Source organism: Rhinoraja longicauda, chromosome 2 (genome assembly GCF_053455715.1).
Source record: "Rhinoraja longicauda isolate Sanriku21f chromosome 2, sRhiLon1.1, whole genome shotgun sequence".
Lineage (NCBI taxonomy): Eukaryota > Metazoa > Chordata > Chondrichthyes > Rajiformes > Arhynchobatidae > Rhinoraja > Rhinoraja longicauda.
Genome location: NC_135954.1, coordinates 87,430,718 through 87,695,489, shown reverse-complemented (window position 1 = coordinate 87,695,489; position 264,772 = coordinate 87,430,718). Strand labels below are relative to the sequence as shown.

Below are 264,772 nucleotides of genomic sequence, written 5' to 3'. Positions count from 1 at the left end.
GCGCTCTGCGAGACCATTGGTTGCTGGATGGTATGGCGCACTTTTGACATGACGAATGCCATTCGCTTTCATGAACTTTGCGAACCTTTCGCTAGCAAAACATGGGCCGTTGTCCGAAACCAGTGTATGCGGAAGGCCATGTGTCGCGAACACGAAGCGGAGCTTGTCGATAGTGACGTCACGGGTTGATTCACTTGTGATATCCACTTCAATCCATTTTTAATATACGTCGATGAGAACAAGCAACATCTTTCCCTGTACCGGGCTGACATAATCGACATGAACTCGCGACCATGGTTGACTAGGATGCTCCCATGAATGCAATGGTGCTTTGGACAGATCCCGCTGATGCATTTGGCATTCTGAACACGCTCAGACTTTGTGCTCTAAGTCCTTATCGATTCCAGGGCACCACACACAACTTCTAGCAATCGCTTTCATCTTCACAATACCCTCTGCGTCATGGTGCGAACACGCGACGGAGTGATGGCCGATTTCTCCAACTCATTCATCAGAAGGACGATTTCTCCTGGTACTGGCGCTTGCGATACCGTCGCTCGTCGTGGGAATCGGCTAAGCGCGTCTACACTGGTGTTGGCTGAGCCCGGTTTGTACGCGATTTGCTGCTGCTGCTGCTCCCCAGTCCCCAGTCCCAAATGGAAATGCTCTCCGCCCTCAAAACGCTGCCTTCTCCTCACACACAGGTGTTGTTCTCTTCATCCATTACTCGCCCGCAGGTGGGCGTCTCTCCACCGCCCACGCCGAGGCGAGGGGAGGAGCCTGATCCCTCCTTCAATCCACAAAATAACACTCCCACACTCCCTCACCTTCTTTTCTTACACCGCCCCCTTTTTCTTTTTTTTTTGGCCCATTAAATATCATCACCGTCTTTTTACAGGGGGGAGGGGTGCAACCAGCCGGCAGCTGCGGCACCCATGGCTATAGCATCTTGTTCTCATTGGAGGCCCGAACACTTGTATGTACAGAACAATTAAAAAATAATAATTTGGCATCTCCTGCCTACTCTACAATTCAATGATAGATCAGCCATGATATTATCTCTTTACAACTCGCCCTCACTAACCCTATATCGTTTCATTTGCTCCAAGTCAAATTTTGCAAGTGCTGAATTCTGTTCACGAACTTAAAATGTAGTGGCCAGTTGGAGTCACAAGAGACTGTGGGTGATGTAATTTAGAGAGAAAAAAACAGACTATTGTAGGAATTCAGCATCCGTGGCACCTCATCAGGACTGATTGGCTAGTTTTTTTTGTGATACATGTGTTCTTTGCAGAAATTATGTATTTGCATTCTTGGGCACCTGTTCATCTATACATTTGTAACATTGGGCAGCTTTTCAACATTATTTCTGTTGGGATTGAGCAATGTTCTGAGATTTGGTTTGTTAAAAAAAAGTACTGATGCAAACTGATGAAAATGCTCCCTTGAGACACCACCTGATAATTGCCACACTTTGGGAGGGTTTGGTGGTATTAGATTAAACCTTTATGACAATACTAAAAGTATAAACAATAATAAGTGTAATCTTATAAGAGTGGTATTCTTTAAAAAAAACCTTTTCAGTTATTCGAAGTTCAATAGTTAGCAAAAAATATAATTTAAATATACTTAAAAAAATCAAAATTAAACGCAAACCAAATTTTAAGTTTTAGTATAAATGTCTGTTCAAATGTTTCTGGTTTTATGTATTTCCTTTTTTTTATTCTACCCCTTCCCTTGTTATCACCTATCCTTGTGCTTTAACTCTTTTCTATATTTCTTAAATTCATTACTTTTAACAAAAATCTTAATTTCACTGACTAAACAACTGACAAAACCTCCGTTGTTCTCAAGGCAGGCAACTGCACATTTCCACTGTCATAAAGAGAAATAAGTGCTTACTGACATCATCCACAGACAGATAAAACGCTATCAAAAGATACGTCCAATATTCTTTGCTCTTCCATGACAGAGCAGAGAGCTTCTCTTTGTTAGTTCTTCAATCAGTTTTAATGCTGAATATAGATAATATCTAAAGTTTCAGGAATACAGGCCTAGCCGACCCACTATAGTCCCAAATCATCGTTGCTAATTAGCATTTTATGCCACTCCAAGGTCATATTTCCTTCCTGGTTTATTTACCGGCACTGAACAGAATAATCTAGAAGAGAGTGCATGCATTAATTTTAGAGTTGTATCCTTGATGTTATGGCAAAAATCCATTTGACCTTTTTATATATTTTGCCTTTCCACAAAGGGTTCTTCAGTTAGATTCTTGCTCGTCCATAGTTCTTGTCTACTTGGAAAAAAAAAATCTGTGGTGTTTAATTAGAATCCAAAATGGATGACTCCACATTCAATGCTGAACTCAATTGTCATCGTTTTCATCACTCCCAATTTGTTAATGCTGTTTCTCAATTTTCTGTTTCTATCTACACTATTTACTGCATGAAGGTGTTGATCTGAAAAGTCACCTATCCAAATTCTCTTGAGATGCTTGACTCACTGGGTTACTTCAGCATTTTAAAAAAAAATTTCTTTGGTAAATCAGCATCTGCAGTTACTTGTTATTACACTATTTACTGTTAACAATGTCATTAAAAGGTTTTACTGGTTTGGGAACTATCCAAGTCTGCAAGAAATTGCAGTGAGGTGGGGATATAGCCCGGTCCGTCACGCAAACCAGGCTTTCCGCCTCTGACTCCATGTGCACTTCACGCAACCTCGGAAAAACAGCCAACGTAATCAGAGACTTGTCTCACCCTGGTCATTCCTTCTTCTCCCTGCTCTTTTTGGGCAGATCCCCATCTGTTATCTGGATTCTGAATAGTCCTTCCATAAGCTAGGGCACTGTCCGAGTCACCTCTACTACTTGAGATGTGACCTCTACTACTTGAGACTGCTTCTCCATCACGTAAAAGGGCCAGTATCCTTCGATTCATCGAGAACACATGACGGACATATTCTTCCTTCCTTCAAAGACGTCTGCATAGAAAGAGGTTTGTTGCAAACTGACGACCATTGGCAACAGACGTTGGAAGATGCTGAACGGACAAGACTCCCTGAAGCAATGAGAGATTTGTTTGTTTTGCTGACGATTGCTGAGATCAACACTTCTCGACAATTATGGGATCGCTTCAAGAATTCAATGTCTGAAGATTACCTTCAAAGAGAACGGAGAACAATCGATGATCCAAATATTATGATTGATGAGAGGCATCATGATCAGGCTCTGTTGTATATTCAAGACAAGCTTATGAATTACAACAAGACACTGGGATACTTTCATGTGCCACTACCAAGACATGGAAGGATGAACCTTCATGGTGACAATCCAGAATTGCTGAGTGAACTGCAGTACAATAGACCTGAACAACAGTGATTTGTTGAAGAGAAGGAGCCTCTTCTGAATGCTGAGCAAAGAGCAGTGTATGACCATGTGTGCAGCTGCTTGGAAAGGAATGTTCCTTCAATGTTTTTCATTGATACACCAGCAGGAATGGGCAAAACAATTCTCACCAATTTGATCCTCTCCAAAGTTCAAGGTCAAGTTGATGTTGTTTTTGCTGTAGCATCCTCTGGTATAGCAGCTACATTGATGCCTGGTGGAAGAACTGCACATTCTCGATTCAAGATACCCATTGAAGTGACCAATAATACCATGTGCAACATTGAGAAGAACTCCAACATGGTTCATTTGATCAGGAGTGTGAGACTGATTGTTCGGGATGAGTGCCCGATGATTAGGAGGGAGAGCTTTGAAGTGGTGGACAGAACTCTTCGACGTCTATGCAAAAAGAATGATGAGCCTTTTGGTGGCATTCTTACCTTTTGTTGTGGCGATTTTCACCAACTCCTTCCTGTTGTGAAAAGGGGAAATTATGCTGATGTTGAAAATTCTTGCATCAAGAAATCCTATTAATGTTCAAATTGTTATATTTTGTTATTCACATTTAAAACTTTAATATATCCCTTTTCCATTTCCCGTCAGCCGCCCATGCGCAGTAATACCTCCATGTTCGACGTCACAATGGAAACCCGACGGGCGGAAATGGCGGCGCTGCCAGAGAGCCCCTAAGAATGGAGGGAGGAGATAAGGGGGGATGGAGTGGGTGACTGGGGTGTGGGAGGGGAAGGGGGGGAGTGGGTGGGGAAGAAGAGGGGTTGAGGGGATGGAGTGAGGGAGGGGAGGGGAGGGTGCTCGACCAATGCAGAAAAAAAACCATTTTAAAGAAAAATCGCGATTTTCATTGAGATTTTTTTTTTTAAAGGCATTTATTTTAAAGAAAAAAGTGCGATTTTTCCCAACATCACAATAGCAACCCAATGAGTTATGGGCCCAACAGGTCCACTTGGTCTAGTAACTCATAAATCCTCCTAATCTTAAAGAGCTATGAAACGATCCCCATTAGAACTTTCTTGGTGACTATTTTTGACAGCAAAAGGTTGATTTTTAATATCAAGAGCACACAATGTAACCCTAATGAGCCCCAATCTGGCTTGTGGGAAGATGTTAACCTGTATTTTTCTGAAAATCCTTATCCATTCATGTAAATGGCAGGTTATTTTTTCCTCTCTTTGTAGAGCTTACTTGCTGGAGATTAGTTCATTGAGTTGTAGAGTCGTAGAGTGATGCAGTGTGGAAACAGGCCCTCCGGCACAACTTTCCCACACCGGCCAACATGTCCCAGCTACACTAGTCCCACCTGCCAGCATTTGGTCCATATCCCTCCAAAGCTATGCACCTGCACTCTTAGATCCCTCTGCTCTCCAACACTCTTCAGAGCCCTACCATTCACTGTGTAGGTCCTGCCTATTTTAGACTTCCCAATATGCAACACCTCACATTTTTCTGCATTAAATTCCATCAACCATTCCTCAGCCCACTTGGCCAATTGATCAAGATCCTGTTGCAATTTTTCACAACCATCTTCACTATCTGCAAAACCACCCACGTTTGGATCATCTGCAAACTTGCTAATCTTGCCGTGCATGTTTTCATCCAAAACATTGATATGGATGACAACAGTAACTGGCTCAGCACAGAAGCCTGAGCTCATCACTAGTCACGGGTTGTGATTTATTCTTTTACTATATTTATTTAGTTCCATTCACAATCTTAATTGAGATTGGAAGTCCTAATTATAGTGGATAAGAAAAATTCTGTCCAGCCTCTAAATGCTTGTACTAAACTGTTAATTTAAATCTGAATAGCTGGGGTGAATTCTCAGATGTTTTCTAGCGTAATTTCAGCTCAGTAACAAGGGGATATAAGCCTTCCTAGAATGATTAATTCAGATTCATGGGACATAAACCAATTTGCAATGACTTCTAATTACAGGATTAAGATGTATCTATTTCATCAGTAATGAATTGGGAATTTTAATTTTAATGCAGCCTTGCTCTTTGTTACTGTTCCATAAAATTGATTCTAATCTGTGATTATTGTAGGTTGCAGTTGGAAGATGGATACGATGATCAGTATTTATAGCAATTCTAAAACATTTGTTTAGGGATACCTGAGCAGAGAGAAGGTTCAGTTGTATTTAATGAACTTACATTTTTGGATGCATTCTTCTTCAGGGTTGGATTTTAGCTTCGTCTTCATAAGCAAAGGTCCAGTTAAGTGATTCAGAACTTTTATTTAAGACTATTTTATTAAGGGCAAAATAGATGTGAAAAAAATGCAGTCTTGTAGCAAAACTTCACCTCGCTGTTTTCATCTGCCCCTATTTCATCAAAACACTGGTAAAGTTTGAACATGATCCCTTGTTTATTCTCAGCTGCCCTCTTCATTATGCTTTATAGAGATTCAGGTAAACTATGGAGAAAACTCAGGAGGAGTAGTTGTTACCATAAAAAATGGAATAAAAAAGGAAAACACTTGATCGTGTTTTATTGAGCCAAGCAGCACGCCTGGAATCAATATACTGTAGATTGCAGAGCTTTGTTGATCTCTACTGCAGAGAATTGTGGATGCCAAATAATTGAATATTCAAGGTCAAGGAAGACAGAAATTACAAGTATTGTAACTCCGAGGTTATGGGATCAGAAAGCAAAATGGTGTTAAGGTCAAGTTCAGATCAGCCTAAATCACAGTGAATAGCCAAGCGTACTCAATACCATATGGGGTACTTCCTTAAATCATAATTTCTAATTTTTAGACTCTGCCCCAGCCCAAGGCTCGCTGACCAACAGAAACATTACTTGCAATCCTATCAGTTCAGCTTAACATCTCTCATCCTTCTTCATTTTCGAGAACACACCTTTTGCTTGTGCAATCTCTCTTTGTATTTTATCTTTGGAACATAGGTAGTATGGTGCTGCAATCCTCCCAGTCTAATGCATCCTTCCTGAATCATGATGCCTAACTCTGTATTGCAGGCACTCTGATTAGCTCTCATATCACCTTTAGTGCTGGACTCATAAGCAGTATTCCAATACCCTTTTGGATTATATTCTGCACCTATTCAACAATATTTTTCTTCATAATGACTCTCCTAATGCACCTTCCAAGAAGGTCATGCACAAGGTAAGGGAAAAAACCAATTCGTTAAAAGATGATATCCCAGGAAACAGTCTAGTCATCAGCATTGAACCAGTAGCCAGTTCTATTTGCTACTCCACCCAGTTTCACTGTGTGATGTATCTTCTTCAATTGTTTTTAATCAAGATTCTTCAATATTTTATCTGTTTTATCTGTACATAAATAGCATTGTAATTTTGCTTCTCTCTTTTCATTGCTGTTCTAAATTTGAACATTGCTATCTTTTGCCATGCTGTTAATAACAAAAGATGGTATTAGGTGTTTTTTTGTAAATGGACAAGATTCAGTTGAAACAGAAAATCCCAAATTGACTTGACAAACTAAGATATGCTGTAAGAGGTGCTCACATTAACTTGGATGGGTAAGTTGAAATTCATTGAATCCTCTAATCCTCCTTAATGTTGCCAAGAACCCATCTCAGCAAACAAACATTTGTTTCATTTTTGTAATTCTAATGGTGTTGGTGAGAAGTTTAAAAAAATCAATTCTCATTCTTCTTACGATTGATTTTCTTAATTCTCATGTACTCTTTCTGGAATCATCAATAGTCTTACCAAAATCAAATGAATATACATCCTTCAGAAGGAATTACTGTGAATAAAGTTTGTCTTCGAAAAGAAGCAGTACATAACCTGGAAAATACCATGGGAGATTTGTCTTCCCCGTTTAACTAGTTTATTGCTTTGTTCTTTCTACACATTGCTGCAAGAATTCCTGATGAGGGGCCCGATTAAAAATATGGGATGTTTAAAGTTACTTCAGGATCAATATTTTCAAATGAGTTGAATCGTTTTAAAAATCATTTGATGTTCCTCTGATGATTTGATGTAAAACAAATAGCCAAGGGACAAGGCAGGCATCTTAACAGAAGTGGAAATGTGTTTGCATATTTAAAGTTACTATCTCTGGAGGCATTCAGCACTGCCTCTGGAAAACAAAGTCACATTGTACCACGTTAGTTGATTTTGACGACAATAACCAGATAGGCTGATGAAGATAATCCACTCAATGCTATTTATTTGGACTCTTGACAAGATGCTGTATGCAGTGCAAATAAATAGCAAGTCATGTAAGAGAATAAAGGTAATCCCAGTCTTGTTTACACCACACTTAGGTTGGGATTTAAGTCTTTGTAAGTATAGCAGGTTTTAAAAGGCTGCAGCAAAGTGAAATAGATTGAGGGCAATTAAACTTAGCACTTACAGAATTTTACACCTGTGAAAACCACCTGCAGTTGAAACCAAAAACTCAGTTTTAGTTCTCTCACCCTGGAATGGACTCAAAAATGGGATACAGGGATGTGCTGTCGTCTGAAAGGCACAAGAACGTAAAACCTGAGGGTGTTTACTCTGGAAAAGCTCATTTAATTGAACTGTTTAAAAATGTGCCTGTTGTGTGACTGGTTATATAGACAAGATTAGGGAAAATGATTCGTTTTAAAATTTAAAAAACTTTGAAAACATAACGTTGGATTCGGCACACTTTATTCTCACAAATATTAAGTCATTTTTTTGTACAATTACTCAGTGCTTATTTTCCTTATTTCAGGAAGTTTTTTATTTTCATATTACAATACTGTCATGTGCTTACAAATCAACAGCTTACAAAAATTTCAGAAATCCTTGTTACACATTAATCTGTGTGGCCTCAACCTCCACTGACTCTCTTTTATTCTATCCACGAAAACTGCACAATTTAAGTTCAAAATTCCTTGAGAGTCATGGAATTATACAACGTGGGTCCTTCGTCAAATTGATCAAACCTACCAAGTTGCCTACTAGTTCTATTTGCCAATGTTTGGCTGATATCCCTTTAAACCTTTCCCATCCATATGCCTGTGTAAATATCTTGAAACTTTGTAATTGTTCCCGCCTCAACCACTTCCTCTGGCAGGTCATTACACGTATCCACCACGTGAGTGTTTAAAATAAAATGTTGCCCCACAGGTGCCCTTTACATTTTTTCCCTTTTACCTTCAATTTATGCTGTTATCTATGCTCCATGATTTTATCTGAGGTCGTCACCCCTTGGCCTCATGCCTGCCAGGGGAGAAAGCTCCTACCTATCCAGTCTCTCCTTATAACTCAGGCCATCTGCTCCAGCAGCATCCATGTAATTTTTTTGTGCATTGTTTCTAACTTATTGACATCCTTCCTATTGCTAGGCAACCATAACGGCACACAATTTTCCAAGTGTGATCTCACTAATGCCTTTTAGAGTTGTTAGCATGACATCTCAACTCTTGTACTCACCACCTCCAAAAAATAGGCTCTCACTTCTTTAGATCTCTGACCATGTCATAGTACGTCACACACTAAATCCTGCACAATAGCATGCCAGTTCCTGCTGACTTATGCCTTCTAAATCTATGCTGCATTCATTCTGATTTCTTTGGGGATACATACTCTTCATCCTGTTGTCCTTAGTCTAATAGACATTCACCTGCTTTAATACTGTAACAGAGGGGCAGAACATTCAGTCCATAATTTCCTCAGTCCTAGAATTCTGACCCTAAACATCTTCCATTTCCTAACTTCTGACTGTGCTTTCAAAATCCATGTGATAATTCATCTCCTCCAACATCTAATTATTGGTTCAAGTCCATTGTTTGCCTAATTGCTTTTGTCTGCTTCTATGTACATATAATCAGCTTTCTTTTTGTTTATTGTTAATGAAGCTCGTTTCACAGATGATAGAAAAGATTATCCCCGTTCTCTTTGGTGGAACACCATAGATGTGTCGGGGATAAAATACTATGGATGCTGGAAATGCAAAGAGGTGCAAAATGTCCAAATCACTGACTTCCACAAACTGTACATTGTCCTGTTTTAGATGACAAATAATTTCCTTCAACTAAATCATGGCAAACCCAAATTTGTCTGAAGGTGAACCAGATTGTTTGCAGCCACATGACATAGCTAATATTGAGATGATCACTGGACCACACAGCATCCCTGTCTTTAAATTGCTGTTAAAACTTAACATTTGTGCTTTTATTAATTTTTTATTATAATAAAAGGGACTGCAGATACTGGTTTATATAAAAAATAAACAAAAATGTTGATGTAACTCAGCGGGTCAGATGGCATTTCTGGAGAAATTGGATCAGTGATGTTTCGGGTCTGGACCCTTCTTCAGACTGAAGAAGTCTTCAGAGTCTGAAGAATCGTCTCGACCCGAAACATCACCGATCCATTTTCTCCAGAGATGCTGCCTGACCTGTTGAGTTACTCCAGCATTTTGCATCTATGTTTTTTATTCTTTATTTGACGAATCCACTCTATGCAATGCTGCGTAATTGGTGGGGGAAAAAACTGCCAACGTTTGAAATGGAAAATGTTGAAAGAACTCAATAAGTCAGACAATGTTTGGGAACAGTTTAGCTCAATTTCCTTGCTTTAGAACAGGAAAAAGGAAAAAAGATTATTTTATCTCTCAGGACAGGAAGTGAGATAGGTGAAAAGATCAAAAGGAATGTATTTGGTTGGGGGTGACCAAAGTTGTAAAGGTAACAGGAACAGAGAAAAAAAAGAACAACTGAAAATGAAATCTCTAGATGCAATCCTGGAAAGAGTAAACAGTTACTTTTTATGATTTTTTAAAATTCAGTATTGAATCTTGAGAGAGGCATCATATCAAGACAGAATATGAAGAGAAGATTCTTTAAGCTTACGTTGTAACATTTAAGAAACAATTAGACAGGTACGTGGATAGGACAGGTTTGGAGGGATACGTGCCAAATACAAGCAGGTGGGACTAGTGTAGCTGGGACAGTTCAGTTTAGTTTATAGCCACGTGTACTGAGGTACAGTGAAAAGCTTTTTGTTGCGTGCTAACCAGTCAGCAGAAAGACAATACATTATTACAATTAATCCATTTACAGTGTATAGATACATGATAAGGGAATAATGTTTAGTGCAAGATAAAGCCAGTAATGTCCGGTCAAGGATAAGCCTTTTCCACGCTGTATGACTCTATGACTCTTGAGTTAAGTATTGTTGGAACTATGTCAGACGCCAATGGTCATATTGAGAGTGAGAGTGTCTTTCACCTCCTAGGAAATGCCATAAGTACTGCCTTAAGGAGCAACTGCTGTGATGTCCAGAGATGGGAAAGATTAACAGCCGCAACCAACTTCATTTATGTGACAATCTACTCCAACCATTGGAATGTTTTCCCATGTTACTTGTTGACTTCAGTTTTGCAAAAGTACCTTGCTGCCACATATGGTCAATTACTCACTTGTGGTTATTCAGGGCCTGAGAGCTTTTTAATCAAGTAAAAGGGAGTCAGGTTCTATTTGAGTGGCTATAATTGGACCAGCTTGAGACCGGTTACTTTAAGGTGGATGTGCTGCTGGGAGGTCAACATGAGGCAGACAGGTAGTGAGGGAGTTTCCTTTCATGATCTCCCTCTCAAAAAAAGTATACCCTTTTGGATACTGTGGAGAGAATAGTCTCTCAAGGGCAAATAGCAACTGTGCGGTAGCCAGAACTGTGGCACCATGTCTGGTTCCAAGGAACAAATGGATAGGCTAAGTCTAAGCGAGCAATAGTGATAGTGGAATCTACAATCAGGTGTACAGACAGGTGTTTCTGAGGTTGCAAGCAAGACTAAAGGATGTTGTGTTGCCTCCCTGATGCCAGATCGAGAATGTCTCTGATGACATTCCAAGAGGGGATAGTGAGCAGTCAGTGGTTGTGGTCCATATTGGTACCAATGGCATGAGTAGGAAGGGAGATAAAGTCTTGCAAAGAAAACTTAGGGAGTTAGGTATGTCAAAAATAAATTGCAAAGCTTCATGAAGACAGCAGGGGATAGGAATAGGTAGAGTGCCTAAAAAATGCTCTGTCCTCTTCAAGTGTCATTATAATTTTCTGCTTTAAAGAAGGTTGAAACTTAGCATGTATACCTGGCACTTACTGCAGTCTACTCTCGTCAGGGTCTGTTCTCTGTTGTCAAAATGGCAATCGTAAAACAATAAAAAGAGGTCGACAGTGTAACAGGACAGGTAGACACAAAATGCTGAGTGACTCAGTGGGACAGGCAGCATCTCTGGAGAGAAGGAATGGGTGACGCTTCGGGTCGAGACCCTTCAGTCTGAAGAAGGGTCTCAACCCGAAACGTCACCCATTCCTTCTCTCCAGAGATGCTGCCAGTCCCACTGAGTTACTCCAGCTTTTTACATCTACCTTCGATTTAAACCAGCATCTGCAGTTCTTTCCTACACAGGGTAACAGGACATCTGCTTATCTGCAGTGGGGTGGAATTGGACTGTGCTTACTGATCTGTGTTTTTCAGAGGTGCATGATTTATAATTGTTATCAGCCCAATCTGAAGAAGAAAAAAATGCTTAAGTGCCTGTAACTGTAAACAACACATCAAAGAAAAATCCTGTACATAAGGTGCAGATGAATCTTTGTTCTGTGAGCAATCTCCTAGATTGCTCCCGGTGATCACTGTATTTGATGTTCTTAGATAAAGTCTTGATTTTCTTATCCGATCTTTGTGGTGTGTTTTAAAGTTTTCTTTAACTGGTAATAGGTTAAAAACCAAGACCTCCATGGTTGTAATCTCAGGAGACAGTGCTCAAGCAATAGAAAAAGAATGCAGTTCCAAAAATGGCTATGAATCTGGTGCAGATGAGGGCGCTTCAGATATATGGATCATGGGCTCTCTTCCAGGGCAAGTGGGACCTGTACGAAATAAATGCGTAGCACCTGAACTGGAGGGGAACCAATGTCCTCGTAGGGAGATTTGCTAGTGCTACTTGGGAGGGTTTAAACTCCAGTGATGGGAGCGTGGAAACTAGCATAGCTGGTCAGCTAGTGGAAGGACTGACAGGAAGGTAGAGATTAATACGAGTAAAACTGAAAGGAGGGAAAGGTAATGAACATGATACGACTGCTGTGCCATGCAAGCAGCGTTCTGGGTCAAGCAAATCACTGATGACATGGAGCAGTGCATGGTAAGATGATGGAAAGATGATGTGAGCATTGCAGAGACTTGGTTTTACAAAGAGTGGTAGGTACTTGGAACACACTGCAAAGGATGGTGGTGGAAGTTGATATAACAGCGATGTTTAAGAAGCTTTGGAATAAATATGAGTATGCAGCAAATGGAGGGATATGGATCACATGCAGAGAAAAGGAATTAGTTTAATTTGATACATTTGGCACAGGCATTGTGTTTCAAAGGGCTTGTTTCTGTGCTGCATTGTTCTCTGTACTTGATACTATCTCTTGGGAAAGACTCTCATCTGAGCACCAGCTGCAATCAAATCTTAATGGAACAGTTTTTGTTTATTTCAATGCACAGAGGAAATCATTTCCTCAGCATGGAATTTGTAAGTTGCATACCCCCTATTGTGTTCACTTCCTGTGTGTACATTCAATATTGGACTTTTCTTTTGGAAATAGAAAAGTAAATTGTCCCCTGAGTTCATTGGTTCAGAAAGGTATATCTCTGCAATTGCACCTTTGTGGATTCAGAAATGTTTTACAGGATTAATATCTGCGTGGCAGTAGCATCCACTTTGACTCTTGCTGTGTCTCTGAGTAGTTGTCAATACCCTGATGGAGTTAGGTTCGGTAGCACCTTCCATCCCAACTTCCATAACTTTAGTTTTCTGTCCACCTTGAAAAATGGTGCCTCTGCTTAAAAGAAACAATCAGCCAAGATGTGAATGGATGAGTGGTAGTACACTGTTATGGGGATTGAGACTGAGCCAACATTGTTTGCACAGAATATTGGCAACATTTATTAATTTATTGAAAACATTTTCCTTGTAATATTACATTTCCCGACATACAGGCATTTGAAAAGCTCCCTTATATAAGATCACTTAACAAGCTAATATCTGAGGGGATGGGATGTTCCAGTGTTTCCTTTGCATCTCCATATAATAGTATCCACTACAAGGCTTCCAATGCCCACTGACTATAGGCACAACATCTTCCCTATCAGTCAGCAATATTCTGGGAGGTGCCATGATGTCAGTCCAGTGTAGCAAGCAGAAGCAGACTGCTTGGTGATAGAGGTGATAGTTGATGAATTATGGTGATGTGTTATGGTTCTTCCATTTGCAATGAGGAAAACTTTGGTTGTTCCAGAGGGTGGTGGACACCAGAAAGTGATGCAGTGATGGTAGCTCTAAGCAGTTAATGGACTCTCTCAGATGAATAACATGGAGACCTTGGTTATTCCCCACCCTATGAGAACCTGAGTCTTAACTGCTTATACTCGCGGTAAGATCCTCGCTAACCTGATGGTACAGTTTTTTTGTGTAGAAAAATTAAAATGTCCCTAATAATGCTTTAAAGGAAGAAAAATATTCCTTTATGGTATTTCTAAGAACAGCTATACCTTACTTTCAAATCTAACATTGATTAGGCAAGGCCTATATTACACAATTATATTACAGAAGATGGACCCACTGCATTTTTGGTTTCTGTCGTCCAAACCAACCATAGTGTATAGTCACTTGAATAAAATGTGTAAGGCTTTGTGGTATGTGTGATAGGCACAAATCCAGTCTATCTGGCCTGACATGCATGTTGTCCTCTTTTTACAATCAACTACCCACCTTCTCCTGCTAGATTAAGTATGTGGCTTTGTCATAGTTTTATTTGTTTAGAATTCCAGTCCTTAACTTCAAAAGCAAAACACAACATTTTTGCCAAGTATTGCCTTCATATAATTCAGCACGTTCATAAAAAAAAGGAGGAACAAAACCTAATTAAACAAGTGGTGAACCATTATTGTTTTTAAATAAATATTAGTTCAGTTCCATGCAATATTCAGAATAGAATTTAAAAAAACCTACATTAGTTGGCTCTGGATTGTCATTCCCTGTGTAATGTAATATTCAGGAAGTTGGAAAGAATGAAATTCTTGAGCACTTTTATGGTCTCTTGGAATCTAAGTTATTATCCCATTTGGCTTTTGTTAATCCATATGATGTGTTTGCAGTTTCAAATACCACACATTAAAAGCATTTTTTTGAAGTTTGAAACCTGGTTTCATGAGGATACTCTCCCAAAGTTTTACAGATTAAAATAACAGATCTCTTTAATAGCTTTGGAACTGAGTCCTGAAACTAGATACTTAAATTCCTCATTGTCACATATCCATAATTCACTTAGGTCAGGAAAAAGTTATTTCATGTCAAATTGGCATGTTTAGCATTGATATTTATCTTAATTTTCAGCGAATTATTTTAATTTGTTGGGTTTTTGTCAGGTTGACTGTTGCCATTGTTGCTGTTGGTCAGATTTTCAGGGTTATCTTGGCAGAATCAGCGATGGTTGATTTCTGAAGTAAGGATAACTACTATTCAGCATACTTTAGAATCAGAGAAAGATACATCACAAGAAGAGGTTATTTAGCCCACTGTGCATGTGTTGGCTCTTGAAAAGAATCCACACCCCTGATCTCTCCCAATAGCTCTTTAAAATTCCCCTTTCAAGTCTTTAACCAATTCCTTTTTGAAATGTTATTATTGAATCAACTTCCACCACCCTTCCAAATAGTTCATTCCGGAACATAACAACTGAGTGCTTGAACTTTTATTCCTCGCATCGCTTTATGGTCTTTTTTCACCTTCCTTAAAGTTACCATCTTGCTGATAGAAGTTGTTTCACCTTGTATACATTTCAAACCCTTTCCTAGATTTTGATTAGCAAAATTCCACTCAATCTCCTCTTTCTCTTGGGGAACTTCCAGGGAAGCTGGGACTCCTGTAAGATGGGTGGGTTGCTCCTGAACTGGAGGGACACCAATATTATGGTGGAGAGATTTCCTAGGACTACTTGGGAGGGTATGAACGATTCTGAAAGGGGACTGGGACAGCCAGAATGCTACTGACCTCCCATCTACCTCATTGGAGATCTTTGAACTATCTTTAATCAGACGTTAACATCCTTCAATATAATATAACAGGATGTTGTACCCTTTATCCTTTATCTGTACACTGTGGATGGCTTGATTGTATAGTCTTTGACTGGATAGCATGCAAACAAAAGCTGGTCATTGTACCTCGGTACACATGACAATAATAAACAAAACTAGACTAAGCAAAAGCGTGGCAGCCAGGGAAATAGAGCCTGATTTCGATATTAACGTGTGAACAAGCAGCAGCAAGTCAAGGAGTAAGGAAGGTCTGATTGACTAAACTGCATTTATTTTAATGCAAGAAGCGTGACAGGGAAGGAAGATGAACTCAAGGTGTGGATTGGAACATGGGACCTGCATATTCTAGCCATTACTGACATGTGGCTGGGAAAAGAATCGACTGGTAGCTCAAAGTTCCTGGGGAAAGATGCTTAAGGCATGATGGAGTTGCAGGTAAGAGGGATGGGGAATTATATTTTTGATCAGAGAGGATATTCCTGGGGCTTCACCCAAATGAGGCTATATGGAGGGAACTTGGAAATAAGAGGATGACCACTGCGATGGGGTCTTATGGGGTCTTTGATGGACTCTCCAATAGTCAGCAGGAATGAGAGGAGCAGACATGGAGGGTGTTCAAAGATAGCTGTAAGAATAATAGGATTGTAATAGAAGGTGATTTAAACATATTGTCTGGGAATCCCATAACTCAAAGGGCTTGGATGACATGAAATTTCTTTAAAAATAGTTCTAGCCTGCCCAACCTCTCCCTATAGCTCAGAGGCTCATGTCCTGGCAACATCCTCACAAATCTTCTCTGCACTCTTTCCATCTTTTCTACAGCAGTGTGATCAAAACTGAACACATTACTCCCAAGTGCAGCCTCATGAATGTCTTGTACAATTGTGCCAAAGGCCGTCTCCATCACCCGATCTACTGTGACATCACTTTCAGGAAACTATGTACTTGTATTCCTAGATCCCTCTGTTCTAAATCAACACTTTCCAGGGCCCAACTGTCCATCATGAATCTCCTACACTGGTTTGACATCCCATAGTGTAATACCTCACATTTATCTAAATTTAACTCTATTTGCCATTGCTTGGCGCACTTATCCAGCTAATCATGATCCCGCTGTAATTATTGATAACCTTCATTGATATTGGTTTATTACCATGCTGCAGTGAAAAGGTTTTGTTTGCATGTTATTAAATTAAATCAGATCATACTAATCAAGCTACAAGAACAACAGTGCAAAGAGAAAAATACCAGAGTGCACAATATTTTAGGGAGAGAGAGGAATGGTTTAGTAGGGACCTGAGGGGCAACTATTTCACACAGAGGTTGGTAGGTAAATGGAATGAGCTGCTAGAGGAGGTAGTTGCGGAAGGTACTATAAAAACATTTAAAAGACATTTGGGCAGATACATGGATAGGAAAAGTTTAGATGGATATGAGCCAAATGCAGGCAGATGATATTGGTGTAAATAGGGCTTCTTGGTTGGGATAGGCAGATTGGCCCCAATAGCCTGTTTCTGTGCTGCATTACTCTACAAATAGATAGATAGAGCTCTAGGGGCTAGTGGAATTAAGGTATACGGGGAGAAGGCAGGCACAGGTTGCTGATTGTAGATGAGCAGCCATGATTACAATAGACAATAGACAATAGGTGCAGGAGTAGGCCATTCAGCCCTTCGAGCCAGCACCGCCATTCAATGCGATCATGGCTGATCACTCTCACTCAGTACCCCGTTCCTGCCTTCTCCCCATACCCCCTCACTCCACTATCCTTAAGAGCTCTATCCAGCTCTCTCTTGAAAGCATCCAACGAACTAGCCTCCACTGCCTTCTGAGGCAGAGAATTCCACACCTTCACCACTCTCTGACTGAAAAAGTTCTTCCTCATCTCCGTTCTAAATGGCCTACCCCTTATTCTTAAACTGTGGCCCCTTGTTCTGGACTCCCCCAACATTGGGAACATGTTTCCTGCCTCTAATGTGTCCAATCCCCTAATTATCTTATGTTTCAATAAGATCCCCCCTCATCCTTCTAAATTCCAGTGTATACAAGCCTAATTGCTCCAGCCTTTCAACATACAACAGTCCCGCCATTCCGGGAATTAACCTAGTGAACCTACGCTGCACGCCCTCAATAGCAAGAATATCCTTCCTCAAATTTGGAGACCAAAACTGCACACAGTACTCCAGGTGCGGTCTCACCAGGGCCTGGTACAACTGTAGAAGGACCTCTTTGCTCCTATACTCAACTCCTCTTGTTATGAAGGCCAACATTCCATTGGCTTTCTTCACTGCCTGCTGTACCTGCATGCTTCCTTTCAGTGACTGATGCACTAGGACACCCAGATCTTGTTGAACATCCCCTCTTCCTAACTTGACACCATTCAGATAATAATCTGCCTTTCTATTCTTACTTCCAAAGTGAATAACCTCACACTTATCCACATTAAACTGCATCTGCCATGCATCCGCCCACTCACACAACCTGTCCAAGTCACCCTGCAGCCTTATTGCATCTTCCTCACAATTCACACTGCCCCCCAGCTTAGTATCATCTGCAAATTTGCTAATGGTACTTTTAATCCCTTCATCTAAGTCATTAATGTATATCGTAAATAGCTGGGGTCCCAGCACCGAACCTTGCGGTGCCCCACTGGTCACTGCCTGCCATTCCAAAAGGGACCCATTTATCCCCACTCTTTGCTTTCTGTCTGTCAACCAATTTTCTATCCATGTCACAATGAATGATGGTGCTGGCTCGAAGGGCCAAACGGCCTCCTCCTGCACCTATTTTCTGTGTTTCTATGTTTCTAATACAGTTTACAGCATTGTAGCATTATAGTTCCAAAGAAAAAGTCTAACGTCTGCAGTGACGTGGATTGGAAGATCAGAACTGCACCCTAATTTATAGAAAGACTGGTCAGTAATCCAATAAGAGGAAGCTATTCCTGAGTCTGATCTTATGTGCTTTCTAGCTTTTGGCAACTTTTCATTGTTCTCCTACAACGTTCACTACTCAGTGGAAATTGTTGCAGAGACCCGTGTCTGTCATCTTATTGACGTTTCCCACTTTAAGTCTCCTCTTGGTAATTATCCGCACAGCTCCCTGGGGTGGGGAATTCCAAGTCATGCCACTTTACTCTTCCTTTCACAACAGATTACACATTTTGTTTGACGCAGTCTGCAAAACGCTTAGAACACCGAATGCAGATGAAGCAAACACTTTGCTGAACAATGAGTCAGCAAGTGTGAACCTGAGCTGTTGATTATTTGCCAATTTAATCAAAGTGCAGCATTCCCACTTTGTCCTCTTTGTCCTTGTACTCCTGCTTTGTTACAATGAAGTTCAATGCCTTATCTCTCAGTAAGATTCTTTACCACCTTCTGGATTCAGAATACAGAATACAGAATACAGTTCAACTATGATCCTGCTTCTCCTGTTAATATCCCCCTCACCCAACCTGTCTTTTGCATCTTCACTCATCTCATTAATCCTTTTTGACTTTTCAGCTTTTCTGTTGATCAGCATCATAGAACTACCCTTAGATTTTCTTCCCACAACCACTTTCCCTGATTCTGTATTTGATCTTTAATCCTTTACCTCTCTCACATCTTCAGATTCTGATGAAGTTCATCAATTTATTTTTAAATGAGCTTTAGTCCAAATACTTATCTATGGGAAGAAACCGCATTTTTCTGCAATCTGACAAACAATCATTCACCACTATTTCATGCAAAAGTCATAAGTGAGAGGGGAGAGATTTAAGTGGGACATTGGGGACAACCTTTTCAATCGGATGGCAATTCGTATCTGGAATGTGCTGCCAATGGAAGCTGTAGAACCAGGTACAATTATGACTTTTAAAAGCCATTTGGATAGATATATGGATAGGGTAAATTCAGAGGGCTATAGGCCAAATGAGGGCAGATTGGGCTAGTTCAGTATGCCAACTGGCAAGGAAAAGATGAGCTGAATGGCTAGTTTCCCATGCTGTATTCATGTATGGTTCTATGACTTTATGATACTGCCAGACAGTTAAATGTTCTAAAACAGCACTTCATATTCCACTTGGGTAGTCTACCATCTATTGGCATGAATTTTGAATTCTCCAGTTTCAGGTAACCCACTTCCCCTCCATCCGTTTCTCTGTCTTTCAGATCTATCTGCCCATCATCCCTCCTTTATTTTGTTCCAATTTTACCTTCTTATTAGTTTCCAGAATCTGCAATCTGCAACCCTTCATTTCATCCACTAATCATCTCAAAGCATCTTGTTCTCTCCACCCTCCCACCCGACTTCATCTGCTAATCAAATTGTCTTTCATGGATCCTCCTATCACTTGCCAAATCTTTCCCCAAGCCTTCTCTTACCTCTTTATATTCTTTATATTGACCATCTCCCCTCTATTCCTTCAGTCCAGATGAATGCTCGCAACCCGAAATATCGACTGTTCATTTCCCTCCTCAGGTGCTGTTTGACCCGCTGAGTTCCTCCAGCAGTTTGTTTTTTCCCCCTTTAAATGTTTCCTCTTTATGTCATTTTTTCTTATTTAATTTTTCAACCACATTTTCCTTCTGAAAAAGCCATACCCCACTCTAGCACTATAAACATTTATTCATTTCACGACTAAAGTGCCAATGCTACAGTGCTCTTACCATCTATAATTCAGGCACCTCAGCTGCTTTATCAGCATCTGCCAAACTCTCGGCTTTTAACATCAAGGCAAATGGGAACATCGTTGCTTGCAGACTCCACTTCAAGTTGCAAAATGGATGATTTGGAAATATATCACCAGTTCTTCATGGTTTCCGTTTTCTGTGTCTTGGAACTCCCAACCCAACAGTATTATAGGACTAAATTCACCAGAAGGACAACACTACCTTCCTAAGGACAGTTGGAGATGGACAACAAATCCTTGCTAGCAATGTCCATGCGCATAAGATAAAAGAAGCACTGAAGTTTGCTGGGGCTTCAAGAGGAAATTGAGAGCCAAATAGGAGGATTTCGTGGAGTCCATTCTTGCATTAAGGTTAGGGTTCTAATCTTACAAAGTTGTTGGTGGTGAGTAATATGAAAACGAGGTCAATACATAAATGGACATTAAAAAACAGCATGGAGCTCAGCACATTATCTGAAAGTTAATCCAATAATTTGAGTCTGATTAGTAGTCCTTTGCTTTTCAGCAAATTAATTCTTAATTTGTAATCCAGTTTTTACTAAATGGTTGCCAGCTTTTCAATTTATAGGGAATATTCTTAAGATGGAAGCAATATAAAGCAATGTCTTGGCATGGATAAGAGTATTAATGAAGAAGCGGGACTGCCTAGAGCGGTCATCAGATGTGTCCAGTCAGAGACAGGTTGGTTGCAGAACACAACGTGGAGCAGTGAAAGATATTTTTTCATAAAGTCATAAGTGATAGGAATAGAATTAGGCCATTAGGCCCATCAAGACTACTCCACCATTCTATCATGGCTGATCTATTTCCCCCTCCTAATCCCATTCTCCTGTCTTCTCCCCATAACCTCTGACACCTGTTCTTTCCATCATTTTATTTTCATTACCACTTATGCAGTATATTTATATGTAAATATGTAATGTGTGCATGTGATGTAGTCTACATGTGATGCAGACGAGGGCATTCAATTCAATTCGAAATACCAGCTGCCAAAACAGATGTGTAAAGCAATTCATCTTCCCTCACACAGTTAAAGCATGGAATAGTCTTCACCCTACTATAGTTACTGAACTAGACGCAACTAAATTTAAGGTAGCTCTTCTCCAAGAAGCCCATACTCCGCCACCTCCAGTTTAAATTTTTTTTAATCCAAAATATTTTGAAGAACCAAGAACCAAGAACCAAGAGGAACACATGGTTGTTGTTGCTCTCTTGTAAAAAGGGTTAGCAGATATCTGAAGCTCTTCCTAGATTCTACCACTCACTGACGCTGAAAGAAATTTACAGTGATCAATTAATTCAACGAGCATGCCTTTAGGATGTGAGAGGAAATCAAGACCCACAGTTAGAGAGAAGGTACAAATTCCAGCCAGTCAGCACCAGTGGTTAAAATTCAACCCAGGTTACCAGAGGCATGAGGCAGCAGCTCCACTAGCTGTGAAAAACGTGTTGCCATTGTGTCTCCTGAGGTTTATTTGTGGCAAAACTCACAAGCTCCACATTAGTTATGCGTACACTATCGCCCAGATCACACGCTGGCAATCTTCAAGAAACAAGGATTGGAATCTGCATTGAATGCAGTAACTACAAGCGGAACAAATTAAATGACACCAGGTATAATGTTTTTTAAATCTGCCATCACTCAAATGTTTGTACATCTTTGGGAATCAAAGAAATACTATTTTCAAAAATAATAAATCATAGCAGTTAGTGCAGTGCCCACAGCATGCTCATGATAATAGTGACAATACTTGGCAATGTCAAACCTCATTTAGTTGCACAGACAAAAGATTGAGGAACTTTCCAAATGTAGCTCTTTCAAAGTCTTTCAGTTAAATTCTGTGCACATAATTTTGCTGGCAAGGGTATGGGAAAGATTAATAGCATGAGAAACGGAACAGGCACACAAATGAATCTGAAAATCTCTTTGGACATTGTCCTTGATGATCTGCATTCTGAATCCAATTGTTCCACTTTGGGTTTCAATCAAACTCTCATTAGAGACCTTGCTTTTTAAAAATTCAATTTGCACCATAGAGCTGATCGTTCCTTCATCATGGTATGATGCACCAGAAATTTAATTGGTCTCCGAAACAATACACTGGTTCCCTTGCAACAGTATAACAAAAGGACTGGCAGGTTGCTGCTGGGGGAGAGGGGGGGGGGGGGGGAGGCGCAGGGCGGGGGGGATTATTCTTGTTCATCTTTACCCCACTTAGGTTAGCTTTTCCAGTCTCTTTCAATTGCCTTTCAACTGCTTTACCTGTTGAAACCATTGTTGTAACCAGTTTGCTTTACTTTAATTGCTCTCCTGTTCAAATCCCACCAAATTAGAGGAGTTACATTTTGCATGCAATTGTGTTGAAGGTAGAATTATTAGTCAATTTAATTTCTAAGCAGAAACAACCACAAAACACATTGGGAGCAGCATAATAGAAAAAGCCAAACATATGCCCAATAAAATATCACACAGAGATTTGATACCATAGGTTCACCCTGGGTTAATGCCTCAGTCTGGGGATAATTTGCTGAATCAATAACCTGGAATCATAGGGAGAACTTACAACTCAATCTTTGCAAGTCTCCAAAAGGCACGTTTAATTAAAAGGAAAATAAATTATAATACACAACAAATATCTCAAAGCACCTGGGCAACCTGGCCCACTCTATCACTGACATTCTCTTTGTTCTCTCCATCACTCTCCCAACGAACTTAAAAACTAACTGGATTTCTCACTTTACGCTGAAATCTTTGACTTACAATGTTGACTCTCTTTCTAGTTCCACAGATGCCATCTGTAACGATAGTTGAAGAATGGGCGGCATCACAGTGTATTGAGAAGTTTGCAGATGGTTCTATTGAGGTGGACCGAATTACAAACAATGATGAAGCTGAATACAAGAAGATGATAGAGAACTTAGTAATCTGGTGTCAGGACAATAACCTCTTCTCAATGTCAGTAAGACGAAAGAGCTAGTTTTTAACTTCAGGAAACGTGGTGGTGTACATTCCCCAATCAGCATCAATGGTCCAGAAGGAGAAATGATTGGGAGCTTAGAATTTATTGGCACTAGTATCACAAACAATCTTTTGTGGACCAACCACATTAATGCAGCCAAGAATGCACACCAAAGCTTCTGCATCCGTTGGCATGTCCCTAGTGGCTCTGACAAACTTCTACAGCTGCACCATAGAAGGCATACTTTTGGGTTGCATCACAGCTTGTTTTGAGAACAGCTCTGCCCAAGACTGCAAGAAGCTGCAGAGAGTTGTAGATATAGCCCAATCTATAATACAGATTTGACTTCCACCATTGATTTTGTCTACACCTCACGCTGCCTCAGAGAAGCTGCCAACATAATCAAAGACGTCCCACTCTTTCTCCTTCCTCCTTCCTCATTCACCCTGCTGCCATCCAACATAAAGTACAGAGGATTCCAACAATGCCCTATGTAAGTTCACGGAATAACGTCTAATCTTCTATCTGGATACGTCGAATTTAACAATTTCAGGAAACTTCTTTCTCTCCTTCCACAGAAGTGGCTATTCTTTCTGTTTTATTTGTTTCTGTTTTTTTTTTCTATTCTGCCTGTCTGCTTTTAAAGTAATTGCTACCCTTTATAGCTATGGTTGGCACAGCATCACAGACTTCCAACCCTCCAGTCCCCACTTGACAATTTAAAATGGCTTGTTCTCTCACTTTTCCTGATCTGATGAAAGAAATGGTAACTCTATCGTTGAGCACTGATAATACTTGACCCACTGAGTCTACAGTATCTGACATTCTCTATTTCTGTGAGAGGGCAAAGGAATGAGCAGGCTCCTAGAACTGTGAAAGATACATTTAAGTTGCATCAAAGAGGTGAGCCTACTGTATACATTGCCATGGGTAGAATGCTAAAGTCAGCTCAAGATCTGGAAGACGTGAAGTTATATGTGCACAGGTCTTTGAAGGTGCCAGTACAGCTTGAAAAATTGTGCAAAAGCTAGGACACACTATGGCCCAATATTGTACTTTGCTTAAAAATATTTGTTTTGGGGAGGAACTGATGTGTCTTACTCTAGCACTGCGATTTCGGAAAATTTTAATAGCCTTAGCGAGGATGTAGAAAAGATTTAGTTGAGTGGTCACAGGCTGAGTTGGGGGGGCTGTTTTTGTTAAATTGAGAAGGGTGAAAAAAATAATTGTGCTATTAGTCAAAATCAACAAGAAATCATTGTGCTCTTACACAAAATGAGCTGTTTCCAATTGGGGAAGGATTAAGTGGCAGAGGATTCTGATTTAAGGTGATCGGCAAAAGGAGACGTATGTTTTCATGCTGGAATATTATCAGGAAATCCCTGCCTGGCATGGTGATGGAAGCAAACATGATTGTGGCTTTCCAAAAGCTATTAGAACTGCAGATGCTGGTTTAAACCGAAGATAGACACAAACAGTTGGAGTAACTCAGCGGGACAAGCAGCATCTCTGGAGAGAAGGAATGGGTGATCGAGACCCTTCTTCAGGACTTTTTGGGTCGAGACCCTTCTCCAGAGATGCTGCCTGTCCCACTGAGTTACTCCAGCTGTTTGTGTCAATCTTGCGTTTAACTTACTCCTGACTCCAATTACATCACTGCACTTGGGTCTACTCATCTCTCGGTATCGTTACACTATCGGCTATCTCTCCTCAACTCCAGTCTTGAAGAAAGGCCCCAACTGGCAACATCGTCTGGTCAGTTCCCTTCACAGATGTTCCCTGAAATACTGAGTCCCTCCGGTATTTGTATTTTGCTCAAGATTTCAGCGTCTGCATTTTCTTGTGTGTCCACTCACAGTGGTGTTAGATTAAAGAAGGCATAATTTAGCATTGACAGTGAGAAAGAGGAAAACCAGGGCTTTCAGCAGGAAAATTAATCACATTAACAATAACAATGAGCGATCCAAGGAAAGGCAACGTTATCTTATATATTACCTTAACTTCCAAAATCTCAGACAATTCAAGGATTTGAAAATGTTTCTATGAATGTCATTAAGATTCCAATATGAAATGGACAGGTACCATAATAAGGATGTGTGTCGACAATAGTTTACTTGCCATTTGTTTCCAGAGTTTTAACTTGGCGCCTAAATGCTCTCATTTCAGTCCAATTGTAGCTATCTAGGAATCCTTGCCACACCTTGACTTTTTAATTCAAGACATTCAGATTTCACCCTTTTCAATCTTCCTTTCTTTTGACCACTATGTAGTAAACCAATGGGATCTGTAGTCAACGTTGACACAGCCTCTTTAATAACGTTTTATAATCAACCCACATAATGGTTTTTTTATGAATCCCAATGGCAACTAATTTCCACTGGTTATTGGAAATGTGGATGGTTTCATGCATAATTCACGAATAGGTCAAACATGGGGTAGAACTATTCCATCACCAGTCATGCATGACATTTTTATCATAATACCAGGTGGTTTGAAAGCTATTAATATGGACAGAAAACAACAGGGGATATAAATTTAAATTCTGAGCAACAATAGCTACATGTTTGCATTTTGATTAAACAGCAGCAGTGCCAATAGACTGAGATCAGCATACAAAATTAACTTTAAATTATGCCATGTAGTCATAGCTGAAGATTAATCATTCATGACAAAGCATTGTAACAATGGCATTGCTAAAGTGCTTTCTAAGCTCTAAATAGATGTAGTCTTCAAGGCGAGCAGTCCCATTTGAATTGAATGCAGTAAGCAAAATATTTGCCGCTTTGAAAAAGTTGGGCCTTGTGAGATGTTGATGTTTTTAAGTTTTTTAGAAGACAAGGGGATTGCCCGTAGTGGCATGTAGCCTCCGATAATTATTAAGCAGATAATATATCCATATGCATTCTGCAGGAGTGAAGGGCAAGACTGGTAGATGTAGAGAACTCTGAATGACAATAGTGGCACTGGTCTGAAAAAAGAAGGAAAAAGGTCAGGTACTGGCAGCTAGGCTAAAGTGAATCCCTGCCAAGGAACAAAAAAATCAATGAATTCCTGGATAAATACCAGAAGGGCAAAAAGGACATGAGTTAGCTTTGGCAGAGAAGGTTAAAGAGAGATATACATCATCATTAGCCATGGATGAGGTTTTGGAAGACTGTAGGGTGGCTAATATTGTGCATTTAAGTAGGACTGCAAAAAAAAATCTGGGAGCTATAGTCCAGTTAGCATAGCCTACCTATGTTATTACATTAACATAGATGGGCTAGGCTAACTGGACTATAGTTCCCAGGAGAATCTGAGGCATATGATAGACATGCGTTTGGAAATTGGAAAGACAGAGGTTGATTAGGGACAGTCAGTGTGACTTTGTGTATGGGAGATCATATATCTTGAGTTAGATTGTGCTTTCTGGAGAAGTAACCAAGAAGGTCAACGATGGCAAGGGGATAGATGTAGTTTACATGAACTTAAGCAAGGCGATGGTAATGTTCTGGAGGGTAGGCCACTCTGGAATGTTAGATTGTATGGGATCCAGGGAGAGCTAGCTAATTAGATTCATTTGAGTGAGATACTGTCTAATTTGTTTATCCTTGCTCAGGATTTTAAAAATTGAGGCAGAGGGTATTGGCAGAGTTATAAAATTAATATTTATGGTCCTTCCATAAGCCGGGGTACAGTCTTGATTTTCCTCCTTCATTACTGACATTCCAACAGTTTGGAGTCAATGCTGAGAAATTATATTCTTCATTATGGTATTTTTCTCTTTGCTCTGCTTTTTGTATGAGTGTGGGGCTTGATTGTACTCATGGATAATGTTATCTAATTTGATTGAATAGCACGCAAACAAAAGCTTTTCACTGTACCCGGAACACGTGACAGTAATAAATTTAAACGTGAACCTAATGATGGCCAATTATATGTTTCTGGCCTGAGAACCTTCACAGTATATGTCAGTAGCTATAATTATCTGGCACATTCATAGTTGGTACTATTTTTATTTCTAACTAGGCAATAGATTCAAGATTCAATGTAGGACATGAGCATTAGCACCAAGTTAGCATTTTGACAGTATGAAGGAAATCTTCAAGGTTTTGCATGTCAAAACTGCCAGTCTTTAATTAATATATATTTAAGGTAAATGCTGGTTAATTTGTTTATCTGTGCATTCAGGAAATGTATTCATTGAGGCGGAAGGCATGGTCGAGTTATAAAATGAATACTTATGTCAGCCATCATCAGGGAAGAATATACCCCTTGTCACCACAAAGGATGATGCCCTTGAGATTCTGGAAGAGGTAAAGAAATAATGAAGAGGTGCTGGACTAACTCACTATACTTAAGGTAGATAAACCCCTCGTTCACATGGGATACACCCAACATTAATAAGAAGAGTAAGTGAGGGAACTGCAGAGACCCTGGCAACTTTAGTTTCAGGAGTGGTGTGTAAGCACTGAAGGACTTTGCTTTTCCCAAAAGAGTGTAGGGATAAACCAAGTGAGTACATACACCCCAGTCAGTTTATATCGAAAACATAGCAGTGACTTGGATCAGAGGGTCGATGGGGGAAACATGGTAAATAAGGACCTCCAAAAGGCTTTTGATAAAGTAGCACATAATAGGCTTGTCAGCAAGATTGAACCTCATGGTACAAAAAGGGGTAGGGCAGCACATACAGGTTCTCTTTCAGACTGGAGAAAAGGGTACTTTGGAGTTCCATGGGGATTTAACCAGTGTTTTTCTTCTTCCATATTAATGATTTGCAGACATAGCGGCCCTGTCTGAGAAAAGGATCCGACCCTAAACATCGTCTGTTCATTTCTCTCCACAGATACTGCCCAACCCACTGAATTCCTCCAGCAGTTTGTTTTTTTGTTAACATTTGTTAACGTTTGGGGGCATTTCCAAAATTGCGCTTGACACAAAACTTGGATTCACAGTCCACTGTGAGACAGATAGTGATTGACTTCAGTGAGATATAAACCAACTGGTAGAATGGGTGGATACGTGGCTGGTGAAATTTAATGCTGAAATATAATTTCACCTAACCATCCACGTACACAGCATTAACTGAACTTCCCACATTGACCATTTCTGTTAATGTAGCCTGAGGTCGAGCACCACCCGACTAAAGAACAGTTTTTTCCACCAGGCTGTCAGGATGCTGAACTCTCTCCCCTCCCTCCCTCCTCTCTCCCCTGCCCCCATTGGACCTGGACTTTAACACCTCACACACACGCACATCCAGCACCAGACATTTTTTTTTAATTAAAAAAAAAAATTTTTTAACGCTGCTATGGACAGGCTTTGCACTACTGTTCATTATTTTTTTATTGTAATATATTCATCTTCATCTTTTTTTCATTGAAGTGACTATATTTTATATTGATTGTTGTTTGCTGTGCCTTTTTAATTTTAACTTAATTTAATGCACTTTATTCCTCGGGATTGTGGGAAACGGTATTTCGATTTTCTGTCTGTGTAAACTAACTGGAAATTGACAATAAAGTTGACTTTGACTTGACTTTGTACTGCGTGGATTTGTTTTATCAATTTTGTTTTGTGTTTTGTGTTTTGTGGTCTTTTTTCATGTCACTGTCTTGTAGAATTTCTGTGTCATTTATATATTTGTTGTGTGCTTCTCTGAATCTATATGCCTGTGATTTTGCTGCAAGCTAGATTTTCAAGGTACATGTATCTTACCGTTCTCGTACATTTAGAACGGGATGAACAGCTATTCAATGGTGTAATAATTGTGTGGCACTGAATTAGTTGCAGATAGATCCTGGCATTGGCAGGACTGTGCTTTCATTGGACATAGAAGGTACTTCCAGCTTCCCTTTCTGGAATTGCCAACTGAGTCCAAGGTGCTTTCGAAGGTATGTGAAAGCCTGTCGGTACAGGGTCCTGAGCCAACCAGGTGTGTTCCTTAAACCCAGTACACGAAAGGCGAGTTTTGAGATGCTGAAAATGCATAAAATAACTCACTACAGTCCATTCATGTGTAACAGCAAATGGCAGGCATCAGTTATTGACAAGGAATTGTTGTATTAAGTCTACTCAGGTGGCACGGCGGCGCAGCGGTAGAGTTGCTGCCTTACAGCACTTGCAGGGTCGGAGTCTCAGGTTCAGTCCTGACTACGGGCGCCGTCTGTACGGAGTTTGTATGTTCTCCCCGTGACCGCGTGGGTTTTCTCCGAGATCTTCGGTTTCCTCCTACACTCCAAAGATGTACAGGTTTGTAGGTTAATTGGCTTGGTGCATGTGTAAATTGTCCCTAGTGTGTGTAGGATTGTGTTGATATGCGGGGATCACTGGTTGACATGGACTTGGTGGGCCGAAGGGCCTGTTCCGCCCTGTATCTCTACACTAAACTAAACTAAAGATGTCAGAGTTACATTAGTTTTTGCTTTGGTTTTAAGTTGTTGCTTTTCTTTCCAAGCTGCATTTGCCCACACACCCTGTTCATTGAAGGGGTTGATTATCACCTGACAATGCTCTATGGAATATGCTTTTATTAATGAGGAAGCAATAAATGAATGACAGGTTAAAAACATTTCCCGCCTTAGAAATCTTTTCAATGTTTTTTTCTTTGGAAGTGCTTTCACGTTCAGAAACCATTTTCGTCTGGTTTCACAGAAGCCTTGGCATGGGTTCATTTCTTGGTGTGATTGCTGGGTGAGGTATTTTTACGAAAGATACTTTTTTTTGGTCTCAAACCTGAAATTGCTTTTTTTTCCCCCAGCATTTCCAGGTCAACATAGACAGACATCAGCATTTTCAACCAAATGCTCAACACAACCCTCTGCCCCGCAGTTCCCTGGAAAGTTTGTAGCTGTTTGAGTGACTGCTGAGGCTTAACAAGTGTGACTTGTCCACTGGCCCAGCAGCTGTCCATGAACAACACAGTCCAGATCTGGGAATAATCTCAGTCTTCAACCAGACAACTGATAACCCTCGATTTACTCAGCAGCAGCATTTTTTACTCATTCCTCGCTATTAAATCAAGCTTTGCAAATGTAACAGGAAAAAACCTTGGTGGATCCTAAAACAAATGACCAGGTTAGTGTTTCCTCCTGCTCACAGTGCATGTTGCAAAGTCACAGCAGTGAATCTGGTAACTTCCTCTATGAACTGGCCTCAAATGAGAATTTGCCAAATCCACTCATACATTATGAGAGAGAGATGTATTTTGCAATTTAATTTAATTCAGTAAGTTGCTTTCGCTCCCAGAACTGGAGAAGGCAATGATTAATATTCTCATATTAATTAAATCTAAGGCAGTCCTAGCTTATACTAAATATAGATAAAGGAATATATTATTTCCTTCGGCAGAAATGTGGGCTTCGAGACATTTTTCTCTCTAACCATTACTCAAGAGTGAGAAAAAATTCACTCTTGCCAAGATTAGAATTCTTTCAGTCATGCTCTCTGGCAAGAAGCACATTATTGCTTCCAGATCCTGTGCAGATTATAGAGAGCTGGGAAATCAATCTATTAAGATTCATAATATTCAATTGTCAATTAAATATAATTATTTTTAAGCGCTCGCCTGATATGTCAGTATCAAGTCATACATAATCTCAAAGTATGCTTTGGGAATAGAATAGTTGAAGCACACAGTTGTAACATTTCTTACAAATAAATCTAAAACCTTTAGCTCTCCTCAACAACCTGAATCTTTTTATGAGCAATGAAGATTTCTCTTGCCTCAACATGTAGGTGTGAGTGAATTGCAAGAAACGTTTCCTCAAGTGAATGCCATGTTTCTGGGAAGTATATATGACGTTCTTATCCTGAAGCACTTTCAGTACAAGGTATTGCACGGAGGGACATATCCTGGAGTGGGAGGGGTGAGGGTGGGGAGCTACTGCCTGCTTCCTTGGCAACTAAGCTCAGTGGACTGTCTGACCGCAATGCTGAACACAGACACACCAGAAGCTGAATACAGATACACCAGGGCAGCTCTGTTCAGTATCTACAGCATTAACTGTAAGTCGAACAGTGGAGGCAGGCATTGGCCACCAGGATATTAACAGCTCCTTAATGGAGAGGCCATTTTCATGAGCACACAGAACAGAATTGCTTTCCCCAGTGCAAATCAAGCAACCACTCTACTAAAACCACCAAAATAACACACTATTAATCAATCTGAATAATACACCATTAATCAACCTAAAAAGCCCAGACAATCCAGAAATTCCCTCACATTCTGCGGTGCAGATCCACCTGCTCTGAATCCAACAGATGAATGCACAATTCCCTGAACTTATCAGTTCAGTGGTTTGATACAATCTTCCTGTATTTCCTGCTGAGTGGCAGGTTGCTTCAGCAACAGTAATCTGTACGCAAGATACACTTTGCTTGGATCAGTTCCTCTCTGTGGGCCTAAAGATTGATGAAGATCTTGAACCCTTTAGACAGCAGCAAAAGCTCCGTGGTGGCTAGTCAGCAAATCGGCACGGTAGCAGCTGAGTGAAATGCACAAAACAACACATTAACCAGATTGACATTCAATTAACAGTTGACATTTCAAGCAATGAAGTTCACAATTGCTTTGCAGCGAGAAGTCTCTCAGGAGACTCCAACAGAAGTGCTCTTTAAGGTATTGTACCGTATGACCATTTCAAGGTACACAACGGGGCAGAACTGAGGAAGAAGAGGGGCACTCAACTTATTATAATTGTATCCAATCCAATAGTTGTACAAGCTATCTTTTCTAACTAAAATTTAGTTTAGTTTAGTTTAGTTTATTATTCTCACATGTAGTGAGATCCAGTGAAAAGCTTTTATTTGTGTGCTATCCAGTCAACAAAAAGTCTATACACGTAGATAATCAAGCCAATCCCAGTGCACAGTTAAAGATAAAGGATAAGGGTCAACATTTGATTCAAAGATATAATATTAAATTCCGATGAAGTCCAATTAAAGATAGTTCAAAGGTCTCCAATGAGATAGATGGGAGGTCAGGGCTGCACTGTAGTTGATGAGAGGACCGTTCAGTTGCCTAATAATAGTTGGGAAGAAACTGCTCCTGAATCTAGAGGTATGCGCTTTTAAACCTCTCCTGCGGCTTTCAGCCCATTATGTAACATCAGGCTCTTCGTAACGGGGCGACGTGAAGCCAACGGGTCATTTCCCCCTGCGGCCTCACCCATATTTCTCTGCATCTCCGAAAGGCAGTTTTGATGATTCATGTACAAGCAAAGCAAACATGAGATGAGAATCACAATTTAAAAAGTAAAGTATGCAGATGCTGGAGATCTGGAATAAAAAGAGAAGATGTCGGAAATACTCAGGTCAGGCAGCTTCTTGGGAGAGGGAAATAAAATTAAAGTTTCAGGCCGATGTCCTTTCATCAGAACCAAATTGAATTTAAAAGCAGCTGTGGCATGTCAAAATATTTTATAATCATAATCATTCTGCAATGAAGCTTACTTTTAAAGGAAAAGCATCATTAAATACCCAACTGTAAGCAAGATTTAGTGTGGGCAAGTTCACAAGGTACAGAAGACATTAGCATCCTTTCTAGGTGGGGAACTACAGGAAATGCAAGAAAAGCTGCAGCTACCGTATCAGTGTGAGTTATATCCATACAATTAAGTCTGATGTTTAACTAGATGAGAATATATTTCAGTATTACCAGGATCTTGAGAGCGTTAACAATGCAAGACTAAATGATATATTTATAGAATATCATGTTTCCATAAAATTACATTCTCTTGTGCATCTTCACAGTCTCCCATCTCACTGTGTTTTTAACAGATCCCCTGACTTTCCCTTTTCTGATTCTGGACGAATAATCATCAGTCGATGTTTCTCAAGAGATTCCAATAGAAGTTCACTTCAAGCTGTTGCATCAAATAACCATTTAAAGATGTGCATCAGGGCACCACAGATGAGGTATTGGCATTGAAGTATCACAGGTCACCCAAGTCATAATAATCATATCCAATCAATATTGTTGTACAAGCCATATTTTCTAATCTTTTCAGTTGCCTTAGTGTAATTCTATTTTTTCTCATTCCTTGAAAAATGTAATGTACAGGTTCAAGAACAGTTTCTTCCCTTCAGGCTATTTAACACTATGAGGCTATTATACACTGCACCACAACCTACTAATAAGCTCTGAACTACATAGAGTCGGGGGCATTGTTTTTACCTTTGCACTATTATTGTTTGTATATACACATATATATATATCTATCTATATATATATATATATATAGCTTTATTTGTTTATTGTGGTGTTTACAGTGTGCAATGTTTACACATCTGTTTGCTACTATAAGAATTCCACCGATATCATTGTTCTATTTCAGGACTTGTGACAATAAATCACTCTTGACTTGTATGTCCCCATCTTAATGATGTACGAAGCAGCATTATGTTCTTCTGCTACTTCACCCTCCATGCCCAGGAATCTTCACATCAGATTATGGACACTCTTATCTCCTGAATTTTCAACCAATTGGACCCCTCCTTTCTACCTCATTCCCTCTAGTTCAATATTTCATGATTATTTATAGACAATAGACAATAGGTGCAGGAGTAGGCCATTCAGCCCTTCGAGCCAGCACCGCCATTCAATGCGATCATGGCTGATCACTCTCAATCAGTACCCCGTTCCTGCCTTCTCCCCATACCCCCTCACTCCGCTATCCGATTGAGGCATAAAGGGTTCTCAGTCCATACTCGCACCAGGAAACTGGAAAGTGGCAGGGGACATCAGAGTGGTCATAGATGTAAACTGGAAGGGAATGTGCAAGGATAGAAAAAATAGAATCAAGGTAGAAAGAAATAGAGTTGGTGGGGTAAAGCAGGCTGAAACATTGGGTATGCCCAGACATTTTTGTTTGTGTATTATAAAGGAGGAGATGGAAACAGGCTGGAATGGAAAGATCTCTCAAGGAAATGAAATTAGTATGTAACTGTGAGACTATGGTCTAATATTTAGTGGTGAGGCCTTGGTCCAGTGGAAATTATACTGTAAGATGGTAACTGAGCACTGCTAGTTGCCATGGGTGAGGTAGAGACCGGTTCACAAGGCAACAACAGCACCCTTGTCAGCAGGTAACAATGCTGATGATGCTTCCTAGTGAACGGGGAGGTGGAATTTAGAGGGGAATTGGTTGGAGTGGATAGAATGTTGCATAAATTAGGAGGAGGGGGGGGGAAGCATGCAGGTACAGCAGGCAGTGAAGAAAGCCAATGGAATGTTGGCCTTCATAACAAGAGGAGTTGAGTATAGGAGCAAAGAGGTCCTTCTACAGTTGTACCGGGCCCTGGTGAGACTGGGAGCAGTGCCAATGGGCCCCAGCCCCAGGAGAATGGGAGCAGTGCAGCGGCCAATGGGCCCCTGCTCCGGGAGACCGTGAGTGGCACAACGGCCAATGGGCCCCTGCTCCGGGAGACCGTGAGCGGCACAACGGCAAATGGACCACAGCTCCGGGAGACCGGGAGCGGCACAATGGCCAATGGGCCCCACTCCGGGAGACCGGGAGCAGTGCAGTGGCCAATGGGCCCCAGCTCCGGGAGACCGGGAGCAGTGCAGTGGCCAATGGGCCCCAGCTCTGGGAGACCGGGAGCAGTGCAGTGGCCAATGGGCCCCAGCTCCGGGAGACCGGGAGCAGTGCAGTGGCCAATGGGCCCCAGCTCCGGGAGACCGGGAGCAGTGCAGTGGCCAATGGGCCCCAGCTCCAGGAAACTGGGAGCAGCGCAGTGGCCTCGCCAGAAAATACACCCTGTGCTGAGGAAGCCACCAGCCAGTACCACTACCTGTACAACAAAAATGTGCAGGAACTCAGCCAGATGATGGGCGTGCGGGAGGATCGCCTGGGACACTAAAGGACAATGGAGCTGAAACTGGCATCCCTAAACGTGCGCAGTGTGAAGAGCACTGCGCGATGTGTAACCGCCTTGCAGTACCTGGCCAAGGTGAAGGCGGATGTGACTTTTCTACAAGAGTGCGGGCTGCCACACCTTCGCTGCTATCGGAGGTGGTCGCGATGGTGGCCCCACGGACTGTCGGTATGGTCGGGGGGCAATGATTGTCGTGCGTCCGGTCTGGGGATCTTGCTGCGGGGAGGGGGCTTCACCATCACTGAGGTAAGGGAGGTGGTGGAGGGGTGTCTCCTGGTGGTGGATGTAATGTACCGTGGTTCTCCGCTCCGGCTGATTAATGTGTATGCCTCACCCAGGCGGAGCGAGCGGTTGGCCGTCCTCCAGCAGCTCCCACCGCTGCTGGCCACGTCTAGACCGCTCGTTCTGGCCGGTGACTTCAACTGCATCATCGATGCGGCTGGACGATCCGGCAGTGCCAACCACAGACTGGACGGCACCTCCAAACTCCTGGTGGAGACGGTCAAAGATGCAAAGCTGCGCGACGCCTTCAGCGACCCTGCAGGCGGGGCCCAGCCGCGGTTCACCTGGTCAGGACTGAACGGTTCAGCCCAGTCCCGGATAGACTTCCTCTTCACATCGAGGGCCGTCACGGTCAGACACACCGACCTCGCGCCGGTGTTCTTCTCAGACCACTGCCTCCTTCAGGCCACCTGTCACCTACAGGAGGACCGGAAGGCGGGCAGAGGGACGTGGAAGTTAAACGTGGAGCTGTTGACCCCGGAGAACGTTGAGGAGCTAAAGAGGGACTACGCATGTTGGAGAACTGTGAGGCCCCTCTTTGACTCCCCGACACTCTGGTGGGAGGCAACAAAGGAGAACATCAAGAAGTTCTTCGTCTCCAAAGGTGTTCAGAGAGCAAGACAGGGTAAGAGGGAGCTGTGCCAACTCCAGACAGATTTGCAGCAACTGCTCCTTCTGCAGAGGAAAGGGGTGGATGTGAGGGAGGAACTGAGAGAGTTGAAGGGCCGGCAAGCTCGGCTCTTTACCTCTGAATCCTCCAAGATCATCTTCCGGTCCAGGGTCCGCCATGTTGAGCAGGATGAGACGTGCTCACGTTACTTCTTCCATAAGGTTCACAGGGGGAGCTCTGTGATCAAAAGCCTTAGGGAGGAGGACGGCTCGGTAACATCCTCGCAGACAGACATGCTCAAGATCTGCAGATCCTTTTATAAGGATCTGTACGATGTAAAGACCACAGACAGCACCGCCTCCCAGAACTTCCTGTCCTCCATCACGGAAGTCTTGGACGACAGCAAGCGGGAGAGTCTGGACCAACCAGTGACCCTGGAGGAGCTGACTGGCTCCATCCGTTCCTTTGACTCGAGTAAAACTCCCGGAGGCGATGGCTTACCGGCAGAGTTGTACTCTGCTCTGTGGGACTGGGTGGGCCCGGACCTGCTGGAAGTGTACAACGATATACTTCTAGCCGGCAGCATGTCAGGCTCTATGAGGAAGGGCAGCATCACCCTGATCTACAAGCAGAAGGGGGAGATGAATGACTTAAGGAATTGGAGACCCATCTCATTGTTGAATGTAGATTACAAGATCCTGTCTAAGGTCATCGCCAACCGGGTCAAGTCTGCTCTGGGACAGGTGATCCACCCGGACCAAACCTGTGCTGTACCTGGCAGGAAAATCTCAGACAGCCTGGTGCTGCTGAGAGATACCATTGCCTACGTGCAGGACAGATGGGTGGATGCCTGCCTGGTCAGCTTGGACCAGGAGAAGGCCTTCGACAGGATATCGCACACGTACATGAGGGACATGCTCTCCAAAATGGGCTTTGGGGAGGGAATCAGGAAGCGGATACAACTGCTCTACTCCGATATCTGTAGTGCAGTCCAAATTAATGGGTGGGAATCAGACAGCTTCCCCGTCAGGTCTGGAGTCAGGCAGGGTTGCCCTCTCTCCCCTGTCTAGTTCATCTGTTGCATTGAACCCTTTGCCGAATCCATCAGGAAGGATGCGAGCATAAGAGGAGTGACATTGCCAGGCAGTGGGGGCACTCAGGTCAAGGCCTCCCTGTACATGGACGATGTCGCCGTCTTCTGCTCGGATCCAGGGTCGGTCCGCAGACTGATCAGCGTCTGCGACCAGTTTGAGTTGGCCACGGGGGCCAGGGTAAACCGCAGGAAGAGCGAGGCCATGCTCTTTGGCAACTGGCCCGACCGATCTTCCATCCCCTTCACCATCAAGCCTGACTTCCTGAAGGTGCTGGGGATCTGGTTCGGGAAGGCTGAGGCATGTAACAAAAATTGGCTGGAGCGGATAGCCAAGGTGGGGAAGAAGCTGGAGCTGTGGAAGCAGCGCTCCCTCTCCATCACGGGGAAAAACCTGGTCATCAGGTGTGAGGTGCACTCGGGGCTGCTGTACTTGGCGCAAGTGTGGCCCGTCCCTCCCTCCCACGCCAAGGGGATCACCCGGGCCGTCTTCCGCTTCATCTGGGGGTCGGCGATGGACCGGGTGCGACGAGCCACAATGCACAAGTCGGCAGACAACGGGAGTAAAAGCGTGCCCAACATCGCCCTCATTCTGATGGCCACCTTCGTGTGTGGCTGCATCAGGCGGAGCATAGAGCCAAGGCACGTGGGCACCAAATGCCACAACCTGCTGAGGTTCTACCTGTCCCCGGTGTTGCGAAGGATGGGCCTGGCGCAGATGCCACGCAATGTGCCAGTCAGCTGGACATTGCCAAACCATCTGTCTTTTGTGGACAGGTTCTTCCGGACCAACACCTTTGACCACAAGTCCATCGGGCTGTGGTCAGCACGGAACGTCCTGCAGGCACTGCAGGGAAATGTCTCCATGGATCCTGTGGCGTGGTTCCCAGAACAGACAGCCCAGCTTGTCTGGCAAAATGCCTCATCGCCAGAACTCACCAACAAGCACCAAGACCTGGCTTGGCTGGCGGTGAGGGGAGCCCTCCCAGTCAGATCCTTCCTGCACCGCCGGAACCTCACTACCAGCGCACGCTGCCCTCGGGACGGCTGCTACGGAGAGGAGACGGTGGCCCACCTCTTCAAAGAGTGTGGATTTGCCAAGAGAGTCTGGAGAGGTCTGCAGGGGTCCCTGTCACGATTCATTCCGAGCAGCTCCATCACAGAGGACTCTGTGCTCTACCGACTGTTCCCAGGGACGCATTCCGAGACTGACATCGAGTGCTGCTGGAAGGTCATCAACTCGGTGAAAGACGCTCTTTGGTCTGCCCGATCCTTGTTGACCTCCCAGCGGAGCGAGCTGTCCGTCAAGGAATGTTGCCGACTGGCCCACTGCAGACTGCAGGAGTACGTGCTGAGGGACGCACTGAAGCTTGGTGCAGCCAACGCTAAGGCCCTGTGGGGGAGGACCACAGTCTAGGGTCCTTCCGCTGCTGGACATGGGGGGCAGGGTGTGGTGGAGAGAGACGCCCCTCCAAATAAGGGATACTGGGTAAATGTCTACATGTAAGTAAATGTTTAAGTGAATGTCTACCAAATGTAACCTCCGGAAATGTCGGATGGGCTTGTTTAAGAATATGTTTTGTGAATGATATTTATTATTTGAATAAAGTATTTTTTGATATATAAAAAAAAAATAATAATAATAATAATAACTCGGTGAGGTGATCCACCCGGACCAAACCTGTGCTGTACCTGGCAGGAAAATCTCAGACAGCCTGGTGCTGCTGAGAGATACCATTGCCTACATGAAGGACAGACGTGTGGATGCCTGCCTGGTCAGCTTGGACCAGGAGAAGACCTTCGACAGGATATCGCACACGTACATGAGGGACGTGCTCTCCAAAATGGGCTTGGGGAGGGAATCAGGAAGTGGATACAACTGCTCTACACCGATATCTGTAGTGCAGTCCAAATTAATGGGTGGGAATCAGACAGCTTCCCCGTCAGGTCTGGAGTCAGGCAGGGTTGCCCTCTCTCCCCTGTCTTGTTCGTCTGTTGCATTGAACCCTTTGCCGAATCCATCAGGAAGGATGCGAGCATAAGAGGAGTGACATTGCCAGGCAGTGGGGGCACTCAGGTCAAGGCCTCCCTGTACATGGACGATGTCGCCGTCTTCTGCTCGGATCCAGGGTCGGTCCGCAGACTGATCAGCGTCTGCGACCAGTTTGAGTTGGCCACGGGGGCCAGGGTAAACCGCAGGAAGAGCGAGGCCATGCTCTTTGGCAACTGGCCCGACCGATCTTCCATCCCCTTCACCATCAAGCCTGACTTCCTGAAGGTGCTGGGGATCTGGTTCGGGAAGGCTGAGGCATGTAACAAAAATTGGCTGGAGCGGATAGCCAAGGTGGGGAAGAAGCTGGAGCTGTGGAAGCAGCGCTCCCTCTCCATCACGGGGAAAAATCTGGTCATCAGGTGTGAGGTGCTCTCGGGGCTGCTGTACTTGGCGCAAGTGTGGCCCGTCCCTCCCTCCCACGCCAAGGGGATCACCCGGGCCGTCTTCCGCTTCATCTGGGGGTCGGCGATGGACCGGGTGCGATGTGACACAATGCACAAGTCGGCAGACAACGGGAGTAAAAGCGTGCCCAACATCGCCCTCATTCTGATGGCCACCTTCGTGTGTGGCTGCATCTGGCGGAGCATAGAGCCAAGGCACATGGGCACCAAATGCCACAACCTGCTGAGGTTCTACCTGTCCCCGGTGTTGCGAAGGATGGGCCTGGCGCAGATGCCACGCAATGTGCCAGTCAGCTGGACATTGCCGAACCATCTGTTGTTTGTGGAAAGGTTCTTCCGGACCAACACCTTTGACCACAAGTCCATCGGGCAGTGGTCAGCACGGAACGTCCTGCAGGCACTGCAGGGGAATGACTCCATGGATCCTGTGGCGTGGTTCCCAGAGCAGACTGCCCAGCTTGTCTGGCAAAATGCCTCATCGCCAGAACTAACCCACAAGCACCAAGACCTGGCTTGGCTGGCGGTGAGGGGAGCCCTCTCAGTCACATCCTTCCTGCACCGCCGGAACTTCACTACCAGCGCATGCTGCCTCCGGGACGGCTGCTACGGAGAGGAGACGGTGGCCCACCTCTTCACAGAGTGTGGATTTGCCAAGAGAGTTTGGAGAGGTCTGCAGGGGTCCCTGTCACGATTAATTCCGAGCAGCTCCGTCACAGAGGACTCTGTGATCTGCGGACTGTTCCCAGGGACGCATTCCAAGACTGACATCGAGTGCTGCTGGAAGGTCATCAACTCGGTGAAAGACGCCCTTTGGTCTGCCCGAGCTTTGTTGGCCTCCCGGCAGAGCGAGCTGTCCGTCAAGGAATGTTGCCGACTGGCCCACTGCAGACTGCAGGAGTACGTGCTGAGGGACGCACTGAAGTTTGGTGCAGCCAACGCCAGGGCCCTGTGGGGGAGGACCACAGTCTATGGTCTTTCCGCTTCTGGACATGGGGGGCAGGGTGTGGTGGAGAGAGACGCCCCTCCAAATAAGGGATACTGGGTAAATGTCTGTAAATGTATGTAAATTTGGAAGTAAATGCCTGTTTTGAATGTGTAACCTCCGGAAATGTCGGATGGGTTTGTTTAAAAAAGATGTTTTGTAAATGATATTTATTACTTGAATAAAGTATTTTTTGATATTAAAAATTTTTTTTTAAAAAAATAACTTGGTGAAAGGCGCTCTTTGGACTGCCAGAGCTCTGTTGACCTCTCAGCGGAGCGAGCTGTCCGTCGGGGAATGTTGCCGACTGGCCCGCTGCAGACTGCAGGAGTACGTGCTAAGGGACGCACTGAAGCTTGGTGCAGCCAACGCCCAGGCTCTGTGGGGGTGGACCACAGTCTAGGGGCCTTCCGCTGCTGGACAAGGGGGGCAGGATGTGGTGGAGACGCCCCTACAAATAGGGGATTCTGTGTAAATTTGGCAATAAATATCTGCATTGAATGTATAACCTCCGGGAATGTCGGATGGAGTTTCTGAAAAGAATATGGTTTTGTAAATATTTATCACTGGAATAAAGTATTTTTTGATATTATTTTTTTTTAAAAATAAATAAATAAATAAAAGGGTAACATCTGAAGATTCTTGTGAATTAATGAAGAACTTTACAATATTACCTCTCTGCCAACATGTAAACATGTGATTGTTTGGTTCAACTGGTGAACACATTTCAAAGAAACATCTTAATAAAACAATATGACAGAAAGGGTTAGTATCCAAGCTAACGGTGAATTTTTAGTGTGTGTTTTGACAATGTCTTCTGTTTCACAGAAATACACAGCAGATGAGATAATAGTACACATTCTCACACTGATTTATGCAAGTTTAATTTGACATAATACATTTCCTTACTATCTCATCATTTGAATCATTTTTGAACATTGTTAATGTATATTAAGAAATATACACTTATATTAAAAACCATTTGCATGTACTTAGTAATATTTTCCAATCATATTGTTCTACTTAAAGCAGATAAATTCTCTTCTACTTATATAGAAGATGCGACCTTTACCGTGTCGTATCTCCGTTCGCGCAACGGCCTAACATCGTGGAGTCGGCGGCCTCCAGCTGGGATCGACCTCAAAGACTCCGGTCGCAGGGCCTGGACTTACCATCTCGGAGGCTTCGGCCGTGGGCCCTGCAGACCGCAACATTGGGAGTTCGCAGGTCCCTGGCTGGCGACCGGCTTTTGGGAGCTCCAGCCGTAGCAGCTTCGACCGCCCCGAAGCGCGAGGTTTGATCAACCCGCCCGCAGGCCCTTCATCGCCCTGCGTGGCTCGGCCGCAGCACTTTCCATCGCCCGGTGGGGGCTCAGGACTTTCATCGGCCTGCTCGGCTCGGCTCGGCCCTGGGACTTTCCATCGCCCGGTGGGGGCTCAGGACTTTCATCGGCCTGCTCGGCTCGGCCCTGGGACTTTCCATCGCCTGGTGGGGGCTTCAAAAAGTTGGGAGCCTCGATCACCTCGTGGCACCACGGGAGAAGAATGAGGAGGAGATAAGACTTTGCCTTCCATCACAGTGAGGGTATGCCTAGAGCAATCACTGTGATGGCTGTTTGTGTAAAAAATTATATCTGTGTGTCTTGTGCTTTTTATACTGCCGGACCCCAACGTGAGAGGACGCTGGCGTTGAGTATTCGCCGCTTTTCCGTCAGGATAGTTTGTCTGTTTGTTTCTATGTTAATTGTTTTTGTAAAGCGCTTTGAGCATGTGATAAGACGCTATATAAAATAAATGTATTATTATTATTATTATTATTATTATTATAAAGCTTTTTTTAATATTGCATTATAAAGCCTCATTTCAAAATAGAGTCCAGTTGAATCATCGTAAAGCTCAATCAATAACCCAATTGCAATATTCTTAAATGAACCTTAAATAAAAGGGCAGTCTTGCTAATTATGACAATTATTAATAATCGCTTTATGGGTTAATGATATTTTCATAGCAGAGCAAAAATAATAATTGACTGTAATCTCTGCAGTGCAATTTGCAATATGGCTCAGTGAACACTGTGGAAAGAGGTCAATGCTTCATTGATGAAAGAACCTCCAGCAATGCCCTGTCACAATTCACTCACACTTCAGTTACCCACGAGATATAGCTAAATGGGATACGTAGATCCATAAATGGGTATTTCTTTTTAAAGGTGATCGAGTGATCATGCCTTTTGAAATTGAAGTAATCGTGGCGATACTTCCTCAAATGGAAGTTGGTTGATTAACCATCTCAGTACTTCAGCGATGTAGACATGGGGAAAGGGCCACATTGTTTGGTTCCCTAACCATTCAGTTGTCTTTGATATGCGACATGCAAATTGCTATGCTCGAACCTTGCAATACCTGTTTGGCAGCCGTCAACTTAACAGCTGTATTGTGATAAAATGGGCATGAGCGAAGTTTTGTGTGAAAGCTTCTGTAAACGTTCTGACCCCATGATATCTAACATGAATTGTGAGTGATACCAACTAAGAACATTGACCTTTAGGAAAACATTCCAGCTAAGACATTGTCATAGAGTCATGCAGCATGGAAACAGGCCATTTGCTCCAACTTGCTCATGCAGACCTAGTTGCCCCATCTACACTAGTCCCACCTGCCTGCCTGTGTATAGCCTATATCCTTCTAAATAGGCCCTTTGCTCCAACTTGCTCATGCAGACCTAGTTGCCCCATCTACACTAGTCCCACCTGCCTGCCTGTGTATAGCCTATATCCTTCTAAATAGGCCCTTTGCTCCAACTTGCTCATGCAGACCTAGTTGCCCCATCTACACTAGTCCCACCTGCCTGCCTGTGTATAGCCTATATCCTTCTAAATAGGCCATTTGCTCCAACTTGCTCATGCAGACCTAGTTGCCCTATCTACACTAGTCCCACCTGCCTGTGTATAGCCTATATCCTTCTAAACAGGCCATTTGCTCCAACTTGCTCATGCAGACCTAGTTGCCCCATCTACACTAGTCCCACCTGCCTGCCTGTGTATAGCCTATACCCTTCTAAACATATTCTGCCCATATACTTGTCCATAGGTCGTTTAACGGTCGGCACGGTGGCGCAGCGGTAGAGTTGCTGCCTTACAGCGAATGCAGTGCCGGAGACTCAGGTTCGATCCTGACTACGGGCGCCGTCTGTACGGAGGTTGTACGTTCTCCCCGTGACCTGCGTGGGTTTTCAAAATCTTCGGTTTCCTCCCACACTCCAAAGACGTACAGGTTTGTAGGTTAATTGACTCGGTAAATGTTAAAAAAAATAATAAAAAATTGTCCCTAGTGTGTGTAGGATAGTGTTAATGTGTGGGGATCGCTGGGCGGCGCGGACTCGGTGGGCCGAAGGGCCTGTTTCCGCGCTGTATCTCTAAATCTAAAAAAAATCTAAATCTAAATGTTGTTCGAGCACCTTTATAGCACCCTAAGGGCGGCACGGTGGCACAATGGTAGAGTTGCTCCCTTACAGCGTCAGAGACCCAGGTTCAATCTTGACTGTGGGTGTTATCTGTACGGTGTTTGTACGTTCTCCCTGTGACCGCGTGGGTTTTCTCCGCATGCTCCAGTTTCCTCCCAGACTCCAAAGACATGCAGGTTTGTAGGTTAATTGGCTTCGGTAAAAAAAATGTAAATTGTCCCTAGTATGCAGGACAGAGCTGGTGCACAGGAATTGCTGGTCGGCGCAGACTAGTTGGACGGAACGGCCCGTTTCCATACTGTATCTCTAAAGTAAAGTGAAAAGCACTTGCCTCAACTACCTCCTCTGGCAGCTTGTTCCGTATACTCACAATCCTTTGTGTGAACAAGTTGCCCCTTAGGTTGTTATTAAATCTTTCACCTCTCACCTTGAACCTATGTCCTCTAGTTCTTGATTCTCCTCTTCTGGGTAAAAGACTCTGTGCATTTATCCCATCTATTCCAAAGTGGTCTACATCTATTCAGCTATGTAGTTTGCTGTGGGCAATGGACTGTTATTAAATCCCTGGAGATATTATAGACAATAGACAATAGGTGCAGGAGGAGGCCATTCAGCCCTTCGAGCCAGCACCACCATTCAATGTGATCATGGCTGATCATTCTCAATCAGTACCCCGTTCCTGCCTTCTCCCCATACCTCCTGACTCCACTATCCTTAAGAGATCTATATAGCTTATATGTACAAAGGGTTAAATTATTAGCTTGAAAATTGAGGTATGTAATGACATTCTGTTTGATTGTGAAATAAGAGTAAACTACGTTTGTTTAGATAACACTCTCAGCAAAAGAAAAGAAAAATCACTTCTTCCCCAGCTTTGCTTTCATCTAATGCACCGTGTCTTTTTTTAGAAATCTGAGTACAAACAGTGTGAGTGCATTTGGAGCATGACAGTCATTAGCTACACAAAGACCAGTGTTCTCCCTGACTTGTGATGCTTTTGGGGCCATCCATCAGCTACAGCACTGGAGATGTGACAAACAGGCTATTGTTAACTTGTCTTAAACAATCAGCATCAGTTGCAGAGCTGCATGGGCAAATCAAGAGCTTGAGACGGTTTCACTAGGACCTTCCCATCTGGCTGGACTTACGATCAGTCGCCTTCCAGTTCTTTGCTCCACTGTCCATACGTGGAGACTGGAAAGGAGTTGCACTTTGCTTAACAAGAAGAGTACATATCAAAAAATTCAACTCCATTACATGCTGGAAGAACCATTATCAATTATGAGTTTAGCTTTAGTTTATCTTTATGATTTTGGATAAACTCTAATTAGAACTTGAATACGATATGATAGAACTTTAATTATCCCAGGAGGCTAATAGAACTTTAATTATCCCAGGAGGCTAAATTGGTCTGCCAACAGTCATAAAACCCAACAAGATACATGAAACCTGTAATTAATGTGACGAGTGGAAAGTCCAGGATTGGGGATGTGCAAAGATTGGGGAGTGGGGGAAGGGGAGGGGGGGGGGGGGGGAGGGGAGTCAGTCTACCCCACGACAGAAGGGGGAGGAGACGTACAGTTTGATAGCCACAGGGAAAAGAATCCCCCGTGACGTTCTGTGCTGCATCTTGGTGGAGCCAGTCTGTCGCTGAAGGTGCTCCTCAGGTTGGCCAGTGCGTCATGGAGGGGATGAGCTGTATTGTTCAAGATGCTCCGCAGTTTGAGCAGCATCCCCCCCTCCAAGACCTACTCCAATAAATCCATGTCCACCCCCAGGATAAAGCCAGCCTTCCTGATGAGCTTGATAATTCTGTTGGCTTCCGCAGCCTTCACCCTGCTACCCCAGCACACGACAGCGAAGAAGATGACACTGGCCACTACCGATTGATAGAACATCTGAAGCATCTTACTGCAAACGTTGAAGCAGCGGAGCCTCCTCAGAAAGTACAGCCAGGTCTGTCCCTTATTACACAGTGCCACAGTGTTCCTGGACCAGTCCAGTTTACTGTCCAGGTACACTCCAAGGTACTTGTACTCCTTGGTAAACTGCACATCCACACCCTTGATGGAGACAGGGGACAGAGGTGTTCCTCTCCTCCTAAAGTCCACCACTAACTCTTTAGTCTTGTCGGTGTTGAGCTGCAGGTGATTCAGCACACACCACTCAACAAAGTTGTTGACTGCACGTCTGTATTCAGCTTCCATCCCCTCACTGACGCAGCCCACAATTACAGAGTCATCCGAAAACACCTGCAGGTGGCAGGAGTCTGAGTTGTATCTGAAATCCGAGGTGTAGCTGATGAACAAGAAGGGAGAGAGCACCGGCCGGCCCCTGTGGAGCCCCTGTGTTGCTCACTACCATGTCAGATACAGTTCTGTAGCCTGACATACTGTAGTCGTCCAGTCAGGTAGTTGGTGATCCAGGATACCGATGGAGCACCCACCCTCATCTTTGTCAGTTTGCTCCTTAGCAATACAGTTGATATTAAAAGGCTCTGGAGACGTAAAAAAACATGACTCTCACAGTGCTTCCCGGCTTATCCAGGTGCGCATAGGAACGATGGAGCAGGTGGATGATGGCGTCCTCAACCCCCACCTTTGTTTCGTAAGCAAACTGCAGGGGGTCCAAGTAGGGTTTAATCAGGGGTCTCAGGTGAGTGAGCACCAGCTTCTCCAGGGACTTCATGATGTGTGAGGTCAGTGCCACTGGTCTGTAGTCTCGTCATTGGAGGAGCTGGGATGTGTCCTCTTTGATACAGGATATACAGTCTATACTCGAGCAAGATATATGTCCTCGTACTATAATTTTGTTTAATATTCCAAGAAGACTCATAGGTTTGTTGAGAATGGTAACAATTGCTAACTCGCAGATGAAAAATAAGACTGATTATTGCAAAGATGCTAAAGAATAACGTAAAAGGTTATGTGTTCAATTACTTTTAGCCTTAGCAACAAATATTTTTTGCTGTACAATGATTTATAGGGACCATATCGGATCATAATTAGTTAATCATTTAGATACCAAAATATTAATTAAACAGAATCATAGAACTAGAAAGCCATGGAGCTATATGGCATGGAAACAGGCCCTTTGGCTCAATTTGTCCATTCTAACCAAGATGGCATTCTGGGCTTGCCCCATTTGCCTAGATTGACTCATTTACCCTCCAAACCATTTCCATGCACATAACTAATTGTCTTTTAACAGTCTTAATTGTATTTGCTGCTATAGCTTCCTCTGACAACTCATTTCAGATATGAACCTGCCTCTGAATAAAAAAGTGGCCCTTGGATCCCTCTTTAATCTCTCTCCTCTCACCTTAAGCCAATGCCCCCTTGTTTTACAATCCTCTACTCTGGGAAAGATACTGCGAACATTCACTTTGTCCATGCCCCTCATGCAGGGCCGTCTTAACGCATGGGCCTGATGGGCACTTGCCCGGGGCCCCACGAGCATAGGGGCCCCATTTTATCGACCATTTACATTTTTATTCCTGTGAGTAGTTGTCGTAGGGGCCCCAGTACACTGCTTTGCCCGGGGCCCATAATGCTGTAAAGACGGCCCTGCCCTCATGATTTTATATACATCAATAAGGTCACCCCTCAGCCTCCTACTCTTCAAAACAAATAAATTCTAGCCTGTCCCGCCTCTCACTATCATCTAAGCCCACAAGTCCAGGTAACATCATGGTGAATCTCCTCTGCAACTTTTCTAATTTAATTACATTGTTCTGAAAGCTGGATAACCAGAACTGCACACAGTGCTCTAAGTATGGCCTTACCTACATATTGTCCAGTTGTAACATGACTCCTATATCCTATATACTGACATGTAAGGGCATGCATGCCAATTGCCATCTTCACTACCCTGCCCAACTGAAGATAATCCAAATATCTCTGCTCGGGCCTCCACAATTTCTTTGCTAGCTTCCCACAAGGAAGTGCACTTGATTAAACATTGGGGCTTTATCCATGTTAATGCACTTTGCAATCACCAAAACCCCCTCTTTGTTAATTCGTATCTGATCTATGACATTAGATATTTTCATAGCAGCTATTTTCTGCTTCTTTCCTCTCTTGTTTTAACATATAACATATAACATATAACAACTACAGCATGGAAACAGGCCTGTCCGGCCCTACCAGTCCACGCCGACCATTCTCCCTGACCTAGTCTCATCTACCTGCACTCAGACCATAACCCTCCAATCCCCTCCTATCCATATACCTATCCAATTTACTCTTAAATAATAAAATCGAGCCAGCCTCCACCACTTCCACCGGAAGCCCATTCCATACAGCCACAACCATCTGAGTAAAGAAGTTCCCCCTCATGTTACCCCCAAACCTTTGTCCCTCAATTCTGAAACTATGTCCCCTTGTTGGAATCTTCCCCACTCTCAAAGGGAAAAGCCTACCCACGTCAACTCTGTCCGTCCCTCTCAAAATTTTAAAAACCTCTATCAAGTCCCCCCTCAACCTTCTACGCTCCAAAGAATAAAGACCCAACCTGTTCAACCTCTCTCTGTAGCCTAAGTGCTGAAACCCAGGCAACATTCTAGTAAATCTCCTCTGTACCCTCTCCATTTTGTCGACAACCTTCCTATAATTTGGCGACCAGAACTGCACACCATACTCCAGATTCGGCCTCACCAATGCCCTGTACAATTTCAACATTACATCCCAACTTCTATACTCGATGCTCTGATTTATAAAGGCAAGCATACCAAACGCCTTCTTCACCACCCTATCCACATGAGATTCCACCTTCAGGGAACAATGCACAGTTATTCCCAGATCCCTCTGTTCCACTGCATTCCTCAATTCCCTACCATTTACCCTGTACGTCCTATTTTGATTTGTCCTACCAAAATGCAGCACCTCACACTTATCAGCATTAAACTCCATCTGCCATCTTTCAGCCCACCATTCCAAAAGGCCCAAGTCTCTCTGTAGACTTTGAAAATCTACCTCACTATCAACTACTCCACCTATCTTAGTATCATCTGCATATTTACTAATCCAATTTGCCACACCATCATCCAGATCATTAATGTAAATGACAAACAACAGTGGACCCAACACAGATCCTTGGGGCACTCCACTAGACACTGGCCTCCAACCTGACATACAATTGTCAACCGTTACCCTCTGGTATCTCCCATTCAGCCATTGTTGAATCCATCTTGCAACCTCACTATTAATACCCAACGATTTAACCTTCTTAATCAACCTTCCATGTGGAACCTTGTCAAATGCCTTACTGAAGTCCATATAGACAACATCCACAGCCTTGCCCTTATCAATTTCCCTGGTAACCTCTTCAAAAAATTCAAGAAGATTAGTCAAACATGACCTTCCAGGCACAAATCCATGTTGACTGTTTCTAATCAGGCCTTGATTATCCAAATAATTATATATATTGTCCCTAAGTATCTTTTCCATTAATTTTCCCACCACAGACGTCAAACTAATAGGTCTATAATTGCTAGGTTTACTTTTAGAACCTTTTTTAAACAAAGGCACAACATGCGCAATGCGCCAATCTTCCGGCACCATCCCTGTTTCTAATGACGTTTGAAATATTTCCGTCATAGCCCCTGCTATTTCTGCACTAACTTCCCTCAATGTCCTAGGGAATATCCTATCAGGACCTGGAGACTTATCCACTTTTATATTCTTCAAAAGTGTCCGTACCTCCTCTTCTTTAATCCTCCTAATTTCCATCACTACTCTACTTGTTTCGCTTACCTCACATAATTCAATATCCTTCTCCTCGGTAAATACCGAAGAAAAGAAATTGTTTAATATCTCCCCCATTTCTTCCGGCTCAGCACATAGCTGTCCACTCTGACTCTCTAATGGACCAATTTTATCCCTCACTATCCTTTTGCTATTGACATATCTGTAGAACCCCTTGGGGTTTACTTTTACATTACTTGCCAAAGCAGCCTCATATCTTTTTTTCGCTTTTCTAATTTCCTTTTTAAGATTCCTTTTACATTCTTTATATTCCTCAAGAACCTCATTTACTCCCTGCCGCTTATATTTATTGTATATCTCCCTCTTTTTCCGAACCAAGTGTCCAATTTCCCTGGAAAACCACGGCTCTTTCAAATTATTATTCTTTCCTTTCCACCGAACAGGGACATAAAGACTCTGTACTCTCAAAATTTCACCTTTAAATATCCTCCATTTCTCTATTATATCCTTTTCATAAAACAACAATTTCCATTTCACTCCTTTTAAATCCTTTCTCATCTCCTCAAAATTAGCCTTTCTCCAATCCAAAATCTTAACCCTTGGTCCAGATTTGACCTTCTCCATAATGATATTGAAACTAATGGCATTATGATCACTAGACCCAAAGTGCTCCTCAACACATATCTCCGTCACCTGACCCATCTCATTTCCTAACAGGAGGTCCAACACTGCCCCTTCTCTGGTAGGCACCTCTACGTATTGCTGCAAAAAACTATCCTGCACACATTTTACAAACTCCAAACCATCCAGCCCTTTAACAGAATGTGATTCCCAGTCTATATACGGAAAATTGAAATCACCCACAATCACCACTCTGTGCTTACTACTAATATCTGCTATCTCCTTACATATTTGCTCTTCCAATTCTCGTTCCCTATTTGGCGGTCTATAATACACCCCTATAAGTGTTGCTAAACCTTTCTCATTTCTGAGTTCCACCCAAACAGCCTCCTTAATCGAGCCTTCTAGTCTGTCCTGCCAAAGCACTGCTGTGATATCCTCCCTGACAAGCAATGCAACACCCCCACCTCTTGCCCCTCCGATTCTATCACATCTGAAACAATGAAATCCTGGAATATTTAATTGCCAATCGCAACCCTCCTGCAACCATGTTTCACTGATCGCCACAACATCATACTTCCAGATGTCAATCCAGGCTCTAAGCTCATCCACCTTTCTTACAATGCTCCTAGCATTAAAATATACACATTTAAGGGACCCATCATTTCTTATTCTCAGTTTATTTCTTTTCCCTTCTTTCTCTCCTACATATTGGGTCTGAGTGTTTCCCTTTTCTGCCTCCTGCCTCACACACTGCCTATTAGCTATCTGTGTTTGAGTCCCTCCCCCCAACCGTACTGGTTTAAAGTCTCCGCAGTTATTTTAGCAAATCTCCCCGCCAGGATATTGGTTCCCCTCGGGTTCAGATGCAACCCGTCCTTTTTGTACAGGTCATACTTCCCCCAGAAGAGGTCCAAATGATCCAGAAACTTGAAACCCTGCTCCCTGCACCAGTTCCTCAGCCACGTATTTATCCTCCACCTCACTCCATTCCTATTCTCACTATCGCGTGGCACAGGCAGTAAGCCTGAGATTATTACTTTGGAAGTCCTTTTTTTTAACTCTCTTCCTAGCCCCCTGAATTCTCCTTTCAGGACCTCTTCCCTTACCCTACCTATATTGTTGGTACCTATATGTACCACGACCTCTGGCTCCTCTCCCTCCCCTTTCAGGATATCCTGGACACGCTCAGACACATCCCGGACACCGGCACCAGGGAGGCAAACCACCATCCGGGTCTCCCGACTGCGTCCACAGAAACGCCTATCTGACCCCCTCACTATAGAGTCCCCTATTACTACTGCTCTCCTCTTCCTTTCCCTAACCTTCTGAGCAACAGGGCTGGACTCCTTGCCAGAGGCCCGGGCACCGTCGTTGCCCCCAGGTAGGCTGTCCCCCCCAACAGTACTTAAACAGGAGTACTTATTTCCAAGGGGTACAGCCACCGGGGTACTCCCTAGTCCCTGCCTCTGTTCCTTGCCCCCCCTAACAGTGACCCACTTGTCTACCTCCCGTGGTCTAGGAGTGACCACCTCCCTGTAACTCCTATCTATATCCTCCTCACTCTCCCTGATCAGACAGAGGTCATCAATCTGCCGCTCCAGGTTCCTAATACGATCCCTTAGGAGCCCCATCTCGTCACACCTGGCGCAGATGTGGATGTCTGGAAGACTATCAGACTCCCAGATTCCCCACATCCGACACCCAGAACAAAAAACTGCCCGGGCAGTCATACTCTCCAAACAAAGCCCCGCGCTCGGTTACTAAACCTACCGCCCGGCCGCTACTCCAACCGCTCCAACCGCCCACCCAAAAGAACTGAGTGATCTCCTGGGAGAGGCGAAAAACCGGATAAAAAACCCAGGCCAATTTGGGAAAAAATCCGGGAAATTCCTCTCGGACCCCAAGCTAGGCGATCGAAACTAGTCCGGGAGATCACACAGGTCTTACTCCTTACTATCCCCACACAATCCCCACACTACTTCCCAAGCAACACTGCTTGCTGCTGCTGCTTGCTGCTGCTTACTGCTGCTTCTACTGCTGATTGCTGCTGCTGCTACTGCTGATTGCTGCTGCTGTTACTGCTGATTGCTGCTGCTGCTACTGCTGATTGCTGCTGCTGTTACTGCTGATTGCTGTTTTCCTATGCTTTATTTTCCATTACATCTAATTTGATTCTGATTCACCCTTTTCCTTTTTTGTCAATCCTCTCTTCTTCTCACGTGTTATTAGAGGGGGTTTGGTTGGACCGGGGCTCGAGATGCCCCGTTATCCTTTGTTCTTGAATGGCCTGTGCCAGCCATTGCAATACACCTAGGGTTGGAGCTTACGATCAGTGGCTGGTGATTCCCAGAGGAACTACTGGTGACCAACTACTCTCAGATAAGCAGATCCTGGATTCACGCAGAAACACTTTAATTCTGGGGCACACTGAGTGCTGGGACCATTTGGAATCTCATGGTGGATCCCCATTCTGGTGGTGAAACCACTTTCCCCATCCTTTGCCAGGCAGATCCCCATTCTAGTCTGTGAGGTGTTCCAGAAGCAGCACCCCTCTGGTTAGAATGGGGATACTCAGCACTAGAGATGTGTTGGGAATAGGTACAGAAGGTAACTCCAGGAAAGACTTGTAGGAGTTTGCGTGCAGTTGAAGGTTTGCATGCAATTGTAGGGTGTGGCCACTGAATGGCAGTATGGAGCAGCCAAGGGCTGAAGCAGCAGCATTGGTCCAGGTGAGGATGTGGAATCCATTTGTTATTTATTTAATTTCCTGATGGAAAACAGATCCATTTCAATTGCCTGAGTGACTTGTAGAACATTCCATGCTTCCTTATCAGTTTTCTGAATAGATGTTCCGATCCTTTGATCAAAGGTTTGATAGATTATATTCTGTGTTTTTATTTTATTCTGCTTGTTCATTGGAGTTTTCAAATTGAACCCTATTTCTTTACTTAATTACATTCATTAACAGGATTGTAGCAGTCTTATTGACACTACACTAGACCATCTGGGAGTCGAGAGTTTAAATTAACTCAATGGCTATAATTAAAACAGAATTCAGTAATTGAAGAGTAGAAAATAAAAACACAGTGATGGAGAAAATCAGCAGGATCTGAGGAGGGAAATGGACAATTGATATTTCCAGTCAGGATCCCCTTTCGGGCTGAGGACAACTGTCCATTGATTTCCATATTCTGTCAGAATGGCCTCCTTCCACCTAGCCTCTATAATAGTAATCTATCTATTCTACATGTATTACTAAAACTCAGATCTTGTATATATATATATATTCATATATTTGTATGTATTTCTGAGATTGTGATGGAACTACAGCCAAAATGGTAAACCATAGCGCCACAATTTTAGCACTACCTTAATCACCATTGTCCTGGCGACCGTCAATGGAAGGTTTTATTTAAATTGGTGTTATATTTTAGGGGGGGTGGGGGGAAGGAGGGTGGGGGAGGGGGGAAGGGGTGGGGGAGGGGAGGGGGGAAGGGGTGGGGGAGGGGAGGGGGAAGGGGGGTGGGGGAATGGGGGTAGGGGGGATGGAGTGGGTCAGTGGGAGGAGGAGGGGGGGATAAGGGGGATTGAGTGGGGGGGATTGAGGGTGCTCGACCAATACAGGAGAGGCTTTTGAGTCCATGGCTCGCTCTCGCCGCAGCGCTGGCGCCACGGGACCCAGGTCAGTGACACCCTCTCCCCTTCCCTGTCCCCCCTCTACGAGGAATAAGCCCAACAGGTCCACTTGATCTAGTACCATCTAAATCTCTGCTGCTTGTGTGCCAATCCATTAACTCTTCACACTGTGCTTGCTGTCTAACACAAACATGCAAAACCCCTATTTTAACATTTTTACCCTTGTTTTTAAATGCCCAGTTCTGCTACATGTATGATCTTCTACAACCTCGTACTCACTGGGGTAACTGTGCACCAATTCTGGTCCTTTTCAAGCCTTCCTGATTTTAGTTCCACCACGACTGAGGCTCACTGCCTCACTTGTCAAAGCCTTGTTTGACCAAGCATTTCATTATTTCCCAATGCATTCAACTTCCATTTCCTCTATGATAGTATGTATGAGGAATACTTCAGGACATTATGTTTTGGTAAAGGTGGTTTATAAATAGAAGCTGTTGATGCTGCGTTGCTGGGAAACGTGATTACTTAGGTGAATTTTCAATATAAATATAGTTCCAGTAATTAGAATGTGATCTGATAATCCCAATGACACATATGTGAGAATGGCTTCCTGGATTGGCTTGATTCTATCTGACATGTTATTGCTGACTCGGGTTTATTCAACATCACACTGAATAGATTAGGATAATTCAATTGCCATCATATTGAGCAGGAGTAATATAAAATGCCAATTGGACTTGGGGTTTGAATTAGCTGTGCCTTAATTCTCTCAGTGGGAAAGGCAAATATTTCATATTAGACTGTTCCTTCCCCCAGGGCAACAAAACCACATTTTATTTCCACTCTGCAAAGCTGGCAGCCTGAATTAAATTTTATAGGGCAAATCTTTTCTGTTAGGTGGTCCTGTATTGCAGTCACTCTGTATTCTCCCTTCCCTCGTCATGTGACACACCAGATGCTGCTACCCCTGTGCTGTGCTGGCACTGTGCTAACTCTGTTGTCCTTCTTCCAACATGAATGCAAATGACAATTTTTATTTCAGTCAGCTTTAATGTTGTAAGGTATTCACATATATTTTAAAGAACAGCTACTTCAGAAGCCAGAGCATGTGTTTAATTAGTAATGCACTTGAAACAAAGGTATCATCATATGACATGTGAATAATTTCTCAAACGTGAATTGTAAGCAAACCATTTTGGAGCTAAACATAGGGAAAATGATGTGTTAAAGAATAAACTAACGTATGGATTTAAAGGGAAAGTTCACTGGGTGAAATATTTACAGCAATTTTTTTGTAGTATTGTCTACAGTCCACAATGTAACAGAATACTAAACATTACATTAAGCTATTGACTGTTCATTAATTCCTCATATATAAAACTGTTCCAACGCCTTTTAAGTTCAAATAGACACTGACAGTGTTGACTGGAACATGAAAATACAGTCATTCTCATGGAGGTATTGCAAACATGTCGATTTGGTTGTCTTTATTGGTTTTGCTTAGTGTGGACAAAAATTAATTATTTCTTCCACTTGTAAACCTCAGGAAACAACACAATCTGCTCATGATGGAACCCTGATAATCCTCGTTAATTATTTTAGACCCTTTTGACAGTTAATAATAATGCAATCAAAAGGTAGTATGTTCCCGACAAACTTTACCTGCCCTAAAGCCATGACAGCCTTAGGCAAAATATCACACCATGTCCCAATCAAGAGAACCTGTTCTGCTCACTTAAAGAGAGCATCACATGTTCTTTGCTACCTTCCGTTTAAAATTATAGTCAATTAGGCTGAGGCGGGATATAATTGTTAATGTCCTCTGCCTACCGTTACAGCCTCCAAGTTTACTCGCTTAAATTTCACTGGGGACAAGTAGTTAAAATCAATGCCATGTATTTGTAGTAAAGTTTAATGGAATTTGTGTTTTATTGAATAATGAAAATGCAATTTAGTGTTGGTGTTATAAGTATAATTGGTGGCAGTCAATTTAACTACTGTGTCCTAAATCAAATAAAGTGGTAGTGCTCTTAAAATGTTTCAAGCTGTTTATGGAATAAAAACAAAATTTTTGGAAATACTCAGGTTGACTACCTTTTATCAGAACAGGGTCATTTGTACTTGTACTGTAAATAACTGATCAATAAACAAATGGTCAGAGGACCTCTCTAAGTCAGGTGAGAGTGCACTTCTAAAGTGCAAATCCAAGTGCTGGGGCATACATGGGACTCGAGTTACATTTCTGAGGCACAAACAAGTGGAGTCTGAAGAAGGGTCTTGATCCAAAACGTCACCCATTGCTTCTCTCCAGAGATGCTGCCTGACCCGCTGTGTTACTCCAGCATTTTGTGTCTACATTGGAGTATAATCGACATTGAAATCCTTTCTTTTAGGTGTTCAAAGGAACAAGGTGATTTCCTATTTATTTACTATCTTCACAAGTGAGCCAGTACGATGAAAATGAAGCCTGGGATCTGAGTGCCTTGGGGTTCCCAATAGGTAGAGGTTTCACCTCATTGACTACAGTATTGTTTGTAAATAGATATGTTGAAGATGCTCAAGTATTTAAGTGTGAACATGGTGGAGGTGTATATACCCAGTTAATTCCACCCACAAGAATGCTTCTACTTGTATATCTGCATATTACTTGGATGGTTTAATGCCCAGTTAGGGCTCGTCACAGGACACCAATAGTTAATTCCTCCTTTCAGAAAAGGATATGCTGAGACTTTAGAATATCCTTATAATTCTGAATTCTTTCCCACGGGGAAGAGAATTAAAACATATCTCTTAAACACTCGTTGGCTGGGTTTGTGAAATTCATGGCAATAAATATTCAGTATCTGTCATGCAGAAAGTTTTGAAACCAGTTATTATCTGGATAAGATTGCTCATTTTGGTTCTGGAAAACTCATGGTCATATATGACATTTTTACTCACCTGTGCACTGTCCAATCCATCATAATTCTTTTCATTAAAAAATCTTGCCGGTAACATGGGAGCATAAGTTCCCCTGATGGTTCTATCTAACTATATGGTAAATCAGCATGTAAAAGATCTTCTTTGTTCATTACTTCTAGTCACACTGTAAATAATTCTGTAATAATATATTTACAATCTCGGTAGAAATATTGAACAAGGGAAAACTTCACAATTGTTCTAATGGTGTGGCTAATAGACATTGGAAGAATTTATAATCTATTCTTTTTGCTTTGCTACTTGGAGTAGAGAAATCTGGCACTGCAAGTATTTAAATGTCATAGTTTTACAAAAGTAATTAGAAATGCAAGTTTTAAATACCTTAAATATATCTACTCCAAATTCATAATTTTCAACCTACTTTGGTGCAATTAATCACTTCCTATAGTGGATGATGCCACTTGGCATTACGGCGTAGAATGGTATTTGCAACAGCAGACAGGATGGCGAGCAATGTCTCTGGCTGCTGCTGCTAAATCCGAGCACAAGACTCTGCTGTCCCATGCATTCACCTCCTGCATATGTAGTTCAGACGATCTCAATGGAACTTTATGTGGCGCGTTAAGCATACCCTGTTACCGCATTGCTCCTTTCCTTCAACCACCAACTGTTGAAAAAAAAAAAACTCTCACCCTCAATGTTGTGGTTTGTCAATTTGGTGTGCAAAGTCTACCAAACTAATTACATCCGCATGCACAGGTCAGCTTCACATGTCGGGTGGACAAGTAATTCTGGCGCAAACCATCAGTTTCGAGAGAACACGGTCAATAAGGTTTAGTGAATATTACTTATTCGGCCCAAAAGCTCAAAATATTCTGCGGACATTAATGCAGGTAATTTGTTAAATCCTGACTCGAGAGTAAACTGTTTGTTCATTCTTCATTAAAGATCTGACTTAGAAAGGACTTCTTGGCCCTGTCTGCCTGACTGGTTTGGCCTCTTCCTTCTCCAGTGCCAAGGCACAGTCACAGTGCTCCATACAACTGCATCAGCAGTGCTATTTGCTAACTTGCTGGAAGCATAAACCACAGCAAGGATGAAGCCAAATTATATCGTTGCTAATGGATGGACAATCCATGACAGGCGACTGTGAGGTGGTACGTTTTGACGATCACTTTCAGGTTTGTTGTGGGTGGATTTCATCTTGCAGCACACAACTGCATTAACCTCTCTGTCCTTGTGTGTGTGTAGTTGTTTTTCCAGTTAAAAGCAACAATATGAAGAAGATGTACCTAATCATAGCTGCAAACCTGCAAATTAAGAACAACCGATCAATTTCAAATTATCATTGAAGAAAGGAATGGCTTTGGGGCCAAGGGCTAAATTTCCAAGGCTTCTTAATTTTTTGAGGAGCAGCGGGAAGCCGGCTAATGAAACCCGTGAGTTGTGAATCAGCCGGCCGTGACCAGTGTTGTGCATGGCTTATCAGGCAGTGCCCCGAGTGGGAGAAGCTGTGCACTACCTTGGCATTTGTCTGCACTCCACGATCCTGGTGCAGATTCTTTGAATTATTCTTAGCCAGACTTTTGTAGTGGGCCTTGTTTTCAAAACAGCACTTACAGCCATAGAAATGTCACGCATGTCAACTGACAGCTCCATTTTCTAGTCAGAGTTCTGAAAGCACCACTGTATGAAATATTGAAACATCTGCCTCGACTGGCCCCTTTCTTGACTGCCGCTGCCAGCAAAGTGTTTACTTTTTTTCCCTGTTGGGTTGGGTTGCTTATTTTAGAGACTGACAGTTGATACTGGACTCTATGTTTTAATGGGTAAAATGGGATTTTTTAAAAATTTATAATCTTGTCGATCACTCTCGGTCAGGTCAAGCATATGTCTCTTTTGATTTCAGGGCAGTAATTTCAGAATCTTCTGCACACTTGCCATTTAAATATTCACTGTTGCTGTCTTGATGATAGGAGTAGCCGGGAACTTCAGAGATGGATGTCGCTGTGTACGAGGTTGAACGCATGGAACAGTGCTCTCTCCGTTGCTGCCCCAGCTGCATTTTATACTGCATCCACTGCCTCTTCAGAGCTGCTTGCATCTAAAGGACGACAAAAGACACAGAAATGCATCACCTGTTTGATATTATCAGCTGTGTCCTCTTTACATTATTTATCACATTTCTGTCTGTGCGTGCAAATTGGTTGCAGTTGTTATCGCCCATCCCTTGAAGAGCCCTCTGAACCAAAGTTAGAGTGCAGTTGGTGATCAGCCACATAACTCGAGGTGTGGAGTCATATAGGTGTAGACCAGGTTAACTAAAGGCCATAGATTTTCTTCACCAACAAATTATATAGATTCTTGCAGATCCAGTAGTTTTAGAAACCACTGGATTTTTATTCCAGGTTTATTTTTTAATTAAGCAAGTGAATTTAACTTCTCCAGCTGTCATTAGTGGAATATGAAGTCATATGTCCAGACTATTCATGCAGGTCTTTTCATTACTTGTCCTCTGGTATAACTACCATGCAATCATTTGAAAGTTAGACACAAAAAGCTGGAGTAACTCAGTGGTACAGGCAGCATCTCTGGAGAGAAGGAATGGATGAGATTTCGGGTTGAGACCCTTCCTCTTGAAACTCACCCATTCCTTCTCTCCAGAGATGCTGCCTGTCCTGCTGGGTTACTCCAGCTTTTTGTGTCTATCTGGTTTAAACCAGCATCTGTAGTTCCTTCCGACACATCATATGAAAAATGTTATATTCTTTTATTTTAACACCAATGAGAACAGTAGTTCTCATTGCTTGGTATCATTTCAGAGATGTCCTCATCCTCATGTTCAGTTTCAGTTTTGTTTATTGTCACGTCTACGGATGTACAGTGAAAAGCTTTAGTTGCGTGCTAGCCAGTTAATGGAAAGACAATACATGATTACAATCGACCCATTTACAGTGTATAGATACATGATAAGGGAATGATGTTTAGTGCAAGGTATAGCTAGTACAGTCCGATCAAAGATAGTCCAAGAGTCACCAATGAGGTAGAAAGTAGGTCAGGCCTGCTCTCTAGTTGTGGTAGGATGATTCAGCTGCCTGATAACAGGTAGGAAGAAACTGTCCCTGAATCTGGAGGTGTGTGTTTTCACACATCAATACCTTTTGCCCAATGGGATAGGGGAGAGGAGGGATGGCCAAGGTGAGATTTGTCCTTGAGACCGCACCTGGAGTACTGTGTGCAGTTTTGGTCTCCAAATTTGAGGAAGGACATTCTTGCTATTGAGGGCGTGCAACGTAGGTTTACTAGGTTAATTCCCGGAATGGCGGTACTGTTGTATGTTGAAAGACTGGAGTGACTAGGCTTGTATACACTGGAATTTAGAAGGATGAGAGGGGATCTTATTGAAACATATAAGATTATTAAGGGATTGGACATGTTAGAGGCAGGAAACATGTTCCCAATGTTGGGGGAGTCCATAACCAGGGGCCACAGTTTAAGAATAAAGGGTAAGCCATTTAGAACGGAGATGAGGAAAAGCTTTTTCAGTCAGAGAGTTGTAAACCTGTGGAATTCTCTGCCTCACAAGGCAGTGGAAGCCAATTTTCTGGATGCTTTCAAGAGAGAGTTAGATAGAGCTCTTAATGACAGCGGAGTCAGGGGGTATGGGGAGAAGGCAAGAACAGGGTACTGATTGTGAATGATCAGCCATGATCACATTAAATGGTGGTGCTGGCTCGAAGGGCCGAATGGCCTACTCCAGCACCTATTGTCTATTGTGTATTATGCTGTTAGCCTTGCCGAGGCAGCGTGAGGTAACAAATGGAGTCAATGGAAGGGAGGTTGGTCAGCACACCGGTTCATCATACTCATTAGTTTGATCTCTTCAGGCAGAGGTGGGTTTTTAAGATAAAATGATATCTGTCCACCGATAATGTGTGCTTGATGTAGATGTCCTGCATAATTTCTAGTGTGAACAGAAAGCCCACACTTTCAAATAGACCACAGTCTGTGCATTGGATAAACGGGGCAGTGGTCCTGCCTTGAGCATTTTCTTCCTAGACTTCCAATCGCCCTTATTTAGGATAGGAAATTGTCCGGAGGAGGTGGTGTTACAGGCTGCTGGCACCTCTTCAGACGAGATAAGCCTGGTGCCTTCATCACCAAATGCAGCATGATTCCTGGATGATGTTCAAGACTGTTTGCCTTGTGAATTTTGGTTGTAGCAAAGAGAGCTACCCATTGGGAAGGAGGCAATGGAACAAAAATGGCAAATATTATTTTCTTTGCACACGTGTGAAGTTGTTAAATTGCTTTACAAGTTTTTAAATTACTCATTGGATCACAAAGGAGTTTTCTCTGATCTTTATAACTTCAAAAAATGTTCATGTGAGAACACTGAGGATTGTTCTGTGCAGTTGATCTATCACTTTAACTTTACGGATCGAACCCTGGTCGTTGGCGCTGTAAGGCAGCAACTCTACCACCGGGCGGCCCTTTTTCTTAAACAAATGTAAAACCATTTACGTTTACCTTTAGGTAATGATCAGGCACTGAACAATGTCCTTTGAGAAGGCATTGAGAGGGGTCAGCTTCCTGGGAAGTTCAATTTGACAGTCCTGGAAAACCGGTATCGGGAGAGTAATGGGCCCACGCCCCACCTTCCCCCTGACTGTTCAGTGCCAAGATTGCTGTGTAAGGAAATGCTGATTGCGCAGTATACTGGCTGAATACTTCAGCACGGGACTCAGTGTAGTAAACGCTACCGTTTACAGAGGAGGTGCATCGTGGTAGCAGGAGCTTCCCAAGTCAACTGCGATAAATGGTACTGTCCAAACAGAACAGATGCCATTGATCTAAAAGTTATACTGAAGGCCATGTTGGAAGAGATGGGGAGGACGAGAGAAGTTAATCTATCTACAAGGACTCCTCCACACAAATGGTGGAAGGACAGAGGAAGAAGGTAGTTGTTGTGGTGAATGCAAAAGCCCTGTGGAACGGGGTATGATGCCAGGCAAATAGAGCAGTTGGGATCAGTTGTTGCACTTCACATGCTGTGTCCCGTCAGCTCACCACTGGCCTCAGACACTGTTCCCCCTGTATCAGGATTCAGACCTTACTTTGTTATTCACTGAACATAAATGAAAGTCTCACACATACCTATTCCGCCTGTACAGATATATTTCATGTTGTTCACTGACACACATCTCCCTCTCTTGCTGGACAATCAGCGCCTGCTTAAGCAAAGCCCCAAGTGCTCAACATGATTAAAGTGACCATTGGTGTTATCAAGACCAGTACTTGGGCTGAAAGTACATTGGCAGTCCGTGCAGAACCTCAGTTAGAAGAGTTGTTTCCCAAACACATGACTTCCTGCTGAGAGCCTCTTTGCTCTGCTTCCCTTTTCCAGCAACTGATGAAAACTTTGAATGTGCTCTCACTGTATATGATGGGAAATGCCTACCAATGTTCCCATATCTGGGCGCTACTCGTTAATTAATTCTTCAGCAATTGTAGAAAGCACCAAACGGTTCTAGAATCGTAACAATCACTGGAAATCAGCACTTAGCCTGTAAGTAGTGGGTGATTCCCATAAACAATGGTGATATCCAGCCTTCCTGCTGCTGAATCCAGCGTGAAAGCTTCACAGAACATGTTCCTCAACCTGCTGCATTGAATGATCTACTCACAATATAACCAAGATCATGGTGCCCTCCAGTATATTTTGGTCTCCTTGTTCCTCCTGCCAAATGTAACAAGTTGCATTTTCTTGAGATAAATTTCACCTGCCAAATGTCTTCCCATCCACACTCTATTTTCATACTCTGGAAGGCTGCAAATATTCACCGCACAGTTCATTTGGAATCCAACTTTAGAGTCACCAGCAATTTTGGAAATTATGATCTGTAACGCTCAAGTCCAAGCCACATCAGATCAGAAATTAGCTTTGAAAAAGGGACATGGACCACTCCAAGGTAAAAACTGTCAAATGGAGAAGAGCCAAATTCACTGAGATCAGAACACATCTGTCACAGATAAATTTGTATTAAATCTTGGCAGGCAAAACTACAATGGACCAATATGAGGCCTTTAATGCAGAAATCATTTAGGTAAACCTAAGCTAATTTCTTTGGAAGGGGAAGAGTATAGAAATGTAAACTAGCGTTGTCTGAATCAGGAGGAATAGAGAATAAAATAGCATTGAAAAAAGGTACATGTCAGATGACTGACAGATAACGTAAGTGAGGACAAAAGGGAGATTACAAAAAGCTCAAATAGAACTAAAAATGGAGAGAGAAACAGAGAGCGAGAGAGAGGGAGGAGAGGGGAGAGAGAGGGGAGAGAGAGGAGAGGAGAGGAGAGAGAGGAGAGGAGAGAAGAGAGAGAGCGGGGAGAGAGAGAGGAGAGGGGGGAGTGAGGGGAGAGCGGAGAGATAGGGGAGAGAGGAGAGAGGGGAGAGAGAGGGGAGGAGAGAGGGGAGAGAAGGGAGAGAAGAGAGAGAGAGAAGGGGGAGGGAGGGAGAGAGGAGAGCAGGGAGAGAGAGGAGAGGGGGAGAGAGGGGAGAGCGGAGAGAGAGAGGAGAGAGGGGGAAAGGAAGAGAGTGGAGAGAGAAGAGGGTGGCGGGGGAAAGAGGGAGAGAGGGGAGAGAGAGGAGAGAATAGAGGGGAGACAGGAGAGGGAGGAGAGAGACGGGGGAGAGAGGGAGTGGAGGGGAGGGAGAGAGGGGAGAGAGGGGAGTGGGGACAGAGATAGGAGAGGGGAGAGAGGGAGAGAGGAGGGAGAGAGGGGAGCGAGAGAGAGAGGGGAAAGGAGAGAGGGGAGAGAGTGGAGAGAGGGGGAGATGGGAGAGTGCTTTATTGTCATTTGTCCCAAAATGGAGCAATAACATTCTTACTTATTTCTTACTTATAAGACTAAAATTTATATATATATATATGGAGAGAGAGAGAGAGAGAGAGAGGGAGAGTACTATATATATATATATATATACTGTATATACATACACACACATACAAGCAAACACACACACACACAAGCACACAAGCAAACACACACACACACACACACACACACACACAAACACACAAGCAAACACACACACACACACACACACACACACACACACACACACACACACACACACACACACACACACACACACACAAACACACACACACACACACACACACACACACACACACACACACACACACACACACACACACACACACACACACACACACACACACACACAAACACACACACACACACACACCACACACACACACACACCACACACACACACACACACACACACACACACACACACACACACACACACAAGCACACAAGCAAACACACACACACACACACACACACACACACACACACACACACACACACACACACACACAAGCAAACAAACAAACAAACATAGAATATGTGAAAAGACTGAAGGCAAATATAAATGGAGATCCCACAAATGTTCTCATGGTGTGTAAACAGTAAAAGAGTTGCACAAAGAAAGGTGAGACTAGTCAGAGATCACAATGAAGATCTACTCATGGAGGCAGAGGATACAGTCGAGGTAGTATATGATCAGAGTTCACCAAGGAGGATACTATAGATTTAATTAGTTAATTTAGTTAGTTAATACACTAGATATAATTCTAACAATGGTGCAAAAGGATTCCATTTGTTTGGATTACACAAAAGGCCCTTTTATTGAAAATTGTAATGAATGTTAGTGGGAAAGCACATTTTGCATTCGCCGACTCTTTCTTTGGCTAACGTTTTGTATAGGAAGAGCAGAGCAGGAAGTAATATCATGCATGTGTCCTGTGGCATTACAGGCAGGCTAATATTTAATGCTAACTGCCAAAGAGTCACATTCTCTATCAATGGCACTCCGCCACTTGACGAAGATAAAACATCCCAGTATAGCATTTTATCTATTTTTCATTCCCCAAGTGCTCTTTGTTCATTACCAACTGGTTCTTTTTTTGATTTCCCATCTGCTTCTCATTTTCTTTTTTTTTTAAACGAGTCATTTCAGAAGATTTTGAGAATCAATCACATAATATAGAACAGTAATCATATCCACTTCTCGTAAAAAACCATTGATTAACATGCTGAATTTAATAATAATTCAGCAACTTTTATACTCTATTAAACTGTTCTTCCACAGGTTTTGAGAAGTCAATTATCATTAAATGATCTGCTCTGTTCTCGACTCACAGCCAAAGCTTTTGAGTCTGGTACAACATTCAACAGGCAATCATATCAAGTAATCCTTCTTTATTCTTCAATTACTTCCAACTCAGTCTTTAAGTTCTTCTCATTCACTTCCCAAGACCAACATTTATATTCTTCAGATGCTTACTTATTTTGTATATGCATATCAATGATGCCTAAATATTCTTCCTGTATTCTCCGGATGCATTTCTTTATCATCTTTCGAAACACAACACGCAGTCAAACACTAAACCCACCTACACTTTCATGATGCCAGATTGGCAAATTTTCCAGTCAGTTGGATATTGCTCCTGTTAATCCAGCAATACACTTTTAAATGGAGCAGGGGAACCAGGGCTCTGGTGAGTTTAAAGGAAGCACAGGTACCTGGACCCTGGTCAGTTTAAAGGGGTCACAGGAATTAGGAACCAGAAACCTACTGAATTTAAACGGATTGCAGGAAATGGGGCCATGGAGTGTGGAAATGAAATGTCAAGAGCCAGATACCGAACCATCGGGATATCTGAACAATGGAGTAGTGTATCATTGGAATATTCCCTAAAATATTAGGGAAGTATATTTTCCCTAAAAGCTCGTTAATAAATGAACCATTAATCATTTATATATCTTGGCAACAACTGTAGATTAAAGTCACACTGAACATGCAAAATATTTTAGCTTATTGAATTTTAATAGTTTTTGTTGGCCTTGAGGAAGTAAATGCTTAGGCACACTTAAATCAAAACAATTTTATATTTCACATCATACAGTGCTTTTTGATGCAAGATTTTTCATTTTGTCACCATGTATTGGAATCCTTTGGTATTATTTGGAATCACTGATAATTTACGCATAGCATCGTTTCCCGAGAGACAACTCTGAGAGATCCACAGCTCTACCTCATGTATTCACGTCGCCATTTACAAATGCAAAAATTGGGACACATGCCAGAGGTCACCACTGCTATGTGCACATGCATTAGGTACAGCTTGTAGTCTGCAGTGAGAAAGGCGTCAGGGTCAGCACCCTTGTGAATTTCCCAGGAGTGATCACCCCCACAACCCTCTGCATTCTCTCTGCTTCACCCTGGGTGACACAGTGGACCAGCGGTATGGTTGCTGCCTTACAGCGCCAGAGTCCTGGGTTCGATCCTGACCTCAGATGCTGTCTGTGTCGAGTTTGCACATTCTCCCTGTGACCGCATGGGTTTCCTCCAAGTGTTCCGGTTTCCTCCCACATCCCAAAGTTGTGTGGGGTTTGTAGGTTAATCAGCTTCTGTGAATTGTCTCTTGTGTATAGGATAGAATTAGTGCATGGGTGATTAATGGTCAGCGTGGACTCGGTGGACTGACGGGCCTGTTTTCCACACTGCATCTCTAAAAACTAAAAACCACCCGACCTCAATCAGACACCCAACCAACCACATCTACTCCCCTCAAATCAACACTGGGGCCATTCTTCACAAATGCCCACACGGCACTTACCTTTTCTACACCTTAGCCCCTTTTCTCAGATGGGGTCCTTGCACTTTCAACTCCTGTGGTGGTCTGTTCACATCCACTCCCTCCACTATCCCTCATGACTAACTGGCCCATTTCAGTAGACTGGCCCACTTCAGTATACTGGCCCATTCCACCCCAACACCTCAGCTGGTAGACCTGCTGCATTTCAGTAGACACCCGGGTTCCATCATGACCTCGGGTGCTATCTGTGTGGAGTTTGTATGCGTGGTCTTTCTCTGGGTGCCCTGGCTTGCCTCCCACATCTCAAAGACATGTGGGTTGGTAGGTTAATAGGACTCGGTAAAATTGCCCTATATGTGAGGGGAGTGGGTGGGAAAGTTGGACAACATAGAACTAGTTTGAATGGGTGATAGAAGGTCAGCATGGATGTGATGGACTGAAAGGCCTGTTACCATGCTGTATCACTAAATTAAATCTACACTAAACTAAAACTAAAACAAAGCATACATAGCCACCACTCCCCTCATGATTTCCCTCTTGCTCTTGTGGGCTCTGGCCTCCTGAATTAGGCTTCCTTGTTGAAAGCCTCAACCTGCCAAATTAACACCAATTCTGAGAATTCTGTTCCAGGTTTCACCAACCTCTCAGAAATGGCCTGCACAGATACCACACAGGGCACTCTTCAGACTAATGCAGGATTGTCTGAAAAGTAAGGGTATTACTTTAAAAGTAGAGCAAGGCTGTTCAGGATGATACAGGAAAATCTTTATAATCCAAAAGATGGTGCAATTGAAACGATTCTCAAAACCAAAACCAAAATAACTACTGATGTTGAGTGAATGGTATGGATATTGATGTATTTTTGTTATCAATAAAGATAACGATAAAAAATAAGGGCAACGATACAAATTGGCCACTATCTAATTGAAGGAAATCTTTTTTTTAAAGGATGACATTAAAACTCATTGTTGAACTCAATGTCCAAGTTGTATCAGCAGCTTGCATTTATACAGCCCCTTCAAATCTGGCAAAAAAAAATCATCTGGTGCTGAAAACAGTGTTATCAATAAAAGATGAACTATTTTGTGGAGGAACATAATAGGAGTGATGAGCAAAACTTGAGTTCAAAGGATATATCTGATGGGAAAGGTAGTGAAATTGGGAGGTTCAGCAGTGAATTCCAGAATTTGGAATCTGTGCAGCCACAGGTTCTGGTGTCAATGGCCGAGCTATAAAAGGATGGACAAATGGATCCTCGAGATCAGAGTATTGGAAGGACGGAACAGTTATAGATGTAGACAGGAGCAAGCTCTCACTAAATATATAGAAGACCTCAATATTGAACACAGTGTGTTTATTTACCAACCTTCATGCAGATATTATCTTACAGGATAATTAAAGCTGAGAAGCAGGGAGAATGAACTAAAGAGAATTTGAGGGGAATTGCATGGAGCAGGCCAGGGCAGCATTATAGATTTCTGAAGACATGAGTGAAGATACTGGAAAAACTAAAGCTTTATTAATTCATTTTTCAAGTGTGGAGAATGGCAGTCTAGGCCAACACTTATGGTTTGTCCCAGATTGTTCTTGAGGTGATGGTGAGAGAGCTACGATGGAATGGCTTGCTGGGTTCAATTTCAATTGTTCAATTATTAGCAAAGTTTGCAATATATATTCTGCATCATTGGCCCTAAACTGGTGCGGCTACAGATGGGTCAAAGGCCAACTCAGCCAAAAGAGGTGAAAATGGAAGTTGGTGCACTGGAAGTTGCACCTCAGTGTAATTATGCCCCTTTACCATTCTAATGAATTAACCTAGGTTATATAGGAGTCAACCATATGGGATAGATCTGCAGCCAGGTGTAGGCCAGACCAGGTATGGCTGAGAGCTGTGCTCCCTGGTGGATATCAGTAAACTAGGTGCGGCTTTACAGCAATCCAGTACATCTTGTGGCCATTATTGCCCATATTATCAATTGATACAAATTCCAAATTAGTAGCTGAATTTAAATTCTACCGCTGATGGGTTTTGAACTCTGGTCACTGGACTATTAGATGAAATCTCTTAGGCACTGAAACACCACCATTTGAGAGACTGTTGGCACCATATTTAATAGTAGATACAAGGAATTGCAAATGCTGGTATACAAAAAAAAGACACAAAGTGCTGGAGTAACTCAGTGGGTCAGGCAGCATCTCTGGAGAACATGGATAGGTCATGTTTTGGATTAGGACCCTTCACAAAGAAACATTTGTGATAACATATTTTATATTTTAATGCTAGACCCGAGGATCATGGCATGATTACACTATGCTTGAATCTAAGTATTCCCCTACTTAATTTGGATCTTTGCCCATGAACAAGGTTTTTGACTTTGTACCATACAGAACAGAAACAATCAGCAGCACCAATCTTTGTGCCATCAGCATACTTACAGATCCTCCACAGGTAATGGCAGATTCCGTTCCTGAGAACTGTCTCCAACCCGAACGGTTTGCTCGTCAAAAATTAGGTTGCCTGGTTATATATATATTTTTTAAATACGGGCAATCCAAGGACAATGTGTAGTTAAATCAGGACGTTTAACTCAACCATTCAGATATTGAAACAAACTGACTTCCAACATGGCAGAAGATGCCTGCAATTCCACAGCAGCCCACCAGAATGCCAAACACTTGTTTGTACGTATGGGCTGTGCATAGGTCAAGAAATCGTATCCTGGGAAGGGCCTGTTATAATAAGCCTCCTTCATTCACATCCTTATGGAACAGCAAGGTTGCAGCACCCACCCACTGGTCATATGCTTGCAATCGCATAAGCGATACTTAACCATCACCGGCTGCTTCCTGTCACCAAGACACATTCAGATCTGAAAATGGATTGGTGATAGGAGGCAGCTAGTGATAGTTGAGGATCATTTTTGACAGCAAGAGACACAAAGTCCTGGAGTAACTAAGAGGTTTAGGCAGCATGGAGATCCATGTCCTCCAGAGCTGCTGCCTGAGCTACTCCAGCACTTTGTGTCTTTTTTTGTAAGCCAGCATCTGCAGTTCCTTGTGTGTATCATGTGGACAAATTGCTCTGGATGTCACGATTCTTTATCTTTTGGACTAGTCTCCTCCATGGGAACTTGTCAGAGACCTCACTTTGAACTGACTTCAGTAATATCTCTACAGCTTCAGTACAGTCTGAATAATATTTGACTTGGACCTCACGGTAATCCTTGAAGAGCTTTTGGTTTATGTTGCAGAGGTTTGCTTTCAGCTTGAGCTCCATGTTTCTTAGTTACAGAACATTACATTTCATTTGCCAGCTCTCCTGAGCTAGTTGATTTATGCTGGCATCTGGTCCCACTGATACTGCTTGCTCTTAGTCGGCAGCTGAAACTGCCATTTTCTGCTTGGGAGCCTAGAATGAGTGCAGGCAGGATAACCGACTGTGAGAGAATCGCAGCTGAACATAATCCTGGCCACATACAATTTGCTTTGTAAATTGGAAACTGGAAAGGTATCATGAGTGAAAACTGTAAATAATTTTCTGCTCCTCTACACCAGGTCAATTTTATAGCACTGCCACTGCTACGTGACTGAGATACAGTAAGCAGTGGAGAGAGCAAATTCTATTGGGAACTCCTGGGCTTGTCTAAATTTGCCACTAGCGTTTTTACCCACAATTTTATGTTCAATCAGATTACTGTTTGTTTCACATGTCCAGATTTGTCAGGCCTTTATCCGCCTCATTTCAAAGGCAACTTCCACCTAGTTATAGAGGACAGCACCACTTAGCTTCAGCTCTTCTCAGTTATTGCTGCAGCTCTGGGGGCGGCACAGTGGCACAGCGGTAGAGTTGCTGTCTTAAACGCCAGAGACCTAGGTTCAATCCTAACCACGGGTGCTGTCTGTACGGAGTTTGTACGTTCTCCCCATGACCTGCGTGGGTACTCTCCGTGTGATCCGGTTTCCTCCCACATTCCAAAGCCATACAGGTTTGTAGGGTTAATTTGCTTGGTATAATTGTAAATTGTTCCTAGTGCATGTAGAATGTTAGTAAGACCAGGGAACTGATTGTGGACTTTTTAAGAGGAAGGATGAGGACCCACATACCTGTCAGAGAGTCAAAAGCTTCAAATTCCTGGGTGTGCATATCTCTGAAGATATTTCCTGGACCCAGCACACTGATGTAACTATAAAGAAAGCCCATCAACACATCTACTTGCTGAGAAGATTGCAGAGATTTGGTATGTCAGAGAGGACTCTCTTGAACTTCTACAGGTATGCAGTAGAGAGCATGTTGGCTGGTTGCATCACGGCCTGGTTCAGCAACTTGAACGCCCAGGAGCAAAGAAGACTGCAAAAAGTGGTGAACACTGCCCAGTCCATCATGGGTCCTGACTTCCCCTCCATGGAAGGTATTTACAGGAGTCGTTGCCTCAAAAAGGCAGCCGGCAACATTAGATACCCACACCACCCTGGCCACACACTCATTTCACTCCTCCCATTGGGAAGAAGATATAGGGGCCTGAAAACTGTAATGTCCAGGTTCAGGAAAAACCTTCCCTATAGCCATCAGGCTATCAAATGCTACAACCTCCAAATAAGCTCTGAACTATATTGTCTTGGAAGTATTGGCTTTGTCTTTTTGCACTATTATTGTTGGCTGGTTTTATATACATGAATGTTTTATATCTATATATATATAGGTATAAATACATACACACACTGAACTTGTTTTTCTCGTTTATTACATTGTTATAGAGTACTATGTTTACATAGTCAGTTGTGCTGCTGCAAGTAAGAATTTCATTGTTCTGTCTGGGACATATGACAATAAAACACTCTTGACTCTTGACTGCAGGAGAGTAGACCAAATGCCTCACTAAAATCCATGTAGACAACATCCAACACCCTGCCCTCATCAATCACCTTTGTCAAAATACTTGATCAAGATAATAAGACATGACCTGCCATATATAAAGCAATGCCGACTGTCTCTAATTAACCTATTCTCTTCCAAATGGGAGTAAATCTTATGTGGAAGAATTCTCTCCTGTAGCTTCCCTACCACTGATGCGAACTCACCAGCCTTTCATTCCAGGGATTTTCTCCCCTTCTCAATGAAGGAACAATGTTAGCTCCAGCCCTCCAGGATCTCACCTGTGGCTAGAGAAGATGCAAATATCTTCGTCAAGGATCCCCAATCACCTCTCTTGCCTCAATTCATATCCCTGCAAGATTTCCCTCGCACTTATTTATCTATTCCCTTTAGAAGGTAGATATAAAGCTTATACATACCATATTATCAGTCAGCAAAATACACTCCATAAATGTTTGTCACTGACTTCCAGTCACCTTAAACCTTTTAGCCAAACCTTCTGTGACTTTGAACATTTCTCTAAAATCCTGTCTCAGCTTTCTTGGTGTTAAAGAGAACCATTCAGCTTCACTTGTCTGTGCGTGTAATATTCTGCTCCCTGCTGCTGCCACAGTGAAATTCCAGTTCTGCTTTGTCTGAAGGAACTTCCAGACTCTGAGGTCTACTCTTCCATTGTCATTTCCAATTGCACAGGATTGCACAGAAATTACTAGAAAATAGACACAAAATGCTTGAGTAACTCAGCGGGCTAGGTAGCATCTCCGGAGAGAAGAATGGGTGACATTTTGGGTTAAGATCTTTCTTCAGACTTACTTCTCATTGCTTGAATCTCCAATTTTTCAAAATGTGTCCTCTCTCTTGGTAACTGAAAGACTTAGTTGTTCTACACTGACAACAATGAGGTAGGTGATGGCAATCTGCAGTAATAGTTGCTGACTGAAATCATCTCACTTGTCTGGTTTGGACCTGGTTTAACATGGTATTTCTCACTGTGTACAGCAACTAAACCAATCACTCATGGGGCTAAAATACTCTTGCGTGAGAATGTTGATGCGTGAAATTGATGCATTTCCATCGATATAACAATTTGGCATGCTTGTTCAAATGTTAGGGTTTTTTTCTGCTGAACAGCTTAGGCTGAAATCATTAATCTAACTGTCCATTCACAAAACTGTTGCTCCAGGCATCATCCAAAAAGGCACTAGAAATATGCAAAAATGAATTCTTCAATGAAACAACACCCTTACCAACATTTCCCCCTGCTTCCTCTGCTGTCCAAAATGTAGCTTTCAGTTATTAGATGAAAGTGAGCTTCCAGTTTTTACACAACGACTTTAAACAGATATCTCTCACCTTGTAAGGTGCAAGAAGATTTACCAAGCACGTCACTTGCCCCAGCTCAATCTTTGGGAGGAATATTGCTTTCTTTCATTCTTTTTGCACTCATTAAATCACTTTAGCCATCTTGTTTTAGCCTATTGTTTGCTTTAAAGATAATTCCTTTGAGATATGAGATGAATGGTTCTTAAGCTTGGACATATAGACCAAGGCTTCTGATATAGCCAGTGAAGGCAGTTGTGTTTAGGAAGGAACTGCAGATGCTGGTTTAAACCGAAGATAGATACAAAATGCTGGAATAACTCAGCAGGACAGGCAGCATCTCTGGAGAGAAGGAATGGGTGACGTTTTGGGTCGAGACCCTTCTTCAATCTCCAGAGGTGCTGCCTGTCCCGCTGAGTTACTCCAGCATTTTGTGTCCATCTAAGGCAGCTGTGTTGTCGTCTTCAGAGCAAACAATGGCACAGGGACATCGTCAGTGACTCATCAAAATGGCCAAAGTTAAAACATGTCTACAGCATACAAATACGGTCAGTTCAAACCGGCTGTTTTGCAAATCGCCATTATTTATCACATTTTTATTTGTTTCAAAAAACTAAGTACTTCAGTTATCATAAGAGAGGCCACATTCACTGATGGGTCACTTTTCCTGTGTTGCTTGCCATGTTTTGCACTCCTGGTGTATTATTAATGTACAGAGGCTTCAAATAGTGAAATTCCACATGATGCACTAAAAAAGGATGCACTCAAAGGAATCAGTTCCTTCACTTCCTTCACTCACCTAAAACTTTCTAAGTGTGAGCCAACAATGTCCTTGAACAATCTCAATAAAAAGGCATAGTTCTCCTTGCCAGATAGTCGAGTCTTCATGAATGCGTTAAGGTACAACATACGCACATCCAAATACAATTGTTAAGCCACGCAGTTAAACTTTTTAAGTGGTGTGCTTTTAAGCTGTAGATGCAATCTAAAGGTGCTGAAGGATATCTTCTTCCGTACAAGGCCACTGGAAGAGTCAATCTGCACACAGCACGTCTATACAAACAAGAATATCATCCGTTTCTGCGATGTTAATTAAGCAATAGATACTCATCACGATACCAGGGATAACCCTCCTGCTCATTTAAAAAAAAACACAATGTGGTCTTTTACACCCATCAACTGAAGGATCACCTCAACATTTCATCTGTAAGATCATCTCAGAGGGCACTCCAGAATATTGGGTTAATCTGTTTCGGTGGGTTAGATGTATAGATTCTCCCATTTATACTGACATTCTCTATCCCTGCATTGGCATTCTTCATTTCATTGCATGAAAGTAGCATTTAACTGGGTGGATATCACTGGCATGATGCACACCGATATAGCTGCTTAGGCTTTAGTTCCAATTTTGTGCTTACCTCTCCATTAAAGAAGCAAAATATGGTGGCCACCAGCAAACCCTGAGGAAGGAAATAATTTATAAAAAATTAATATGCAATAAATGCCGATCCACTTTGAGCAATGGAAGTCAAGCATGAGCAACAGCTGTTTGATTTTACATATGGCCGAGTAAAATATCTGCAACAAACTTGCTATCACAATGCTTTCCCGGAAGATATAAATGAAGCTCATCGTTTATTTGTGCAGGAAGGAACAGCAGATGCTGGTTTAAACTGAAGATAGACACAAAAAGCTGGAGTTACTCAGCGGGACAGGCAGCATCTCTGGAGAAAAGTTGTCTGTTCCGCTGAGTTACTCCAGCTTTCTGTGTCTCTCATCATTTATTTAATTGGGATTGGTCGCAGATACTTCTAGAACTTTATGATTTAAAGGGAGCGTATCTCCTTTATCAGCTCTGGGTGAGGGGAGACCTGATAGAAGGATAGAAAATTATGTGAGGCATAGTCAGAACAGTCAGAACTTCTTTCCCAGGGAGGAATACCAAAGAGGGCAGCTTTAAGGTGAAAGGGGCAATGTTTAAAAGAGACATACGTTTAATTTGGCATTATGTTTGGCACAGATATCGTGAACCGAGGGCCAGTTCCTGTGGTGTATTATTTTAATGTTCTATTTCTACTGTGGAATTATGAAATTATTATGCCTGCGAGTGACACTCTTGAATGTTTGGCAATGCAAACGCGCAGTCTCGGCAATCGTTTCGCTGAACAATTCCACTCAGTCTGCCTAGACCTACCTAATCTCCCGGTTGCTAAACACTTTAACTCGCCCTTCCATTCCCACACAGACCTTTCTGTCCTGGGCCTCCTCCATTGTCAGAGTGAGGCCCAGTGCAGATTGGAGGAACAGCACCTCATATTTCGCTTGGGCAGCTTACACCCTAGCGGTCTGACTATTGACTTCTCAAACTTCAAGTAACCCTTGCTTTTCCTCTCTCTCCATCCCTCCCCCTTCCCAGTTCTCTGATCAGTCTCACTGTCTCTGACTACATTTTATCTCTGTTTGCTTTGTTGTTACCTTCTCCCAGCTAACAATGATGTATTCTACATTTTCCTTGATCTCCGTTTCCTTTGTCCTGTTTTCACACCTTACACTTCCTTATCTATGTACCTCCCGCTCCCCTGACATCAGTCTAAAGAAGGTTTCAACACAAAACGTCTCCGATTCCTTCTCTCCAGAGATGCTGCTTGTCCCACTGAGTTACTCCAGCATTTTGTGTCTATCTTCAAGCATTTCTGATACTTAAAGGGAGTAAATGATTGGTGAGATTATGCTTGCTTTTCTTAAATGGTTCTGGTTCATGTAAGTGAAAGATTACTGCAGATAACTAAATTACATTCAACATGCTCAGAACATATATTTAAATTGCACAGTAGCATACCTGGTAATGGACAAATATATGCATAATATAGTCATAGATTTCTCCAGCAAGTCGGTTTTCTGGTCTCCAAGGAATAATAACAAATTGAATTCCCAACAGGGGTACAAGTATTAAAGTTGCTCTGACGGCCTTCATGTACATATTGGATTCAGTACGGTGAGTGTCTCTCAACTTTGTCACCAAGACACGAACTATGTTGAGCAAGAAGAATAAGTTCACCTGTGAATGACAATTCTCCATCGGTTAAACAACAGTGACATCTTCAACACTTGGAAAGGAATGAAATAGTTTTACTGACGGAAAGAAATAAAATGGGTATAGTTTAACAGAAGTACGAGGTTGTGCGATATTAAGATTTCCAGATGTGTACAGATGCAAATGTAATAATATTATTATTACAACCTCATGTGCCAACTCCTCAACTCATCCTATCACCAATTCAAAACTCTAGAATTAAATGAAAATAAAGATATTATCCCTCAAACCCACACGTATGGTTAGCCATGAATGGCATGCTCAACCAAATAAAATATAGTTTTATCTAATGATCCATAGAAGGATGTTACTTGGGCAACAATTATAACTGGTAAACAATATTTCAAAATGAAACCTTTACTGTGACAATTACAGGAGTTGTCTCTTGCTCCATGACCTTTCCAGATCATGGTGAGATTTTGGATAACATTCCTTGTACTGAGCCCAGCAGAATCCATCTTATGGTGTGGTCTGTGGAAGGCATGGGTTTGATAGACTGAATGGATATCCTTTATGTTTTAAGATTTTGATTCAATAAAAATTGCATCCCCACCAAATTTGCATTGTTTATCTATTAATAATTGGTCACTTTATTCAAGAGAGAGATCTCTCAAGTGCATCCAAGAGGTCTACAGTGTAAATGCAAACAAAATAATTAAAACACAAGGTATGAACGAACCACAAGGATTCATTTGAAGTCAGGCAGAGAGATCTTCGGCTCAGCTTATCTTCTTAATTTATTTATGGAATGTGGCATCACTCGCGAGTCCAATATAAGTTGGAACGTTATGGTCACAGATGTACAAGACATTGGTGAGGCTGCACTTGAAGTATTGTGTTCAGTTTTGGTCACCCTGCTATATGAAAGATGCCATTAAGATGGAAAGATTGCAGGGTAGATTTACAAAGATGTTGCCAGGACATGAAGTCCTGAGCTGGACTGAAAAGGACTGGAAAAGCTAGATGCAGGAAAAATGTTCCCAATGTTGGGGGAGTCCAGAACCAGGGGCCACAGTCTTAGAATAAAGAGGCGGCCATTTAAAACTGAGGTGAGAAGGAATATTTTCACCCAGAGAATTGTGAATTTGTGGAGTTCTCTGCCACGGAGGTCGGTGGAGGCCAAGTCACTGGAAGAATTTAAGAGAGAGTAGATAGAGCTCTGAGGGCTAGTGGGATCAGGGGATATGGGGAGAAGTTGGGCACAGGTTACTGATTGTGGATGATCAGCCATGATCACAATGAATGGCGGTGCTGGCTCAAAGGGCCGAATGGCCTCCTCCTGCACCTATTTTCTATGTTTCTATGTTTCTATAGGGACAAGTTGGGAAGGCTAAGACTTTATTGCTTGGAGCCCAAGGGGCTGAGAGATAATCTTTTAAAGGTGTATTAAATCATGGTGGGAATAGATTGGGTGAATGCAGTCTTTTATACAGGTAGGGGCATAGATTTAAGGTGAGATGGGAATATTTAATAGGAATCTGAGGAACAACTTTTTCTTGCAGAGGATTGTGGATATATGGAACAAGATGCCAGAAGAAATAGTTGAGGCAGATACAATAACAAAATTTAAAAGACAGGTACATTGATAGGAAATGTTTGGAGGAATATGGGCCAAACACGAGCAAATGGGACTAGCCTGTTATGCCAACTTGATTGGTTTGCAAGAGTTGAGTCAAAGGACCCGTTTCCATGCTACATGACTCTATTTGAGTGCTCACTCCTCCAATTTTGTCCAAAGACTGAGATCATTTCAGTGTTAGGGTGGCACGGTGGCACTGCAGTAGATTACTGTGCTTGAGACCCAGGTTCGATCCCGACTAAAGGTGCTGTCTGTTTGGAGTTTGTACCTTCTCCCTGTGACTGCATGGGTTTTCTCCAGGTGCTCATCTGATTGGTTAGTCTATTAAAAGTGCACTAATCAGAATTGTTCATTTGTCCGTTCCACATGGTGTGTGTAATTAATTGATTATTAAAATAATCAATAATATTTTATTCTAAGTGCCTTGAAATTTAAACTATTTTAAACTATTTTAATGAAATTTAAACTATTTAAAATGACAGTGCACTTGATATCTATTTTGTACTTTTTCTCATCGAACTAAGAGAACCCTTCTTTAACGTTCGAAATGTAAAATAAGTAGTACTCTGAGATGTTATCTGTGCATTGACCTGTTGGATAGGCAGCCGTGTGCACCCATTTTCCACGTGTGCAGAGAAGCTCTCTATTGGCTGCAGAACCTCCCAAAATTACCTTTATGATTCAAATCACTGGAATTCAATACCAGTCAGTGGCAGTCCGAGTCACCGTTATTTAAAAGGATAATTTATTTCTCTCCTTGTTACTTAAATGACAATTTCTAACGTGCAGCACAGACATAAAATGTAAATCTTTAAAATATGCAAAACCCGTATCAAAAAGCATTATAGTCTAACTGTTGTGGATTTGAAATTTAAAAAGGGGCAGCCTAACTTTTCATTCTGCTGTCTCTCTGACCTATTCTTCAATATTATTTTTATTGCCCATCACTTTAAGGGCATTTCATGAACACCACCTATCTCTCAATCATTTTGCATTAAAATAGCTTATTAGCAGATTAATTTCTTCACACCAGAAAATGTTTGGTGCTGATGAATCATATATTTTCCAAAGAGTTGAAGATAGAGATGCATTTCTGTCTCGGTTGCAGTTCATGCATTCCTTCATAATTGAATGTCTTTCATCTTTGTCTATTACAATCTGTGGCTGGGGATATTTACGCAGCAGCCCTGATTTTGCAAGGTTTCGCATCATGAACCATCTCTGCAAAGGATTGATCTGTGGAGGGTTCCAGTGATAATAGGCTGATGAAGTGAAAAGAAAAGCCATTGTTGAAAATACTCAGATTATGGCTGGATAAGTAAAAGGATAAGCAGATCGCACTGAGCTGGAGAACAGAGGAATGACATTGGAGTAGGGATGGTGTGACTAGCCATGTCGAAAAGAGACAGAGGAGATAAAATATATTGCTGACAGAGCAACAAAGGAAGCTAAAAGTACATCTTGTGTTTTAGGAGCAGCTGATGTGGCACAATTACATGCAGCTAACGCAATTTGGCGAATGGGATGGTACAGGCTCACGCATATTTGATGAAAAAAATTAAGACTAAATGGATAACATTCCTAGTTTTAGAAACAATAGTCAAGCAATAGACTAGTAATGAAATCCAATGCATGCATGGGAATACTAACCGGGTATATCAGAGGACAAGACCCTACTGCAGAACTATTGGCCAGATTACGGGCCACAGGAGGAAATTAAAGTTAATTTACATGCATAATAACATTTTGTATCTCCCTAATTATCCAAAACAAACTGTAAATGTTGTTTTGTAATCGTGGTAGGCGTGGTATCTGCATGGCTTGTTTGAACAAAAAAGCCTGAAATTAAATAACCAGACAAACGGCTATTCTAAGCAGGACTATGCCCATTCATTTTACTGCCTCTATAAAATCTGAGATGAAAATATTGTTAACCATCATTGCCATTCTTCATCAAAGTACTAGTTTTGCTCTTCTTCCTGTCCTTCTTGGAGCATCTTTTCATTTAGTATATGTTTGTATAAGCCTTTCCATATTCCTTTTCTGCTGACTATTGATATTGTCTTGTCATTCTCGGTCTTCTTATTTTCCCCTGCTTCCCTTTATGGAGATAAGCCCTTTGCCCTAATTTCCAGGATTACCACCGTGTTCTTGCATATACTTGATTAGATTACAGGAATGTTTCTATGTTTATGCATTTTAAGAACAGCACCTCCTCTTCTTCAAGACATTACTATTAATTTGCCTGAGTTCCTAGCATACAGTATATGTCTTTATGCGTTTATACTTCCAACAGGGAACTTTGCTTGCTGGCAGTTGGCGACGAAAAGGTTAAGTGTGCAATGCTTACAATTTCTGAAATTATGGTTTGAAAATCACAAGGAACTAATGCTGGAATTTCTGATAGCCATTGCTGGTGAGTACGACTTCCTGCCAGTAACCTGAACTTGCAAAATGATTTGTTGGTCTGCTAACATACTGCACATCTGAAAAATATACTGCAAGGTTCGTGAGTGACAACCACAAGCTGACAAACCTGTAAACAATACCCCTGCGGTTGGAAACATCAAGCATCACACCTTCCTTTAGAATTACTTATTTTTTTGGACAACTTGGCTCAGAGAACCAAGAAGATTGAAACACCTATTAATGTCAATGTAGTATTTCATCAACAAGTTTTTTGAAAGTCTGATTTTATTTTACTTTGAAATAAGTCAGTGTCATTGGACAGCAAAAATGTGGCATGTGCTTGAGAGAACTGTAAATTGACCCTGAGACTTTCGGAAAATGCAACGCTGTTCATGTACCCCCCCCCCCCCCCCCCCCCCCCCCCACCCCCCCACCACCAGTCATAATTTTGAGGAATGAATTGGAATGGACTGATGAAATTGGACCTGAGAATCTGAGTCCCAACTTTGCATACCTACATGAACTGTTGTGGAATGAACCTCTGCCAAACATGGCCATTGTTAGGGAGAAAGCTTGGAGGAAGAATAGAGTCTCCCTAATAAAAACATAGAAACATAGAAAATAGCTGCAGGAGGAGGCCATTCGGCCCTTTGAGCCAGCACTACCATTCATTGTGATCATGGCTGATCATCCCCAATCAATAACCCGTGCCTGCCTTCTCCCCATATTCCTTGATTCCACTCGCCCCTAGAGCTCTATCTAACTCTCTCTTAAATCCATCCAGTGATTTGGTTTCCACGGAATGCTTGGTCAATCCTCGTCCTTTGCTAATACAGGATGCCACAGAACTACCTGCCCGAGAACCTAATCTTGGTACTTAAGTAACAGAGAGAACTCGCTGATTCTGGTGGTGTCAGCAATAGTGTATCTTGGCACTTGCGCCCCACTCCATTGATATAAAAGGCCAAAAACAATTTTAAAAATAAACAACTTTAACTCCAAGGCTAATTGTAGTCACTATGGTGTTTATAGTAATGGCACTGATTTATTAAGGGGATTATTTAGCATTGGCCAATGGCATGTTTAGTTTTGAGAAGATGAAGTGCTTCTTGTAAAATTTGTTCATAATAATACTTTGCTATAAGTTCCACCGCAGTAGCCACGCAACTGGATTTTGAACTGAAATTCTTACCAACAAAGCTGCAACAACTGGGGCATGCACGATATAAAGCAGGTGTGTTTCGACACTTATCCAGCAACTGCAAGAAATAGAAACAGGAATGTGAAAGACAAACATAATGACATTTATATCTGAGAACTAGACCAAGTGGACCCATTGGGCCCAAACCTCTTCTGCATTGGTGCAGCACCCTGTCCTCCCCCACTCCCCTCTCTCCTCAACCCCCCCTCCCCTCTCCCTTCTCCCCCACCCCCTTCCCCCTCCCTCCCTTCTCCCTCCTCCCTCCCCCTCCCCTCCTTTTAAACTTTAAAATGTGAATAACTTAAAAAATATAAGACCGATTTCAATAAAACTACTCGCATTATCACTAAAGTTACAATGGTGAGTAAGGTGGGCCTAAAATTGTCGTGCTATCATGTACCGTTTTGGCTGAAGTTCAGTCACAAACAAGATAACAAACGAGAGTTTTAGTATATAGATGCGTTGACCATAGAAATAGCTTAATGCTTCCTCAATGTACCAATTGAGATGATCTTGTGTAAGGGCAGTACTGATTCAAAACAAATCAGACAAATATAATGACATTCATACCTGAGACAATGACAATAGAAATAGCTAAATACTTCCTCAAGTTATCAATTGGGGTGATCTTGTGTAAAGGCAGTACTGATTCAAAACAAAAATATCTTCTATTATGTACAGTACTCTCACTCACCAGCTCATCAGCAAATTTAATTTTAAACAGGCGGATGCCAAATTTAATATTTGAATCCTCAAACTCATGGATCAGCCTTACATCTGTACCAGAAAGATGAGAGATCAAGTCCTCAACCAGGACTTGCATACCTCGCTTGTAACTTTCAGTTTTGTAAAAAAAAGTCATGTCAGATTGGTCATTTGGGCTAGAACCTGCCATTCCCTTTCTTTCATTCCACAGTGTTGTTTTTGCACTTTCACCCTCAAAAGGAGAGTCTGTCTTCATGTGAGGCAATGTGGTTTGAATGGCAAGAGCAGGGAGGTTAGTCTGTAAGTAAAGGTTACATTCTGAATGAAACATAATAAGGATAAAGGGGGAAAAAAAGGTTCCATTCCAGAAAACAAGCTATAAATCAAGTCAGAGTAGTAAAAACATATTTGCTGTAAATGTTCACCATGAGGGCCAAGTATGTAGCATTAAGACAAATTCCTGTGGGGAGATTGAACTTCACTCCAACTTGTAATTGTGCTCTGTGGCGATTCACACAGCACTACAGCTTGTGAGGCATCAAAGTCATGTTTGCAAAAGCTTGTGATAACAAGCATCCTCAATACAGGCAGAACAGCAAACCCAGAACACGCATAAACCCACTGCAGTGACACTGTGACCAGCTGAAGTGTAATCTCAGCATCTGAATAAGAATGAAAATATGACAGCGTGCTGAATAACATCAATGATCTACAATTCAATGTCACAGTTGTAACAGCTGGTTTCCCATGTAATAAAGTGTGTTTTTGAGTATAAAACTTAATTACTATAACTATTAGACATGTCACAACACTCTTGTGGTTTGTTGGTCCTGTCACTTTCTTGAGTCAGGAAGCAGCAGTTAGGTATATAATTCTTGTATTGAAATCGGTAATGATTGGCTAGAGAGGAAAGTCAATTAGGTCTATAATGAGCTGAATATGTGAGGAAGTAAACATTGCCTAGAAAAATAATTGTGAAGATATCAGCTTACAAATTTTTGGACTTCCCAGGTTGATTAAAGTAGGAAGAGAAATAGAGAAAGGGTAAAAACAGAAAATGCCACAGGTCAGGCAGCATCTGCGGAAAGAGAAACAGTTAATGTTTCAGATCATCTGGATTTCTGCTTCATTGATAAATCTCAGGGAAACTGCATTCCAAAACCCAGTCACTTTTCTTCCTGTGTTTCATTCATCACACCAGAACACCAAAGGTTTTATGGGCATTCCAAAGCTTCCAAAATTTGTTTGATATACTCCATTGCACATGGATTGCAGATGCTGTGTGGCAGCAGTTCTACTAGCCATGAAGATTCATCGGGATGTTGCCTCAGATGGCATGTTTTCCAGGGCAGAAATGTCAAAGACTAGTGGGCATAGTTTGAAGGTAAGAGGGGCAAAGATTAAAGATGTGCAGGGCAAGTCTTTTACACAGAGAGTGGTGGGTGCCTGGAATATACGCTGCTAGGTGTTGTATTAGAGATTGTGGTATTTCTAGCTAGTCACATAGATATACAGGGAACGGAGGGATATGGATCATGTGTAGGCACACAAGATTAGCTTATCGCGTCTATCTCGATTAGTTTATCTTGGCATGATGTTCGGAACAGACATTGTGGACAGAAGAGTCTGCACCTGTGCTTAATTTTTCTATTTTCTATGATTGAAGATATCCAAAATTATGCTGAGCGTGGATAGGGTGATTTGAAAAAGATTTTATGCACCCAGACAGCAGTTAAAATCTGGAATGAGGAATGAGAAGTGGTTGGAGTTGGGAATGAGGGTGAGTTGGAATAAGATTTTATTAGAAGAGCATTTGAAATCCCAAATAATAGAAAGGTTTGGATCAAGTGTTGGAAAATCAATTGTAGAGAATAACATCTCTCCCTTAATGGCAAACTATAGTAATTTAATTGTTCTGAAAATATTGTGAATGAAGTACACAAATGGATCATGATCAACAATCTGAAGTCTGGAGAACCCGAAACATCACCCATTCCTTCTCTCCAGAGATGCTGCCTGTCCCACTGAGTTACTCCAGCATTTTGTGTCTACCTTTGATTTAAACCAGCATCTGCAGTTCTTTCCTACACATGATCGACAATCTTACATTCTGCATATAGCTTACCAGGACTCATTGCACTAAAATAGAAATCAGGTTAGTTTCATAATGAGTGATGCATTATAATTGAAGTGTCCTGACAGTGTAACAATCTATATATTATACATGGATAAACAAACTCTGGATTAAATGAATAACTAATTGATGTTTATTCACTCACTAATGATCATTCACATATTTTTTTCAATGACAGGAACAGCTTCCATAACACTCCCTTAGTTTGTAAAATATTACACTTTAATAATATATCACATTTCAGTGATTCATTGGAATTCAAAGCTGATACCTATTTTAATGAATATATTTTATTATTGACATTACACTGATAGTTGGGTGTGTTCCCACTTAGGTTCTGCATTCATCAGGTCAGGGACGATCACTATGCTTAATTAGCAACAGTGCTTCACTCTGACTTGCACTTAACTGTATCATTGTGAGTTCATTTTTAAGCAAAGTATATTTAACATCGTGCATGTTAATATTGATAATTACAGCTGCAGTGAGGCACTGTCAATGATAACCATGACAAATCATACAAATGTCGGAATTATGGAGAGCGTGCTCTTCCATTAGAGATGCACTGGAGCAGATCTCTGTATCTGCCCGTTTAATCTCTGGTTGAGTCTTATTCACATCTGTGTGAGCGCCGAGGCCCTGCACCTGAAGTACGTTAATAACAGTGCGTGTAAGCTACTGATCTCACAGACCCATGGATCTCTGAAGGATCACCACGCCTGCAATGGCAGTTTCTATACCATCTCGAAATCCCACTTCGATAGCCATTACTTCTCGGGGATGAAATGTAGTTATAGCTTACGCACACGTCGCACCCTGATATGACAAAACGAATCTTCCAAACTCCTTTTCTTCATTAATTGGTTTTATTAAAGTAGCACAAATCATAGAGTAATTCATCAGTTTCTGTTCTTTATCAACTGTTTCTTCTTCAAAAAATATCTAGAAATTCTTGCAGCTATTACCGTATGGTTCTTACAAATATAGCTGGTGCGAGCGCATGGTAAAGAACTGTATGCTCACCATCCTCCGAGTCTAAACTGACCCACAACCTCTGTCAACACACTAGCCTCCTCCCATCTAGACACTCCCAATTACGCATTAAGTCACACCCACAAGCAGGCAAAAAAGACATAAACTAGAAATATTAAAACATAGCCATAACACAATGACAATAACTGAATTAAGCATAAATGGCTCCTACAACGCCATTGCCCCAACAAGCGGTGCTGGACTGGAGTTGAAGCATATCTCCACCCGCTCACAACTCCGCTGAGAGCTGAATTGCAAACAGTTCCTCCTAGATGCTTGGCGCACAATATAGAGGATCACAGAGGGTAGTGAGTCTGTGGAATTCATTGCCACAGAAGGCTGTGGAGGCCAAGTCAATGGATATTTTTAAGGCGGATATTGATAGATTCTTGATTAGTGCGGGGGTCAGGAGTTGTGGGTCGAAGGCAGGAGAATGGGGTTGAGAGGGAAAGATAGATCAGCCACAATTGAATGGTGCAGTAGACGGTGTTGCAAGGTCGGCCTGGCCAAGCATAGCCCTGGTGTCCTCCGGCGCTGCTCCTCCGCTGTAGGCCGCTCGCAGTCTACGTGCTCGGCCTCGGAGTGGCGCCTGGTCCAGCCTAGTCCCAGGCTGTTGCAGGGCCACCAGCGGCCCACTCCACCATCGAGGCCGTGCACTCCCTCCCGCAGCCGGTCTGGTCACTGGCCCTCCAGGGGTGCTTCCTTCCTCAATCTGTGCAGGTCAGTCAGGCCTATCGGGCTGGTGCCGGTCCACAGTGCGGGTCCACTGCTGCAGCTGACGAGTCGGGCCTACTGGGTGGGCGAGACCCCGGTCTCTGGGGAGCGTGTCGGGCCCACCTGGCGGGTGCCGGTCCACAATGCGGGTCCACTTCCGCAGCTGGCGAGCTGGGCCTACCGGGCGGGCGAGACCCCAGTCTCTAGGGAGCAAGTTCGGCCTACCGGGCGAGACCCCGGTTTCTGGGGAGCGAGTTGAGCCCACCGGGCAAGACCCCGGTCTCCGGCAGGCGAATGAACATTTGTTCATAATTCTAACTTTTAACTTTAATGACATTATGAGAGCACATTGTTTGTACATATGTCATTAAGTCAGCATTCGTATCCTGAAGATGGCTTGTAATTACAATTAAAACACATTGTACTGTCTGGAGGCATTGCACCAAAGGCATTTTGTGCTGATGAAAACCTATTAACAGGACACTTTATGTGATATTGCTAATAGTAAATGTCCTATAAAATGTATAATATGTTACACTTTCTATATATCAGAGCTGTACAACATTTGCAATAAATTTAACAATGGGTCTTTCAATGTTTAGATATGTTGCTGAAGTTCTATTCCTGTGCTAATACGTTGGTGGGCTCTGTAATGCACATAACACAGCAAATGAGAACCTGAGTAGTTATAAGATGTATAAAGTGTTGGTGATGGCTGAACCTTGCTGAACTCCATTCATCTTTGGGCTTGATCCGTTCAAAGCCATAGTAGCAGTTCTACTGGATTTCAAATTTTGGCATGTATTCAAAGAAAGCAATAGCTATAATATTTTTTTAATGTTATTCAGCAGGTTTAGGAAAGAATTATTTATTTTTTTCATCCATTTATGATTGATTTCATAATCCAATGAATGCACATTGTCCACAGAATGAATAAAGGAGGAACAGACTCATGATTGGACAGATAGTGAAATGTGTCATAGTTACAACAACAAAAAGGTTTTCAACTGGTGACTCCCATGGGACATGAATAGAAACACTGCCTGGAGTTGAATGTAAGTAATTGTACTATACTCAAGAGGGCAGTCTAAAAGAAACAATTCAGCATGAATAATTAAACAATGTCCAAAATACTGATATTGGCATCTATTCTGCCATATGGAAGACTGCCCAGGTCTGTTTCACTCAGAGAAAAACAAAATAAATGCATTGCAGTCAATGAAATTGCTTGCAGTCATCAGCAAAGTGATGGAAAGGGTAGTGGATGGAAGCAGAGCTTATCAATGACATGTTCTCTGATTCTTTTTGGGTTCCTCCAGAACCCTTAATTTCCAGTCCTCAGAACTACTTTGATCCAAACACAGACACATGAAGGAACTATACCACAATTTAAGAGTTTCTCCTGAGTGTTGTGAATATGGCAATGACAAAGAGATCTTACCATCTCCCAGCTAACAATGATCTATTCTACATTTTCCTCGATCTCCATCCCTTTTGTCTCGTTTTCACACCTTACACATCCTTATCTCTGCCTCTCCCTCTCCCCTGACTTCAGTCTGAAGAAGGGTCTCGACAGAGATGCTACCTGTCCCGCTGAGTTACTCCAGCATTTTTTGTGTCTATCTTTGGTTTGAACCAGCATCTGTAGTTCCTTCCTACACAAGAGATCTGTCAACGTTTGTTGAGTCCTGTGTAATCCTGTATGAACTGAATGGGGGAGAATATAGCAAGGATTGTAAATACAAGGGTGCATTGTGCAGATTTTAAGTGCAGAGGAATGGATAAGTCACCAGAAACGCTGTTTTGTTCAGTTTAGTTTAGTTTAGAGATACAACACGGAAACAGGCCCTTCAGTCCACTGAGTCCGCACCGACCAGCGATCACCGGTACACTAACACTAACACCACCTTACACACACTAGGGACACTTTTACATTTATACCAAGACAATTAACCTAAAAACCTGTAAGTGTGGGTGGAAACCGAGGATCTCGGAGAAAACCCACACAGGACACGGGGAAAATGTATAAACTCCATACAGACAGCACCCGTAGTCAGGATCGAACCCGTGTCTCTTGCGCTGTAAGCTCTAACACTACGTCACTGTGCCACCCACTGTATGTGATCAAATAATTTAGTGCTTATGGTTCAATGGTTCTTTTGTTGTCTCGTGTAAAAGGTACAGGTGAAATACATTTTTTGAGTATAGATCAATGCGATTATTGGCATACATAAAGACAATCCTCGATTAAGTATTCCATGCATGGAAACAGCCCACTGAGTCCCTACGCAATAGTTGCCAAATTTTGGCGCCATTTTACACAGTCCAAGCTGCAGCTTGCCATATATATATATATATTTGATCTATATATATATGTGTGAATTTGTGAGTAGACACTAAATGCTGGAGTAACTCAGTGGGTCAGGCAGCATCTCGGGAGAGAAAGAATTGGTGACGTTTCGGGTCGAGACCCTTCTTCAGACTTTGTGAATTTGTGAGCGGGTGTATATATACACACACTGAACTTTTTTGTTGGTCTCTCATTTATTATATTGTTCACAGTGCACGATGTTTACATATTCTGTTATGCTGCTGCAAGTAAGAATTTAATTGTTCAATCCGGGACATATGACAATAAGGCACACTTGATTCTTGACTCATTTGGATCCTTCTCCTCTCTGGGCCTTCAGTCTTCTTTCCCTCGAGGGTGGGCCTTCTGTAGTCGGCCTTGTCCTATCGGCCCTTTGTCCAGCATCCGCTGGTGTCACCGACTCTCTCCTCCTTCTGGTTCACGGTCCGCAGGGGCGAGCGGGAGCCTTGGACCCACTCCAGGCGGCTCCCCCAGATATGCGACCGACTGCCTTTCGGGGTTTGGCAACCACCCGCACGGCCCTTCAAGAACTTCTGCCGCGCGGCTCTCTGCCCGTCATTTCCAATGGCTGCTCAGGTCTTCGGGGATGAGCAGGGCCGAATTTGGCAGCAGCTGCCTTCGACAGGCCATGGACCGGTTGTCATATGGTGTCCGGCCGCGTGGCCCGCTGGTCTCTATGGCTGCATGGCCTTGTGCTTGGCTTTGTGGCGGGCCTCCATGCGCTGGCATTATCTGTCTTAGTTTTTACAAGAATGATCCCAGGAATGATTAGGTCCACCTATGATGACCGTTTGTCCGCATTGGACCTGTACTTACTGGAGTTTAGAAGAATGAGGGGGGACCTCATTGAAACATACAGAATAGTGAAAGCCTTCGATAGAGTGTATGCCCTCAATATTAGGGTCCACTATATATTGATTAAGGAAACTTTCTTGGGCACATGTAACATGTAAGCCCTTCACGCTAACTGTCAATAGTAAGCAAATTGAAATCTCCCTCTAATACCACCCTATTATTTTTTTAGCTTTCTACAATCTCATTACAAATCTGCCCCTCTAATACATGCTGGCTATTGGGAAGCCTATAATACAGTCTACGTTTTACAAATCAAAGTGATCATTCCGTTCCTGTTTCTACGTTTTACCCATACCGCCTCTCCAGATGATCCATAAGAATATCTCCGCTGAGCACTGTAGTCTTGTGCTCACTGATGAAACAGGCAGCCCCCTCTCCCCCACCCTCTCTCTTACCTAGATTGTTGCAATACTTCTAAATATTAGTCCCCTCTGCAATGCTTTGAGGGGCATATTGTGCACAATCTGTTAAGAATGCAGTTAAAATCACATTTTCCATCTTTCTGCTCCACTGTAACTGGTTTCTTATGCACTACAGTTTTAATAGCGCTGTTTTCTTGTGGCTGAAATGTCTACAGTAATCAGTAGAGTGATGGAAGACGTCATGATAAATAGAGAGGTGACATCGCTGGCCACCCCTTTCAAGGAGCCGTGACTGCCGTGAGGATTGCCGTTTCTGTTCCTATTTTTACAAAGAAATTGCCATTGCAGCTCAACCAATAGCAGATATTGCATCTGAACCAAACACGACTGTTTCCAGCCTGTCATCGTCAGCCATGGTGAAGTTGTTGAGGAACATCATTGGAAACAATCATCAGAACAATTCCCCAGCTCAACTGATTTTCCTCTTTCCTCTCTCTCCTAATCTTTCAATTCTTCATTCATGTTTTTTTTAATCATCCATACTTTTGATTATCTTCATCGTTTGTCTTTTTGTATGTCCATTCCATTCTTTCTTTCTTCCTTCCATTCCTTATTCCTTTCTGCAAATTTCCATTCACTTTCTTCCATCCTTTCCGTTGCTGTTCACTCTCAATCTATTCTCTCTTTTGTCTAATTTTATGGAGTCCGGCAACCAGGCATTTGAAAGAATGGGAGGTAACAGAGCTTCTCAATCTTCTTTAGATTTGAAAACTACGCAGGAAAGCTGATAGGTACCCATAGTGACGTGACATGAAGGATGAACTTGAGACACATGGATTGAAAACGTAAGTGTAATTAGGATGGTGGATGAATGACCAGAATTCATTGTCAAAGGTCACACAAGTGAGCATTTATTATACCTAAAAGTATAGCCTCCTCAATCACCAATTATATTTCATAATTCATTATTCATAATATCATTGACAATATGAGGGAAGAAATCTTGGAATATGATGTGGAGGACTACAAGAGATCTCAGGAGGATAATAGTTTAAAAATCTCAGCTTTAATTAATGAAAAGCAAACAATTGGTAAAACTTAAAAATAGAAAATTCAAGCCAGGGGAACAAATGGCAGAAGCCTTTCCATCCCCATCACCAGCAGTACAATTCAAAGCAGTTTCTCAGTTTCACGGCACCCGCCAGGAAGTAAATTTACATTTCAAAATTGTAGCTTTGCATAAAATGGCAATTTGCAGGAAGGCTATGTGTGTCAGTGAATCTATTAGCATCTATTGGAATATTCAAGACGGGAAAGAGCAAGGTGGAATAAAGGAGTTAACAGCAAGAAACTTACTTGTCATTAAAGTATTTTGTTCTGGCTACTGCATGAATGGCAGCTGGTATTAATGAAAATCCTGAAAGAGAGGTTGCTATATGTTAGAGTCTGCACTCACTGAACTTAAGGTTTAACTTATAAAGAGCTTTGAGTGATAAATCATGGCACAACTTTCCCACCCCCACTCAACCAATGCACTGTAAAATCAGGAGAACATACATCGCCATCTGCAAGTGCATGCAACATTTAGGCTGTGAGTCCTTATTTATGATAATAGTACAACTTCACCTTCTACTTAAAAAAAACCAGACTTTACATCCGTTTATAACAGCTACCAATTACTAAAGCACTGAGAACAAGACCACATTTTCAGACATTTTAACACACTCAATGATAATTTATCATGAAGTCCCAGATATTCTGAGAGAGACAAAGGTATTTGTTATCTGTGTTTTTTAAGAAAATCAAACTACTTTATGCTTTGGGAATCAGTTATGCACACTGAACTATAAATATTACTATTTTTATTTTTATTTTCTTGACATCTTAACCAGATTTACATTATGTACAACATGGTTAATTTCTTATACTTTCGTCAGCTTTTGTACTCTGAAGCATTTTCTTTGACTTATTTCTCATCAATGGTGCTTTGAACTTTCTTGTTATCAGTTCCAAATCCTTCCCCTATTTCCAATTTTCCCTTGGTACCATTAATGGTTGCATATATTCAAGGCTGAGATAGAGTTTTGGACTATGGAGGATTTGAGAATGATGGAAACAGGCAGGAAAGTGGAGTTAAGGCTAAGTTTTGGTCAGCCACAATCATATTGAAGGCCAGAACAAGCTCATGGGATATTTGGCTTCACCCTACTCCTATTTGTTACTTTATTTTGTTCATACGTCCAAACAGCATAATTGTTTGAGTCAAAATGAATTTTAAAAGCATATCTGGAAAGCTAAATTAATAATGGGAAATGCTGGAAATACTCAGCAGATCAGGCTGCACGTGTGGGCAGAGAACAGAGCTAATGCTACAGGTCGAATCGGCTGAATCATTGTTTGTGTCTGGGATTTCCTTATAAAGGTGAAAAATGCACTCTTTACTGCTTTTGTTCAGATTAGTGACATTTTACTCAGTGTCTAATGTCTAATATCTTAGAGCTTTTTAATGGCTGAAATAAGAATTGAAAAATAAAAGCGGAAAAGCAATGTGGATCAATTCTGCCAGAGAAAAAAAGACAAGAAAAAGATTGGGCTAAAGGCAAAAAACAAAAGGCAAAAATGAAAAGCAATAGTGGAAGAGACAAGATAAGGTTGATCACTTTGAGGAATTGGGAAATAAGACTGGACAGTAACAAAATAACTTTGACGATTTGATAGTAGAAAACCTTGGAGCAAAAGGGAGAATGGATCTTAAAGCAATCACCAGCACAAGGGTGATTGAAGGCTGCCAAGTCCCCTGAGCTTGCTGGCCTCCATCCTTATGTCTTAACAGAAGAGCTTGCTGAGATGACAGATAGCTGTGATCTACCAGAACTCCCCAAACTGTGGAAGGGGCCCAGCAGATCGTAATATGCTTGATCAAGAAAGGAGAGAAACTGAAAAAAAGAAGTAGATTTAGCCTGACATTTTTCACATGGTTTCTTTTTAATTTAAGAATTCATGGATTGTAGACCTCGCTGCAAATGCTGGCATTTACTATCCACCGTTTACTGCATCAGAACCAGAGTAGTTAACGGTCAATGGAAGTGGTGAGTCTGGAGTCACATTTAGGACAGGTGGTTTAAAGGTGGCAGGTTTCTTCTCTCTAGGGTATTTGTCAACTATGTCTGTTCTTACAACGAACTGACAATGCCATGGTTATCATTACTAATTCTTTAAAAATTAATCCAGGTTTATCTAATTACTTGAATTTGAGTTCCCCAGCTGCCATGTTGTGATTCAAACATTTTGATTCTGTATCAATAGTGCAGGATTCTGTCTGAAAATGCATCAAGTTAACCATGAAACTATTGGAATTCATTGTTAAGAAAAAAGCAGCAGGACATTTGGAAAATTGGAACAAAGAAAGTCAGCATGGTTTTATGAAAGGAAAAATCATACTTGGCAATTTTATCACAGGTCTTTATCCATCTACATTAAAAAGTAGGGTGGATTAAAAGGATCCACTAGACGTAGTTTATCTGGATTTATAAAAAAAGAATTTGATGGGCTCATGGCTTTGGAATATTATATTAGTACAACTTGATGTTTTGATAATGGACAGAAAATAAAGTACTGAGACATATAGGATATAGCAGAGGGATCTGTGCCAAGATTAGATCTTTAGAGCCTATCATAATGACTTAGATGACAAGACTGTGTGGATTCTAGCCACACAATACAAGGGTATCAAAGGAATATTGAGAAAATTGGGCGTCACGGTGGCACAGCAGTGGAGTTGCTGCCATACAGCACTTGTAGCACCAGAGACTCGGGTTCGATCCTGACTAAGGGTGTTATCTATATGGAGTTTGTACGTTCTCCCCATGGCCGCATGGATTTTCTCCAAGATCTTTGGTTTCCTCCCACACTCCAAAGATGTACAGGTTTGTAGGTTAATTGGTTTGGCATATGTGTAAAAAAGTGTCCCTAGTATGCGTAGGATGGTGTTAATGTGTGGGGATCACTGGTCGGCGCGTACCCGGTGGGCCGAAGGGCCTGTTTCCGCACTGTATCTCTAAACTAAAAAAACTAAAAGAATTAAAATTAGGAAAATATGGCTGGCTGATTGAGAAGAATGTGGGGGAATATGAGATCAGCCACTTTTGCATACAGTACAGAAACACGGATAAATCTTTCAATGGAAATACATCACTGAATGCTGTGGTAGGGAGGAAACATGCAGTGGCAGTAAGCAACTGGGAAGGCAAATGGAATGTCAGCCGTTATGAGTGAGGGGGACGATATTTAAAAGTAAGGAAGCTCTAACTTTCCACAATAAATTTACAGAGTAATTAATGCACAAATTCGGCAAATTACAGATTTTAGCTATCTAAACATGGCTGCTCCAGGAGAGTAAGACATTTATGCAAAACAATTGAGCAAACAAAATCCCAAAGATTCTCAACACATGGCTTACCCATCAATTTCCAGAACACTTTATGCTTTAGCAATGCTCTGCTGCATTGTTATTTTTACATTTAGTTGTCCTGAGCTTGTAATCCTAAACTTATAATCTTCCCATGATTTCCCCGACCATTATAGTTATTTATTTCACTAATGAGATGTACCAACTGACAAATTCATGAGTAATGATAATTGGTATTGGTATGGATGCTAGTAGATCATCCTTTAGGACCAACCCACAAAGCATGCAGAGTTCTAACTTTCCCTGCACAGGATCACTCAGTGACTCCCACATCTGCCAGTAGATGGTGGTGAGTTTGCTTTTCCTGTATGGTGACCCACATGTGGTGCTGTAGCAGGCTTATCCTAAGAGACATGTGGGGTGTGAGAGAAGGGGTGTTGGGTCGAGGATGCCAATCAATGACATGGCCTTGCATGACAATCATCTACAAAAGTATGGATAAATATAGACAAGTATGCCAATAACTTAATGAATGTGTACGTGTGTCACTCCAAAATTTGGCAAATCCGATTTCCTGTGCACATTCTTCTCCACCTGAATAGAAACATTGAAACATAGAAAATAGGTGCAGGAGTAGGACATTCGTCCCTTCGAGCCAGCACCGCCATTCAATATGATCATGGCTGATCGTCCAAAATCAGTACCCCGTTCCTGGTTTCTCCTCATATCCCTTGATTCCGTTAGTCCAAGGAGCTATATCTATCTATCTCTTCAAAACATCAAGTGAATTGGCCTCCACTGCCTTCTGTGGCAGAGAATTCCATAGAGTCACAACTCTCTGAATGTTCAATGAGCATTAAGACTGAACCCTAATGCCTGGGCTCTTGGGCCCTGATTGATTCAAGAAGGATGAGAGGAGATCTTATCGAAACATATAAGAATATTAAGGGGTTGGACACGTTAGAGGCAGGAAACATGTTCCCAATGTTGGGCGTGTCCAGAACAAGGGGCCACAGTTTAAGAATAAGGGGTAGGTCATTTAGAACTGAGACGAGGAAAAACCTTTTCAGTCAGAGAGTTGTAAATCTGTGGAATTCTCAGCCTCAGAAGGCAGTGGAGGCCAATTCACTGAATGCATTCAAGAGAGAGCTAGATAGAGCTCTTAAGGATTGCGGAGTCAGGCGGTATGGGGAGAAGGCAGGAACGGGGTACTGATTGAGAATGATCAGCCATGATCACATTGAATGGCGGTGCTAGCTCGAAGGGCTGAATGGCCTCCTCCTGCACCTATTGTCTATTGTCTATTCCTCCCTTGATTATTAACTCTCAGGGTTGATCCACACTCATCAGAATGGTTTAATATATCTATGAACGCACATCAAACTCCATGCATCATTACCAGTCTCAAGCGTTACATACCCCATCCCAGGAGATAATACCAGTGCAGATGTTGTTCTTCAGCAAATACTGCCACCACGATGAGTGTGTGCAGGTAGATCCCTTCACAAAGCATCCAAAAGTAATTGCAACCCAGCATGTAGTGGAGGAAGAATTGGAGCACTTTACATCCCACCTGTGGAGAAAGTTAGATTTTGTCTTTAATTCCACTCCATTCAAATACAAAGGCTAGAAAGCTATTTTACAAGAATGTAGCTAGGACTTGAGGGTAGGAGCTATAGGGAGGGAGGGGTTGGGCTAGGAATTTGTACCTTGGAGCGCAGGAGGCTGAAGAGTGATCTTATGGAGATGTAAAACCCACATGCTAACCCTCCCTAATCTGTTCCTGTCCATCTAAATGCATAAACATGTTATACCTCAGAATGTGTAAGAAGGAACTGTAGATGCTGGTTTAAACCGAAGATAGACACAAAATGCTGGAGTAACCCAGTGGGACAGGCAGCATCTCTGGAGAGAAGGAATGGGAGACGTTTTGGGTCTGGACCCTTCTTCAGACTGAAAGTTACGGGAAAGGGAAATGAGAGATATAGACGATGATATAGAGAGATGTAGAACAAATGAATGAAAGATATGCAAAAAAGTAACAATGATAAAGGAAACAGGCCATTGTTCGCTGTTTGCTAGGTATCCCTCAGAATGCTCTCCAGTAACTCTCCGACCACAGCTGTTAGATTCACTGGCCTGTAGTTCCCAGGATGGATCACTCTCAGTGTCTAATTGCAGGTAAAAGTCTGTTTAAAAAGAGCGCCAAAGGGACGCGAGCAGTCAGTCAGTAAAGGTCGGGAGAGCAGGTGCAAGGACGACCGTTGGCTGAAAGAAAGTAAGCGTTAATTGCAGGTAAAAGTCCGTTTAAAAAGAGTGCCAAAGGGACGCTAGCAGGCATTCAGTGAAGCGCATACCTCCAAGCTCGTCAGAGGAAAGCAGGATAGGACTGAGTACGTGGATTGGCTGATCAATTAAATTAGAAGTTTGGTAAATTGGCCAATTAGTCAATTTAGTGACTGATATAAACAAGGCTTGCACAAAGGGTGTGACCCTGTGAGAAAAATGCGAGTCTTTGGCTGCGAGTCTGGGGTGAGGAGGATTCACTTGTTTTTAAGCCTGATTTGTTTTTTGACACTAAAGTAATGGTGGACAAGTTGGTGCACTGTGTTTCCTGCAGGATGTGGGTAGGGACTCAGCTGGAGCTTCTGGAAGCTACACCTGCAAGAACTGTGTCTAGGTGCAGCTCCTGAATGGACATGTGGTGGAGTTGGAAAAGCAGCTGGATGACCTCAGGGCCATCCGGGAATGCGAGAGTTTCCTGGACAGGACCTACTGTGAGGCTGTCACGCCAAGGGTCCAGGCCAAGCGAAGGTGGGAGACTATTTCAAAAGGGAGTGAACGTGGACTACAGGTGACCCTGGTGGCTGTGCCTATTGCAAACAGTTACACCCTCTTGGGAGCTGTCGGGGCAGGTGACACTTCCAGTCTGAGCGGCGAACAGGTTGGTGGCTCTAATCCAGGCAAGGAGACACGTCTAGGGAGACCAAAGTTAGGAAGAGCCATAGCAGTGGGTGACTCCATTGTCTGAGGTACGGACAGTAGATTCTGTGGCGGCAGGCGGGACTTGAGGATGGTCTGTTGCCTCCCGGGTGCCAGGGTTCATGACATCACGGAGCGGCTTCAGAACATCCTAGTGAGGGAAAGCGATCAACCGGAAGTAGTTGTGCACGTGGGCACGAACGACGTCGGGAGGAAGAGGAAGGAGATACTGCGACGTGAGTTTAGAGAGTTAGGAAGAAGACTGAGAAATAGGACGTCGAGGGTGGTTATCGCTGGACTGCTACCTGTACCTCATGCTGGTGAGGGCAGGAACAGAGAGATCGGGGAAATGAATGTATAACTGAGGGGCTGGTACAGGGAGCAGGGATTTAGATTTCTAGACCACTGGGATCTCTTCTGGGGTAGGGGTGACCTGTACAAAAGGGACGGGTTACACCTTAACAACAGAGCGACCAATATTCTGGCAGGCAGGTTTGCTAGTGCTACACTTGTGGGTTTCAACTAAGTAGTGGGGGGGGGGAGGGGTTGACAAATTGGGAATATGAAGATGGAGTTAAAGGGGAAACGAATACAGGAGAAATTGCAAAGGACTCTCGAATAAATGGGAAGAAAAGTTCTAGATGGGATAAGAGAGTAAGGTCAGGGCCAATGGTGACTGGTGTGAGAGGGGAGGTGAATACCGAATTTTAAGTGTTGTCTTTAAATGTGCGAAGTATAAAAAATAAAGTGGATGAGCTTGCGGCTCAGTTAGACATTGGCAAGTATGATGTTGTGGGAATTACAGAGACATGGCTACAAGAGGACCAGGGCTGGGAACTGAATATTCAGGGATACACAACGTATAGAAAAGACAGACAGGTGGGCAGAGGGGGTGGGGTTGCTCTGTTGGTAAGGAATGATATTCACTCCCTTGCAAGGGGTGACATAGAATCAGGAGATGTAGAATCAGTATGGATAGAAATGAGGAATTGTAAGGATAAAAAGACCCTAATGGGAGTTATCTACAGGCCCCCAAACAGTAGCCTCGACATAGGGTGCAAGTTGAATCAAGAGCTAAAATTGGCATGTTGCAAATGCAATGCTATGGTGGTTATAGGAGATTTCAACATGCAGGTAGACTGGGAAAATCAGGTTGGTAATGGACCCCAGGAAAGAGAGTTTGTGGAGTGCCTCCGAGATGGATTTTCAGAACAGCTTGTACTGGAGCCTACCAGGGAGAAGGCAATTCTGGATTTAGTGTTGTGTAATGAACCTGATCTGAAAAGGGGATTCAAGGTAAAAGATCCATTAGGAGGCAGTGACCATAATATGATAAGTTTTACTCTACAAATTGAGAGGTAGAAGGAAAAATCGGAAGTGTCAGTATTACAGTATTACAAAGGGGATTACAGAGGCATGAGGCAGGAGCTGGCCAGATTTGACTGGAAGGAGGCCGTAGCAGGGAAGATGGTGGAACAGCAATGGCAGGTATTCCTGGGAATAATGCAGAAGTTGCAGGATCCATTTATCCCAAAGAGGAGGAAAGATTCTAAGGGGAGTAAGGGGCACCAGTGGCTGACAAGGGAAGTCAAGGACAGCATAAAAATGAAAGAGAAGAAGTATAACATAGCAAAGAAGAGTGGGAAGCTAGAGATTTGGGACTGTTTTAAAGAGCAACAGAAGATGACTAAAAAGGCAATACGGGGAGAAAAGATGAGGTACGAGGGTAAGCTAGCCAATAATATAAAGGAGGAGAGTAAAAGCTTTTTTAAGTATGTGAAGAAGAAAAAAATAGTCAAGGCAAATGTGGGTCCCTTGAAGACAGAAGCTGTGGAATTTATTATGGGGAACAAGGAAATGGCAGATGAGTTGAACCGGTACTTTGGATCTGCCTTCACTAAGGAAGATACAAACAATCTCCCAGATGTTCTAGTGGCTAGAGATCCTAGGGTGACGGAGGAACTGAAGGAAATTCACATTAGGCAGGAAATGATTTTGGGTAGACTGATGGGACTGAAGGCTGATAAATCCCTAGGGCCTGATGGTCTGCATCCCAGGGTACTTAAGGACGTGGCTCTAGAAATTGTGGACAGATTGGTGATCATTTTCCAATGTCCTATAGATTCAGGATCAGTTCCTGTGGATTGGAGGGTAGTTAATGTTATCCCACTTTTTAAGAAAGGAGGGAGAGAAAAAACGGGAAATTATAGACCAGTTAGTCTGACATCAGTGGTGGGAAAGATGCTGGAGTCAATTATAAAAGACGAAATTGCGGAGCATTTGGATAGCAGTAACAGGATCGTTTCGAGTCAGCATGGATTTACGAAGGGGAAATCATACTTGACTAATCTTCTGGAATTTTTTGAGGATGTAACTAGGAAAATTGACAGGGGAGAGTCAGTGGATGTGGTGTACCTCGACTTTCAGAAAGCCTTCGACAAGGTCCCACATAGGAGATTAGTGGGCAAAATTAGAGCACATGGTATTGGGGGTAGGGTACTGACATGGATAGAAAATTGGTTGGCAGACAGAAAGCAAAGAGTCGGGATAAATGGGTCTCTTTCATAATGGCAGGCAGTGACTAGTGGGGTACCACAAGGCTCGGTGCTGGGACCGCAGCTATTTACAATATACATTAATGACTTGGATGAAGGGATTAAAAGTACCATTAGCAAATTTGCAGATGATACAAAGCTGGGTGGTAGTGTGAACTGTGAAGAAGATGCTATGAGGTTGCAGGGTGATTTGGACAGGTTGTGTGAGTGGGCGGATGCATGGCAGATGCAGTTTAATGTGGATAAGTGTGACGTTATCCACTTGGGTGGTAAGAATAGGAAGGCAGATTATTATGTGAATGTTGTCGTTAGGGAAAGGGGACGTACAACGAGATCTGGGTGTCCTTGTGCACCAGTCACTGAAAGGAAGCATGCAGGTACAGCAGGCAGTGAAGAAAGGCAATGGAATGTTGGCCTTCATAACAAGAGGAGTTGAGTATAGGAGCAAAGAGGTTCTTCTGCAGTTGTACAGGGCCCTAGTGAGACCGCACCTGGAGTACTGTGTGCAGTTTTGGTCTCCAAATTTGAGGAAGGATATTCTTGCTATTGAGGGCGTGCAGCGTAGTTTTACTAGGTTAATTCCCGGAATGGCGGGACTGTCGTATGTTGAAAGACTGGAGCGACTAGGCTTGTATACACTGGAATTTAGAAGGATGAGAGAGGATCTTATCGAAACATATAGGATTATTAAGGGGTTGGACACGTTATAGGCAGGAAACATGTTCCCAATGTTGGGGGAGTCCAGAACCAGGGGCCACAGTTTAAGAGTAAGGGGTAGGCCATTTAGAATGGAGATGAGGAAAAACCTTTTCAGTCAGAGTTGTAAATCTGTGGAATTCTCTGCCTCAGAAGGCAGTGGAGGCCAGTTCTCTGAATGCATCCAAGAGAGAGCTAGATAGAGCTCTTAAGGATTGCAGAGTCAGGAGTTATGGGGAGAAGGCAGGAACGGGGTACTGATTGAGAATGATCAGCCATGATCACATTGAATGGTGGTGCTGGCTCAAAGGGCCGAATGGCCTATTCCTGCACCTATTGTCTATTGTCTATTGTCATAGAGGCATAAAGCCAGTGAGACCTCATAGAAACAGGCCCTTTGGCCCTACACTCCTATGCAGACCATCATTTGCTCGCATTAATTCCTTATCCTTCCATACCTTGCTGGTCCACATGAACTCAATGGGCTGAGGGGGCCTGTTTCTGTAATGTACAACTCTAAGACTCTAGACTCTTGGACTCTAGAATGATGCATTTAAGGATGCAGTTAAGTCAGTTGAAAACACTGTTTTATATGCAAATTGCGAACAATTGGTAACAGCTCACCAGTATATTCACATCTGCTAAATATGGTGTAGTTATTGCTTGCCAACTGGTATTGTGGACTTACTGAAGGAGAAGCTTAAATGAAACGTCAGAAAAATTATTGATGGTGGAACAAATCAAAGTCAGCACTAAAATATCAATTTTTTTTCTTGAGAAAGCTCAGAACAGATTACGGCTCAAACAATGTGGAACAGATGGTGGTGATATTACTCGTGTTACTTAATGGAGTCAGGTTGTAAGGTGTAAATTATAAGTGTCCATATATGTGCATTCTGTCTGCAATCTCATCTCCATTTAGAACTCAACCCATATGGAAGTCAAAGCCACTTTTGATGCAAGTCATATCATTATCATTATCATACTTTATTAGCCATGTATGTTTTGCCACATACGAGGAATTTCTCGCCTCCTTTACATTGCTTACTCATTTATACAATGAGGTGCTGTCAGTGGATGCTCACCTCAATTTTCAACCTAATGAGGACTTTGGTGCAGTGCCACAAAATGTTCAGTGGTCAAGGTTACTGAGTACATCTTCAGATGCCAAATCCCATTAGTTGCACATCCTGCTCGAGCAGTACTTAATGTACTCCAATCCATCGCTCACACCTCTATCAGTCACAAACACCTATCTCTCCTGAATTCCATGATGCTCTTATATACTTACACTAATGCGCACCTCACACTCACATTTCACAGCTTGCACATGCACTTCACCGAAACAGATAATGAACTGTTTTATTTTTTCCTTGCAGGGCTAAGTGGTGTATAAACAGAGGCAGTGACGGAAAAATGATAGAAACAGTCAACATGGATTTGTGCCTGGAAGGTCATGTTTGACTAATCTTCTTGAATTTTTTGAAGAGGTTACCAGGGAAATTGATAAGGGCAAGGCTGTGGATGTTGTCTATATGGACTTCAGTAAGGCATTTGACAAGGTTCCACATGGAAGGTTGATTAAGAAGGTTAAATCGTTGGGTATTAATAGTGAGGTTGCAAGATGGATTCAACAATGGCTGAATGGGAGATACCAGAGGGTAACGGTTGACAATTGTATGTCAGGTTGGAGGCCAGTGTCTAGTGGAGTGCCCCAAGGATCTGTGTTGGGTCCACTGTTGTTTGTCATTTACATTAATGATCTGGATGATGGTGTGGCAAATTGGATTAGTAAATATGCAGATGATACTAAGATAGGTGGAGTAGTTGATAGTGAGGTAGATTTTCAAAGTCTACAGAGAGACTTGGGCCTTTTGGAAGGGTGGGCTGAAAGATGGCAGATGGAGTTTAATGCTGATAAGTGTGAGGTGCTGCATTTTGGTAGGACAAATCAAAATAGGACGTACAGGGTAAATGGTAGGGAATTGAGGAATGCAGTGGAACAGAGGGATCTGGGAATAACTGTGCATTGTTCCCTGAAGGTGGAATCTCATGTGGATAGGGTGGTGAAGAAGGCGTTTGGTATGCTTGCCTTTATAAATCAGAGCATCGAGTATAGAAGTTGGGATGTAATGTTGAAATTGTACAGGGCATTGGTGAGGCCGAATCTGGAGTATGGTGTGCAGTTCTGGTCGCCAAATTATAGGAAGGATGTCGACAAAATGGAGAGGGTACAGAGGAGATTTACTAGAATGTTGCCTGGGTTTCAGCACTTAGGCTACAGAGAGAGGTTGAACAGGTTGGGTCTTTATTCTTTGGAGCGTAGAAGGTTGAGGGGGGATTTGATAGAGGTTTTTAAAATTATGAGAGGGACGGACAGAGTTGACGTGGGTAGGCTTTTCCCTTTGAGAGTGGGGAAGATTCCAACAAGGGGACATAGCTTCAGAATTGAGGGACAAAGGTTTAGGGGTAACATGAGGGGGAACTTCTTTACTCAGAGGGTTGTGGCTGTATGGAATGGGCTTCCGGTGGAAGTGGTGGAGGCTGGCTCGATTTTATTATTTAAGAGTAAATTGGATAGGTATATGGATAGGAGGGGATTGGAGGGTTATGGTCTGAGTGCAGGTAGATGAGACTAGGTCAGGGAGAATGGTCGGCGTGGACTGGTAGGGCCGGACAGGCCTGTTTCCATGCTGTAGTTGTTATATGTTATATGTTAAGTCAGTTGTGACTGAATCATCTGACCTGCAAAGAGAATACAGTTCTTGCCATCATTGAAGAGCCCACTGCTGAGTCTATGATTAGTGGTGGGGCGAGTAAGCAAGACAGTGATAATGTTATATGCTCAATCCACCATATATTCTGATGTAACGCTGATAGTGCAAGGATATGCTTCCTACTTGCTCCACGCCTTTCACCGGTTCAGTTCACCACAATCCCTGTGTAATTCTACTTCCAGATATCCAGGAACTACAAATGGCTGGCCCGGCAGGAAAAGAGTAAAACTAAAGTAGTACCATCACTGGATGTGACATGAGCAGTCACCATAGTCTCACTTTATAAAATGTAGACGTTCTCTTCAGGATGTGATCGACCTGTGCTGTACTACTGGGAATGAGTGGACTGAAAACCCAGGGCAAGGGAAAGGTGTAGCCAAAGTGCCCACTCCCTGGAGGATGGGATTCTGTAGCAGTGGACAGAGGTGAGGACATAAGTTAGTTGGTTTAACTAACAGAAGAAGGCTAATGGATAGGTACAATATCTGGTTACTTAAGGACCTGCCTGAAAAAAAATTAAGAAATACGTCGCATCTTAATGGTGGCCATCTTCAACTTATCATTGGTTGGAAGAGAGGAAGGAGAGGGATTGGGGGATTTCTTAAATGTGTCAAGGAAAGTATTCTTAAACAATATATTTCAAGCTGGAAAGGGTGCAGAGAAGATTTACGAGGATGTTGTCAGGAGTCGAGGGCCTGAGCTTTTGGGAGAGGTTGAGCCGGTTAGCATGTTGTTCCTTGGAGAGCAGGAGGATAAGGGGTGATCTTATAGAGGTGTACAAAACCATGAGAGGAATAGATTGGGTAAATGCACAGAGTCTTTTGCCCAGAGAGTAGGGGAATGGAGAACCAGAGGACAAAGATTTAAGGTGAGTGGGGAAAGAATTAATAGGAACCGGAAGGGTAATTTTTTAATACAAACAGTGGTGGGTGTATGGAACAAGCTGCCGGATGAGGTAGTTAAGGCAGGGACTATCGCAATGGTTAAGAAGCATTTAGACAAGTACATGAATTGTACAGGTTTGGAGGGATATGGGCTGAACGCAGGCAGTTGGGATGTGTAGATGGGGCATGTTGGTCAGTGTGGGCAAGTTGGGACGAAGGGCCTGTTTCCACACAGTATGACCCTATGCATGGAGGGCCCTACTAGAGAGAACACAACACTGGGCCTCCTATCAGGGGACGAGGTGACTTAAGCATCAGTAGGGATATTTTGGGACCAGTGATTATAGCTCTTTTCTTTTTTAAATAGTTATGGAGAAAGAAAAGACTGGTTCATAAGTTAAAGCCCTAAATAGAGGCAAGGCCAATTTTGAAGGTATTAGTCAGGAACTTGCAGAGGTGACTGAGAAATGCTGATCTCAGATAAAGGGGCGTCTAGCAAGTGGAAGGCTTTTAAAGGTGAGATGGGGAGAGTTCAGGGATGGTATGTTCATCTTAGAGTGAAGAGCAAGACATGCAGATTTAAGGGACCCTGGGTGACAAGGGATATGGAGGCTCTCATCAGGGAAAAGGAGGCGTGTTGGATGTAGGCAGCTGGGATCACACCCCTCCCCTTGAAGGATATAAGAAATGTAGGAGTGCACTGAAAAGGGAAATCACAAAAGCTCTGGTAAACAAGATCAAAAGGGTAACATGGGAGAGAATAGGCCTTCTGAAGAAACCATGTGCCATCTGTTGAGCCATAGGAGATGGGCCAGGTGTTGAATGAATATTTCTCATCTGTATTTTGTTGAGTAGAAGATTGTGGAAACCCAAAATGTCACCCATTCCCTCTCTTCTAGATGCATGTACAAGTGTACTGAGGTGCCAAAAAGACTGAACTAAAAATCAAAAGTAATTTCAGAGGTATTTCAACCTTAGTTAATATTTTTGACACAAAATATTTTGGCGTAATAATGATTTTAAAGCTATGATAAAACCAACATATTTGCATTGCAAGTTATTTCGGACCCTTTTTAACATTAGGTGGAACCCAGGGAGATTTTTTTTTTAGTGTTGAATAAATCAAGATATTTTAGGTTCCAAATTGCAGGCTACCCCTCACTTTGAATGGAGCTTGGTATTGATTTCAGTCACAACGATTTTTAAGTTTGGGCTCCCTGCTGCAGTATAGAAGGGTTGCAGCACTCTACAAGTTACTATATTTCAAAAATAACAACAGCTAATTGCATTTGTGTAGCATTTTTAATGCTGTAATCTGTGCAAGATAATTCACAGTAGAATACCCAAAACAATTGGTACAACAGTAGGGCAGACAATTATACATTTGATCAAAAGTGATCATTAAATAGTGCCTCAAAAGTAGGGAGTTGGTGAGGTGCTTGAGTAAGGGAGTTCTAAAACTTAGGACCTTACCAGGTAATGGTGCAACTGCAAGTGGTGAAGGAATTAAAAGTATGAATAATCAGGAGGATTGAATTGAACGGTGTTGAGTACCTTGGATGACAACAGGAATGGTAAAGGTTACATAGATAGAGGAATGTCTATATAGTTCTGGAATGTTTTCCCACAAATGGAAAGTGAGATTTTGAAATTGAAACATTGCCTAATCAACAATGAATGTCCATCAGCAAGCATGGAATGAAGAGTGAGAAGCATGACTACAAGGAAGGTTATAAGCATTAGAGTTTGATTGCACACACCTTACCTTGGTTCATAGTGCGAACAAAGGAAGCTATTCCAGTATTATCAGAGAATATCTGGTCAGGCAAAAGGTGGTTAGTTAGTAATAAGGAGGCAGAATTTACCAAGCTTAAAAATGGTGCAGATGAGAAGGTTAAAAGTCACCTTAAGATCCAATGCAATTCCCCACCAAATGGCCGACTGAAGGTGAATAAGAAAGATTTTACTGCAGATTTCTCTGCAGTGACTATCTTTTGGGGAGGGCACAGAAGTGAATTATCCTAATTTTACTGGGAGAACTTGGTGCAATTTGTTTCCACTGCCCTTTAAATAGGTTGTTTACTGAGTAAATTGACTATGTTCAGTTAATCGTGCAATCCTGCCTCCAGTTCATTGGGTGACAATATAATGGCAAAAAGGCAATGTCAGCAGACGTCTGCAGCTGTTCTTCTCGTATGATACTTACCCACCAACCAGCATCACTAAAGGATTTATCTCTCTCATACGGTGGCAAGGCTATTTGTCAATTGGCAGCTATTATTGGCTCCATTTAAACTGCCTATGAAACTCCTCGGTTCCAAAGATGCTTCCATGACTGCAATTTCAACTTTATAATATGGTGACCTAATAACCCTTCCTACTCCCTAGTTAAATGTAGCAACTGGACTAATGAAGCTCCTGTACCCACCGCTCAACTTGCAGCTCACCGTACAAGTCTGTTTTTTATAACTTTCCATCAGAGAACCAGGGGGAATGTAATATAATTTAAACATTTAAAAGTTAGATAAAAGTATAATTTTGCCTATCCCCCCCGGTCTTCGCTAAATTGACACCAACTGGAAAATATGGAATGGAATATATTTATGGAATATATTTTTATTACATTGATAAAGTTAAGCATCCCGGAGGGAAGGAGGTTGCTGGGCTCCATCAGAAGATGATACAATTTTCATAAATAATAGTCAACGGTAACCCAAGAACGGATGAAGGGGTTATTTCATAACATTCCGATGGTGTGACAATGTCCATGTTTCTTGTACCCATGATCAAGGGAATAAAAAAAGAATTGATCTGAAAGTTAACTCCCCGTTTACATAGTTGCGGCCCGACCCACTGAGTGTTTTCCGTAATTTCATTTTTTAGAGGAAAATCCAAAGGAAAATCCAAACATTCTAGGCGTTCATAAAATCAAAATTCTGACTGGCCGCGTTATTGAGTCAATGCTTAAGATTTCAGGATTTAAGATCTTCTTTGTCCGCTATTTCAATGGCAATATGAAACCGTTCATTTGCAGTTCATTTGCTTAAAACGCTCCATTAAATTAGCAGACTGAAGAATGTCACCCCAAGCACTAACACAGGGCTCAGCAATGTTACCAGCAACAATTTGTACACTTTATTACTGTATCTAGAAGATGCAAAAAAACAATTCATGCCGTTCATGTCCTACAGATTGCACTCATCTGATACAACGGAAGACACAAAGGTAAGTGGAAGGCGTCGGGTGCTTCGCCAGTATCACCAGCGACAAGCCCCCATTCCTCACCCTTCCATTCACCAGCCCAGCCAGCAACCACCACCATTGCCGTGGAAGCAGATGGTATTTAAAAAACACTTTTTTCTGCATGTTGCTGTGCATGATAGACTGGAACAAATATTAGCTCCTGCCGTGAGTAACAATTGAGGCAGAGGGGCAAATAAAATCACGTGGAATAATAAAATAACATGACTCTACCTGAGCCCGTGCTTGCGGTTCGGTAGCCCTGACAGTGAGTTTAAGAAATTCTCCCTTGAATTTTATTCAAAGGAACGCGGTGTCATTAATACATGGTCAAAACACAATTACATTTACTGAGGAATGTGGGTCGATGTATTGATGACACATTGTATAACTACTGGCTGTTAACAAGTGCTAATAGTGGCAGTTAACAAATTGTTTCCGTCTGAGTTGAATAAAGTGATAAACGACTCGAATCTTTCTGCAATACTCATTAAACCCGAGCTGGAAATTGAAAACTAGGGGAACACCGTCCGTCCCCCTGCGTATCCCCCATTTCCATCACTGATCCTACAGCTGTAGAAGACATCGGTGTGTATCGAACACAGTTCTGGTCACCCTGCAATAGGAAGAATGTCAGTAAGCCGGAAATTCACCAAGACTTTACCAGCTGTCAAGCGTTTGAAATATAAAGAGGGGCTGTTACATTTTTCCCTGGAGCATAGAGGGTTGAGGGGCCCAAAATCATGATTGGCATGGATCATGTGAATGGGTACAGTATTTTTCCCAGGGAAGAGGAGTCCAGAACAAGAGTGCATAGGTTTAAGGTGAGCGGAGAAGGTGAGGGGAAGTATCATCATGCAGAGGATGATGCGCATATGGAACAAACCACCAGTGGAAGCTGTGGAGCAGGTAGAATGGCTGTTTAAAAGACATTTAGACAGGCACATGGATAGGACATATTTAGAGGAATACTAGACCAAGTGGACCCGTTGGGCCCAAACCTCTCTTGCATTGGTACAGCACCCTCTCCTCCCCCCCCCCCCCCCTCCCTCCCCTCCCCCCTCTCCACCCCCTCCTCCCCATCTCTCCCTCCTCCCCACCTCCTCCCCACCTCCTCCCCACCTCCACCCCCCTCCCTCCCCCCTCCCTCCCTAGGAGATAGATTTAAACTTTAAAATGTGAATAACTTTAAAAATATAACACCAATTGCAATGAAACCTCTTCCATTAGCACCAAAGGGATGGCAGTGAGCAAGATGGGCCTAAAATTGTTGCGCTATCGTGTACCGTTTTGGCTGTAGTTCAGGCACAAACAAACAAACAAACAAATGAGAGTTTTAGTATATAGATATAGATGGGCTAAATGCAGGCAGGCTGGACGAATTGGGCCGTATGATTAAATTTTTTATTGGATGATACTATGACCCTATTGAGCTCCTCCACCTGATGGCCAATGTCTCTGCAGCCTTTGTAGAGCAGTGGAAGGCACATGGCTATCAAAAATCATGACTAATTCTGGCTTTCAAAATCAAACAAAATCTACTAAATTATTAAAAAGTGTGTACTGATTATTTGTTTTTAAAATACAAAAGCCCATTTAAAACATAACCTTTATACTCTATAAGCTCAGGTAAAATATTCTAACATATATTATTTGAAAACAAACAACCATAAATAGAGAAAAAGAAATACAAGAACTTCTTTACTTGGCAAGGCAATAAATAGTGTTTAAGGGAAACTTGTGCAATAACCACAGAGATGACAAAAGGATTTTTAAAAAATGTGAGTATAGAACAATGGCCAGTCCTAATTTCAGGGAGATGAAAATGGATGTCTGACATACTGTGTGAAACAATTAGTCTTTGCTAAGCAATTCTAAATGTGATGAGAGAATGTGAAGAGTCAAGAGTATTTTATTGTCATGTGTCCCGAAATGAAACATTGAAATTCTTATATTTAAAAAACAAACAATATTACTCCAAAGACGTACAGGTATGTAGGTTAATTGGCTGGCTAAATGTAAAAATTGTCCCTAGTGTGTGTAGGATAGTGTTAATAGTGTTAGTGTGCGGGGATCGCTGGGCGGCGTGGGCCGAAAAGGCCTGTTTCCGCGCTGTATATATATATGATATGATATGATTAATGCATAGACAAAAACAATGCGAGCAAGTCTTTGTGGATCAGAGCTTATTTGGAGGGTGTAGTGCTGATGGTTGTAAGGAAGAAGCTGCTCCTGATACGTGGAAGTTACAGTTTTCAGGCTCCTATTCTTCCCAATGCCAGGAGTGAAATGAGAGTGTAGCCAGGGTGTTGTGAGTATCTGCTTATGCTGACTGGATCAGGCCAGTACCCATGATGGAATGACCAGCGTTCACCACTTTTTGCAATCTTCCTTTCTGGGCATTTGAGTTGCCGAACCAGGCCGCTATGCAACCAGTCAATATGCTCTCTACTGAACACCTGTAGAAATTCAACAGAGTATGTGTTCACATACTGAATCTCCTCAATCTTCTAAGGAGGTAGAGGTGTTGATGGGTTTTCTGTATGATTGCATCAATACGCTGATTCCAGGATGGATCTTCAGAGATATGCACATCCAGGAATTTGACATTTTTGACTCTCTCCACTACCACCCATCGATGAAGACAGGCTTGTGGATCCTCAACCTTCCTCTTCCAAAGTCAACAATCAGTTTTGTGGATTTACTGACGTTGAAAGCAAGGTTGTTGTACGGTCGGTCGATGGTCATCTGGTAATTTGCCCAACAATGGTGGTGTCATCGGCAAATTTGAAGATGGAGTTGGAACTGTGTACGGCTGCACAGTCATGACTATAGAGTGAGTCGAGCAAGGGGCTGAGCACGGTGCCTTGAGGTGCCTCTGTGCTGACGGTTATTGAGGAAGAGGTGATGGTGCCAATTTGTACAGAGAAAAATTTGCACAGACTTGGCCAATGGCACTAAGAATACAGAATGTACAGAGGAAAATACACCAAGTAATTCAACCCTGTCAGCGTGTAAGGTTTATTCACTGGGGTTATTGTTCACAGAGTTAAACGGTGGTTGATGACAGGTCTGCATCATCCTTGTATGCCAATGGAGAACAGACACTAATACTGCACAGAGGAAAGCCAGAGCTCTCAATGAGCAAGTATTTGGCAAGCTGCAGGTTCTTGAACAGGTTGGGAAAGATTTACAATATGTCAGAGGAAGCTTTGGCTCCCCAAGGCCATTTTTCATCATAGTTTGGTAGGTGGTGTTGATTTACAGTGTATATGCAGTAGTTTCTGGCCGGTTCTGAAGAAGGGTACATGCTTATAGGAGTAAAGAGGTTCTTATAGGAGTAGAGTTTCTTCTGCAGTTGTATAGGGCCCTGGTAAGACCACATCTGGTGTATTGTGTACAATTTTGATCTCCTAATCTGAGGATGGACATCCTTGTAATTGAGGCAGTGCAGCGTAGGTTCACGAGATTGATCCATGGAATGACGGGACTGTCATATGACGAAAGATTGAAAAGACTAGGCTTGTATTGACTGGAGTTTAGAAGGATGAGAGCAGATCTTATAGAGACATATAAAATTATAAAAGGACGGCACGGTAGCGCAGCGGTAGAGTTGCTGCTTTACAGCTAATGCAGCGCCGGAGACTCAGGTTCGATCCTGACTACGGGTGCTGCACTATAAGGAGTTTGTACGTTCTCCCCGTGACCTGCGTGGGTTTTCTCCGAGATCTTCGGTTTCCTCCCACACTCCAAAGACGTACAGGTATGTAGGTTAATTGGCTGGGTAAATGTAAAAATTGTCCCTAGTGGGTGTAGGATAGTGTTAATGTACGGGGATCGCTGGGCGGCACGGACTTGGAGGGCCGAAAAGGCCTGTTTCCGGCTGTATATATATGATATGATATGATGTGACTGGACAAGCTAGATGCAGGATAAAATGTTCCCAATGCTGGGGGAGTCCAGAACCAGGGGCCACAGTCTTAGAATAAAGGGGAGGCCATTTAAGACTGAGGTGAGAAGGAACTTTTTCACCCAGAGAGTTGTGAATTTATGGAAATCTATGCCACAGAGGGCAGTGGAGGTCAAATCACTGTATGGATTTAAGAGAGAGTTAGATAGAGCTCTAGGGGCTAGTGGAATCAAGGGATATGGGGTGGAGGCAGGCACGGGTTACTGATTGTGGATGATCAGCCATGATCACAATGAATGGTAGTGCTGGCTCAAAGGGCCGAATGGCCTCCTCCTGCACCTACTTTCTAAGTTTTTATGCAGTGAATTCAGAAATTATTCAGACCCCTTCACTTTTTCCACATTTTGTTACGTTACCGCCTTACTTTAAAATTGATTAAATTCGGGCCATTATCCTGTTGGAAGGTGAACCTCTGCCCTAGTCTGAGGTCCAGAATGCTCTGGAGCAGGTTTTCATCAAGGATCTCTCTATACTTTGCTCCTTTCATCTTTCCCTTGATCCTGACTCGTCTCCCAGTTCCTGCCGCTCAAAAACATTCCCACAGTATGATGCTGCCAGCACCATGCTTCACCATAAGTATGGTATTGGCTAGGTGATGAGCGGTGCCTGGTTTCCTCCTTTGGCATTCAGGCCAAAGAGTTCAATCTTAGTTTCATCAGATCAGAGAATCTTGTTTCATATGGTCTGTGAGTCCTTTAGGTGCCTTTTGGCAAACTCCAAGTGGGCTGTCATGTGCCTTTTACTGAAGAGTGGCTTCCATCTGGTCACACTACCATGAAGGCCTGATTGGTGTCGTGCTGCAGATATAAATCTGGAAGGATCTCCCATCTTCACAGAGGAACTCTGGAGCTCTGTCAGTGACCATCGGGTTCTTGGTCACCTCCCTGACCAAGGCCCTTCTCCCCGATTGCTCAGTTTGGCTGGGCGGCCAGCTCTATGAAGAGTCCTGGTGGTTCCAAAGTGCTTCCATTTAAGAATGACAGAGGCCACTGTGCTCTTCGGGACCTGCAATGCTGCAGAAATTGCTTTATACCCTTCCCCAGATCTGTGTCTCGACACAATCCTGTCTCAGAGGTCTACGGACAATTCCTTCATGGCTTGGTTTTTGCTCTGACATGCACTGTCAACTGTGGGACCTTATATAAACAGGTGTGTGCCTTTCCAAATCATGTCCAATCAATTTAATTTACCACTGGTAGACTCCAATCAAGTTGTTGAAACATCTCAAGGATAATAAATGGAAACAGGATGAACCTAAGCTCAATTTTGAGTGTCATTGCAAAGGGTCTGAATACTTATGTAAATGTGATATTTCAGTTATTTATTTTTAATTACATTGCAAAAAATTTTAAACACCTATTTTTGCTTCTTCATTCTGGGGTATTGTGTGTAGATTGTTGATTAAAAAAAAAAGAATTTAATCCATTTTAAGATAAGGCTGTAACGTAACAAAATGTGGAAAAAGTGAAGGGGTCTGAATATTTTCTGAATGCACTGTATGAAACATTAACCAGTTCTCTCGCTTTCTGCCTTCTGATGAACCTCCAAAATATTCTTCTTAAAAAGCATATTTCTACCATTGGCAGTTTCTTTCCATTTGTTTGTTCTGTTTGATTCAGTGCCATTCCTTTGTCAGAATATCAGATTGCAGGAGTTCTGTTCTACTCATTATTGTGAATTCAAATGGTTCCTTTCATTCAATGTATCATCATCCTTATCCTTTTTCCCTTTCATATGACTGTGCATGATGAAGAATCTATCTGAAATATTCATTTTCTTTCCCCTTTTAAGTTGCTGTGTACTTTGGAATGAGAGGGGACATATCACAAGGAAAGGGAGGAATCATTTAAAACTGAGGTGCATAAGGAACTTCTGCCATTGTTGCTGAATCTCTAATGTTTGCTGTCTCAGGGGATTTTGGTGGCTAGGTCACTGGAAGTATTTAAAGAAGAGATGAGAGACATAGATAGGATAGACAGTCAGCACCTCGTTCTCAGGATGGAGATATCAAATACTAGATTGGTTTAAGATAAGTGAGGTAAAGTTTAAAGGAGATGTGTGGGGCATGTCTTTTTTACAGAGTAGTGGGTGCTTGGAATGTGCTGCCAGATGTGGTGGTGGAGGCAGATACAATAGCGGCGTTTAAGAGACTTTTGGATAGGCACATGGATTTGCAGAGAATGGGGGGATAGGGATCATGTGCAGACAAATAAGTGTTTTTTTTGGCATCATATTCGACAGAGACATTGTGAACCAAAGGATCTGTCCCTGTGCTGTACTGTTATATGTTTTATATTCTAAGAGATTGATTACTTTTTGGAAGATTGGAGAATTCGGAGCCAAGGGAAACTGGCACTGTGAAGGACATGAGGCCTGGCATAGATCAGCTATGATTACGTTGATGAAGCCAGGCTTGAGGGGGTAAGTGGCCTGCTCCAGCTTCCATATTCTAATGTTCCTGCCATCTACTTTCATTCCAGCACCCCCTGAGAGGATTGTGTCACTTTGTATGTTACTGATTTATTTTAGTCTTTTGATTATTGTTTTCAACATACAATCATACATATTTATCTCAAAATTATTTAATTCCACTTTAATTTAGTGAAAAAAGGGTACACACCTGAAACAGTAACCAGTTAATGGTTAATGGGGCAGCACATTGGTACGGCTGCTGCCCCATAGTGCCTGAGATGCAGGTTCGATGCTGACCTGGGTTGCTGTCTGAGGAGTTTGCATGTACTCCCTGTGACCATGTCGGTTTCCTCTCTATGTTTCGTTTCCACCCACATCCCAGGTCTGTTGGTTACTTGGCCTCTACAAACAGCCCCTCATGTGTAGGAAAGTGGGATAACATAGAACTGGTGTGAATGGGTGATGGCCAGCATAGCTTGGTGAGTCAAAGGGCCTGTTTCCATGCTGTATCTTTCGATCAGTTTAATCAACCAAGCAGTTTCATTTAATGAAGAATGATACACACCTGAAACTTTACCCAATTCCCTCGTAATCTAGTGATACCTTGTGGGTGATCCAGGGAGTCCAGGTTATTAGAAGCGTTTTGTTTCTTTCCCTGAAAGCACTTGTGCTTTGGACCCTAAGAGAGTTATTATTGTGTTTGTGGATATATACTGTGAGTAACCTCAATCTCATGTTACTCACATCTTTTCGCATCAAGCAGTTTTCTGCCAACTAAACAATTTAAACAAAATTCATCTCACCTGAAATAATTTAATTTGTACACAAAATCAGTGTCAAGGTGTCTTGTAATAAATGTTCCATTTCATTACTTATTCATTTAAAGCAACTTGTAAATTTAACTTTACAAATGTAATGAGCTAATTATACACAAAACCCGGCAAGTGATTTTATTTTTTCACTTAAGCAGAGAGTAAATTTTGTTTGGACATTTGCAATCAAAATCAAAGAGTTCTATTTGTAGCTGGTAAAATGCCACCATCTAAAACATTTGCTTTAATTCTAGATCTGATCCACAGGGTTTATCTGCAAGGTTAGTTTTGGGCTGGATTTAATTAGCAGCTGACATTTAAGATAAATTATTTCAATTGAACTGACAGATAAATATGTTGTGAATGTCCTTTTATCATTAGTTAACGTACCTTAAAGCCAGTGTTCAGGAAAGTGTTGCAAATTTTCAGTACAGATAATCAGGGAGCACTCCACAATTATTTCAATTGAGGGTAATTTGATCTTGAGTGCCTAATTTTCTAACTTGGCAGTAAAGATCTGAATTAGGTTTATCTTATCCAAGCTGTCAGATTGTTGTGTCCTCTATAATGTCAGTCTGTAATGTGAACAGTCTGAACTCATGATGCCCATATAACATGACTGTGCCATTGACGTCAGTGTCACATCATGCCGACCCAGCCAACAGGAGACTAATTTATTTTTAAGCAAATGTTTTTAAATTGAAGTTCTGGAAGAGCTTTTCGCATTGTACTTCTCCCAAACGTTTCTGCTCTCCCACCTAGATTTACAGTTTCCCTTCATCCACCTATTTGGTTTGAGAAGGAGCCAGTGGGGCTGTCCGACATGTGGCCTGCTCCCTGGCCAATGCTGCCAACTGATCAGCCAACAGGAGACACCTGTGGTGGAACATAGTGCTCTCGGTTTTTCTTATCCAAGTCAGCAAACATTAAATCTCGCCTTTCGTTTGACAATGCATGATTTGTGGCGCCGTATGGAGGACAGGTTGACCCGAAGCTCTGAGGAGCACATGTTTTCCAGCTCTTTAAGGTATTTAGATTTTCTCCTAATTTTTCCATCCAATTTTCAATACTTCCCTACATGGGAGCAGCTGGACACAGTTCAGCTCCATCTATGCCACAACCAAGAACAGAAAGTCACCGTGCTGGGAGTATCGATAATTTCCCCTTTTTTTTAGTTCTATCAGCTATTATTTACTTATATTCATGGAAGTTTGCTTTAATCATCTTTAACCACTTTAAAATAAATGGCAAATACCCTGGTCAAGATCATGGGTAGTTCACCTTTCTTCAAAGTTTAGACTGAGATTAGTTTACTGTCACATATACCAGAGTGCAATGAAATTCCCTGTTCGCATGAAGCTCACAGAGTGAACAGTTGGCACGGTAATGATAGATAATACATCAAATATATGAGAGAGGAGAAGCGGGGAAAGTGGAGTGGAAATGGAACCAGGAGAACAATATCAACACAAAAAGATAACATGAAGGAGCAGGGGAGGCAACTATTGAGCCTGAAGAAGGGTCTCGGCCCAAAATGTCACCCATTCCTTCCCTTCAGGGATACTGCCGGTCCTGCTGAGTTACTCCAGCACTTTGCGTCTATCTTCTATTGAGCCTACTCTGCTTTTCAGTACTGTGGCTGATTCTGACCCTTACACCCACTTTCCCATCCTACTACATATTGTCTCTTTTCCCATAAGATCATTGATCTCGGTCTTGAAAATAGTCAAAAGATAAGAGTATCCAGATCGATGCAGGGCAAATTCCCATGATTCAGTCTTCTGATAAAGGAAAATGCTATTCACCGCTACCATAAAAGGTCATCCTCTTTGCCTTCGTCTATACCCCCTAGGAATTAACCCTTCAACCACATTTAATTTAAATATTGTTGAAGAGCTTAAGCTTTTGGTGAAACCAGTAACAATCACTTTGAATGGCATTTTGTTGTCACATTCAGACCATATTATCCTGAATGTAGCCATTCTCTCCCTTGAGGCAAGCCAACATTGAAAAGGGATCTTCAATTGGGCATTTGCCCCTCTAATACAAATGGATATGGCTTGTTTGCCTCTACCAAAATGGCAGTTCAACTCACAATACACTTTAGAAACAAGGAACTGCAGATACCGGTTAATACATAAATGAACACAAAGTGGTGGAGTAACTCGGGAGGACAGGTAGCATCGTTGGAGAACATGGATGGGCAATGTTTTGGGTCGAGACTCTTCTTCAGTCCTGAAGTTCCAGCACTTTGTGTCCTTTTGACACAATAAGGTGTAGACACATACAACAATAAGATCAAGTGCAAATTACCTTCCCTTGCATTTGAATCTTAAACACTGTAAGTCAAATGAAAAGAATCTCAAATTTATGATTGGTCTTTATATATTCTCACCATAGTATTGACTATTTCAATGGAATTGAATCCAATGTCATTCCTCAGCCCCAGAATCTTGAACTATTATCTAAGCTCAAATGCCTTGAGCTGGAGTTTGGTTGGCTTTTTCATTTGATTTGGTTTGGTTGCCTGGATGTTCTTTCTGTAGAGTGTAATCAGAACTCAATTTTATTCCTTCACCAAAGTGGGAATTCTTGCCAGCTGCATTATTTATGGTCACTCCATCCATACAGTTCTTTTGAGTTTCTTTGATTTTCCATTTCTACCCTGGATAAGGTAATCTAATGTTTGACAGAATTTGTACAATTGCCAGCCCACAAATATCCAACTGCACTGAACATGGTTCAATTCCACAGTGGTCGTGGTGTGATTCAACTCTGAGTAGTTGGTCAATTGCCAAAGCCATTAAATGGCTACACCCAAAATAAATGCTGATCAGAGTTTACTCCAATATTTCTGCCCTTGATCCTGACATGAACTTTATTCATATTAGTAGGTTAGTTCAAGTAATAGGATCTCCAGCATTAGAGTAATCCCCCATTGATCAGAACTGGGAACTAAATGTTGCTGTCAGAAAACCTTGAAACCATTGCTCAAGTTCATAGTTTAACATCAATTCATCAAACTTTCCATTATTTTTGTAATGGAATTTTCAACCAATAACTGAGGTAAAATGTGATCACATTTGCAAATGAACATACACATTCATTTGGAAAGAATTTTAAGTAAGTTAAATAATTGCCTCAATAAAATCTGAAATTAAAATATGCTGTTAAGAATGTTTGCTTAGAAGCTGGTTTAACACCTGCCATTCCAGGAATGAACCTTCACTGCATTAATTTTATCCCAAGCTTATCTTTTCTTCGTTAGGAGACCTGACCCTTTGCCAATATTCCACACGCCGCTTCATCAATGCTCAGCATGATTGCTCTAATTTTCTTGAATTAAAGACCAATATTCCATTTGTCTTCCTAACTGCTTGCTGAACCTGCCCAATAAATGTTGTTCTTATGTGCAAGTCCACCCAGGTACCTGACTTGATTAGTACGGGTGTCAGAGGTTATGGAGAGAAGGCAGGAGAATAGGGTTAGGAGGGAGAGATAGATCAGCCACGATTGAATGGCAGAGTAGACTTGATGGGCTGAATGGCCTAATTCTATTCCTATTCCTTATGACCTCTGAACACCAACACCTTCAAGTCAGTCAGAGGGTGATGGGTGCCTGGAATACACTGCCAGGAATGGTGGTGGAGGCAGTTTTTTGGATAGGCAGAGAATGGAGGGGTAGGGATTATGTGCAGAAAGATGAGATTAGTTTATCTTGATAACATGTTCGGCACAAACATAGTGAACCGAAGGGCCTGATCCTTTGCTGTACCTTTCTACGTGTTATCAGCCTAATGAGACATTAAAAGGAGGACAACCAAAATGCTGCAGATGTTAATTTAAAATAATTGAAAATGCTAGAAACATCTGCAAACAAAGTTTCATCCTGAACAATAACTGTTTCTTGTTCCACAGATGAACCCTTACCATGAGTGTTTCCAGCATATTCTGTCATTTCAAATTTACACCTGCAGCATTTTGGTTTTGCACCTTTTATCCTCTAGTTAGTTAGTAAAAAAAATCTGCCTAACTAAGCAATACAGAAACTTTACAATCCCACGAGAAATGTCAAGGTGATCTGTGTATCACCTTACGAGTGAAATTTCATGAAATAAGGCACTATATTGTTTTTTTTAAATTACTGGACATTTTTTTTGTTTGTTTATTATGTTATCAATTGAGTCTTGGGTTTACAACCTGTTGTGCTGCTGCAAGTGAGAATTTCATTGTTCTGTTTTGGTAACTATAACAATTAAACATTCTTGACTTTCTTGAAGTATGATGCCTCTCGCCAGATGTTAAAGAGATCTAATGGCAAGATGTTAGAGTAAAGGGAGCAGGGATTCATTCATTCATGTCTGACTGATTATTGATGTGCTGTGTAAGGATAAGCAATGTGTAGGGACTACCCTGGTTTCCACTGGGAAATTATATTTTGCAGGCACCTTATGAAAATCATCTTTCTATTAGGGAGAGCCTTGTATCCCATGCAGACTGCCCCAGCTTCCTCCATGCAGTGAGCAGATGAGGCTGAACAAGGACACCTCCCTGTGTTCTTCATGGCCATGGACCTCAGGTCCGCTTGCTGCGCTCCCTTTGACAGCAGCTGTGAACCACGTTCAGTTACATCACTCAGGCTGCGGTGCACAATGAGGAAGTTTCATAAGGTCAAAAGTGATAGGAGCAGAAATGGGCCACTTGGCCCATCAAATCTACCCCGCCATTCAATCCAGGGAGATCTATCTCTCCCTACTAACCCCATTCAACTGCCTTCTCCCCATAACTCCTGAAACCTGAACTAATCAAGAATTTATCTATCTCTGCCTTAAAAATATCCATTGGCTTTGCACCCACAGCCTTTGCGGCAAAGAGCTCCGCAGGTTCACCACCCCCTGACTAAAGAAATTCCTCCTCATCTCCTTCTTAAAGGAATGTCCTTTAATTCTGAGGCTATGACCTCTATCTTAGACTTTCCCACTAACAAAAACATCCTCTCCACATCCACCCATTTCCAAGCCTTTCACTATCCAGTAAGTTTCCTCGTCAGCCTGGCATGTTCTGCTGGGTGAACTGGCCTGATGCAGACCATGAAGTGTTTTGGCATTTGTGTCCCTGCCCTGGTTGGAAAGCACTCTGGTGGGAGCTGCCAGAGGACTAGACGGCTGCTTCTCTGCTGGAATCCATCCTTCAGGGCAGTGCTGGCTGAAACAAATTTCCAGGTTCCTGCAGAATGAAGGAGTGCTATGTTCTTCCCAGAAACCTAAAAATGACCATGAATAAATCCTCCTCATAATCCAACACGCCCCGCAAACTGAAGAAGTGAGTGCATTCCTACTCATGAAAGGTTCCTGGCGACTAAGGAGAGCATTTATTGGCACTTTGCTTCTCAGTGAAATCAAAGTAGCTGAAATTATTTCTTCGGGAACATAAACCTTGGGTGACCTCTCTGATGCTGGTGTGACATGACAGAGATTTTCCTGCAGAAGGTCACATCTCAGTGATGATGGCCTTGGAAAACCCGAGCCTGTGAATACATCGTACGCCAGAGAGGGCCGGATGTGATGGTGAGTTTGAAGGCTCTGTGAGAATAGGCTGCTCGCTAACGTGGTAGTCATTCCCTCCTATCCCAAGGTGCGCAACTCACCCTTAGTGGCCGCCATGGTATTGTTCAGAATTTTTTTATTATCGTCACGTGTACCGAGATTCAACAAAAATCTTTGTTTTCCTTACTATCCAGGACAATCATAGTGCACACGTGTACAATCATCCGTACACAAGTACATCAGGTAATGCAAAGAGAAAAATACCAGAGTGCAGAATATAGTATTGCAGCCACAGAGAAAGTGCAGATCAAAAATAGTGTTAGGATCAAAAAATAAGTGTCCCCCAGCAAAGTAGGTTGGGAGATCGGAACCACAGCTGCCGCTTATGAGGGGTCAGCTCAAAAGTCAGTGGGGAAGAAGCTGTTCCTGAATCTGGTGGTGTGCTATGACATGCACAGTAATGGAGTGAGGCTTAGGTATATCTGCAGCTAAATAATGAATAAAGCATCTGCTGTTGGTTTAAGCACACTCTGAACATTTTGTTTGGAAGGTGTTTGAGTATCTCGCAGCTAGTTCTGCGAGTGGGCAGTCAGGCCTTCCCATGTCAGCAAAATGTTCTTTACAAAATGGAACAAAAAAACAAGTAAGCACAATGTTCTCCTCGTTCTACCGAGTCTGTAACATGACAGTCTCGGTTGTGGAGATTTTTGCTTCAATTGACGATGGTACGGCTGGAATCATACTTTGTACAAACAATGACATCATCTGATACCTGCCTGATGCCAAGAAAACGTGACCAGCACACGGAAATGCATGGTCCAATTTTACGCCTGGTGCAATTTCACTTGAGCGATATATTCAAAGCAATCTCTGTGATCCTTTTTCTGGTCCATTGTCTCATTATGTTGCCAGGAAACATAAATACGCAGATGAGCAAAACACCCACCACTCCCCATTTCTCCTCTTCCAACCCTCTGCCATCTCACAACCACAAAAAAACATCAATTCCACTCAACTAGACGACCAGGAAATATGGATATTTGCTCACCGTTAGACAGACCACGCAAAACAGATTCCTGCACAAATCCGCCAAAGATTAAAAAAATAAATAAGTCATCAGATTCATAACTTTGATTTCAGTTGCCAAGTGCAGAAGCTCCCCCTGGACTGGTCTGGCAAGTGTCCACTAACTTTCTGGACTGCCACAAATCAAAGACCCGACCAAGCTGTCAGGAACTGGATGGCTCCACTAGAACTCAGCCCACCTTGTCACTACATTACTGATGAATATAACAAACACCCATTGTTATTGTAGTTACAGCTGGGGACAACATGCCCTCTCAAGAGAAAAAATAACATCTGAAGTAATCTAAATTGAACAGTTTGTTCATATTTGTCAATGAACTAAGGTAATTTTATATAGATCGTGACTTTTCAGTTCATAAAAATGTTCTCTGCAGTATCCTTGTAAATCTATCAGTCCCACATCTGTGCAGACTTGCAGCACATCGATAAGTTAGCCACTGTTAAGAAATCAAGCCCAACAATAGGCATTATGGTAGGCTAGAGAGGGGTGGGAGGCACAATTCAGCTCAGTGATTTCAATGGATAGGACAGGGTTTAGAGGGATAATGGGCCAAAGACCGGCAAATGGGACGAGCTTAGACGGGGCATCTTGGCCGGCAAGGACGAGTTTGACTGAAAGGCGTGTTTCCATGCTGTATAACTCTAATTGTTGCACCTCTCTCCCACTGAGCAACCTAGGCAGGGGTTGGTTGAGGAAGGTCAGAAACAAAATAACTTGTTTTTCATTTGCATTTGCAATGACAGAGTGGATCGTCAACTACTCTGAAATTATACAGGCCTATTGAATTTGGGAGGTATGGTGGATTGGATGCAAATGCCACAGCTCCTGACATTTGCCAAGTATTCAGGGTCATTGGCTTAATCTGTCTTAAAAAGGTGTTGAAGACTGATTGCATGATCAGCCACCCCACTCTGCTGTGAATGGATTTATAGAGGGAGGCTGCTTGGCCCATTGTATGTGCTTTGACTGAGGAGACGTTATCTAGTTTAATCCCACTTTTCAGGTCTTGCCGAGAATCTCGCCTCCGCTCTCGGTAAAAATCATTCACCCAATGCTCTGGACCGGAGTGAGAATAAACTAGGAGATTCCAGAGCAAAACCGGTGTCTGCTGAAATTACCCCAGCACCTTGTGTCCTTTTGTGTAATAACTAGCATCTGCAGTTCCTTGTTTCAACATCTTTGTAAAATTATTCTGTACTCCTGGGTGTAATCAAATTCCATGTCAACTTCAGTGACCAGAACCATGTGTAGTCTCATCTAGATTAGTTTGGTTTATTATTGTCACGTGTACAGAACTGCACGTCCTCCAGCAAGGACCAAATTACTGTGTTACATTATTTGTCTGACCTTCCTGCTCTTAGCTTGTATGCCTCTGACAGAAACATCTGGCTCACTCACCTGCAACCTACTTTCTTACTCCTTTGGAAATGCATTTGACATTCGAGGCAAATCTATGATGTGAGATTCATGATCTGTTACATTCCAGGGTGCACTATGTTTTTGATTCAAACATATTTTGGCAGTTTTAACAAAAGACTGAACAATCCCAGAGGATTTTTCTCTCTGCTATACTGGAAGAACTTAACTGTATGGTTTTCTTTGAGGCAACCAAAATACCACCTGTTTCCTGAAGGCGTCAATCCAGTGAAATGTGATTGTAATTTTTACATTTAAGGAAAAAATTGTATGTTTCACGTTATGTTGATGCACTTTGAATTAAACATTGCTGCTGTTAAACATTGCAAATGTTTCTTGAAAATCACATGTTTCATTCTGGGTAAATCATTGTGATGAAAATTGTTCTCTCTCTTAAAAAACGCAGAGGATCATCTTTTTAGCCAAGGTTTAATTCAATGTAGTTAAAATTCGGCTTGGTCTATGGTGTAAAATGGCTAATTTAGTGAGAATTTGTATACATTACCTGTTTTTTCTTTAAATTTCAATGGAAAAGAAAATCTTATTTAGCTGGTTTTGTGCTACTTCCTAAATCCAAAGATGGTCTGAATGTTAAAACTGTTGTAGACATCTGTGATTGCCATTTAGCCCTCCTCTCTTTACTTTCTGCATCAAGCAAAATAACATGCTTGTTCTGCATATTGGCAGATATGCTCCCAATGACTAAATATTGAATAGACACACATTTGTCCAAACAATAAAGCACCTGGTCCAGAATGATTAACCTTGTAGAGATGAAGGTTCCTCCAAATGAAAGCTGCTTACAAATACGATTTAAAGGGCAGGTCAAGGAAACAACATTTCAGATACACCTGGGCTCCAGTCTGATTCAGGCATTGGACTCCCCTTAAGGTTCTTCAATAGTACCTGCATTTTATATCAGGTTGGGTCAAGGAGGTCTATCAGTTGGCTGGGAAAATGTCTTTGGGTGGTTTCCAGTGCAAGTCAAAACTCCCTTTATGATGTCAAGTGTCATTTAGAGATATGGGGTGGAAACAGCCCCTTTGGCCCATCATGTTAACTATCGATCACCCATACTCTAGTTCTATGGTATCCCACTTTTGCATCCTATACACAAGAGACAATTTACAGAAGCCAATTACCCTACAAGCTTGCATGTCTTTGGAATGCGGGAGGAAACCAGAACACCCGGAGTAAACCCATGCGGTCACAGGTGAACATACAAACTCCACACAAACAGCACCCATGGTTAGGATTGCACTCAGGTCTCTGGCGCTGTGAGGCACCAGCTCTACTGTGGCCCCATTGTGCCGTCCTGTGGCCTATTAATCCAATGCAGCTGGTGTTTGTCGGAAAGACACATTTCTGTTCCTTTTCCTTTGGCGCCTCAGTGTTTTGCTATTGCATGCCAAAGTAGTTTGATTTTATATTTTACCAGATTTAATAATTTGGTTAAATATTGTTCCATCTATGAGGGTATTTGTGCATAACAAGTAATGCAACAATACATTTCCTAAGCCTTTCCCCCAGAGGGGAAACCAACAGACTTTATTGATTGAATTTATTTCCCATGAGGGAATTGAATTCCTTGCTTCAGCCTTTATAAAAATGTCACAATGATAGAAAGCAAAGATTAACAGCAAACCACAGAGACAATCCAGTTTAGCTGACGTGAATCATTGGTTGTGTGCAGCAGAGGGAGTCCACGGGGCTGGAGCACTCAGAGTTGGTTTCAGGTTTGCTCCTCATTTCATAAACAGGCCAGTCTGCTCCAAGTTCATCTCCCTCAGTCACAGTGACCAAACTGCAGCCCCCAACCTTGATCAGTGTAGATGCAAGCAATCCGGAAATGTATTTGAACCCAGGGGAGTTACTGCTTTTTTTCTATGGGTCAAGGCTATTATAATTATCTTCTACTTACCTTGCCGAAGGTTTTGGTGGAGTGGTGTAAATGGCCCAAAAACTTTGAAGGGTTGAAATAATAAATTATAGCATAGCTCACTGGTGCTACAATTTCTCGGAAAGTCTGTATCAGAACAAAACTAAATGCCTTGGATGTTTTTTTTTAAATGGCACACATTTTCAGTAAATTCCTGACAACCGTGTCATCCATCTTACAATTCCAGGAGCAAAAAGGCAGCCAAAAAAGGTGAAGGTTTTGATAAAGAAATACATTTACTAACTCACCACCAGGTCCTTTCCGTTTCAGTTTGCGAATTTCAGAAAACGAATTAATGCAACGGTTTTAAGTTTCTGACTGAAACATTTAATTCAAAACAAAAGTATTAATTGGTTTAATAGAAATTGATGACAGGAACGAATTAAGTAAGTAGTAGTCCGATAACAAAAACAAATACGAATCAAGGGCATAATCAAAGGACAAATCCTGCTCAAAATCAGAATTCTGGGTTCAGAGAAAAATAAGTCAGTTAATGTGAACCATCTGAGAGTAAAGAGTAATGGTAATAATCCAAGAAAGGGATTAAGGAAGAAGAAAGAAAACAGACAGCATAGTAGTGAAATTTCAGAATTATATCATTTATCATTTTATTATATTTTCATAAAATATATCTTCTTGATCCTGCAGTTGCAAAGAAAAATACAGACTGCTTCCACGTTTAGAAAACATTTAGAAAATCATCTTTGATCAGTAATGGAAAATGTTCTCCACTTTTAAAAAATGTTGTTAATTTCTGGCACAATGGAAAAGAGAATGAATAGAAAACTAAAAATGTTGGAGGATGTTCACAACATGTTGACTACTTTCTAAATGGGGAGTTTGGGGCCCCATATTGGAGGAAAGATGTGCTGGCATTGGAGAGGGTCCAGAGGACGTTTACGAGAATGATTCTGGGTATGGTTGGGTCAACGTATGATGAGCATTTGACGGCACTGGGCCTCATTGAAACTTACCTAATAGTGAAAAGTCTGGATAGAACAAATTTATACTGGTGTCATTTTCAGTGCTAAACAAAATTAATTTAGGTACTAGAATATGCTTGTTAAAAAATCAATAATTTACTACAAATAATTGGATGCACACCACCATCTAAATGAACCTTTCAAAGTCCTATTTTGAATCCCAACTTTAAAATGTTCTTTCTGTTTTTCAAATCCTTCCATGGTTCATTTGATCATTTTCTTCTTAAAATCCTCCAAGATATCCAAATTCCTTCAGTTTTGTCTCTTGAGCCTCCCTGATTGGCCCAAAGGAGCTAAAATCTGAAACGATATATCTGACACTTTCTGCCTCCATCACACTTCCTTGGCCTACCTTTAGGTTATCTGCCCTCAAATTTCCTCATACATCTCAGTAACATTTCACAGCACACCTGTGAATTCCATTGTTATCATGGTAAAATTGGTCCACAAATAAAAGTAAATAAAAAAATAATTTTTACACAAATAAAATGTATTAATACTTACAGGGTTTCGGGAGACCACATCCTTGTCATTCGCAACTGCCATTAGTTGGATCAGAGTAAAGATTGAATTAAACATGTAGGAGATGAACAAATTTTTATGGAGTGTTATCCTTTGGCAGCTGAGACTCCTAGAAAAGATCAGAGAAGGGGGTTAAGGTTAGTAGCATACAGTCAGCTCAAGCTCTTTAAGAGGATTTAATTTATTCATTAAGTGGACTTTTAAATGTTGCCAATATCGTGTTCAGTACTCGTCATGTTTACAATAAATCAGGCCTCTTTTATCTTTTGCCAAATGTGCAGTTTGTCCTCTTGCCATGAAGGAAGAGATGATGCACATTGGGCATTTTTATCTGGGCAAAAATCTAGAAAGACAGACGGATCGTCTGGAAGCTGGAATGAAGTTAGCTCCAGTGGAATTTCCTACCAGTGAATAACCATCAATCCAATCACATTCGAGATCCCTCTTTGCCCTGGTACTTGGGTATGATTGTGCTCATGTATTGTAAGATTTTACTGAATGGTATTGTACCTCGGTGCATGTGACAATAAAGTACCATGGAGCCATTAGATCAGCAAGATTCACACTGGGTACCAATTGAAATCTGCTGGAACATAATTTATGCCTGGAGGAAGGGTTTGGGCAAAAATCAATTGCTGAAGGAGGCCCCTTCCTGAATGTTACAAACGACCTTTGTAACATATGAGATTCTCCCAATTCACGTCATTATGTTATTCATCTGTCAACACAACAATAAAAAGTAGCAGCCCACAGTTGTAATGCAAATCTTCTGCATTCTGGCTTCTAATGTTTTAGACACTTCCTGACCCTTGACCTCAAAACCTGATTAATGAGAGTGATACATTTCCAATAAAAATAGAATATAAGAGTTAGAAATTTGAGCTTATGCGGTTTTTCGAATGAACGTACATTTTGTACATCATGTTTCATTAGTGGGAGAAATACCTTGTAATACTTAAAACTAACATTAATCCATGCTAGCAGAGGTCCAGCCAATCACCTCATAAATGTGTTAGAAGTCAATCCACCCCTGACATGCATCCTTGTTCCACCTGGAGGATTTATGCTCTACAACATTTCCCTCAAACTCCACCTTGCAATCTCACCTCCTTGATGTAATTCAGTTTGATCCCTTATTCAACTACTTTAACACTGGTTTTACGATTTTTGGGATAAACATACAGTATTCAGTTTTCCAATTATCCTACTTCAAGCAATATGCACCAATATCAAACAGCATGGAAATAGGTCTTTCGGCCCAACTCATCCGTGCGAATCAGGATGCCCCGTCCAAGCTAATCCCATTTCCCTGCATTTGGCCTGTGTCCCGCTAAACCTTTCCTATCCATGTACCTGTCCAATTGTCTTTTAAATGCTGTTGTCGTACTTGACTCAACTACCTCCTCTGGCAGTTCATTCCATATACCCACTACCTTCTAAGTGAAAGGTTTCCCCCTCAGGTTCTTATGAAATCTTTCCCCTCTCACCTTAAATCTATATCCCCTAGTTCTTGTGTAAGAAGGAACTGCGGATGCTAGTTTAAACTGAAGATAGACACAAAAAGCTGGAGTAACTCAGCGGGACAGGCAGCATCTCTGGAGAGAAGGAATGTGTGACGTCTTGGGTCGAGACCCTTCTTCAGACCTGCACGGATGAGTTGGGCCGAAAGATCTTTTTTCCATGCTGTTTGACTCTATGATATTGGTCTAAAGAAGGGTCTTGACCAGAAACATCACCCATTTCTTCTCTCCAGAGTTGTTGTCTGTCCCCCTGAGTTACTCCAGCTTTTTGTGTCTATTCTATAGTTCTTGGTTCCCCCTACCTTGGGTAAAAGACTCTTTGTGATCACCATATCTATTCCCCTTATGTCTTTATATACCTCCATAAGATTATCCCTTAGTCCTTCTACAGTCCAAGGATTAAAGTCCTTCCTAACCTATTACTATAGCTCAGGCCATCAAGTCCTGGCAACATCCTTGTAAATCTTCTCTGCACCTTTTCCAGGGTAGTTTATCTATTCCCCATACCAAATGTTTCATTTATTACTTAGACACGCACCCTGATAAAAATTAAATACATACTTATGAATGGAAAGGGGACAATAAGCAACAACTCTTTCTAATTTTAGCAAGTTTAAAGAACTGGAATATAAATTAGGTGGTCAATGTTTTAATGGGATTAAAAGAGAAAAAAAAAATAGCTGCAGACAAAACAAGCTCAGAGCCAATTCCTGCACCCCTTTTACTTAAGGTAATACAATTTCACCACAGTCCAGGACTGGGGTGGAAAGGAGAGAAACCAGGAAGCGAGATAGAATGGGTTTAATGGAAAACAAGGTGTCAAAGGCAGATGCAGGAAAGCAGTTGGAAAGATTATCAGCTGAAGGATTATTGTGGTGAGTTATCAGACAAATAGTAGAACATTTCCAAATACTGTTATAAGTGACTCGGGAGAGAATGATTTCCAAGGACGTACATAAAATGGTCTGGAATCAGTAGTAAAGCAGACTAAATGAGCAGTTTAGAATGTAAGGAAGGTTGGTAATGAGAATGGCCATGCAATGTGATAAAATAATGTCACTGGCTATAAGGAGTGAGTGAGGATGGAGAGTTTATTTGGAGGAAGAGTTTAGGGGAATACAGGAAAGGTGTTGGGCAAAGGACAAGGTTGTGGGACGTGGGGATTGAAATTACAGAAGAAATAGACATAGAATTCTTCTGAAGTTACTTTGCCAAAATACTTCAGTTAAAAATTATTTATGTACAATTTTAGTTAATTTGTTTCAACTTATCTCCAAGGGTCCAAATTAATTTAGTTTTGCTGGTGGTAGATTTCTATAAGTGACTGCCTTTGCCGATGAAAGCACTTCTAGTACACATCTGTTTCTGAACAGATGCAATTCATTTTTTTGTCTAATTTAAAATCTAAGCACAATTTTGCTAGATTGGTCCTGATCTGTTGAAATGTAGTATTTATCTTTAATATTTATGCTCTGCCACATACTATGGTGTCATCTGCAAATTTTATTTTATTTTATATAATATACATTTTTCAATGCTATTTATGAATAATTTGAAACTTATGAAGAGAGATATCTGAATAGACATGTTTTTCAACAATACTTACTGGCTACAGCTGGCATATTTTCCATTTATTAACAGCTTCTGTTTTTTTATTGTCAAGCAAATGTTCAATCCAGCCAGTATCACTATCATTCTCATCATATCCATACAAAGATATGGCTGAAATGATCTTATGTTAGTTTTTTTCCCCAGAATATGTTGAGACACAGCAAATATAAATCCAGAAAAATGTACACCAGTTGGGGATAGGCACCAGATTGGGATTTTGACTTGAGAGTAGAAGGGAGTTGGATGGAACTTTACAATTGCAGTGTTTAAGGATTAATTACCTTCATCCTTGGCCAACAATCCTTTATGGCCCTGATGGTGAAATCACATCAGAATTGCAAGGGTGACTCATGACCACAAACATAATTTGAAAAAAGTAGAGGTTTATTTGCAAGACAGCACATTAACGACAGGTTGGGTCTCACAACTCAATGCAAAATGAACGTGCACACAAGTGTTTGAGAAGAACATCCCAAGAGTCTGCTTTCTGATAAAACTGCTTTATAACACTCATTCAAAGAGAAAACAACAAGCTCCTTGCTTAAAGATATTCTACACCTGTACATTCAGTCATCAGTTCAGGACGTTACAGAACCATAGCTGAGTTTTGCTAGTAGTTCCTGCAGAGAACTGCTGACATTTCTCAATATGTTCCAGCAGGTTTCAGGGACCATGGCACAAAGGCTGTGTACTACCAGCTATTTCTACCTACAGCCCACCATTGAACTTTGCATGGAATCCACTGGGATTCCCTGCACTTACACTTCAGGGATCAGTTGTAAGAGACTGCACCATGATTCGTAAGCCCATGCATTGGACTGCGAATTGTAGGGCTGTGAAGAAGGAAGATAGGAATTTGTTACATTTTATATTACATTTTTGTTTCAAATTTCATTATGGTAATGCATTTCCAGGGCTTCTTTTTAATCATTTAAAATGGTTGTTTTGAAGTATATTGAACTATTAAATATTTTATTGGTATGCACCAGCTTTTTTTTTGGTTGATTAAGTATGTTTTTTGCCAGTGCTTTTGGCCTGCAACGATAGTTTAAATATCTTTCTCAAACATCGCAAATAGGCACAAACAGCAAATTTCACCTTTTTTGTGACAATAGACAATAGACAATAGGTGCAGGAGTAGGCCATTCGGCCCTTCGAGCCAGCACCGCCATTCAATGTGATCATGGCTGATCATTCTCAATCAATACCCCGTTCCTGCTTTCTCCCCATACCCCCTGACTCCGCTATCCTTAAGAGCTCTATCTAGCTCTCTCTTGAATGTATTCAGAGAATTGGCCTCCACTGCCCTCTGAACTTGATGAGGGAGTTTGGCTAGTTTGGTGTGTCGGATTATCTTTCAGCAAAATGTTTGTCAAACCATCATTAAAGATTGCAGAACAGGGAGACTGGCAATCTCTGACAATTCTCTCCTCTTTCTTGATCACCATGTCACCATCACAGGGGCCAAACTAGATTAATGTCCACTACAAACCCATTGACACCTATAGCTACCTGGACAATACTTCCTCCCAACCTGCCTCTTGCAAATACACCATCCACTACTCTCAATTTCTCCGTCTTTACTGCATCTATTCACAAGATGAGGCATAGAAACATAGAAAAGAGGTGCAGGAGTAGGCCAATCAGCCCTTCGAGCCAGCACCGCCATTCAATATGCTCATGACTGATCATCCAAAATCAGTACCCTGTTCCTGCTTTCTCTACATATCCCTTGATTCTGTTAGCCCAATGAGCTATATCTAACTCTCGCTTGAATACATCCAGTGAATTGGCCTCCACTGCCTTCTGTGGTAGAGAATTCCACAGATTCACAACTCTCTGGATGAAAAAGCTTTTTCTCATCTCAGTACTAAATGGTCTACCCCTTATTCTTGAGCTGTGACCCCTGGTACTGGATTACCCCAACATCAGGAACAATTTTTCCTGCATCTAGCCTGTCCAATCCCTTAAGAGACCTTCCTCTAAGACATTTGAATGTCTTCTTTCTTCAGTAAAGATAGTTTCAGCACAGCTTTTGTGGATGGAGTCCTCACTGGTATCTCCTCCATGTCATGCAGTTCTACTCTGACTCCCCCTCTCCCCAGATGGAATAAGAGTAGAGTTCTCCTGCACTTCATCTTTTAACACCCCAGCCTCCACATCCAACACATCATTCTCCGACATTTCCGCAACCTTCAACATGATTCCATCATCAGTCAAATCTTCCAGTCCCCACCTCTATCTGGTTTCTGCAGAGACTACTCTCGTCACATCTCCCATCCCAGAGACCAATATTTCGCTTTTATTCCCCCAGCTTTCCGCTCCCTCTATCCCATTCCACCCAAATCCCTCCCTCAAGCTTTACATTTCAACACCTCTTCTTCTTTCCTTTTATGGCACCATTATGGCTCCTTTTTACTTCCAGTCTTTGTTACTTACTCCACCCATATGCCAATCACCCCCCCCCCCCCCACCTCCCTCCTCACTTGCATCCACCTATCAACTTCCAGGCTTTGCCCCACCCCATCCCACCCCTCTTTCCCAGATTTCTCTTGCCAATCCATCAGTCCAAGAAGTGTCCCGACCCCTAATGTTGCCTGTCCATTCCCTGCTTGATAGCCAGATAGAGCTCTTAAGGATAGCGGAGTCAGGGGGTATGGGGAGAAGGCAGGAATGGGGTACAGATTGAGAATGATCAGCCATGATCACATTGAATGGCGGTGCTGGCTCGAAGGGCCGAATTGTCTATTGTCTATTGTCTATTGCTTGACCCACTGAGTTCCTCTGGCAGTGTGGTTTTTGGTTATAGATTGTATCAGCTCAACTTACACTTTGGTTGATCTGGAAAAGTTCACCTACAATTGACGGAACTTCCTGGCCACTTTACGTCTGGAGATTCAACATTATTGCTATTTAATTATTGATATAACTCTCACCCGATCTATTGAGCAGATAATTTTCAATTGTTTTTTTTTGTCAAAGTATCAGTCTCTTTTGGAGCAAAGGCTGATGCAAAACTGACAGATGGAAATGCCTTGTGTGTTTTTAAAAATTCTGATAATGTTCCTCCGGTTGGCAAATTACACCTTATTACTTTATTCAAGGAGGAAAATGTCTCAGGAGGAACTTGGAAAATAAGTTGCCATTCTTTATTCTATATTGTCAGCTTTTTGTGTATTTAAAAATTATGTCAATATCTTTTGTACAGAATTCGGATCTAAGCGTATGAAAGTGATTAAATAAACAAAGCATAAAGAGAAGTCCATTCTGCATTTTAAAAATCTTGAAGACTGCCATGGGACATTAAACATCCAGTGAAAAGTAACTTGCACATTGATTGTTTAACAAAGCATCCCAGCATGAACCACTAAATATTTTCTCAGATGTACGGTTATATTTAGTGTCTTTTATTATTAGATCTACAAGGTTCATATTTCACTTCTGAGTTTCTGTTCATGTTGTTGGCCAACATGAGTGTTTAATGGATAATTATAAATGGAAACTTCATAGAATCTTTAAATATATATCGCCCCATGCAATGTGTGGTGGGTGGATTATCTTGGCAGATTTCTATGTTGTCTTTGGTCAAGTATTAAACAGAATATTGTTAACTTTGTAACATTGGTGAAACTGTGTGCCAGAAGATTCTGTGGGGATATAATGTTTTTACTGCTGAAGTTTAAAGTCCCTGTCAACCTACAGGGAGAATTGAAAGGTCCTTTAAGGTGTAAAATCAAATTAAATATGTAAGCAACTTTTATGCCTATTGTGCCACACTTTTGTAACTCATCCAAAATCCTCAAATGTTCAGTCTGTCAATTCATCCAAAAACGTCCTGGGATATCTGGTGGAGAAACACTGCCACAAACCGCGATGGGCAAGTTGATGTGAGGTGTTCATGGTTTGGCGCTCCTGGCCAGAATCACTTTTCAGGTTATCTTGCATCCTCCTTTTAAGCAGCCACTTTTGAGATATTAGAGCTGATAACCAAATGATCAGTCAAAAAGGTTTTGAAATTGTAAAGGAATTGAAGTGCCAGAGAGGTTTGGGCAGATAATTCCAGAGGTAAAGCTTTTGCTTTAGGTTTGTTACATGTACCAATGTACAGTGCAAAGCTTAGTTTTGCAAGCTATTCTAACAGATCAGATATACCACATAAATAATTCAAGTTTAGCTCAATAATAATAGATTGAGCAAAGGGGAAGATTCAGAATGCAGAATATAGCTCACAGCCTTATAGTGCATTGCAGAACATCAGTTCCTCAAACAAAGTCCAATGTCCTCAAATGGGGTAATCAGGCAGTACCCTATCTTATGCAAGGACCATTCAAAAGCCTGATAACAGAGAGGAAGAAACTGTTCGTGTGGTGGTGTGTGCTTTCAAGCTTCCGCACGTTCTGCCCGGTAGAAGCAGGACGAAGGAACGACAAGTGTGGGAAAAGTCTTTGATAATGTTGGCTGCTTTTCCAAGGTAGCATGATTGTAGATGGAGACAATGGTGGGAGGTCTGGCTTGTGTGATGGACTGGGCTACACCCGCAACTCTCTGAGATTTCTTTCGGTCTTGGCAGTTCATAAAAAAACCAGTGATGCAACCCAACAGTATGTTTTCTATGTTGCATCTGTCGGTTTGTAAGAGTCGCTGGAGAGATGTCAAATTTCCTCAGCCTCTCAGCTGAAACCGGGACAAATCAGTAGGAGGCATAATTGGAAGATATCTCGGATGGCTATTAAGCCGATAAGAAGTGTCAACCTATGATGAATTATCAACTGGAAAGATTGGGAAATAGTGGCTGCAGAGAGCAGTGGAAAGGGAATGAAGTCCAGAATCAAATTACAAGGATTAAAGTAATTAGTAAAAAGCAGATGATGTCCTGAGGAAAAACATTTCATGGGTTTTCATGTTTTGGAATTCAAAGAGGTGATTGATGCAGATTCAATCACATTTTTGAGAAAGAATAAGCTACAGGAAGTGAACTGGGAAATATATCTGTTCCATTACTAGATTTGTTCATTTGTTGAAGGTTTAAGCTGACCTTTCATATCAGGATTTAGGCAGGTAATATAAAGTAACAAAAGGCCTTCTGATTGATTGCTCTGGCAATCTGGGCTGCCTGGGTAAGCAAGAGCCCGGTCAGCTTTGCTCAGGAACTCTTACTGGAGATAAAGCTAAATGAACTCATGGAATAATTTCGTTTAAAAAATTTGCAGTCTTTTTCACTTTGCGCTATTTATGTATAATTTATGTGTAATTTATGTTTTTGTGTATGTCTGTGCCTGTGATGCTGCTGCTGCTGCTGCTGCGAGAAAAAATGTCAATGTATCTGTAGCTAACTGTACTTGTACATATGAACGTACCCAAAACATCACCTATCCATGTTCTCCAGGGACACTGCCTGACCTGCTGAGTTACTCCAGCACATTGTGTCTTTTTATTTTCTGCAGACTGTTGCATTTACATTGCCCTCGTGGTCATTACAATTTATGTCATTTATTTAATGTACCTTTTGTCATTTATTTAATGTACCAGCGGAAGCTGGTTTTAAAGGAAAAAAAATTCCCGCTTAGATTAAAAATGGAATAAATGAAGCCTGGTACTTACTTGAAATAGAAGAAGATGGCCAGGGAAATCATTAATGAAATAATCGACAGAGTGTGACCCACAACAGCCATGTAGTAAAGGATAAGAGCCATCTGGTAAGGGCAAAGCAAAACATTCCTTACAAATGAAACAGAATGACAAACCATGATCAAAGTCACTTATTAAACATTTTTGTAATTGTTTTAATTATCTTTGTGAATGAAGATAATCTCGTTTACTAAAAGGCATCGGGAAAGTTAATTGTACATGTTAGAATTTTCAAAAATCTTTATATTTCCCTGGAATCTTTATCTACATTTAAAATGACATAAGGACCTCGAGGACCTTCAAGGTGAAGGGGAAAAGATTTAATAGGAATCTGAGGGGTAACTTTTTCACACAAAGGGTGTGGGGGTATGGAACAAGCTGCCAGAGGAGTTTATTGAGGCTGGGACTGTCCCAATGTTTCAGAAAGACAGGTACATGGATAGGGCAAGTTTGGAGGGATATGGACCAAACACAGGCAGGTGGGACTAGTGTAGCTGGGACATGCTGGCCGGTGTGGGCAAGTTGGACCAAAGGGCCTGTTTCCACACTGTATCACTCTATGACTCTAAGTGATTGTGTCATTTCTTTGAGTACATGAGGTTCTAAAATGTTCTTTCAGACATTTTTCACCCATGAGATTTTATTTGATTCATCTTTTCATCTCTGAACTTGTGTTTGTATTTTGTTAAAAGAAGAAGTTACTTCAGTATTATGTGTCACCTTAAAGTATAACATGTTATCACTGTGTCAAATGAACCGAACAAGTTTCGCGATGCCAAAGGAAAAAACACCATGAAGAAAGGGTTGTAAAATACCGTGGGGTTATGGGATTATACAACCACCTGTGTCACTGGAGAAATAAAGTATTAAAAAAATAGATTAAATCCAAAAAAGGCTCAAAAAAATAAAACATTAACAAGAAATAAATAACAACAGAGCATAGCATTTTGAGGTCATATTTTGAATGACATGGTGATGCACTGGTAGAGTTGCTGCCTTACAGCACCTGAGACCCGGGTTTAATCCTGACTACGGGTGGTGTCTGTAAGGAGTTTGTACGTTCTCCCCGTGAGTTTTCTCCAGATGCTCTGGTTTCCTCCCACATTCCAAAGACATACAGGTTTGTTGGTTAATTGGCTTCGGTAAAAATAGTAAATTGTCCCCATTGTGTAGAATAATGCTAATGTATGGGGATTGCTGGTTGGCGTGGACTCGGTGGGCCGAAGGGCATGTTTCCATGCTGTATCTCTAAAACTAAAAACTAACAGGTCATTTTTCATTTTCTTCCCTAGTTAAGTAATAAGTACTTGATTAGTGTGGTACTGCTGAAATCTACCAAAACCTCTCTGACCCTGATATCGTTGCAGTATAACGTGGATAAATGTGAAATTATCAACTTCAAGAGACAAAGCAGAAAGGCAATATTTTATTTAGATGTTTGAGATGTACTGATGTGTAAAAGGATCTGGGTGTGTTGAGTACTTGTCACTGAAGACAAATAATTAATTGCAGCAAAAAAATAAGGTGAATAGTACGTTGGCCTTCCTAGTAAGAGGATTCGAGCAAAAGAGCTAGAATTTCTACAAGATTCATACAAGCTTTGCTGAAATCATTCTTTGGAGTATTATTTGCAGTTTTGGTCATTTTTACAAAAGAAAGGATAGACTTGCCATTGAAAGAGTGCAGTGAAGAGTCACCAGACTGATGCCTGAGATGTAGGGACTGTCATAACTCGATTAGATTTGGTCTCACGAGGGTTTAGAAGAAAATTGAAGTGTACAAAATTCTGACATGAGAGGTTTCTTTACTCAGAAGGTAGTGAACCTATGGAATTTGCTACACCAGTGGGCAGTAGAGGCAAATTACTGAATATTTTAAAGAAGAATGTGGGTAAACATTCTTGAACCAAAAGGCACCAAGGGGCATGGGGATAGTGTAGGAATGTGATATTGAGACAGGGGAGTTACTGAATGGAAGCACAGGTCTGTAGGGAGGAACGGCCAACTCCAATTCCTATTGTCTATATTTCGCTAACACACACACACACACACACACACACACACACACACACACACACACACACACACACACACACACACACACACACACACACACACACACACACACACACACACACACACACACACACACACACACACACACACACACACACCCCACCCCCCCCCCCGTCTTCCCCCCCTTCCCTTCCCCCCTTCCCTTCCCCCCGCCCCGTTTCCCCCCCCGTGTCCCCCCGTCCCCTGTCCCCCCCGTCCCCGTCCCCCCGTGTCGGCCCCAAACAAAACTGCTGTATGATTTCACTCAACATTAAGTAAATCCAACCAACAAGCATTTCAGATGCCAAGAAGATGAACAAGTGATACCTACCTTTAGTTTATAATGTGTGAATTTATTACAAAATGAGTAGTTCGACCAAGTTCGATTGGTTTCTGGATGTTTAAACCAGTTGCCTGCTTCCTCACAGTACTTTGTAGCTTTTTCTTGTGGGAAGATAAAAAATATTTCAGTATTTGCTTCATTTAACAAACAACCTTCAAGTTACATGAAACTACACAGCCTCCATCTGAAAAGTCACGGTTAGTTTAACATCAAGGAAACAGAGTTGCCCAATGATTTGAATTAAGCATTTCAACTACACAGCAGATTAGGAAACGGAGTTAAAGCAGAATTATTAGAATAGGTAAATGAAGCAACTTTGTATAAGTAGAGGCTGAATTGCATCCAAATTGTCTTGCCACGTTATAACTACAGGGCTGGTATGTTTTGTTAAGTCGGGTTAATGTTTAGTTCACTATTGAAGTTGCGAATGGTGAGTGTGGATAAGTGAGGGCAATTACTTTTGCAATGTACTCGTGTTTAGTGCCAATTGGCAAAAGATAAATACCTCAACCTGAATATTTCCCCACCCCCTATATTCAGCTCCCTGACCCATTTCACCAGGTTCGTCCTTCACCTTTTGAAACTATGAGTTACAATTTAAAATCCTCCAGTATTCTGCCCCACTTCCAATCCCCAATGTATAGGGAGAATTGTGGTGAGAGGGACAAAGTTTAAAGGAGGTGTGTAGGGCAAGATTTTTATACAGAGAGTCATGGGTGCCTGGAACATGCTGCCAGGGGTAACAGTGGAGGCAGGTGCGATAATGGCATTTAAGAGGGTTTCGGACATGCATACGGAAATGCAGGAAATGGAGAGATATGGATCATCTGCAGGCAGAGGAGATAACTTTAATTGGCATCATGTATGATGTGGACATTGTAGGCTGATGGGACCTGTTCCTGTGCTGTACTGTGCTCTCTGGCCTATTGGAAGATTGTGGCCAGAGCCTCCAAAATGTCAGCACTTAATAACCTTGTATACATTTCGTGTAGTGACTATTATATGGCCAATCTTTTAAGTACCTCTCCTTCATCTTTATTCCCTTCAATGTCACCACTCTCTCATTTTTATGGTTGCCTTGTCAGCATCTGTATTTCCCTAAAAGATAGGAGCAAAGGGCTAAGTGAATCACTTGGCCCACTGCCTCTATAGGAATTTTCCCCCATGGTTCCAATTCAACTCAACCTCTTGACTATTCTTTTAACACTTTCCTCTTCACACTTCAGGTGGTTTCAACAACAAAAAAGACCCCATCATTTTACCATTATTTACTTGCTAATACTGCCAATTTCACACACATGCGAGCATGCACACACACATCATACCTAACATTAAATGGGATCAAGGAAGTTGACTTATGGAAGATTGTGATGGGTTGCATTTATCTCTTTTTATAGTTTTAATACTTATATTTGCACAGTGATACCAGTGCTTGGTATTTTCTGGGAAATGAATTCATCATTAATGAAGTAATGGATACAGACACAATTTATCAGTATTTCTACAGCAGAAACAGAAGGGATCAAAGAACATTGACTGAATGGCCAGGAGAGAGAGCAGGAGGAAGAGAGAGGGAGAGAAGAGAGAAAAAATATATGATTGTTCTAATTGACATACACATAAGTGCAAAGTGTGAATTATTCATGCACTCCTCTTACTGGGTAAGTTTAACTCCCCGAAGGAATAATTGGAATATTATACAATTCCAATTTTCTATTATAATTTAGCTCATAGGTCAAATGCTAATTGAACCATCTATTCATTAAAAATGTCTGTGATTTCACATAATCAGATCAAGCTCTCTATCCTAAAACCTACCTCCAATTATCAAATACAGGTGTACATTGGAAACTTTACACAAGCGAAGAGCATAGAATCATATAACTTGAAGATGCAGAATGAGGCCATTTGGTCGATCAAGTCATTGATGTGGCTGTGTTTGGAGTATTATGTTCAATGTAGGTCATGATGCTATAGAAAGGATGTTATTAAGCTGAAGAATGCAGAGAAGATTTTCAAAAATGTTGCCAGGACGTGAGAGCCTGAGCTATTGGGAGAGGTTGGGCAGGCTAGGACTTTATCCTTTAGAGTGCAGGTGTCTGAGAGATGACCTTAAAGAGGTGCATAGTACCATGAGGAGAATAGATAGGGTGAATGCACAGTCTTTTACTCAGAGTAGGGGATGCGAGAACCAGAGGGCATAGGTTTAAGGTGAGAGGGGAAATATATAGTAGGAATTGGGGGGTCAACTTTCTCACTCAGATGTTATATAAGAACATTTAAAAGACAGTTGGGCAAGTGCATGAATATGAAAGGTTTAGAGGGATATGGGCCAGATGCGGGCAGGTGAGACTAGTGTGGACAGGGCATCTTGGTCTGCTTGGACAATTTGGGCTGAAGGGCCTGTTTCCGTATTGTATGACTCTAAGTCCACACTTGGGTCCGAAACTGAGCTGTAGGTTAATCTCACTTCCTTGATCTTGGTCCAAACCTCCTCAGATTATAGACCTTCAAATAAAAAAGCCCTTCCTGTCTTACTTTTTAGGCTTTCACAATGTTGTACACCTCCACTGAATCTTCTTTCAGTCTCCTTTGGACCAGAAAACAGCTGCAGCTTTGTAAGACTTTTGTAATAACTATATTTCTCCAGTTATGTCCATTTTCACAATCTTTCTATATTGCATTGACTTGATCTGTGGCCTCCGGCATGCTGTGGCTATTTTTTTACACAGTTTAAGTCAGATCACCCTGCCCCATCATTCTGTGTCTGGTTCAATAAACACAAATATCCCTAAATGACCACCTTATCCACCTTTGCTGCCAACTTTAGTAAATTTGGACCCAGTGGGCAATGTGGTCAGATGCACAAGACCCGGCAGGCCACGGCCTGCAGGCAGAAGCCACCAAGCTTGCTCCTGCTCATCCCTGAAGACCGGAGAGATAGGAGCTGGCTATGATGGAGGCGGGGAGCAAAGCTGGTAGAAGAGTGAACCAGGGTCTGGCCTTCCCTACCCTCAAGGTCGACTGTAGGAGGTGCCCCCAGGGCACAAAGGTGGACAGTGAGGAGAGAGATGTCAGTTCGCTGGACGATCCAGACGTACAAGGAAGGCAATGGCTGGAGGCCCTGCAGCAGCCTGGGGCTCGTCTGCATCGGGTGCCGCACTTAAGAACTAGAGCCTGGCTGGACTTTGAAAATGGCGCCAAAACATGGTTGTAGTCTCAGTGGACTATTTCCGTACACTATGCTAATCAGGGATTATGCTTAAGTATTGCAATATTTTACTGAACTATATGCAAAAAGGATTTCCACTGTGCTTTTGCACATATGACAATAAAGCACCAGCGACCTTTGACCTTTGCGTAAGTGCATTCCAAGGCCCCATGAGGGAAAGGAGATTACCTTTTCTGTGAGCATCAATAAAACTTCAACAGACAAATCCACTTATAGAGCATGATTAACAGAGCAGGTGTGAGATGCACTCATACAAGAATCAATTATGAGCCAAAGCTAGAATTGATTAAAGAGCTCTACTATACACTGTGCCTTAAAGGGAGAGAGGGTGGAAGAGGGGCATGGAAGTAAAGGAAAGAAAATTAAAGATGGGACCAAGACTGCTGTGGTCACATATGCCAATGGGAATGGGAATGGGGGGGGGGGGGATATGACTGGTGGGGAGCAAGAGGTGGTTGGAAAATAAACCAGATGTTGAAGGGACAAGGGGACTCCCAAATGTTGCCTGTTGTAAGCTGGACAGAACGTTAGAGAGACAGGAGAAGGAGCACCATGGAGGACTTGAGTTTGAGTCTTTGGGACTGCAGGAACAGACAATGTAGTTTAGTACAGCAGTGAGTACAAGTTTGATGGTCTTGATTTAGCAGTGGTAATAAATTAGGTTGGATTCAGATCAAAACAGGGCATTATATTAAAAGTCCTTTCCATATTAAAAGTCCTTTTCAAGTTGTATTGAATAGTTCTCAGCCATCAATTTCTCAAACACTACTTAAACCACCAGATTATTTTCTCCTATTTTCATACAGGCATACTGATCCTTCTTTCACAGAACATGAAAATACTCTAAGTCTATCGCTGTGTGCTGATAACTTTTCCAGCTATCCACACCTATTTACAAATCTATTGCTTAATCTAATGTCTCATTTGGCTCAAGGAAGCTTTCAAATTATTTCATTCTCTTTATATAAATATTATCTTTTTTTATTCCAAGCTGCAGACTCACCAACCCCTCAATAGCAACCACATTGACACAAGGGTGATGGCAATTAGAATCGTTAATAAACAGTCAAAATTCCCAATGCGGAACTCAAAACCCTTGATGGCCAAATCGATACCGTACTTGCATAAAGCCAATCAGGAATTTCTTAGTGGACTATGACTCACTGTCTGACTTCACCCCCACTGCACTGCATGATTAATTTTAACAAAGTAATTAAAGTGCAAAGAGAGGAATGTAATATAAAGTTTACTGATGTCCTCAAAAATAAATGCAGAAAAATTTCAATCTGCCCTTTGAAAAACAAACCTGAGACCAAATCTCATCTCATAAAATGGTGCATAAAATAGAAATATGGGTGCAAGTCCAGACGATCGGCCTGTGGGCTGAAGGCTGTGGTGAACGCTGTTTATTCTCTAAATTTGTCCTTCCTTTCCAATGTCTTACAAAATATGAATGTAAGATTATATTCAACTCCAAAGACATGCAATAAATATCAGGTATCACAAAATGCTGGAGTAATTCAGCGGGTCAGGCAGCATCTCAGGAGAGAAGGAATGGGTGACGTTTAGGGTCGAGAACCTTCTTCAGACTGATGTCAGGGGAAGGGGTGGGACAAAGAAAGGATGTAGGTGGAGACCGGCAGTGGGAGAACTGGAGGACAGAGGAAGAACTGAAATAATAAATATCAGGTTGGATTAGGGGAGCAGCCATGGCTATGTGCTATAGAAAGCCTTGTGGGGCCACGGTAGCGCAGTGGTAGAGTTTCTGCCTTACAGTGCTTGCAGCGCTGAAGAGCCGAGTTTGATCCCGACTACGGGTGCTGTCTGGACAGAGTTTATATGTTTTCCCCGTGACTGCATGGGTTTACTCCGAGATCTTTGGTTTCCTCCCACACTCCAAAGACGTGCAGGTATGTAGGGTAATTGGCTTGGTGTATGTGTAAATTATCCCTAGGGAGAGTAGGTTTGTTTTAGTGTGCAGGGATTGCTGGTTTTTGCAGACCCGGTGGGCTGAAGGGCCTGTTTCAACGCTGTATCTCTAAACTAAAATTAAACTAAACTAATTCTCTTACCAGTTTCGTCAAAGTCAATGAAGTGGTTTGGACAATTCTGCATGCTTAATGTTCCCGCTGGTGTATCATCCCAACACAACCATCCATCCCAGGTTCTATTACAGAATAGGCCTGTGAAGTCAGAAAGCAAAGCTAATTATCTAATATTATTGAAGTGACCATGTTAACACAAAACTAAAGTGATATTAAGTTATTGCCAATTACCTGGTTCATTATATGAAGAATCCCTAACCATTTTTTCATAGCACTTGAACTGTGCATCCATTATCTTCTGTCTTATCAGATCTTGAGCAGTTTCCACAGATGGAGGCTGAGTTATAAATTCATTATAATTTTCAGTTGATGCAAGACTTGGCATAATTCTCTGTGAGGTAAAGAGAAGATGCTTCATGTTCTAAAATTATCTGCCAAAAAATGCATTGCATATGCAGTCCTGAAACTAATCACATTTATTAGCTACCGGTCAAAATAAGTTTACAATTTAACATTGACTATAATAACTCTGCTAACACTGTGGAATATACATTGAACGCATTCATAGCCTTGCATTAAGTTTTTCTGTATGCTTTGAAATGTTTAAATTAAACTAATCAATTGTTCCTTAAAATGTGCAAAAACATTTAATTGCAATTCAATTTCAGACATGGAACACTGCAGATGCTGGAAATCTAACCAAATGTGTAGCAAGTCAAGTGATATGTAGAACAAACATAGAACAGAGCAGCATTGGAACAGGCCCTTCACCCACAATGTCTGTACCAAACATAATGTCAAATTAAACAGATCCCTTCTGCCTCTTCTGCAGATCCCTCCATTCCTCACATATTCATGTGCCGATCTAAAAGCTCTTTAAATGCTACTATCATATTTACTTCTAGTCCACCCCAGGTAGCATGTTCCAGGCACCTACTACACTCAAAAGAAAGCTCCACAAAATCTTCTTTAAAACTGCCCTCTCTCGCCTTAAACTATGCCTCCCTAAATTTGATATTTCCACCCCGAATAAATGACCAAATACCCTGTCCACGCCTCTCATTCTTCAGATCTTCCCTCCAACACTTCAGAGAAAACAATCCATATTTGTCCAAACTCTTCTGATGGCAAATATCTTCTAATCAAAGCAGCAGTCTACTAAACTTTACTTCATCCTCTCCAAAGCCTTCACATCTTTCTTGTAATAGGGCGACTAAAACAGCACACCGTATTCCAAATGCAGGCTAAACAAACATTTGTAAAACTGCAACATGATTTCCTGACTCTTTTATACAATAACCTGACCAATAAATGCAAGCATACCATTCACAATCCTTTCCACACTATCTACTATATCTTACGCAAGATCCACAAACAGGACTCTGCTGGTTAGGCCCATTGCTTCTCCCTGCTCTTGCACCAATTAATTTATCTCCTCATATCTTGAATCTATCCTGTCTGGTCTTATCCATTCCCTTTCCACCAACATCCATGTCACCTCATATGCTATGCACCATTTTGACAACTTTGGTTTCTCTGGCCCCCATTGCCTCATCTTCAACACGGATGTCCAGTTTTTATACACCTCCATCCCCTGTCAGGAAGATCCTAAAGCCTTCCACTGGAGGACAGTGGATCTAGGGGGGTAGAGGAACTGAAATAAATTTTCATTAGACGAGAAATAGTATTGGGTAGACTAATGGGACTGAAGGATGATAAATCCCCAGGGCCTGATGGTCTGCATCCCAGGGTCCTCAGGGAGGTGGCTCTAGGAATAGTGGACGCATTGGTGATCATTTTCCAATGTTCAATAGATTTGGGATCAGTTCCTGTGGATTGGAGGATAGCTAATGTTATCCCACTTTTCAAGAAAGGAGCGAGAGCGAAAACGGGGAATTACAGACCAGTTAGCCTGACTTCGGTGGTGGGAAAGATGCTGGAGTCAATTATTCATGAGGTAATAATGGTGCATTTGGATAGCAGTAAAAAGATAAGTCCAAGTCAGCATGGATTTATGAAAGGGAAATCATGCTTGACTAATCTTCTGGAATTTTTTGAGGACGTGACAAGTAAAATGGATGAAGGGGAGCCAGTGGATGTAGTGTATCTAGACTTTCAGAAAGCCTTTGATAAGGTCCCGCATGGGAGATTGGGACTAAAATTGGAGCACATGGTATTGGGGGTAGGGTGTTGACATGGATAGAAAATTGGTTAGCAGACAGGAAGCAAAGAGTAGGAATAAACGGCAGTGGCGAGTGGAGTGCCACAAGGCTCGGTGTTGGGGCCACAACTGTTTACCAGTTGATTTGGAAGAGGGAATTAGAAGCAACACTAGCAGGTTTGCAGATGACACAAAGCTGGGTGGCAGTGTAAACTGTGAAGAGGATGTTAAGAGGTTGCAGGGTGACCTGGACAGGTTGAGTGAGTGGGCAGAGGCATGGCAGATGCAGTATAATGTAGATAAATGTGAGGTTATCCACTTTGGCGGCAGAAACAAGGAGGCAGATTATTATCTAAATGGAGTTAGGTTAGGTAAGGGGGAGGTCCAGCGAGACCTGGGTGTTCTTGTACACCAGTCACTGAAAATTGGCGTGCAGGTACAGCAGGCAGTGAAGAAAGCTAATGGAATGTTGGCCTTCATAACAAGAGGATTTCAGTATAGGAGTAAAGAGGTTCTTCTACAGTTGTAAAGGGCCCTGGTAAGACCACATCTGGAGTATTGTGTACAGTTTTGGTCTCCTAATTTGAGGAAGGACATCCTTGTAATTGAGGCAGTGCAGCGTAGGTTCACGAGATTCATCCCTGGGATGGCAGGACTGACATATGAGGAAAGATTGAAAAGATTAGGCTTGTATTCACTGGAGTTTAGAAGGATGAGAGGGGATCTTATAGAAACATATAAAATTATAAAAGGACTGGACAAGCTAGATGCAGGAAAAATGTTCCCAATGTTGGGCGAGTCCAAAACCAGGGGCCACAGTCTTAGAATAAAGGGGAAGCCATTTAAAACTGAGGTGAGAAAAAACTTTTTCACCCAGAGAGTTGTGAATTTGTGGAATTCTCTTCCACAGAGGGCAGTGGAAGCCAAATCACTGGATGGATTTAAGAGAGAGTTAGATAGAGCTCTAGGGGCTAGTGGAATCAAGGGGTATGGGGAGAAGGCAGGCATGGGGTATTGATTGGGGACGATCAGCCATGATCACAATGAATGGCGGTGCTGGCTCGAAGGGCCGAATGGCCTCCTCCTGCACCTATTTTCTATGTTTCTATGTTCTATGTTTTTTCTTTCTGCAACAAAAAATCCAACCATTTCCCTCCACCAACACTCTAATCCACCCGGCAGAACCGTAAACCGATAAACCATAAATTTCACCTTTAACAGATGAAGGAGTTTGAAATGTCAGTGTTCAGAGGAATCTATAGGTCTTTCTACACAAATCCAGAAAATTAGTCACTATTGTATATAAATAGTATGCAATCAGGAAAAGCAAATGGCATAATACTGATTATTGCAAAGGGGATTGGAGAATAAGGGTAAAAGTGTAAAGACATCTTATTACAATTCATGTGGCCTTGGGAAGATCACAGCTGGCGAATAATGCTCAACTCTAGTCTCTTTACATAGGGGAGAGTACACCATCCTCCAACCGTATACAATGAAGGTTCACTGTACTTATTTCAGGGATAAGGAGATACCAAATTGAAGTCGTGGAGAACAGAATTGGAGAACAAGTTGGAATTATTTCTCTGGGTCAAGGCATAGGATCAGAAGAGTAATAAAAGAGCAGCGGTCAAGTTCGTCAAATAATAGGATTGATATATTTTGGGATGTACTGTGAGAATGCAGGAATGCATTGAGATCAAGATCAGCTGTATTAAGCAGCGAGGCAGGATCAAGATACCACGTGTTCTAACTTTGTCCTGCTGAAGTTGGACTGTTAAATTAGAGGAAAGTTAATACTTTAACATTTCCTGTGACTATCAAATAACTTCATAAAGTCCAGTAATAAATTATCACTAACTAGTAAACTAGTTAACTAACTAGTAACTGGTAGAGTGGATAAGGGAGAACCAGTCGATGTGTTATATCTGGACTTTCGGAAGACCTTCGACAAGGTCCCACATAGGAGATTGGTGTACAAACTTAAAGCACACGGTATTGAGGGTTCAGTGTTGAGGTGGATAGAAAATTGGTTGGCGGACAGGAAGCAAAGAGTAGGAATAAACGGGTCCTTTTCGGAATGGCAGGCAGTGACTAGTGGGGTACTGCAAGGCTCAGTGCTGGAACCCCAGTTATTTACAGTGTATATTAATGAATAGGACGAGGGAATTGAATGCAACATCTCTAAGTTTGCAGATGACACGAAGCTGGGTGGCAGTGTTAGCTGCGAGGAGGATGCTAGGAGGCTGCAGAGTGACTTGGATAGATTAGGCGAGTGGGCAAATGCATGGCAGATGCAATATAATGTGGATAAATGTGAGGTTATCCACTTTGGCGGCAAGAACAGGAAAGCAGAGTATTACCTGAATGGTGACCGATTGGGAGAAGGGGAGATGCAACGTGACCTGGGTGTCATGGTGCACCAGTCATTGAAAGCAAGCATGCAGGTGCAGCAGGCAGTGAAGAAAGCGAATGGTATGTTGGCATTCATAGCAAGAGGATTTGAGTTTAGGAGCAGGGAGGTTCTGTTGCAGTTGTACAGGGCCTTGGTGAGACCGCACCTGGAGTATTGTGTGCAGTTTTGGTCTCCTAACCTGAGGAAAGACGTTCTTGCCTTAGAGGGAGTACAGAGAAGGTTCACCAGATTGACCCCTGAGATGGCGGGACTTACATATGAGGAAAGACTGGATGGACTGGGCTTGTACTCGCTGGAATTTAGAAGACTGAGGGGGGATCTTATAGAAACATATAAAATTCTTAAGGGGTTGGAGAGGCTAGATGCGGGAAGATTGTTCCCGATGTTGGGGGAGTCCAGAACCAGGGGTCACAGCTTAAGGATAAGGGGGAGGTCTTTTAGGACCGAGATGAGAAAATATTTCTTCACACAGAGAGTGGTGAGTCTGTGGAATTCTCTGCCACAGAAGGTAGTTGAGGCCAGTTCATTGGCTATATTTAAGAGGGAGTTAGATGTGGCCCTTTTTGCGAAAGGGATCAGGGGGTATGGAGAGAAGGCAGGTACAGGCTACTGAGCTGGATGATCAGCCATGATCATATTGAATGGCGGTGCAGGCTCGAAGGGCCGAATGGCCTACTCCTGCACCTATTTTCTATGTTTCTATGATTCTATCACTGTTGCATGCTACTTTGAATGAATCATCCTTGATATATCAATGTCAAGTGTTATTATTTATGACAACTGGTAGGATGTTAATTTAATTTTAAGTGTTTCACATGCTCAGTAAAAAGAAACTAAATTTGACAGAATGACCTGCTCATTTACAGAGCTATTAGCTGAGCACCAGCTGTGTGTCGCTAAACCGTCTGTCTTTTCTAATGGACATCTCAACTATACAGCCTAATATCAGTGCTTTGCATATGTAATCATAGATCAAAGTTTACAATTGATGCCAGATGAGAGGAGATGCAGGATGTGGTATCATAAGTGAAAGAAAGAGCAAAATAAATAATTATCTTAAGAGGGTTCCTGCTTCACAAGGGGAGAGCTAATAATCTTTCAGTTTCTGAATTAAATCATTAGATCAATAACAAACCCACCTTTAAACATGCATAGTGTAGGTTTGTAATGCAATAGAAAGAATAGTGGATGGGCTTTGCTGGTAATTAGAGCAACTACAAAAATGAATGTCATATTTCCCTAATTATGAAATGGAAGCAAAGGAACCTGCTGTGATGACTGTTTCCATTTGTTTTTGATACAACGCCCATAAATTATAGCATCTAGATACTTCTATTTATATATTTCTCCTTTGACATGTTGTTTTCCTGTTTACATTGCAAATCTGTAAGAAGAAATTTGCTGCTAAAGACTAACTAGTTTGCAGTGAAACCAAAGATCTTGAATGTGACATCTTACACCATGTCATTACTTAGCCAAGACACACCTGGCACTGTCCTTTAAAGTCTATAACCTGGGTCTGCATAGAATGTCACAATTTCAAATGAATGACATTTTACCATCACCCTCTGCTTTCTTCCATGAAGCCAATATTCTATCCAGTTGACGACTTCACCGTGAATTCCATGCGATCTAACCTTCCAGACTATCATGCAGCTTGGGAAACCTGCTCAAAATGAATATTTTTCTTAAACCAAACTGTTTTCTTAAAACAAAACCTTAAACACTTAAAAACAATTAATTAATTTTAAAGTATATGGATTAACTGGAGCCCCTCACAATCATTTCCCTTCTTTGAAATCAGTGAAGATTGTGTCTGCACTAGGCAAAACTTGGCACATATCATACTAGTAATTCCACGGATTTCAGCTCCCACACTGGACTCCATGAGAAGTTCAACATCAGAGTGCCATCGTCCCACAACTGCCCCACCGACAGCAACTTTCAGACTTCCATGACATAATCCATTCTTTCATTTTATACTCGGGGTTTGGACAAGCGTGGATTGTTTTCTCTCGAATTCCCTAAAAAGTTTGAGGGGAGACCTAATACAAAGATATAAAATCATGAGATGCATAGATAGGGTAGACAGTCAGAACCATATTCCTCCAGGGTGAAAATGTCAAGGACTAAAAAGTATAGCTTTAAGGTGAGAGGGCAAAGTTCAAGGTTCAAAGGAGATTTGCAGAATGGTGGGTGTCTGGAAATATGCTCTCAGGAGTGGTGGTAGAGGCAGATACAATAGTGGCATTTAAGAGACTTTAACTTGGCATCATGTTGGGCACAGACATTGCGGCCAAAGGACCTGTCCCCGTGCTATACTGTTCCACATTCCATGTTCTTTTACTCATTGAAACTCTGACCATTAACGTTCCACAAACTTAAAGATAAAAGAGAGTCTTGATGTAACTTCCCTTTAATCGGAAATGAGCAATCATTTGCATTTCTGCACATTAACTCATATGACAAAGCACTGGTATCCCATCGCAGAAAGAAGTTTAGTTTCAGAAAAATATTCATTCTGAACAGCTTTCCCCAAGCTGCATGATACTCTGGAAGGTCAGATCACATGTAATCCATGGAGAAATAGCCGACTGTATACAAAATTGGCTTCATGGAAGGAAGCAGAGGGTCATGGTAGAAGGTTGTTTTTCAAACTGGAGGCCTGTGACTAGTGGGGTGACTCAATGCTTGGTGCTGGGCCCATTGTTATTTGTCATCTATATCAATGATTTGCATGAGAATGTACAAGACACAAGTACGTTTGCAGATGACACAAAAGTGGGTGGTATTGTAGTTAGTGGCGATGGTTGTCATAAAGTGCAGCAGGATCGTGATCGGTTGGGCACATGGGCTGAGGAATGGTTGATGGAGTTTAACAGAGAACTGCAAGGTGTTGCATTTTGGGAAGTCTAACCAGGGCAGCAACTACACAGTGAATGGCAGGACTCTGGAGAGTGTTGTAGAGGAGAGGGATCTAGGAGTTCATTGAAAGTGGCATCACAGCTGGATAGGGTGATCAATCAAGCTTTCGGCACATTGGCCTTCATCAGTCAGAGTATTGAGTATAGAAGTTGAGAGATCATGATACAGTTGTACATGACATTGGTGAGGTCACATTTAAAATATTGCGTTTAGTTTGGGTCAGCCTGGCATATGAAAGATTTTGTTAAGCTGGAAAGGGTGCAGAAAAGATTTACAAGGATTTTGCCCAGACTCGAAGGCCTAAGCTAAAGGGAGAGGTTAAACAGCTTGGGGTTTTATTCCTTGGAGAGAAGGAAGATGAGGGGTGATCTTGTAGCCGTGTAAAAGATCCTGAGAGGAATAGATCACGTAAATGCACATTATTTTACCCAGAGTGGTGGAATCAAGAACCAGAGGGCATTGGTATAAGGTGAGAGGGAAAGATTTAAATAGGAACCTGAGGGGCAACCTTTTTACACAAAGTGGATATATAGAAAGAGCTGCCAGGATAGTTGAGGCACTATCACAATGTTTAAAAAATATCTGGTCAAGTACATGAATAGGATAGATTTATGGGCCAAATGCAGGCAGGTTGGACTCGTGTAGATTGCGCATGTTGGTCAATGTGGGCAACTTGGGCCGAACGGTCTGCTTCTATGCTCTAGGACCCTATGACTCTAGTTCTCCCAAAATCCTATGAATAATGGGTAATCAAAATTCAATCAAAATCATCTTTTAAACAAGATATAAAACCAGAAAATGCTGGTAATATTTGACAGGTCGGGGAGCATTTGCAGCGTGTAACATGGTTCTGCTGAGAGGACTGCTGGATAGGCACATCGAATTGAAGGGATATGGATCACGTGCAGGCAGTGGAGACCGGTTTAACTTGGCATCTTATTCAATACAGACATTGTGGGGGTGAAGGGCCTGTCCCTGTGCTGTACGTTCTATGTCCTAAGGCCATTGACTTGCAAAATTAACTGTTGCTCTTTCCACAGTTGCTGACTGGTCTGTTGTGCAGTTCTAGCATTTTCTGCATTTATTTCAAATTTCCATTTCTGCGTTTATTTCAAATTTCCACTGTTTTGTTTTTGGAATACTTAACTAGAAAGAACTCTGCACTATACAAATTAGACACCATCAAAGTTCATTTCCATGCTGTGCTGAAGATCAGTGTTGCTAATTTGTAATGCAAGTGATCAAATCCCTCATTTTGAAATTAATCATGCACCTGTTTCTTAAGCATGATTAAAAAAAAGTGACTGTAACAAAAATGGCACATCATCATCCATAAATTATAAGCACCCTTTTTGAAATCTTAAGGATTTCCAGGTTCTATACTTATCTCACACTCTTTGTCTATCCATCTCTGGCATTTTCCAACTATCTGGCAATTAACCCCTCCCCCCCCTCACCTTTTAATTGCCAGATGTTCCTCCCCACCTCCCACTTCTAGACTTCCCCTCCACCCCCCCCACGACAAGCGGTCTGAAATGTTGCCTATCCATTTTCTCCAGAGATGCTGCCTGTCCCACTGAATTTTTCTAGCACTTTACGTCTATTTTTGTAAACCAGCATCTACAGATCCTTGTGTCTACAACTAAGGATACTGCCCAATTCACCTCGAACCCATTGTCCCATTATAGACATTGGAACTAATGCACTACAGTGCTGAGAACTATTTTCTGCATTCTGTACCTTCCCCTTTCCTCTGTCTATTGTCATTGAGTTTGACTTGATTATATTTATGGACATTTGCATCGCATGCAAAACAAAGCTTTTCAATGTACCTCTGTATTCATGACAATAATAAACCTAATCCCGAATCTAAATAGCTCTTTGAAACCAAAAACTCATTGGGCCAAATGCCATTCAATAATTTAGTTAAAATAAGGAGGTGCCTAAATTCTAATCTGTGCTGTCTTTTACTGTCTTGCAGTGTTCCCAAGTGTAGATCCTGAACACTGGCAATATATTGCCTGTCCTAAAAAAATTGTATCAAGGTTCTGCTGTCAGATATTGTTACTCAAAAGATCATTCACAATTTAAGCAGGAAGCAAATGCAATTGCAAAGGTAGACATTTTTAGATTTTTTTAGATTTAGATTTAGAGATACAGCGCGGAAACAGGCCCTACGGCCCACCGAGTCCGCGCCGCCCAGCGATCCCCGCACATTAACACTACCCTATACACACTAGGGACAATTTTTTTAAAAACATTTAAATTAACCTACAAACCTGTACACCTTTGGAGTGCGAGAGGAAACCGAAGATCTCGGAGAAAACCCACGCAGGTCACGGGGAGAACGTACAAACTCCGTACAGGCGGCGCCCATAGTCAGGATCGAACCTGAGTCTCCGGCGCTGCATTCGCTGTAAGGCAGCAACTCTACCGCTGCGCCACCCTGCCGCCTTATCAGCATTATCAGCAGCTGCATTCTGAAAGGTGCCTCAATGTGATTGTGATACGTCAAGTGAAGAAAAAATTATTCCCTTTTAAATGATGCAAACTAAGAAACTAGAAATCCAATTTTACAAATAGCAACTGGAAGCAGCCACATTTGGTAGTAGGAACTCTTAATTATTGTTGGCATTGCAATAAAGTGTCCAAACTTCAATTTTCTGCTCTCTATTTATTGATTAATCAGTACGTATTTCATCTGCACTTTGCAAGGTTGTTTGGTTTGGCGACCAGCCTAATTAATAGATGCACAGACCTCAGCAACTCACTCTGTTTGACGTAAATGAAATCTAACTTGGGAGATTTGAATGATTTTCATTTTGCTGACACATCCTATTCATTAGTGGGCCGGTGCTTTTGGCTACTTGAACCATTAGCTAAATCCATATTTTACAAAAGCTCTGCCCTTATGTTTCCTAAAGGAGATTGCAATACTGGCAAATATTCACTTAGTAATAAAACTTCATACTCATATCAGTTCAATTTAGCAACATCCTTAGAGCAATTCATGCTATGCAAGGACGTATGAAATGTTTTTCTATCCACACAATGTGGATATCACTGCCGATATTGATATTTGGAAACTAAGGAGGAAGTTAAGAATCAATCACATCATTGGAGATCTAGAGTCATGTACTGATTGGACAGGGTAAGAATGGGAAAAATTTCCCTGATGGGCATTGGTGAAATTGATGGGCTAAGGATCAGTTTGCTCAGCTTGCACTACTTAATTCAATAAACTACTGTATTGAGCATTCATTGCATGTGAATCAAGATGGATTTTGAGCCTTTTTCCTTCAGGATAAGACCTTGAAATAAAGTTCCTTCTGCCTGTTCAAGTCAACAGTAAAGATCCTGAGCTAGATTTTACTTTACCCAGTGCTACTTCTTTTACAATACTGTATGCGAAGGGACTTAATCTAAAACCAAATAATTGAATGTTATTGAGGCCTTTAATTTGAAAAGATGTTTGAAATTCTCCATTGTGGACTGGTATCGAAAAGCATGATGATTGTCTGAGATATGGTGGGCCTGCTTCTGTGCTGTACAACTCTATGACTCGATGACACTCATGCACATTGAGGCCACTGGATATATACAGTAACATGTAGTGAAGCTTGGTATCAGAAGCCTTCAAGTTCTCTTCCTCCACATTACTACCACCCTGATAATATCATTCCAAAACACAGAATGCTATTCCAAAGCTGTACTGAAACCAGGTCCTTAAAGCATCTGCATTACTTCTCTGATTGCTATCCCATTGCCTTTGAACCGCTGATGATTACACCACCATCCAACACATCAGGAGCCCTGTCATATTAAATCTTCTGCCTTTCCTTCACCATCAAACCGTGTCTCCTACCCTTAGTGGTCCTGGCCTTTGATACTTCTAATGCCCCAACAACTCATGCCATAAGTCCTGATATCCTGATCTCCAGTCAGTGACGCTCAGTGACCTGACCCTCAAAACCATTGAGCTAAATTACCTTTTACCATTTGGTAAATCTTTAACGTCCTGAACAAAGGTACATCAACACCCTGATGCCAAAGGAAAATCCTCAACGATCTGATCTCAGTGACATAATACCATTCCTCTACCTCCACCAATCCTCTACCCCTCCCACCTCTCCCCACCACTGACACTAATTCAGCTCTCCATACACTTCCCCAAACCTCTATCTTTACCTTTATATCTTCATCTCTACCATCTATACCTTTCCTTGATAATGAAGTCTTTCACTGTGGTCTGACTACCAGTCAGTGGTCGCATGTGCCCAAGTTGTCTTTGTTTCAAAAGCAGAGTCAGTGAGCTCAGAATCCTTGTGCACTGAGGAGAAGCAGGAATTCTGCTGGAGTTCGAGCCGCGGGTTCTGCTCTCATCTATCTCACCCAGTGCTATCTACGCAAGCTCACCCAGTGCTATCTACGCAAGCTCACCCAATCTACCTACTATCCAATCACTCATCTACCTACCCAACTAAATGCAGCTGGTGATATGGTGAGGAGCTGCAATTAGTTGCTTTTGTTTCCTTGGATCAACAATGCAAGTATCCAATTGGTTAGGTAATTTTTATGGCCATTAGCTGTGTATAATATAAAGGCAAAACTCAGTAACTCCCAGGCCTGCTATCCCATCTACAATAAGTATACATAAACTTTAATAATGACTAAAAATGGATTTACATTATTTGCATTATTTCTGTTTCATTACTTCCCTCAACTGGTAGGCTTTATGACAAATAATATACGCATACTACTGAAATCAGCAATATTGAAGTAAATAAACAGCAATCAGTTCAACATTTATCAACCCTGAACAACTGCACTAATGGTTATTTTTAGGGCATAATCTCATTGGGCTGTTTACTTTATTTGCCCTGGAAGCAGGAATAGTGGTCATTAGACGAGGAGCATATATTTGTTTTGTGTAGTGTTACCTTTCACACAGAAGTCCTGAGGACATTTAATTTTATCTTAATATTTGAAAATATCTGCTGTTGCATTTCATTATTTTTTCCCAGAAGCAGTAATTATGTATTTCATGTTCACATTCTTCATCACAGTTTGTTGTTGAGAGGATAACATAACATAACATAACAACACTTTATTGTCACTCGGCACAACACCGAGCGAAATTTCAGCAGTCACACAAAATACAGCAAAAAGAAAAGAACACAGGACACCCGACCCCAACACAAACATCCATCACAGTGACTCCAAACACCCCCTCACTGTGATGGAGGCAACAAAACTTCCCCTCTCTTCCCCCCGCACCCACGGACAGGCAGCTCGACCCCTACCGAGGCAAACGACACGCACAGCCCCCGCAAGGGGATGGAAGGCCCCCCGGCCGAGCCGCCCCGGGCACCGAAACGTCCCGCGGCCGCACCGGGCGATGTTAAGTCCAACGGCCGAGCCGCACCGGGCACTGAAACGTCCCGCGGCCGAACAGCGCTGACGATGTTAAGTCCAGCGGCCAAGCCGCACCGGGCACTGAAACGTCCCGCGGCCACACCGGGCGATGTTAAGTCCAGCGGCCAAGCCGCACCGGGCATTGAAACGTCCCGCGGCCGAGCCGCACCGGGCACTGAAACGTCCCGCGGCCGAGCCGCACCGGGCACTGAAACGTCCCGCGGCCACACCGGGCGATGTTAAGTCCAGCGGCCGAGCCGCACCGGGCACTGAAACGTCCCGCGGCCGAGCTGCGCCGGCAATGTTAAGGCCCGCAGCCGAGCCGCACCGGGCACTGAAACGTCCCGCAGCCGAGCTGCGCCGGCAATGTTAAGGCCCGCAGCCGAGCCGCACCGGGCACTGAAACGTCCCGCAGCCGAGCTGCGCCGGCAATGTTAAGGCCCGCAGCCGAGCCGCGCCCCGGGGAAGAGACCTAATAAAATAAAGGTTTCCCCCCGCCCCACCCCCCCACCCCACCCCACACCCCCACCACACACCCCCACCACACATACACAGCCAAAAACAGAAACAAAAACCATCCCAACACCGACACAAACAAAAAAAAAGAAAAAAAGACAACAGACTGCCAGAGAGCCGCAGCCGTTAGGCGCAGCCAACTCTGCGCAGTGACTTGTCCAATCAGAACTCTTCATATTAATTTGGTATTTTCTATTTTCTACCCCAATGGGGAATGTTCACCTTTAGTGTCATTGTGATTTGCTTCGAATGGCCTCACGGTGTAACCAACATCCAGCAGTTTTCTCTGAAAAGCAACCCATTATTACCCCATTGTGTCTTAGGGTTATAAATTCACCCCTCACTACAGGAAATAGTACGATCCAAAACTGAAAACAGAATATTAAACAGAAAAATTAACACCACCATTTTAACAAATCTACGGATTAAACTATTGTTGCCCCTACATAGAATATAGAACAGTACGACACAGGGACAGGCCCTTGGGCCCCACAATGCCCGTGCCAAACATGATGCCATCGACGTGGCACCATCGACCCTACACGATGTGTTGTGTCGACACCAAAATAAGAACCCTGATGCAGCTGTGCTGGTGGCTGTAGATTTCAATAGGGGAAATCTCAAAAAGGTCATGCCCAACTTCTACCAACACATCACATGTGTCACCAGGGGGGAAAAGAACTTTGGACCACTGCTACACGCCGTTCAGGAAAGGCTACAAGGCCGTTTCTCTCCCTCCTTTTGGAAAATCTGACCACACTGCCATTTTCCTGCTGCCGGAGTATAAACAACGGATAGTACGGGAAGCGACAGTGACGAGGGACGTAAAGCGGTGGTCTGACCATTCAGAGGCCATGCTTCAAGATGCACTGAGCGAAGTCGACTGGAACATGTTCCAAGCAAGTTCCAGAGACGTAAATGAGTTTGTAGAAGCGGTTACGGACTTCATTGCCACAATAGCCGATACCATCATCCCCACGGTAAGGGTCAGTATCTTCCCTAACCAAAAACCCTGGGTGGACAGGTCTATTCGCATGGCCTTGAATGCTCGCACCGCTGCTTACAACTCCGGCCTGGCATCCTGCAACATGGACGACTACAAGGGAGAGTCCTACCGACTGCGAAGGGCAGTGAAGGATGCAAAAAAGAGGTACCGGGACAAGATGGAGTCACAGATGGAGCAGCAGGACACCAGGCGCCTTTGGCAGGGGCTACGGACAATAACTAGCTACAGGTCCAGCACCCCCTCAACCGGAAGTGCCGGCTCCTCCTTAGCTGATGACCTGAACTCTTTTTATGCACGGTTTGAGACGGGTAACACCACCAGCTCGCCGTCTAAAAACAGCACCGAAGGGGCGCTGGCTAGCGAGGCTGGAGGGGGATCCACCGCCGGGGATGTGCACACATTCTCGGTGTCCGAGCATGAGGTGAGGTGGGCTCTGACGAGTGTGAACACGAAGAAAGCTGGAGGCCCAGATGGTATATCTGGGCGAGTGCTAAAGTCTTGTGCTACTCAGCTTGCTCCAGTGCTCACCACAATATTCAACCTCTCCTTGGCAAAGTCCGTGGTCCCTGCATGCTTCAAAAGATCCATCATTGTACCGGTGCCAAAGAATGCCTCTCCAGCGTGTTTAAATGACTACCGACCAGTGGCCCTCACCTCGGTTGTCATGAAATGCTTTGAGAGGCTAGTCAAGAAGCACATCTTCGCCCTCCTTCCTCGCAACATGGACCCACTACAGTTCGCATACCGTCCGAACAGGTCCACGGATGATGCGGTCTCCCAGGTTCTACACACCGCTCTCTCTCATCTGGACAGCCAGGGGGGCTATGTGAGGATGCTGTTCATTGACTTTAGTTCAGCATTCAATACAATAGTCCCCAGCAGACTGGTTGAGAAGCTGCTGGAACTGGGGCTTAGCACCCCTCTGTGTGCCTGGGTCCTGGACTTTCTCACCGCCAGGCCCCAAGTGGTCAGGATGGGGGAAGACACATCCAGCTCCCTCACCCTGAACATAGGATCCACCCAGGGCTGCGTCCTTAGCCCCCTACTGTACTCCCTGTACACACATGACTGTGGGGCCAGGTTCAGCTCAAACTCCATTATCAAGTTTGCTGATGACACTGTGGTGGTGGGCTAGATCTCCAACAACGATGAGAAGGCCTACCGGGAGGAGGTGGCTGATCTGACACTCTGGTGTCAGGACAATAGCCTCCTCTTGAATGTCACTAAAAAGAAGGAGCTGATTGTGGACTTCAGAAGGGCTAAACATCCAAGGACATACACGCCACTCGAGATAAATGGGTCTGTTGTGGATAGGGTGAGCAGTTTCAAATACTTGGGAGTCCGCATCAAAGAGGATCTGACGTGGGCAACGCACATTGCCGCACTGGTGGGTAAGGCAAAGCAGCGCCTTTACCACCTTAGACAACTGAGGAAATTCAGAGTGTCTCGGAGGATCCTTCATTGCTTCTACTCTGGGGCTGTAGAGAGCATCCTGTCCGGCAACATTACAGTCTGGTTTGGGAACAGCTCTGCCCAGGACAGGATGGCCCTGCAGAGAGTAGTGCGTTCGGCAGAACGCACCATGAGAACTACACTCGCCCTCCTGCAGGACCTATACATCAGGAGGTGCAGATCCAGAGCAAGCAAGATCATGAGGGACCCCTACCACCCCAGTAACGGCTGTTCCAGATACTACGATCAGGCAAACGCCTCCGCTGTCACGCTGTGAAAACGGAGAGGATGAGACGGAGTTTCTTCCCACAGGCCATCAGGACTGTCAACTTTTATAACCCCAGAGACTAAATTTTAGTATATATACTATATATAGTATATAGTAACTTATTAACTTTATTTATATGCTGTAACTGTAATTCTTTTTTGTGCACAATCCGCAGGCATTGCCACTTTCATTTCACTGCACATCGTGTATGTGTATGTGACAAATAAATTTGACTTGAAATTTGATTTGACTAATATCATCTGCCTGCATGTCATCTATACCCCTCCATTTCCTGCATATCCATCTGCCTATCCAAAAATCACTTAAACACCACCATCGAATCTGCCTCCACAACCACTCCAGGCAAAACGTTCCACACTCCCGCCTTCGTCTGGGCAAAAAAGCTTTCACCCCATACATCTTTAAACTTTGCCCTTCCTCACCTTAAAACGATGTCTCTTGTCTTAGACATTTCCACACAGGGAAAAAGATTCCGACTGTCTACCATATCTACTGTATGCCTGGAATCCTGATCAACTTTTTATTGTTTAAAGATTTTCCTTCAGCCTTCCACTTTACAGAGGCAAGTGTACCATCAACTGAACTGAAGTTATATGATAAATGGAGGCTTCTTCAATCATCCCTGTGCCTTATATTTAATTGATAAAACCCCATCATAAAAAAAATATTTGATTGTCAGCCATGATTGTGACTGACGCTTCCTTTGCAAGTGAGAAAGCTCTAAACTACTGCAATAGTAACAAGTTTAGTTTTAAGGATTAAATGCTTAATTCAAGAGTCTTCATATTTCTTGATTTTGAAGTCTGTCTGACTGTCTAAGATTGCAAACAATTGATTGTATTCAAGATCAGTACGAGGTGAAACATCTTCTCACAAAGGTCTTACATTTTTAATCAACCCCTTTTGTAACCAATTGTTTGCTTGATTTGTTTCACACAAAGTGAGGCAGTATTGAGGTTGCATTTTTGTGTAATGCCAATGAGAGCAAGGATTTAATGAAATAACAAGAATCAAAACAGACAAAAATAAACAGTCAGAATGAGTATGAAGGAAGGTCCCAACTGAAAATGTCACTTATCCATTTTCTCTAGAGATGCTGCCTGACCTGTTGAATTACTCCAGCACTTTGCACTATCTTTGGCATTAAAAACAGCATCTGCAGTTCCTTGATATGACATTAAAAATAATCGTTCACCAGGTTTTATGAGAATGGTGCCCTATAATTATACTGTATTTTGATAATAAGGTGCTTCCATGCTATTATCTGATCTGGCTGGATAGAATGCAAAATAAAACTTTTCACTGTACCTTGGTACACGCGACAATAATAAACCTAAATCTGAATCTTTATAGTTTGGCATTGTTTTACTTACCAAGGTAACTGCCACTGTTAACATAAGGGAATGTACGAGGAGTCTTGCCATAATTGTTTCCACAGGATTGCTGCCAATTATCCGTTTTCTGCAAGTGCAATAAAAATAGTTGAATGTGTCAATAAGTTACATCAAATTGTATCAAATACACATGAAAGAGATAATTTGACTTAACAATCACATGCTCGAGTTCACATCCCACACAGGTCAGCTCACATTTGCAGCATATCAAGTAGCCTTTGACATCCAAGTCAATATCTTCTTCCTAAAAGCACATGTACTATTTACCTCAACTATTTCTCATGATAGTGAATTTCACATTCAAACTAATCTGAAGCAAAGGATGTTTATTCTGAATTCCTTATTGATTTATTAATGATTACTATATATATTTAATCTCTGGATTTAGATCTATTCATGTTGAAATATATTCTTTGTCACTTAGTCATCCAGAAATGGAAACAGGCCCTTCGGCCCAAACCATCCTTGCTGACCAAGATGTCTATCTAAGCTATTTCCATTTGCCTGTAATTGGCCCATATCCATCTGAACCTTTTCTATGCATTTACCTGAACAAATGTTTTTTAAACATTGTGATTTTAACGTCATCCACAGCTAATTCTAACTGCCCATTCGATATGCACCATGTGTGAAATGTTGCCCCTCGGGTCCCTTTGAAATCTTTCCCCTCTCACCTTATTCTAAATTCTCTAGTTTTAAACTCCTCGAGCATGGAAAAAATGACTATGACTATCCACCTTATTATGCTTTTATGTGCTTCCATATGGTCACTCCTCAGCCTCCTACACTCCAAGGAAAGAAGTCCCAGCCTATCCAACCTCTCCTTATGGCTCAAGCCCTCCAGTTCCAATAATATTTGCTTGTTTTTTTTATACTTTATCAAGCCCGTCTATAATTCTAGAAAGTACCGTTAGGCCATTCCTCAGAAAGGGTTCCGCCTATTAATTTTAGTAATTTATTGGTAGCTAAAATGCAGAAAACTGCAGATGCTGAAAATGTGAAATAATAGCACAAAGACACAGGTCAGGCAGCATCTGTGAAAATCAACGTTTCAGGTGATGGCATTTCACCTAAGAAACCCTGTTTCTCTCCTCAGATGCTGTCTAACCTGATGATCATTTCGAGCAGTTTCAGCTTTCATATAATATTTTTGGTCAAACTTATTTTGTATCTTCCTTTTTGTCCCTATTTCCTTTGTATGGAGTAAATTCCTGAGCTGTGCATGTTTTCCAAGTTGATCTAGTTACGTTTCTGAACAATTTTAACATAACATCACTTTTAAACATTAACATTTAAAAGCAGATCTCCAAGGCCATATCTGAAAGTATTATGCCTTTATTTTTCCTGCGCTCTATACTTAGTCGATTGTGCAGTTGATTCCCTAGATTTATATGGTTCCTCAGCTATTTAATCTTTTATTTCCAAAATTCAGAAAAAGTTCTTATTTTTTTCCAGAATTTTTTTTCTGAATTAATTTGCCAATTGCATCTCCATGCTTCTAGTAAAAGGGATCGCTTGGCTCTTTCTTTCACCATTGCCCATCTATTGGATATGTGCTTCACCATATTATCACGGTGGTGCAGCGGTAGAGTTGCTGCCTTACAGCAAATGCAGTGCAGGAGACCCTGGTTCGATCCCGAAAAGGGGTGCTGTCTGTACGGATTTTGTACGTTCTCCACGTGACCTGCGTGGGTTTTCTCCGAGATCTTCGGTTTCTTCCCACACTCCAAAAACGTACAGGAATGTAGGCTAATTGACTTGAAAAAGTAAAAATTGTTCCTGTTGTGTGTAGGATAGTGTTAATATCGCTGGTCGGCATGGACCCGGTGGGCCGAAAGGCCTGTTTCCACCCTTTATCTCCAAACAAAAACAAAACGTAGCCCAGACTATCACACAAACCAACCTCCCTTCCATTGACTCCATTTCTACCTCACACTGCTTCGGCAAGGCCAACAGCATAATCAAGGACAAATCTCATCGTGGCCACTTCCTCTTCTCCCCTCTCCCATCGGGCAAAAGGTATAGAAGTGTGAAAACTCAAACCACCAAGTTCAGGGTTCTTCCCAGCTGTTATCAGGCAACTGAATCATCCTACCACAACTAGAGAGCAGTCCTGGCTGATTTTCTATCTCATTGGTGACTCTTGGACTATCTTTGATCGGACTTTACTAGCATTACCTTGCACTAAACATCATTCCCTTATCATGTATCTATACACTGTAAATGGGTCGATTGTAATCATGTATTGTCTTTCCATTAACTGGCTAGCACGCAAGTAAAGCTTTTCACTGTACGTCGGTACACATGACAATAAACTAAACTGAACACGAGGATGACGACATCTCTGAAATAATACCAAACAATGAGAACTACTGTTCTCATTGGTGTTAAAACAAAAGAATATAACATCTTTCATATGATGTGTAGGAAGGAACTACAGATGCTGGTTTAAACCAGATAGACACAAAAAGCTGGAGTAACCCAGCGGGACAGGCAGTATCTCTGGAAAGAAGGAATGGGTGACATTTCAAGAAGAAGGGTCTCGACCCGAAACGCCACCCATCATGTATTGTCTTTCCGCTGTCTGGATAGCATGCAACAAAAGCCTTTCACTGTACCTCGGTACACGTGACAAGAAACTAAACATAACTGAAAATCTTCTTGTCTTATGTCTCCCTGATCCTTGGTAAAACCATATCTTTTCCCCACACCTCCAATGCAATTATCTATATCTTTTGAAATTACACCTCGGATTTCCGAATCCAATCATTCATATAAATTATGAAAAAACTTTTGTTCCAGGACTAATACAATATATCTTTATTGTCATTGTACCCAGGGGTACAACGAGATTGGGAATGCGCCTCCCATACGATGCACTAATTTAGGTAATTTAGACAGCAGCAACCCAACGAAACGAACAGTTGTAACAGTTTTGGACAGGGTAAAGTGCAAGTTGATCTATGCGTTGTGGCCATCCGGCTCAGCAGGACCGGTTCATAGCAGCTATGGCCCTGGGGATGAAGCTGTTCCTGAGTCTGGAGGTGCGGGCATAGAAGGCCTTGTATCGTCTGCCCGATGGAAGGAGTTCGAACAGACTGTTGCAGGGGTGTGAAGAGTCTTTGTGGATGCTGGTGGCTTTTCTGAGGCATCGTGTGTTGTAGATGCCCTCCAAGTCTGGTAGCTGTGTTCCGATGGCCCTCTGAGCTCTATGGACTACCCGCTGTAGAGCTTTCCTTTCTGCCTCCGTGCAGCTGAGGTACCACACAGGGATTCCATGCGTTAGGATGCTCTCTATGGTGCAGCGGTAGAAGGTCTTCAGCAGCTGTTGGGGTAGACCAGACTTTTTCAGTGTTCTTAAGTAGAACAGTCTTTGTTGTGCCTTCTTGACCAGCGCAGCAGTGTTATTGGACCATGTTAGGTCCTCCGAAATGTGAGTGCCCAGAAACTTGAAGCTGGACACTCTCTCCACACTGACCCCATTGATAGAGATCGGGGCATATTCCCCGTTATGTGACCTACGGAAGTTGATGATCAGCTCCTTGGTCTTGGTGGTATTTAGGGACAGGTTGTTATCCGAGCACCAGTCCGCCAGGTTCTGCACCTCCGCTCTATAGTTTGTTTCATCCCCGTTGGTGATCAGCCCGATCACCGTTGTGTCATCTGCAAACTTGACAATGGTGTTGGTGTCGAATGCAGGAACACAGTCGTGTGTGAAGAGGGAGTAGAGCATGGGGCTCAGAACACAGCCCTGTGGTGTGCCGGTACTCAGGGTGATAGTGGAGGACAGGTGCGGGCCCATTCTCACTGCCTGCGGTCGTTCCAGCAGGAAGTCCAGGATCCAGTCACATAATGACGAGCTAAGGCCTAGCTGGTGGAGTTTGGTGATGAGCTTGGTGGGGATGACCGTGTTGAAGGCGGAGCTATAGTCTATGAATAGCATCCTCACGTACGTGCCCTGTCTCTCTAGGTGAGTCAGGACAGTGTGAAGAGCCAGAGAGATGGCGTCCTCTGTAGATCTATTTGCCCTGTATGCAAATTGATGTGGGTCCAGTGAGTCAGGGATGCTGGATTTGATGTGTGAGAGGACTAGCCTCTCAAAGCACTTCATGACAATCGGCGTTAGGGCAACCGGGCGGTAGTCGTTCAGGTTGGAGATCTTTGCTTTTTTCGGCACCGGAATCCTTGGGGAATACTAATAACTGGCTTTTTAACATTTGGAACAACTATTATTATTTGCTCAGACTGTTCTCTTTGTGTCGTTTTGTTTAACAACCAACGTTTTACTCATCCTGCTGCCTGACCTGTTACTCCACATGATTGTGTTCAAATTCCACGATTAAACGAGAAGCAAAGCACATTACCATTCCATTTTTGATCTGGTTTCTGTTGCTGGATGTGATTTTGTAAAATTATATTACCTGGACTGTTTTTCAGAAAAACATCTTAAAGTTGTTAACCGAGAGAGATTCTAAAAACATGTCTGTATAAAACCTGCATTACTTTAGTCAAGATTAAATTAAAGAAATGACGAGGGTGGGTAGATTACATTCTCTATAAATAGGTTTAAGGTTATATTACAAAAAAACACACACACAAGGGAACCTTTCTCTTTCATTGCACACCCGATGAGCCAAACATCATAATATATAGAGAATCCACATGAGGTTGTCCTGCTCCTGAGTACTGCAGAGCTGACAGTTGAATCCCCAACAGTTCTGTTGTATCTGTCTTTTTATTTCACAATTTATTTGGGCTTGCTGGTTCTCTTACTGATTTTCTCACATTAACTGAACTGGTAAACTGGAACAGCAAAGTCTCTGAGCGTCAAACATTTGAGACCTAATATCAGCGCACGGATTTAATGGTTCTTTTGGTCAGCTTTGTGATATCGCTCAGTGAAATGGTTCATAGATTTCCCAATGAGTGGCTGAACTGTGCAGCAATGAATGTTGTGGATTCTGTTCCTGATCCATGGTGTATTGGCTAGTTTCAGTACAACAATTGGCATCTGGAGTAACAAGTCACTGGAGCTTGTTTGTCCATGAATATGAACCAATATTAGCAAGGAAGCCGAGAGAGGGAAGGTATTCTACTGACACCTATTAACAGACACAAATTTAGTTTAGTTACAGTATGGAAACAGGCCCTACAGCCCATCGAGTGCATGCCAATCATTGTCACCCATTTACATTGGTTCGATGTTATACCACTTTCACATCCACTCTTTACACGTTAGGGGCAATTTTACAGAGGACAATTAACCTACAAATTCACACATCTTTGGGAGGAAACCAGAGGAAGAAACGCACCTGGTTGCAGGGAGAATGTACAAACTCCACACAGACAGCACCCGAGGACAGGATCAAACTCAGGACTCTGGCGCTGTGAGGCAGCAGGTCTACCAGTTGCACCACCGTCCTACTATTGTTGAGAACAGGTTCATGGTTCCTTGGCGTTACCTTCCTGTAGTCAACAGTCAGTTCAGCTGAATGTGCACTGATCCTTGAGGTGTTCCCATGTTGATAGCCATCAAGGAGGTAGTCACTAATGGACTCTGAGTGGAATATGCCGATTTTTATAATGGGTAAAAGCATGTTGACTGATCATAGCATCTAATATTACAAACTAACCGCAAGGGGAGAAATTGCAGAAGGGGTTGTGACTGGATTGGAAAATGACTGCATGAAAACATCACAACCATTTTTGAAGTAGTATCTTGAATAGTACGGATATTTGTTTAAGAATTTATACAAATACACTCAAGGCCACAAAAGGATGTAAATATTAAACCCAATTGCAAACTAATATATTGTAAATTGAGACCAGTACCATATGCGCTAAATGCTCAGATAGAAGCACTAAACAAACTGAAAGATCTCATTGAATATGTCAAAGACAACAGTCATCATTGTGACACAATGCATTTATGACCATTTGGCTCTCAGAAATTATGAGCTAACCCCTAATGGGGTACCCAATGATGAAAAGTACATTCTACCTGTGCTTCAACATTGAACTGGTTTGAGTAAAAGTCTTCACTAAATTAAAACTGGCACATACTTATGGTCAGAGCAAGAAAACAAATGTTACTTTAAATTAGTACCCATGAAGTGTTGTACTCATACACTATGATGCCCTCTATCGAACTATCTATATATATATATATATATTACTAAAACTCTCATCTTGTCTGTTTGTTTGTCTGTTAGTTTGTTTGTTTGTGCGTACCTGAAATTTAGCCAAAACGGTACACGATAGCGTTACAATTTTAGGCCCACCTTACTCACCATTGGCCTGTGGTTCAAATAGTTGTTATATTTTAAAAGTTATTCACTTTTTAAACTTTAATAAATCACTTTTTAAACTTTAATAAATCACTTTTTAAACTTTAATAAACCACTTTTGCACTTTCCCTGCCCGTCAGCCACGCCTGCGCAGTAATGCCTCGGTGTTCGACATCACAATGGGAACCCAACGGGTCCGCGTCTGCGCAGTTGGAGCCCGTTGATCTAATACAGATGTTCCCCGACATACGATGCTTCGACTTACGATATTTAGACTTTATGATGGTGCAAACGGCAGGGGGTGGGGGAGGGAGGGGAGAAGGGGAATGGGGGGGTTGAGGGGGGATGGAGTGAGGAGGGAGGGAGGGAGAGGGGGTGAATCAGGGGGTTGAGGGAAGATGGAGTGGGTGAGTGGGTGAGGGGATGGAGGGGAGGAGGGGGGATAAGAGGGGTTGAGGGGGGATGGAGTGGGTGTGGGTAAGTGGGAGGGGGAGGGCAAGGGGGGAGGGGGGAATGGTGGGAGGGGAAGGGGGGAGGTGGGGAATGGGGGAGGGGAGGGTGCTAGACCAATGCAGGAGAGGTTTGGGCCCAATGGGTCCACCCTTTTCTAGTATAAAGTAAAAATCATGACCAAATATATTCCAGGTATGGATAGGATGCTGTCTCTTGTGCATCACAAATGATATTTATAACTTAGCAGCTCACGTTTCAATATAATTTGAGCGATGTCATTTGTAAGCACCGAAAACTGTGCCATCAGCTGCTAACAATTCCAATTGCTTCTCTGTTTCAGATCAGAGGAACTGTTGCTGGAAAGTGCCAACACAATTCTACATTTGTTCATTGATTTCAATTTTATAGGAATTCTGTTCCATTTAGGTGCATTCTGAATTTCAAAAGTCTATTTCCAGTTCAATTTGCTTTTAAACTATTTCCTTGCACTGATCCAAATATTATTAAAGATGTTGAATAAGCTATTTCCCATACCCCCACAATAAAAAACATATGATTTATACAGAAATAACAGCATACAGTATCAAAGGAGGACTATAAAATGATATATATGTTCTTGACATTCATATGGCGTACAGATTTAATCTGCAGCATTTTGATATGAACTGTATAATTAATCATGGTGCGTGAACGGCATTGTAAAACTGATCATTGTGCTCCCAGTGTAACATTCTCCACACATAGGGGCAGCTGGCCACCCAGCAGCTGTGTTAGTTGCTGTGCAATATATCGTTGGCATGACTGCTGTGAAATTGGAGTGATGAAGAACTTGCATGGGCTATTATTCCAATGGCAAGTCTTAACCAGAGGATTTTGTGTCTCTTGCTGCAAAAATGCCCATCTGTTTTCCAGGTGAGAAACCTTCAGTCAAACATTAATTATCACTTAGAACACAAAGTGCTAGAGTAACTCAGTGGGTCAAGCAACACCTCAGGAGGACGTGTATAGGTGACATTTTGAGTCGGGACCCTTCATCAGACTGATCTCAGTCCCGACCCAAAACATCGCTAATCCATGTCCTCCAGAGATGCTTCCTGATCCATTAAGTCACTCCAGAACTTTGCGATGTACGCAAGATTCTAGCATCTGCAATTCTGTGAGCTTCCATCGATTGTCACTTTTAATGTCTTGGATGAGGATCTACAATAGACTCGGACATTGCTGAAAATCTCAGCACATCAGACATAGTTGACATTTCAAGTTGAAGACCCTTTGATAGAACTGGGGAAGGGTGAAACAAAGCAATTTAGCTTTAACTTGCAGAGAAGGTGGGAGAGGAATAGATAGGACAAAGTGTTTGCTGTTGACAAGGATAGATTGCAATGGGGATTGACTGTTAATGGATTAACTCAAACTCAAATTGATGGCTAACTCAAAGAAACTGAACATCTGTGTTGATGGTAATTAGTGAAAGCATAGAGGTAAGCAATAGGTGAAAAATGCAGATCCCCATGGCTATGGCGGTCAAACTTGCAAGTGTGGAGAAAAACGGTGTCAATATCGCAAGTGATGACGCGACATGGCAGAACCAGCAGTTCTGGCATAAACAGAGAGCAGGAGTTACTGTAGCTGCTGAGTTCCACGTTGTCTCTGGAATGCTGCAACATACCCAAACACAAAACAGGGTGCTGTTCATCAAACCTGTGTGTATTTCATTGTGAAAGTGCAGGGGGTGATAGATGGAAAGATCAAAGTGGGAGTGGGACAGAGAATTAAAGTGACAGACAACAGGGAGCTCAGGGCTGGCTCCGCAGACTGAAACTAAAGGGCTGAAGACACCACAGGTAATTGCAGGCGTTCTTCTATTGTCAGATCTGGCCAGTTCTGCCATGGGTTCTTTGATAGCGGCTCTCCAATGGCATGACTTGCATTCCGACAGCTCTGCATTCCCTTGTTTGTGTTAGCTCTTCCTAGCAGACTTCATTATTAAACAACCAGGTTATGCCATCAACACCTTAATTCCACAGTAACCCTGGTATCACTCTGTCAGAGATATTCCTTTTATCCTAACCAAACTACTCCACCCTCTCTGGAACTTAAAACAAACGTGCTTTCTCTCTTTCCCAATTCTGACAAAAGTCATTGTGGAACCATTAATTGTGTTTCATTTTCCACACATACTGTCTGACCTGCTGAATGTTTCATCTTCTGTTTTTATTTCAGACTTCCAGCATCTACAGTTGTTTTATTTTCATCTTGAATATATTTAATTATATCAGAAACTCTTTTATGATACTGCTATTCTGCCATAATGCAAACTGTTGTACATGCGTATGTGGTGCTGAATAAATGTGACTTAAATGCCCGTGGATGAATATGCTTTGTTAATGTGAAGAGACCAAAATGACAAAACCCTCTGGTATTGATAGCCTTGATTGACATGGAGTCTTTGAACAAGCTCCACTTGAAGACACTAAAGGAAATTACAGACAAAATGCCTAAACTGTGCTCCTTTATGCATACAAAATTTTATTAAACAACTGGAGGAAAACACTTTATTTCTCTGCTCTGATGGTACTGATACAGCATCTATTATTACGCTGTTATTTTCAAATATTCATAGAATACTGCTTCATAAATCTGGTGTAACTAGGATACAAAATGAGGATTAAGGGCAGAAATTGTTACAGGTGTTCAGCAGGATGTTTCAGAAAGTGACCTGTGGTTTCTTTCAATAACTCTTTTGATTTAGGTATTGATCATTCTCCCAGCACGTTGAATATGAAAGGATGAAAAATGACTACCTTCAAGACATCTGGCAGTTCATTTATTTCAGAGATGTAAAAAGAAAGCAGGATCCTGTGACTAAAATTGACTTTCACATGTGCACAAGCAGAGATCCAAACAAGGACATATCCTTAGAAAGAAGAGGAGGAATTTCTGGAGCCAGATGGTAGTGAATCTGTAGAGTTCATTGCCACAGACAGCTGTGGAGGTCAACCTTTTAGGTATTTTTTTTAATAAAAATTGACAGATTCTTGATTAGTAAGGATGTCAAAGGTTACGAGGAGAAGGTAGGAGAATGGAGTTGAGAGGGAAAAGTGGATCAGCCATGATTTGACGAGCCAAATGGTCTAATCCTGCTCCTATGACATAAAGTTATGAACTTATGAAGTGATTGGGAGAATCTCACTTTGAGAGACGACTTCAAACAACTAAATTACCTTCTCCCAAACGCATGAAAAAATGCAGAATTCCTTTCTCAAAGGCACACTTTCTTTTCTTGGACTGTCAAAATAATTTAGGAGTTAATTGAACAAGATGATTTAACAAGGTGATTTCAGAACTAATTTAACAAGGTGGCACTTCTGTAATTTCACTGAATATCCTGATTTCAAGGAGATGACATTGATCCAAATTCTCTTGAAAAATGTCATAATTTTTACATGGGACTGTGATTGTATCAGTTGAAGGACAGATTATCAACTGTTCTGATTTACCCTGGATGATATCGACCACTAAAGTTAACAATCAGAGCCTTTGTTTTACTGACATTGAGAGCAAGGTTGTTGTTTTGGCACCATTCAATCAGATAATCAATCTCCCTCCTATTTTCTCACTTATCATTATGTGAGAGAATTCATCCAACAACAGTGGTGTGTGTCATCAATGAATTTAAAGATGGAGTTGGAGCTGTGTCCAGCTACAGTCATGGATATAGAGTGAGTAGAATAGGGATTGGTGCTGGGACCTGTGGAATGTTATGGAGCTGAGGGTACTTGGATTACATGTACACAGTTCTCTGAAAGTGGCATCACAGATAGCTAGGGTCGTAAAGAAAGCTTTTGATATATGATTTTAACCACAGGGTATTGAGTATAAAAGTTGGGATGTTATGTTAGAGTTGTACAATGTGCTGGTAAGGCAAGATTTGCAGTATTGTGTTCTGTTTTGGTCACCCTGCTATAAGAAAGATGTCATTAAGCTGGAAAGAGTGCAAAGAAGATTGATAAAGATGATGCCTGGACTTAAGGACTTGAACTTATAGGGAAAAGTTGGACAGGAGCTTTGGAGGTGTGATCATAGAGTGGCATATAAAACCAAAAGGGGTGAATGCACAGACTGTTTTACCCAAGATAGAGAAATTGAAAACTAGAATACTTAGGTTTAAAGTGAGAGGGGCAAATTTAATAGTTCAGTTTCGTTTCGTTTATTGTCACGTGTACAGGGGCACAGTGAAAAGTTTTTGTTGCGTGCTGTCCAGTCAGCAGAAAGACAATACCTGATTACAAATGAACCATTTACAGTGTATAGATACATGCTAAGGGAATAACATTTAGTGCAAGGTAAAGCCAGTAAAGTCCAATCAAAGATAGTCCGAAGGTCACCAATGAGATAGATAGTAGTTTAGGAGTGCTCTCTAGTTGTAATAGGGCGAATTAGTTGCCTGATAACAGCTGGGATGAAACTGTCCCTTAATCTGAAGGTGTGCATTTTCACACTTCTATACCTTTTGCCTGATGGGAGGGAAGAGAAGAGGGAGTGGCCAGGGTGCGACTCATCCTTGATTATGCTACTGGCCTTGCCGAGGCAGCGTGATGTATAAATGGAGTCAATAGAAGGGAGGTTGGTTTGTGTGATGGTCTGGGCTGCGTCCACAATTTACTGCAATTTCTTGCGATCTTAGACGAAGCTATTCCCAAACCAAGCTATGATGCATCCAGATAAGATGCTTTTTATCCAATAGGAACCTTTGGTGCGACTTTTTCACTCAGAGAATAGTAAATACATGGACCAAACTGCCAGAGGTTTTAGTTGAGGCAAGTACTATAAAAGCATTTAAAAGACACTTGGATAGGTACATGGATAGGAAAGGTTTAGAAGGATATGGGTCAAATGTGGGCAATGGAACTAACCTAAATGGGGCATCTTGGTCGGCATAGACAAGTTGGGCCTAAGGGTCTATTTCCATCATAATTTGTAGCTGATGGAAAAGTTTGGGGTGTCAGAACACAAGGCATTTGCTGCAGATTACCCATCTTCATACATTGTAGTTGCAGTACATATGTGACAAGTTCAGTTGAGTTTCTGGACAATGGTGAATCTCAGGATGTTGATGACAGAAAACCCCACAGCGGGCATGTGGGACGTCTGGCACATTGGAGAAGCAGTGTGAGGAAACCCTGTACTGCTCCAAGTGAGACTCCCAAGACCAACTGCTCACCCAGAGTTCAGGGTGAAAGGACATCAATCTTAAACGTTAACCCTGTTTCTCCTTCCAAAGACACTAACCTGCTGAGTGCACAAAGTTCTTTTTAACAGCTGAAAATGTTTTTTTTGTTACTGCTAAAAATACCAAATGCTGTTTGTTACATTGTTTAATTGAGTTAAGAGTTAATCCAAGCAATTGCTTGTCAATTTCGATTACCTCCGCAGTGTGACTAACAGCCTGTAATCTTAAAGAGACAGTGGTGTCTGATTACTGTGGGGTGCTCCGTCTGGTATTACCAAAATACATTATAAAGAGGGCTGTAACAATGAGGGCTTACTGTATTGCCATTTCGTAGCACAAAGGCACAGCTGAAAAAAATCTTACATTTGTAAACTCACCATGCAATAAACAGCAATATTTTCTATGAGAGGGAACTATTCACTGGATAGTTGACGGTTGCTTGTTTTCTCCCCGGCTGTTACCATCACCTTATGCATTTAAGCCTCAAATGGTAAATGTCTGCAGAGAGTGTGTGTGGTGCTTGCTGAAATTTTTTCTACCTTCATAGTTTCTGGACAAACCAACAGTTCTCAGTTGAATTTTTTGACTGAAGCCTCTGCATGCCTGCTGAGATCTGCAACCCCAGACTGGCAGCAGTTTTTGTTGGCTTTGTGTGGTCACTACTCATTCCCTTGGCATTGAATATGACTGGGTGAATGTGGAGTAACCACACATAGCACAACAGTCTGTGGGCAGTCTGGAGTTGCAGCTTTCAGCTTTTTCACTCAAGACTTCCAGGGTGCAATTTCCAAACTGAAGTATAATGCATTTTCAACACCTCAGAAGATGAGGCAATCGAGACTTTTGCTTATGACAAGATTGAGGCAGCATTCAAGCTTGGGCTGATAGTGATAGGTAGCACTTGCAACTCAAATGCAAAGCATTTGGCAAAAGAGAAAGAGTGTAGAATCAAGGAACTGCAGATGCTCGATTACAAAAATAAAAGACACAAAGTGCTGGAGTAACTCAGCGTGTCAGGCAGCATCTCTGGAAAACAAGAATAGGTAACTAAGAAGGGTCTCAGTCTGACGATGTGTCCCAACCTGAAATATCACCTGTCCATGTCTGCCGGGGATGCCACCTAACCTACTGAGTTCCTCCAGCACTTTGTGTATTTTTTTAAAACAAAAGAGATTCTAGCTCACAGCCCTCCAATCACAAAGCTTAGTGAACCAGCTGCCGGGGCTCACAGTTCAATAACTGTAGAGGATCAGTTCAAACCACCTGAGATTACTTTATGCACATGCAGAAAAATGATTCAAAACCACCTTCTCAAGGGTAATTAACGAAGAGAATTAATGCTAAAGTTGCTGTCAGTCCCCATATTTCACAAAAAAAGAGACATTTTTACAATTGTTGATAGCAGATCCCCTTCATGTCTGTCCACCAATCCCCTGCTTTCAAGTTTCAGCCCGTTTGTGGAAAGAATTAGTGCTGAATTAATCACCATTTCCTCCAGGCAAACAAGACGAATAACAAAACCAGGGCCTTCTCGCCTCCACATCGTTGATTCCAGTTTATCCCCAGCCATTATCTCAGGTTGTACTGTATCGTTTTATCTGATTCTAAGATGAGCCCCAGATACTATATCCTCTCTATATCAACGATTGGCTACTTACATCTCCACAACATTGTCCATCCTTACCTCTACCTCAGCACATTTTCTAACTCAAGCTCCTCCATGCCTTGGTCACTCCTGGACTGATTATCACAATGCTCTTTGAGTCAACCTCCAAAACTCCATCAACAGCAGCTCAGTAAATCTGAACCTAAGTGGATCAAGTTCCACTCACCCTTTTCTTCACTGAAAATAGACACAAAATGCTGGAGTAACTCAGCGGGACGAGCAGCATCTCTGGACAGAAGAAATGGGTGACGTTTCGGATCGAGACCCTTCTCCATCTGAAGAACGGTCTCAACCCGAAATGTCACCCATTCATTCTCTCCAGAGATGCTGCCTGTCTTGCTGAGTAACTCCAGCATTTTGTGTCTATCTTCAGTATAAACCAGTATCTGCATTTCCTTCCTACACTTTTCTTCACTGAGTTCAGTTCCCCCAATGCATCCAATTAAAATATTTTAGGACTAGAAAGTCACATCTTTCATGCATGTCTTAATATTAGAACACTCACGTGTCTATAATTTATACATTTAACAATTCTGTATTTTAGTTCCATTAAACTCAATGCTATATCCTGCATTTACCATGAAAACAAAGACAAGATTCTTTTAGTTGTGCAATAAAAGGAGAGGAATTTTCATTCAAAGGAGAAATAATCTAGTATTTTTAGAGTCCATTCTCCATTATCACTGGTTTTATTTTACTTATTTCACATTGTGTGATTTAGGCTTAGTTAACAATATTTGACAGCTGTAGCTCCAGCCACTCTCATGAGATTAATTAAACAGAATTAAATGTATTGTCAATTGCGATCTTTGATTTTTAAAAATAAAATAAAGTATCTACTCTACCGAAATAATGACATTACACAAATTTTAGGACTTCCTGCATTTGGATATGCTTGTTGAAGAATGAAGCCCACTTTTACTGTGAATTTTATTAATATCCATCTATCTCTCTGTTATTTAAACTCTCATCTTGTTTGTTCCGTATGTTTGTGTCATAGTTCTTTCTTTGTGCAGTTGTTTCTTTATGCCCTTTGCATCCAAAAAAAAACGGTACATGACCCGGACAATGTTCGGCCCACCTTACTCACCATTGTCCTGGGATGTGTTTAACACAAGTTTCATTCAAATTGGTCTTATATTTAGCAAGTTATTGTCATATTAAAGAGTAACAATAAACTTTAAAACACTTACCTTGTCCGTCTTCAGCATATGACATCACAATGGCACCTGCCAGATTGACAGGAGTCGCTGCCAATGAGGGGGACGGGACACTTTAACAAATGCGCTCCCTCCCACCCCCGCCCTCCGGGAGGATCAGCGCCCATCCCGGAGTGATCCGCGCCTGACCTGCCTCCCGTGGTGCAGCGCTGTGCTATAAGCGGTGCAGAGCCGGCGTGCCCTGCGCCTGACCTTCCTCCCGTGGTGCAGTGCGGTGCCAGAGGCAGTGACAGAGTGTCCAACAAGATGGCCGTCACCGCCGTTCCCCGCCGCTCACCGCCGATCAGCATGAGACGCACTGGGCCCAGGTAAGTGGCTTTTCCCTGTCCCCACTCGCCCACCCACGGACACGGGGGACACTCCCCACCTGGCAACGGGTCCAGGAGTTGCCGAACCACAGGGTCGTCCGTTGCGCGAGGGTCACCCGGCCTGCAGGAAAGGCCCACAGGAGAAACAGGGCCAAGGTCAGTGCCTTTTCCCTCTCCCCACTCGCCCGTCCATGGCCATGGGCGATGCTCCCCGCCGGCCAACGGGTCCACGGATCGCTAGGGTTGGTGGGCCCGGCACGGCCCCGGGACCCAGGTAAGTGGATTTTCCCTGTCCCCACTCGCCCGCCCACGGACCCGGGGGACACTCCCCACCCGGCAACGGATCTAGGGGTTGCTGCGCACGCAGGATCGTCAGTTGGGGGGAGGCTGGCCGGGCCCGCAGGAGTGGTTTCCACCCAATTGGGGTTACCTCACCTTCGGCATTGTCATCAGCGAGAAAATAATTTAATGGAAAGATTAAGCAAAGTTTCGATTTGTGAACCTAACATACCTGGCATAACTCCTAGTTGAAGCCTTGGCTTTGTAAACTGCTGTGAATATATTCATAAATTCACATAAATGGAAGAATAGAAGGATCCCACACAGGTCTAGGTATTCCTAGCGTAGCTTGTTTCTTTTTAGTAATATTTGTTGTCATCTTACTATATTGTTATTTTCCAGTATCTTTTACAATTTTTGGAATAGATCATATTACACCTTATATTAATTTTGTCTGCAATAGCTATAAGGTCATTAGGTCATAAGTAAAAGGAGCAAAATTAGGCCATTCGGCCCATCAAGTTGACTCTGCCATTCAATCTTGGCTGATCTATCTCTTCCTCCTAACCCCATTCTCCTGCCTTCTCCCCATAACCCCTGACACCCATACTAATCAAGAATCTATCTATCTCTACTTTTAAAATATCCATTGACGTCCTCCACAACCTTCTGTGGCAAAGAATTCCACACCTTTCTCATAGCTTCAATATTCCAAAACAAAGTTAAGTTTAGATAGATGAACCACGACCTTTCATTTATGAGCATCGTATGACCTCAGGATGTCAGTACTTAAAAAATGTGCTTACTACTATCTTGTAGGATACACAGCATTTAATGACCCTGTAAACTCAATAGAGATACTGATCGTTTAAATTATTTTCTCATTAACAATATGCTAAAATTATGTAGTGCCCCACACAGTGGGGAGAACACCATTGCATTTCCCCCAAATAATGCCATGGATTTTTTAAGGATATTTGGAAGGCAGGCAGGTCTCAGCCCATTGGCTCAGCTGACAGTCAGCGCCTCCAGCTAACCAACACGCTTTCAGATTCTCTTCTTTTAAGATTATTTCACTGTTCCGTGGAGAAGGATTTAAACCCTCAATTTCCTGTGATGGAGCAGAGGACATCCACGGAGTAAAGCCGAGGCCCTGCAGTGTGTCATTACCACCTCCTTTCTTATTTACATTTACACGATATTTAATTGACAAATTGAAATTGAATCACTGCATGGTACAAAATCTGTCCTTTTACACTTTCATTTGAAATGTCATTTTATTAGCAGTCTCCTTAGGGCAGACTATCCCCCCCTGCGAGCTGTTTCGGCCTCTTAACATCCCATGTCCCCTTTACTCCCCCCCCTAAATGCACAATATCTCTCAACGAGCTGAATTAATATTTTTTATATTACCTTCACCCTGGTCACAGGTTTTGGATCACACTATCAGGTAGGTTTATAGTTAAATCGGTATTTAACATTGCTCCTGCTGTGTTCAATGACAAGCAGTTTAAAAGAGGAAACCTCATCTAAAATCAATCAGATATTCAATTAAGTTTAAAGATTTTTTTTATAGTGATAGTTTATATTGGCACCTCATAAGGCTGGGGACATTTTATTTTTTATTGCAATGTTTCCAAATAAAATGGTCTAGTTAATCTTTGTCTCTTTTATTAAATATGTTTGACTCTTGATTATAAGTAGTAAAGGCACTTGTATTATTGTTAACAGTGAGGGTACGTGCATTATTACTGAGGATATTATTATGACCTCCCAACATAAGCTCTTCAGTGAGATTGATTTGTAACAAGTAAAACTCCAGTTAATGAGATTTCATCAGTAGTTGCAATTATCACAAGGATTTCATAGGCTGCCTCCACCACAACTCCAGCATCAATGGTACTTTATTCTATGCTGTTACGGATCAATGGAGCTAAAATTTAATTGTCTTTCAAATCTGTCTATAACTTCCCACTCTTGCGTTCGATGCTATCTTAATGTTCACTGCTATAATTAATGCAACCCAAAGGTTTCTCATCATAACTGAATTCTCTCTACCTATTTTCATCTTAATAGTATTGAACCTTTCCCATAGCTCCAATATTCCTGAAACAGAGTAATGCTTAGAATTCAGATAATGTAGCCGGACCAGTGTCTAACATTTATGAGCACCATATATATGACCTATCCAGTTAATATGCAATTCCTTAGGATCTTCTTATTATTTTTTCAGCTCTAATTCTAATTTCAGTGACCTTGTTACATGACATATAATCAATTATCTAATTCTCTTTAACCATTGTGATTGATATTACGGAGGAGCAGCAAATTGAAAGGTCAAATCAACTGAAAATCAAACAACTGCAGTTGCTGGGAATCTGAAATAAAAGTGAACGATGCTGGAAATACAGAACATTTCAGGCAGCGTCTAGAGAAGACGAGACCAAGTGGACCCGTTGGGCCCAAACCTCCTGCATTGGTGCAGCACCCATTCCTCCCCCACCACCGCCCCCTCCCCCCCTCCCCCCTCCCTGGCTTTAGTTGGCCATTATTAGAAGATTTAGGTTTATTATTGTCACAGTGAAAAGCTTTGTTTTGCATACTATCGAAAAAGATCAGAAATACCACACATAAATACAATTAAGTTAAACTCAACTGCAATAGATAGCGCAAAGGGAAAGATACAGATTTTAGAATATAGTTCTCAGCATTGTAGCACATCAGTTCCATAGACAAAGTCCCATGTCTGCAATGGGCCATAGGTGAATCGGACAATACCCTGGTTTATGAAAGGACCATTCAGTAGCCTGATAAAAGAGAGGAAGAAGGTATTCCTGAGCCTGGTGGTGCCTGCTTTCAAGCTTCTGTACCTTCTGCCAGATGGGAGCAAGGAGAAGAAGGAATGACCGGGGTGGGACAAGTCTTTGATCATGTTGGCTGCTTTTCCGAGGCAGAGCGAAGTGTAAATGAAGTGAATAGTGGGAAGCCTGGGAAGCAATGTCTGTGTGATCGACTGGGCGAACACTGAACGAGGTGAAAAAAAGATGGATCAGAGTGGGAGTGGAATGGAGAATTAAAGTAACCAGATTAAATACACTTACCTGGCCTGGAGCTAACAGGTAATAACTGATTGTCATTTTGATGCAATGCACAGGTCAGAGTTAGGGATACCAATCAGTGGAAACTATTTCAAGAGATGCTTCTTGGTTCAAATGATATGATCAGGATCCAGTGTAAAGTTTCACTCAGTGACCTGAGCAGGAAACAGCTGAGAAACTCTTTCAAGGCCAGGAGAAGGCCGGAACAGTAGTTTCTGCAGTTATTACTTTTTATGATTTATATGCTATCATCTTGCAACACGGACTAAACATTCACTGATCTTTCCCATAGTCATTTCTCACAGATCGCCTTCAATGGGTGATCTACCAGTTTTTCCTAGGTTTCATTAGATTTCAGTACACTGTTGTTAACATGGAATTTATGATCACATCACTTACTTACTTTGAAGGTGATCTATTAGTTTCCTAGCTTGTTTCAAATTAGTCTGTAACCAACCGATTAGTTCAAAATGTCAAACATGTACGAATTTGCGAATGTTGTATATAATGTGATGTCATAGGAAAACTATTCCTCATATTGTGATCATGAGGAAGCCTTTATTTTCATCCTAAAGTTGGCACCCTGATTGAAGTGGAATGTCAAGAAATATTTTACATACAACTCTCAAGAGTGAATATGAAAATAAAAATCCTGGCAGAGAGAAGAGTTGGAACAAAGACTCTCACATATATTGGGCCAGGTGTTTGAGTGGGAAGAATCCATATCAATAGTTATAAGCATTGGTTTGCCACAGGTACCTGCCCAGAAACAATTCTGGTTATCTGGTTTGGAAGACCCTGGAAGAAGTCACATGTCAGGAGTAGGTAGAAGACTAATGGGTAGCTTACGATTGCAACTGGCAGGAGCAAACCTTTCATCAGTTCTGGAGAGAGAACAAGGTCCAGTCTCCAGCTCCAGAGGGGCAGTGAACAAGTGATGTCCAGACTTCTTTCCCGAGGAAGTGGTCCAAATATGGGTGGAGCTTTTTGTAACCCAAGGCAATTCCAGCAGATCAAGAGCTGCCATGAATTAGGCATGCTCAGTCAACATAATGGATCTCCTTCTTCTTACTTGTTCTTAAGCGCTTTGATCCTCTAGGGAGCATAGGCCATTGTCAAATGTCCTCCACCTTACTCGGTTGTTGGTGGTTCTTTCGAGATCTCCCCAGTTGAGCCCACTCTCAGACATTTCTGCCTGGACACCTCTTCTCCAGCTGTTCCTTGGGCAACCTCTTTTCCTTTCTTCTTGGGAGTTCCATTTCAGGGCTTGCCGGGTGATGTTTGTGGCAGGTTTTCTGAGAGTGTGTCCAATCCAACTCCATTTTCTCCTTTGAATTTGTAAGTCAATGGGATCCTGGCTTGTTCTTTTCCACAGGTCCACATTGCTTACTTTGTCTCTCCTCCAGATGTTTAGTATTCTCCTGAGGCAGGTGTTAATGAATGTTTGCAGCCTGTTTGGTGTGTGTTTCGTTGTTTACCATGTCTCTGATCCATACCTGCTTCACATTTGAGTTAAAGATGCATATTTTGGTGTTGATTGAGATGTATTTTGGTGTTGATTGAGATGTATTTTGAGCTCCAGATCTTCCTGAGCATGTTAAACACCACCTTATGTTAAACACCACCTTATTGATTCTGCTTTCTATGTCTGCATCTGCCCCTCCGGTGGTGTCCACAATACTACCTAGGTATGTGAATGTTTCTACCTCCTCCAGGGCAGTGCTGTGCATGAGGATAGGGTTGCATGTGGATAATTTGTATTTCAGCCCATAGGCATGGGCTTGACTCTCTCCCAAGGAGTAAAAGTCAACACTTTGGATGAATAAGGAAGGAAAATCCATGCTCAGTAAATCTTTGAAAAGTGGTCGGAAAACCTTCCATTACAGTTAAAGCTCATTCAATGTTAAATCAAAGTGATGCAAGGCTTTTACCACCTTCTGAAGGCCAGATTTTACTCAAGATTAGGACATCAAATTCAGCATAGACATAAAGCAGAAACCACTTTGTGCTGACTTTGAACGTGGAGAATGAGTGCATGCTAATGACATTGCAACATTGTGAACAAAAATCACTTCTAGGAGGATAGAATTATGGAACTGGCACCATGCAGTTGACTTAATTTTCTTCAGCACACCTTCACATTCACACACCTTCAGCAAAAATAATAACACACTTTCAGCAAAAATAATAAAGTAGGCAGGAAAATGGAACTATCACCCCATATGGACTTGGGGCAAAGCGTGACTTGGCAGTTCCATATTTTGGAAGGTATTAGATAAAGTAAGAACCTAAGATGTTAGCACATCCATCTGGCATGAATAACATGGATGTCATTTGGTACGAGTACAAACACACCCTAATTCTTATACAAATTTGCAGAACAGACAATTCACGCTATTGTCAGAATGTAAAGCATATTTTTCGCCTGTGCTGCCTTTTGGAAGTTTAATGTTGTAGCCAACATTAGGGCAGTGTGGTGACACAGTGTGGTGAGCTGCTATCTCGAATTGCTCTTGTGTAGGTGGGTGGCAGGAAAATCAGGTGCAGGAGGTGATGGACCTGGAAAGAAATCGCATTGTGAAATATGGAAATTCTCTCTTGTGCATCAGATGAAAAATTTATGTTGCTGCTTGAAAGGAAGAGTGACAAGGGCTCTCAGCGGGAACGGTATCCCAGAGCTTTCAGGAAGCAATTAATCTGTAGGACCTTCAGTCGGAGCGGCACAGTGGTGCTGCTGGTAGAGCTGCTGCCTCACAGCGCCAGAGGCCTGGGTTTGATCCAGACCTTGGATGCTGTCTGTCTGGAATTTGCCCGTTCTTCCTGTGACTACGTGGGTTTTCTCCGGGTAGACAATAGGTGCAGGAGGAGGCCATTCGGCCCTTCGAGCCAGCACCACCATTCAACGTGATCATGGCTGATCATTCTCAATCAGTACCCCGTTCCTGCCTTCTCCCCATACCCCCTGACTCCGCTATCCTTAAGAGCTCTATCTAGCACTCTCTTGAATGCATTCAGAGAATTGGCCTCCACTGCCTTCTGAGGCAGAGAATTCCACAGATTCACAACTCTGACTGAAAAAGCTTTTCCTCATCTCAGTTCTAAATGGCCTACCCCTTATTCTTAAACTGTGGCCCCTTGTTCTGGACTCCCCCAACATTGGGAACATGTTTCCTGCCTCTAACGTGCCCAAGCCCTTAATAATCTTATACGTTTCGATCAGATCCCCTCTCATCCTTCTAAATTCCAGTGTATACAAGCCTAGTCGCTCCAGTCTTTCAACATATGACAGTCCCGCCATTCCGGGAATTAACCTAGTGAACCTAAACTGCACACCCTCAATAGCAAGAATATCCTTCCTTTTGTTTCCTCCCACAATTCAAAGACGTGCGGTTTTGTAGGTTGATTGGCTGCTGTAAATTGCCCCAAGTGTGTAGGGAGTGGATGAGAAAGTGGGATAGCAGTGCTGGTGTGACAGGTGGTTGCTGGTTAGCATGGATTCAGTGTGCTGAGGTGCCTGTTTCCATGCTGTATCTCTAAATAAATAAATAAACCCACTATGCGGGAGATGTGCGTGCATCCTCCGAGACGTCTTCATCAAAATCAATTACCTCTTGCAGCAAACTGCAAAGCAAGGCAAGGACTGAATTGTCAGTGACTGCCGTTGTCCTATTGAAAATCAACATGCACAATTCTGTCTTCTTCCATGGAAGCAGGAGACATGAACAACATTTCACTGTTTGCATAAGAAGTGTCACAGATGTTCCCTATTCTAAAACGGTTAGCAACATTCCTTTCTCATTTGTCACAGATCAGGAGGTGAACAGAACAGTGGTGGTAGGCCTACTCCTGCACCTATTTTCTATGTTTCTATGTTTCTAACAGGCAACTTTATAAAAACTGCAGGCCTTCCATTGCTGTACATTTTTGCAGATACAAATGTTCTCTACCAGGACTGACAATCCAAAGGACATTGGTCATTCTGTCCGGTTCCTCCACCAAGAATTCTAATGGAACACCTTGAAACTGTGAAGCTTACTTACTCCTTCCCAAGTTATGCTATTGTTCAAAGTTTACGAGGACAATTTTAGCAGTGGTATGATTCCAGCACCTGTTCCAGCCACAGTTCTTCCTCTTTAAAAAGGTGCATGATGACGTTAAGGTCGGAGGGTAAATTTAATTGGCATCATATACTCAAGGTATAGGATTAGAGTATCCAGCCAATATGGTTGACACTAACTTGACAGTCATTATTATCTTCCAGCAGCACAAAGCTGGCAGGCTGCCTGCATTATACTGAACAATGAGAGTTAAAAATACATCATGCTTTCCACATCAGTATCTGGAAGCTATTGGATGCTGTTCAACTGCACTTTATTATTAAACTTCGCAATGTTCCTCACTGCTCTGGTTATTTATATTGCTTGCCTCTTGAGCAGTTACAGTGCATTCAGAAAGTATTCAGACCCCTTCACTTTTTCCACATTTTGCTACATTACGGCCTTATTTTAAAATGGATTAAATTCATTTATTTTATCATCAATCTACACACAATGCCCCATAATAAAAAAGCAAAAATAGGTGTTTAGAAATTGTTGCAAAGTAATTAAAAAGAAATAACTGAAATATCACATTTACAGAAGTATTCAGACCTTTTACTCAGTGCTTTGTTGAGGCACCTTTGGCAGCGAATGCAGCCTCAAGTCTTCTTGGGTCTGATGCTGCAAGCTTGGCACACCTGCATTTGGGTAATTTCTCCCATTCTTCTCTACAGATCCTCTCAAGCTCTGTCAGATTGGATGGGGAGGGTCGATGCATAGCTATTTTCAGGTCCCTCCAGAGATGTTTGATTGGGTTCAAGTCCGGGCTCTGGCTGGGCTACTCAAAGGACATTCACAGATATATCAGAAGCCAATCCTGCGTTGTCTTGTCTGTGTGCTCAGGGTCGTTGTTCTGTTGGGAGGTGAACCTCTGCCCCAGTCTGAGATCCAGAACACTGGAGCAGGTTTTCATTAAGGATCTTTCTGTACTTTACTCTGTTCATCTTTCCCTCAATCCTGACTAGTCACCCAGTTCCTGCCGCTGAAAAACATCCCCACAGTATGATGCTGCAACCACCATGCTTCACCATAGGTATGGTATTGGCCAGGTGATGAGCAATGCCACTTAGCATTCAGGCCAAAGAGTTCAATCTTGGTTTCATCAGACCAGAGAATCTTGTTTCTCATGGTCTGAAAGTCCTTTAGGTGCCCTTTGGCAAACTCCAAGCGAGCTGTCATGTGCCTTTTCCTGAGAAGTGGCTTCCGTCTGGCCATTCTACCATAAAGGCCTGATTGGTCGAGTGCTGCAGATATAGTTGTCCTTCTGGAAGGTTCTCCCATCTTCACAGATGAACTCTGGAGCTCTGTCAGTGACCATCAGGTTCTTGGTCACCTCCCTGTCCAAGGCCCTTCTCCCCCAATTGCTCAGTTTGGCCGGGTGGCCAGCTCTATGAAGAGTCCTGGTGGTTCCAAAGTTCTTTCATTTAAGAATGACGGAGGCCACTGTGCTTTTTGGGACCTGCAATGCTGCAGAAATTGTTTTACACCCTTCTCCAGATCTGTGTCTCGACCCAATCCTGTCTCGGAGGTCTACGGGCAATTCCTTCATCTTCAGGGCTTGGTTTTTGTTCTGATATGCACTGTCAACTGTGGGACCTTATATAGACAGGTGTGTGCCTTTCCAAATCATGTCCAATCAATTTAATTTAAAACTGGTGGACTCCAATCAAGTTGTAGAAACATCTCAAGGGTAATCAATGGAAACAGGATGAACATCAGCTCAATTTTGAGTGTCATAGCAAAGGGTCTGAAGACTTATGTAAATGTGATATTTCAGTTGTTTCTTTTTAATTACTTTGCAAAATTTTCTAAATGCCTGTTTTTGCTTTTTTATTATGGGGTATTGTGTGTAGATTGATGATTAAAAAATGAATTTAATCCATTTTAAAATAAGGCTGTAATGTAGCAAAATGTGGAAAAAGTGAAGGGGTCTGAATACTTTCTGAATGCACTGTAAGTCCACCATGCAACTAATCCATCAAACTGGGGTTAACTCAATTTATAACACAAATTCAGATCCATTAAAACTTCATTGATTTAACCCTGCTTCAATGGCAAAGCTGCAATGCATGGGTTAGTTTGTGGATTGTGTATACAAACAATGAAGAAAAAACAGGTTATAAGATTTTTGATGGTACAAGCATTGTGGCATTATTGTGGCATACTTGGATTGATGTGGGAACTGCATTTTCAATTTATGCAAGTGTATGCAATATTCAAACCCTGTTGTGCATAGAAATCTATTATGGTTGAGAACTCGTGATTTATATTGTGTCTGTGTGGCTGGTTCCCGTATACACTTTCAGCAACTGCCCTCTTAGTATGGATGCGTCAGCCGAGTAACCCATTCATCTATCTTTGGCTTTTCTCCCTCTGAGCTTTCATGAGAACATGTTAATAACTTTCCTTCAGCTTTTATTTTAATGCAGTCATTGACATTTGAGATAAGCAGATTTATGCTTGCATTAAAATGGTACAAATGAGCATTTGTGCTATTTATTTGCTGTATTAAAAGCTGCAAGTAGAGGTAATTGGATTCATTTGCCTTGAACCTTTAATTATAAAAGCCTCCAAGCTAATGTTAGCACTAACTATCTTGGAGTTTAAATTGAGATTTGTTATGTCAGGAAAACAAATCATCGCATTAAAAGAAGTGATGCTTCTGAATTTTAATAACAGGAGAGTGATTGAGCCATTTAAACAAATTATACTCATGGCACCCATTCATAAGACAAAATGTCTGAATAGTTATGATTAATATTTAAAAGATGTGGGAAATATTCTTAAAACATGTAGCGTATAATGAGATCAAATCTCATGAAATATATCCAAATTAGTCATAAATCAGCAAATACCAGTGCAAATATTTTGACATGGTTTGTTATTATTTAGGCGTTGTGATCAATGAACAGGTCAGAACACAGAAAGATATAGCAAAGGAGCAGGTTATTTGGTACATAATGTCTGCCCCGACCATGATGACAGTCTAAAATGATTCCTTCTACTCCAACATGATCCATATCCTCCACTCCCTGCCTGTTTATGTGTCTATGAACTTTGCTTTTGTACTTGCTTCTATCACCTGCTCTGTTGCTCTCTGGGTAAGAAAGCTAACCCTGCACATCTCCTTTAAACCTGGAATAAAGAATCTGACTACCCACTCTATCTATGACTCTCATAATTCCATATACTTCTATCAGCGTGCCCCTCAACCTCTGATGCTCGAGAGATAAGAATCCAACTCTGCCCACCTTTTCTCAAAGCTAACACAGTCCAATCAAGGCAACAACCTGATAAAGGTACAACCTGCTGGAGGAACTTAATGGATCACACACTATCTGTGGAGGGAAATGGACAGACACGTTTCAGGTTGGAACACCAGTTGCACAACCTGATAAAACCCTTTGGCAACCTCTCCAGAGCCTCCTTCTTATAGCAGGTTACCAGCACTAAACACAAATGTTCCAAATATGGCTCAAGCAAAGTTTTACACAGTTGCAACTTGACTTCCCAATGTTTCCACTAAATGCTGAGTATAAGCAATGATTTAGGTAGGCGCAAACATTGCATGTGGAATTTGATCAAGGTAAGAAGTGCAGGTTGATGCAAATGGAAAAGCCAAGCAACACAGTGACACATGCAATTGCCTGGAACACCAGTAATACAATAAAAACACACAGCCAGTCAGGCAGCATCTGGGGCAAGAGAAACAGTGTTAACGTTTCAGTTCATAAAACCCTAATTTTAGATATCCAGCATCTGCAGTTTTTAAAAAAAATAACCAAATGTATAATTTTTCTTTTTCAAGCAATATGCTCCTGGGAGTGAACACATTCACAAATTCATCCGTGCACCTCCTGGCACCTGTTAACCTTGCAACCCTGCTGTGATCTCTGGGTCAGCAGTTTACAAGGTCATGTCATTCCCAAACATTGCTTATTTTTTAGAACTGTGGATGAACACAGAACGCATTGTCTTGGGATCACCATTTGCTGACATTCTGAGGAACTACATTGTCTTCACGCACATTATTAAGAAATGGATTGGAATTTCTAGAAGGGTAAATGGTAGGATACCTGGAGGTTTAGAACAGAGGTGTTTTGGAGTGTAAGATAGACACAAAATGCTGGACTAACTCAGCGCAACAGGCAGCATCTCTGGAGAGAAGGAATGGGTGACGTTTTGGGTCGAGACCCTTCAGACTGATGTCAGGGGCAGTGCATAGATAAGGAAGTGCATAGATAAGAAGGTGTTTTGGAGTGTATGTCTTCAGATCCCTGTAGGTATTAGGTTTGATAGCTCAGGTGGGTAATAAGGCATCCAGAATACTTGAATCCTTTTGTGTTAGAAAAGGGATGTTGAAGTAAATCAGTGAAAATACTGTATTTAGATATCCAGCATCTGCATTTTTTTAAGACCAAATGCATTTTTTTTAACATTATACCCCCAGAGTGAATGCTTTCAGAAATTCATCTGAGCATCTCTTGGCACCTGAACAACTTAGTCAGCACAACATTCAAGGATGTGATAACACAAATTTTGTTTAAAAACTATAACATTCAAAAGATATTTGCATGGGTACATGGATAGGAAAGGTTTGGAAGGACATGGCCCAAATGTGGGCAAATGGGACTCGATTAGTTGGTGCATTTTGCTCGGCATGGACAAGTTGGGCTGAAGGACCTAATTCCGTGCCATGTGACTCTATAGTTTTATGACTGACCTGTGCGGAGGAGTTGTTGCTGGGGCCAGAGGGTTGTGGTTATGAGAGACCTCCAAGGCCGAGTTATTTATTTCAAAAAAGAAACAATGAACAGATAATCCTATCCATATACCCATGCAAATATTTTTTGAATGTTGTTATAGTTTTTAAAACAAAACTTGTGTTATCTCATTCTTCAATGTTGTTGTGACCAAGATTGTACTCAGTATTTTCAGTGACCTACCTCAACATCTAATTTCTAACATTCAAAGGCACGTATTCTGGATATCTTATACCCACATGAGGTGTAACATAATTGAAAAAGAATTAAAAGGAGGCATGGATTTTTTTTTTAAACCCCAAACATTAATGATGAGTCTGTACCTTGCTATCAAAAGATGGTGGACACAGAAAACTTTAAAAATACCTGGATGACTATCAAGAAGTGTTATAACCTTCACTGCCACAAACTGCAGACTACAGAGTGGGAATCGCCAAAGAAAACTCTTGTTTGTATGGCATGGACCTGATGAGCCAAATGGCCTTCCTCCATTGTCATAATTTCCGGAGATTTTATTTCTCAATGATCTTTACAATATTCTTTTACCAGCTTCATAGTAAAAATTGTGTTTTGAAGAGCAGACAATCATGCAATATATTACAGGATGAATGTAACACACAACATTTTTCAAAAATAGCTTTTTTAGCAAGTACTGAATGCCAGAGAATGACTAAAGATTTACTTTTACCCATTCTGAAAATAGCTTTGGGAATTCAAACCTAGCTGGCAGATGAGCTGGTGATTGCCCAAAAGAACAGCAACACAGCAAAGTCACAATGTTATTTAACCTGCACTACCCTCAAAATAAAAGCTCAAAATTCTAGCGTCTCAAAATATATATATAAATTTATATAGGAGGAGATTCAATCTGTTGAATGGCCAAATAGAAAAACCTGCAAGCAAGTCTCATACTGGGAGCAAAGAGAGCATTAGCTTCTGAATTGAACCAACATACTTCAACAACAAGATAATAATAATAATAATAATGCATTTATTTTATATAGCGCCTTATCACATGCTCAAAGCGCTTTACAAAAACAATTAACATAGAAACAAACAGACAAACTATCCTGACGGAAAAGCGGCGAATACACAACGCCAGCGTCCTCTCACGTCAGGGTCCGGCAGTAGACATTAAAAAGCACAGGACACACAGATATAATTTTTTACACAAAACAGCCATCACAGTGATTGCTCTAGGCATACCCTCACTGTGATGGAAGGCAAAGTCTTATCTCCTCCTCATTCTTCTCCCGTGGTGCCACGAGGTGATCGAGGCTCCCAACTTTTTGAAGCCCCCACCGGACGATGGAAAGTCCCAGGGCCGAGCCGAGCAGGCCGATGAAAGTCCTGAGCCCCCACCGGGCGATGGAAAGTGCTGCGGCCGAGCCACGCAGGGCGATGAAAGTTCTGAGCCCCCACCGGGCGATGGAAAGTGCTGCGGCCGGGCCACGCAGGGCGATGAAGGGCCTGCGGGCGGGTTGATCGTACCTCGCGCTTCGGGGCGGTCGAAGCTGCTACGGCTGGAGCTCCCAAAAGCCGGTCGCCAGCCAGGGACCTGCGAACTCCCGATGTTGCGGTCTGCAGGGCCCACGGCCGAAGCCTCCGAGATGGTAAGTCCAGGCCCTGCGACCGGAGTCTTTGAGGTCAATCCCAGCTGGAGGCCGCCGACTCCACGATGTTAGGCCGTAGTGCGAACGGAGATACGACACGGTAAAGGTCGCATCTCCGTTGAGGAGGAGATTTGAAAAAAGGTTTCCCCCAACCCCCCCCACCACCCCCCTACATACACAGAATTAAAAATAAAACAAAACGTACATTTAACAACGACAATGACAAAATAAACACAAAAAAAACAGAGAGACTGCCGGTGAGCCGCAGCTGCAGAACACAGCCAACACAGATGCAGGTTGTTGGTAATTTTGTAAATGAAGTAAGGACATTGAGGGACCTTGTCTCTTTCTTTGTTTTTAAGAGTTGCATCTTGCTCAGTTTCAGTTCTTGCTACTCCCGCCAACTTCTGGTCATGCTCTCACTTCCAATTTCTTGGAATTCAGATCCTCAGCTATTCTTTCCGTTTCACTCTTGACTGTCCTGCTCCGATAAGATCAAACTTGCCTCAGTTTATTTGATGAACTTCACTGTCATGCCCTGCAATACACCATTTTCATTCATCCTCCATAACACAGTATAACAGTGGGTTCCCAACACTGCCATTCTCTATATTTCCACCAGTTGACTCAAAATTCTCTGATTTTATATTTTTATATTTTGAAAATCCCTATACATTATTTCTAAAGTATTTTCCCCATCCACCATCTATATACTAAAACTCTCATTTGTTTGTTCCTGAAACACAGCCAAAACGGTACGCGATAGCGCGACAATTTTAGGCCCACCTTACTCACCCCTTTGGTGCTAATGGAAGATGTTTCATTGAAATCGGTGTTATATTTTTAAAGTTATTCACATTTTAAATCTATCTCCGAGGGAGGGGGGAGGGAGGGAGGGAGGGGGGCTGGAGGGAGGGGTGAGGAGGGAGGATAAGGGGGGTTGAGGGGGATGGAGTGGGGGGGAAGGGAGGAGTGGAAGGGGGAGGGATAAGGGGAGGGGAGGGGGAGGGGGTAGGGGGAGGGGAGGGGGAGATGGGGGGAGGAGAGGGTGCTGCACCAATGCAGGTTTGGGCCCAACGGGTCCACTTGGTCTAGTATCTTTATAAATATATATAAATATATAAATAAATAAATAAAAATATATCACCATATATTTTTATATTAATTGCCAGGAAATAAATAATCCATTTGTTCTATTAAAGCCTGTCTATTTCTGTTAGGCAAATATTCTGCCAGTTTTCTCTCTGTCCCATCCAGAAAGAAAGTGGAGTGAAATTTAATAACATGTTTTAGCCATGTCTAAGATTAGTCATTATTGACTATCAACCATTTCCACAGACAAATTATTCAAGAACTATTGTGTTCTACAGATAATGGAATAACCTCCAAGCTTACAGTCAGCAATTTTCCTTCTCAACATTTTTTAATAAATATTTTCAGCAGTGTTCATAGGCATACAGGTACTATTATATTTTTTCTGCTATTGTACACTCTGAAGATGAAAAGATCTTCCATTTTCTAGACTTTCTTGAAGTTATCTTAATTCTCGTATTTTCTAGTTCTGTAATGCAAGAGAGAGAATCTTGCACTAACAATATTAATTATTTTATTATAAGAAAATAACTGCAGATGCTGGTACAAATCGATTTATTCACAAAATGCTGGAGTAACTCAGCAGGTCAGGCAGCATCTCGGGAGAGAAGGAATGGGTGACGTTTCGGGACGAGACCCTTCTTCAGACTGATGTCAGGGGGGCGGGACAAAGGAAGGATATAGGTGGAGACAGGAAGATAGAGGGAGATCTGGGAAGGAGGAGGGGAAGGGAGGGACAGAGGAACTATCTAAAGTTGGAGAAGTCGATGTTCATACCACTGGGCTGCAAACTGCCCAGGCGAAATATGAGGTGCTGTTCCTCCAATTTCCGGTGGGCCTCACTATGGCACTGGAGGAGGCCCATGACAGAAAGGTCAGACTGGGAATGGGAGGGGGAGTTGAAGTGCTCGGCCACCGGGAGATCAGTTTGGTTAATGCGGACCGAGCACAGGTGTTCAGCGAAGCGATCGCAGAGCCTGGCTTGGTTTCGCCGATGTAAATAAGTTGACATCTAGAACAGCGGATGCAATAGATGAGGTTGGAGGAGGTGCAGGTGAACCTTTGTCTCACCTGGAAAGACTGTTTGGGTCCTTGGATGGAGTTGAGGGGGGAGGTAAAGGGACAGGTGTTGCATCTTGTGCGGTTGCAGGGGAAAGTGCCCGGGGTTGGGGTGGTTTGGGTAGGAAGGGACGAGTAGACCAGGGAGTTACAGAGGGAACGGTCTCTGCAGAACGTTATTTTATTAAGTTGAAATGAGTTTGCAATTTGGCTGCAATCTACAATTCCTATGCAAATCACACCCAAAAATGTTGACTGTTTTAAAACTAATTATCAAATACAAATCAACACAATTGGAAAACTTGAAAAAAATGTTCCACGATAGATAAGGGCAGTATTTTGGTGAAGTTTCATATTGCAACAGGATTATAATGAAAGCACATTTTAGATTGATCTCAAACCACCATATATAATTAATCTAATTCCATTATTAAAATAAAAAATAAAAATAATTACTTCCAAAATAAATCCAGAAGCCCATTTCTGACACAGTTCTATAATTTCCATCACCTTCCAAGATTAGAACCTAAGATCATGGAAATTCAAATCAGACTGAATGCAACATGTGCCTAATATTCCACAGACTCGTGCACTAATCACTTTTCACTGAATTACATTAAAAAAAAGAGCACATTGGAGCAAAATTTCTAGAGCATATATGATATCTACTTTACCTACAGGTGTCACATCAATTCAAAATTAATGCCTGAAGTTCCTTGCGACAATCAATGTGATGAGCTGATATGTAATTCCAACGATATAACGCCAATCTGAAAATAATTACTTGAGTAAATAATAGATATGGTGGATGGGGAAAATACTGCAGAAATTATGTAAAGGGATTTTCACAAATGACATCCAGGTACCAACACAAGATCAAGGGATATTGAATTCAGGTAAGACGTTTAGCAATGAGGACACGGGGCTGGAGTTCAGGATAATTTATCAAGGTTTGTAAATGAATTAGGGTGTCTCAGGGGTCTCTGTTTGGCAAACATTTCTGCTCATGTACTGCTCAATAATTTAGAAACATAGCTGAAGGCTGGGGCATCCAAATATTCAAGAAAAAAACTCAAAGATAAGGCAGAGTTAAAAATTCCAAGAAACATAGGTAACTGTCAGTAGATATTCATAAACCAAGCAAGTAGGGAAGAAATGTCAGGTAGATTCAGTAAGTGTGTGGAGCTAGGTCTTACTGATACAAATATAAAAACAATAAATATATTTTTAAGGGGAAAGCAGAAAGAGAATAGAGAAATATATTACATGATTTTATGCAAAGCTGAGGGGCAAGACTTAATACGAACCCGAGGAGCAACTTTCACAAGTATGGTGAGGTACAGAGACAAATGGTCACTGCCGTACAGGAATGATGTGACAACATTAGAAAGAGTGCTGTAGAGATTCACCAGGATGTGATCTGGACTGGAGGGCTATGCATATAATGAGAGAGTGGATAGGTTCATTTGGATTGGGTTGGTTAATTTTCACTGGAATGTAGGAAGCCGAGGAATGGTGGTATTATAGAGCGTTTGAAAATTGTGAGGAGCAAAGACAAGATAGTCAGTGTCTTTGTCCTTGAGTGGGAGAGTCTTAAACTAAAGGGTGTAGGTTCAAAGTGAGAGGGGAGAATTTTAAGAGATATCTATAGTTGTAAGATTTTAGCATAGAGGAAGGAAAAAACAAGGAATTACAGATGCTGGAATCTTGAGCAAAACACAAAGTGCCAGAGTAACTCAATGGGTCAGACAGCATCTCTGGAGGACCTGGATAGGCCATGTTTTAGAACCTTGCTTCAGACAATTCGACAGGAAACATCACCTATCCATGGCCTCCAGAGATGCTGCAACACTTAGTTACTCCAACATTTTGTGTTAAACACTGAGGGTGGTTGTTATGTGCAACAAGCTGTCAGAGGAAGTGGTAGATGCAGATACAATTATAACATTTAAAAGGCAGTTTGATAGTTATGGATAAGAAAGTAGTAGAGGGATATGGGCCCAATGCAGGCAAATGAATTAGTGTAGCTAGACATCACTGTCAGCATGAGAGGTTGGCCAAGGATCCTGTTTCTCGGCAGTGCTTCTCTATGACGTTAGATTGTCTGAAGAATATCATGTGTGGTAATGCCACTGATAACACCTGTATATCCATATGCAGATTCCTGTTTTTGAATTAGGGTTGGCAACTGTCCCGTATTAGCCGGGACATCCCTTATTTTGGGCTAGATTTGTTTGTCCCGTACTGGACCGCTCTTGTCCTGTATTACGCCCGGGAGTGCTGTAGGCCAGGATGTTGTAGGCCAGGGGATGGCAACCTGTTTTGTACGGCCCGTGACTTAATAATGATTTTTGCAGTTTTAAAAGGTTCTGGCAACCCACAACCCCGGGAACCAAGCAAACAAATCTTTATATTACACTCCCTCTGTGATAAGTATGTAATTTTATAACTAAAGAATAATTTAGGTTATATATGACAGTGGTAAAAGTATTGATAATATTTGTTACGTAATACAGATTCTGAATAAAGTTATTTGATTACAGGATTTCATCCATCTCTCTTGTTGACATTACCAAAGCCGAACGTTTATAAGGGACAAAGTGGTCAGAAAGATTCTTCTCCTGAACTTCTCCACCAAAACATCAGTTTTCTTCAACGGTGGTTGGCAAGTTTCAATTTTGCTATGCAAGCAAATAGACTTCCAAGTGCTGTCCAAATAAACTGCTTTAATTTTACATTGATCCACAAGGTATAATGTAAAACTTTGCGCCTAAATAAGTATATTTTAAAGAACAATCAGGATACAGCTAAAGGAAATGTCCTACCTGAACATAGCTATTTATATCATGGACTGTTTGCTCTCAGTTAGAAACAAGTAATAGCTTGATTGAGGTAGTGGGCGTGGGTTCAAATCATATACAACAACTTTGTAAGAACACACTCCTTTATTATACTGCACTTGGTTCTAACATTCTGTTGCACAAACTTGCCTTTAATGCCATCTCAGCAGTATCTGTAACATAGAAAAATCTTCACTGCTTAACAGAGTGTCCCAGAAGTTCAATTAACCTCCAAATCACCTTTTGAACCCGGTCCACGATGGGACTATTCGTACCTTGAACGTGACAGAGTGAGACAGCTCCCAGTGTAGGTTGCTTGGCAGACAGTCTACCAGAATCCTGAGCTGAAATGTCAGATTTATTACTACCACAATATGAACTGTTCTTCCCTGACACTCAAATAGCAAAGATCAACATTAAATCTTTTCTGACTGATAAGTGAACAGCAATAATTCTATCCAAGGAAAATTACCAAACGTAACCTTACTTAAAATATGGAACATGACTTAAGGTACATGTTTTTTCTGCCCATTTTGTAATTCATCCTATTTATTGCAAAGCACATTGGGGAAACTACCAGCAATAAATATGACATTTCTGTTTGAAGAGTTATGAATTCAGTACTGTCATGGTTGCTTAGCAAGGCCTAAACCGCAATTTTGCACATGGGGAATGAGTGCCAAGAATTCAGTTTCATTATTAAGTCAGCCACTAGGCATTTACAATCCATCACTTAGATACATCTATATACTAAAACTCTCGTTTGTTATCTTGTTTGTGACTGAACTTCAGCCAAAACAGTACACGATAGCGCGACAATTTTAGGCCCACCTGTCTCACCATTGTCACTTTAGTGATAATGCAAGTAGTTTTATTGAAATCGGTGTTATATTTTTAAAGTTATTCACATTTTAAAGTTTAAAAGGAGGGGAGGGGGAGGGGAGCAGGGAGGAGTGAGGGAGGGGGGAAGGGGGGAGTGGGGGAGAAGGGAGAGGGGAGGGGGGGTTGAGGAGAGAGGGGAGAGGACAGGGTGCTGCACAAATGCAGGAGAGGTTTGGGCCCAATGGGTCCACTTGGTCTAGTACTGTATAAAATTCTTAAAGGATTGGACAGACTAGATGCAGGAAAAATGTTCTCCTTTGTTGGAACCAGGGGTCACAGTTTAAGAATAAGGGGTAGGCCACTTAGGACTGAGATGAGAAAAAACGTCTTCACCCAGAGAGTTGTGAATCTGTGGAATTCTCTGACACAGAAGGCAGTGGAGGCCAATTCATTGGATGTTTTCAAGAGAGAGTTAGATTTAGCTCAGGACTAAAGGAATCAAGGGATATGGGGAAAAAGCAGGAACAGGGTACTGACTTTAGATGATCAGCCATGATCATATTGAATGGCAGTGCTGGTTGGAAGGGCCAAATGGCCTACTTCTGCACCTATTTTTCTATATTTCTATACTGATTTAAGCTTCAGCCTAAGCTACCAGAAAGCAATTCTTTCCATGATCTCAATGCATTCCCACAAAAAACATAGCACATTTTACTTATGTCATGTGACTCCACAGGGCATTTGTAAAATACCATTAATCTGCAGATGCAATGATGGAGAACATAGGCAAACGTGTGAAGGAGAAAGGACCAGAGATTGAGTAGAGAGAGTTCAGTGAAAGAAAGGGGAAGGTTCCCACAGAGCATAGACCTGCTGAGTTGAATGTTCTGTTTCTGTGCTGTGAGCACTATACTGTTTTATGTGTAACGCTATTTCTCCAGTCACTTCCTTTAGATTGCTCCGAAAAACTGCTTCTTAAACCTTTTGATTGTCTGCTCAATACGTGGTTTGGATTCAAATTTTATTTCATAACATGCCATTCATGCGCTTTGGAATAGGGCATTAGTGTTGCACATTAGTGTTGCTGCTGTTCTAGTATGACCATCTCAGCATCCATACATTTTTCAAGTATTAATTTGCATTTGTGGCGTATAGACCACCGGGTGATGCCAGCAATGACTGCTTCGCCAACAGTCTGTCGCTTCCTTTCATCTTTGTTGTTTTTTTAGTTTGTGTTAAATGTATATCTTTAGTGTTCTTTAGCTTGTTTTTATGTGGGGGGTGGAGGAGGGGGTTGGGGGAAACATTTCTAATCTCTTACCTCGACGGAGATGCAATTTTTTTCCCGTATAGTATCTCCTTCCGCACTGCGGCCTAACATCAAGGAATTGGCGGTCTTTGCTGAAGACCGACTTCGAGAGCTCCACCACGGGAGCTGTGGGACTTTAACATCGCGGAGCTCGCAATCCCTTTGCTAGGGATCGACCTCTGAGCTCTACCATGGGTGCCTGCTGACTTTAACATCACAGAGCTCGCTGTCTCTGGACAGAGACCGGCTTTGGGAACTCCAAACCGCAGGAGCTTCGATCGCCCCGACGCGGGAGCTTCGATCGCCCCGACGGATGGTTCAACTGCCCCGACCGCGGGAGAAAAATGAGGGAAGATGATTATTCTTTACTGCCTTCCATCACAGTGAGGAATGTGGGGAATCCGCTGTGGTGGATGTTTATGTTAACTTTTATATAGTTGTGCGTCTTGTTGCTTTTTTTAGTATGCTGTGTGTAATATTTGCATATTATTATACCTAACTGGTACACGTGACAATAAAAGACATTTGAAACCTTTGAATATAATTGCTGTAACAGAAAAAGCATAAAACCAATCCTGTCAGGAATTCCACAGGATTCTCTCAGTCAACTGTTACTGAAACACCATCAACATCTAAAAGCAGAGTTGTGAAGGATTTCCCCCTCCACAGATGCTGCCTGACCTGCTGAGTTCCTCTGGTAGTTTGTTTAACGTTTGCAGCCTCTTGTGTCTCCAATATACCAACAATTTTGGGTCATTAAAATTCCTATGCCATTGGTCACATTAACTTTTCAAATTAAATATTTATTCATGCTGGGTGGCATTGGGGATGATGAGTTCAGCAGTAACTGCACCAACACCAGCAGTAGGGTGAACTCACATGATTGAATTTATTTACAGTGGTAAGACAGTCTCGGACCACCCAGGGATGCTGTCCCTTGCCATCAGAGCACATGTGTGATGACACTGGCAATCTTGGGCTTGTTCCAGCTGCTCAGTGCTGGACTTTGAAGGAGGACGTGCAGCAATCTCAGGCTCTTCCTGCAATTCACCCGTGCCTCGAGAGGAGGCGCTGACAGCTCAGCTTTGGGCTTGATGAGGTGATCTCTGGCAGCCAATCTTTGCCTCTGTGTGAGTGCAGTCCCTTGTTGGCTGTGGGCAGGAAGAGGTACTGGCATATGAGGCTTGCTCTGGTCACTCAGTCTTAAGGGCCTGTCCCACTTAGGCGATTTTAAGGCGACTGGCGGCGACTAGGCTGTCGCCGACAGTTCGCCGGGGTGTGGCGGGCATGATCGTGAGGAGTCTTCGAAGAATCGTAGTGGATCTCAGCGCGTCGCTAAAAAATCAACCGGAGTGAAATTTCTCGGCGACAGCTGGCTTGTCGCCAGGTATCGTTGCTTATTGCGGGCGCTGCCGCATGCTGTCCCCAGATTTGATAGGTTGTCTTAGATGCATTTAGAAGCATGTAATATTAAATTATGTAAAGTCATTTGAAGATACCATAAAATACTTGTGTTTAACCAATTTATTTACCATCAGGACATTTGACAGGTAGATTGGAGGCGACAGGTTGACGGTCAGGTAAGCGTGGGAATTTTCACGATGTTTATGGCCATCAGCGATTACATTTAAAGTAGGCTCCCAATCCAGAGATGCAACCCAGAAACCAGATATGCATCTCCCGTACATTTTCAAAAAATGCCCACACTGCACAAAAATCCATTTAACCACGTTTAAAATTAAATTTCTTAATACTGCTATTAGGAAACTGGAAGTCAATCCAGTTTATGCCTTGTTACCATGAAGCTTGGTTTTCAAGTAACCCGGGCAAAATGTTATATTTCAAAACTCTCAAGTACTTACCGACTTGTCAGTGATTTCAGCAAAAATTAAGATGCCGAAGCATTGATAAGCGTGGGAATTTAGCAATGTTTCCGAAGACGTGTAATCTCTATCTGACTCAACATTGTCGTGGTCATTGTCGTCGGGTAAAAGAAAATTTGCCGATCTGCTATGACTTTGACAGTCGCGGGCAGTCGCCTAAAAAAATTGCCTAAGTGGGACAGGCCCTTTAGCCTCAGGCACTGGTTGTCTAGGGCTTCTCCTCAGCAGTCCGGTCTTGGCCTCACAGTAGCGCTGGTGGTCTCAGGTTTGTCCCAGTGGCTCAATCTTCCTCAAATCTGTGAAGGGGAGCGGGGGGGACGACAGCTGACAGAGGGGGGGAACACAACTGACAGAGGGGGGAAACACAACTGACAGAGGGGGGAAACACAACTGACAGAGGGTGGGGAACAGCTGACAGAGGGAACACTGCTGACGGGGGGGTAAACACAGGTGATAGAGGGGGCGAACAGCTGATAGGGGAGCAATGCTGACGGGGGGGACACAGCTGACAGGGGGAACACTGCTGACAGAGGGGGGAACAGCTGACAGAGGGGGAAACACAGGTGACAGAGGGAGAACAGCTGACGGAGTGGGGAACACAACTAATAGAGGGGGGAACACAGCTGATAGAGGGGTGGGAAACAACTGACAGAGGGGGGAACACAGCTGACAGAGGGGGGAACACAGGTGACAGAGGGGGAACAGGTGACAGAGGGGGGAACAGCTGACAGAGGGGGGGACACAGGTGACAGAGGGGGGAACAGCTGACAGAGGGGGGGACACAGGTGACAGAGGGGGAACACAGGTGACAGAAGGGGAACACAGGTGACAGAGGGGGGGAAACAGCTGACAGAGGGGGGGAAACAGCTGACAGAGGGTGGGGAAACAGCTGACAGAGGGTGGGGAACAGCTGACAGAGGGTGGGGAACAGCTGACAGAGGGGGGAACACAGCTGACAGAGGGAGGGGTGGTCATTGTGCAGCTTTTGCCTGACAGGAGGCTCTGGGACTTGACACTGGGGCATTCACCTATGGTTCCAATACAGTTCAAAAATATGACTAAAGTACGATTGCTTAAGTGCTATATTTGAATTGAACAGATCCTTTAATCGGATTGACATTTTAAGTGGATTGGATTAATTGGATACTATGTTAACAATAGCCTTTTCTAGTTCAGAACATGGTTCCAAATATTCCTGATGAATAGTGCCGTTCACATATACGTTATCAGATGAGACTGAAGAAATTACAATGGCAAAGTTTGACGCAGCAGAACTTAGTTTTGGGCACCAGGCACTGAAATGATTCCAAAATGGCATCCAACAAGCATTTTCACATTTGTGCCTCTTGCAGCGTTGGGCATCCAGCTGGTGAGGGGGTTAGCAAGACAACAGCCAGCACCTACCAGATGTAGCAGGGGCAGCAATGCCAATCTGAGTGCACTGCTGCTACGTAAAAGCTCAGTGAACTTGGCAAGGCAAAAGCAAGAACATTTAGACTTTAGAGATACAATATGGAAACAAGCCCTTTGGCCCACCGAGTCTGCGCCTACCAGTGATCACCCTGTACACTAGCACCATCTTACATCTTACATACAGAAGCCAACTAACCTATAAACCTGTATGTCGTTGGAAGTGTGGGAGAAAACTGGAGCAGACAGAGAAGCCCACATGGTCACAGGGAGAACGTACAACCTCCATTCAGACAGCACTTGTAGTCAAGATCAAACCCAGGTCCCTGTCACTGTCGGCAGCAACTCTACCGCTGCACCACTGTGCCATCAAAAATATAGTTCTGGAATTCTTTGGATAATGATCCCTTTGGATACTATCATCCACGTTGCAGAAGGACTTTGTCTTGACTTCAATACTACTACAGGAGGAAGATACTGCAAAAAAAATATCCCCATCCTCAGTGATAGTGGAGTCCGGAATACACTGCCAAAGGTAAACAGCCAGCACACAACCTGTAACAAGGATGGTGTTACATTGATGCTTTTCACCTTTACACTCAGGCTTTCTGCCAGGTTATCAAGCATTTTATTTTGATCACAAAGCAGTCTTCCTCTCCAGCTGGTCGCATAAAGTTATTATCTGAAGATGGGTCCAGGCTCCATCTGATCTGAGCATGCATGTCTACAGTAGAACTGGTACCCACCTCACCTTCTGGTGTGAGCCTACATCTTTACCACCCTTGCAATCTGCTCTGGTAGCAAACTACTTGTCCAGCGACTCGCTAAATGTAGATCCACCGACCAGGCTAACGCTTACATTAAGCAGAGCACCTGAGCCCAAACCTGTGGTTGTGAACATTAAATGATTCGATAGCTCTCTTCTTGCTTTTCCATCGTTGCCTGCCTGGGTTTCGGTTTTGGGGTGTGTCTGGAAGATGGCAGGCAGAATGTCATCTTCATATTGAGGGGAGAGGCGGGCGGGGAGGAGAGGTTAGATGTGCATGCTCAGATCAGATGGAGCCTGGAGTTGTTACGGCATCGAATGATACAATCTGGTTCATTGATTCCTTGCAGGTTTTCCGTACAATATCCCTGTGCACTCCTGCAAGAGCAGATCCGATTTGCTTTTGGAATCACAGTAAATCAACAAGATTCTGGGAAGACTTTGTACAACATGAGCAAAGGAGGACAAGTGTGAGGAAATTATTATCTTTTCAGTTGATGCTGCTGGTGAGAGCTTCAGCAGTAATTGCTCCTATAAAGGAGAGTGCATGGAGAGGGCTGTACATCCATGCCTATACACTGCCGACGAGCTGTTGTTATGTCCAGCCACGCACCTGGAAGAGAGAGGAAAATGAACTCTAGGAATGTGTTAAGGTGATGCATCCAAGCTGCTGGCAGTAAAGGCAAGCTGTGAATTGAGTCATCGCACTTCCCGTCCGGGCCAGGCGTGATAGGGCGAGATGAGCCGATGGATGTTGTATGTGGGGCCCTGCTGCAAAGATGCTGTCTGCAGGTGAGTGATGAGAGTGGTGCATTGAACAGTGCAAGTTATACCAAACAAGGCTTCATTCACTGGCCTAGCCCACATACGAGAATATTTTAAACTCCTTAATGCACTGCAGCAGATGCACAGGGCTTGACTGCTGGCATTGCCTGGCGCAGCTCTCATTGTCCCCAGAGGCTTTGTCTGGCAGCCCTCCTGTTTCTCTGTTAATGGAGCAAATTACTCTGCTTCCGCACCACCTCCACCAAAGGTTTCAGTTTATCACCCGGCATACAGCAGGAAAACTTGTGGAAACAAAGAACGGCAAATGCTGGTTTACAAAATAAAGACACAAATTGCTGGAGTAACTCAGCAGGCCAGGCAACATCTCTGGTGAAGATCGATAGGTGGCGTTTTGGGTGGGGAACCTTCTTCAGACTGATTGTGATGGTGGGGGATGGGTTGTGGGGGGGGGGGGGATGAAAGTTGGGAGAGAGGTGGATGCAGGACAAAGCAAAGACCAAGGTCTACTGGATCTCCCAGTTGCTAATTATTTTACTTCCTCTTCCCATTCCCATACTGACCTTTCTATAGGCAATAGACAATAGACAATAGGTGCAGGAGTAGGCCATTCGGCCCTTCGAGCCAGCACCGCCATTCAATGTGATCATGGCTGATCATTCTCAATCAGTACCCGTTCCTGCCTTCTCCCCATACCCCCTGACTCCGCTATCCTTAAGAGCTCTATCTAGCTCTCTCTTGAATGTATTCAGAGAATTGGCCTCCACTGCCCTCTGAGGCAGAGAATTCCACAGATTCACAACTCTCTGACTGAAAAAGTTTTTCCTCATCTCTGTTCTAAATGGCCTACCCCTTATTCTTAAATTGTGGCCCCTGGTTCTGGACTCCCCCAACATTGGGAACATGTTTCCTGCCTCTAATGTGTCCAACCCCTTAATAATCTTATACGTTTCGATAAGATCCCCTCTCATCCTTCTAAATTCCAGTGTATACAAGCCTAGTCGCTCCAGTCTTTCACATATGACAGTCCCTCCATTCCGGGAATTAACTTAATAAACCTACGCTGCACGCCCTCAATAGCAAGAATATCCTTCCTCAAATTTGGAGACCAAAACTGCACACAGTACTCCAGGTGTGGTCTCACTAGTGCCCTGTACAACTGCAGAAGGACCTCTTTGCTCCTGTACTCAACTCCTCTTGTTATGAAGGCCAACATTCCAGTGACTGAATGATGCATGAGGACACCCAGATCTCATTATACGTCCCCTTTTCCTAACTTGACACCATTCAGATAATAATCTGCCTTCCTATTCTTACCACCAAAGTGGATAACCTCACACTTATCCACATTAAACTGCATCTGCCATGCATCCGCCCACTCACACAACCTGTCCAAGTCACCCTGCAACCTCATAGCATCTTCCTCACAGTTCACACTGCCACCCAGCTTTGTATCATCTGCAAATTTGCTAATGGTACTTTTAATCCCTTCATCCAAGTCATTGATGTATATTGTAAATAGCTGCGGTCCCAGCACCGAGCCTTGCGGTACCCCACTAGTTACTGCCTGCCATTCTGAAAGGGACCCATTTATCCCCACTCTGTCCTGGGCCTCCTCCATTGCCAGAGTAAGGCCACAGCAAACTACAGGAGAACCACCTCATATTCCTCTTGCGTAATTTACAACCCAGCAGTATGAACATTGAATTCTCCAATTTTAGATTACTAATCTACCCCCCTCCTTCTTCCTCTCCACTTTCTCCCTCCCTCCTCTTTCACTGAACCCCACCTGAACTCCCACCTATTTCTCTCGTCCTCCCTCCCCTTCATCTACAACCTGTCCTCTGGCTTCATAATTCATAGCTCTTCAATCCTTATCTCTTCAACACTGGCCTTTGTTCAACCATCTGCCTATTAACCACCCCCCCCCCCCCCCCCCTCCATTACCTGTATCCACCTATCACTCACCAGTCTTCGTCCTACCCCTTTTCTCTCACTGCCTTCTTTCAACCCCATCACAATCAATCTGAAGAAGGGTTGTGAACCAAAACGTCACCTATCCATCGTCTCCAGCGATGGTGTCTGACCCATTGAGCTACTCCAGCACTTTCTGTCTTTTTTTGAAAAACGTGTGGTTCTGTTATTCAGTGAGCCAGGCTTTGCTGGGACATTCCAGCCAGTCCAAATTGGATTGCCAAAATGTACCCTTCTAAGTATCAGCAAGCTCAAGACACCTTAAACATTGTGCAATTGCATTAAATATTCCTGGGCAGTTTCTAAATGTTGAAATGTATAAGAATCATTTAGTCATTAACTTTTTCCATCAGAGAGTTGTGAATCTGTGGAATTCTCTGCCTCAGAAGGCAGTGGAGGCCAATTCTCTGAATGCATTCAAGAGAGAGCTAGATAGAGCTCTTAAGGATAGCGGAGTCAGGGGGTATGGGGAGAAGGCAGGAACGGGGTACTGATTGAGAATGATCAGCCATGATCACATTGAATGGCGGTGCCGGCTCGAAGGGCCGAATGGCCTCCTCCTGCACCTATTGTCTATTATCTATTGTCTATTTAAAAATGTTGATAGCTTTGGAAGCAGGCAAAGCTGCTGGTGGGTTTTCTTGCCAATCAGTTTTATTCCAGCCCGTTTATAGGTGGGGCTTTCCTGCTGCATACGTGCAACCACATTACTTCTTTGTCCACGCATCTGCCAATCAATACTCTTCTCACCTGTATTCACCCATCACTTTCCTCGCTTGGACCCACCTTCACCTCTCTCCCCCAAACAACATTCAGTCTGAAGGAATGATTCTGAGCAAAAACGTCACCTACCCATGTTCTCCTGAGATGCTGCCTGATCCGCCGAGTTACTCCAGCACTCTGTATTTTAACACATAGCATAGGAACAGGCTCTTTAACCCATCAGGTCCATGTTGTTATAAAGCATCCGTTTATACTAAGCTCATTTTATTCATCCCCATATTCCCTTCAAGTCCCATTGTGTTTTTACCATTGGTGCACAGATTAGGGCAATTTACAGTGGCCAATTAACCTACCGGTGGTCTGGTAACAGTGGTCTGGTTTGGCTTAGCCACCAAGCACAACATCTGGAGGCTGCAACGGATCATTCGCACAGCTGAGAAGGATGTTGGCTGCAACCTTCCCCCCATTGACGAACTGTACACTGCAAGGGGCAGGAAGCGAGCGGGCAAGATCATCTCTGACCCCTCTCACCCTGGCCACAAACTCTTTGAAGCACTTCCATCTGGAAGGCGACTCCGGACTGTCAAAGCAGCCACAGCCAGACATAAAAACAGCTTTTTTCCCACGAGTGATAGTTCTACTCAATAACCAAAGTCTGTAGTCTCGTTTTTGCTCTGGTTTATTTTCACCCACATGTTTAGACCGTAATGACGTATCCTTATTGTTTTGATGTGTTTATGCTTTATTCTTAATTGTTAACTGTATGTTTGTGTTGTCATTTGTGAGCGGGGCACCAAGGCACATTCCTTGTATATGCATACTTGGCCAATAAACTTATTCATTCATTCATTCATTCAACCTGCATGTCTTTGGAATATGATGGGAAAACTCAAACACCTAAAGGAAAACCACACAATTACAGAGAAAATGTTCAAAATCCACAGAGATGGACCAGTAGTTAGGATTGAACATGGGTCTCTGGAGATTTGAGGCATCAGCGCTGCTAAGCATCACCATTGTGCCACATTTAAGCTGGTTTTAATTAGTTCAGTATATATTCCATTTGAGTAGCTTAAAAGCTAATGGTCTAAACATGAAATTCTCCAGTTTTAGATGTAATCTACAAAACCCTTCCCCTTCTCCCCTACCTTTCTCTCCCTCTTCTGTGTCCAGGCCACACCTGGATATGTACCTATTTCTCTCCTCCCCCAGTCCCCTTCCACCTATACTTCTTCCTCCAGTTCCACAATTTTCACCTCTTCTATTCTTATCTCACACTTTGTCTTTTCATCTCTAACCTTTGTCCAACCATTTGCCTATCAAAAATTCCCCTCACCTGTATCCACCTATTACCTGTCGGGCATTGGCCATCCCCACCTCTCCGACCTTTTACCCCACCCCCCACCGCTACTGCAATCAGTCTGAACATCACCTTTCCATGGCCTCCAGAGGTGCTGCCTGATCCGTTCTTATGTCAGCACTTTGTGTCTTTTTTTGTAAACCAGTGTCAGCAGTTCCTTGTGTCTCCAGCTTTAGGTGGTGCTAGTCACTCTTAATATTGACCTCTTGCTGAGACTTGCAGCCACTGACAATTAGCAGTTAAAAGTTAAGCCATGAATAATGGAACAGAAGGTGTGTTAGCTTTATTGGAAGCAACAGTTATGTATTCATTTTACATGTAATCCCAGCACTTGTTTTCTGCGTGACATAATTTAACTCCTATGATTTTTTTTCCATGGGTACAACAATAAAATCAGATGCAAACACCTAACAAATTGCCCCATCCTAAAGATTAATGTTTAATGTAAAACATGTCAAGAGGCACATCGCCAGACAGTGGAGCTAAACTCATTCCCCAGCGCATAAAGTCACAAGGAATAGGAGTAGAATTAGGCCATTCAGCCCATCAGCATGCTGTACCAAACCTCCAAAGTTCTTCCTTTGACCAGGCCCATTTGTGCTGCTTTAATTAAAGGGAAATTCACATTTGTTGCCAGCAATGACTGAATATTTTGTGCACTGTTTGGAATGCATATTTGGGTTCATCTCATTAACTGTGCAGCAAACCAGATGTCTAACATTATTCTTATCATTGCATTGATAAACCAAATGTGTTTTCATAATTTAATACTCGATTTTGATCCCAAACAATTAGCAGTGATCATGTGGCAATTGAGGCAGCAATCTAAAATGTTATGGTTTTTTTCTTATTGGTGCCACGACTGAAGCAGTTCCAGAACTAATATTTTTCAGCTGCTTTATTTTTGGCAAGTGGCTGGCTTGCCTCCTCTATACCCCATTGATCGGAATGTGCAATTATTTTCATTTAAGTCATTTTTAACTGACTCTCGGAAAAAATTACAGATCTAATACAAACATAATCAATTTGCTACTGGTTGAATTTATTACTTGCAAATAACTTTCCCTAGAAGGCATTCAGGTGGAAAATACAATTATTTCATGTAATATTGACTCCAGAAACAAAATTAGGAGTTGCTGGGAATACATAGAAGGTCAGTCGATTTCAGGAAAGAGAGAAGATGTTATGGGCATACACATGATATGAACCAATTTTTTTTCAAAGCATGTGTTTCAAACATTTTTCATTTCCTTCTTATTCTTTTCTCTTTACATTTTTGAAACTGGATTGAACTAAATTTCCATTTATTTGTTCAGAAGCACAAAGCATGTAAATTAAATTTTATGTGCCTCAGTATGGAATCAATAACATTTCGTTAAGAAGATTATTATTTTACAGCAAGCTCTGTTCTAATCTTTATATTTCCATGAACACTGTGGGAAGCTAAAGAAGAAATTGCAGAGGTCCAGGCTGAGATATATGAATCATTTTTGGACATTAGTGTTATCTCGAAGACTGGAGGGTGGCTATTGTGTTGCCTATATATAAGAGCTGCATTGGAAAAACCTGGGAATTATAAACATTAAAGATCTGTGGTGGGAGAGTTACTGGAGTTTATTCTGAAGGATAATACATACATGCATTTGGATAGATCGGGGTTGAAAAGGGGTAGCAAGTACAGTTTTGTACATCGGAGATTGTTTCTCATGTATTTGACTGAGTTTTTGAAGAAGTAGTCAAGAATGCAGGGCCATTGACATCGTCTATATGGACGTCAGCCATTGACGTCAGTTTTGGAATGTTAGGCTGCACTGGAAGGTAAATCACATGGGATCCAAGGAGAGCTAACTAACTGATTCCAGAATTGGTGTCATGGCAGAAAGCAGAGTATGGTGGTGGAAGGTTGAGTTTTGGGCTGGAGGCCTATGACTAGTGGTGTGCCCCAGGAATCGGTGGGCCCATTGTTGTTTGTCATCTATATCAATGATTTGGATAAACAATGTATAAGGCCTAAATAGTCAGTTTGAAGATGACACTAAAATAGGTGGTACCATAGACAGTGAAGGTAGTTATCGAGAGTTACAGCAGGATCTTGATCAGCAGGGCAAGTGGGCCAAGGAATAGATAATGGATAATGGTTGTTGCATTTTGAGAAGTCAAACCAGGGCAGGACATTCACAGTAAATGGCAGGGCTCTAAAGAAGGTTGTAGAGCAAAGAGATCTAAGGGAACAGGTAGATAGTTCCTTGAAAGTGGCTTCACGGGTTATAAGGTGGTCAAGAAGGCTTTCAGCAGATTGGCCTTCCACAGTCAGGCTACTGAGTATAGATGTTGGGATGTTATGTTATAGTTGTACATGGCGCTGGTGAGGCCACACGAAGTATTGTGTTCAGTTTTGGTCACCCTGCTGTAGGAAAGATGTTGTGAAGATGGAAAGGGTTCAGAGAAGGATGTTGCCAGGACATGAGGGCCTGCGCTACAGGGAGGGGTTAGGACTGTATTCCTTGGAGCGCAGGAGGATGAGAGGTGATCTTATAGAAGTGAGAAGGGAAAGATTTAATAGGAATCTGAGGAGCAACCTTTTCACACAGGTGTCGGTATGTGGATCAGGCTGCTAGTGGAAGTACTTGAAGATGGTACAATACAATGACAACATTTATAAGACATTGGGCAGATACATGGACGGTAAAAGTTTGGAGGGATATAGGCATTATCCAGGGAAATGGGACTAGATTATTTGGGACACCTTGATCGACAAGGATATGTTGAACCTGTCTCCCTGCTGTATGAGTATGACTTTCTGCACAATTAAGTCAGGTTGTGTATGAGATAATTAGGTTGAGGCTCTTCCTCTGATATTAGAATAACTCTGCAATAACAGCATTCTATACATTGTTCCAGCCATTCCTGTCCTACTTCTATCATATAAGCTCCAAACTATTACTAGTTGTTAGTCCTTCAAATTGCATTGACCTATTAAACGAGACAAAAACATCTGCAATGATCTTGCACCGCTTTAAATAACAATATGAAACTCTGCAGTGATGCTAGCTCCTCTGTGCCTTAATAACATCAAGTGATAAAAAAGTAATCTCGCAAAACACAAGTGTCTGGGAGACATAATACCGGTCAGTCCTGCAGGTCAGTGCACATGTGGTGACTAAAATTAACAATGAATTTAACACTTTTACTGAAAACTGCATTATCTTCTGTGGTGCCATTGAATTTTGACATTGGAAAATACTGCTTTCCTGCAGTCCATTGTGAATCTGAGGCAGTTTTGACAACCAATCAATATTTTCCCGAAGAAATTAATCAAATTCTACAACAAAATATGGCCAGACTTTTTGCAACTGCTCTTACTTGCAAGGATGTCTTTTTGGCAGGAGTCGGTGGTTATAAAAACATAGAAACATAGAAAATAGGTGCAGGAGTAGGCCATTCGGCCTTTCGAGCCTGCACCGCCATTCAATATGATCATGGCTGATCATCCAACTCAGTATCCCGTACCTGCCTTCTCTCCATACTCCCTGATCCCTTTAGCCACAAGGGCCACATCTAACTCCCTCTTAAATATAGCTAATGAACTGGCCTCAACTACCTTCTGTGGCAGAGAATTCCACAGATTCACCACACTGTGTGAAAAAAAACTTTCTCATCTCGGTCCTAAAAGACTTCCCCCTTATCCTTAAACTGTGACCCCTTGTTCTGGACTTCCCCAACATCGGGAACAATCATCCTGCATGTAGCCTGTCCAACCCCTTAAGAATTTTGTAAGTTTCTATAAGATCCCCCCTCAATCTTCTAAATTCCAGCGAGTACAAGCCGAGTCTATCCAGTCTTTCTTCATATGAAAGTCCTGCCATCCCAGGAATCAATCTGGTGAACCTTCTCTGTACTCCCTCTATGGCAAGAATGTCTTTCCTCAGATTAGGAGACCAAAACTGTACGCAATACTCCAGGTGTGGTCTCACCAAGGCCCTGTACAACTGCAGCAGAACCTCCTTGCTCCTATACTCAAATCCCCTCGCTATGAATTCATTAGGCAATAAATTAACTAATGAATGGTTTAATCTGCAATCGCTACAGGCCTATTGGGAAATTAACTTCACTAGATGGGTTGAGGCTTTATTTTTCACAAAATGCAGCCTCTTACCAATTGTTACTGCAGACTTCATCATGAACATTTTAAATACAGATTAAACTCACAGACTGTTATTTCTCGGAAACAATAATATCTTAGCAGATTTTTTAAAAAAAAATATTTTCTTCAGGACATTAAAAAAGTGCATCTGGGAGGCGGCTTTACGTTCTGCCCATAGATACTCAATTGCCTGATTTCTAATATACTCTGAACTATATGGAACAAAATAAGTCAATGACTTATTCTCTTCTTCAACAGAAGTGCAAGTAATGCTTAGAGATTTCAATTCACCGGCTTTAGTTGTCCTTGGGCTTTGGCTGTGATATATTATTAACTCTCATACTCAGAGCAGCATTACACTTCACTGTCGGGTGTAATTCGGAAATGCATCATGAAGATTCGGGTGGGTGAAGAAAGGTTTCTTTATTCTAGCTCTTCAAAATTAAAAGCTCTTCTCATCGGTTTTGAATAAGGTCTTTTTTATGATCATAATAAATTTATGTGACCAATTTTAATCATTTATTTCACTTTATACTTGACAGGATGGATAATAACAGAGTCCCCTGCGAGTTTAACATGTCGCACTTTTTAAAGATTCCCTGTGGTCTGTGAGAAACATTGAGTTGTACTGAGACAGGATGCTATCATTACCTATGTTTGAGCTACTGGAATGTTGTCAACAGAAAGAGAGAACTTCCATTTATAAAGTGTAAACTCAAAACCTCAGTACATTACAGCCAATTCAATACCTTTGAACAGTAGTTTCCCTTATAAGAACAGTAACACTATTTACAACTGGACACTGTAGTAATGTAAAAGAAATATAAGTGAGTATAGGAATGTCATTATTTTTAGGAGATGCGTACATTATGATTACATATTGTGCAAAAGTATAATTCTCTGAATTTCACTTTTAATTTCCATTTAAGTTCATTGCTTTACATACTTGTATAAAATGATCTTGTGTCCCCCATTTTAATAGATATCCATATATTTATTTTAATGGATATAAATGCTAAGTTGAGATGTCACACGAAAGAACTCTATGCCAATAAATCACCAGGGAATTAGAGGAAATGGAAATCTATAATAATGGATGACAGAGTTGGATTTTTTTTGGCACAGCAGCAGAGGGACCCAATAATGGTAGGAAATATGCATGTCACTATATTAATCACAGTAAATGATAAGTAGAAATAATCCATTTCCCTCCATAGATGCTACGTAACCCACTGATTTCTTCCATTACCAGAACGTCGCCTAGTTTTATACCAGAATGCTGTATGGTTTAGAGTGTATTAGCTATAAGGAGAGGTTGGACAAATTTGGATTGTTTTCTCTAGCGCATCGGAGTCTGAGAGAAGATCTAATAGAAGTTCATAAAATTATGAGAGGCATTAAAGGGTAGAGAGTCAGAACCAGGTGGAAATGCCAATGACTAGGCAACATAGCTTAAAGGTGAGAGGGGCAAAGTTTAAAGGAGACTAGACCAAGTGGACCCGTTGGGCCCAAACCTCTCCTGCATTGGTGCAGCACCCTCTCCCCCTCTCTCCCCCTCTCCCCCCTCCCTCTCCCCTCCCTCTCCCCTCCCCCCTCTCCCTCCCCCTCCCCCCCACTCCATCCCCCTCAACCCCCCTTATCCTCCCCCCCTCCTCTCCAAGGATGCTGCCTGTCCCGCTTTGTTACTCCGGCATTTTGTGTCTATCTTCCTAAAACAGAGAGTCCATTCCAAGCATAGTCACATGAGCAGAGGGAAAGATACATGAAATCGCAACATTCCCACTAACTACTGGAAATCACTTATAAAAGGAATTAATCGTCTCTCAAATTACCCACCTCATTCGCACCTCCTGTCTTAGTGTGGGGGATTCCGCAGTTCCAACAGTGGTCTCATTAATCAGCTCAGCGTTCACAAAGACACAATTAAATCAATCACAAGGGTCTCCCAAGGTGGAGAAGAGGACCTATTATGTGTTTTCTTACTTAATTTACTATCAAAAAGAAATTCATTCCACATCTTAACAATATATATTCATATTGTTTAATTTGAATAAATTAAAATAATTAGTATTTTCCCTTCTCCCCGCCTAATTTTCCATTCGTATCAGTCATTAGTCAGCAGATTTGCTTCAAGGGCAAATGAAAAATGGCTTTAAATCACAATATAAACAACTAAAGAAAACAGAAGATATTTATTCACAAAATGCTGGAGTAACTCAGCAGGTCAGGCAGCATCTTGGGAGAGAAGGAATGGGTGACGTTTCGGGTCAAGACCCTTCTTCAGTCTGAAGAAGGGTCTTGACCCGAAACGTCATCCATTCCTTCTCTCCCGAGATGCTGCCTGACCTGCTGAGTTACTCCAGCATTTTGTGACCTGTGAGGAAGATGCTATGAGGTTGCAGGGTGACTTGGACAGGTTGTGTGAGTGGGCGGATGCATGGCAGATGCAATTTAATGTGGATAAGTGTGAGATTATCCACTTTGGTGGTAAGAATAGGAAGGCAGATTATTATCTGAATGGTGTCAAGTTAGGAAAAGGGGACGTACAACGAGATCTGGGTGTCCTAGTGCATCAGTCACTGAAAGGAAGCATGCAGGTACAGCAGGCAGTGAAGAAAGCCAATGGAATGTTGGCCTTCATAGCAAGAGTAGTTGAGTATAGGAGCAAAGAGGTCCTTCTGCAGTTGTACAGGGCCCTAGTGAGACCGCACCTGGAGTACTGTGTGCAGTTTTGGTCTCCAAATTTGAGGAAAGATATTCTTGCTATTGAGGCCGTGCAGTGTAGGTTTACTAGGTTAATTCCCGGAATGGCAGGACTGTCATATGTTGAAAGACTGGAGCGACTAGGCTTGTATACACTGGAATTTAGAAGGATGAGAGGGGATCTTATTGAAACATATAATATTATTAAGGGGTTGGACATATTAGAGGCAGGAAACATGTTTTGCACAGTCTGAAGAAGGTTCTCGACCCGAAACGTCACCCAGATGCTGCCTGACCTGCTGAGTTACTCCAGCATTTTGTGAATAAATACCTTCGATTTGTTCCAGCATCTGCAGTTATTTTCTTACACTAAAGAAAACAGAATCATGATAGGTCATAATTTCAAAGTGATAAGTTCAGCTGTAACAGTATAATTCCCCATACTTTCAAGAACTGATATTTAGAACATTCTTCCAGGCAGGTCACTGCATTTGAACCCTGATCATTGGATCTTCAAGTGAGACTTTGATGAATTACTGCAAGTTTATACATCTACGAGGAAGCAGAATCTTCCGCACCAGGAAGAAATTAGGGAGTGGAATGTTCCACCAATTTCCTATACTTGTAAATCCGTGCAGCAAATAAACATTGTTCCTCCTAGAGTGAGCAGTCTTACTTTCCCTCATTCTCATCTATCCTTTTATCTGGGATTGAAACTTGGCCCTTAGATCTGGCCTGACAGATATCTCAAAGAATGTAAACCAGATACCATGAATGCTGAGTCTGCAAAATCTTCCCAATTCACGTGAAGGAAAAGCAGACCAAGGTCAATATCATCTCCAAGACAGATATTTACTGTACAGGGGTGCTCTGCAGACCCACTCTCACTGCACAATAATCTCCTCTGACAGGCGAGACCCCGGGAAAGTTCTCATAACTCTGCGGCCAACTCTTGGTGAAAGCTAAGCTACTTTTTCTCTTGGTAGTCTGAAGATGGGTGCGGACCCGAAACAACACCTATCCATGCTGCCTGACCTGATGAGTTACTCTAGCACTTTGTGTCCTTGTGTATTAACCAGCATGTGCAATTCTTTGTTTCTACATCTTGGTGAAAGTGATAGTTGAATGTATTCAAGGTGATAGGAGCTTGATTTTATACACCACTTCATACTTTTGAAATGTGGTTGATGCAGACCAGCCCCCTAAATAGTTTTATCAAAAAATGACACAGTTAAATAATGTGGGTGAATGGGAAGACCTTTGAACTATTGTTAACCAGACTTTATCTTGCACTGAATGTTGTACCTTTTTCCTTTATCTCTGCATTGTGGATGGCTTAATTGTAATTATGTCTAGTCTTTTCTTTGACTGGGTAGCACACAAACAAAAGCTTTTCACTGTACCCCAGTACATGTGACAATCATAAACTAAACTAAACTAAACTGTTGGAACAGGTAACTGGAAAGACTGTTTAGGACAGAAGAAAATCCATTTAAGAAGCAGGTAACAGTGGTATTTTACGTTGCCCTAAGAATAGGTTAAAAGAGAGTTACTTTTTTCACCCAAACCATATCATGGATATTTTCCTTCCAAATAGTTACAATAAAAATTGGATATATGCAATACATCTCACTGCATCTTATTTGTACTGTTATCATAAATATTTATAGAAAAGGAACAGTAGAAAATTTCAGTCATGAATTGATGTATATTAAAAATGAAGTAAACTCCTCCTTTAAATAATTAAACAATGTCATGTAGCAAATATAATCCAATGGATCGACACATCCGCTAATAACATAATCTATTTATAAAGTAGATTGTTCTTTGAAGCAAATCAGATTGTCAAAGTAATTTATGTCTCATTAAACATTAATTAATCAGAGTATTTTTTACTGAAAGAAAGCATTACCCGTCAGTTCTTATTATAAACATGTCCATGTATTAAATCTTAAATCAAATACCTACTTAATGTATTTGTAGAATTCTCTCACAAGCAGTCTGATTATGCATGTTTTAGGATCATTTGAAATTGTATTCTTATTTATTCCTCCTTTCAGTTGGCCTACGTTTTCTCTCTGTAAAATTAAGGATTCTTTTTCTTCTTGTAGCTTCTAATCTGCTTTTTTTCCCCTTCAATTTCTCTTCTTACCTTTTGCCTTCTCTTGCTGGGATTAATTCCATCAAGCCCAGTGGCCCTTGGGAACACCTTTACATAAGAACAAATATCATGAACTGTGCAACAATAAAGGGCCATCTCTGCATCTTTGTATGACATTCTAAAGGGCAATCCAGGCCATTGCCTATCCTCTCCCAACTCCCAACCAGGCCATTGCCTATCCTCTCCCAACTTCCTAACTGACTCTCAATGCAACTTTGGTGGAAGGTCAAAAGAAGCCCCGGAGAAATTGCCAAAACATCTGTTCATAATATTTCTCCAAGGTTTCAGCCAATCTTCCTGTGAAATTATACTGGACAGTTGAAAATTCCAAGGAGAATTGTTACTCCACTGTGTTCGATATGCACACACAGATGTGAGTTGAAATACTGAGCAGTGGTTAAAACGAGGATATCTGGCTGACTTTCATTCCTTCCTGGCATAAATGGCGATAAATAATTGCAACATCCCAAATTCAAGTAAGATTTAGAACTTTAATGCTCGCCCTTAAAATTCCCCAAGGGTTCTTCTGGTCCCCTGCCATCATTTGGTGTGAAAACAGGCGTTCCTCCAGTCCATTGCCCAAATGGCAATGGGAAACTGGGACTGGAAATGCTTCCAACACTTGCAAAAACTCAAGAGCCATTCCCACTTTTCAATTTATCGTTAATCCATTCTCTGAAACCCATTTCTTTTTCCCAGCATCACCAGTTGGGAACATTCCCAGAATTCTTCCAATGCTTCTCTTAAAATTACTTATTCACAAAATGCTGGAGTAACTCAGCGGGTCAGGCAGCATCTCAGGAGAGAAGAAATTACTATCGTTGCCAAGATTAGTGCAGGCTGCCTTCTCCTAATTTCCCCAAATTTCCCCAGGATATGTCCGAGTAAATTCTACCCCGTTGCGGTCATTGGACGTTGTCTATGGAACTAATATGCTACGATGCTGAGAACTACTTTCTGCAATCTGTATCTTCCCCTATTGTACTTGAGTTTGACTTGATAATATTTATGTATAGTACTATCTGATATGTTCGCTGATAGCATACAAAGCAAAGCCTTTCACTGTACCTTGGTACACATAACAATAATAAACCTAAACCCAAACCTAAGTTTGGTTCCCAAAAGTACAACTATGATAGAACCAAAGAAATGTGAAGGATCCTTGTATAATTGAAGGAAATATTGCATGTTGTGTAAATAAAGAACTATCTATTAAATCATACAAACAACACTACTTAAAAGAACACTACTAAATCATACAAAAACAAAAAGAAGTTGGAGCATCTACATCATAGATAAGTGAAAAGATAAAATGAATAATTAACAGACGTAAAATGAACATGAACCATAGGCAGATACCAGAAACAATGGTTTATTACTTTGATTCTCGGTTATCTTAGAGTAAACAAATAATATTTTATTAATACTCTGGAATTTGTACTCTACTCTAATTTGTTCATCAAGATGATGTGTGATTGGATTATATTCCATGTTTGACATTCTATATCAAGTAGTTCTCAGATCACACCCAGTGCAATATGCTTTTTATTTTTTCATTTTTCAGTATCGAGGTGTTGCTGACAAGGTAAGTATTTATTTCCTATTACTAGTTGCCATTGAGAAAGTGCTGGCAAGCCATTTATGGAATTGTACTGGAACAACTGGGTTGGAGCTAGTTCCTGATAGCAGATCTTCAGCACCACAGCTGTCATGTTGTCTGGTTTGTTATCCGCTGCTGCATCCAGTGTTTGCAGCTGTTTCTCAATATAATGTAGTGTGAATTGAAGAGGCTGAGGTCTGTCTTCTCAGATGATGAAAATTCCAGGAAAAAGTTGAAATGTATTGGGCTGAACATGCTTCCGAATGCTTCAGTGTTATCTTCAGCACTGGCATGATAGGTCCCACCGTCTCCTGGAGCCTCTTCTTTCAGTAGTTGCTTAATTATTTACCCCATTCATGACTAGAAGTGGCACGATGCAGAGCTTCGACCTGATCAATCGACTTTAGCAGGCATATAGTCTTGTGTTGCAACACTAAGATGCCACGTCATAATGTTTAGATGTGTCCGGTCCTCCACCTAGGTTGCTCTTCTGCATGCGTCATTGAACCAGGATTAATCTTGGCTTGATTGTAATGGGAGAATGAGGGATATGCGGGCCATATGATTACAAATTGTTGTGGTATACATTTTTGCTGCCGCTGCTGGTCCATAGCACCTCATCATGCTTAACATTATGGTTCTTAGCTTTAATCTGTTCTAGGTCTCTTCCATTTAGTACAACATTATGCCACATAACAAGACAGAGGGCAATTTTGATGTAAAGATGGAATTTTGAATTCAAAGGTTTCAAAGGTCTTTTATTGTCATGTGTACTAATTAAGATACAGTGATATTCTTATTACCATACAGTCATACTAAAAAAAAGCACAAGTCACACAACTACATAAAAGTTAACATAAACATCCACCTCAGCAGATTCCCCACATTCCTCACTGTGATGGAAGGCAATAAAGTCTAATCCTCTTCCCTCATTTTTCTCCCATGGTCAGGGCAGTCGAACCATCCGTCAGGACGATCGAAGCTCCCGTGTCGGGGCGGTCGAAGCTCCTGCGGCTTAGAGCTCCCGAAGTCAGTCTCTAACCAGAGACCACGAGCTCTATGATGTTAAAGTGCGCAGGCTCCCACGGTTGGAGCTCCGAGGTTGATCCCTGGCAAAGGGATTGACAGCTCCGCAATGTTAAATCTGCAGGCTCCCGTGGTTGGAGATCGTGAAGTCAGTCTCCAGCTGAGGCCTCCAGTGTGGATGGAGATCCGATGTGGGAAAAAATTGCATCTCCTTCCAGGTAAAAGATTTTTTTTAAGTTTCCCACAACCCCCCCGCCCCACCCCGCACATAAAACAAGCTAAAGAACACGAAAAACACATACATTTAACACATACTAAAGAAACAACAAAGTTGGAAGGGACAGACAGACTATTGGCGAGGCAGCCATTGCTCAGGAACGACTATCAATGCTGTCATAGACACCTCTAACTGCTATGTGTAGATTAGTATTAACAAGGTCAAGTAGATGTATCCCTTGTATTTGCCCACTCACCACCTGCCACAGATCCAATGTATGTATTCTGTTCTGCAGTGCTCAGCCAGATCTAACAGTGTTGGAGCTACCAAGCCACTCGTGGTGATGGAGATTAAATTCACCACCTTAGGTGTTGTTCCACTAGGATCAACACTGATTGATCAGCTCAAACATTTGGGAGATGAAAATCAGGAGAGTTTTTTGCCCATGCTTGTCTTGATGCCATGAGAGTTCATTGGTGCAGTCATCAAGGGTTTTTCCCTACTCCCTGTCATTATGCCACTCCTTCAATTGGTCGGTCCTAGCACAGAGACAACAAGCACTCCGGGATTATTGAAACATAGAAACATAGAAAATAGGTGCAGGAGGAGGCCATTTGGCCCTTCAAGCCAGCACTGCCATTCATTGTGATCATGGCTGATCATCCACCAATCAGTAACCCATGCCTGCCTTCTCCCCATATCCCTTGATTCCGCTAGCCCCTAGAGCTCTATCTAACTCTCTTTTAAATTCATCCAGTGAATTGGCCTCCACTGCCTTCTGTGGCAGAGAATTCCACAAATTCGCAACTCTCTGGGTGAAAAAGATTTTTCTCATCTCAGTTTTAAATGGCCTCCCCTTTATTCTTAGACTGTGGCCCCTGGTTCTGGACTCCCCCAACATTGGGAACATTTTGCCTGCATCTGGTTTGTCCCAGTCCTTTTTATAATTTTCTACATTTCTATAAGAAACATATAAAATTTAATGGATTTTCATGAATTATTCATTTGTTCACGTTGTCTCATACATCACACTTGGAAAATCCAAGTGGTGTGGAAGTTTAATGAACCAACATACTGCACATTGCACATTTGAGAGTCCCGGCAGCACAAAATATTTATGGCAAACTTCAATAACTTTAGGTATGGTTTAAATCCCAAAGTAAACTCTGCATGTTCAACAGTATTTCAAACAAATACTCGGAGGTTTTCAAAGGGTTCTCCCATAGAGAAACCTTGTGTTATATTTGTTACAAATATTACTGTTGAGCTGAAATTAACTTTCAAGAGCAAATTCGCAGGAGAGCAGGGTGAGAACATTGGGATTAAATTTCAAATAGGATGTGGCAAAATAGCTTGCTTTTTCAAGTAATCATTCACACCAATTGCTGCGATGATGACTTCTTTCATTTGAAATCAGCCAGAGTTACCGGAGCACATGGAATGACTGAGGGATAGCATGAGCAATTAAAGCAATGAGAAGGTAATAGAAATATAGAAATAAGCTCCAAAGAAGTGGGGTCACATTGTGTTTCTTATTTTTATATTCTTAAACAAAAACTAGTCAGAGTAAAACTTGAGTAATGTGGAACACTCAGGAATTTGGTGGTGCAGGACTGGCAGATTTTTAAGCCTATTGGATGATATTTCCAATTAATACCCTGACATACGTTTACTTCACTTATTTTAGACTTTACACAGTGCAGTAGAACTTAAATGTCTCAGTGAATATGGTAGCTTTCGAGGGAAGACAGGATAGAGAACCAGAATTTAGGAGGTCAGAGAGCTGGACTCTGCGGTGGTAGAGAGGCCACGAGAATGGGGGGTCGGGAGTCGTGCTGCCTTTGAGGAATCTCACGATTCAGCACCAGTGCTGAACTATTGGGATTTCTAACTGATAGTGGATTATCAGAATTGCACACTGTTATTATATTCATCAGTTGTATAGATCGGTTCAATGATCTTTATATCAAGTTTCTTTATAGGAAATCTGTTTTCAGGGAGATTAAAGAAATACACATGAAGGTTGATGATATCAGGGGGTTTCCATTGTTACAATCCCCTTGAGGTAAGGTATGTGGATCACATAAACAGCATTGGAATCAATTCTAACAGACAATATCATTCAGAAAGGCACAGATTAATCAATAAGAATTTATTAAGGGAAAATCCTATTTGACAGCTTTGATTGAATTTTTTGAGGAGGTCAGAAGGCAGGTTGATGAGGACAGAGCTTCTGTTGCAGTCTAGCTGGAACTTGGCAGAGGCCTTTGATACTGTAGACTGAGTAGGAAAAAAAAGTCCGTGAGAGATTGTCAGATTGAATCCAAAAGTGGCCAAGTAGAAGGAAGCAGAGGTTAATGGTTAACTGGTGTCTTTGTGAATCCAAGGCTGCACCAGTTGAGTTCCACAAAACCTGGGACCCAGCCCTGTGTTGGTTGCAATATACATAAATGACTCCGACCCTAACATAAGAGGGGGGGAGTAGTAACAGTAAAGAACTTTGCGAATCATACAGAAAATGGACAAGTGGTTGACAGGAAAGCTTCAGAGTGTAGAAAGGTGCAGCCGGTCTGGTCGGTCATGTAGAAAAATACCAGGTGGAATTTAATCCAGAGAGTTAGATAGAGCTCTACGGGCAAGTGGAATCAAGGGTTACGGGGAGAAGGCAGGCACAGATTACTGATTGTAGATGATCAGCCATGATCACAATGAATGGCGGTGCTGGCTCGAAGGGCCAAATGCCCCCCTCCTGCACCTATTTAAAGAAAAAAATAAGAAGAAGAAGTGTGAGGTGAGGAGATGCGACAGGTCAAGAGAACACACAATAAATGTAAGATTATTGAAAGGTATGGCTGAACAGAGTACCTTGGACTAAAGGTCCATAGAGTGCTAAAAAGGCACATGTTTTTCCACAGTAGAAAGACAAATAGTGTGGGTCAGACAGCATCTCTGGAGGAAAAGGGTGTGTGATGTTTTGGGTTGGAACCCTTCTTCAGACACTTGTTTATACAGTTTTTCTACACTTGTTTCCAAAGGTTTTTCTCTATTAGCCAAGGCACAGAGTACAGTACTCGGGAGTTTATGCTCCAACAGCATACAAAACTAGGTACACCACAGCTCAACTACCACTTATTATAGAATAAGTGGTAGAATAAGAGGTGGCCATATTATAGAAAAATTGTGATTGCACTGGATTTGGTGCAAGGGGAAATGAGAGTTCACAAGGATGTTGCCAGAACTAGAAACTAGCTGTAAAGAAAGATTGGATAAACTAGTTTCTTTTGTTGGAAGAGAACAGGATGAGTGAAGATGCAATTGAGGTGCATATAGTCATTTATCATCCCCAGAAATGTGAATAAGAATGACTTAGTTCCCTTAAAATGGGGTTAAAGGTCATAATGATTGGAGGGCACAGATTTAAAGTAATTGGTAAAAAGATCAGAGGAGAATGAAGAGATTTTATAGCACTTGGAGTGGGATAGGATTCTGGAGCTTATTATCCTAAAATGTAATAGGAGGCAGAAACCGGAATCATTTTTATGGTACTTGGACATATTTGGAGAGCTATGGAACAACTGTGGAAGGTGAGCTCGACTGGGTAGCTGTCTCAGCTGGCACAGGCACCATGTTGATTGCCCTCCTCTGTGCCGTACATTTCTATAGTTCTCTGAAAAATGCTTCTGATCACTGAATCCAAGAAAGAATCCTTGCCAGACCCAATTTCACAAGAAGGATTTACATACAAATTGCTAAATGATGAATTGCAGAGTTCCAAATATGTTACAAAATTAAGGCAAAATCTGACAGGTTAGACATGATTTAGCAAGGTGCGGTGGCCTGATTCAATTAGTAAAGCTATCTCCACAAGAAAAATAAATTGCCCATTGAACACCATGTTTCGATCAATTGTTACAGTTAATAAAGCACCAGAAAATGACTCGTTCTTTAAACATAAGCATGGATATAAAAGCAAGTGGCAGTAGTGCACAAGGCATTTTCAGTCCAATACCAATTTAATGTTTAAGTGTTTTTTGCAAAGGAATCAGAGTATGAAGCAGGTGGGTATTGGGAAATTAATAGTTTCAAACTAGGCCCAACTTTTCTTTCCTTGTAGCTGCTTATGAAATTTAAAATTGTCAACAAATTGTCAGGATCCCAAGACTTATCTATCATCACATATTAGAAGGTAGACACAAAATGCTGGCGTAACTCAGTGGGTCAGGCAGCATCTCAGGAGAGAAGGAATGGGTGACGTTTCGCGTCGAGACCCTTCTTCAGACTGATGTCAGGGGCATACTAGAAAATGATTTGGAAGGACACAAAATGCTGGAGTAACTCAGCAGGCCAGGCAGTATCTCGGGAAAATATGGAAAGGTGATGTTCAGGGTCGAGAGCTTTCCTTTAGAGTCTGAAGAAGGTTTGAGACCTGAAATGTCACCTATTCATGTTCTCCAAAGATGCTGCCTGACCTGCTTAATTACTCCAGCATTTTGTGTCTTTTTGTGCAGCATGTTGGTTCATTAAACTTCCACATCACTTGGATGCTCAATGAATGATGTTAACAGGATCAGCAACGAGAAAGTGTCATAGTGTCACGGAGATGTTTTTGATGTTGAATGTCAAAGAGAAGTGGTAGGATTCTCTCTTGATGGAGATGCTCGTTGTCTGACTATTCTTTGCTGTTTATCAGCACAAACCACTTCACTAGTGTACTTTTACAGATACAAATAGAACCAAATGGAAGTTTTGAGCACATCCTTGATTTTTGTTTTCTATTGGCCGGGTAATCTCCTGTAGCAGAGCACAAAACACAGTGAATCTTGTAAGCAAAGTGCTGGACTGACTCAGCAGTGAAAGGGATTTTGAAGGAAGAACAGCAGCCTTCTGTTGGGGTCAAGACTATACAGCACTTCCAGGAATTGATAGTGGTCCAGTAGATTTTAGCAGTAGCCAAGCAATAATAAATAGTCCATTTTGAACAAAGAAACATTTTACATGCTCAGTTTCTAATGAGTGTTAATTGACATCACTGCTGCAGCATAATTAAAATTAAATGTCTTTTTCAGTACCCATTGCACTGTTTCCACTCAATTAAACTATTGTGCAGGTTACTATTGTTGGTGTTCTAACACACAATGACACACACAGTTCAGTTCTTCAGGAATCGCTTGGTACTTTCATACAGTTCAATTTTGATTCTGGATCAGTTCCTGTGGATTGGAGGGCAGCTAATGTTATCCCATTTTTCAAGAAAGGAGGGAGAGAGAAAGCAGGGTATTACAGACCAGTTAGCCTGACGTCGGTGGTGGGGAAGATGCTGGAGTCGATTATCTAAGATGTAATAGCGGCACATTTGGATAGCGGTAACAGGATCAATCCAAGTTAGCATGGACTTACGAAGGGGAAATCATGCTTGACAAATCTTCTGGAATTTTTTGAGGATGTAACAAGTAAAATGGACAAGGGAGAGCCAGTGGATGTAGTGTACCTGGACTTTCAGAAAGCCATTGATAAGGGCAAAATTAGAGCACATGGTATTGGGGGTAGGGTATTGACATGGATAAAAAATTAGTTGGCAGACAGGAAACAAAGAGTAGGGATTAACGGGTCCCTTTCAAAATGGCAGGCAGTGACTAGTGGGGTGCCGCAAGGCTCGGTGCTGGGACCACAGCTATTTACAACATAAACATAGCACAAAAAGTAAGGAAATTTGTGTTTGGTAGATTATTTCTTTGTTGTAACAATGCTTCTTGGCAATAAATCTTATACCGTTGGAAAGCCTGTTTATTTCCCTTTTATATGGTGCCACATTTGTAAGGAACATGCATTTGTGGGATGAGCAGCAGAGCTGAGTATGTGGGTTGCGCCCATGAAAAATCTTCCAAATCTTCGCCAATGGCAAACAGCTTATTCTGCCATTGACTCTTGTTCGGTGTTGTTTGGTGGATTGGATGATTGAAGTCTGAAGAAACAAGACATATTGGCAATTTAACAATTTATTCATTTAATAAACAGGAGCCTCAGTAGCGTGTGGAAGAACCATACACAGCCAAACAGCCTGGCACCTCCCCCTCATGCTGGTCACCAGCCTGGTCACACACTGTTGTGGGATGGCATCCCATTCTTCAACCAGCATTTGTCGCAAGTCAGCCAACGTGGTTGTGTTGGTCACTCTGGCACGAACAGCACGCCCAAGCTGATCCCACAAGTGTTCAATGGGGTTGAGGTCAGGACTGCTGGCAGGCCATTCCATCCTCTCCACTCCCAAATTCTGGAGGTAGTCTCTGAGAAACCCTGCTCTGTGGGGGCGAGCATTGTCATCTTGGAGGATAGAGTTCGGTCCCAGACTGTGGAGATATGGGATTGCCACTGGTTGCAGAATCTCATCTCGATATCTCTCTGCATTGAGATTGCCTCCAATGATGACAAGCCTCGTTTTTCCAGTGAGGGAGATGCCACCCCACACCATCACACTGCCTCAACCAAAAGATGTTACTCTATCGGTGCAGCAATCAGCATAGCGTTCTCCGCGAATTCTCCACACTTTGACCCTATGATCCAACTGCCATAGGCAGAATCTGGACTCATCGCTGAACATAACGTTCCTCCACATGTTCCGGTTCCAGTGCACGTGTTGCCGACACCAGCGCAAACGGGCCTGACGGTGAAGGGAAGTCATGGCAGGCCTCCTGGCAGCCCTATGAGACCGGAGATCGGCTGCGTGCAGTCTGTTCCAAATTGTCTGGGCAGAGAGCCGTCGGCCATATCATCCTGCAAACCTTGACTGCAAATCTGTAGAAGACAGCCTACGGTTCCTAAGTGCTGACAGGGTGAGGAAACGGTCTTCTTCGGGTGTCGTCTTCTTGGGACGCCCACTTCGCGGCCTGTCTCTGACATCCCCCGTTATATGGAACTTGGCCTTCACTTTGGAGATGGTACTAGGGCTCACTGCAAATAATGCCGCAACTTGGTTTTGCGGAACACCAGCTTGAAGTTGCCCTATCGCACGGGCCCTATCCAGATCAGTCAAACGTGGCATGCCGATTCTTGGAGCAGACACCTACTGACCACTGTAGCAGGGCCCATGCTCACAGATGCTGCCAATCAGGTGCCAATCAGGCACCTGATTGTCAGAACCTGGGGGTATCAGAAGCTCAAAACAAGAGTCAATAGCAACAGCAGAATAAGCTGTTTGGCATTGGCAGAGAAGATTTGGCAAATTTTTCATGGGCGCAACCCATATACTCAGCTCTGCTGCTCATCCCACAAATGCATGTTCCTTACAAATGTGGCACCATTTAAAAGGGAAGTAAACAGGCTTTCCAACGGTATAAGATTTATTGCCATGAAGCATTGTTACAATAAAGAAATAATCTACCAAACACAAATTTCCTTACTTTTTGTGCTATATTTTTACATGAATGATTTAGATGAAGGAATTAAAAGTAACATTAGCAAATTTGCAGATAACACATAACTGGGTGGCAGTGTGAATAGTGACGAGGATGCTATGAGGATGCAGAGTGACTAGGAGAGGGTAGGTGAGTGAGCAGATGCATGGCCGATGCAGTAATAATGTGGATAAATGTGAGGTTACCCACTTTGGAGGCAAGAACGCGAAGGCAGATTATTATGTGAATGGTGTCAGGTTAGGAAATGGGGAAGTACAACGAGACATGGGTGTCCTAGTACATCAGTCACTGAAAGTAAGCATGCAGGTACAACAGGCAGTGAAGAAAGCGAATGGCATGTTGACCTTCATAATGAGAGGAGTTGAGTAATACAATACAATACAATACATCTTTATTGTCATTGTACAGGGTCACAATGAGATTGGGAATGCGCCTCCCGTACGATGCAATAAATTAATTAGTTAGTCAGTATTAATTTAAACAACCCAATGAAACAAATTAGAACAGTTTTAAAACAGAATAAAGTGCAAGTAGAACTGTGCCCGTTCACTGTGCAATGTAACCATCCGGCTCAGCAGGACCAGTTCATAGCAGCTATGGCCCTGGGGATGAAGCTGTTCCTGAGTCTGGAGAACTTCTTTGCCCGCTCTGCAAAGGGTCAACCCACGCAAGGCTGCAGGCCCGGATGGAGTTCAAGGAAGGGTACTTAGGGACTGTGCTGAACAGTTGGCTGAGGTATTCACAAGGATCTTTAACCTGTCATTATCTCTGGCTAAGGTCCCCAAGTGCCTGAAGTCGGCTATCATAGTGCCGGTGCCGAAAAAAGCAAAGATCACCAACCTGAACGACTACCGTCCAGTTGCCCTAACTCCTATAGTCATGAAGTGCTTTGAAAGGCTGGTCCTCTCACACATCAAATCCAGCATCCCTGCCTCACTGGACCCACATCAATTTGCATACAGGGCAAATAGATCCACAGAGGACGCCATCTCTCTGGCTCTTCACACTATCCTGACTCACCTGGAGAGACAGGGCACGTACGTGAGGATGCTATTCATTGACTATAGCTCTGCCTTCAACACGGTCATCCCCACCAAGCTCATCACCAAACTCCACCAGCTAGGCCTCAGCTCGTCGTTATGCGACTGGATCCTGGACTTCCTGCTGGAGCGACCGTAGGCAGTGAGAATGGGCCCGCACCTGTCCTCCACTATCACCCCGAGTACCGGTACACTTGATAAAGGAGCAAAGCGGTCCTTCTGCAGTTGTACAATGCCCTGGTGAGACTACACCTGGAGTATTGTGTGCAGTTTTGGTCTCCTAATTTGAGGAAGGACATTCTTGCTATTGAGGGAGTGCAGCGTAGGTTCACAAGGTTAATTCCCGGGACGGAGGGACTGTCATATGATGAAAGAATGAAGCGACTGGGCTTATATTCACTGGAATTTAGAAAGATGAGAGGGGATCTTATAGAAACATATAAAAATTATTACGGGATTGGACGTGCTAGATGCAGGAAGAATGTTCCCGATATTGGGGGGAGTCCAGAACCAGGGGCCACAGTTTAGGAATAATAGGCCATTTAGAACTGAGATGAGGAAAAACTTTTTCACACAGAGAGATGTGAATTTGTGGAATTCTCTGCCTCAGAAGGCAGTGCAGGCCGATTCACTGGATGCATTCAAAAGAGAGTTAGATAGAGCTCTTAGGGCTAGCGGAATCAAGGGGTATGGGGAGAAGGCAGGAACGAAGTACTGATTGTGGAGGATCAGCCATGATCACATTGAAATGTGGTGCTGGCTCAAAGGGCCAAATGGCCAACTCCTGCACCTATTGTCTATATATCTGTTCAACGATGATACACAATAATGGCTTGAATTTTAAGCATGTTTTGGCGCCATTTTCAAAGTCCAGTCCGTGCTCTAAGTCCTATGAGTGGTGCCCGACCCAGGCAAGCCCCAGGCTGCTGCGTTCCTCCAGCCACTTCTTCCTTGGACATGTGGATCAACCAGCGAACCGACATCCCTTTCTCCACCCATCCACCTTCGTGCCCCGTCGAGTGCCTCCCACACCCGACCTCGAGGGCATGATAGGCCAGACCGCAGTTCCCCCTCCTGCTGGCCTTGCTCCTCACCTATCGTTCCCTCGCGTCCCCAGGTCCATCCTCCTGGACTCTGGTCTTCAGGAGACAAGAGGGTGCTGGATCGTGTTATCATTTTGAATCAGAACAGTCATGCTTCTTCACCAGGCAGTTGCAACTTGAACCTCAAGGCATGCACAAAAATGCAATTCACTTGATCAAGTACCAATCTAAAACCTAAACACGCAACACATTCCATTTTCCTTAGTGTGTCCTTTCTCAAAGGATGTATTTGCAAACCCATAAATTCCACCACCACATTAAGGTCAGTCAGTTTGAGGGAGCAAAATGATAAGGGTCATTATGTATCACAGCATAGAAATAGGGCTTCCTCTCATCACATCATTGTCAAGCATTATGCTTCTCTATACTAATCCCACTTGCCTGCAATAATTCCAGATATTCTATGCTTTGCTCATTCATGTATTTGTCCAGGAGCATCTCAAATTTTGTTAGCATTCCTCCTCTGGCAGCTCATTCCAGGTACCATCTATTCTTTATATTAAAAAATTACCCTTTAGGTCCCTATTAAACCTTCTCCCTCTTACCTTAAATCTTTACAACCTGGCATTAGACATTGCAACCATGCAAAACAGATACTGGCTATCTAGTCCACCTATGCCGTTCAGAATATTAAATGTCTCCATTATGTCACCTCTTAGTTTTGAGGCAGTGTAGCGTAGGTTCACGAGATTGATCCCTGGGATGGCGGGACTGTCATATGAGAAAAGATTGAAAAGACTAGGCTTGTATTCACTGGAGTTTAGAAGGATGAGAGAGGATCTTATAGAGACATATAAAATTATAAAAGGACTGGACAAGCTAGATACAGGAAAAATGTTTCCCAATGTTGTGGGAGTCCAGAACTAGGGGCCACAGTCTTAGAATAAAACTGAGGTGAGAAGGAACTTTTTTACCCAGAGAGTTATGAATTTGTGGATTTCTCTGCCACAGAGGGCAGTGGAGGCCAAATCACTGGATGAATTTAAGAGAGAGTTAGATAGAGCTCTGGAGGCTTGTGGAATCAAGGGGTATGGGAAGAGGTTGGGCACAGGTTACTGATTGCGGATGATCAGCCATGATCACAATGAATGGCAGTGCTGGCTCGAAGGGCCAAATGGCCTCCTCCTGCACCTATTTTCTATGATTCTATGTTTACTCCAAGGTTTCTTTGTTCAACAACACTCCCCAGGGCCCTGCCATTTGTTTTTTTTTATACTGCCCTGGATTAAACTCCCAAAATGCCTCAACTTGTCTGAATTAAACTTCCTTGCTCTCTTTCCACATTGATGTAGATTCTTTTGCAACTTCAAAAAATCAGCTTCACTGTCCACTCTATCAGCTATTTTGCTTTAATCTGAAGATTTACTAATTGCGCCACTTGCGTTGTTATCCATATTAATATGTGTGAGAAACATAGTGGGACCCAGCAGCCATCTCTGTGGCACACCACGGGTTTTATGCCTCCAATTTGAAGAAAAAGACTACAATTGAAGAACAAGAAGGGTCTTGATCTGAAACGTCACCCATTCCTTCTCTCCTGAAATGCTGCCTGACCCGCTGAGTTACACCAGGATTTTGTGATACCTGGGAGTTGTAGTAAGATTTAGTTAGAAGAACACTTGAAACCCCAAATCATAGAAAAATTTGTGTCAAGTGTTGGAAAATCAATTGTGGAGAATAACATCTCTACCTCAAAGGCAAACTATAGTAATTCAATTGTTCTGGAAATATTGTGAATGAAGTACACAAATGGATCATGATCAACAATCTGAAGTCTGAAGAAGGGTCTCGACTCGAAATATCACCCATTCCTTCTCTCCAACGATGCTGCCTGTCCCACTGAGTTACTCCAGCATTTTGTGTCTACCTTCGATTTAAACCAGCATCTGCAGTTCTTTCCTACACATGATCAACAATCCTCTGTTTCCTACCAGGCAGCCACTTTTCTACACAATTTTAGAAATTCCAGCCCATTGTGGACACGTGCCAATGAGAGCAATATATTTGATGTAGCCCAAGTGGATTTTTACTGGGCAATTCATCGGGTGAAATTGCCTCCAAATTTCTATCTAGACATATGCAACACGCTAACTTGAATAATTAACAACATTAATTCATTGATATTGGATTAAAATCCTGGAACTGCATGCCGAAGTGCACTGTGGGAATACCGACACCACACAACTGCAGTGGTTCAAGAAAGCAGCTCACCAGTACATCCTCCTCAAGACAGCATGGAGAAGGCATTTGAGAAATCATCTCTCAAATCTCCAAAAACTAATGAAAAACCAAGATTACAACATCACAGGTCATGAAAATAGTTCGAGAATGGTTGGCAATCACACAAGGAGTAATGACTAAATCAAATAATGCAATTTTGTTTTTGTTAAATCCCAATGATTTCTTCAAACTTTCTTGCCAATACAAGTGACTGATCAACAGTAAAAAGCAAACCTCATTCACTCATTACATGGAAAACATTCGTAATACTTCTCCCTCTCGCGTCCTGACTGTGGAAGATTCATCAGTGTGGACGCCGAGCTGTCAATAAATCCTTTCAGTTTTATCTTGATTAACGTGAGAGCTGTAACTGGTGCAGCCGTGGCAGCCTGAAATTTACTGCACTGGCACCGCGCTGAAAAGAGATGGGTGTTCAGAGTGAGCTCGTCAATTTCACCCGATGCAACACTTTGCTCGCTTCAGCCGCTGGAGAGCAGACCCACAGCGCCGCCTCTTGGTCCACAGCGGCCTGGGTAAAGTTCCACGTCAGGAGCTAATCCCACCACTCCTGGAGTCATCAACTCTAAATTTGCTTTCAAAACAAAATACCCCAGGCGCGATGCTCGTTCTAAATATTTTCGACTTATTTCACTACGAAACTCTCACTGTAAACCCGAAAGGAAAAAGAATTGCAATAGTCCGAATGATTAGCACCGCCTCATTTTCCTTAAATTAAACCAACATTTCAAATCTGGAACCACCAAATTGATGGAAATCCACCAGTGAAGAAAGAGTGACCAATAGGTCGAAATTATTGGTAGGTCTTTCATTTTAATCATATAGTTGGTTTATAACTTGCTGCAAACTGTTTATTCTTAAATATGTAAGAAATATGTACGTCATTTCCAACCTAAAATATCTCACAATAACCAGTGCAGCATTATTTATAGTCATTAAATGTGAAATTGGACAATGCAGTACAACAAATTTTAGATTTTCTACATATTTACTCTTAAATGGGATACCATTTAAATGAAAATTTTAAAGGGGATGTTAGATTACTGAACTATTATAAAACTTACTAAGATATACTTTTCTACCGTCACTAATCGGCTGGATGTCTTGTCATTGGCATAAGTTCAAAACCAAAGAAGGGTTGTATGTATCTAGCACATGTTGGGCAGGCAGTGTGTTCAGTCTATTAAACAGTTTCTGCTTGCAGAGAAAGAGACCAGAGACATTTTTGTGATTGAGCCCATTTAAATGTGATTAGTAAACTGCTAGTCCTCAAAGGTGTTGACATACATTTTGCAGACCCATTGCGGGTTGGGAATCTGGTGGCTCCTCTGCTGTGTTGTAAATGACTGAGATGGAGTTAATGCACGCTGCTTTCAGAGGTAATGGACTTTGTTTCCTGTCTAAAGACTGCTGTGAGCCCAGTTTTATGCTCTGATCTACTTCCAACTAATTTGTTAATACCATGTTGTTAAAAGATTTTAAGTCTTCAGGAAAAACATTTGTTCTCAAATCTTATTGATGTATTTTAAAACCAGTCTTGCAAATGAAATACTCCTATTTTTGTTAACACTATCATATTTCTAACATTTGTGTATCAAACAGAAGTTCAAAATAGAGACAAAGAATTTACAGAACAGAAACGACTATTTAAATCAAATGGCAAACGTCAATGTTTAAACAAAGTCTCATTCACCCATCCCAATCTATCAGAATGTGCATCTATCCTCTCTCACTTCTGAATGTCACAATGGAACTTCCCTCCACCCCACACCTGCGGATATTGTTTCTACTATCCAATTACATGCTATGTATAAAACATTTCCACAAACTTGATTCTCATCTTCTTTATTTTATAACTGTATCCTCCAGACCCCTCCAACATTCCAACATATGAAAGAAAAGCCTCCCAGTATCCACTCTGTTAGACTCGACTGCATTTTATATACTTCTATCAAATCTTTTTTCGCCCTTTCTAATCTATCCTTACTCGTATACCCTCATCCTGGGAATCTTTCTCTAATTTATCTAAAGCCTGCAAATCCTTCCTGCAAGGTGATAATATAAAAAAAAACACCATACTCCATTAGAGGTCAAACAAGTATTTCCTAAAGATTTCCCATGATTTTCCATTTTATATATTCCATCCCTCATTTGATAAAGCCCGGAATTATGCATGCATTATTAACTGCTTTCTTAACCTGCCCTGCTACTTTTACTGATTTGCACACACAGATCACCCAATTTCACTGTTCCTGCACCTCCCATTCTTCCAACCAAGATGCATCATCTCACATTTCACCACGTTAAATTCATCTGCATGTATTTAATTAACCCCTCGGCACCGGTGAACATCCATGGACATTGGACATTGAGAGAGTGGACTCACCCAAACCTGGGTGTTTACCTGAACAATAAACTGGACTGGACTGATAATAGTAATGCACTGTATAAGAAAGGCCAGACTAGACTGTACCTGCTGAGGAGACTCGGGTCCTTTGGAGTGCAGGGGGCAATGACTCCCACCCCATGCAGTACACTGTCACTGCACTGAGCAGCTCCTTCAGTGACAGACTTCTTCACCCCAAGTGTGTGAAGGAGAGATATCAAAGGTCATTCCTTCCTGCTGCCGTCAGACTGCACAATCAGCACTGCTCCCAGCAGACCAGTAAATAAAGATAATTACCGCTATTTAATTTTTTTAATGAATGCTTACTTATTTTTGCTATCCACTTTGCTGCTGTAACCCTGCAAATGTCCCCGTTGTGGGACAAATAAAGTACTTCTTATTATTATTATGAATCCATTAACCTGTTTATACTTACCTTCAATCTGTCATTATCCTGTCTGCAGTTTATAATAATGCCAAGTAATCTGTCACTTGCAAATCAAGAAATCGTAGCGTGCCACTCCAAGTCTGGGTTATTTAAAAAAAAACAATGGCTCCAACAAGATGATTATCAAGAATTACAGCAGGATCATGATCGGCTGGGCAAGTGGGCTGAGGGAAGTTTAGCTGAGAGAAGTGTGAGGTTTGCAATTTGGAAAGACATACCAGGGCAGGACCTTCCCAGTAATGGCCTAGGAAGCATTGTAGAGCAGAAGAACGACAGTACAAGTGCATAATTTGTTGTAAGTGGCACCACAGGTAGATACATTAGTGAAGAAGGCTTTTAGCATGCTGGCTTCCTTTGGCCAGGACCCTTCTTCAAGACTGGAGTAGAGGGGAGATGGATGGTTGATAGGGAAACCAACTATCTTCAGCTATCTCTGCACTATTCCAACCTTGAAGAAGGGTCACAGCTCGAAACATCATTCTCTCCGCTAATGCTTCCTGACCTGTTGATCCATGGATTTATAAGCCTCCGTTAAATCCCCTTACAACTTCTTCTGTTCAAAGGAGAACAATGCCAGCATCTCCAATCAATCCACATAATTAAGGTTCATCACCTCTTCAATTATTTTGGTAGATCTCTTATGTATCATGTCCAAGGAGGTTTTTTTGCCCAAGTGTAGTCTTAGAACTGACCAAGCCAGTGTTTTTACATTGGTTCTTCCTGATTTCCTTGTTTATTGTACTCTTTCGAATGACAAAGCCCAGGATTCTGAGTGCTTTTTCAACCACTTCCTTTACCTGCTCTACCACTTTAAATGAACAATGCACATATATCTCAAAATGCTCTACTTTTAAATCATTTTTTAAAATTGCACTATTTAGCTTATATATCTTCTTTCCAGTCTTCCTACCAAAATGTACACTATTACAATTAACATGTCACTATTAAAATTCATCTGCAATCTGACACCAAATATTTTATAGCTGATGGGAATCAGTTTTAGTGAACGGGATATAATACTTTTTGGTAAATAGTAAAAGTAAAGGAAAAAAGAATCTTAATGGAAATAGTATCTATGCCAGAGGGATTTGGAGAAACATGTTCAGAAAATATTATTACAACGCTACAGACTGATGACAGACCATAAAATCTTATTTGATTTCTGAGTTCCAACACAAAAGTAAAGCATATTTGATAGGACAGTGGGGAAAATAGGTTGCAGAGAAAATTAATGGGGATTGTTCCGGGAACTGACATGAACTCAATGGGCTGCAATGACTTACATAGAAACATAGACACATAGAAAATAGTTGCAGGAGGAGGCCATTTGGCCTTTCGAGCCAGCATCTACATTCATTGTGATCATGGCTGATCAGTAACCAGTGCCTGCCTTCTCCCCATATCCCTCGATTCCACTAGCCCCTAGAGCTCTAGCTAACTCTCTTTTAAATTCATCCAGTGAATTGGCCTCCACTGTCTTCTGTGGCAGAGAATTCCACAAATTCACAACTCTCTGGGTGAAAACGTTTTTTCTCACCTCAGTATTAAATGGCCTCCCCTGTATTCTTAGACTGTGTCCCCTGATTCTGGACTCCCCCAACATTGGGAACATTTTTCCTGCATCTAGCTTGTCTAGTCCTTTTATAATTTTATGTTTCTATAAGATCCCCTCTCATCCTTCTAAATTCCAGTGAATTTAGTGAATTCCAGTGAATCCAGTCTTTCCAATCTTTCCTCATATGACAGTCCCGCCATCCCGGTGATTAACCTCGTGAACCTACACTGCACTGCCTTAATAGCAAGGATGTCCTTCCTCAAATTAGGAGACCAAAACGGCACACAATACTCCAGATGTGGTCTCACCAGGGCCCTATACAACTGCAGAAGGACCTCTTTACTCCTATACTCAAATCCTCTCGTTATGAAGGTCAACATGCCATGAGATTTTGTCACTGCATGCTGTACCTGCATGTTTACTTTCAGTGACTGGTGTATAAGGACATCCAGGTCTCATTGCAATTCCCTTTTACCTAATCTGACACCATTGAGATAATAATCTGCCTCCTTGTTTTTGCCGCCAAAGTGGACAACCTCACATTTATCTACATTATACTGCATCTGCCATGCATCTACCCACTCACTCAACCTGTCCAAGTCACCTCCTAACATCCTCTTCGCAGTTCACACTGCCACCCAGCTTTGTGCCATCTGCAAATTTGCTAGTGTTACTTTTAATTCCATCATCAAAATCATTAATATATATTGTAAATAGTTACGGCCCCAGCACTGAGCCTTACGGCATTCCACTCGCCACTGCCTGCCATTCTGAAAAGGACACGTGTATTCCTACTCTTTGCTTCCTGTCTGCCAATCAATTCTCTATCCATGTCAATACCCTACCCCCAATACCATGAGACTTCCCTCTGTACTGTCAATAAATATGAAACGTGGAAACATGAGAAAAGATATGCCATAATATGTGGTATAATAATTGTAATCTTGTTACAATATTGTTTACAGTGCTGATGTGAATACAGTAGAAAAGATAGGGATCATTAAGAATAAGCAGAATCCAAGGTCACTGGCAAGCTGTCTGGTATGAAGAACTAAAAGTAGAACAAAAGTTTTCAGATTTGGGCTATTTACATGTCAACAACATAAATACAAGGTGATGTGACAGATTTATTTTATGAAAATATGGGACAGGGTTGATAGAGAAAGGTTATGATCAGTAGCCATGGAAAATGGATTGAGTGCTCATGGATACAATATTAAATGTAAAACTGGCTCCACACTCTAAATCTTACATATATTTGTGCAAGCATCTCAGTTCCTTCATTTAGCTAATATATTGCATTTGGAAAATATTATGGGAAGTCTCTGGGTGAGAATTGATATTTAGAAGGGATCCCCATCATAGAAGGTTAAAATGCATGGGTCTCTGGTGTCAAAATACAGAATCCAGAGTTAGGCAGTAAATTGGATATGAAGTTGGCTTGGTGGTAAAAGACAGAGGATGGTAGTGGAAGGTTGGGTTACAAATTAGAGACCTGCCACAGAAAATGGTGCTGGCTACTTAAATGTTTGTCATATAGACAAATGATTTGGAAGAGAATGTAGATGGCATGTAATCAGGTTGCAGGTGACACCAAAACTAATGATATGGTGGACAGTGAAAAATATTATTTAAGGTTGCAACAGACTACAGATCAATGGGGAAAATGGCAATGGATGATGTACATTTTACTCAGACAAGTGTGAAGCACTGCATTCTGCTATGTTAAACCTGGGCAGGGACACACACAGTGAGTAGGAGGCTCCTGGGGACCATTATTGAATAGTGAGGCCTTGGGGTACAAGTACATAGTTCCATGAACATTGAGGCACAGGTAGACAGAGTGGTGAAGAAGGCACTTAGTATGCTTGCCCTCATCAATCAAGGCACTGAATATAGGAGTTGGGACATCACATTATATCAGCCTAGTTTAGCTTACCGCCTCCCTTCCTCAGCCCCCAGCATCTAGAAGAGATTTGCCTTCCAATAATAGATTATCTGGCAATTTTTTTAATGTACAGAGAAGTTCTCCTTTGATCCACCCATAAGGAAATCCCTCATCCAATATCGCCATAACTAAATAGTTGGTAATTTGTTTCATTGCTGTTTGTGACAATCTGTCAACTGGAATATTCATTCCTCATCTTGATATTACAGAAATTAAGGTTATCTGAAGATACAAAATATGTTTTATAATTAAAATGTACAAGGCATGTTTAGTACGTTTGCAGATAGCACGAAAGTGGGTGGTATTGTAGATAGTGAAGATGTTTGTCAAAAATTGCAGCAGGATCTTGATCGGTTGGGCAGGTGGGCTGAGGAACGGTTGATGGAGTTTAATACAGAGAAGTGCAAGGTGTTGCATTTTGAGAACTCTAATCGGGGTAGAGCCGAAACAGTGAATGGCAGGGCTCTGGGGAGTGTTATAGAACAGAGGAATCTAAGAATGCAAGTGAATAGTTCCTTGAAAGTGGTATCAGAGGTTGAAAGGGTGGTTGAGAAGGCTTTCAGCACATTGATCTTCATCCGCCAGAGAATTGAGTATAGAAGTTGGGAGGTTATGTTACAGTTGTACAAGATATTGGTGAGGCCACATTTCGAGTATTGTGTTCAGTTTTGTTCACCCTGTTATAGGAAAAATATTGTTAAGCTGGAAAGGGTGCAAAGAAGATTTATGATGATGTTGCCAGGACTCAAGAGCCTGAGCTATAGGTAGAGATTGGACAGGCTAAAGCTTTATTCCTTGGAGCGCAGGAGGATGAGGGGTGATCTTATAGAGGTGTATAATATCATGAGATTAGATAGGATGAATGCACAGTCTTTAATCCAGAGCAGAGAAATCAAGAACCAGAGGATATAGGTTTATGGTGAGGGAGGGAAGATTTAATAGGAACCTGAGGGGCAACTTTTTTAGTGAGATAGGTATATGGAATGAGATATATGGAATGAGATATATGGAATGAGATAGGTATATGGAACTACCAGAGGTAGTTGAGGCAGGTGCTATCAGAATATTTACAAAACATTTGGACAGGTACATGGATAGGATGGGGTTGGAGGGATATGGGCCAAAAGCAGGCACATGGAACTTGTGCAGATGTGGCATTTGGTCAGGGTGGGCAAGTTTGCCCAAAAGGCCCGGTTCCATGACTGTCTTAAAAAATCTTTGCATTTTAATGAAAGGCAAGGTTTACATTTGGCCCAGTTAGAAAGAAAATTTCATATACAATAGGTCAGACTAGAGAAAGTGTTTAATTATGTCAGTCTATGGACTTTGAGCAAGTTGTCAACAGCTTCAACGAGTGTCTATTCAAAGCAAGCGACAGTTACTAACAAACCCCCAGAAGGTAGATTGGCAATGACAGTGTCTTTGGTCTGTGTCTTGATCTTTTTTGGAACAAATTGGGCAGAGGTTCCCAAAGCTTTTCATTAAAGTAGCACAGGGGCGCGTGTATGCAGAATGTGAGGAGATATGCTGTTGTAGACATCGTGTTCTTATATAGGACAGACTCGATCTAGTCCACGTATTTCCATCTGACTACACCAAATCACTCCACTCTCAATATTCACTGTGCTTCCGTGGGCCCGTGTACATAAAACCGAAGCAAATGCCGAGGCGCGTTTAGTTATAACCGCTCGGCAAAATCCAAACTTTCACAATTTAGAGCATGTCCACATGCCTATATAATATTTTCATATCATTTTTTTCATATCCGTTTTTCATATCCTTCTCTAAAAATTCTGCCAGTCTTCTTTTAACTTTCCGACAACCCAATACTTCTCAAAATGGATGTTTAATGGCCAGATGGCGTAAACTAATCGGTGGGTAGAACCCAAATGCAGAAGCGACAAGTACCAGTAAAATGAACAGAGCCCAACCATAGTCGGAGCATTAGACGGATGCCAAGTGAAGCCAGAGGTTATTTGGAATCAGGGAACTGCTAATCCCAAATACTTGCAGGTTTGTCGGTCAATAGGCGTCTGTAAAATTGCTCCTAGAGTGTCGGCAATGGATGGGAAAGTGGGATAACATATAACCAATGTGAATGGGTGATCGAGGGTCGGCGCGGACCCGGCGGGCCGAAGTGTCTGTTCCCATGATGTATCTTTTAATCAATCAATCTGCGGCGGCGGCGGGGGGGGGGGGGGGGGGATAAGCGATGCGCGGTGTCTTTCACTGCCACAAAGTCTGTGATTTTCACCTCTTTTAATGTAAAACCCAAGCGGTCATTGGTGAGTTTCCACCGAGCCATGAAGCGATGTGGCTTGATGCGGCTCAACCTCACTCGTTGAGACATTCAACACTTAGACGGGCGTCCGCTTGCCATGGCAGATCCCGCTATCCAAGAAACTCATTGTGCATTCATCTTCTCCCTTGCACCGCAAATTCGGCACTGCCCAGAGTCTTACACTCAATCCATAAACCATTTTTTTTGTAATGGGGAAAATCCGAGTTATTACATTTTAACAACATATTGACCCAGCTGCCAAAGAATGTGTAAACAAAATAAAACTGAAGTGTGACTTTTTATCTACAGTTTGTATTATAGGAACTTGTAAGACGGGCAGAGAAAAAGGATATGTGTCTGCGACCATATGTTTACTTCGAATGTGCGAAATTCTAAACGGCAAAACATTTAACAGCATCTTTTGCACATGGAGTGTTACAAAATATTAGCTCGGGGCCCCTCAAATAGTGCAGCATGTAATCAAATTGATTACATGTAATTTTACATAAAAAGTGATGATTGGAATTGCACGGACTCAGCAAAGAAACATAGAAACGTAGAAACATAGAAAAATAGATGCAGGAGGAGGCCATTCGGTCCTTCGAGCCAGCACCGCCATTCAATATGATCACGACTGATCATCTAAAATCAGTACCCCGTTCCTGTTTTTTCCCCATATCCCTTGATTCCTTTAGCCCTAAGAGCCATATCTAACTCTCTCTTGAAAATGTCCTTCTTTTGTGGCAGAGAATTCCACAGATTCACAACTCTCTGGGTGAAGAGGTTTTTCTTCATCTCAGTCCTAGATGGCCGGTCCCTTATTCATAAACTGTGACCCCTGCTTCTGGACTCCCCAAACATCGGGAACACTTTCCTGCATCTAGCCTGTCCAATCCTTTAAGAATTTTAGATGTTTCTATGACATTATACCTCAGTCAATATTAAACTGAGATCGGGATTTTCCAATATAAAGCAATTAGCAAATATAATGTATTTTAAAACTGAAAATAGATATCTTATTTTGTCGGGACACAAGTGACTGGAGATATTGAAATCCTGGTTTATAGTTTGCAAAGTTTCCACTGTGAAGACAGTACACTGCCGTAAGATCTTATTTAGTTTTATAGAAATAATTTTCTCCCCAACATTCTCACAATTTTCATTGCATACACAAACGTCCCCTTCTGGACAACGTGGCTCTAGTGAAGCTGCCTCTTCAAATTGGACACTGGCTGATCGTTAACGAGGCAGCGATATGCTACGATAGTGTAAGAGTACAGTGTTACTGGGAGATAGTTGATTGCACACGCTGATCTAACTCCATTCTCTAGAGGTATAACATTTAATAGAGACGGGTCGCTGTGATATGCATTGACCAGATATCCCAGCAATAAATAAAATGTTCGAACTGCGTTTCAGACATCCGACACATGCCCAAAGTGGCTTTCATTTAAGGTGCAGTGTCTATAATCCAATACCAGGATATATCCTGAAGTAGCAATTAATGGCCGTTCGCAAAATATAAATCTAGGTTAGGCTCATTATCTAATTGAGGAACTAGACTGAGGGATTTTGTGTCTACCTCCGAGGGATTCACGAGTTTGTTGCGATCTGTTGTGTTTATTGCTGTGCCTAAAATCAGCAGATTTTTCTCGATTGCGAGTGTTAAACGCTAGATCTGCGAGTCCTTCCGTGTTTCTCCTTTGCACATAAAACGTTAATTACTTGTATCATGCAATTTCACACATTTCAATCGTGTTAGAGCGTAATTTACCTTTTCGTGTTCAATCCGGCACTGGAAACAAACCTTATGGATTATCACAACCCTACTGAGACTGACCGTGGACGCCGGGACAGTGTTTCCCTCTAATCACCAGTGTCCCTTAATTGCAGCCAGAAACTTAAAAAAAAGAAGAATCAATACCTATGAGATGCTTCTTCCGAAGATGTGCTCAGTCGCGATCTTAAATCAAATAAAGGCTATTATTAAAACTGCATCTTTCTTTCTCTCCCTCGCTGCTCTCCACAGATGAGAAATTTCACCTGATGTAAATGTTCCTTCTCAGAATGAAGAGAGGGTAAATGAAATCCGGAGTTCCGCGAGGTCCCTGCAATTTCGATCTTAACATTGGCAATATTCTTATCTTGGTTTTGTTTCTCTCTCTCTTCCCCTTTAGAACCACTGGTTTCAATCGAACAGGGAGGGTGTCGCTCTGTGACAGACTTATTCTGAATGAATGACTGAACGCGGTGGTTGTGAAGCTTTCTTGTCTCCTGCCGCTGATGTTGCCTGCAAGATGTGACCGACTTCCCTGCGGACCCTGACTGCGATTCTTAAACGCCCCCGCTCATCGCAGCCCGGCAGTGCGAAGTGAAATGGTTTGGCATTCAAATGTACGGACACCACGGGGTCTTATTCATCGCTAATCAGATACTGCCGGGCTACAGCGCAGCTCTTAAACAAAGCCGCGCTTTCTGGCAATGGCCGCGAAACCAGTAATGATGCATTGATATTAGAAAGAAGATTGCGGACCAATGCATATATTTTAATTTCTGTAAAACATAGACTAAGGTCGGTAAAACCCTCAATCATTCAGATTTGCGACATTGGTGTACATACGCCAAATCAGTTGCATGGGTATATTAAAAGTGCACGGGGAACAAAGTGGGAATGAACACATTCGAGAAACGGTTTTAGATTCAGTGCTGTTGAGAATCTGCTATTGAATGCTTTTGACAAGATTTGGACGTTTAAAAAAACTTACCGAACACAATTTAAATGGACCGCGTCTTGGAAGAGCCCGTTTATTGCGAGCCAGGGTTCGAGGGATTATAGTGGTTGCTAGTTTTAGAGGTATATATACTTCAGCTGAGCGATCAGCGACTGAATCCAGAACGTAGGTGTGTATACTGGTCGCATATTCAATGTCGGAAGCTGGACCGGGCACAGTTCGTTCCACCAACAGTTTTCAGGCTATATTTAAACGCTGCGTTTCTTGCCTTGGGTATTTCACGGGCCTAGACCAAATAAGTAAATTCATGCATATATTTAATGGGTGAATCGTAGTAGTTCGCCATTTGTTAAAATTCTGTTTCCAAAGCGGAATTGGCTGCAGAGACGTTTTCCTTAATGCTATTTTGAGGTGGTGACTTTTAAATTGAACGATAGATTATTTTTTAACCTTTTGCTCGTGATTCTCTACACTACAGGATTATTGGCCGGTTACAAAAGGCAAAATATAGCGCTTGCTTTAAATCTGGAATAAAAACAGAAAATGCTGCAATCACTCAGTAGGTCAGGTAGTCCCCAAAGACAGAGAAAGTCTGCCACCGCTCTACAACATGAACCCTGCCGTCCTCCCGCTTTATTGCAGCATCATATTTATCATAAACACTGTGCGTTTTTATGTGCAGGGCCTCGCAAACTTGCGACCAGTTTTTAGTTTTCAACACCCATCCTTGGAATTTCTACTATCTACCAGAAGAAACCCTTGATGGACCAAGTTTTCTTTTGGCAATACCGTATAACGTATTCTGGCGAAACAAAAAGTGGTGGTGGAACTCAGGTGGTCTGAATGAATGAATGAATGAATGAATGAAATGAATGAATTAATAAGTTTATTGGCCAAGTATGTGCATATACAAGGAATGTGCCTTTGTGCTCCGCTCACAAATGACAACACAAACATACAGTTAACAATTAAGAATAAAGCATAAACACATCAAAACAATAAGGATACAACATTACGGTCTAAACATGCGGGTGAAAAATAAACCAGAGCAAAAAAGAAACTACACACTTTGGTTATTGAGTAGAACTACTACTGGGGAGGCATCCTGGGGAGGAATGGACAGGCGACAATAGACAATAGGTGCAGGAGGAGGCCATTCAGCCCTTCGAGCCAGCACCGCCATTCAATGCGATCATGGCTGATCACTCTCAATCAGTACCCCGTTCCTGCCTTCTCCCCATACCCCCTCAATCCGCTATCCTTAAGAGCTCTATCCAGCTCTCTCTTGAAAGCATCCAACGAACTGGCCTCCACTGCCTTCTGAGGCAGAGAATTCCACACCTTCACCACTCTCTGACTGAAAAAGTTCTTCCTCATCTCCATTCTAAATGGCCTACCCCTTATTCTTAAAATGTGGCCCCTTGTTCTGGACTCCCCCAACATTGGGAACATGTTTCCTGCCTCTAATGTGTCCAATCCCCTAATTATCTTATATGTTTCAATAAGATCCCCCCTCATCCTTCTAAATTCCAGTGTATACAAGCCCAATCGCTCCAGCCTTTCAACATACGACAGTCCCGCCATTCCGGGAATTAACCTAGTGAACCTACGCTGCACGCCCTCCATAGCAAGAATATCCTTCCTCAAATTTGGAGACCAAAACTGCACACAGTACTCCAGGTGCGGTCTCACCAGGGCCCGGTACAACTGTATAAGGACCTCTTTGCTCCACTACTCAACTCCTCTTGTTATGAAGGCCAACATTCCATTGGCTTTCTTCACTGCCTGCTGTACCTGCATGCTTCCTTTCATTGACTGATGCACTAGGACACCCAGATCTCGTTGAACTCCCCCTCCTCCTAACTTGACACCATTCAGATAATAATCTGCCTTTCTATTCTTACTTCCAAAGTGAATAACCTCACACTTATCTACATTAAACTGCATCTGCCATGTATCCGCCCACTCACACAACCTGTCCAAGTCACCCTGCAGCCTTATTGCATCTTCCTCACAATTCACACTACCCCCCAGCTTAGTATCATCTGCAAATTTGCTAATGGTACTTTTAATCCCTTCGTCTAAGTCATTAATGTATATCGTAAATAGCTGGGGTCCCAGCACCGAACCTTGCGGTACCCCACTGGTCACTGCCTGCCATTCCGAAAGGGACCCATTTATCCCCACTCTTTGCTTTCTGTCGGTCAACCAATTTTCCATCCATGTCAGTACCCTACCCCCAATACCATGTGCCCTAATTTTGCCCACTAATCTCCTATGTGGGACCTTGTCGAAGGCTTTCTGAAAGTTGAGGTACACCACATCCACTGACTCTCCCCTGTCAATTTTCCTAGTTACATCCTCAAAAAATTCCAGTAGATTTGTCAAGCATGATTTCCCCTTCGTAAATCCATGCTGACTCGGAATGATCCTGTTACTGCTATCCAAATGCTCAGCAATTTCGTCTTTTATAATTGACTCCAGCATCTTCCCCACCACTGATGTCAGACTAACTGGTCTATAATTACCCGTTTTCTCTCTCCCTCCTTTCTTAAAAAGTGGGATAACATTTGCTATCCTCCAATCCACAGGAACTGATCCTGAATCTATAGAACATTGAAAAATGATCTCCAATGCTTCCACTATTTCGAGAGCCACCTCCTTAAGTACCCTGGGATGCAGACCATCAGGCCCTAGGGATTTATCAGCCTTCAGTCCCATCAGTCTACCCAAAACCATTTCCTGCCTAATGTGGATTTCCTTCAGTTCCTCCATCACCCTAGGTTCTCCGGCCCCTAGAACATTTGGGAGATTGTGTGTATCTTCCTCAGTGAAGACAGATCCAAAGTAACGGTTTAACTCGTCTGCCATTTCTTTGTTCCCCATAATAAATTCCCCTGCTTCTGTCTTCAAGGGACCCACATTTGCCTTGACTATTTTTGTCCTCTTCACGTACCTAAAAAAACTTTTGCTATCCTCCTTTATATTATTGGCTAGTTTACCCTCGTACCTCATCTTTTCTCCCAGTATTGCCTTTTTAGTTAACTTTTGTTGCTCTTTAAAAGAGTCCCAATCCTCTGTCTTCCCACTCTTCTTTGCTATGTTATACTTCCTCTCCTTAATTTTTATGCTGTCCCTGACTTCCCTTGTCAGCCACAGGTGTCTCTTACTCCCCTTAGAGTCTTTCCACCTCTTTGGAATAAATTGATCCTGCAACCTCTGCATTATTCCCAGGAATACCTGCCATTGCTGTTCTACCGTCTTCCCTGCTAGGGCCTCCTTCCAGTCAATTTTGGCCAGCTCCTGCCTCATACCTCTGTAATCCCCTTTGCTATACTGTAATACTGACACTTCAGATTTTCCCTTCTGCCTTTCTATTTGCAGAGTAAAATTTATCATGTTGTGATCATGCCTCCTAATGGCTCTTTTACCTCTAGTCCCCTTATCAGATCAGGATCATTACACAACACTAAATCCAGAATTGCCTTCTCCCTGGTAGGCTCCAGTACAAGCTGTTCTAAGAATCCATCTCGAAGGCACTCTACAAACTCTCTTTCCTGGGGTCCATTTCCAACCTGATTTTCCCAGCCTACCTGCATGTTGAAATCTCCCATAACCACCGTAGCATTACATTTTTGACACGCCAATTTTATCTCCTGATTCAACTTGCACCCTATGTCGAGGCTACTGTTTGGGGGCCTATAGATAACTCCCATTAGGGTCTTTTTACCCTTACAATTTCTCATTTCTCGACGATCCGGGTCTGGACCCTTCTTCCGTCTAGGCCTGCTGGATCTCCCTATTGCTAACCATGTTCCTTATTATGGGGAACAAGGAAATGACAGACGAGTTGAACCGGTACTTTGGATGTGTCTTCACTAAGGAAGATACAAACAATCTCCCAGATGTTCTAGTGGCCAGAGATCCTGGGGTGATGGAGGAACTGAAGGAAATCCACATTAGGCAGGAAATGGTGTTGGGTAGACTGATGGGACTGAAGGCTGATAAATCCACAGAGCCTGATGGTCTGCATCCCAGGGTAATTAAGGAGGTGGCTCTAGAAATTGTGGACGCATTGGTGATCATTTTCCAATGTTCTATAGATTCAGGATCAGTCCCTGTGGATTAGAGGGTGGCTAATGTTATCCCACTTTTTAAGAAAGGAGGGGGAGAGAAAACGGGAAATTATAGACCAGTTAGTCTGACATCAGTGGTGGGGAAGATGCTGGAGTAAATTATAAAAGACGAAATTGCGGAGCATTTGGATAGCAGTAACAGGATCGTTCCGAGTCAGCATGGATTTGCGAAGGGGAAATCATGCTTGACTAATCATCTGGAATTTTTTGAGGATGTAACTAGGAAAATTGACAGGGGAGAGCCGGTGGATGTGGTGTACCTTGACTTTCAGAACGCCTTCAACAAGGTCCCACATAGGAGATTAGTGGGCAAAATTAGAGCACATGGTATTGGGGGTAGAGTACTGACGTGGATAGAAAATTGGTTGACAGACAGAAAGCAAAGAGTGGGGATAAAAATGGGTCCCTTTCAGAATTGCAGGCAGTGACTAGTGGGGTACCACAAGGCTCGGTGCTGGGACCGCAGCTATTTGCAATATACATTAATGACTTGGATGAAGGGATTAAAAGTACCATTAGCAAATTTGCAGATGATACAAAGCTGGGTGGTAGTGTGAACTGTGAGGAAGATGCTATGAGGTTGCAGGGTGACTTGAACAGGTTGTGTGAGTGGGCGGATGCATGGCAGATGCAGTTTAATGTGGATAAGTGAGGTTATCCACTTTGGTGGTAAGAATAGGAAAGCAGATTATTATCTGAATGGTGTCAAGTTAGGAAAAGGGGATGTATAATGAGATCTGGGTGTCCTCATGCATCAGTCAGTCACTGAAAGGAAGCATGCAGGTACAGCAGGCAGTGAAGAAAGCCAATGGAATGTTGGTCTGCATAACAAGAGGAGTTGAATATAGGAGCAAAGAGGTCCTTCTGCAGTTGTACAGGGCCCTAGGAGACCGCACCTGGAGTACTGTGTGCAGTTTTGGTCTCCAAATTTGAGGAAGGATATTCTTGCTATTGAGGGCATGCAGCGTAGGTTTACTAGGTTAATTCCCGGAATGGCGGGACGGGCTTGTATACACTGGAATTTAGAAGGATGAGAGGGGATCTTATCGAAACATATAAGATTATTAAGGGGTTGGACATGTTAGAGGCAGGAAACATGTTCCCAATGTTGGGGGAGTCCAGGACCAGGGGCCACAGTTTAAGAATAAGGGGTTCGGCCATTTAGAACGGAGATGAAGAAAAACATTTTCTGTCAGAGTTGTAAATCTGTGGAATTCTCTGCCTCAGAAGGCAGTGGAGGCCAATTCTCTGAATGCATTCAAGAAAGAGCTAGATAGAGCTCTTAAGGATAGCGGAGTCAAGGGGTATGGGGAGAAAGCAGGAAAGGGGTACTGATTGAGAATGATCAGCCATGATCACATTGAATGGTGGTGCTGGCTCGAGGGCCGAATGGCCTCCTCCTACGTCTATTGTCTATTCCCTTCCCATTCCCATGCAGACCTTTATGCCTTGGGCCTCCATTGCCAGAGTGAGGCCACGCGTAAACTGGAGGAACAGTACCTCATATAATCACTTGGGTGGCTTACAACCTAACGGCATGGACATTGAATTTTCCAATTTTAGGTAACTATTCTACAAAGAACCATCTTCTGTTCCCTGTACCCCATTTGGATTCGGACCCATTTCTCCGAATTTCCTCAACTGACCCTCAATATTCCTTCCTCCGTTTTACAATTCGTACCTCTTCTATTCTTACCTCACAATTTTTGTCTTTTCATCTCTGGCCTTTGTCCAACCACCTGCCTATCAGACATCCTCCCCCCCCCCCCCCCCATCTGTACACCTGTATCCACCTATCACTTGCCAAACTTTGTCACACCCCTACCTCTCTTCCAGCTTTCACCCAACCACAATCAATCTGAAGAAGGGTCCCGACCAGAAATGTCACCTATCCACGTTCTCCGCATTTGCTGCTTGACCCGCTGAGTTACTCCAGCCTCTGGTGTCTCCCTCGGTCACGTATTCTGGCGTTGGCGGTCGGGGCAGCAAAGGGCCTTCATGTACCGACGCCGATTGCCTGGAATGTGAAAGAACCATTCTGCTGGGAATTCACCTAACGACGTATTTCAATGACTCTGTAGTGGCAATTCTGTTCTTCATAAAGTTGGCTTGGGGAGAATATATTGACGCCTCCAACACTTGACATATTAAGCAGTTGATTTAAATTCATAAAGCCGTCGACAGGGAATGGAAATTCATGATGGAAATCACAATTTATATGGGATTTTTAAAATAATGATGGCATTTTCTTTTGTTTGTCCTCTGATAAATTTCAGCTTGTCCCCCAATGTCTACACCGGACATTTATTAGAGCTGACTTCAAATCATTATATTGTAGGATTCAGGCTCCGACTCCTCCGATATTGGCTTTGGATGGGGAATAGGGTAGGGGTTTGCGCTGCACGTTTCGGCTTTATTCCAGTAGCAAATTTCTTGTCAATGGTTTGGTGCAACAATGTCGATACTTTTCGATATTTCTAAATCGTTAAAATCCACCTATTTACCCAGTTAAAATTGCTAAATAAAATATCAAAGATTGCAAACCGAAATGTGTGAGAAAGAAAGCAATGAATGGGGTTCGTGTCCCCACCGATCCTCTAAGTGTTGCATGTAGCCCCGGCCAACCGTACCCCTCGATTTGCTCATTGCCATAAAGAATGGTGGCGGTGCCAACCCTGGATTACGCCTTCCATCACCGCGACGGGATGAAACTGATAGAGATTAAAAACTTTCACTGAATGTTGTCTCAGAGATTGCGAAGTTTATATATATTTTTTTATTTAAAATGAAACCTTTTAAGAATAGCGACCTGTTGTATCAAATAAGAAGTAATCCAGATGTTTCATGATGTTGGTAGCTCCAGACAAGAAAGAGGAAGGACGAAATTCTGATAGGATTTATTTTTATCATTTTAGATTAGCTAAATCCAAACAGCACTGAAGCCAGAAAAAGCAGTGCAGTCTATTAGACGAGCACTAAATCACTGGACAAATATCTCAACTATGTGCTGAAATAGCGAGGGAGGAAGGGAAATTGATTAAATTCGATGGTCTGCTTTTTGTGATTTTGAGGAGGCGTAATTTTACCTGGATTAAAATTAAAAGGAAATACCAGAATTAAAGTTGTGCATGTTTTTCCTCTTTGGTGTCACAACGCACTGAACATCATTTATTAAATAATTACTAAGACTATATATTCTTTTTTGAGATCAGGGCTTTCAGAAGACAATGTGAAAATGGCTCGAGACTCTAAATAATAACAGCCGTCTTGTTAAGAAACCAGTTTTGATGTTTTACCAAATTGGGGTTGTCTAATATTTTAGCCATATATCATATGAAGCTAATTAAGGAAATATTTGTAGATAATTAAATATGTAATTAAAATCACAACGTGAGTAATTGATACCATGCTTGGGTACATTGTCCCATGGTTTGTTATACCCATGCTCATGGATATTAATCATTTCATGCGTTTGTTGGTAAAATGGTAAAGGCTAGTTGTAGTAGTATGTACTTGGTCTTGTGTTTGCCTCTCCTCCTTGGTTACTGCTTTTGGTTACCTATTAATGGTGTGTAACTTGGATAGAATTGCGACATTTCAGCACCATGGAAACATCAGCAACATTGTGCAGAAAGGGAGCTGCCAGCTGAGGAAAGAAAACAAAATCCAATAATTTGCAGCTCTGACAGGGTTCTGCTTTGCAAAGGGCAAGCAGCATATGCTATAGCGTGTCTGGAGAGAAGGGTCAGATCTGCATGGGCACACATGCTTGTGTAATCCCATGTTCTTATCAGTATTATTCACAAATACTGAAATCAAATTATTGCTTGGAACTGCTAGACAAAACTCTAGAATTGTCACAAAGATGTCCCGGGGCAAATTCCAGTTACATAGCATTTGTTTTCCAAGTACACCATTTGCTGATTTGATTTCAATATGGTATCCGAAGCACAGGAGAACATCTGTGTGAGTCATGATGGTTGCTATGGGTGGAATTAAACAGAGTGGGCCAATGGTAATGTCATAACATGCTCAACAATGCACCTAGTATCTTTGAGGTTCAGTTACGGTTCCACCATGATTGAATCATTGCTCAAACAAATTGTGTGACACTTGTTAACAAATACTCTGCTCTTTGTGAGAGTAAGATAGCCTATAATCAGTGCCAACAGCACCAAAACAGTGGGGACATTCACTGCGTCTAAGTTTTGCCATCCCTAAGGAGAAGGTGTTTGGCCTTAATCAGGGGAGAATTGATCTCAATCAGCTACAGTGGACAGCATGGTTCTAGTATCTGGCAATAGGAAGGTCACTTGGCATCCCCCACCCCCCCTGTCCAGCCGTCATCCATTTAGTTTAAAGGGATCGTCAATTACTTTTAGTGTAGGTGTTTAACATTTGGTAGTTCACAAGTTCACAAGTTATAGGAGTAGAATTAGGTCATTCGGCCCATCGAGTCTATTCCGCCATTCAATCATGGCTGATCTCTGCCTCCTGATCTCATTTTCCTGCCTTCTCCCCTAGAGTGGTCCAACTAATGTGCTGTTTGATGTTTTTAGGCCTTGCTAACTTTGATAGGTTCACAATGATCGATAGGCTTAAGTGCATTTGCTTATTGCTTCAGCAAAACCCTTGTGCTTTCTGACTTGGGTGTCATAAATTCATGCAAACAGGCCATTCAGCCCACCACATCAAAGAGTCGACATCAATCTGTATTAATCCCATTTTCAGCACTTGGCCCATTGCACTCAAAACCTGGATGATTCATGATACTTGTTCAATGCAGTCAGCAACTCTGCTTCCACCACTTTCTGAATATGCTCTGTTTTTCATTCTCTGTAGAGTACAGTATGAAAGAAAAATGATCAGGGAACGTGCAGAGCAAAGCAACTCTCCACAAGTGAGACGAGGAGTAGCATGTGACAAATTGACTTGACTTGACTTGACTTGACTGACTTGACTTGATCTGGCTCTCAGCCAAATGAGAACAGGACTGTCCTGAAGGAGAGTTCATCTGCTTCCTCCCTACGGAATCAATGTGCTGCAGATTCAGAGAGGAGGTGCTATCAAGTAAATGTCATAACAAATCAAGTCATAAGCTGAGCCAGGCCCATGCTTCCAATGGGAATTATGATGACCATATCCATTATTTTTTCTATATAGCCAGACAGTAGGTGACACCTGCAACATTTCACTCTGCAAAAGGGAAATCCCAGATGAACTGTACTCCACAGCAATTACATGATCATATCTCGCTTGTTAAAGAGATGGATGCAACCCTTCCACAGGGATTTGCAAAAATTGCCGGCTTCCCAAAGGGGCAGCATACTATTGATTGTATTCCCTTTGCTTTGATAATGTTACACGTTCGTTAGCAGGTGTACAACAGGAAGGACTTGCATTCCCTGAATGTATGCCTGCTGGGCAACCAAACCCAATGGATTTTGACTGCTACTGCCCAGCATCCCAGAAGCAATCCCCATGGCAAACCAAGTGTGGCAACAGCTCTTGACATTCATGAATAATTCCAGCGTACAAAGACAATGGGTCTATAAGGAAAGTCATGTCCTGGCCTGCAGCCTCAGAACATACTAGCCCCCCCTCATCCCTGGAACACACTTGGAGTGTCTTGCAGCATTGATCACAACAGCTCTCTGCAAGAAATTGCAGAGACTTGACGTAGCCCAGACCATCACACAAACCAGCCTCCCTTCCATTGACTGTATCTGCACTTCACACTGCCTCAGCAAGGTCACCAGCATAATCAAGGACCAGACTTCTCCCTTCTCCCAACAGGTAAGAGGCACTGAAGTTTGAAAACCTCCAGATTCAGGAACAGTTTCTTCTCAGCTGTTATCTGAATGGGCAACTGAATGGGCTTCTCATCAGCTAGAGTGTGGATCTGACATCCCATCCACCTCCTAGGAGACCTTTGAAGTATCTTTAATCAGACTTTATCAGACTTCGGTTATATCTTTGCACTGAATGTTGTACTCTTCATCCTTTATCTGTGCACTGTGGACAGCTTGATTGTATTCATGTGTAGTCTTTCCCTTGACTGGATAGCACACAAACAAAAGCTTTTCACTGTACCTTGGTGCACGTGACAATAATAAACTAAACGAACCTACATTAAACTCAAGGGGTTCAGAGTGCTGCAGCTGGTGGAGCTGCTGTCTCACAGCGCCAGAGATCGGTTTTGATGCTGACCGTGGGTTCTTTCTTTGTGGTGTGTGCACATTCACCCTGTGACCGTGTTTGTTTTCTCTGTGTTCTCCAGTTTCCTCTCAGATCCCAAAGCTGTGCGGGTTTGTCAGTTACAGATAACCCTCTTTATAACAGGCCGGGGGGAAGGAGAATTATGTCTAATATTGCCGATTGTCCACTATAACTGAGTAAAGTGTAGCAGTCACTCCATGAATCAAGGTTTTTTTCAAATATAAAGTTATTTTTAACAGCTAAAAATGTATTTTTGTTACTACAAGCTAAAAATACTAAAGGCTGTTTGTTACATTGTTTATTAGAGTATCACTTCACAAGTGTCGATTGAAGCAATTGCTTGTCAATTTCTATGACTTTCTGCAGTGTAACGAGCAGCCTGTGTTTTTAAATTAGTGGTGTTTAATTAGTGGGGATGCGACAGTTCCGTCCACTATAACAGAAATCCACCGTAAAGAGGTCTGTAATAATGAGGATAGACTTTAATTGGCTTCTATAAATTGCCTCTGTTTTGTCGGGAATGGATGCGGAAGTGGAATAGCACAGAACTCGTGTGGACAGGTGATTGAAGGTCAGCATGGATTCAGTGGGCTGAAGGGTCTGTATGTTTAATCAATTCAATTTGGGAAGGTTTGGTGCATGTTACAGCACCCTACATTATGTAGTTTCTGCCCTTGCTAACAGTGGGAGTGAAGGCAAGAAAAGGAGAAAGCAAATTAGAGATCTCTTTTCTGCCCTGACCTATGGAGGACAACTCATCGGACGGCTTTCAATGAACACAGTTGAACCAATGCTTCCCGCCCTCCCTCCTGTGTCAATCTGAAAGGAGAAAGGCAACAGGTGGGTAGTACTGTGAGCAAAGGGCAGAAGTAGACAATCTGTACCTCATGGATGAGAGGGAAACAGAATGGGAACTATAAAACCTGTTGCACAGTGAGTTGATGTTATGGTCTTACCATAGTGTAAGATACAGCTTTCAGCTATGAGTATGTGAAACTATGAATAAGCCAAGAGCTTTAGCTGGTGTGTGAGGCTATGGTGATGCAGATGAAGATTAGTTTTCACTCCTGGTTGACAAGCATAATTGATGGATATAGAACAAAGAACAGTACAGCACAGGAACTAGGACTTTTACCCATAATGTCTGTGGCTACCAGGATGCCAGTTTGAACTAATCCCATCTGCCTTGCATTTTCATGTGCCTCTTTGAATGTGCATTAAATATTGCCATTTATTTGCTTGCACCTTAATAGCCATTCCAGGCATCACATTCTGTTTTACAAAACTTGCCTGCTTAAATCTCCTTTAATATTTCCCCCTCTCATTAGAATGGAAATGAAGAGGAATTTATTTTGCTGGAAGGTGGCGAATCTGAAGAATTTATTGGCTCACAAGTCTGTGGAGGCCAAACCATTGGGTATTTTTAAAGTAGAGATTGGTAGGTTCTTGATTCATAAAGGTGTCAAAGATTATGGGGAGAAAGCAGGAGAATCGGGATAAGAGGGGAAAACAGATTGGCCATGATTGAATGGCGGAGTAGACTCGAGCTCAATAGCCTAAATTTGCTCCTATGTTTCATGGTCTTATGGTCTTGCCTTCAGTTGAATAATGGATGAGATGTGCATTTATCATTGTGGGAGGCTGGTGTTGCTGATGGAGGGAAGGAGCATTTGATGAAGTACTCATTGCTCATAACAGCATGTGCAGATGTTAAAGTTCCTGTGACATTGATCATGGTCTTTGGAACAGCATTCCAACTGTACACCTCCGCTGCTTTCCCCTCCCAAGGTCACTTCAGACTATGTCTGGAGGACTGCTGGCCCCCTTGCAAATAGGGAATTTATTCCATTCTCTCCATCTTCATCAAGGTGTCCCATTTCACCCATATTTAGCGAACTGTGAAGACCGTAGGAACTGTTGCCATCATCTGTTCAGGCATCAATGCACAATCCCCTGAAGAGATACAGCTGCCTTTTAATCAAAACAAATGGATCCATTGGGCCCAAACCTCTCCTGCATTGGTGCAGCACTCTCTCCTCCCCCCCTCCCCCCACCCTCCCAACCAACCCCTGCTCTCCCCCCTCCACCCCCTCCACCACCTCTTCTGCCTTCCCCCCTCAACCCTCTCCACCCCACCCCTCCACTCCCTGACCCACCCCATCCCCTTTCCTCCTCTCCCCCGTCCCCCCGAACCACCCCTCCTCTCCCTCCCCTCTCACCCTCCCCTCCCCTCCCCTCCCTCCCTCCCTCCCTCCCTCCCTCCCTCCCTCCCTCCCTCCCTCCCTCCCTCCCTCCCTCCCTCCCTCCCTCCCTCCCTCCCCCTCCTCAATCCTTTCCCCCCTCCTTCCCCCTCCCCCCCTCCCTCCCCTCCCCCACCCCCTCCTTCCTCCCCCCTTCTCCCCTCTCCCCTCCTTCCCCCTCCCTACCCTCCCCCACCCCCTTCCCTCCCCCACCCATCCCTTCCCTCCCCCCTCCCTCCTTCCCCCACCCCCACCTCCCCTACCCTCTCCTCCTCCCTCCCTTCTCCCCTTCCCCCGACTCCCCCTCTCCTTTCCCTCCTCATTCCCTCCCCTCCCCCCTCTCCCCCTTCTCCACCCCCCCCCCTCGCCCCCTCCTGCAACCTCATCTACTGTATCCATTGTTCAAGATGTGGACTCTTATGTATCGGCGAGGTCAAACGCAGACTAGAGTTCATTTCACAGAACACCTTCACTCAGCCCACCTGAACCAACCTGACCTCCTGGTTGAAGAAGGGTCTCGACCCGAAACGTCACCCATTCCTTCTCTCCTGAGATGCTGCCTGACGTGCTGAATTACTCCAGCATTTTGTGAATAAACTGACCTCCTGGTTGCTGGACACTTTAATTGTCCTTTCCATTCCTTCACAGATCTGTCTGTCCTCAGTGTCTTCCATTGTCAGAGTCAGGCTAAATGCAAATTGGAGGAACAGCATCTCATATTTCATTTGGGAGGCTTACAGACCAGTGGTATGAATATTGATTTCTCTCACTTCAGGTAGCCCCGGCATTCCCTCTCTCTCTATCCCTCCCCCACCCAAGTCGCACTAGCTTCTCATTTTCACCTTACAAACAGCTTACAATGGCCTGTTGGGACTTCCATCATCCACAATTGTTTATCATTGTTACTTTTTTGCATATCTTTCATTCATTGTTCTTTATCTCTCACATCACCAGTCTATATCTCTCATCTCTTTTATCCCTAACCAGTCTGAAGAAGGGTCTCAACCCGAAACGTCACCCATTCCTTCTTTCCAGAGATGCTGCCTGTCCCGCTAAGTTACTCCAGCTTTTTGTGTCTATCCTGTGTTAATATTATATTTTTGTAGTTTTCTCACAAGCTAGTTTATTTTGACGTGATTTATGCATAGGTTGCATTTTAGCTATAAACCAATCGTATCAAAATTAATTAATTGCATTTTAGACTTCATTCACTTTACAGTTGCAAATTCAACTTCAATTTGTTTTCGTGAAACGCAGAGTTTGTTTAACCCGACTGAAAAGCAGGCTGTGAATCAATTTCTTTGGAGTTTAACTGAAATACTGCAGCGGAAGATGAAACCATGATTAGATTTACAAACAAAAGTAAAATATTGTGGATGGTGGAAGTCCCAAATAAAAGGCCATTCATAAACTTGAAAAACTAACTGTATTTCTTTCTCCATGGAAAGTGCCTGTTGAATATTTCCATCACTTTCTGTTTTTGTTTTAAATTTGAATTGCACATAAAACAGCAAAACTTTACAGGAAACCATTTTGCTCATTGTGCATCCGATATCCCTTTAATGGAACAGTTAATTTGTTTTGAAAAACCTTTTCAATTACCAGTGTTACAAGTATTTATCCAATTTTTTCTTCAAAAATGCCACCGCTGTTTTGCACTTATCTTTGTATTCATTTGTGTATTTTTTATTACTGCATGTGTACTGTTTACCCTGAACCATCCTACCAAACACTAGAGAGCAGTCCTAAACTACTACCTATCTCATTGGAGACCCTGGAACTAACTATCTTTGATCAGACTTCACTGGCTTTACCTTGCACTAAACGTTACCTATGCTATTCACTTTATCATGTATCTATACACTGGATGGCTTGATTGTAACTATGTATGGTCTTTCCACTGACTGATTAGCACGCAACAAAAGCTTTGCACTGTACCTTGGCACATGTTACAATAAACTAAGCTCAAACTCAAATCTATGAGCTTCATGTGAACAAGAAATTTCATTGCACCCTGGTGTATATGACAATAAACTCATCTAATCTGATGTTTCAACTCCAATCACAGCTCCTGGGAAAATGGAGCAGCACAGGCAAGCTTGCAGCAAGTCCAAGCCAACATTAAGACAGAGACTTATAAGTTGCAAGTAATATTTTTTTCCCACAAGAGAGACTCCAGTTACATTACCATTGCTGAGACCCCACTATCGATGGTTACTATTAACTGGAAACTCAACTGAACCAGCCACATAAAAATACTGTGAATACAGGAGCTGGGTGTCCTATGGTGAGTGATTCACTTAATGAACATTAAAGCCTTCCCACCGTGTGCATCAACTGAGTCAGGCTTGTAATGGAATACTCTCCATTTGTCTGGATAATTGCAGCTCCAACATCGCTGGAGAAACTTTACAGCGAACAGGAAAGAACATCCCAATTGAATGGCATCCAATCCACCAAGCGAAACATTTATTCCCACCACACCAGCATACTGTGGCTGCAGTGTGTACCAAGTATAAAATGCAGTTATTTTCCTAGACTATTCCAACCAAAACTACAACCTCTAATAAATTTACGACTTCTACTTGTAAGAACGAAAATGGCAAGAAGTGCATGAAAACACCACCTGCATGTTCCTTTACAAGTCCCGCACCAAACCGATTTAAAATTTATAGCCTTCATTGCTGTTGTAACTAAATCCTGGAACTCCCCCTCCAGACGCACTGTGGGAGTGTATCAGCAAACCACCTGTAACTGTTTGCTGGCTCACCACATTTTCACTGGGGCAATTAAAGATGGAAAGTAATTGCTGATATTGCCAGTGATGGCCAGTGATCTGAAGTAAAATGTAGGGATTTTTTTTTACATGGAGCTTTAGGTACCAAGAACATGCTGCCAAGGGTAAGTTAAGCTTACTTAGTTCATTGTCATGAGGTACAGCAAACAGATATGGTGGAGGCAGATGCGATAGGAGCATTAAAGAGGCTTTTAGATACGCACATGAACAGGAAGAGGAAGGCGGGATATGGATCACTTGCAGGCAGAGGAGATTTGTTTAATTTGGCATAATGTTTGGCACAAACATGTTGTGGGCCAAAGGGCCTGAGCCTCTGCTGTATTATTCTACATTCTATGTTAACAAGAAAAGTGTGGGGAAAAAAGACCTACCATTACAGGAGGAGATGTTATCACAAAGAGCTGTGACTTGAACATCTTGCAGGTGTACAAAGTTTAACTTGCTATCATGTTTGGCATGGACATTGTGGGTCGATGGGCCTGTTCCTGTCTTGTCCTGTATTTTCCATGTTCAATATTCTATGTTAAGATAACCACAAGTATGGATTGGACTCAATGTTAAACAAGCAGCATACTTGGCCTTCTCACGCTGATTGCTACCAGAGATATAAAGTGCTCTGGTCAGTACTTTGTAAAACATTGCAAAAGAGGTCAGGAAGGGAGGAAGAGGTTGTATAGGTTTTAGAAGTGACATTGGAGGTATTGAAGAAGAAACAATGTCCACTGTCTATAGGAGAGAACAATTTCACTTTGTTATCTGCCTCTCTCCGGCAGCAGGTGGAGCAGCTCTAACGGCCCTCATGTTTAGTTTAGTTTAGAGACACAGCATGGAAACAGGCCCTTCGGCCCACCGAGTCCACACTGACCAGCGATCCCCGCACATTAGAACTACCCTACGCACAGTAGGAACAATTTTACATTTACACCAAGCCAATTAACCTACAAACCTGTACGTCTTTGGAGTGTGGGAGGAAACCGAAGATCTCGGAGAAAACCCACGCAAGTCACAGGGAAAACATACAAACTCCGTACAGACAAGCACCAGTAGTCAGGATCGAACTGGAGTCTGTGGCACCGTAAGGCAATAGCTCTACCTCTACATCACCTTCCTTCCATCCAAACCAAAGATGGCCCAGTTGGCAAGATACCAATTAATCTTCCTTCCTTCATTCCAGTGATTTCCTTAAGTTGCCAATAAAGTCAAGCAATACAGCATTTATTCTTCACAGGTGACACCTTCAGAGAATTTTTTGAATAATTATGATTTGAGTGTCAATGAAGTATTGACAAAACCGTCTCAAGAGGTCTATAATTCAGAGCACCTCTTTATAACTCTATTGAGTAAGAACTTAAACAGTGCTTGAATTGACATGATCATCCAGTACACACATGAACAGTGGCTTACTCTCAGATGTCTCCAAAACCTTCACTCTTGAGCAAAGCTCACATGCCTCTGCATATTTTGTGAGGTGATAACTCCAACACCAACATAAATAATAGATCAGAGCGCACTCTAATACTAACAATGCTTCACGGGTCTCCAGATAATGTGATAAAAAGGTTGCACGTCAATTTTTTGGCGTTTTTCTGCTGGGCCACTGGCTTATGGTGTGTGAACAAGCCAAATGTCATTTTTATTATCTGAGATTTTGGGATTATTTTCCAGTACATTTAAATAGCATTTTACCTGCCTCGTGCTATTACTGCGACTGCACGAAGCAAAATCTTTTTTTAAATTACGTTTTCTGAGATCTTTGCATGTTTTGGAAATTGTACTCAACATTTTTCCTGGGAATTGAAAGGAATGATCACATTTATCCTTCCTCACAAATTATTCAAATAAAACCCCAAATAAGGTATGCACAAATATTCAGTTTTGCATGTTAATACACAAACTGTTCTGTTTCTTTCATGCTCCCACACGAATGAGCTACACAGCGCTAATTTTGTGGCATTAATTCTATATGGCATTTATCAACCCTTTTGTCAGATGCTATGCTCTCAGCACACAGCACATTTCTGTATATGAGTATTACTATTTCCATTGTGTCTGAAATAATATCGAAAGTGGTTGAAATAGCAGGTCAGGTAACACCTGTGTGGAACGAAACAGAATGAACTTTTCAGTCAAGAAACTGATTTGGATTAATTTATTGTCAAATACACTCAGGTGCAATGAATCTCCTGCTCATTTGAAGCTCGTAGAGTAAACAATATATATAATAGGAGCACAATATATAGGATGACGAATGCAAATACAGCAGAGAGGTATAAAGATTAGAGTGCAAACTTGTAGAGTGGGACTAAAGGTATGGTGGCACAGTGGTAGAGTTGCTGCCTTACAGCGCCAGGCACCCTGGTTCGATCTTGTCTACCGGTGCTGTTAGAGCTCCTAGTAGATAGTCAACAAAAGGACACACAGTGTTGGTGTAACTCAGCAGACCAGGCAGCATCTCTGAAGAACATGATAGGTGACGTTTCAGGTTGAGATCCTTCTTCAGACAGATTACAGCGGTGGGGGGGGGGAGATAAAAGCTGGAAAAGGGAAGAGGCAGGATAAAGTGTGGCAGGTAATACGTGGGAAAAGGTGAGGGAGGTGTTTGATAGGCAGTACACCATGATGGTGTTCAGGCCCTGCCATAGTTGCCTGGCATCCACTTGATTGCACTAGGCATCCCCTTGCGATGACTATAAAGTTCTTCGCACTGTGAACATTAACTTGGAATTTTCATTGGTGCTATCAATTATTGTACTCATGGCTAAAACTGATGTTATCACACAATGAGAATTGAAAGATATTTAGGACGGTGATATCTGCTTAGCTGCTTCATTAATTTTGGTATTTGACTTACAAGGTAGGATCATGTCCTAATAATCTTTACAAACCTAAGTAGTATTTCTGTAATTGAATTACAGTGGCATTACTAATATATTTTTTATTTTCTCAAATGATAGACTATACACACAGAGTTTAACTGCCTTGGTTATAATTAAACGCTACACTATCATTTACAAAAGCTAAATATGATATCCCATGTCATAAAAAGTGACTGATAATTAAAGCTCTAATTTTTGTACAAGATGAGATTAGTGTGATTATTGTACTTGCTATCCAAAATAGCAGATTAGATTAATAACGTTGAAGTATTAGCTAATTAGAAGATAATTTACATTCAGTTATAGATGCAAAATGCTGGAGTAACTCAGCAGGACAGGCAGCATCTCTGGAAAGAATGGGTGATGTTTCGGGCCAAGACCCTTCTTCAGACTAGTCAGTGGAAAGGGAAACGAGAGATATAGGCAGCGATGCAGAGAGATATAGGAATACATTCAGTTTACATTCAGTTAATTTGATAAATCTTGAATTTGGGGAATTTGTAATGGAAATAATAGGTACCTTGAAATTGCCATCCTGTTGAAACCCATTTTGATTCATTAATGTACAGTGTCCTCCATAATGTTTGGGACAAAGAACCATGATTTATTTATTTGCCTCTGTACTCCACAATTTGAGATTTGTAATAGAAAAAATCACATGTGGTTAAAGTGCACATTGTCAGATTTTAATAAAGTGAAAAAGTTTTTCTTCATCTCCGTTCTAAATGGCCTGCCCCTTATTCTTAAACTGTGGCCCCTGGTTCTGGACTCCCCTAACATCGGGAACATGTTTCCTGCCTCTAACGTGTCCAATCCCTTAATAATCTTATATGTTTCAATAAGATCCCCTCTCATCCTTCTAAATTCCAGTGTATACAAGCCCAGTCGCTCCAGTCTTTCAACATACGACAGTCCCGCCATTCCGGGAATTAACCTAGTGAACCTACGCTGCACTCCCTCAATAGCAAGAATGTCCTTCCTCAAATTTAGAGATCAAAACTGATCATAATAACTGATAATAATCTGCCTTCCTGTTCTTACCACCAAATTATCACTCATCTTCATTGATGATACAACTGCTGATGGTAGTAGCATAATAAATTCTGAAGTGTATAGACACATCCTATCTGCTCAAGTTCAAACAAATGCCTCAAAACTCATTGGCTAGCGGTTCATTCTACAGCAAGACAATGCTCCCAAACAAACTGCTAAAGCAACAAAGAAGTTTTTCAAAGCTAAAAAATGGTCAATTCTTGAGTGGCCAAGTCAATCACCCGATCTGAATCCAATTGAGCATGCCTTTTATATGCTGAAGAGAAAACTGAAGGGGACTAGCCCCAAAACAAAGAATAAGCTAAAGATGGCTGCAATACAGGCCTGGCAAAGCATCATCAGAGAAAACACCCAGCAGTGTGATGTCCATGAATCGCAGTCTTCAAGCATGCAAAGGATATGCAAAAAAATACTAAACATGACTATTTTCATTTACATGACATTGCTGTGTCCCAAACATTATGGTGCCCTGAAATGGGGGGACTATGTATAAACACTGCTGTAATTTCTACATGGTGAAACCAAAATGTATAAAAATGGCCTTTATTAAAATCTGACAATGTGCACTTTCACCACATGTGATTATTTTTCTATTACAAATCTCAAATTATGGAGTACAGAGGCAAATAAATAAATGATTGGTCTTTGGCCCAAACATTATGGAGGGCACTGTCCTTGAAGAGAATAATCAGCTGTCTTTACCAGGTCTAACCCAAACCCAGGCCCACCATGACTTGTTTCCCTCTAAACAGTTCTTCAAAATAGCTCAGCAAGTCTTGCATTTTACCTCATTCACACAATGGGAGAAGATGAATGGATTTCACAAAGGCAGCATATTCGCCAGCATTCACGAATAAATTCACGAATAAATGCTGCCCTCTTTGGCGACAGACGAATAAGTAAAATATATAAAAACCTGGAAATAGGATTGCAACTTTTCTGGGGCATTAAAACATTGCCTACAGTGTCTGGACCACTAAGCTCCAGAAATTAGCTAATAACAAGTGTACAATTAGCATCAGCATGGTTTCCATCTGAAAAAAATCATTTTACTGCAGTGCATATTTGTGTTTGCTTCCCCAGGGGCAGATATTATTTCATGGTTATTTGTTATACCAAGCACTTCACTGGAGATGATCATTGAGTCGCACAGCACTAATTTCTCAATAGTTCCACTCTGTTCCAAAAAGCACTTGTTGATTTGAGCTCAGACTGAGCACATTTCAATGTATATGAGCAGACTCCAGTGCACTGTCAATCTGCCTTGGAAAATGTCCTGCTGGCAAATGTGATCATTTAAATGGTGCTTAAATGAAAAATAAATCTGTTCAAATATCGTCACTTTGGGGCCTCCGTTTTTTATGTCCAAGGCGATGAAACAAACATTCTGCCACAATTGGTATCATTAGGTGTATGTCTAACGCAACGGAAAGGTTAGACTTAACAATGGGCTTTGTGGTTGCTCTAATTTTGCTGATGACCAATTTCAGCCGTAATGTACTTAAGGTAAAGTGAATTTGGAATTGTGTAGTGTTGAAAGAAAGTGCACCATACTACCCAATTTGTAGGCGAAAGATGCCAATCTCGGAATTAGACAACCCTTACTTCGTATGTTAACAATTGCTAAGCTTAGAACAAATACATAAAAATAAACTTTTCTGAATTGTTAGTTTCAGAATTAAAGTATGCAACTAAAATAAGATAGTCTAAATTAGTAGACTGTGAAGAAGGTGGTCAAAAGTAAAGTGGGATCTTCATCAGATAGGTAAGTGGTCCAAGGAAAGGCAAATTGCAATCATTCGAGATAAGTGAAAGGTGTAATTTTGGAAGTCAAACCAGGGTAAGGTTTTCACGGTGAATGGTAGAGCCCTGGGCAGTGTTGCAGAACAGAGAAACCAAAGAGTACAAATAGACTTGGTGGTGAAGAAGGCTTTTGGCCGGCATCGGGCAGCGTATTGAGTACAGGAGTTTAGACGTTATTTCGCAATTGTACAAGATGTGGGCAGGACCGCGATTGGAGTACTGTGTATGCTTCTGACCACCTCCTGTCTGAAAGACATTATTAAGCTGGAAAGAGTGAAAAGAAGTTTACAAGAATGTTGCCAGAAATTGAGGGGCTGAGTTATAGGGAGAGGTTGGACAAGCTAAGACTTCATTCCTTGAGTATAGGAGAATGAGAGGTGATCTTATAGAGGTATATAAAATCATGAAGGACGTAGAGAAGGTGAATGCATCAGTCTTTTTTCTAGGGTAGGGGTATCATAAACTAGAGGGCGTTGGTTTAAAGCAAGAGATAAAATATTTAATAGAGATCTGAGGAACAACTTCACACAGAGAGAGGTTTGTATATGGAATGAGCTAGTGGTTGAGGCAGTGGTTAAATTACAACATTTAAAAGATAGTTGGACAGAAACATGCACAGAAAAGATTTAAAGGGAAGTGAGCAATGGGAAGAGCATAAATGGAGATGTGTCATTCTCGACCACGGAATGGCCGTTGAAAACAAATCATGAAATGTGTTGAGGAAGGAGTTACTAATGGCTAAAGAGATGAGTGGATATGGGGAGAAAGTTGCAGCAGGATTTGAATGACCATCCCTAATCAAATTGCATGAGAGACCCGAAAGGATGAATAGCCTGGTCCCACTCCTAATTTCTAGCTTCTATTTATATATCAGGGTTCATTTCTTGCAGTCAGACACAAGAGGGAGCCTATTTCCAATCTGATATCAGTTGCTTTGGAAGTGATTCTCTTCTACATTTTAAGCAGTCCCTTGGGATCGAGGAAGACTTTGCATCCTGTCTGGTTTTGTAGGTTCTGAGGTGGCTGATGAGGCTAACATATGGATCATGCAGAAGTGGTGCTCCCAGGTAGATGGATGGGTAATCAATGAGGTGGTGTACTCCTACAGTTTACACACACAGATTCACAATACCATCCCAAGTGGTCTTTCTCAACTTTGAGCATCGTGAGCCAGTCATTCACTGTCGCCAGTGGGGATGTTGTACTTTTTTAGTTTAGTTTAGAGATACAGTGTGTGGAAACAGGACCTTCAGGGCACTGAGTCCACACCGACCAGCAATCTCCATACTAGTGTGATCTCCATCCTGCACTCTAGGGAAAAATTACAATATTTTCCGAAGCCAATTAACCTACAAACCTGTGCGTCTTGGAGTGTGGAAAGAAACCGGAGCACCTGGAGAAAACCCACCCATAGTCAGGCTCAAATCTGGGTCTCTAGCACTGTAAGGTAGCACTCTATCTTTGCTGAGTTGAGGAGGTTTTGAGCATGTCAATAAATCTTTGATTTACATGTTGATGCCAACAGTAATAATTTTTTGAAGCTGACCAACTGAGATTTCTAAATTATCAATCACGAGGAAAACTGCAGAGTTTTGGTGATTGTCACTAAAACCCCAATGCTTTCAGGCTATATAAATGTAAACATTCATTATTGTTTTAATGGAAACCAAACTGAAAGATACAGGTTCCATCATGTTTATGAATATTAACACAACCACAATAACAGGTTCATTTAAAAACTGTGTAAGACAATTGTCTGATATCCCCATCAATATTGTAGATCTTTTAAAATAACCAAAATGCAGGAAACACACAACAGTTCAAGCAGCATCATCTGCAATAGAAACAGAGTTAATTTTCTGGGCAATTATTTTATTTGTCAGGAAGGAACTGCAGATGCTGGCTTAAACCGGTAGACACAAAAAACTGGAGTAACTCAGCGTGACAGGCAGCATCTCTGGAGAGAAGGAATGGGTGATGTTTCGGGTCGAGTCTGAAGAAGGGTCTCGACCAGAAACATCACCATTCATTCTCTCCAGGCACGCTGCCTGTCACACTGAGTTACTCTAGCGTTTTGTGTCTATCTTCGATTTTATTTGTCAGACTGATTCCACTCTGAGGGCATTGTGCTAAAGCATTTCAAATCCTTTTCTCTTTCCACAAATGCTTACTGACCAGCTGAGTATTTCCACCATCGTCTGTCTTTTTCACGTCAACTTTATAGCACTGTTTTGCTTTACCTCCTTTAGCAGAATCCTCCTCTTGCCAAAATGTGACTGGAACTTTATGGCGGTTTTAGTTTTTACAACAATTATATTGCAATGCCAAAGTGGTCAGGGATCACTGTGATTATGGCTACATAACTGAGAAAAGGTAAGGTCTGCTCTCATGAGCACATCAGGGTTATTCTAGTTTCACTCCATCGTTTAATCTGGGATAGCGTGAATTACATTTTTGTTTTAAATGAATAATTCTGCATCCTGTCAATGAGATGTGTTTAATGATTCATGAGATCACTGCTGTTCTAAAACTCGAAGCTCATTATTCTGCCATATCCCCACAAGTCTTGACTCTTGTACTGCCCATAAATCTATTTGTGCCTGAACACCCACAGCCCTCAGCTCAGCCTCAATGACAGACCTCTCATCCTCAGCCCCTTAGTTGTGGATTCTCCAGCCTGAGGTAACAGGCTCCCACCACCTAACCTGTCATCCTTTCTCAGAACATTAAACTCACCTCTCGTTCTTCTGAACTCCAGTGAGATGGATACCTTACCCGAGGAATCAATCTAGTGGATTTCTACTGCGTCATCTGCAACACAAGTGAATACTTTACGGTTATAGACAATAGACAATAGACAATAGGTGCAGGAGTAGGCCATTCAGCCCTTCGAGCCAGCACCGCCATTCAATGCGATCATGGCTGATCACTCTCAATCAGTACCCCGTTCCTGCCTTCTCCCCATACCCCCTCACTCCGCTATCCTTAAGAGCTCTATCCAGCTCTCTCTTGAAAGCATCCAACGAACTGGCCTCCACTGCCTTCTGAGGCAGAGAATTCCACACCTTCACCACCCTCTGACTGAAAAAGTTCTTCCTCATCTCCGTTCTAAATGGCCTACACCTTATTCTTAAACTATGGCCCCTTGTTCTGGACTCCCCCAACATTGGGAACATGTTATCTGCCTCTAATGTGTCCAATCCCCTAATTATCTTATATGTTTCAATAAGATCCCCCCTCATCCTTCTAAATTCCAGTGTAAACAAGCCCAATCGCTCCAGCCTTTCAACATACGACAGTCCCGCCATTCCGGGAATTAACCTAGTGAACCTACGCTGCACGCCCTCCATAGCAAGAATATCCTTCCTCAAATTTGGAGACCAAAACTGCACACAGTACTCCAGGTGCGGTCTCACCAGGGCCCGGTACAACTGTAGAAGGACCTCTTTGCTCCTATACTCAACTCCTCTTGTTACGAAGGCCAACATTCCATTGGCTTTCTTCACTGCCTGCTGTACCTGCATGCTTCCTTTCATTGACTGATGCACTAGGACACCCAGATCTCGTTGAACTCCCCCTCCTCCTAACTTGACACCATTCAGATAATAATCTGCCTTTCTATTCTTACTTCCAAAGTGAATAACCTCACACTTATCTACATTAAACTGCATCTGCCATGTATCCGCCCACTCACACAACCTGTCCAAGTCACCCTGCAGCCTTATTGCATCTTCCTCACAATTCACACTACCCCCCAACTTAGTATCATCTGCAAATTTGCTAATGGTACTTTTAATCCCTTCGTCTAAGTCATTAATGTATATCGTAAATAGCTGGGGTCCCAGCACCGAACCTTGCGGTACCCCACTGGTCACTGCCTGCCATTCCGAAAGGGACCCATTTATCCCCACTCTTTGCTTTCTGTCTGTCAACCAATTTTCTATCCATGTCAGTACCCTACCCCCAATACCATGTGCCCTAATTTTTCCCACTAATCTCCTATGTGGGACCTTGTCGAAGGCTTTCTGAAAGTCGAGGTACACCACATCCACTGACTCTCCCTTGTCAATTTTCCTAGTTACATCCTCAAAAAATTCCAGTAGATTTGTCAAGCATGATTTCCCCTTCGTAAATCCATGCTGACTCGGAATGATCCCGTTACTGCTATCCAAATGCTCAGCAATTTCGTCTTTTATAATTGACTCCAGCATCTTCCCCACCACTGATGTCAGACTAACTGGTCTATAATTACCCGTTTTCTCTCTCCCTCCTTTCTTAAAAAGTGGGATAACATTTGCTATCCTCCAATCCACAGGAACTGA

At 42.2% G+C, this 264,772-nt stretch overlaps 1 protein-coding gene across 11 annotated transcripts; it reads right to left on the bottom strand.

Moving 5' to 3' along the window:
- Nucleotides 1-54,842: 54,842 nt before the first annotated feature.
- On the bottom strand, nucleotides 54,843-239,436 carry calcr (calcitonin receptor). Of its 11 annotated transcripts, none has more exons than XM_078422844.1 (14): nucleotides 238,519-239,048; nucleotides 191,137-191,232; nucleotides 159,274-159,361; nucleotides 141,952-142,111; nucleotides 141,748-141,879; nucleotides 136,432-136,544; nucleotides 134,020-134,111; nucleotides 125,270-125,396; nucleotides 94,886-95,039; nucleotides 90,415-90,475; nucleotides 80,877-80,943; nucleotides 75,442-75,660; nucleotides 74,021-74,062; nucleotides 54,843-58,818 (listed from the first exon to the last, which is right to left on the bottom strand). In XM_078422844.1, the coding sequence occupies exons 3-14, from the start codon at nucleotides 159,322-159,324 to the stop codon at nucleotides 58,597-58,599; spliced, it is 1,440 nt and encodes a 479-aa protein (XP_078278970.1). In that variant the 5' UTR covers nucleotides 159,325-159,361; nucleotides 191,137-191,232; nucleotides 238,519-239,048; the 3' UTR covers nucleotides 54,843-58,596. The 11 variants fall into 11 exon arrangements, with proteins under 11 accessions (XP_078278970.1, XP_078278990.1, XP_078278980.1 ...); XM_078422864.1 differs by having other exon boundaries at nucleotides 191,141-191,232; XM_078422854.1 differs by lacking the exon at nucleotides 238,519-239,048 and adding an exon at nucleotides 228,193-228,368.
- Nucleotides 239,437-264,772: the final 25,336 nt, after the last annotated feature.

Bases quoted from the DNA above. Each gene is read 5' to 3' on its own strand.
- calcr (XM_078422822.1), bottom strand. The intron at 136,545-141,747 runs GTAAGAGAATTA...TCTTCCCACAAG, and splicing joins CATTGACTTTGACGAAACTG to AAAAAGCTACAAAGTACTGT. The intron at 134,112-136,431 runs GTAGGTATCACT...TGCCCTTACCAG, and splicing joins TCACACATTATAAACTAAAG to ATGGCTCTTATCCTTTACTA.